This window comes from Erpetoichthys calabaricus, chromosome 11 (genome assembly GCF_900747795.2).
Source record: "Erpetoichthys calabaricus chromosome 11, fErpCal1.3, whole genome shotgun sequence".
NCBI classification, from domain to species: domain Eukaryota; kingdom Metazoa; phylum Chordata; class Cladistia; order Polypteriformes; family Polypteridae; genus Erpetoichthys; species Erpetoichthys calabaricus.
The window spans coordinates 29,990,408-30,278,765 of NC_041404.2; the positions used below are offsets into that span (position 1 = coordinate 29,990,408).

Here is a 288,358-nt window from a genome sequence, read left to right on the forward strand (position 1 = left end):
CATTGTCTTTCGAGTGTCTGGCTCTTAAGCTAATAACAAAATCTGGTCCTGTCTCACTTATTGTTGTCTATTGTCCCCTGAAATACAATGCACCTTTTTTATCTGATCTGACTGAATTATTAACCCACTTAAGTTCACTCTCCCCAGAGAGTCATTCTTCTTGGCGATTTCAATATCCATATTGACGTTACTACATGTAAACTGAGAAATGAATTCCTATCCTTACTGGACTGTTTTGACCTGGTGCAGCATGTTGATTTTCCCACCCTCTCTGGTGGTCATATATTGGACCTGATGTGCACATCTGGATTATCTGTCAGCAACACTTACAGCACTGATTTGGGACTCTCTGATCATAAAGCAGTGCTTTTCACTGTCTCATTACCTCTCCCTCCTCTTACCTGTAAACGTCAAATTTCTTTCCGAAACGTTAAAAATATCTGTCCCTCTGTTCTTGCTGGATCCATTTCTGAACTTTTTCTGTCTTCACCTATTCCATCAACAGTAGATAGTCTTGTTGACCACTATAACTCAGCCCTTCATTCAACATTAGATAAAACAGCTCCTTTAAAACATAAGGAGGTTTCCTTTAAGTGTTCTGATCCATGGTATAATTCAGAGCTACGATCTATGAAAGCAACTGGCCGAAGCCTTGAGAGAATGTCACGTAAGACTGGCCTCACTGTTCACATCCAGGCTTTCTCTGACCATCAAAGGGCTTACAGGGATGCACTAACTGCAGCCAAGAACACACATTATGGCCGAATAATAGAAAGTGGCCATGAAAACCCAAGGGTTTTGTTCTCTGTAGTTAATAAATTACTTCAATCTGCATCTGGTCCGATTACCTCCTCTCCTGAAGTCTGTGAAAAATTCCTCCACTTTTTCTGCAATAAAATTAAAGATCTAAATAATTCAACTAACATAAATCCATCATCCATTTATATCCTTCCCTGTCTTCACACTCCATCCATCTCCTTTTCTAAATTTTCACCAGTCACATCGGCATTTGTTAATGACCTGCTTTGTAAGATGAGGCCAACTACTTGTGTACTGGACCCCATCTCCACGACACTTCTTAAATCCTGCCTTCATGCCTTAATCCCGACTGTTACAACAATAATCAATACATCCCTCAACACTGGGTTTGTGCCAGCCACTTTTAAAATCGCTTCTGTAACACCCATGTTAAAAAAGCCTGGTTTTGATGGTGACAATCTTGACAATTATCGGCCTATTTCCCACTTACCTTTTCTGTCAAAAGTTCTTCAGCGTGTTGTAGCCTCCCACCTCACCAATTACTTAATGTCTAATAATTTGATGGAACCCTTTCAGACTGGTTTCAGGGTGCAGCACAGCTGTGAAACTGCTCTTCTTTGGGTAACAGATGATTTCCTTATGGCAGCAGACTCTGGACAAACCAGCATATTAATTCTGTTAGACCTCAGTGCAGCATTTGACACTGTCAGACATGACATTCTACTGTCCAGAATGGAGAACATGCTGGGTATCTCTGCCACTGCCCTCCAATGGTTCAATTCCTATATGACTGATAGGCATATATGACTGATAGGCAAGAGTTTGTTAGTCTTGGCAACAGCAGATCCAGCTCAGCGCCAGTCACACAAGGAGTTCCTCAGGGCTCTGTCCTCGGTCCTCTTCTCTTCTGTATTTATATGCTTCCCCTTGGCCATATTATTCGTAGCTATGCACTGGGTTATCATTTTTATGCAGATGACACTCAACTCTATTTCAATGTCAAAAGTGCAACTTCATCAGAAAATGAGCTCCTTTCCAGTCACTCTTGACGGTGATCTCATCAGACCTTCTTCTGATGCAAGGAATCTTGGTGTCATTTTTGATTCCTCCCTTTCTTATTCTGCCCACATAAACCACATTAAGAAACTTTCTTACTTTCACCTCCGTAACATATCCCGTGTTCGCTCATTCCTCTCCTTTTCTAATGCTGAGAAACTTGTCCATGCTTTTATCACATCCCACATCGATTATTGTAACTCTGTGCTGGCAGGTGCCCCTTCTAATCTTATATCACAGCTCCAGTTGATTCAAAACTCTGCTGCAAGAGTCCTTACACGAACCAGCAACAGTGAGCACATCACACCCATCCTGCTTCGCCTTCATTGGCTCCCTGTGTCTTACAGGATTGAATATAAAATTCTATTAATAACCTACAAAGCTTTAAATGGCCTTGCACCGGACTACATCAATGACCTTCTCCATCACTATGCTCCTGTTCGCCTACTAAGGTCCTCTGATTCTGGTAATCTTGTTGTGCCTCACACTAACCTGCACTCTGTGGGTGACAGGGCCTTCAGCTCCACAGCACCCAGACTTTGGAATGACATCCCAAAATTAATTACATCAGCTGACTCCATTCATTCATTTAATAAACAACTTAAAACCCATCTCTGTCCAGGTGCTCAGGATAATTTGTGTGTCTGTTATATCACAAATGAGGTTATTTGTTAGGTTTTTCTTTTAGTATTGAATTTAGTATTTTACTCTGGTTTATTGTCCTTTATTCTATTTAATGCTTTGTTATCTGTTTCATTGTTCTATTCAGGAAAACATTTGTATCCAATGTTACATATACCCTGCTGTTTTTTTTTTTTCTAAGACTCTGTGAAGCACCTTCAGCATGGGAAAGGCACTATATAAATAAAATGTATTATTATTATTATTATATTGTATATTTTGATTTTCTAAAGATCTCATGGGTCCTTAGCCTTCTTGCAATAGCTCTACCATGCGGTCCGGTTATCATTTAGTCAATATCTGGATTAGAAGCAAATTACTGCTGCTAATGCAAAAATTTTTCAAGCTTAATTTTAGTTCACATACTAAGATTCATAACCCACCATTGCTTTTTAACTCTTAACCGACACATTCAGTTTTAATAGGATCCTGTTTGTTGAAACTTAAAAAAAGGTTTGTCCACTTTGCCCCTATGACGTGTGTCCATCATAAAATGACATTTTCATTGACGCTCTTAGAAAGAAAACAACATTTGTAAAAACCAAGAACTGCTAATCTGCTTTGGTCCATGAAATACCTTTATGACATCCTTAGAAAAACAACATTTACAGTATAAGAAATTCTAGAAAAGGCTGGAGGACAACAATAACAAGCCATAGAATTACAGTGGATTTAGAAAGTATATCACATTGACACAAGTATTCAGACTCTTTCATTTTAACACTTGAAATTTGTCGGAGGTGCATCCCATTCTATTGCTTATTAATGAGATATTTCTATAACGTCTTTGGAGACCAGCTAGGGTTAATTAAATTAATTGGACATGATCAGGAAAAGATGCATACCTGCCTGTATTGTGAACTATGGGGCCTTCTATTTATCAAAGCAAAAACCAAGCCATGAGGTTCAAAGTAATTGCCTTCATAGCTTAGAGTTAGGACTGTGTTGAAGCGCAAATCTGGGGAAGGCTACAAAAACATTACTATAACACTGAAATTCACAAAAGCACAGTGGCCACCACAATTCTTAAATGGAATAATTTTGGATCATCCATGACTCTTCCTAAAACTGGTCATCTAGCCAAACTGAGCAATTGGGAGAGAAAGGCAATGGTAGGTGACCAAGAACTTGATGGTCACTGTGGCTGAGCTCCAAAGAATCTGTGTGGAGATGGAAGAAACCTCCAGAAGGACTATCACTACTGCAATAATTCACCAATCTGGTATTTATGTCAGACTGGCCAGACAAAAACCTCTCCTCAGTAAAAGACAAAATGAAATCTGCTTGGAGTTTGCGGAAAGGCATCTAAAGGACTCTCTGACTATGAGAAACACAAATTCTCTGGTCTGATGAAACCAAGATTAGCATCACATCTGGAGGAAAACTACTGAAGCTCATCACCTGTTCAACACCATTCCAGTGGTGAAGTAAGGTGGTGGCAGCATCATGTTGTGGGGTTGTTTTTCAGTGGCAGGGGCTGGGAGACTAGACAGGGTTGAAGCAAATCTGAAAGGAGCAAAGTACAGAGAAATACTTAATGAAGACCTGCTCCAGAGCACTCTAAGATCTCAGACTGGGGTGAAGGTTCACCTTCCAACAGGACAATGAGGGACAACTCTGAGAATGTCCTTGAGTGGCCCAGCAAGAGCTTGGATTGGAACCCAACAGAACATCTTCAGAGAGACCTGAAAATAGTGGTCGACCAATGGTCTCCATCCAACCTGACAGAGCTTGAGAGAATCTGCTGAGAAGAATGGCAGAAAATCCCCAATTCCAGGTGTGCAAAACTTGTTACAATTCCAGGCTTCAATCGCTGTCAAAGGTGCCACAACTAAGTACTACGTAAAGGGTCCGAATACTGGTGTCATATTTCAGCTTTTTATTTTTTAGTACATTTGCAAAAAAATTCTAAAATCCTATATTTGCTTTGTCTTTCCAAGGTATTGAGGGAATCTTGATGTGTGAAAAAAATCCATTTAAATTATTTTAGCACATGGTTGCAACATGCCACAATGTTAAAGTGAAGGTGACTGAATACTTTCTCAATCCACTGTAAATAATTTGTTCATTACCAGCAGAAATGGACTCGTATTGTGGAGACTGCTTAGAAACCTGCAAGCACTGCAGCCCCCTAGGACTGAGATTAGACACCCCATTTCTAGTGTATTTCAAAGTCGTAGTGTAAAGTCCTTTTACTTTTTATTAATTTTTAATATCCAGCCGGTGTTTTTATTTACCTTCTAAAATGTTTCTACAAAGTGCACGTTTTTAACTTTCCATATCTTTATTTTATAAGTTGCCTTGTGTAGTATTAACTGCCAGATAAAAAAAATATATCCAGATAAAAAAAATATATATTATATAATATGAGGTACCCACTCACTGTCAGGTAGCTTGTAACTACTCAACGAGAAAATCAGATAACCATTAAAGCGACATATATAACCTAAAGAAATGCAGCAACTGAAACTGATGCCGTTGAAAATCTCCAGAACAAACTTTCCCAGCCCTGTTTATCAGTTTTACGTCAACGCAGCGACTTCTTACAAAGATGAATGTAAAATTATTTTCCTCAGTTCACATTAAGAGATATAACTCACAACCCAAATGACATTGCATCTAATTTGTTCAACACAGTAATTCACGAGTGTCCTCAACTCTTTCCCAACCATACGCTCCTACTGTAATTGATTTGAAGTGGGGCTGTCATTACAAACAGGAGGCCCCTTACAGGACTTGTCATCTGTTTCTTTTCTGAAACGCCCAATCTTTATGCTATAAACAATAGAAATTCGGCTGCCAAGAATCTCCTACTGAATCCCCAAAGACAATAAAATAACTCCATAAACTGCAATCCCATATGTAGACAGAGGCACCACCGCGAAATTCCTGATTTGCAATAGCAAGAGCACAGTACCCGGCAGTAACCTCAGCAACTGAATCGCAAAAAAAGCTGCCCACCACATATCAATTAAAATAATTAAATGGATATATTGAATCATCAGGAAATTGTCATATTAAACAGTCAGCAATGCAGCTAAATTACACGAATAGTTCGTAGCCAACACAAGCTATTTTCTTTGTAGGAAGTAAAACACAATCGTCTTACATTACTTACCTTGCCGTATATTTTCGCTACAAATCACCTGGCCCTTTAAAACCACTTCCTTAATTAAAAAATAAAAAATATTTAAACACATACGCTGGGCGCTTCCATTAGACGTAGAGTCAATATGTGTGCCTATTTTTTTTATCATGTATTATCGAACATTACATATTCATTCACATATGCGTTTGAATAAAAACTTTATATTAGTTTAAAAGTAGACCGCTAAATTGTGTTAGTACACGCCTGTATTTAAATCGAACGTTTACGGTCCTTGTTTGGTAACCCCCACCGATATTTTTTTACATTAGTACGTTCCATTGAGATCGCGTTATGACATTTTGGAATATACCAACTCTTCACGAGTGGGGGGAATGGTGGAAAAATAGCATTACAAAAATAAACAAATATTGACTTATGGAAAGACAAAGAATTATAAAATAAATCCGTTGTAAATACTGGTATCTTTCTTAAACTACTATCCTCACCGAGCTTTAAATATAATGAAAGCATATATTGTCTGTTTAAGTTACACCCGTTCTAAAGGTACCGTTTACTATACTTTTGTAGGGAAATCGGGTGAAAGGTGACACCAAAGGAATCCGCATAAGTTTACATGGTGTGGTATCAGGGTCTGTGCAGTTTAGGTAATGTACATTAACCACCGCGAAACAATTTATAGAAACAGGTAAAACACAAAGTAAGATTCTTTAAAATTTAATTATAATTTATGTAAATAAGCTTATTTCTTTTTTAATCATTGTTTTAATTAATAAATAATTTAATATAAAGATGACAATAAACATATATACCGCACAAGAAGTGTTGCCTGCTTCACCCGGGAAATATTCTAAAACGGCGGGTCTCTGTTATAGTGGCGTCGAGTACAGTAATCGGATGTATCAGAAATATATATATATATATCTGACAGATTGTCAGGAGATTGGGAATTTTAAAAAACCCTGTGGATCTCTAGTTACCTCTGTCTCTCTCTCTCTCTCTCTCTCTCTCTCTGTATATATATACACACACACACACACATTTTTCCACACCAAGGGCCAATTACTATTTCACTACAGCTCCCTAGTCTCGACCATGGTAAATACAATTGCCCATCAGTAAAACATTCATGTAGATCAGTTTGTGGTTTTCCCAGCAAATGACTTTGATTTCTGTTGATTGTCATTGGACAACACAATTTTATCAGTTTTTGATTTTATCTGGTTTTTAAATGTATCTGTCTTTAATTGAAATAGTTAATTAGTATAGATAATAGACATTTCAGGTATAAGTATAATTTATACCGTAGCAAATCCTTTAAAAATTGTAGCTTCAATCACTGGCTTCAATGAGAGGGCCGATTCCGAGACTTTAGCCCTTTTTTCAGAGCTCCATCCCCTGATTTTTGAGTTCTCCCCAACCCATCCAATGGACTGTTTCCAGTCTGTAATCTTCAAGAGCTTAACCCTTCCTCCTCCTGTTTTGCATACTTAAATGCATGGCCAACTTTGCAAAAACTCCACAGGGGAGCCCACCCCGAAACATTTCCATGTAACACGAATGTTGAAATGACGGTATTACTAGAGAGGGAAGATAAACCCTATAAGTACAGAAGCTAGGCACACCCCTGGCTTCAAACAGATTTGAGTGTAACGCTTTGAACTGTAATCTTTTACAATTAAAACCAAACAGAAAAAGGACAATTCAGAGAAAGTGGGGACCAAAGATTGAAACCAATAAGAACTGAAATAAATAGGCTGACCAAAAGGCCCTTTTTTCTGAGTCAGTCCTGTTTTTATGAATCACGCTATTTATCTGGTCCTGTAATTTGCCAAAATCTCCCATTTCCCCCATTTTGTCTTGTTTTTAGATAGCCGAAACGTGAAGGGAGTTTTAATGTACATTTTTACAAGGTCCACTAAGCTCCATACAACCCCCCCCCCCCTTTCAAATTCATGTACATTTTTATAAGGTGCAAGAAACTCTGTATGCCAACACAACACACACACGCACATGCAACTTCAATTTAGCACACTTGCTTTAATAATGAGTTGTGTCCTGTTTTGGAACAATGAAAATCTGATCAGCCTAGATATTAACTCCAAATAAACTTACTAAATGAAAAATGATGGAAAGTGAAATAAAAAATAGAGCTAACTGCAAATCCTAACCTTGCAATGACATCTTCAACACAATAAAGTGTGCAAAAAGTGAAAGGGTCTAAATACTCTCTGAATTCACTGTAACTATGTTGTTTTCAAATGTTTTTTAAAGTACTTATATTAATTGGTGTGGAATTATCTCAGAATTTGTATTACTTGACTTAGTGCTGAAATGTAAGTTTTAAAAATGTTAAAACTAGCATAAAACATTCAATCCATCAGCAAATCTGCGTAATCTGTTTACTAATTGTGGAGATTAAGGTCTACCCTACCAGGCCCAAGGTTCCTTCTAGGGTTATGACTTCCTTGTGCTAGAGAAGCCTGTGTATTGCAAGTCTCCTTAGACTATGGGGAGCCAAAGCCATCCTTGCCAAATGAGTCCCAGGAGTGGAGATGAACTGAGTGATTCAAAGACTAACCCTCAGGATGCTTAATGAGAGAGAATGCAAGGTCAACCTTGGCAGAAACAGGGCTACCATGGATCTGCTAGAGTCAGGCAAGAGTCACTATTCAAGGAGTGGATATAGAGGTGGTCCACTCCTGCAAGTGCTTGGGGATCCACATTAATTACAGGTTTGACTGGTCCCAGAACACAGAAGAACTATATAAGAAGGGCAGAGCAGGCTCTTTTTCCTTAGGAGACTGTGTTTCTTTACTGTGGGACGTGACATCCTTCATATGCTGTGGTGTGCTGGGCTGGCTGACTTCTTTATCCAAGGCAACTTGTAACATTTATGATACAAATGGATACATTTCTTTTGGTTTTCCAATTAGATCACAGGTAGTCAAGTGACTTGCTCATGGTCACAATGTGTCAGTAGTGGTATTTAATAATAATAATAATTCATTACATTTATAACCTTAACCACTACACCACTCTGCCTAATTAAAAGGGGAGCTCAGTTATAGGATGCACTCTGGACCCCCTGGAGGAAGTAACAAAGGAAGAAATTAAAACAAAATTATGCCATTATGAACAATGCTGCACATTCTCACTGTGCCACATTAACACTGTGGACTTTCAGCAAATTAATTATTCAGCAAATGTGTGTCAAGAAATGCTACTGGGGCTCCTTTATACCAACAGCAATACATCTTCATAATGCCTCAGTGAATTTTCTTGTTTTATAGTCATTCCATTGTGTGTTCAGACCAAAGTATGTGTATATTTATTTATTTATGTACTTACTTATCCATTTATTTATGTATGTGTTTATTTATTTTAAAAGCTTCAGTAAAAAGTCAAATTTCCTCTGGGGACAAATAAAGTTCTGTCTATCTATCTATAAATGAAGTTCTATCTAAGAGGGTGATGTTCTCTGAGGAGGCCCTTATGGTCCAGTGACTCAGGCAGCATAGCCTTAAGAAAGACAAGGACCTGCCCTGTAGACTAGCGACGTGTAAACTGAAGGATGGTGATCAAGTTCGATCGTCACCTTTACTTCTAGCTTTAACTAAGATGTGGATTCAGTGTTTGCATTGCATCTGGATAGAGATCTGATGTTGTTTTCCAGTACAAAATTCAAATCAGTTTTCATTTGCATGGATGTTGCATGCAGTAGAAGATGAATGCGGCTGTAATCTATTTCTGACCACTTCAGATTCAGGTTTATTGTCATAATACTACGAGGACGTTTTTTAGCTTCATGTCTATGGAGAACAGTTGACAAAAACATAACACCAACAACAACACACATACACAAAAAGCTTACTTAGCATGCAACATCCAACACTGCTTTCCGTATGCAGACAGTGGATTTGTAAGTAATCCGCAGAAGTTGGAAGACATATGGGAATTGTCTGCATCAACTTTCAAGGCTTAATTGACATTCACTGTTGCCAAAAACCTTTAAGTTCTTAATCCATTACTTGTTCAACTGAAAAGGGCCTTTTTTTGTATAACTCTAAAGTTTACATTATTTTTCAGTTTTTGCTAACTTAACCTTTTTTTAAAAAAAAAAAACCTCTGGCATTTTCCCATTTACATTTGTATCATTTCAGGCTATTTATTGGACTTGAACAACTTAAATTTGGATTAAAACTGGAAAAATGGGGGTGTTCCAAAACTCTTGACTGGCAGTGTATACTGTATATATGATATCTACACATTTGCTGTAAATTCATGTATGTGTATATGTATTGTATCCTTTTTTAATGCTTGTACTATTGAAATTTTACAATGTATATTGTATTGTAATCTTTTTAACCTTTATACTGGATCTTATGGTAGATCGTGCTGTTAGTGGAACTTTTAAAATAAGTATTGGTTGTTTAATTGCTATATACATTGCCTATAGGCCACTTGAGTCTATAGAAGTGGTGGTCTTCATATTATGGAGGAAGTCTGTTTTGGGTGTGAGAAGATAACTGAGATACATGATTTTAAAGTCCTGACACATTTTACAACTTTTTCAGTGATTCTGTGTCACAGACTTAATAACATAATCTTGTCAATTCAGTGGACAGTGGCAGCACACTCCTGTGACACTCAGTTGTGTAGTCTAACATCTCCAGCGACTCAGTCAGACTACTCTGAGATTCACCCTTACAAAATCAAATAGGCCTTATTTTGTCTTAAGTCACGGATTTGGGCTATATTTGTGTGAAAGTTGAGAAGCAACAAGTGCTTACCCAGAAGGACAAGGCATATCATGCAGAGCACAACCTCTCAAAAAGAAAAGAGACTCATCCGTCTGATGTCTTGAGCTTTATCTGCCACAACACAATGGAAAAAAGAATGAAAAAGCATTTGTGCATTATTGGCTGTCAGAAAAAATAAGAGGCGAGCTCACAGTGCTGTGGAAATGTGAAACTGTGTTGGAAAGTTTTCCTTGAATAATTTGTCATGACCTTTGATTTATAGTCTTGTAATCTGACATAACCCAGTAATAACAACTGCAGTCATCAAATTTGACATCCCAAATTACTAAAAGTCGTGCTGGTATGCATAACTAAAAACACAAGTAATAAAATCTGTGAACACCAGGTGGCAGCACCACATCTTTCAAAGAGATCAGCAAACTTTGAAGCGTTATCATCCCTGTTAATAATATAATAATAACAATACATTTATTATATTTATATAGCGCTTTTCTCACGTTTGAAAGATTCTCTGTTTCAATCCTCTTGTTCCCCAAAGCTGAACCTCACACACAAACTAGAAACAATCCCTTGATAGAAAGCCAATCCATGGCAGAGTACACACATGCACTCGTTTTCATCTGGCAAATTTAAATTCACCAATTTTTTTGCCCTGCACATCTGTAGGATATAGGAAGAATACTTGGGGGAAAAAAATCACTTAAACTCAGATATTCAAACTCTAATGGAGTTGTGAGAAAGCAGCGCTCACCAGTGTGTCACCATGCTGCCCACTTTGAAGGATTTGTCATTTTCTAACATGCTTAGTCCCGAACAGGGTCATGGGAACCTCTCCCAGCCAGCATAAGGCACAAAGCAGGAACAAACCTGGACAGGGTGCCAGTCCATCGCATGGCAAACACACACACAAACCCCAACCACACACTAGGGACAATTTACTAATGCCAGTCCACTGAACATGCAGGTCCTTGCACTGTAGGAGGAAACTGGAGCATCTGGAGGAAACCCACGCAAACACAGGTAAAACATGCAAAATCCACGCAGGAAGGATGCAGGATGCGAACCCTGATCTCCTTATTGGGAGGCAGCAGTGCTACAACTGTCACCAGACTACTTTGAAAGATGCAAAATAAAATAAAGTTTAAGAGATTAAAACAATTTCACTCTAGGTGGAAGTCACATTTAAAGCTCTTGTTGATTCGTCCTAGAAAGTGCTGCTGTCTTAAAGAAGCTTTTATTTACTGTTCTCTTTCAGTAAAAGCATGCAAAGCAATGCTTAGAAATGTATATGAAGACAATAATGTCTCAATTAACCTCGACTTGCCTCTGGTTCAGTACCTGTAATGGTTCCTTAATGGCACTATATGGCTGTTTAGTGACTTGTGTGGTTCCTCATAGAGCCTTTGCTTGGCAAAGCACCATTTCATTCTGGGAAGGTTTTTTTTTCCACATGAAATTCGAGCTTTGTGCTTTGAAAACTTTCAAATAGTTAAAAACAATTGAAAATTGCTATGTATTGTAGCCTATCTATAGCTGGACACTGACAGATTAAGAACACATGGTTAACGTATACATCAAGAGTCTTTTTAAAATCAAGACCAACTGGTGTTTCACAAATCTGTCATCAATTCACAATTATTTCTGAAGCCTGTTTCGGATCTAAATTAATAAAAATTCTTTCTGGAACCTTCACATTGATATGTACTGTATTTTGGGAACTCAAAAAATGGTTCCCCTATGGCATAGCTCTGAAGAACTGCTTTGGCGCCTTTCTTATTAAGCGTTCACTGGGAGGTCTTGTTAAGCACATTTCAGGAAGTATTCGTTTACATGTACCGTTAGATGGCGACACCGTACCGTTCGGGGACTCGTAAAGTGTTTCTTCAGGTAGTACAGCTTATTTATAAACTTACTTTGTATTCTTTTGTTTTGCTGTTAGTCCTTTACCCAAAATCAATCCGGCTGTTTCTTTCTCTTGAACGTGTCATTCCAACAAAGGTACATTCTATGCATTTTTTACCCAGTCTTCTCAGTTCAGAGTTTACTCATTTCTCCCGACTGTAATGTTTTCAGAATTTAGGGCTAAATGCGTCCCCTTTTCTCAGGTACTTTGCGCGCTTAGGTGAGAGCCGAGTGCGCATCTTTTAAGATCATTCGGCTTCTGTTGTTCCCGCAGTTGTGCTTTGAAAAGGCTGTGTTTGTCTTTAAAATGAGATGCGTCTGTTATCCGATAATTGCAGGTGTCAGAGGGGTTTTCGCCATGAAAATTACAGATGTGTCCTATATGTGTGCAGACTTCTTCAACGTAAACATTAACTTGCCTAACTAATAATGTCTGTCCATCTTTTGCTAATGACTAGGGAGACATGCAGGTTTACGCACCGTTCTCATCACAAAAAGTCAGTTGAACAATTTGATGCTGGTGCCTGGGGTCTTCTGCTATGTCTCGATTGGTACCAGGGTTTGCATTTAGTTTGTGTATTTATCCCTAAATATTAGACACTAACTAACATAATTAACAAAAGTTACACAAAAACACATGATAAATAAAAATAAAATGATAACAAAAATTGAAAATAACAATAAAATGGAAAAAAAAACCATCAGCCAGGAAACAATCCATGGCTGTAACACAACATTGGATAACCTTAAATGGGTCAAAATTTTGATATCAAATTATTTTTATATATGTTCAATACAATGGGTTCATCACTACCATCTCATTAGCAGGGAAGTTCCTGTCACCTTACATGAGATGGGTGGCAAGCAATCGCACCTTCACAAGTCCACTTCTTGACAGAATTTTCTTAGGGTCGTCAGGCGGGCACTCCCCCTTCCCAGATGTTTCAATAATTTAAGCCCACACCTCCTCCCGGGCGCTTAACAGCGAAACGCAGCATTTTGGCACAGCCCCCTCGGACCCTCACGTCTTAAATCCACTCGGCTCTCCCTCACCCCTGAGTGAGTTGTTCCAGTGTTCATTGCGCTTCACCCCCAGAGCATAGACGAGAGGCGTTATAACTCATGGCCTTGAGCTCTCAGCTGCAAGTGTGATGCTTTGAGTGCAGGAGGCGGGGTTTCGACACGTCAAAATAGAGCTGTTCTGCTAGCCAATGAAAGTCTGCAGCATCGTGACTGAATATGTATGAGGTCGATTAGCATTGAGGCGCGTTCTTGAACGCATATTTACAAGATGCTGAGATTTCTAAAAGTAAATTGCATAGAAATGTGTATGCGCCAGGCTTTATAAATCTGATTTCTGTTTTTTTGTCGTGCGCGTAATTTCTCAATCAAATCCACGCAAAGTCGTATAAATGCGGCCCCAGGTGAGTGCGAAGATAACCGAACAAGTGGACATGTGTGGGTCTATGTAATAACGAACGTGGGAATAAAAGAATCTCTGTTTTAGGAAAGGGTCGACTCAAAGCCCTCCCGTGATAAAACACAGATGAACTGTATTAATAGTAAAGTACTGGCATTGTTCTCTAGCGCCAAGCTCTAAGGTTGCTGCAATTTTATAATCATTAGTTATTGTTATGTTTTGATTTAATTAAAAAGTAGATCATTGTTAATAAAATATTATTAATGACAAGTAATACGCAGCTATACTTGATGATCATTTCTCCAAACTGGACATCTTGTTTTAAGAACTGTGCAAACAGAAGTGTGAAGCTGGCATTAGGTGACAGCATTACCTCCTGTATGTGTGCAAAAGCAGGAAGACAAGAAATTTAATTAAAGCAAGAGTTCAATAAGAGATGTAAATTAACATCCTATTAAGGGGTTGGTGGCAATCAATAGCTGCAGTCACTGTGACCTGACAGTAGCTGATTATTATTAGTGCATTCTTTCCCCTGCTTGCCTACTTTAGCCTAGCATGCTTACACATTAACATTTACTAACAGAACATTTAAGAAATGTATATGGTGATGTGGGGTGTTTATTAAATGTAATTTTCATTTAACAATATTTCTAAAATGTGTACTACTCCCTGAGCTTGTCAACAGAAAGTGTGCCACATAAAAATAAATTAAAATTGTCTTGATTGTTTCTAAACAGGTGGGATTTAAAAGAGCTTTAGTAAGAATGAACAAAGAAAACAAAGGTTGAAAACAGCAGCTCAATTGTGTAGGTTGGCGCCCCAAACCAGGCAGCGCTCGACTGGACATGGCACTTTTCTTGGCCTTCAGAGTTCCCGGGTTACCATGACAACACCTGTTAAAGGGCTTTATTTCACAGACGCCTTTCAGTCACCTTTAACCTCTGATGTTGTAACTTGAGGTGGAAATATGCACAATCAGGGCAGAAAATAAAAAGGGAACCTTGTCGAACCCTCCTGAGGGTGAGCGTTACAAACATATTTGTTTACTCACTTCAGTTCAATTTACTGTTCCTGTACCTTACAGGATTAAAATAAAAGTATAATAATACATTTTATTTAAATAAAGTATGTACATCTAGTGCTATTGATGCAGAAACATGCAGCAACCATCTAGTGCATGGTGGAACAATAACACGTACAGAAAAACATAATACTTAACAATAACAGGCTATGGAATTAAATCACTTACAGTATAAATATGTAGCAGACAATACAAGTTAGTAATCAGACACTTGTTAAACTTCACTAGGATTACTGTATTAGGAGGAGGGAAAATTTATAGGAAATAAAACACAAGAGTGTTGCCCAGAATGTTTCACAATATATTTTTTGTTTTGCTAGTAATTAGCAAAATTAAATAGGGTGAAATCAAACAAATCACCAAGACCAGATAATATTTACCCACGAGCTCTTAAGGAGGCTAGAGAGTACATACTGTATCCTTGACACCTATTTTTAGGAAGTCACTGTGCACTGGGGAGATTCAAAAGGACTGAAAAATGGCAAATATCATCCCATTATATAAAAAGGGCGATAGGGCAGATCCAAGCAACCATAGGCCAGTAAGCTTAACATGCATCACAGGAAAATTAATGGAAGGAATTATTAAGGATAAGATTTAAGCAACACATAGCAAGAACAGGAGTTATTCTGAACAGTCAGCATGGGTTCAGAAGAGGGAGGTCGTGTTTTACTAACATGCTGGAATTCTATGAGGAGGCAACAAAAGGATACGATCAAAGTGGAGCTTATGATATTATTTATCTTGACTTTCAGAAAGCATTTAATAAGGTGCCACATGAGAGGATGGGCATCAAACTAAAAGAAGTGGGAGTTCAGGGTGATGGTGTGAGACACCAAATCAGAATTGGCCGATGTTAAGAGTGGTGTTCACTCAAGGGTCAGGGCTAGAGCCACTTCTATTTTTAATATATATAAATGATTTAGGTAGGAATATAAGTAACAAGCTGGTTAAGTTTGCAGATGATACCAAGATAGGTGGATTAGCAGATAATTTGGAATCCATTTTATCATTACAGAAGGACTTGGATAGCATACAGGCTTGGGCAGATTTGTGGCAGATGAAATTTAATGTCAGTAAATGTAAAGTATTACACATAGGAAGTAAAAATGTTAAGTTTGAATACACAATGGGAGGGTTGAAATTTGAGAGTACACCTTATGAGAAGGATTTAGGAGTCATAGTGGACTCTAAGCTATCAACTGACAGACAGTGTTCAGAGGCCATTAAGAAGGCTAATAGAATGTCAGGTTATATAGCGCCCTGATGTGTGGAGTACACGGCTAAGGAGGTTCTGCTTTATAACACACTGGTGAGGCCTCATCTTGAGTACTGTGTGCAGTTTTGATCTCCAGTCTACTAAAAGGACATAGCAGTGCTTGAAAAGGTCCAGAGAAGTTCGACTAGGTTGATTCCAGGGCTACAGGGGATGAGTTATGAAGCAGTTTAAGCAAAAAAAGAATAAGAAATGATTGAAGTGTTTAAAATATGAAGGGAGTTAGTCCAGTGGATCAAGAGTGTGACTTTAAAATGAGTTCATCGAGAACAAGAGGACACAGTTGGAAACTTGTTAAGGGTAAATTTCACACAAACATTAGGAAGTGTTTCTTTACACAAAGAACGATAGACACTTGGAATAAGCTACCAAGTAGTGTGGTAGACAGTTTTTAGAAGAATTAAGTGGATAGGAATGGCAGGCTTTGTTGGGCTGAATGGTCTGTTCTTGTTGAGATTGTTCTAATGTTCTAATTTGTTATAGCACTGTTTCGACATACACATAGTATTAATAGATGCATTTACTACACTCCTTGATTTTTTTCTGCAAAATTTTCGTGAAGTTCTTCAATTCCCACATTTGCTGCTATTTCTTCAGTTTTTCCAAGGAAAATCTGAAAAAGTAAAGATGTTTCTGGATGGAGTTGGATGATGCCATTACATTAACTTCATTCACTGTGAAAATCAATCCATCTGTCTATCCATCCCTCCATCCATCCACTGTGACCAGTAGGGGGCGGTGCAGCACCCCAAACACAGTCTCAGAAACACAAATCCATCCATCCATTTTCCAACCCGCTGAATCCGAACACAGGGTCACGGGGGTCTGCTGGAGCCAATCCCAGCCAACACAGGGCACAAGGCAGGAAACAATCCCGGGCAGGGTGCCAACCCACCGCAGGACACACACAAACACACCCACACACCAAGCACACACTAGGGCCAATTTAGAATCACCAATCCACCTAACCTGCATGTCTTTGGACTGTGGGAGGAAACCGGAGCGCCCGGAGGAAACCCACACAGACACGGGGAGAACATGCAAACTCCACGCAGGGAGGACCCGGGAAGCGAACCCGGGTCCCCAGGTCTCCCAACTGCGAGGCAGCAGCGCTACCCACTGCGCCACCGTGCCGCCCCTAGAAACACAAATCTCAAGTTTAAACAATTGATTTATTGTACAAAATACCGTTACTGGTCATTCAAAATCACAAGCCCACACAAAATCCTTCCTTTTCTCCCTTCTTTCTGCCAGTTGAGTGTTGTCCAGCTCCTCTTCCAAAACTGACTCATTTGAAATGGAGCTGCTTCCTTTGTGCAGGACCCTGGAGTACTTCCAATGTTATGAGACTGTCCATTGGAAACACTTCTGGGTATGTCCAAAGTCCCATAAAGTGGGAACCATTAATCCATTCACCACCCCCAGCGGCACACAGGGCTATTCCATGGTGCTACAGTTCCAAACATGCCCTGTGGGTATCTGTAGAGGTACTGTAACCCAGGGATGCTGCCACCTAGTGTTTTAGGGGAAAAAATAACATAAGTATATTGTCATCCCCATTCCTTCCATTATGCTGGCCTCCCTGTTGGGTAAGGATCCTTGTTCAGTCAGCCGAGATGCCAGTCCCTGCATGCCATCCATTATTAACCACGTTACAAGACCAGGCCCATGGGGCAACTGTAGCCTATCCCAGCAATTATTGAGCACAAGGCAGGAACAACAGCTGGACTGGGCGTCAGTCTGACACAGAGTGAACACACAGACACACACAAATGAATTAGGGGACAGTCTAGCAACATCAGTTTACCTGACCTACATGTTTTGGAAATGTTACGGGGGACTCATTAAGATATGATGAGACCATGCAAACACCACAGTAGGCGCACCCGGGCCATGAATCCTTCACTCCTTGTTTCAAGATATCAAAGCTACTACTGCGCCACTTCAATGGCAGTCCATGAAAAAAAAACTTTTTATCACTAGAATAAATATGAACACACTTCTTTCCATGCAGTTTTATAATTTAGGGCACACACTTTTGCCAGTTCCCTGCCATGCTGAACTGAATAAGTGGGTTAGAAGATAGATGATGAACATCTACTCGGCTGCTGCACAAGCTGCAGTGAAAAGTGAAAGTAACAGCAGGATGGCACGACAGAAATGCAGAGCATAAAAGAGGAAACACTTCAAAGTGACTAACAATACACTGACACTTTAACCTTCTCATTGAGAGAATGGCACTCTCATTCGGAGCCTCCACCTACACCTAAAGCTTAATTCTTCAGTGCAGAAATTGGACTGTGTCATATTTAATACCAACTGGCAGTGCACATGTTTCCTAAAGTGAAACATATGCATAGTGGATTAACCAGTGTCCAAAGAGTTTCTTTTTGTCTTCTCAGACTAGAGAATCTTTTTCCTGATGTTCTCAGAGTCCTTAAATGCCATTTGACAAACTACAAGTGGACTGTCATATGTCTGTTCATCAAAAGTGTCTTCCATCTGATTAATGGTGTGCTGCTGAGATGCTTGTCTTTCCAACAGATTTTCCCACCTCAGCAGAGGACTACTGAAGATCTTTTAGAGAGACCGTTGGGTTCTTGGTCACCTCCCTACACCAGGCCCTTCTTGCCCTGTTACTCAGTTTGACCAGATGTCCAACTCTAGGAAGAATCCTTGTGTTTCCACAGTTCTCCCATTACACAATTTTTGTGGCCACTGTGCTCTGGGGAACACTTCACACTTTTAGAAATGGTTGTATCCACTTGGCCTGATCTGTGCCTCACCACCATGTGTTTGTGAAGGTCTACAGAGAGTTCCTCGAACCTCATGTTTGGTTTTGGTGAATTGCAGGACCTTATATACACAGGTGAGTGCCTTTCTGAACAATGTCCAATCAAATCAGTTTGCCACAGTTGGACTCCACTGAAGTTCTAGAAACATCTCAAGGAGAATTAAAGCAAATAGGATGTCCCTGTTTGTAATCGACTGAGAGAATGAAGTGAAACGTGGCACTTCTAATTTACATAATGATATGGTTAGTGTTACTTAACGTGATTATTATTAATATTGAAATTTGAACTTTTTTCTTGCTTTTTTATGTTCTTATGTTCATTATTGTGTCTGCAGGAACATCACACAAGTAAGAATTGTGCTGTACATTGTACACGTGGTAATAAAATGACCTTGAACTGTACAAATGTTCTTCTAAAACTTTATAACGCCCTGGTGAGGCCTACATCTGGAGTACTGAGTGGCAGTTTTAGTCTCCAGGCTACGAAAAGGATATAGCAGCGCTGAAAAAGGTCCAGAGAAGAGCGACTAGGCTGATTCCAGGGCTACAGGGGATGAATTATGAAGAAAGAGTAAAAGAGCTAAGCCTTTTCTGTTTAAGCAAAAGAAGATTAAGATGTGACATGATCGAGTGTTTAAAATTATGAAGGGAATTAGTCCAGTGGATTGATACTGTGACTTTAAAGTGAGTTCATCAAGAACACGGGGACACAGTTGGAAACTTGTTAAGGGTAAATTTCACACAAACATTAGGAAGATTTTCTTTACACAAAGAAACACAGACACATGGAATAAGTGACCAAGTAGTGTGGTAGACAGTAAGACTTTAGGGACTTTCAAAACTCGACTTGATGTTTGTAATCATCACCTGAGAGAATTAAGTGAAATGTGACACTTCTAGTGTGCATAATGAGGTGGTTAGTGTTATTTACTGTGATTATTATTAGTATTGGATTCAAGTTTGAACTTTTGTGTTGCTTTTTTATGTTCTTGTGTTCATTATTGTGTCTGCAGGATCATCACACAAGTAAGAATTTTGCTGTACATTGTACACGTGGCAATAAAGTGACCTTGAGCTGTGTACAATTTGGAGTGCCACAGCAAATGGTCTCAATGCTTATATGAATGAATGATTTCAATTGTTGGTTTTAATTAATTTACAGACCTTTCTGAAAACATGTTTTCACTTTGTCATTATGGGTTATTGAGCGTAGATTGATGAGCAAACAGACTGCAATCTTTTAATGCGAGTAGTGACATCCTGTACATGTTCTAGAACTCTGTGATGGTTGGTAACATCACTTCAAGAGAGGCCCACCAAATCAACAAGCTGATTGAAGAGGAAGGCTCAGTTATGGGAGGTGGAGGAGAGAATGAGGACCAAATGGACGGCCACTATGAACAATGCTGCACATCCTCTTTATCACACACTAACTTTAAGTACTTTTAGTCAAACAGACCAGGGTTATTCCCCACCTGGCATCCCCCAATCCCCTCACATTATGTATCCTTTATAAGAAATAAAGCATAAACAAAGTATACACATCAGTGGTTCTCAGTCGCAGTCCTCAGGACCCAAGTCACCCAATCCATCAGTCAAATTAGCTAATTAAATGAGATCAATTAGAGGTAGTCTTGAGAAAAGCACAGCAGTGTGATTCTTAAAAGTTATAAAACATTTAAAGTGGCACGATGGCTGCTGCCTCACAATAAGACAGTCAGAGTTCCTGTCCATATGTTCTCCCTTTGTGGACCTTGCATATCTCCTTGTATCTATGTAGGTTTCTTCCCATAGTCCAAAGACATGCAAGTTGGGTGGACTAGTGATGTGAAACTGGTGTGTGTTCACTCTGGGAAGGCCTGCTGCCCAGTCCAGGGTTTGTTCCTGCCTTGTGCCCAGTGCTTGCTGGGATAGGCTCCTGCTACACTGCTTGGGAAAAAACAGGTTTAGAAAATGATGAAAGACATTTACAAATATTTGCATTTTGCTATATCTTTAAATAATTAATGCTCTTCTGTTCTTTTCCTTTTTGTGGTGTAGTTTGCTCCCTTAATTTTATTCTAATAAGAACAACAATAAGCAGAGCAGACACCTGGGCAAACACACAAACGATGAAAGGCAGCATCAGACCCAGTAAGGTGCACATTTGGAAATAATGGATTAAACACCAAGAAGTGTAGAATGCAATCATGATGATGGTTTAAAAAAAATAAAACAAAAAAAAAACAAGGTAAAAAACCCCACTAAATTACGTACATAAGTGCTTGGTATATACTCATAAAAAATGACCAAACTTAGTTTTCTAAATTTCTACTTTAACCCCAAAAGATAGAAACTGGGAAATATCAGTTGACTTAATTAGGCTAAGAGTCTAACTAAAAATAGAACAGTTGGTTGAAACACAGGCCTGTTTAGTAAGTTTCCACATTTTTTTTTCCTCTTTTCTTTTGGATTTTCCTTTGATTGACACTTTGTCGTCTTCTAGAAGTCTTGCGGAGATGACTTCACTCTCATGGCAAGCATCAATAGATGGGGATGGCGGCAAGCAAGTATGGCTGTGTTCAGTCAGCTAAGCCTAATTAATTCTTTGACTGAGTAATTAAGGGGGCAATTACCTTTTCACACAGGCAATACAGGTATTGGATATTTTTATTACTTAAACATTTATTTCTGACTCAAAAATGTCCTAGTTGAGGACAAATTCTCTTTCTGAAATATATTTCCAATTTAATTTCAACCATAAGGGCAACAGCACTTTTTAACAACAGTTTATAAATACAGTATCAACATGTATAATTTCCTTCATTATGTCGGTCTGTGCACTATCCTCACAATTAATCTAACTCACACATCTTGGAAGAAAAACCCAAATAGACATGGGGACAACATGAAAACTCTGCACAAATAACAATAGGGCAATGCAGTACAGACAACTCCATTATCCATATTGTGAAATGTGATGGATAGATGGATGGATGGATAGATGGATATATAGATGGATAAGGAACACCTCACAGCCCTGGGGCCTCATGCATAACGCTGTGCGTAGAATTCACACTAAAACAAGACATACGGACAAAAGTGGAAATGTGTGTATGCACAAAAAAATCCAGATGCATAAATCTGTGCATACACCAACTTCCACGTTCTTCCACTCCATAAATCCCAGTCAGCATAAAAAGTAATGCACATGCACACACCTGCTGCCACTCCCCGACTCCTCCCAGAATTACGCCTCTTTGAATATGCAAATCAATATAAATAGCCCGTAAGATCAGCGTTCTGTGAAAAGACAATGGCAAAAGCACAGGAGAAAATAGAAGAATTTCAGCGAATACCAAGTGGAGGCAAGAAAAAACATATCATTTGTTGGTTTAAACACTGGTATAAACAACAAAAGGAAGTTGATCGAGTGACAGTGTGTCAGAGAAACTCGAATGCGCAAGTTCACAAAGTCGCACAGTGCCCGAAATAAAAAAAAAAGTCACGTATCAAAGTCGCCGTGAAAAGGGCGAGTCGTAGCCCACCGTCTAAGTGTCATATGAAAGCTTATTATGGCACAGAGAAAAAAAAATAGACACACAGTGAGAAAAAAGCTTGAAATGTCAACTTTAATCTTGAAATTTCCACCTTAATCACATAGTTTATTTTGTCATTAAAGTAGAACATTATAAACTTCATCTTAAAATCGTTTAATTTACTAGTTTCTCAAATCCCATCGGAACTAAAGTAGCACGTTAAATGCTTTGTTTTGTATTTGATCTTCTATGTGCTCTGTGTGTGTGAATCACTATGTGCGTCTTAAACGGACTTTCTCTCCCTCCGACAGGACACAGAATCCATTACATTAGTGATATTACAGCTCTCTGAATAATTAAAATACTGAGATGTATACTTGATATCATTTTCATGGTTATAGGAGTTAAAGCATGTTTTTAAACATAGGAACACGGTGGCGCAGTGATAGTAACGAGCTTGCTCCCTGTCCAGAGATTGTTCATGCCTCACACAAGATGCTTGCTGCGCCGTGCGTGACCTTCAATGAAATAATTTATTGTAGCAGTACTGTCTCTTTCAAACGTACTAACCCCCAATTCCTGTCCTTACTTTTCTTTCTCTAAGTACCCAATTGCCACACAATCAGCTCTGTATTAGACGTTAAGGCATCTGTAAGCTGAGAATGCAGATTCTTCAAAACTTTTAAGGAACATTGAAATATCTTCGTAGTACATGTTTAATTATTCTGTCCATCTATCCATCCAGTGTTGCACCAGTCCCAGCAAGAATACAGCGCAAGGCAGGAACAATCACTGAACGGGGTGCCAGCTCGACACTATAGTGCTGCGACACCATGTCCTCACATGTTTAATTATTAACAATATAGATTATTTAAATGATGTTAACATTTTATCTGTATAATGTAATAAACATATTTAGCTGCATTTCATCTGAAAAATGATATTGTCATCATATGTAAATACACGCTTTATAAAGTGGCTCAGGTTGTGCAATATTATAACTGTATAGCAAGTTTACAGTGAAGTGATTGTACTTATAAGTACAAACCGTTCTAGAAGGAGCACTTGATGGACTGATTGAGTGTGTTTATAGTTCTTGGAATGAAACTGTTTCTGAACTGCGAGGTCCGTACAGTAAATCCTCTGAAGTGTTTGCCGTATGAGAGCAGTTCAAATAGGCAGCATGGCTGAGGCAGCGTGTGCTAGATGCTGCATACCGATAATTCTCTTTCCAATCAGCTGCTGTAGAGCTGTGATTCCACACTCAGATACAGTGATATAAATACTCCAAGTAGTACAGTGTGAGTAACAACGCTAAAGCAGCTATGGTATTTGGAATAGTTTGGCCATTCTGTGGACCATTATATTGTTTTGAGTTACTTACAATCAGATGCCTTAAACTAATAAACAATATGGGGTTAATTTCAGTTGTGGCACGTGGCTGGGGGTGGCACCCAGCCGGGACGTCCAGGAGGACAGGAGGAGGGCTCATGCCTCCTCCGGACCACGAGGGGGCAACCACCCTGGTTCCTTTGGGGGCCACGGGTACAGAGCTGGGAAGCTCAACCCTGTAGGGGCCCATGGTCACCGCCAGGGGATGCCCCCATGCCTGGAGAACCCTGGTGTGGCGGAAGTGCTGGGGGGAAGAAGACTGGGGACATCCGGAGGGCTTCCGAGAGCTCTTCCGCCACACAGGGGAGTGTCCGCGGAAGAGTGTCGGGAAGCACCTGGAGCCCATCCGGGCATGTATAAAAGGGGCCGCCTCCCTGCAAACGATGACTGGAGTCGGGTGAGGAGTGGATGAAGTCTGAGTGGAGAAGAGTGGAGGCGGCCTGAAGGAAGCAGGCACTGAGAAGAGAGGCCTGGACTTTGGGGGATTGGTGCTGGAGGCACTGGGTTTGTGCAAATCTAAGGATTGTAAATAGTGTAAATAAACGTGTGTTGGGTGACAATACAATATCTGTCTGTCTGTGTCCGGGCGGCTTCTCACACAGTATATTTGATAAAGCCGTGTCAGGGATGTGGATCTAAAAAGGAAAGGGAAACCACACTGGAACAAAAGCACTGCTTTGATGCTGGGTGCCGCCCGTTTGCAAAACCGAGCGGAGAACTTGCGTACGCCAGGGTTTGAGCTAGCGTGAAAATGTGCATGACTTTATGCCAAGTTTAGGTTTAATGCATTGCGATTTGAGTGTGGAAACAGGATTATGCAACATTTTTATGCGTATGCACCATTTATACATGAGGCCCCTGGACACCAGACACAGCTCCCACAGACATGGTCCCAGGTTAAAATAAAGTTAACTTATTTTAAAACAATACCTTAACAGACTGTGCAACTCAGGCAAGCACAGTACAATATAACAACTTGCTTTTTGCTCCTTCCATTGATCATTATTGAGCATCGTCCTCTTCCTCCCTCTTTTTATGTTGGATCCAAGAGTCCTTCTGGTGGCATAGTATTGCATGGCAGAAGCATTTCCAGATCATGCAGAAGATCTCCAAAATAGGGAGGTCCTGTCTGCCAACACGCTCTGGCGGCATCTTAGGACCCTGACAAGGTTGCACTTTCAAACAACAAGTTCCATGTGTAAGAGTTAAATTTGAACCCTGCTCCAGTGTGCAGCTGGCGTGTGTCTGAGTCTCATATCCTTCTGAGCTTATGCTTAAAAGCTGACGCTGTTATTTTATTATTCACTACTAGTCATTTAGCCCGTTACAATAACGGGCGCTAGAACAGTAGTGCATAAACATTAGTAGGAACAGTCTATATTAAATGGTAAGGGACTTTGACCTCATTCTTTTTGTTGGTCATATTTTTCTTTCTTTCAGCCTTTCTTTTGTTGATGTTTACTTGCTGAGCTGACCGTTCTTCGTGGGCTGCTGCCGTGTATTGTGTGTCTAATTTTCTGTGACAGTAATACTGTCTTGTATGGCTCTGTTCAATAAGGGCGCGCACAAAAAGGCGAGCCTCAAAAGGGCGACCTCAATCGCCTTTTTGTGTGCGCCCTTATTGAAGGATACCGTCTTGTATGTCCGCTGGCTTGTATGTCCGTAATATACCTTTAATTTTCTCTGGTGGTAATACAGGCGTGTGCGTCGGTAATATGCCTTTAATCTCCTCTGACAGTAATACTGGCTTGTATGTGGCTGTAATATGCGTCACTGTATTGTATACCTTTAATTTCCTCTCGCAGTAATACTGGTTTGTATTTCCCTTAAACGCCTCTAACTTTCTCTGACAGTAATATCGCGCATCGCACCGTGCCCTGCGCATGCGCACTTCATCAGAAGACACACACACACGGACACCTGGACGCACATAGGGATTTTATATATATATAGATGATAAATGTATTTCTTGTTATTTTATATAACCCCTTAAGAGAAAATGTTATATTTATGGCATAACCATTCTTCTATAGTACTAAGTTTCCTGTTTTTTTTTTTGTACCAAGCTGGATCATAAAATGAATTAGGCCATTGTTCTTTACTTTTTTGGAAAACAAGATGTATGTGGTGAAGTTCACACATCTCCTAAAATAAAAATAAGAATGAAAAATATACATTCAAAAAGTCACGTACTGTACATCCTAAACAAACCGCACTATCAATCAGATTGTGGTCATCAAAGGTATCAACATCTGCCATGTCCTGTTAGCAACTAAGTGTAACCAATCATGTTGAAAGCTTTCTGATTATGCAATGAATTCCTTTTAAAGAGTAGTGACCTAATCAATGGAGTGTATAAATATAGCACAGAGGACACTCTTTTCTTTGTAGCATGTGACTAACATGTAGCTAACATGTAATACACTTGTTACCTCTTCGGAGACCTAAATAAAGAATAACGATTAACGCTTTCTCCTGCCTGTGTTTTATTGCTCAAATCGGGGCATTCCAGTAGGGGGGGGGTGTCTGTATTCATAATTTTTCTTCCACACATGCAATCCTGCAAACTGAGACCAGGCCAATGGATCCCTGCCATCTTACGTACTGGCGGATGAACTGCTTTCGATACCCAGTCCATCCATTATTATTTTACCCCAACTGAGATAAGAATTGAAAACCATCCCAGCCAGGTTGTGCCTTCATCCATGCTGTCTTTCTATTAAGTCCTTCCGACTGGGCATAAAATCACCCTCCATCCCAGTCAGGATGTCAGTCCATCCTCTACGGCATTCACGATGGATGAATGGATAGATAGACATACTCTGGAATTCAGATAGACCCAGGACAGGGTGATAGAGCAAAAGATGCACCAGTACCTATCAGTTCTATACTGATAAACTCTGGACCTGATGTCCAAAAATTATACTGTAAGTGCATTCAATGCTGCTTCAGTTCAGCCTATAACCTGCTGTGCTAGACTCTCTTGGCACCTTGGTATAAATAAAGGAATCTTTGAATCATCCAGAGCTTCAACTGATTATTTTATAAAGCGGACATTGCTGACAACAGATAGATATGAAATTCTCTATACAAGACAGACACTTCAGCGTCAGAAAATCTCTTGTACCGGGTTCTTACCTTAACTCGGACCCACTTACATCTGAACTGCATATTCTGCAGACCACCCATTTGAAAGCTTGAGCCCAAGACCTGGCAATATCCAATCATCCTTAAATAAGCAGAATGCACCACTAAATCCTCCATTTAGGCTGGGGTGTCTTTGTTAACGCATGGGCTGGTGACAACACTGCACTTTTTCTCACCTTAACTCTCAAGCCCATGGTTGCTCCCACCTCATAAAAGTCACAGACTTTTTTATTACTCTGGACTTTTCTCTATTTTGTGAAATTAGCACCGCAAAACCATCCAGCCTTGATACAATATATTGATGGTAACTCCCTCTTTAGGGGAATACAGAACTTCTGTAAATGCTACTCACCAACGCTATAGATGCTTTTGTCACACTTAACTTTGTAGCGGTAAGTCATTTTATCTCCTACCCAATTAAATAAAAACTCTGACTAAAATATTCAAGCCATTTTATTCAGTTTCAGTTGGAAAGAATACATCTGCTGGAATATTATTCTATAAAACTTAAAACAGAAGTTATCGAGGCAAAGCCCAGCTTTCGGCCTGAACGCCCACACTAGGCCTGTGACAGGTAACTCAATCCAAGCCTTGCATGCAGGAGTTTCTAGTTTTTAGAAAGGTGTGGCGGACATGAAAATGAGGTTGGGTTACAAGCTGTCACACGGGCCTGCAGTGAACTTGCCGATCGTCACTGCTGATAAACTGATACTTTGCCTTGAAGGTTTGAGAGCACAATCTGCATACATCAAGTTGAACATTCTCAAGGGAAAAAAAGTCACATACAGCAGACACCAACAAGAGTCAAATATTAAAGATACATCGCCATGGCGACACTCATGGACATTTGTGAGAAATTACAAATTGTTTGGCAGCAGTGTCAAAAGGTTCCATCCCAGTAGACAGCAGGCTTGTAATTCTCCTGACGTTTTGCATTTGCTTGATCACGCTGAATGTATCGTGAATCCTCTGGCATATACAACTTGCAGAGTAACTGATACTATGATTAAAGCTGGCACACTACAGCTGGAAATCTCCATTACGGTCTGTAGGCTGAACAGGTAAATAAAATAAGAGCTGGGGCTGTAAAGGTGGATCTTGACTAGTGCAGCCATCAAAAGGCAGCAGCGGCATATTGGCACCAAAAAAGTTTATCCAGCCAACGCTGATCTGGTGTATCAAACGGTGTCAGATGGCTTAAGGTGAACTTGGCAGGTGACATCTGTCATTATGTAACCTATCCCAACCATCACAAGCAGCCCTGGGAATGGCTTGGCTTCTCTTTACACAAAATTAATATCCTCGTTACTTTCACCAGAATACAGGGCCATTGCTGTCAAAAAGGTAAAAATCACTAAGCTGTTCATTACAGGATTACGCATCGTCAAACTCTTTGCGGAACTGCCTTTAGAACTTTCATTCCACTTCATGTGAGTGCGACATCCAGTCAGACCACAATCTGAAAAAAACTAAAGGGCAAGTGGCATTATGACATGCTGGCGGTCTCTGCTGGCTGACAGAGTGTAGCCACAGTGCATACCAAAGGGGGCCTATTGTCTATGCGATTAGGAGCCACTCTGGCCCTGCTCTTTCATGTTCTACCACATGGAGTCATATTTCTGATGACTCAATCCTCTCAATCCAAGGGAGACTCGAAAGTGGCTTATCCCCATCTTCCACTGTACTGCTGCGGCCACTGCCACCGCCGCCGCTGCCACCACGGGCCTCCTGTAGCTCCTTCTCAAGTGCCTGGTTTCGGTGGTACATCTCCAGATAGCTGGCCTGTAGCTCCTTCTGATAGCGGATCACTTTCTCTTTCTCCTCCTGCCAGGTGTGACGCTCCGACTCAAAGATGGCTGCCTGGGCCTCATTCTGCCGTCTCTCCAGCATCAACTCGGCTCTCAGCCTCTCCTCAGTGGAGCCCTGCTGCTCCTGCTGGCTGCCGTGGTCGACCTTGTCTGTGCCTTCTTCTGCTGCTTTGCAGTCTTGCTGCTGTCTCCTCTTCAACTCCAGCTGCAGGGTCTCCTGTAGTAGCCCTATTTGAGTCTCTTTGCCACGCAGTTCTCCCCGGGATTCCCTCAGCTGAGTCTTCAAGTTGAAAATCTCTCCCAGCTTTTGGGCCATTTCTGCTTGGGCATCTCGCAGCTGCTGCTTTAGAAGAGAAATCTCCCCCGATTTCTGGCACACCTGAAATTGAAAGAGGGGAGCATTAAAGGCAACAGCAAACATTTATGTGACACAAGCATGAAAAACTTGGGGGGGGGGGGGCACTATAATTCTTTCATTATAACGAAAGAAAACTGTCACCTGACCAAACCCCATTTGAGCAAAGTACTGTAAACCATATGGTTCATAGAGAATTTACAGATTCATCTGTGAGGGTCGCATGCGTGTTAAGGACACGTAGTGTCCAGCGATTGTAAATAGTGCAAAGGACCTGGAGCCTCATACAAAAAAACTTGTTTAGATTGCATACAAACTTTTTGCTTACACCAGAAAGGCAAAAAATTACATATGCACAAAAAAAATGGAATTATAAAACACAGCAACTTCCTTTATAAATCTCAAATCAACTTAAAACTATGTGCTCGTGCACACGTCTTTAGCCACTCCCCGTCACCACCTGCCAATAACCATGTATGCCTTAAAAAATAAATACGCCCTTTGTGAATATTCATGACCAAATCACCATATAAATTTGGCCATGTTCCGGAGTAACTTTTTTTTACTTTCAAACCATAGCAGAACACAGAAAACAAAACATCAGTCAACGTGAACTTACTGACATTTAAAGAACTTTAAAGGGAGGCCAGGGGAGCCTAGCACCCCCAGCAGATGCACTATGTTACTAAAATAAGCCTCAAATAAAAGATATTTTTATCCTACTTTTTTTTAGTCTAATCAACAAATTAGGCGCAAGGTGACACAGAGGTAACATTGCCTCATTGTAGCAAGGGATCTGGGTGTCGTACCCTGGGCGCTCCCTGCATGGATTTTGCCTGTAGGTTTACTCCAGTTTCCCCCCACAGTCCGAAGACAAACAGATTAAGCAAATTGGTGATGCAAAATCGTTCCCTGATATGTGTGTGCAGGTGTGCTCGTGTTCATCCTACGACGGGCTGGCATCCTGGCGAGGAATTGTTCCTTCCTGCACTTGCTGCATAATCTGATGTAGACATCCTCTTGAAGTTATAAGCTGAATTGGTGACTACATTACGAAGACCGTCACACAGAAATCCTGCAACCTCTGTTTCATTACAGGTTTGGACAACTGGGTATAGGAAATGGGTGGATGGACATCAGAGTGTGACTGACTGTTTATTGCAGACTAACAAGACATAAAATTAAATATGATCTGAGATTAGCAAATGATTGGTTTCTAATTAGGGCGGCATGGTGGCGCAGTGGGTAGCGCTGCTGCCTCGCAGTTGGGAGACCTGGGGACCTGGTTTCGATTCCCGGGTCCTCCCTACGTGGAGTTGGCATGTTCTCCCCGTGTCTGTGTGGGTTTCCTCCCACAGTCCAAAGACATGCAGGTTGGGTGGATTGGCGATTCTAAATTGGCCCTAGTGTGTGCTTGGTGTGTGGGTGTGTTTGTGTGTGTCCTGCGGTGGGTTGGCACCCTACCCAGGATTGGTTCCCTGACTTGTGCCCTGTGTTGGCTGGGATTGGCTCCAGCAGACCCCCGTGACCCTGTGTTCGGATTCAGCGGGTTGGAAAATGGATGGCTGGATGGATGGTTTCTAATTAAGCAACTGGGCTGAAACAAAAAACCTGCAGCCATTGCAGCCCTCCAGGACTGACATTGCCTACGCCTGTTATATGCCATTTGTTATGGAATTCGTAAAAGCAGTGCCAGTGTTTGTGATGCGCCATCCGTTGGAAAGACAAAGACATAACAATCGGGCAGACCCACAGACGCATCCTTTTATTAAGGTGGATTATACACATGTATATGTGCACAAATGTAGAATCCACTTGTGATGGATGGCTGGCTAAATATTCCGGCCCACACCGCCAGGCCGCCAGGTGGAGCCCTCCTAACAGCATGGAGACTCCCCGAATTCCAGCAGGGCCTTATGGACCTTGTAGTTTGTATACACAGCCCTGCTGGATACCACGGGGACCACCGGGAGCCGCTGTAGGGAGGCTTTCAGACTGCTACGTGCCCTATAACCCGGAAGTGCGTCATGATCACATGACCAGAAGGAACAACGTGTTTCCGGGTTGAGGAAAGGGACTTTTACTCTGACCCGGAAGCAATGAGGACTAGTGGATTGTTGGACAGGAACCACTTCCGGGTCAGGGGGTATAAAAGAACTGTGGGAAAGCCCAGACACTGAGTTGAGCTGGCAGGAAGGGTGGCTAAGTGTCTGGGAGAGGAGGAGAGAGAGTATTGTGTAGAGAGAGAATTGTGTAGAAAAACAATTGGTATTTGTATGAGTAGTGTGGTGTGGAGGGTGCTTAGTGCACGTATTTATAATAAAAAGAATAGTACTTGTACTTTCACCTGGTGTCTGGCGTGGTACATGAGGGTTCAAGAGGTCGATAACAACCTCAACTATTACACACTGTATATATAAATGTATAGAATTCACATAAATGGACTGAGCTGTATAAACTTGCCTAATAAAAGGGCAGTAGTGCCTCTACATAGCATAATTAACTGTGAATTTCCCCTTGGGATTAATAATCTATCTATCTCATAGATTAATGTATTTAGTTTCAAATACTGTATGTTTTAATGTATCATCTCCAGCAGCATAACAAACAAACAGAGAAACCCACAAATGTGTGTCCTGCTAAAATTTACAATTAACATAACGTACAGCCGGGTCAGACTTGCGGAGGCCATAAAATCCATGAGTTTACGAGACCATGGCTCTCCGTGAAGAAAATGAAAACAGTTCTGCTGAACGCTTGCATTGTGTTTATGAGTTGCTTTGGATAAAAGGATCTGCTGAATAAATAAACAAATGAAATGAAAGTGGTGCCAGAGCGTGGTGGCGTGAAAGTGCTTATCAGTGCTGCCAGTCAGCTCCTGGGTGTTGACCTTGGCTGCAGGCCGGGATGCCTCTCACGTGGTTGTTTTTCAGGGACTCCGATTTCTTCGTTCCGTCCAAAGACTTGCCAGCAGCTGAATGGTGTGTGCTTGACGGTGTTTGTAACACATGTGTCCTCAATGGACAGGTGCCCCTGGGCACACAGGGTGGAGTCCTGTTTTTAAAACTACATGTTCTCAAAATGTCCTTACGAAGGAAATGTGAAAGCCAGCTTTCCATTAAGAGCAAGGATATGGAGTTAGTAATGATTTACTATTGAAAAGGAAGTAGTGAAGTGGAACTGACTTGACCCCCACTGAGATAACGTAAAATCAGTCACGTGTCCCCTTATGAAATGCAGATGGGTCTGGACCACCACAGGCCTGCATTCAAATGTAATAATGCAAATCTAAGCGAACTTTGCACAAACAACAAGAAACATAAGAAAAAAAGTGTTTTATAATGAAACTTAATCCTGTTGAAGAGGATATTGAATTAGGTTTACATTGGAATGTTTCACAAGCAGACCTGGTCCAACAAGTCAGGCAAGATTAACAATGGAGATCTAGTGTGTGGTAAAATATAGGCACTTCAACCACCACAAATTTATAGCCTCCACCTGGATAATGCGATGGCAGACATTCTGGTACCAGTACACTCACCACACATTAGCTGTTAGATGGTGATGGTGGGGAGACAGTTGGTCAATTAGAGGCAGGGGATGATTAAGGGGCAATTTAGTCAGGACATTGGGAAAACCCCATCTCTTTTCTTCTATGACTACAGATAGTTAGAATATCGCATTTAAAGGATGGTGACAATTTTTTCAGCACAGTGTTTCCGTCATTGCACTGGGCCATTGGGATCCACACACAGAATCCTGGGTAAATTTACATTTACTTATTTGGCTGGTGCCTTTGTCCAAGGTGACGTCCAACATTTATGATACAATCGGTTACATTTCTTTTGGTTTTCCAATTGGAGCCCAGACAGGTCAAGTGACTTGCTCACTGTCACAATGTGTCAGTAACGGGATTTGAACTCACAACCTCAGGGTTTTAATGCCCAAAGCCTTGGCCACTACACCACACTGCACTGTAGATGCCCGCCTGATTACCTCACAAATCAAAACTTTTCTCAGATGGTCCCCATTGTTCACATACCACTGCCTGCCACATGTGGGTGCCACAAATTTGTCCCAAGAAAGCATGGTACACTCTGAACCAAGGTTATTATAGTTTTGCCTTTTTATATTTCTATATTTTTTCTGACCTTACTTGGAAATTCAGTTTAGTTTTAGTTTTCCTTCATCGTGTATTTTTAGTTTTAATTTAGACATGTCTATTTTATTTTTATATATATTAGTTTCAGTTTTAGTAATTATGGCATGGAGCGCCTACAGAGTTAGTTTTGTGTCACAACCAGACAGAACTGTACACTTAACAGATTTGGAAATGAGTTTAATGTTAGTGGAAGCTTACTACACTGCCTGGTTTACTATCTGGTTTTGTTTTTGTCTGATTAAAAACAAGCATAATCAAAACTAGACACTGAATATGAACAATTTTACACAATTTTATAATTTTTAAAATATCTTCTCATGAAAATAACAGGGGCTTTGGAAGAACAGGGCTCTTAGACTTGAATGAGTATGCAGACCCCACCTAGCTGTATTGAGGGAAACAAAGAACAACAAGTATGTAGTGTCAAGGTTAGGGGCAGTGAGTCTTGAATAGACCACCACAAAAGACAGTAAACCCATAATGAGCAGAGCAAGAGCAGGTAATAGGAGTACGGACAGGCATAAAACAACAGAGACCGCGTCTGAAATTAAGAACAATATATACATTATCTAAACCTGTTTATCCAGAGTAGGATTGAAGGAAATCTGGAGCCTACCGCAGCAGGTTTGGATGCAAGGCAAGAAAAATCCCTGGTATGCAATATGTATGATAAGGCTGATGTTAAGAACAAAAAGAATATGATATTTCAACTATCTATTTTGAGAGAGAGAGAAAAACATTGAAAAAAGGGAGACAAATATTTTAAAATATAATTCTGCTAAGGGATTACTTTCACAGTATCAGGTATTTTGAGTTGTGAATATGAACTAAAAAAGATAAATTAATAAATATGGAATAAATACAAAAACCCATTAGTATGTTTGGTTTTTCATCACTTGTCAGACTCCCTACCTTTGCTTGTATCGCTTCATTGTTAAACAATGTTTTTAAAGCAAAAGTGATTGGTCAGCAACAATATGCTGATCTTGTATGATGACCTAGTCAGTCTCTCGATCAGTGTCGTTTTATTTTCAAAAACCAGGAGTGCTCTCCCCTTGACTTTCTTTTATACTCAGATATGGGGATGGATATTTGAGGAGTAAACCGCAAGACAATGATTATATTTTTATATTATATACATTAAGGAACCATCAACAACAAATCAAATTAATAATATATTGAACAATTATTATACTGCGGTGGGCTGGCGCCCTGCCTGGGGTTTGTTTCCTGCCTTGCGCTCTGTGTTGGCTGGGATTGGCTCCAGCAGACCCCCGTGACATTGTAGTTAGGATATAGCGGGTTGGATAATGGATAGATGGACAATTATTATAAAAGTAAAGTTGAATAAATCGGACTCTGCAGCTGTATAAATAAAAAAAAAAAAAAAATTGAGTATGTGTTCAGGTGAAGTACCACTTCTGGTTGATGGATTGGCCCAAAAGTTAATACAGATCTATAACTGTGGTGTAACAACCACATGCCGAATTTCATCCATCTATCTAGTTGCGTTTTTGAATTATCGTGTTTACACACAAACAGACACACACATACACATGCGCGCGTACACACACAATTCCAAAAAACTGTATTGTTGGACACTGGTTAGTCTATAACGTCAAGATTCATCAAAATATCGAGGTCGAATTTTTTCATGATTACTATACTTTCTCTATACTTCGTATATGAGAAAGTAAAAATGATTTCTCCTGTGTGAAGTGGCAGGTGAATTGCTGTCAACAAAAAACAGACACCTGAGAAATAAACTGGAACGTTACTCACTCGTGATTTTTTTGTCCATATGGTAAACGTTTTGTTGACCAGCAAATTCTGATTTCAGCTGTTTGAATTACATTTTGATATACAACGAGCACAAAGAAAGGCAACACGCAAATCGCTTTCTATTTCTCATACTTTACGCACCTGCACTCAGCTTGCTCTGTCACCGCAAATGTTGTGTGAACAGCTGCCCTCCGTCACCAGCCGCCGTTCACTGGATGAATATATGCGGGCGGCTTGTGGTGGATGACTTTCTGTTTTAGAGAAAGCTTACAAGAGTTAAAGACTAACGGCAAGAATATTCATTCAAAAACGAAAACTAAAAATATTTTAGTAAATTATTATTTTATTTTAGTTAGTCTTTCCAGCTACTTTAATAGTTTCGTTTAGTTTTAGTTTTTCATTTCGGTTTTGTTAATTATTTTATTTGAGTTTACGAAAATGTTTTTTTAATAATAGTTTCAGTTTTGATTTTAGTTTTCGTTAACTATAATAACCTTGCTCTGAACAGAAAGTGACGTTCCTAATTGTCAGCCTGATGGATCCGATTCACTACTGAATGATAAAGCACTATATTAATGATAGAAAAATCAGCTACTATTGGCAAATCCAGGAGATCAGGAGACCACAGATAACCAGGTGACTTGAAAAAGGGGTGTGGTCAGATAACCTTCTCAAGGTCAGTTATACCAAAAATGAGGGTTCAAGGAGAGTGGACAAACCAGCTCCCATTGATACCTGCCACACTTTAGCAGTACTCATGTTGCTAGAGATGTCTACCAAAGCACTTACTTCCCATTTGGTCTCCTCCAGACTATTGCTCTCCTGCGCCTGCTGCTCAGTGGTGGCTGAAGTGCTGGTGAGGGATGGCGAACAGCAGCGGTGGGATTTTAACCTCTCACACTCCTGCTGGGAGTCAGTCAGACTCTCCTGCAAGCGCCGTTTCTCCTGCTGTACTTTATAGAGCTGTAGTTGGAGGCTGCGATGGGAGCGCTGGGCCTGCTGGGAAATCTGGCGCAACTTGCTAGAATACAGTTTCTTCAGTTCTTCCATTTCTTTTTCCCACATTCGCTGCTTTCCTTCAAAGACCTGTAGAGACAAGAGAATGAAAGGTTTTTAATTCTCAAGGGATTTTAAAAGTATGTGGTGGAAAACACTGGAAGAATTAGGACAAGAACAGGCCATGGAGCCCGATTCATTCCAACATAGCATCAAGTCGAGACTTCCAGACTGATAAATATTACTGCTTGACAGCTTCAAGAGGCTGGGTTGAAAATCCTATGCCAGGTCACCATTTGTATGGAGTTTTCATGTTCTCCACCTAAATGCGTGGGTTTATTTCCCAATGTTGTGTGTGCTTACTGGGACCACTTGGCTGACCCTCTGCCATTAAGTGTGGGTGTGCAAAACAGACGGTCCCAGAATAGGCATTGGATGTGTGTTAACACCAACTGGATAAAGTGGGTTAAAAACACATATGGGTAGATGATATTACGACAGGAAACAGACAGCTCAAAAGCAAAAGCACAGTGGCTATGGAGTTGGGCAGGAATTCACAAGCTTGCTGGTTCAAACCCCACCATGGGGTTATGCTGTTTTCTTTAGTCCCATAATAATATATTTTTACTGGATGTGAAGTATGCTGGCATCGTTCACCACAAAAGAAATGAAAATAACAAAAAATCCAAAACAAACAGGTGTCACACCGGTGATTTCTATGAGGAAGCAACAAAAGGGTATGATCAGAGTGGAGCTTATGATATTATTTATCTCGACTTTCAGAAAGCATTTGATAAGGTGCCACATGAGAGGTTGGGCATCAAACTAAAAGAAGTGGGAGTTCAGGGTGTCGTATGTAGATGGGTGCAGCATTGGATCAGACACAGGAAGCAGAGGGTGATGGTCTGAGACACCAAATCAGAATTGGGAGATATTAAAAGTGGTGTTCACTCAAGGGTCAGTGCTAGGACCCCGGCTACTTTATTTTTAACATATATAAATGATTTAGATAGGAATATAAATAACAAGTTGGTTAAGTTTGCAGATGATACAAAGATAGGTGAATTGGCAGATAATCTCTTATCTGTTGGATGGATGGATGGATACAAGACAAGAATCAGTTTAGGGTGGACAAGTCAAAAATGCAGCACATCATTCAATAATTAGAACTTGATAGTAACAGTCTAGCTTGATGGAGGTGGTGATGCCACACTCTGAGGATGTTGTGCTGCATCACAGCCAAGATAATTTGTCAGAGTTGATGGAACAATCAGTTTTCTGCTCCGTATCAGAGAATTTTTCAAGAGGATGTCAGTCTTTCCACCTCTTAGCTATGAGCTTATGTTGAGTCCAAGGAGGTAATTATTTTTCACATGGGAAAACTGAATATTGAATAACTATCCTTAATAAGTAATTAGCAGCGAATACTCAACATGGGTACAGGCGAGGAAGGATCGTGTTTCATTATTATGGTGGAGTTCTATGAGAAAGCAACAAGCATATGATCAGGGAGGTGCACAGATAATATATAATATTTTGATTTTCAGAAGGCCTTTGGTAAGGTATGAGTGATGAAACCTAAAGAAGGGGAATTCAGGGTGTGGTCTGAGCTATAAAATTGACTCAAACACAAGAAGCCAAAGGTTATGGTGAGGGAAAATTTCTCAGAAGTAGGTGACGTTAAATGTGATATCCCTCAGGGGTCAGTGCTGTGGCCTATACATAAATGATCTGGACAGGAATATAAATGCTAAACTGATTAAGTTTGCGGATGATACCAGCTAGGTGCAATGATAAATAATGGAGAAATGTTATGTAGGGACTTAGACAGCGTACAGACTTTACATTTTCTTACATCCCACAAATCGGTCAAAGTATTACATGTAGGAAGCAAAAATGTTAGGTTTGAATACACAATGGGAGGCCTGAAATCGAAAGTATACCTTATGAGGATTTAGAAGTCATAGTGGACTCTAAGCTATCGAATTCCTGACAGTGTTCAAAGGCCTTTAAGAAGGCTAACAGAATGTCAGGTTATATAGCGTCATGATGTCTGGGGTACAAGTCCAAGGAGGTTCTGCTTTATAACACACTGGTGAGGCCTCATCTTGAGTACTGTGTGCAGTTTTGGTCTTCAGGCTACAAAAAGGACATAGCAGTACTAGAAAAGGTCCAGAGAAGAGCAACCAGGCTCATTCCAGGGATATAGGGGGTGAATTATGAAGAAAGATTAAAAGAGCTGAGCCTTTATGGCTTAAGCAAAAGAAGATTAAGAGGTGACATGATTGAAGTGTTTAAAATTTTGAAGGGAACTAGTCCAGTGGATTGATACTGCGACTTTAAAATCAAGAACAAGGGGACACAGTTGGAAAGTTTTTCTTCATACAGAGTACCATAGATACATGGAATAAGCTACCAAGTAGTGTGTCAGACAGTAAGGCTTTAGGGTCTTTCAAAACTAGACTTGATGGTTTCTTAGAAGAATGACCGTATATACTCGTGGATAAGTTGGGACTTGATTTTACAGTATAATTTCTGGTATTTTATAATGTCGGTCGTATAAGTCGAATGCGGAAAACTCACGCTATTGGTGCAAGAGATTATGATATGCTAACGCCCACCTGAGAGAGTAACCATGGAGCACACTGCCTTCTTTTTCTATGTGGGTGCGGCAATGTGCTGTATCAGCGTGTGGTCCTAACCTCTCTTTCTCTCTCTCTCTATTGAGCCTGCGTGACCACACGGTAATACCCGAACTATTCTGAAGCGACGTTTGCACTGTTTTGTGTTTTTTGTATCTCAAACCCTCATACACCTTTATCGTAAGAGCATCCCTTATCTATGATGGAGCGTTCGATCAGAAGAAAATGATGCTGGTTTTAAATTAAACATTATTGAAGTAGCGCAAAAAAATCGTAACTGTGCTGCTGCAGCAAAATTCGATGCATCTGAGAAACTGATGCGAGATTGGAGGAGGCAAGAAGATGTTAAAAAAAAAAAAAAAAATTTTAAGTGCTGCATTTTTGAACGAGCCTATAATCAATTTTTCGGGTTTCAAGACCAGAATTATATGTGAGTATATACAGTACGTGGATAGGACTGGCGAGCTTTGTTGGGCTGAATGGCCTGGTCTTGTCGAGATTGTTTTAATGTTCTAAATGTTAGTCGAGTCAGGTGCCGAAAAGCAAAGCCAGTGGAAAGCAAAGAAGACTTAGCCTGTGTCCTGAAGAAATGCTCTCATCCACATCCTGCAGAGTTTGTGGAGATCACTTTGTGGGATGTCGTGGATCAGTGAATGTGGCCATACAGGTGGGTTTCTGTTATAATATACACTAATGCATCTGTTTGGTTAGCTGCCATGGTTCATGCACAGCTGGTAACACATAGAGATTGATGAGACTGACATAGTTCCGGTCATGTATTGGTGAAATTGATGCTATATGTAATCATGGAGGACCTGTCTATGAACTAATTGAATCATTTACCATGTCTGTTGCTGCAAACTGTCAAAGGGCTTTGACGGTGAAGCACAAGGATGCACATCATGGATGCCATGACAGCACTGACACTGTGGAAACTGGAAAGGAATTATAATGTGCCACACATGTAAAGTGCGATCGGATGATCCTTACTGCTGAAAGGCACTATATACATTAAAGTAATCTTGTCTGGTATTGAACTGCATTACATCCAGTCTATAAAATGTATAAATATATGGAAAGTAGAAGATGAGTAACTGGAAATGGATTTTCAACACAAAACATCATAATCTGTGTATAGCTTTAATATGTGGAAGAGCACCATGTCCACATTCAAGAAGGTCACCCTGTATTTGTTTATTTATTTATTTGCATTGCAAATTCTACCACAAGCTACACAAAATGAAAGCTAGAAACAAACCAGAGAAGGCTAGATGTCATATGCAGCAAATCTTCAGCAGTTTTATTTTTTATAAGTCTGAGATCATCTCTAGGCAGAGGGGGTGAAGCATTTTGATAAGCGAAGTGGTGCTCCATAAAGCTGTAACAAGGTGTGAAACGTTCAGGAGATTGGCAGAAGTAACTGATCACCAGTGCATTAAAATGATTAACATTTTTATTATCGGAATATTTTTTAAAATAATAGATTTCATCTGGAAATACCTTCATAGGTGCTTATGAAATGGCACGTGAATTGTGCAGCCACAAAGAACAGCTGCCAAGCAGTAATGTCCTTGGAGTAGACCTGGGACATTAAATTTGTGGATAAACTTTGAGTAGGTTATAAAAAAAAAAAAAAAGAAAAAAAAAGATGGAGACAGACCTATATTGTAAATGTGGTAAGTAAGAAAATATCTAAATGACTTCCATGGCGATAATTGCAGTGACTGCTCTGAAAATAAGAATGTTCTTGCTTAATCCCGTCTTGTGGGCAGACTGAGAACAAAAGGAACTGTCAGACAAATGCTTCGAGCTTCCCACGGCTTCCTAAATTGACAATCATCTTTTAGATTTTAGATCTTCATTTCTTCTTTCATATTTCTATATTTTCATTTTTAATGTTACTTACTGTATATATAAATGATAATACGACTCTGTGGCACAGTGGTTAACCATGCCGTCTCATAGCTCTAAGAATCAGGGCTTAAATCTCAGCTGTTCAACATCAGTTGCTCCTCAGGTGTTTGTGGCATCCCCCCAGTATTTCACTCTCCACCCCCACCCCCCCCATTCCAAAGCTGTGCACATTGGTCAAGCGGGGACTGGCTTGCTGTGTGTACCCTTTGATGGCCTGGCACCCCATCTGGTGTTGGTGGGGTTTCTTCCATGTACCCCAATGCTACCAAGATACATTCCAGCCCCCCCGGTTCAGAGTTAAATTAAGCTAGTTGTGGAAATGTATGGACATTTATTATTATTTAAATTGATTTCTATTTTTTTTTTTTTAATTAACAGAAAATAACTACAGTTTCCCTTTTACCCCTCCTTACAGCTCAGTTGCTTTTGCTAGTGGAATTGTTTACAGCACTTAAAATAATGTATTTATAATACAGATATACGTTTCTACCTGTATATTTTATTGCATGCTAGAGCCAAGCCTGCCCCTTTCAGGGTCCAATATAAAAGATAAGCAGGGGAAGACGATGAGAGTTACATGACAGCCTTCACCTCTGCCCCAGCCAGGAAGACTTTGACCATTTGGATGAGCCGTGATATTAACCAAGCCCCGCCTCCTTGCTTGCCTCTCCCAGTCCTTCTGGCATATAAATGATGGTCCAACAATAAGACCATGTCAGATTTGGACCAGGCCAGGAACAAAAAGCAAGCATACTGCTACAACTTACTGTACGTTAAAACCTACCCATTATAAAGGAAGGCTCAGCATTGTATGACTGTGGGGGGTTGGAGCCTTTCCTGGCAGTACTGGATACAAATACTCCATCGGAATAGCAAGGTCACTTTTCAAAAATACTGTATTTATAGTTCACCCAACCTCTATTACACAAGTAGTTTTCTTAACTATAATAATAATAATAATAATAATAATACATTTTATTGATATAGCACCTTTCCCATGCTCATAAATAATCTAATAATCTCGTATCTGTTGGATGGATGGATACAAGACAAGGATCAGCTTAGGATGGACAAGTCAAAAATGCAGCACATCATTCAATAATTAGAACTTGATAGTAACAGTCTAGCTTGATGGAGGTGGTGATGCCGCACTCTGAGGATGTTGTGCTGCATCACAGCCAAGATAATTTGTCAGAGCTGATGGAACAATCAGTTTTCTACTCTGTATCAGAGAATTTTTCAAGAGGATGTCAGTCTTTCCACCTCTCAGCTGTGAGCTTATGTTGAGTTCAAGGAGGTAATTATTTTTCACATGGGAAAACTGATTATTGAATAACTATAATTAATAAGTAATTAGCAGCGAATACTCAACATGGGTACAGGCGAGGAAGGATCGTGTTTCATTATTATGGTGGAGTTCTATGAGAAAGCAACAAAAGCATATGATCAGGGAGGTGCACAGATAATATATAATATTTTGATTTTCAGAAGGCCTTTGGTAAGGTATGAGCCATGAAACCTAAAGAAGGGGAATTCAGGGTGTGGTTTGTAGGTAGCTATAAAATTGACTCAGACACAAGAAGCCAAAGGTTATGGTGAGGGAAAATTTCTCAGAATTAGGTGATGTTAAATGTGATATTCCTCAGGGGTCAGTGCTGCTAAATATAAATAAATGTTCTGGACAGGAATATAAATGCTAAACTGATTAAGTTTGCAGATGATACCAGCTAGGTGCAAAGGTAAATAATATAGAAATATTAGAGGCACTTGGACAGATTTGTGGCAAAGAAATGTAATGTAAGAAAATGCAAAGTATTACATGTAGGAAGTAGATAGATTTAAGTTCATTCCCCCAATTGGGAATTTACAAGTATCCTGTATGAGAAACACGAGGGAGTCATAGTGGACTCATCACTATCTATATCAAGACAGTGTACAGAAGTGATCAATAAAGCTAACAGGATGGTAGGAGATATATATATATATATATATATATATATATATATATCCATACACATACATACATACACACACACACTAGCTGTGTAAGCCAGTGCTGTAAAAAGCCCGGGGCCCTAGAAACTATTGAAATCATCAGAAAAAAAAATTGAAATGTAGAAATGTCAGGCAATTGAAAGGAACTACTCTGGGCATCTCTCACCTAGGAGGTTTTGTTTTGCTGACGTGCTTACATCACTTGTGCATTAGTGGTGGGAGGAAAAGTAAAAGGGATACCGTTTTGCTGATGTGCTTGTCTCGCTTCTGTAATAGCAGATAAATGAGTGAGTCTCTCTTCGGAGGTTTCATTTTGCCGACATGCTAACTGACAGATATGTGATACAGTACAGCATTTAGCAAATAATAGAAAGAGTACACAACATGTGTTTCAGACTTAGGGCTTGTCAGGCATACACCCAATGAGTCCTAATATGTGTGTGTGTGTGTATACCTTCATATATAACACAGGAGCACCGCAGGGGACTGTACTTTCTCCGGTCCTGTTCAGCCTATATACATCGGACTTCCAATATAACTCGGAGTCCTGCCATGTGCAAAAGTTTGCTGACGACACTGCTATCGTGGGCTGCATCAGGAGTGGGCAGGAGGAGGAGTATAGAAACCTCATCAAGGACTTTGTTAAATGGTGCAACTTAAACCACCTACAACTGAACACCAGCAAAACCAAGGAACTGGTGGTGGATTTTAGGAGACCCAGGCCCCTCATGGACCCCGTGATCATCAGAGGTGACTGTGTGCAGAGGGTGCAGACCTATAAATACCTGGTAGTGCAGCTGGACGATAAATTGGACTGGACTGCCAATACTGATTCTCTGTGCAAGAAAGGACAGAGCCGCATGTACTGTACTTCCTTAGAAGATTGGCATCCTTCAACATCTGCAGTAAGATGCTGCAGATGTTCTATCAGATGGTTGTGGCGAGTGCCCTCTTCTACGCAGTGGTGTGCTGGGGAGGCAGCATTAAGAAGAAGGATGCCTCACGCCTGGACAAACTGGTGAGGAAGGCAGGCTCTATTGTTGGCATAGAGCTGGACGGTTTGACATCCGTAGCAGAGCAACGGGCACTCAGCAGGCTCCTATCAATTATGGAGAATCCACTACATCCATTAAACAGTGTCATCTCCAGACAGAGGAGCAGTTTCAGCGATATCTATCTATCTATCTATCTATCTATCTATCTATCTATCTATCTATCTATCTATCTATCTATCTATCTATCTATCTATCTATCTATCTATCTATCTACATATATATATACATATACATACACACACAAACAGTATATATCTCACAGGGTGTTGAGTATAACATAAGGCATGCTCGAGTTAAATAACACGTTAGTGAGGCCCCATCTGAAGTGCTCTGTTCAGTTTTAGTCTCCATATTACAAAAATGACATAACAGCATGAGACAAGTCCATAGGAAAGTGACTAGGCTGATTCCGGGCCTGAGAGGTATGAGCTATGAAGTGAGATTGAAGGAGTTGAATCTCCTTAGTTTAAGCAAACCGAGATTAACAGAGGACATGAGTGAGGTGTTTAAAATCCTGAAAAGAATTAGTAGAGTGGATCCCATCTGTTACTTTATAATAAATTCTGCAATGACAACATGGGAGTATGGTTGGAAACTTGCTCAGGACAGATTTTGCACAAATGTCAGAAAGATTTTCTTCACACAAAGAATCATAGGCACATGGAATACATTGCTGAGTAATGAGGTGGAGAGCAGGACTTTAGGGACCTTCAAACCTCCTTGATGATATTTTGGGCAATCACGGGAAATAGGATGGATGAGCTTTTGGGATTGGATGGCCTGTTCTTGTCACAATTTTTCTAACATTTTAAAACTACTGTTTTGTTCTGTTTGTTCACTTGAGCTGCCTTTTACCCAGCAGCAGCTATCGGTTGAAGGTCTAATTAGATTTACTGTGTAAAATACGCAATGATGCAGAAACATCAAAGAGGACATTTACTTTTTCACGGCACTGTGAACACATCATTTTTCTGTTTATTGAATTCTCACTGTTATCCATGTTGCTGTCTGTGGTTTGGAATGCTAACCTCGCTTTGTGTTGGTTAGTCTATAACAGATTTCTTAATGACCCAGTAACCTTCAGCTCCAGTGCCAATAATGGAGAATATCAGCGTTATCTGCACTTTGTGTTAGAGAGCTGCAAGTGGAACTGTATGTGTGTGTGTGTGTGTGTGTGTGTGTGTATGTATATATATATTATATACAGTATATGTATATATTTATATAGATATATATATAGATATATATATGTGTGTGTGTGTGTGTGTGTGTGTGTCTATATATATTATATATGTAAATAAAATAAAAAATCTTCTTATGTTCTTTCATCTGATTTGCACAATGCACTGGCAGATAAGCAAACGCAAAAATCACAGGCATAATATTATTTAAAAACCTAGACGAGAGCAACAAAGAAAGCAGGTAGCTTCTCAGAGGCACATCGACTGAAGATGCAGCAAATCAGACACGCATGAGAGGGCCGCTTCCTCACACCTTCAGGTCTGAACAGATGGCCCTGTGTGGAGTTTGCACATTCTCACCTCTCCGTGCCACTTTTCTTCAAGTATGTCAAATTACCTTCCATATTCCAAAGATGCCCAGGTTAGTTTAACTGGCACTGGATGAGTGAGTATCAGTGTGTGCCATGCAATGGACTGTGTGAAGGTCTGGGTTGACTGCAGCTGGCAACACCTCTTGAACTCGGGACTGCCAATAGCTGTGACTGGGCTGAGCCAGGCAATGAGGACACATAATAAGCAAGAGTATGGTGATTTTATTTCATATAGCACTCGACAATCAACTAAACAAAGTCCAATAAAGTGCAGTGTAGAGTTTATTGAAAAATAATTACCGTATTTATCGCTCCATAAGATGCACCTTTTCCCCCCCCCAAAAGAAGTGTGGAAATGTCTGTGCATCTTATGGAGTGAATATTGCGTCACGGACCGTGATGTGTATTACCTGACAGAAGTCGACATCCAGGGGGTAGAGGGCTACAATCAGCTGTTAATGGCGATAAAATTCACCATTACGTTACAGGCATGGGAAAGGTGCTATATAAATAAAATGTATTATTATTATTATTATTCCCTCTCTGCTTGGAGGAATGTTAGACTCGTTGACTCAGCATCAAATCCTTGCATGTGCGTGAGTTACGAAATGTAAACAAAGGCAAGATGGCATCGACATCTCACGAGGGAGCGAAGCGAGTGCAGAAAACAAAATACTCAGCAGACGATGTTTTGCGCATTATCACTGAGTCGGACTCCGATTTTTCAGAATCTGATTTTGTTGAGCGTGATCAGGAGATCGAGCAAGAGAGTGAGGAACTGGCATCAGCTGATCAGACACTAGCCGATGGCTCCCTAGCTGAGCACATTTGCGCAGCCGCTGCGCCTACAGCAAGCTTTTTGTGGGAGGAATACTAATTCAGCTACTGTCAGACAAGACAAACAGGTATGCAGAACAATTTTTTGAATCACGGGCTGCGCTTGTGCTGCATTCTCGTTTTTCAAAGTGGAAACCCACAACAAAAGACGAGATGAAGGACTTTGTGGCATTAGAAATAGAGATGGGACTGGACTGGCGATAACTTCAGGGAGCATTGGTCCAAACGTGCTTTGTCCCCTGGTGGCTTTGGACAGGTTATGCCGCATGATAGGTACATACTCCTGCAAAGTGATTGTGAGCACCTGAGCTTCATAAATTCTGACACTGACAATGAGGAGTTCTTGGGGATTCCAGAAAACTAGAAGAGTGCTTGATCCTTAAAGTCTCTCCTCATTTGTTAATGACAGTGATGATGGTTCTTAACACCGCTGTTGACTTTACATAATATTATTCTGCTATATTTTATTAAATATATTAGTACACCATTTGGTTCAGAATATTTTTTTCTTGTATTCCTCCTCTAAACCTAGGTGCGTCTAATGGTCAGGTGCGTCTTAAGGAGCGAAAAATACGGTAATTCATAAACCTGCACTGCCACAGACCACTCTGCATAGACTGTGAACCTAAATTTGGGGTTTGAAATGGATGCATGGTACAGCAATACTGGAGGAAATTATTTGCACCCAATATTGATAATGGAAAACAGGGGAAACTGGGATAATTAATGAAAACTATTGAACACATGTATATAGAAGTACAGAATATATGTGGCCTGTAGAAAATATAAGAACTGTACCTTATCCACAGATAACATTGATATACTTTATTCATAAGGTAATCCATCGACTGGCCAAGGGCTACAGTGATTTAAAATAAAAATCATTCATGGATGTTCTTACTCACTTATCTGGACAAAAAGGAACTCAGTGAACATCTCTCCTGTATATAAAACTACCATGCTGTCTAGTTTAACCACCAATCATTATTTTTTTATTTTACGTTGCGCCTTGCAGAGCCTTCACTGTCACAGCATGCTTTGCACAGCCTTGATGAATTTGTTATTGAAGAATTGCCAATGAAATCACAAATTTCTTGCACACTGTAATATTCAGCATTGTGAAATCCAATCCAATGTCATGGGGGGTTTAAGGTCGGGGCCTATCCTGGCAGTATATAGTAGGAATGGGGAGCCAGTCCTTTGCAGTGCCCACTCTCATGCACACGGGGGGACCAGTTCAGTATCAACAATAAATGGAACGCATACACATATCTGGGATGCAGAAAGACGACTGCAGGACCTGTGGAGACTCGTAACTAAAAGTAGATTTATAAAACAGACAAGCCCTGCCTTGAAAGATGTCCATAACGATTATCAGCCATTTGTAAAGCACTTGAACTGTATAATGACAGATTAGAGTAAAGCTCCAGATGCAAAGGTTTTAATGGAGAACACACAGAAGAGAATGGATTGCTATAGAAAAATGCAGTTCAATAAATAGATTTTTGGAAGGAACTAAAGAATGATGAACTCATACCTGTGCAATAGCGTCCTCGCTCTCATCCAAGTTCCTGCGCATCTGCTTCAGCTCGCTGTCCTTCTCCTGCAGCCGATCTTCCAAATCACGCACCACATCTTCCAAAGATGGAGACAGTTCATAAGGAGGTGGTGCCTCTCCTCCGTAGCAGTGCAGCCGGTTGAGTGTGGCCATGCTGCGGCATGACATGTCCGTGGCCGTGGAGACCCCACTTCTAGAACCCACTGAACTTCGATCTAAAGAGCCAATATGGTTGATGTGCCCCATGGAGGCGCTGATTTGAGTCAGGTGAGCTTTGAAAGGTGGCTTATACGGAGGAAGACTATTCAAGGAGTTGTGGCCGGAGTCAGACATGTTCTCCTCATCCTCGGTAAGCGTCCGGGGAGGTGGTGGTCTGACTGGGCCATTTCTAGCAGGGGATGAAGAGGATGTAGATGTGGCAGCTGCTGCTGTAGTCTGAGACACTTTGGCATAAGAGACGTGAAAGCCATTTGGAAGGCCATTCTCAAGCTCTTCCACTTTAGAAGGATACAAGTTCTGCATGGAACTGAAGTTCTTTGGAGTGACTGGCTTGAAAGCTGATGGACGAAATCGAGACTAAAACAATAAAAAAAAAAAAAGACGAGTTAGTAAACTGAAGCAGTTGATCTTTATAGGATTAAAGAAGTCATCTAAATTTAAATCATTCAAATGCATACGGCAGCAATAAATAACTGTGCCACCTTCACTAAAATCAATCAAGGTTAGCATTTCTATTAATAATAAAGGAGAATGGTTCAGATAAGCCATTAGAATCTGATCTGTTCTACAAACAAACAAACAAAGTTATACCGCTCATCCTACAGTGGATATGATTTCAACATGATTACAATGGTCCTCCGTTTGAGAAAGCGATTGTATTTAAAGAGGTGGTATATAGAAGAGTATACGGGGCGCAGGAGGAAGACGGTTTGGTCCTTAGTTATTACAGATAGAAAATCAGTTACCTGAATATTTCACTACACTTGTCTATTTTAAATACCAATGAATAATAAAACATAGTATAAAGTAAAAGTACAAAATTAAAAGTAGAAGTAAAAAAGTAAAACATAATAAAAAGCACAGTGCTGTGAAAAAGTATTTGCCCCCTTCCTTATTTCTTTTTTTTTTTTTGCATGTTTGTCACACAGTTATCACAAACACTTCATTGCAGTTGTTGCTGCTAAGGGAGGCACCACCAGTTATTATGTTTAGGGGGCAATTACTTTTTCACATAGGGCCATTTAGGTTTGGATATTTTTTTTTCCTTAATAAATAAAATTATCACTTAAAAACTGCATTTTATGTTTACTTTGGTTATCTTTGTCTAATATTTAAATTTGATGATCTGAAACATTTAAGTGTGACAAACATGCAAAAAAAACAAGAAATCAGGAAGGGGCAAATACTTTTTCACAGCACTGTAAATAAAAAATTTAAATTGCATTAACGCCTCATCAAAAACAATATTATGAATTACTATATTCTCTATAAACATTGCTTTTTTGCCTTTCAGTTCAGTTTGCATATTGTTTGGGATATTTGTCTCTTTTTCATTTATTGGACTATTCTCTTTGTTCTTGATTTTTATTATATGCAGCTCTTTAATCGTTCATTTCCTTTTTTTTTTTTTTTTTTTAACTTTCATTCTCAACTCTTCCAGTTCTTTTTCTATCATGATGTCAAATTCAATGCTCTTGAATAGACCATTTGCTTTCTGCCTTGCCATTATAACTGACTGTGTTGAACAGCGAGTTAGCACGGAGAGTGTCACAGGGTGGTACACTTTTGAGAGGTCTAAGCTGCATTTTTAATTCTTTATTTGTTTTGTAAAATGTATACAGGTATGTAAACTTGTACACCTATTAAGAAATGATTGTTTTAAGTCAATCTGTTAATTATGCTTCTAAATCTCATTCACATAACATTAATCTCATTTGTCTTTTTTAGATACTGTACATTAGTTGGATTCACTTACGTGAAAACCATTTCAAATTGCATTTTTGTGGGTACTATTGACACGTAACCCCCCAGGGATATGGACACCTTACTGTTTACTGTATATATGTACGGTGAACATTATTGGCATCCTTGAATTGCAGGTCTGATGGATGGACTGCCAGGAGGCCAGTGTAATGTGTGGTTAGAGGAAAGGCGATTCCCATCTCACCCAGGAGGCTGACATGACATGCAATGGAAAAACGACCGTATGGACTGCTATCCCAGTGGAGTTGGACAGAAGAGCCTTGCTTGGTCGCAGGGACAGTTTGGTGGATGGACATGGAGAGACAGCCTTCCATGACTGTATACTTCCCTGGTGCTCTGGGTGGCAGCGTTCGTAGGCTGGTGTTCCCATGCACACATCCACACAGGGCATACTGGGAGCTGTAGTCCCTGTTTGGCAGTCCTGCTGGGTTCAGTGGGTACCACCAGGGGGAGCTGCAGGGAATAGCTGTCCCTACTTTGTGGGGTTACCAACTGACCTGGAAGGGCTTCTTCTGTGCAGAATCCTGACATTTCAATTGTTTTTATGCATCCTGTTTGTAACGTTTAATGGCTCTTGTTATGGGGGCATCCATTTCTATCAGTTAGCTTTTGATTTGGTGTCATTTTATTAACATTAATTTCCATTACCATCATATTTTCGCTTAATTTTAGCCTCATCAGTTTGTTTTCTGTGTCATCACCTCCAATGACATCATCAGTATGTGATGGTATAAATATGGCGGTGCCTAAATCTTTGTAATGAGGTTCATTTCAGTTTTATGATTTTGGTTTCATTTTAGGACTATTCTCTTTTGTCATTTTGGTTCTAGTGTGTTTCTGGTTAAGACCCTGATTTCTCCTGACAACTCTTTTGCTCTTGTTTTAGTTAATCATTGCTTGGTTATTTCATTTTGTCTTACAAGCAGTGCGTTCCCACAATACTTGGGTTAGGTTCTCAGACTGGGTGCTGTCTATGTAGATTTCTTCTGCTGTTTTACCAGGATTTAGTTATGTGATTGACTGGGGTATTGTACTGTCTTATGTTTGACGCTCTCATGAACCCTCTGCTTATAAAAGTGGGATAGAAAGTGCCCTGAAATCATGACTTCTCTCCCTAAGGGCCATTAGAAATGCCTTCTGTAATTAGGCTGAAAAGATGGGCAGCTTGGTGGCAATCTCACCAGGAAGCGAAGTTCAATCCCTACTCTCAGTCAATGTACGTGTACAGTTGGCCAGTCTTCTTGTGTTCATGTGGGATTTTTTGAGTATCTTGGTGGACTGGCGTCTCTAAATTTACACATTGTGTTACAACAGAATGGCATTCTTAGGGGCTGCCAAGACAGGTTTCAGCTCCCCCAAAATACTGAACTGAAAGTTTTAAAGATGGATGGATTATTGGTAAGAGGTAGATGCACATAATGGCTGTTTACATAGGAATCAGGTCATTTAGAGGCTTCAGTCACTTTAGTAAGAGAGTTCTTACCTTTTCAAACTTGCCCCCCACTGGCAAAGAGTTCTTGCTCAAATCAAGCTCCTTTCCATCTTTATGATACACCTTGGTGTAAATGTTCTCTCCCTCTTCACTTCCATGCTCCCTTTTAAAGGACGAGATGCCAGAGATGACTTTCTTGCTCGACTTTGACTCCTTCTTGTTGATATTGAGGTACTGGAAGAGCTCTTTCTGGGTGAAGCCCTTTTTAAGGAGGCCATCCGGTTGCCTGAATGCACCCTGTGGCCCCGATTTGCTGGTCTTTAGGTGTTCCGGTGACACTTCAGGTCTCTCTATCAGGCTTCCCACACTTCCCATGCTGCACCTGTACTCACGGAGATGAGGTTGAATATGGTAGAGGTCACCAAGGCGGTTTGAGGCGTTACAGGTTAGAGGCAAGGTTTGCGTTGTCGCCATGGATGTTTAAGAAGGGAAAGCATGTGTCATGATCTGGAAAGGAAAAAAAAAGACAAAACATGAGGGTGAGAAGACTTGAAGTTTTGTAACCATGTGGAAAAGGAGGAACTTCTATCTGTCCTTTATCAAACACACTTAATCCAGCTGACTTTCACAGGGGACAGAATCTACCTGAGCAGCAGACGGTGCAAGACAGGATTTTAACTGTGGACAACTCGTTACACTGTTCAGAAGACACAGTGAATAAGACATCAGGAGACAGCAACACCAGTCCACCCATAACTGAAGCTGAGCAACCCATTTTAGGGTCATGAGGGAGATACAAGGCCTATTAAAGATATTTAACCCTTGAAAGGTTTCACATTTTATTGATATGCAACATTAAATCACAATGGATTTAATTTGGCTTTTTTGATGCTGATCAACTGAAAATGACTCTTTAGTGCAACTCCGGTCCTGGAGGGCCACAGTGGCTGCAGGTGTTCATTCTAACCCTTTTCTTAATAAGTGACCTGTTATTTCTGCTGATTAACTTCTTTTGAATTCATTTTAATTGACATCCTCTTGAAGACTCGGACCCCTTAATTGTTTCTTTTTTTCCTTAATTAGTTGCCAAACAATACAAAATGAGCCAAAACGTGACCAGCAAACTGGTGATCATCATACAATATCTGAAAATAAAGAAAGATGAAGGTCTCGGGAAAGCTGATCTGCTCAGGTCCCCAAAAATATTTTAACAGAGCTCTTAGAAAAGAGAAAACAATTTCAGAAATGTATGCTATTGCAGAATGAGAGCAGCAACAAGCCATGGAATTAAAGAACGCGTTTAATTAACAACAAGACTCAGCGCCTAATGAAGCAACTGACTGGAGTTTGAGGCCCTGACTTAGTTATCCTTCTGTTAGTTGACCCACTTCACATTTCATTTCCATTTGGGTGCCATTTAAGGAAAGAAATGAAGCAATTCAGAGGAACGATGAAGAAACTCAGGGGCACAAATCTTAAAAAAACAAAATAAAACCTTAAAATGAAAGGAAAAGGAGTTAATTAGCAGCAAAAACTGATCACTAATTAAGAAAAGGGTTAGAATGAAAACCTGCAGCCACTGTGACCCTCCAGGACCAGAGTTGAGGACCCTTGCTTTAGTGTCATATTGAAAAGATTACAATTACAAATATCAAACTCAAATTAGTTGATTCCATAAGCCTTATTATAATAAATATCACCCAAGTCATTGCTGGTATAGCTAATTAAATTTAGAAGTCACCAAATTAATTCAGTGGACAGCACTTGTCTGGGGTCTCAATTGACAGCAGTATAAATACCCCTGGATGTGGAAGGTCCAGCTCATGGTGAGTCAGTACCAATGAAGACAAAAGAACACTATAAAGAACTCTGTGAAAAGGTGATTAAAAAGCACAAGACAGGAAATGGTGACAGGAAAATATCCAAATCACTGAATATCCCGAGAGTCCAGTTAAATCAGTCATTCAGAAATGGAAGGAGTACGGGCTTGGCTGGAAATCTGCGTAGAGAAGGTCATCCACAAAAACAGTTATCGTGCAAGACGAAGACAAGTAAGGGAGGCCACCAAGAGACCGCTGAAGAAGTCACAAGCTCCATGGACGAGACTGGAGAGACTGTGCGGACACCAAATGACGCTCAAGTGCTTTACCAGGTGCAGCTTTATGGAAGATTGGCTAAGAAAAATAATGCATGTGACATCTTGGCTAATGTTTGTCAGACTGCACATGAGAGACTCTGCAGTCAGCTGGGAGAAGGTTCTGTGGTCTGATGAAACCAGAATTCAGCTTTTTGTTTCCTATTTTCATAACCTGTCACAGGTAAACAACAAGAAGCAAATGACACAGGAACCACTAGCTCTGTAGATAACCTGGTCCCATTTAATCCTCTATATGTGCACCATGAAGTATTGGTGTTAATCAAATGTTTAGAAATAAATGAGAGAGAAAAGGGAAGGTCCATTAAGCATATATCTGTTGTGGTCCATAAAAAATCTGGATAATGTTCTTAGAAAAGGAAAACTCTAAAATGTGATAAAGAGTGATTTGGCATGGAAGAGGAAGGCCTAAGAGAAGGTTTATAGATGTGGTGAGAGAAGACATGCAGGTGGTGGGTGTAACAGAGAAATATGCAGAGGACAGGAGGCTATGGAAAAAGATGATCCGCTGTGGCAACCCCTAATGGGAGAAGCCGAAAGAAGAAGAAGGAAAAGTGATTTTACATGGAAGAATGAAAGGACATGCAGGGCTGTAGCCACCATTAAGGCGAATTAGGCATTCGTCTATGGCGCAGATCATAACTGGGGGGTGGGACCCAGCCACACGGGTTACCTAGCAAACAGGCGGTTGGCGCTCTAATAAGCCTGACCTAGAGCGCAAAATAACCAAGCAAACTGGTTGAAACAAAAACTTGTGGCCACTATGGCCCTTCAGGACTGTTACTGAGGATACCTGCATGAAGAATCAAACATAATAATAGGTGAAGTCTGATTGTCCCATTGGACCTGGATAAACAGGTCAATCCCTGAATAACCATCTCTAAAAAAACAACAAGTCTTCTTTCACCGACTGTTCTTCCACTCACATTCCAACATTTCCATCTCACTGCCTATGGACCATCCCCCACCTTGCCTCCAGACTCGGTTTTCATCTTGGCAAATGGAGACCTTTGAACCCCATCTGGATCATCAACAGAATCTCATCCAGGAACAAAGACATTCTCGAAAACTGAGGGGCCTCTAGTGAGCTCTGTAAGACCTTAATTGTGTAAAGGAGCAAATTCTAATCATGGCTTACATTTTGCCAGCCCTCAAACATTAACATCAAGTCCCCTTCCTCCACCACACTTGCCAACTCATACTGTGAGATTCCTTGCTGCCCTCTAGTGTCCTGGTGGACTGCTACAGGCTTCCTTCTAGTCAACTAAGACCTTATTGTCATTCTGGTGTCCCATTCAGGGCACAATCTACCCATTCTGACCTAGACAGAAGCTTTACCTTCTTAATCCTTTGGTACCACAATGTCCTTGCTGAAAGAAGGAAAATCCCTTAAATGTCAACTGACTTGGAAAAATTTCCAATTTCAAACCTTTGTCTTACATGGATGGGGAAAACTTTAGCCTTTATGCTAAATTAATTAATTAGGCTGAACAGGCTTTTATAGCTTCTTCAGAGCACTTTACGTATACAGTGAGGAACCTTCAACCTCCACCAACATGTAACATTCACACTGGATGATGGGACAGCAACAATTCTTGTACCAGTACGCTCACCACACATCAGTTTATATGTGATGAAGGAGTGGGAAAGATAGTTAGCCTATTAGAGACAGGGTAATTAGGGGGGCAGAATGACCAGGCTGTGGTAGGAAAGCCATCAGGAACCACCATTCTCTTTTCGAGGATCTTTTATGACTACAGAGAGCCAGGACTTTAATATCTCATGCGAAGTTTGGCACCAATTTTTTTGCATGGTGTCCCTATCACTGCCCTGGGGCATTAAGATCCATACAAAGACCACAGGGGTAATTGCCCCCCCCATGGCCTCACCAGCATCTCCTCCTGCAACAACCCAAGCTTTCCCCAGTTGATCTGCCATCTAAGTTGTGGTCGGGCCTAAACATGCTTAGCTTCGGGTGGATTACCTGTTCTGAAGTGCAGCTGGTATGGCTGCTGGACACATATTATTATATGCAACAACCACTACCCCTCTCAGGAATTAGAAAAAAAAAGAAATACTTCTGACTAATCATAAGAGAGCAGTCCCAGTGAGGCGCTATAAAGAAGCCCAGGTACTTCTGCTGAGTATTTTGTCAGTGTTATTGTGTCAGAGAGAGGAGGTGCAGCATTGTTGAAAATGGTCTCCATTCTTTCCTAAACTCCACCACATTTCGATTACATGGTTCTCAAAGAGATTTGTTACAAACAAAAATTCTGCAATAAAATGCCCTTCACTTATGTTTGTCTATGTGCAATATTTAAAAAAAAATGACTGCAGACCTCATTTTGCTTGAGAAGCTGCTGGAGTACACACGTTTTTGAGATGGGCAGCACTTGAGCTCTATCAGGCACTGCCAGCTGCTACTCAGCACACTAACGGCACTACAGCAGACTGAAGCAGACCAGACAGCGGTCAGATGTACAGGATGAAGGTCATGTCAGATAAGCCGGGTGTGAACACACTCTACTCTGGTCAGGGACACCTCGAGTGGCACCTAAGAAACAGAAACAATAGGAACAGCACAAGGGTGCAACACTGCGAGGGAGATACGGTGGCACCAGTGAGCCTGAAATACCTCATTGCAGACATAACATTTCCAGGAATGTGCAATGGAAAAGGGATGGTTTCTTCCTCAACATTATCCTTCGCACTTTTCAGGCCCTCGCAGAGACCATCTGTCACCCAGCAGTATATCACAGAGGCGATGTGGCGTTTATCCGTATCGCATTAAAATGCAGAGCCGCGCTTCTCATTTCTAAAGCCATTAATGCAACCTCTCCCACGCATGTGACATGGCAGATCTCACATCACGACCTTCTTCACCCCCCCCTCCTCATTGTACCCTATATCCTGTGCCCTTTGACTCAGCTTAAAAGCCGAACTGGGTAACTATTTTCAAAAGCTGCGTTTTATTGTTATTTAGGCCTTGATAAAAGGAAGAGGAAAGTACGCAGCAGAATGTGCTCATCACTTACATCTGTGCAGCTCTGGGATTGATTTGCCATTTGTATCAGAATTCTCATTCGGGATTACAAGCAAGAAGGAAAAAGAAATAAAGAAGCCCTTAATTAGTGAAGAAGGCCAAAGCATCTATTATAGTTCAACATATACTAATTATCATACCATACCATAAAATACACTCCTTATGATACATCATTATGATTATATTATACAACCAAATAGAAGACATGCTGCACTCTCTCTGCCAGTTTAACCACCATCTTTCAGGTTCAACCCAGGTTGGCTGGTTGCCCCTCAAATTTTGGGGGTATTGGAGCAGACATTTTTATAACTGGATGTCCTTTTTCATGCCAGCCTCCTTTAGTTAAGTGCATGAAGGACAGTGGCCTTATTCTAAAGCCCAGGTGACAGCAGTTCATTTTTTACTATAAGGAGAATAACAATTTTATCATACAATAGCATTTGCCCAAATAGTATAACACATATAACCATTACTACACCATACCCTAAATTGGAATTGGTTTGAGAATGTTGTTCTTTTCAATGCGTATTTTAATGATTATATGACAGAATAAACACCTTACAGTCCATCCATTATCCAACCCGCTATATCCTAACAACAGGGTCACGGGGGTCTGCTGGAGCCAATCCCAGCCAACACTGGGCGCAAGGCAGGAAACAAACCCCGGACAGGGCGCCAGCTCACTGCAGCACCTTACAGTACAATACGTATAACAATCAATCTGTAAAAAACTAAATTTCCCTCATGGGACAAATAAAATACTTACTATATCTATCAATCCACCTATCTATTATACCATAATTACTTTTAGGAAAAGGAGAATCCCAGAGTGTCAAGGTAATATCCACGTCTGATTAGTAATTTTTAAATCTTCATTATTAATGCATTTTATGTGGCCTGAAGTTAGGTCATTAACATATTCCAAGTTCTCGATAGCAAGTCAACAGGCTTAAATGGCATTAGCCCTCCAGTCCATATTCCCGTTCCAGTCGCTGGTTTTTCCAGCATAAATTTCAAGCCCTCACAAGTCATTGAAATCTCCTCACCGAGGATAACTCAAAAGGTCACTGAGAAACTGCATTGAACTTTCAAAATGGAACAGTGACGTGAGCAGGGGAAGTGTCTACCCCATAAGATTTCGGACAGGCGATTGTCTCCTTTATCCTTGGATTGTGGTGGATTTTCAGCATTGCATGGCAGGATTATCCAGCCTCAAATGTTACCGCTAGTGCCCAGTTATAAAATTCACTCAGATTTGTGCGGTGGATTAGAAAACAGCCTGAGGTAAAGGTCAGCCTGGCCAACATGATCTGGGCAGGCAGGGGGACGAGAACAGCAAAATCACGTCTGCTAGTTGCTGGAAGAATCAGTGCTGGTGACCTTAAAAGGCTCCGTATGAAAGAGAGAGTGAGGCACGATGGCACATGTCCTGCTAATGACAGCTTTCAACAATTCAAAGCTGGTTTCAGTCGGCGTGCAAGGAATTTCAGAGGGGTGATGAAGGCAGTCTGAGGAGGGATCGAGGTGCCGGCTGTCAGGAGTGGGAGCTTATGAGGCTAGAGAGGTGTAGTGGATTGGGCAGCTGACTTTAAATCCCAAGGATGACAGCCCTCCCACCCACTGTGTGATCCCCGAGCAAGTCAGTTAATCGACGTGTGCACAGACTATAAAAAAAATACAACAGCTATAACACCTTCTGATCTTGGGTGTGTTCCCTGACTTATTTTTTATTTTCCTTGTGTGTGCCTTCATTGTTTACTGTCAAGTATCATTTTTCTGATGCTTGTTGTATTTATGTATTTTTCATTACTACTATTCTTATTATTTATTTACTGTCTATTTAGGATGTGCTCTCTTTTGTTCCTTGTGTTTTGTGGGTGAAAGCCCAGGAGTTGGGAGCACCATGATGGCACGAGAGAAGGACCACCTTCAGCTTATGTATTATTAGGTTGGGGAGTTGATCTTTCAGTGGTTCCTTAATATTTGGAAAAGGTGCTTTATCAGGAACACAGATTCTTTGAATATTTTGCTTCGGTTTGTGGTTTTTGAATATTAGATTTTGTCTTGGGCCTTCTTCGCCATGGACTGCCTTTTTAGGCAAATCCTTTGTGTTTTTTTTTCCTGCCATTTTAGTTTGCATTTGGAGTTGTCATTCAGACCAGATTTTCTGTTTTCAGGTTCCTCTTCCTTGAAGGGCATTTTGATACATTTTGGATGTTTAAGATTTTTTTGAAATTTAAAAGCATGTTCCCCATTTTTGGCCAAAGTCTGTCAGTAAAGTTTGAGGTCAGGCTGCCTGGGATAAGGCCTATATCTGGGCCAGCTAGTAAAGGCCCTGGCCTTGTTTATGAGTTTTATTAGAAGTCTCGCACTCTTTTGCCATTTTGATTGCACTGAATCATAAGAGGGTGTAGGAGTATAGAAAAATATGAATATTAAAAATAAAAGAATAAACAGATTTAGAGAAGAGGCAGACACAGAAGTGACTATTTCACAGCACCACACCCACCTCCCCCCATAAAATTATTTATTAAAAAAATCACTCAAAGCCCACGGACCTTCTATCACATCAGCCTCCTTTGTTTAGATGTATAATGCGCATGTGTGATGCCATCAACATCTGGTGTTTAGATGTTTAAAGTGCCTGTGCACTTCACTTCACTTATGATTCAGCTAACAAGATCATTTTCTCACTCATCACACACACACAATATAGTAACAAAACATTTAAATTACAATATGTTAATTGCGTGTCTTGTACAATTGTTACAGCACATTCATTGTATTGTATTCATTTGATTTGTGAATGAGTCACACGATTCTTGTTGATTTGATTGGCATAGTGAATCACTGAATCATTACCCGAGAATGAGTCGCACAATTCTAGTTCACTTATGAGTCTTGAACTTAGCGTGTTATTTTAATGATGCACTTCCACTATATTGTCATGCTTTCAAAGCGGTTAATATTACATGATATGAATTACTGGCATGTTTAGTATATAATTTAATAAATACAAATTGTATATTATAATTTAAAAAAGAATAATTAATTCAGTTTTTATTCAAGGGGAACCCCCCACCACCAACAATGATTTTGTTTTTAATTACTGATGAAACAAACAAATCAGATATGTCAATTCGCTTAATCAGGTAGTTCAAAAGGATTGAATCAGTAAATTGAATCAAAATGCCCATCACTACTGCTTAAACAGGTGAGAAGCTATTAACATGGAGGTTCTTAAAGCATTCAAGTAACAACAGTAAAAGCAAAATGTGACGATACTACTCCTTTTAATGACACCTGCTCAGATATCCTGTACTTCCATCCATTGTGTTAGTTAGGCGCCGCCGTGAGTGGCAGCCTTTCCAGCAGCTCCGTGTAGGACTTTATCTTGTGAATTTCCCCTTGGGGTTTAATAAAGTATCTATCTATCTATCTATCTATCTATCTATCTATCTATCTATCTAAAAGACATCAAAACAAATTGGTGCTCACACTGGCAAATCACAAGGCCTCTCTGGAAATGGAAAACCTAATGCAATGACATGTTTATCAATGGAGGGTTTAGTCAAAGACTGAGGTGCAGCCTACCAGCTGATGTGCGATTGGATGTCTAACATACGGTATCTGAAATGACAGTGATGGTCCAATATCTTCTCCAGTCATGATGGGTGGTTTCTGTATTCAAATTTTTTAATATACTTCTAAAGTTTACTTAATAAAAACAATGGTCTCCAGTCAATCATTCCCACGTTTTCTGAATTTGCATATGCTAATGCATGTTCATGGGGGTGGAGCCTATACTATTAAGGTACAAATAAAGAGGAAGCATTTTCTGATATGTGGTTCTATTAATCAAAAGGATGTTTTGTATTTTAATGAATTCTTGCTTATCATGGTACGTTGTTGCATGTTGATTGAACATGTAAATAAAATCTTCTTCTAAAGCTTTTCCCACTTTCGTGTGGGGTTGCTATATTGGACCAGCTGCCTCCTCTCTCGTCTGTTGTATATTTCCTCACCTGATACTCCTTTTTCCCTTTGATCCCCTTCATCCACTTTCTCTTTAGTCATCGTCTTCTCTGTCTCGACACCTTGATATTCACAATTCTTCTCCCCATATTGTTCACCTCTCCTCTCATAACAGGCCTGTATTTTCTTTGACATTTCTTTATCTGATCTTCCCAAGCTTTGTTACTCCACAATTTTTAAGACTTCTCCAGTATTACTACTGCTACACCAGCAGCATCAGGCCAAGGTAGTTATCAGTCCCTGAAAGGGATGCGAGTTCACCATTGGGCTTGCTCATACACACACCGACACGGGTCAGTATAGTGCCTTTACTCAGGCTAACCTGAACACTTCTGGAAGAAAGCGGAGCGCCCAAAGAAAAATGGCACATCTACTAACACCCATGATAGGACAGTAAAGAAGTATAAATTAACCCAATCTACATGTCTTTGTAGCGTCGCCTCAAATCAAAAGCATCGGAAAGTTAAAAGAAATGGTGTGATTTGCTCCTGGCACCTCTTTTAATTTACTGCCACTTTCACTATGGGGCCACCATACTGTTGCGGTCGGGTGGAAAACAGGACCACCCAGAGAACACCTATGCAAATGAGAGGGGGACATGCAAGCCAGCAATTTGAACTCGATGTTCTGGAGCTGTGAGGTAAGTGTGCTGCCTCTTAATTTATCTCACATCACACCTTTCATAAAAAGGCTTTATTTCTTAATGTATCACAACAATGGTAATTTATGCAGCGAATTTCAGTTTTTGCTAATTATTCTTTTTTTTCCCCAAAAAGTTGTAATGCTGGGGGTCTAGAGCTGTTGACAGACTCCCATTTGTTGTCATCATTAATATAGCATTTACTAACTCATTTAATCCAGTTCAAGGATGTCTGGGCCAGAGCCTCACCCAAAAGCACTGGGCACAAGGCAGGAAACAGCCCTAGACGGGCAACAGGTCCATTACAGGGTCCACCCTTGCAAATGTCGTTAGAATGCAGTACCAGGAGGGAAACCCACATAGATACAAAGAAAACGTGGCAACTCCACCTGGACAACAACTTGGTGAGTCCAGGGCACTGCATTAGTGAGGTGGCAGTGCCAATCATTGCAGCACAATTCTGCCCCTATCATCAATAATTTAGAACATAATATTAGAATCACCTATATATCAGTTTTCACAATTTTTCAGTTTCACAACTTTTTTTCCTCTGGTATCTACTGTGTGTCTTCGGAGAATCCTTAGGTACCGTTGGTTTGACTTTGTGTCGAATGAGCATTGTGAGGGAGTGTCAGTTACGGCACTACGGCCATGTGGCATGATTCCCATGAGGGTGATCCCGCTAGTAGGATCCTCATTGTTGGGGACTCAAGTGGCTAGACCAGGCCAAGGGGACACCCACATAACACCTGGCGGCGGCAATAAGTGGGTAATTTCCGGTGGGTGGGACTGAACCACGTGTCTGCCTAGGGGGTTGCCAACCAGGATTCTGAGCTGTTTCGTCGCATGGTGGGTGCGGCAACGCACTGTACCAGTGCATGCTCCCCAACTTGACTTGAGGTGACTTGCATCTACTGTATAAGTAAAGCCCTGGGATTTTGCTCCATTCAGGCACTGCTTAGTACTTCCAGAATTGTATCAAATTCCATCTTTCTAATGTGCTACAAAGTAGAACATTTTTCAGAAAAAAGCAGGCAAACAGAAAAAGGAAATCAACTGTCCTGATATGATACTGGACTCGAGCTCTAAAGAGTCGAGAGTGGGCTTACATCAGTTTTCTTTTTGCTTTCTGCGACGGGCCAAAAAGAGCTCACCTCTCACCCCTGTTAATGGAATTTCTTACAGAAGGTTCCTTTCAATTAATTTTGGACAAACAGAGAGGCCCCTAGGTGAGTGTGGCCATTCACAGGGTCATTTTTAAGTGGCTGTTAATCCTGATACGCAGCATGGTGCGGGGCACACAATTGGCAAGGCAGAGCGGCATTTGCACGCACACACAGAAGGCTGTGCGTGCGAGGACTCGGCACGTACCCTCACTTTATTTTATTTTCTGAAATGTAATTTTCATCAAAAAAATAAAATTCCACCAAACACAAATGGATCTAACAACAACTGTGAATCAGGAGGTTAGTGTGCCAACATGCCATACTGCACACATCACTGGGCCTGAAAGTTCATGTCAAATCAGAGAAAAGTGTGTATGACACAGAACATCGGGTATGGCTGATGGGCACTGAGGCACTCCACACTCAGACAGCTTGATTATATTTACTGTCTTATTCTCATAATCGAGTAAATCTGGTAATCCTGCGACTGCACAATGTGAGGTGGCCACCATGGGAAAGCACATCGCTGGGGAGGGTGCAGAAGCAGATACTGTCTGACATTTGTGGAATTGTGAAATTAGAGGGCATGGAGATAGATAGATAGATAGATAGATAGATAGATAGATAGATAGATAGATAGATAGATAGATAGATAGATAGATAGATAGATAGATAGATAGATAGATAGATAGATAGATAGATAGATAGATAGATAGATAGATAGATAGATAGATAGAAATGAAAGGTACAGATAGATAGAGTACAATATAAAATGAAGTAAATTAATGCATTGATTAATGTGAAAGGTGCTATTTTGGACTGATGGATGGATACAGCGTTAGACATGAAAGACACTATATAAAATAAAGTACAATTATGGGTGGATAGACAGTGAAGTATTGGATTTTTGCCAGTCATTGGCACAGTACCCTCCTACTAGATTCTTCACAAAGTTCACGGGTTTGAACAAGATGGCTAATCGAGTCATGTCAGGGTCCTTTGATGTGGTGCGAGTCAGAGGTGTGAACTTCTCGTCTTTTTCTACCTCAGGTTATCATCTGTGTTTTTTCTTTTAAAGGTCCTGTTTGATATGCACTTAAAAGTGTGATATTTTTATACTTGATTTCTACAGCTGATGTCATCACAGAAAAAAGAAAGGGCCTTCCATCCATCCACTTTTAAACCTGCAATTTGCTAAAAAATAAAAAAAAATAGTTTGGCTTCGATGCAATTTTATGGCTTTCATGTCAGCTTTCAGGAATGCAAACTCCCTCTTTTTCGGAGATCCTTAAATTTATGGATTTTCTAGAAATTAGAAAGAATTAGGTAATACGTGATAAAAAAACAAGCATTGCTTTTGTAGGAGGACTCAAAAGAAGAAAGTCTGTTTCAAGATGTGCTCTCAACCAGCTAAGATATTGCTTGCTTTCTGTTCTCTGTGTGGAAGCAAAAAACGTGTAACAGAAGAGTCCCCCAAACCAGGTCAAGAATGAAAAAGACGGTATGCTCTCAATATGACCTGTGCCACAGTTCTGTAGGATGACAGCTGGACTCTTCTCATATGTGTGAGTGTGTGTGTGTGTGTGTGTGTATATCTGTGGTGGGCTGGCGCCCTGCCCGGGGTTTGTTCCTGCCTTGCACCCTGTGTTGGCTGGGAATGGCTCCAGCAGACCCCCGTGATCCCGTGTTAGGATATAGCAGTTTGGATAATGGATGGATGGATGGATTATATTTTATATATATATATATATATATATATATATATATATATATATATATATATATATATATATATATGGAAGAGAAGGTCTGTGATACGGTTTGCATATTTGCAGCTGGAGATCCACGAAGGGAGAAAAAATGAATCACGTATCTTAAAGTAGTTTTTATTCCTGAGCTTTCAACCCCTACCAGGGGTCTTCATCAGAGGATAATGCTTAGACTTACAAGAATCAAAGGCAATATATAGCAACACATTAAGTGGGTGGGGGGTTGGGGGGAGGTGACTAAGTCCGTATGATCATGAAGAACATGTACATAATAAATAAACTATACAAACCCCCCCCCTTGATCATACGGACTTAGTCATATATACACACACCACATACAGACATATTTATATATGTACAGTTTCTATCTATGTGTGAATATGTATATTTACCTGTGGATTATTTCATAATTGTATTATATTATTATTATTTTATTTAGCATATTTTACCTGAATATAGTGATAAATATACAGTATATACTGCTTAATCTTCATCTAATTTTGCACATATTCCCTATTTGATGAGGGGATTACCACAGGCATGTTTCATTTGGAACTTTAGTTGGCCTCCTCAACCAAGGCAGCACTAGTTATCTCATGTGTGTGTGTGTGAGTGTGTGTGTATATATCTAGGCTTTGCCTTAGATGCTGACGTTCGAGGATGCAAAAGTGATGAAGCCTGACGATCCTTAATAAGGGCGAAACACATGTTGTGTACTCATAGTAAAATTTGGCAGACATTGTATCACATATCTATGAGCTGCTTCTGGCAACTGAGAGGACATGGCAAATGTTTGCCGACTGGCTGACCAACTACAAGTGTTACCTGGTAGGTGACCACCCCAATAATCAGACTGCGATTCAGTATAGTACAGTATATATTACTGTATGTACACATACACGACTTTGTCTAGCTTCATCAGCAAAAAACATTGTGTCTCTGATCTTTAATACATGTACACATATACTGTATACCATATATACTCGTGTTTAAGTTCTCCTGTGGATAAGTCGAGGCTTCATTTTACTGTATAATTTCCAGTATTTTATAATGTTGGTCGTATAAGCTGAATGCGGAAAACTCATGCTATTGGTCCAAGAGATTATGATATGCTAACACACACCTGAGAGAGTAACCACGGACCGCACTGCCTTTTTTTTTTCTATGTATTGTGCCTACGTGACCACACAGTAATACCCAAACTATTTTGAAGCGACGATTGCACTGTTTTGTGTTTTTTGTATCTCACACCCTCATACATCTTTATCGTTAGAGCATCCCTTATCTGCAATGGAACATTCGATCAGAAGAAAATATGAAGTTGGTTTTAAATTAATAGTTGTTGAAGTGGTGAAAGAAATTGGTAACTGCACTGCTGCAACAAAATTTGATGTGTCTGAGAAACTGATGCGAGATTGGAGGAGGCAAGAAGATGTAAAAAAAAAAAAAAAAATGTAAGTGTCGTATTTTTGAACAGATGTATAAGTCGGGGTCTGATTTTATGATCGATTTTTCAGGTTTCAAGACCAACTTATATGCGAGTATATATGGTACAGGTAAGTTGCTTTCCACTATATTTTTTATGAAATATTTTGACATTTTTTTATATATATTTGGTATGCTTTATTTCTTATATATATTTATTAAATATTTATATATTATTTATAGGCACACACTTCATGTGCACAAATACAAATAAAGACAAAAACAAGTACTTTTTGCAAAGCTAATTCCATAGGCCTTTGCTGAAACAAAAGAGGTGGCTCTGATCCTTTCAAACTTCTAAGCCTCAATAAGATTTGCAGATAAAGAAATCGAGGTTCTTTTATATATTAAAAAAGAATTACACATAAAAGACGACAAAGTGGCAATTCCACCAGAAGGGAAGGACATTCATGAACAGCAGCAGTCACTATATATTAAAAAAAAAGGTAAGGGACCCTCCCACCTCCATTGAGAGTCAATGACCTGCAGCAGACCCGAGATTTTTAACGAAGATTTCAAAGAGCTTGCACCTCGGCGCCTGCTGAGATGTGAAAAGCTCCTAAACCAGATATGGCTGGTTAACCCGATTAAATTATTAACAGGTGGGCTGCAGCTGAGAAGTGAGGGGAAATTAGGAAGGAAAAAGTGGAAGGCGCAGGACAATGAAAATAAAAGAAAAAGGCCAAGTTTCACAACATTCAATTCGTTTCCAGACAAGTGATTATAAAGCGATTAGTGTTTAAGTAGGGAATTCAATGCTCCTTTATTGTGTATATTCGCCGGTCCCAATCTGCACATTTACATTTATTTATTAAGCCGATTCTTTTATGATAACTCAAATTCCCATGGTATAACTGTTTCCACGCTCCTACAGCAGCGGCACTGGTTTGTTCATTCCCCCGCTCACACTTGCGTGGTGAGTCAGTGCTGGGAATTGAGCCTGTGGATTTGAGCACAAGAGTCCAAGGGCTTAGGCACTGACCCACAACACCTGCCTGGCAATTTTCATTATGAAACGTCACACTGAAGACCAGCAAGTCACCTGTGTTTTCATTCAGCCAGCCAGTGTGGAGTGGCGTGTAATGGCCTGTGCTTGTGTGTCCAACCCTTTTGTTATCTGGTCAGTCTGGGCCACACTCAGCAGTTGACACTGAAGACATGTCTCACTCGTTTGATGCATTATTTCCAAAGCAGAGCTCTGAGAAGAACATGCTAAAGGGGTCCTGACATTGGAGGAATATTGGCATAAACCAACCCCCAAACAGCATCTTGGGCAGACAGATGTAGGTTAAGCACTAACAACATCTGCTGTTGCTGTGACGCGCTTATGTTTATAGACAACTGTTTAAAGTTTAGATAATACACAAGATGGATTTTTGAAATATGGTAACGTGAAACACTGCAATGACATATTAAAGGCAAATTCATTTTTTTTAACTCAATAAATTAAGAGCCTGCAGTTTCAGTGTTGTGCAGTTAAAGACCAAAGCCTGGACAGGATGACAGCCTATAGCAGGACAACTTCACACATCTCTGGGTAGGCCCCAGCAAGCACTAATAAATTCTTCAAAAAAAAAAACCCTACAGCCTGATAAGTAATCTTCAGAAGAAGTGGCCCATCCAAAGCCAACCGTTTTGGCAGTGATGCCATGTCCACCACAGCCTTTGGATGTTAACACATTCATGTTTTTTCAAAGCGTGACATGGCATTTAGCGCCTCTCCCTAATAGGGGCCTGGTTTCTATTCCCGACTCAGTCAGTGTCTATGTGGTGTTTGAGCACATTTCACCAGTCTTAGCGTCGTTACATTGGTTACCCGTGTCATTTAGAATTGAATTTAAGATACTACTGATTGTTTACAAAGCCTTAAATAATGTCACCCCATCCTATATTCTGAAATGTTTGTCCCCTTACACTCCAAGTCGTAACCTCGGATCTTCAAGCGAAGGTCTGCTTATAATTCTAAGAGCCAACCTGAAAATAAGTGGTGAGGTGGCCTTTTGCTGTTATGCACCTAAAATCTGGAATATTTTACCCACAGAATTTTACCCAGCTAACTGCAGAACTTGTGAATCCCGGGTGAGCACAGCCGCCATATCCCCAACAGAGACAGGCAGGACACGATTTTGCCACACAGCACTCGGTTTATTTACAGTCCAGCACATGATGCTCACAGGGCAAAGCACAACACAATCCCTTTGCCACCAGTCCTTCCGCCTCCACTCCTCCTCAAAAGCCTCGTCCACTTCCTCCCGACTCAGTTCACCGAGTGGTGGTGACAGGCTGCTTTTATAGGACACAGACCAGGTGCCCAATGAGCGTCTTCCGGTAGCACTTCCGGGTGTGGCAGAAGTGCGGCCAAATAGGGCCCTGTAAATGACAAGGCGCCCTCTGGCGGTGGCCACGGACCCCAGCAGGGTTGAGCTTCCAAGCTCATAACCCATGGCCCCGCTGTAAGCCAAGGAGGCTGCCTTCTGTCAGTCCAGGGAAGAAACGGTCTTGAAAATAGTCTGTCCCCTGGTCCTTCCATACTTGGGGCATCCCGGCCGGGTAAGGGCTTCAGCTGTCCGCCACAAACTATTTAAAAAAACTGGTAAAAACCCATTGCTTTGAAATGGCTTTTCCATATCTACACTTTAGTTGTGTCCCTATTAGTCTATATGGGCACTGAGTTATCGTTTTAATCTAGGTTCTGCACTCTGCCCTACTAATCTATACTATTCTCTGCTGTCTTTTCCGGTTCTTCTGCCACCACCACCTGATCAAGGTACCATGCTGCCCTCTGTGTGTTTATGGATGGACTGGCAGGTGTTCCAGATGTCCTCATGCCCATCATCATCAGATTCTTGAATGTGAAGCCTGTAAACCATAAGGACTGATTTAGAACATCTGTGTTAGGTAGAATGCCCATTGGGGGCTGGGTGGTCTTTTGGCCTTGAAGCCCCTGCAGATTTTGTTTTTTTTTCTCCTGCCTAACTGTTTTTTCTGTCCTCCTGGCCATCCGACCTTAACCTTTTTTTTCATTACTTGCTTCATAATATTATTTCCTAATCATGTCTGTTTAAGCTTTATATAGTGCATCCGGAAAGTATTCGCAGCGCATCACTTTTTCCACATTTTGTTATTTTACAGCCTTATTCCAAAATGGATTAAATTCATTTTTTTCCTCAGAATTCTACACACAACACCCCATGATGACAACATGAAAAAAGTTTACTTGAGATTTTTGCAAATTTATTAAAAATAAAAAAATTGAGAAAGCACATGTACGTAAGTATTCTCAGCCTTTGCCATGAAGCTCAAAATTGAGCTCAGGTGCAACCTGTTTCCCCTGATCATCCTTGAGATGTTTCTGCAGCTTAACTGGAGTCCACCTGTGGTACATTCAGTTGATTGGACATGATTTGGAAAGGCACACACCTGTCTATATAAGGTCCCACAGTTGACAGTTCATGTCAGAGCACAAACCAAGTATGAAGTCAAAGGAATTGTCTGTAGACCTCCAAGACAGGATTGTCTCGAGGCACAAATCTGAGGAAGGTTACAGAAAAATTTCTGCTGCTTTGAAGGTCCCAATGAGCACAGTGGCCTCCATCATCCGTAAGTGGAAGAAGTTTGAAACCACTGGCCGGCCATCTAAACTGAGCGATCGGGGGAGAAGGGCCTTAGCCAGGGAGGTGACCAAGAACCCAATGGTCACTCTGTCAGAGCTTCAGAGGTCCTCTGTGGAGAGAGGAGAACCTTCCAGAAGGACAACCATCTCTGCAGCAATCCACCAATCAGGTCTGTATGGTAAAGTGGCCAGACGGAAGCCACTCCTTAGTAAAAGGCACATGGCAGCCTGCCTAGAGTTTGCCAAAAGGCACCTGAAGGACTCTCAGACCATGAGAAAGAAAATTCTCTGGTCTGATGAGACAAAGATTGAACTCTTTGGTGTGAATGCCAGGCGTCACGTTTGGAGGAAACCAGGCACCGCTCATCACCAGGACAATACCATCCCTACAGTGAAGCATGGTGGTGGCAGCATCATGCCGTGGGCATGTTTTTCAGCGGCAGGAACTGGGAGACTAGTCAGGATAAAGGGAAAGATGACTGCAGCAATGTACAGAGACATCCTGGATGAAAACCTGCTCCAGAGCGCTCTTGACCTCAGACTGGGGCGACGGTTCATCTTTTAGCAGGACAACGACCCTAAGCTTGTGGCATCATATTCAAAAAGACTTGAGGCTGTAATTGCTGCCAAAGGTACATCGACAAAGTATTGAGCAAAGGCTGTGAATACTTATGTACATGTGATTTCTTAGTTTTTTTATTTTTAATAAATTTGCAAAAACCTCAAGTAAACTTTTTTCATGTTGTCATTATGGGGTGTTGTGTGCAGAATTCTGAGGAAAAAAATTAATTTAATCCATTTTGGAATAAGGCTGTAACATAACAAAATGTGGAAAGAGTGATGCGCTGTGAATACTTTCTGGATGCACTGTATATTAACTTTCTTTTTTATTTTATCTTGTAAAGCACTTTGAACTACATTCTTTGTATGAAAATGTATTATGTAAATAAATGTTGTTTCCATTTTGTCCTTGTGTTCCTTTCCTCTTACATCATAAAGACAGGCACTTTAGCCTCTCGCCATGATGGACTGGTAACCTGCCTTGCATTGCCTCCTACTTTGCACCCATCAGTCTTCCAGCAACTCTTAAACAGCCGAGGCACTTCAGCAAGTGAACAAATGAAACTTCTTCTTCCTAAACTTTTGTTCCTCCATTTTATCAGACATTATCTTCTTGGACATCATGCTTACTGCTGAATTCAGCTTTTACTTCGACTGACTTTTATTCATGGCACTCTCAGATCAATTCCCCCAATGACAAATTCCACTTGTTCTTGCCTTAATCACTTGAAGGTGATGTCATTAAAGAAAATTCAGTACGCTTTAAAAGCCATCCATTCCATTTCTGTTCTTGGTTAATTCAATCTCAGATTTGCAAGGCCTGCAGGCTTCCATGCCATTTTGAAAAGTAATGTGCAGAACAACCTAAAGAAACCCACAGGTAGAAAATTGCAAACTTCACACAGACAGCAGCAGCCTGAGATTTAAACTCGGCACACAGATGATGTGAGACAGTAGAGAGCTACACACCGAGCTTAAATAAACACTAGGGTACTGAAATAGCTTACACAATGTAGAGCAATTCTGGGTTGAAAGGCACTATATACTGATGAGTTAACTCATTATGACCACTCTCATATGAAGAGTATGATGTTGACTATTTTGTAACAATGGCGTATGTCAAGGTCAGGGGTATATTTGATGATAAGCTGACATTAGATTCTTGTAGCTGACATGTTGAAGGCAGAAATATGGGCAGATGTAAAGACCTGAGTGACTGTGACAAGTGCCAGATTGTTATGGCCAGACGGACTGGGTCACTGCATTTCAGAAATGACAAGACTTGTGGGGTGCTCATGTTCAGCTGTGGTAAATATCATCAGTGCAAGAGGTCAATGGTGGCTATCCCAGTTGGCTACTGTGGCACAAATAACAATGTTGAGGATGTCATGACCCACAGTGCATTGAACTCTGCTGCGTGTGGGACTGTGTGGGTGCCGGCAAGTCATAGTGTCCATGCTAACCTCTGTCTACTGTCAAAAGTGCCTACAAAAAAGCATGCAAGTATCAGAACTAAACCTTAGGTCATGGAAGACGGTTGCATGGTCTGATGAATCCCATTTTCTGTTGCTGGTTACCTTGTGTGGTTTAATTGGGGAAGAGATGGAACTGGAATGGACTGAGGGAACAAGGCAAGCCAGAGGAGGGAGTGTCATGCTTTGGGAATTGTTCTGTAGGGTTCGGCCATTCATATAGATGTTAATTTGACATGTATCACCCGGCTAAATATCGTTGCAGATCAGATCAGCAGGACAATGCGCCCTGTCAAACTGCATGAACTTATAGGGAACATGATGAAGAATCAAACGTGTTGCCCAGGCCTCCAAATTCCCCAGATCTCAATCCAATCGAGCATCTATGGGATGTTTTGGAAGAATAAGTCTGATCTGTGGTGGCACCACCTCATTAGTTAGAGAATCCGCCACTAATATCCTCTTGGTAGATACCACAGAACACCTTCAGAGGTCTTGTACAGTCCACTGTGGCATCATACGGAGAAGCAAAAGCATACCAGGCAGGCAGTCAGAATGTTTTGGCTCATCACAATATTACATACATAGTGCAATCGTGATCAATTAATTAACAAAGCAACTTTTATTGTTAAAACAATCGGTAACACAATTGGCTTTAAGACAATGCAGAGTGTTTAAATAAATGCCATTATATCAAAGGAAGACTGCTCAAATGGCCGAGTCACCATTTTTCTTTTTATGGTGCTCTAACTTGTGCCCAATGCATCTATGATAGACTCCAGATCCTCCTAAATTGGACAAATGAAAAAAATGGCTTTGATCTTTCTAAAATATTCCTTGGTCTGCCCATAGCAAAAGCGGGCACAGCTGAAAGAACATCTAACGGTTTCTCAACAACGTAACCTGTGGCATTTCATATTTTCTTCAAAGCTTTTGACAGGCAGTATAAGTCCCTGTATCCAGATGGCACCGCACCAGCTTCTCAAAACGGCTTTCTGTTAAGCTGGGAATAAATAAATGGCGAGCCTTACAGCTCCAACATTTGCGTGCACATGTGCGCCGACAGATGAAACCAAAAAGTCACTTTAAATACACTAGCAGTTCATTAAAGTACCTTTGTTCTTTACCAAAGATGTAGTAAAAGGTTTGACCTCCTCCGCTTAAACTCCCTTTGAGTCATAAAGTTGTCTTTAAAAAGACGCCAAAGGCAGGAAATGTCGCTCTGGAATGAACAGTAAATCATCCCGGCCAGAACGTGCGTGCCGTTTCATTAGCTGGATTAATCAGCCACAAGCTGACGGGGTTATGGGCTCCGCACTCTTCCTCGTCCTCAAACATTAAACAGGTGTTCATTAGCAAGATGGGCTCCGGGAATTCTTTCATCTGAGCGGACTGCAGGGAAGACGGCCAAAGCAGTTTGGGTTGACAGCTGGGCTTGGAAATGCAGTGGATGCGTGCAGTGAATGGAAAACACTGAACTCAGTCAGAGGAGAAGAGAAGATTAAATGGGGAAGGGTGGTCTAGGGGTTAAGGCATTGGACTGGAAAACCCGAAGACTGTGGGTTCAACACCAGCCACTGCGCCAGTCACTTCATACTGTACAGTCTAGTAAACAGTGAACAATACAAAAAGCTCCTTCTTAAAAGTCTGTAATGGCAACAGATCGGGCCTGAGGTTTCTGTGGACTACCAGCAGTCTTTGCGCTACCTGACTAGAGCTGGCGATTAACTGTATGGACTGCATCTCTGTTGTTGATCATTTGCACTTAAACAAAAGTAATAGGATAGTTCTAATTTGTTACTAACCCTCGCCTATTCTGTTTCTCTTCTCGGTACTCACATGTGGCAGTTGGTGCCACTGCCCACCTTCTAAGTTGTTTTGCCTGCCTAAGGTAAAGTCATCTCTGATGGAGGATTGCAGGAATCATCGGGTAGATGGGTCCTTTCATCGGATTGGCTGGCCCAGCGCTGACTCAGCTGTGGAATGGCCAATAGAAGGTGGTAGCTTGATGGCCGAGGTCTCCAGGACTCTAAACAAATCCAAATCATATTATGTGATATCATCTACTGCTACATTCTGCCCTGTACTTCTAATATTTTTATTTTACTGTTACAGTAATCCCTCGCTATATCGCGCTTTGACTTTCGCGGCTTCACTCTATCGCGGATTTTATATGTAAGCATATTTAAATATATATCGCGGATTTTTTGCTGGTTCGTGGATTTCTGCAGACAATGGGTCTTTTAATTTCTGGTACACGCTTCCTCAGTTGGTTTGCCCAGTTGATTTCATACAAGGGACGCTATTGGCAGATGGCTGAGAAGCTACCCAACCACAGCGCGTATTATGTATTAAATAAAACTCCTCAAATATATTGTGAGCACGGGGGCTGTTCGCACCCCTAGAGAACACGGCCACTCCTCAAAAAACGCTGAAAGATTACCTTCACAGTGCTCCCTTCTTTGCTGGGCTTACATGTGGCTGCTTTGCAAGCGATATGCTTCCTGCATGGTGCTTCGCATACTTAAAAGATCAAACAGCACGTATTGATTTTTGATTGTTTGCTCGTGCTCCTTCGCTTTCTCTCTCTCTCGCTCTGACGGAGGGGGTGTGAGCAGAGGGGCTGTTCGCATACTGGCTTAGAGGATACAGACGCTCCTCTAAAAAATGCTGAAAAATGCTTGCTCCCTTCCTTGCAGCTACTTTGTCCGGCGGTGCTTTGCATACTTAAAAGCCAAACAGCCCTTTTGATTTTTGACTGTTTGCTTTTTTCTCTCTCTCTCTCTGACGCGCACTCCTTTGAAGAGGAAGATATGTTTGCATTCATTTAATTATGTGACGGAACTGTCATCTCTGTCTTGTCATGGAGCACAGTTTAAACTTTTGAAAAAGAGACAAATGTTTGTTTGCTGTGTTTGAATAACGTTCCTGTCTCTCTACAACCTCCTGTGTTTCTGCGCAAATCTGTGACCCAAGCATGACAATATAAAAATAACCATATAAACATATGGTTTCTACTTCGCGGATTTTCACCTTTCACGGGTGGGGGGGGTGGGGTGGGGGGGGGTAGGGGGTCTGGAATGCAACCCCCGCGATGGAGGAGGGATTACTGTATACTGTATTGAGGATTACTTGTGTTTTGTATTGTATTGACCCTCTTCTTTTTGACACTTTTTTTCCCTACAAGGGTTTTTTGGGAGTTTTCTTGTCTTCTTAAGAGAGTCAAGGCTGGGGGGCTGTCAAAAGGCAGGGCCTGTTAAAGCCCATTGTAGCACTTCTTGTATGATTTTGGGCTTTACAAAAATCTATTGTATTGTATTTTATTGTATCTGGAGAAGCCGGCAGTGTGGAACATGAAAGAAGGGTATCACTAGAGAGAACTTAATCTACAAGTACCATGTAGGCATGTCTCCATTGCTAAGCTTCATGTGCTTCGGTGCATGGCCGATGCCGAGTCTCAGTCTATGCCCACACTTCTACATTTTCTATTACACTTTTCCCCCCCAAAATTCCACAGGGAAGAGTAAAAAAGAAATAAACACTAGGCAAAAATCGATGGTCTGGGTTGCATCCCAGTCAAGGGAGCCAGAGGCCCTGCCAGCCTGACTGACCAGCTTACTGCAGAAGGCCTTTCACCTGACCACTAGGCACACTGGGCGTCTGGCCTTCGATGAGAAGCGCTGCTATCTATCCAGATTATATTTGGGGTAAATACCACATGCATACATAGGGGTGGGCAAAAGTGGGTATACAGTTGTTCAAATGGAAAAGACATGCAGGTTATGATTGTTACAATAGCGTTATTAACTCAATAGCTTTAAGAAGAAGATGACTACAAATAAAACAAATAAATAATACAATAATGAATAATGCAAGAATAAACTGTTTTGTGTACTCACAACTATTTTTGCTCACCCTGAATAATCGCTTTGCTTCAGCTTTAGGCACATTTTAGGATATTTATGCTTAATACTTAAAATGTGTGAATACAAAGTTTTACCTGCTCCACTGCTTAATTGCTGTTCACTCCTTTTACTGTCTCGGAGTTTGTTAATGATAAATGATACGTGCAAGCCACCGGGTCTGTCTGTGATTGGTGCGAGTCAAAAGACTAATAGAAAATGGAAAGAGGTTAAACTGGCCTCATTACAGGTAAAGGAGGGTCCCTCTGTGAAAAGCCCACAGCAAAACAAACAGCACGTGCCATCCACGGGCAGCAAGTTGCTATTGTTGGTCGGTCAATTGCACCGTACTCTGCACACAAGAGGACTACAACATGTCATGTCACCAGGGGGTGCCCCAGTTTCAGATTTTTTTTTTTTTGTTCTTTATTTCGCTTTATACAATTTCTTGCATTAGGAATTTGTTAGTTTTCGAATACCCCTTGGGGTCAGAGCGCAGGGTCAGCAATTGTACAGCACCCCTGGCGCAATTACAGATTAAGGGTCTTGCTCAAGGGACTAGCAGAGTAGGCAGTGACGGGGATTTGAACCGGCAACCTTCTGGATACCAGCACAGATCCTTAGCCTCAATGTCACCACTCAGTCCCAAATTTTGGACACCACTGTACATGAACTGCGCTGTGCTTTAGGATGGTCTCCACTAGTGAGGGAGCCAGCTGTGGCATTTGGGTGTTTGCCCTGGGCTCCAACTTACTTGGGTTCCCACAAATATCAGGGAAAAAAAAGTCTGTTTAAGAACATCCCAGTGCATCCTAATGCAACGATTCATGTGAAGAATATTACAGAATGCAGTTTTGAAGTTTAAAAGGGGCACATGTTGAATGTGCAAACACTGTTCCACCACATGCTAGATCCTGCTAGAAAATGGATAAGCACATGGAAGGCGCAACAGTGGGGAAGATCTCTCTTTGCTTCGGCTTGGATTCCGCGCACACACTTTATTGCTTCAAGCCAACCGACAACACCACCTGGCCAAAGCTGCAGGAACGAAATGCATGAAGAACAGCAAAATATTGAGGGGTGAGGACAGAGAGAGCGAGATGGTTTGTCAGGTGAAGAAAGTGACTGCATAAATAGCACAGAAAAGAGTAAGACATATGCAGGTGAAAACCATGAAAAATGAAAGGAAGTGCAGCAAGCGATGTCAGTAACCCATCACAAGTTACCTGTCATGACAATGCTAACTTAACCCCCTCTATCAGGCTTAGCACTCAAGAAGCAACTCCACTGATCCATGCAGTCTCTAAAAATCAGATGTTTATCCCAGTACCAGAACAGCTCTTTATCAATTACGTGGTAAATCCTGGAAATTTATGTGTATTGGGTATGCATTATAATGGTGGGGGTTTGGGGGTTTGTTTGAGTGGGCCCACTAACAATCTTGCCCATCAATTTCTCCACCACTGGTCTTCACACTTCCAGAATGTTAGCTAAAATAACATTTGAAAGATGTGTGTCTTGGTGAATCTAAATTAACTATCCCTGCCTTTTCCAAATCGCTTATTTACAACGAGTGAGTTCAGTCACCAAACAAAGCAGCAAATGTAGGAATATGAAGCAATATGACAGCAGCCTGTCAGAGAAAAACGTCCAGTGCAGGAGCAGCAGGAAAGCCCCGCCCCTAGGCTAATTAGCATACAGCATATTAAATCATTAATTGCGTTATGCTCCTGGACAGAGCAGACATATCTATTTTCTTTCTTGAACTTTGAAGAGGGCCCCACTTTTTTGCTTCAAGCCAACTGACAAGTATGCCTGGTCAGAGATGCAGTGACAAAATTCATGAAGAAGGGCAAAATGACAGGGGGGGGACAGAAGGATTATCTTATGAAGAAAGCAGCTCCATAAAACCATAATGTGCCTCTGAAGAACTGTGTCCTGTTGTACACTTGAAAAACCCACGAGTGGTTCGGGGGTGCACTACTGGTGGGCTTTAGGAGCAGCCGAGAAGCTGCACACCAACCATGACCTGGATTTAACAGGGTTCAGAAAATGGATGTATGTGATTGCGATTTCTAAATTGCTATGGATAACGGTGTCAGATGAATACACTTAAAACCACAGATGCACAGGCAAATTCAGTCCATCCATTTTTTAACCCAATTATTTAAAGTATTATAATACTACACACCATATTTGAATATAAAGTATGTAAGCATTGACTTAATTATCTCTGAACCCACATTTATCCTTCCAAAATTTCAGGAAGCCAAAGCTTAAGTCACAAAGTGAGATCCAGCTCATCACTGATCACAACGCTCTCTGATATCAAAGCCCAAAAATTCACAAGAATAAAAATGATGACGGTTAGAAAAGTAAAAAATTCAAATCATGACTCAGATTTCAGTTACTAATAAACACATAATGCAGAAATGCCAAAAATTAAGAAAACAAATATCTGAGCAGTGAACAATAATGCAAGTTCAGTTAGCAGCACACACATGCAACTCTTAAGGAGCAGACATAGAGAAGAAGGCCGCACAGAATACCGTTTGGAAAAAAAAAAAAAAAGAAAAAGACAAAACTGCCATATTGATCTGTGTCGCTCAGCAGGAATGGCTAGCTGGGCACCACATTCATTACTGAAACAGTTGGGTGTGCTGCTTGAATTGGCACAAAAGCTGAATGTGAGCGGCTGTGTTCCACACTGCTGTATGTTTAATATGATACTGCTGTAAATGACTAAAAATAAAAGAAATGAAAGGACTCTTGTTGGAGTCTGCAGGCCTGCATGCGTATGCCCTGGATATGATGAAGCACCCTCAGTTGGCATTAACTGTAAATGAAGGAATCGCCCAAGAAGCCAGCTTCTTATAGGCCATTCATTCTTGGGCATTTATACTGTATAGCACCTTTCAGGGGATTCCACTACAAGCACAAGCAGCAGTCAATGTGATGACTTTTAGCGATCACAGGCTTCCCAGACCAAGACAGTACCACAAATGTCCATGATCATTAAGTATTAACTGTACTAATAAGTGGGCTAATTGTTGGGCTAGTAAGCACTGGGGGGCACTCTTCACTGATACAGTGAATTCAAAAAGCTTCAAACCCCTTCAATTTCTGCACTCTCTATCGTGTTATAGATTTATTTTAAATGATACATTTGCCCATCAATGTACGCTTAACAACCTATAATGCCAAGGTGAAAATAGATTTTCATACAGGATTACAAATTTATTAAAAATCAAAAACTGAAATTGGTCATTCATAATATTCAGACCCCTAATTTAGGAATTAGTAGAAGCTCCTTTGGCAGCAATTACAGCTTTGAGTCTTCTTGGTAAGTCTTGCAAGCTTTGCACACCTACATTTGTACAGTTTATCCCATTCTGCCTGACAGATCCTCTCAAGCTTAATTAGATTGGATGGAAAACATCTCTAAACTTCCATTTTCAGATCTCTCCACACATACTCTATGGGATTTAAATCTGGGCTTTGGCTGGACTGCTCAAGGATAGTCAGAGGCTTATCCCCAAACCACTCCAGCACTGTCTTGGCTGTGTGCTTCAGGTCATTGTTGTGCTGAAAGGCAAACTATCATTTCAGTCCGAGGTCATCTGCTTTCTGGAGCAGGTATTCTTCAAGGACCTCTCTGCACTTGGCTGCATTTATCCTTCCCACAATTGAAGTCCCTACTCCTGTAAAGCACTCCCATAGCAGGATTCTGTCAATAGCACACTTCACCGTAGGGATTACATTAGGCAAGTGATGAGCAGTCCCTGATCTTCACCAGACTTAGCGCTTGGAGTTCAAATTTGGTGTCATCTCACCAGACAATCTTTTCTTCATGCTATTGGTCATGTTCACTCTGGAGTTAGCATTCTTCAGGGACCTCTCTGTATTTGACCCTCAGCTCTGACCAGTTTCCCAATCTCTGCCTGCTGAGAAGCACCCGCATAGCATGATGCTGCCACCACCACAGAGATGGTATCAGACAGGTGATGAGCAGTATCTGGTCTTCTCCAGACATAGTGCTTAGGGTTCAGCCCAAAGAGTTAAATTTTTGACACATTATTTTGCTGCTGAGATGCCTGTCCTTTCTGACAGGTTCCCTCATTTCACCCCCTTCTGAAGCTCTGTTAAGAGTAACTGTGGTGGTTACCTCTGTGACCAAGGCCTAGTTACTTACTTTTTCCAGAGGGTCAACTCTGTGAAGAATCCTGGTCATTCCAAACTTCTTCCATATCACAATTATTAAGGCCACTGTGTTCCCAGGAACACTCAAAGCTTTAGAAATTGTTTATACCCTTGGCCTGATCTGTGCCTCATCACAGTTTGATCATGGAGGTCTACAGAGAGTTCCTTGGACTTCACATCTTGGTTTTTGTCCTGACACAAGTTTGTGTCTTTCTCATTGATGTCCAATCAGTTCAGTTGGCCACAGGTGACCTCCACTCAAGTTCTGGACACATCTCAGGGAGAATTAAAGCAAACAGGATGCACCTTAATACAGTTTGGAGTGCAAAGGGTCTGAATACTTGTAGAAATCAGAGAATTTAGTTTTTGATTTTTAACAAATTTACAAATCCTTCTGGAAACATGTTTTCACTTTGTCATTGTGGGATATTGACTGTAGACTGAGGGGCAAAACAGGCAAATTTATCCATGTAAAATTAAATCTACAGCACAATAAAGTGTGCAGAAAGTGAAGGGGTCCAAGTACTTTCTGAATCCACTGTAACAGGTTAAACCTTTCATAGAAGTCCCACCTCAGTTGTGACAATTCTTCTCAACAAGACCTTGCCCTGCCTTACAGGGATGAAGGAGCATAACCTGACTCTTTCACTTGCAGATCTTCAGTTACCAGTGGTCACCCAGGTTGGGATAAAGAGGAAGCCAAGCCATAATGTTATCTGTTGGTTTGATCACACACAGTCTTCAAGTGAACAAAATTCAACAAATTACAGGAGGCACAACAAACCGGTGGCATCAGATCAGACAGATTAGCAAAATGGGGTCTCCTTCGATGTTCAGATCACAGGGACTCCCAAGCGTCAGGAGCGTGCGATGGTCATCCTTTCCCTAAAGCACTCTATTATGGACGTTATTCCTGATGCCAGGGGGCACTCTTCAGTTTCTTTACACAGATGCAATTCCTTGCATTGCTTATTCTCCATCATTAAAATTAAGGACTCTCTTCTTAGCGCACCTATGGCTTATCCATGTCTGGGAATACATTAACTGACTGGCGCGCTCCATCAGCAGTGGTCCCCTTCACCAGCTCTTCACATAACTAACAATCACATTCCAGACATTCTCTATCTGGAAATAATTAATTTGAGCTTTCCTGTTTCAAGAACTCTTTGTAAAGGGCAGAGATAACGAGTGCTGGCCAAGGTTACTTTAGCAGGCCTCTGTTTACAAACTGCCACTCACTAATCAATAATTGGCTCGGGTTTTGTAGGGATAAAGACATTTCAGGGTCAGACCTTCTCATGGGAACTGATAGGAACAGAAGTGTATTCTTGTAAACTTAATAAGCACTCAATAAGCCCGTCTTTCAGACAAAAATGTACTTTGATCCTAAATGCTGAATTAGTGCAGCAATTAATGATGGTATGGAGCTGTCCTTGGGGGAACAGTGGCCTAATGGAGACACCCCATTCAGGGTTGGTTTGGGACAAATCCAAACCAGCTACATTTTGGCAATAGAAACTCTTTTTTTTTTTGCATATTTATTTTTATTTCATTTTAACAGAAATATAGTCTATATTCAATGAATTGCCATATTTTAGAGTGCTTATCACTTCTGTCTGGGGGGGGGATACACTGGGGATAAGTTGCTAGTGCCATCACCTTACAGCTCCAGTGTCTACTATCTGTCTGGTTCTTGCACTTTGCCCTGTGTCCATGAAGATCTCCTCCAGACCTTTCATTTCATCACGTTTTACATATCAAGCGTTATATTTGGGTTAGTCCCGTGCCTTGTACACTTCAAAAGGAAAGTGGATGCTACAGAAATGGGGATGTTGAGATACATGTATGGAGTAAGAAAGCTCGACAAGATCTGAAATGATCAATGGAAATACAAGAAAGAAGGTTAAAGTGTTACGGGCACTTCATGAGAAGAGAGGTAACCAATGTGAGGAGAAGAATCAAAGATATGGGGGACAGAGGAGAAGAGGACAACGGAAGAGAAAAGTGGATGGACTGTGTGAATGGGGATCTAAGGGAGGACGGATATGAAGTAAGGAAGTATATTACAGAAGAAAGTGCAAGAGGCTGGTCCAATAGAGCGACCCCAGATGAAAAAAGAAGAAGTTCCTGCCTTGCACCCGATGCTGCTGGACTAGGCTCCTTGTGGACCCTAAAGTTGGACCGTGCAGCTTCAGTACATAGGTGGATTAATGATTGGTCCTCTTGGATGTATGCCATGGCCAAAATCAGAGTGTATAAAATATGGAAGTGCAGGACTCCCATTTATTTGCTCGACGTCTTCAATTGGGTCATTGTTATAGATTCATTTTGTTTCATTACTGCTTCAATCAACTTGCCGCATACGAGAGAATCCAAATGTCCAAAAACAAGACAAAGCAGTGTGTTTGTGTTGGCATACAGGCCCTTTGGAGCTACATGAGTGGCAAGGTGGAACAGCAGTTTGCTTTTAAGCCTCACAGCTCCGGGACACTGGGAGTTAAATTATCACCCAGTCATTGTCTGTGTTTGGCATTTGCATGTTCTTCCTTATCCTATTGATAAGGTGGTAGTTTAAAGGGTAACTCTAAATTGTCCCAGTATGAGTAAGCATGTGTGTGCACCCTGTGATGGATCAGTATCCCATCCGGAGTGCGCTCCTGCCAGGTGTCTATTGTTGATAGGACAGGCCCCAGCTTACTTTCATTCTTTAAGGTTAAAAGTGGACATGGGGTATACTACAGATAGTGAGAGTTAGTACATTAGTCCTTGACATTGTGGTTTGATGGGACTTTGATGAGAAAGCGTTTGAAATGGGAGCTTGGTCACGCACATTGTCCTGAAAATCAGCAAGCGGATACTAGCATCCCAATCAATTGTACTCATGTGTACCAAAGAAATAAATAAGCCCCTCTCCCTCAAAAATAACAGTTTTATTTCTTATTCAAACCTTACTGGGCATATACAGTGTCTATAAAAAGTATTCATCCCTTGGACGTTTTCACATTTTATTAAACAGTAATGAGTCAAAACGGATTTAATTTGGATTTTTTGACACTGATTAACAGAAAAGAAACTCTTCAGTGTCAAAGTGGAAACAGGTCTCTGTAAAGTGGTCTAAAACACTAGATATCTGATCACATAAGTATTCACTCCCTTTGAGTCAGTCTTACACAGATTACTGCAGAAACGGAACACATATGAAATGCGTGTGTTCCAAATAACAATCTATTATTTCCACTCTAAAACTCCAGTTCACTCCCAGATAATCAATCAAGGCATGAGCTGAGAGAAGTTTGTGCACGTTCTAAGTCGGTGGGGGGGGTGGAATAGCCGGTTGCTTGCAGCTTGACTTTATCAGCACATTTAGATGACAAAAGACGCTGGCGGAGAGGTGCGAACGGTTTTAAGGTGGGCCAGATCTACGAGTTTTTTCGTAGACTCTGGTAATTCTAGTGTTAAACACATTGAGAGAGTCAACAGTTTGGATGAAGATGGGCAGCTTGTTCCACCAACTAGGAGCTACATATAAAATGAGTCTGGCTTGAGATTTGATAGCACACAGAGGTGGCATCAGCAGGCACTGGTCAGTGGCAGACCTGAGTGGGTGAGAAGGAGCATAGCACCTCACCAATATCTTCATATACACAGGTGTCTACTCCATGGACAGGCACCATGAATTTCATCATAATGCGTGATGCTACAGGGAGCCAGTGTGACAAGCTGCATAAAGAGAGAAGTGACAAGCTGCATCCTTGGAGCTTTTTCAGGGCAAGCCAAACCTAGCTATGTGGGTGAATACTACTGCCAGGCCTGGTTTCAGGAGTTGGTCTACGTATCCCAGTTTCAGGTAAGGCTCTCTTCAATTTAATTACAACATTCTGTTACGGCTTGTTCTTTGGTTGACCCGACTCCTTACACCAGTTTGAGGTGAGTATTCCTGTCAGGAGCACACATCCCCAGACGATAAGCTCTCACTCATTTCCTTTAGTTATTCGGCTGACGCCTTCATCCAAGGCAACGTACAACATTTGAGATCCATTTCAATTGTTGATCCAATCTGAGCACAGACAAGTGAAGTGACTTGCTCATGGTCACACAGTGTTAGCAACAGAACTTGAACCCACAACCCCTGAGTTTAAAGTCTGTAACCTTAACCACTACACCATACTGCTCTAAGGATCACTCAGGGGCTCAAGTCCTCCTACCTTGCCATGGTCACAAGTGGTATAAGAAGCCAAAATGAACGTCCAGCATGTGGTTCTGAGCTCACTTTCTGACAAGATGAGGAGCTCAGCAATATGAAAACATGTCAAAGTTTTGTTGATCAAGAGAAATCAGTTGAGGTGATTTGGGATTTCAGTGAGGCATCCCTTGGGAAAACAGGAACCGGCAGACCCAGGAGACAGCCTTGGGAGTCTTTCGATATTCCCAAAGAAAGGTGTCATTGATTTTTGTTTAAATAACAGGGGAGATCACTGAGAAATGGTTCTAAATCAGACTTCTTATTCATTGGATCTCATTGGATGAACAGCTCACTTCACCACAGCAATTGTTGATGAATAAAGGGAGACCTAAATGTATACAAATATACAAGATAAATCCATCTTTATAACACACATCACACATAAACCATACATGGATAATAAAGACAGTTTAAAAGTCTTTGGCAATAAATAATCATATGTTCAAGCCATCTTAAAGTGTGGCAAACAGAGATAATAGGATGGAGAAGGTTGCCAGGGATAGGAAGCCCTGGTCAGGCCAGAATGTGGCTGAAGGCCCTGTCACATTTTCCAGTGATTTTCAGTCGCAGACAGAGTGGTTACCTGCAGTGGCCTATAGTGAGAGGAATAAAGACAAAAAAACAACCTGAGGATATCACACTAAATCGGCTTGCCACGATGAGACTAAAGAGTCTGTCCAGACAACAAAACCGAGGTTCTCCTCATTGGTACAAAATCAACATTATCCAAAGCCGATAATCTTACACCTGCTATTGATAACTCCTTTGTTTTTTCCTTCACCTCAGGTCAAGAGTCTGGGTGTCATCCTTGACAGTACTGTATCTTTCCAGTCTCACGTTAATGACATCACCCGGTCTGCCTACTTCCACCTACGTAATATTAATCTGCCCCTCCCTCACCCTCCATACCACTGCCATCCTCGTTCACAGTCTTGAGACTTCTTACAATTTGCTCCTCTTTGGCCTCTTTAATAAATCTCTCCATAAGCTTCAACTGGTCCAGAATTGGGCTGCCTTCATCATTACTCGAACCCCATCTATTCACCATAATGCTCTGGTCTTGCAGCAGCTTCATTGGCTCCCGATTAAGTTTCAAATTGATTTTAAAACTCTTCTGTTAACATTTAAGGCCATTCATAACCTCGCACCTCCATACCTGTCCGACCTTCTTCATGTTGCTATTCCCTCCCGTAACCTTAGATCCTCTTCCTCCATCCACCTGACCATCCCTCTCACCCGTCTAACCACCATTGGGAGCAGAGCATTCAGCTGTTCTGCTCCCAAGCTCTGGAACTCATTACCTTCTGAGCTTAGAAATATTGAATCTTTCTAAACTTTCAAATGTAAACTTAAAACCCATCTGTTCAAAATGGCTTTTTCTCTGTGATTACAATGGCTTTGCTTGGTTTTAACTTCTTATATTTTCTGGTACTTTTAGTTCTGTTTATAATGTGCTTCTTATTTATTGTTTGTTTGGTGTCCTTGGGTGCTTAGAAAGGGGCCTTTGTATAAATACAATGTATTATTATTATTTATTATTAACAATGACCAGAATGGAGGTTTACTACAAAGGCGGCATCAGAGTTTTGGAACAGTGGTAGAAACGCATCAATCAGATTGGGGGTTTTGTAGAGAAGCAAACATAGCTATGTAGATATAATGGGCATGGAGTCATTTCATACTAACATCCTACCTAATTCATATTAATGAATGTGCTTATTACTTTTGACAAGAGCCTTAGAAAACTACTTTTCTTGGGATTTTCATTCACAGATTTCATTTACACATGATTCATGGGCAGTGGCAGCACATTCCTGCAACTGGCATCAGCAGAGACTCAGGCCAACTAGTTTATGACTCGCCCAGTCAGTTGACTTTGTCTTAAATCTTGTGTGTGTGTGTGTGTGTGTGTGTGTGTGTGAGCGTGTGTGTGTGTGTGAACTGACAACCAATGAAAGCTCACCCAGAGGTACAATGTATAGAATGCAGCTACAAGGAATAAGGAATGCAGGGGCTTTGGACCTGACAAATACAAGAGAAGGCCATCTGTCTGCTGTCTCGTACTTCCATACTATGACAGAATGGTAAAAGGCATTTAGCTACATTAAATTATGATAATGATGGTGGAAATAAAAAAAGAAAATCATAAAATTAAATGTATTACCAGGAACATGACAGAAATATAGCAGCTTATTGTTCCCATTACATCTTTATATTTACATGGCATGTTCAATGTTTACACATTATCGTTAAACTGGTGATGTATAAATTAAAATAAAATCAATAATAGCTATTGAAAGAATATGTGTTAAATTGAATACAGTTTTTAATATCGTGTACACATTTACATTCCCATGATACAAAAAATTTGGATGGTTGTTTAAATAAAATACTATTTCCGGTCGAGTAATTTTTCGCAAATTTCATATCTGTTTGCGTTTTATCATTATAAATATCTATACAGTATTTGAATCATCTATCTGTAATTATAACCAGAGCTTGTCTGAATATTTTTGTGAACTTTCTAGTAAAGTACCACTTCAGGTTGCTGGAAGTGGCCCAGAAGTTCAGTTGATAGGATTCCTTATTTCCTTATGATATAAAGGTGTACAATACCCCATTGACCAGGTCAAAGCGTCTTTGAGTTATCATGTTTACACAAAGACACACAGACAGACATCATTTCAAAAATGGCATTTTCAGACTCAGGAAGGTCTAAAACATCAAGATTTATCCAAATCTTGAGGTTGATTTTTTTTTTTTTTTTTTTTTTTTAATGATTCCTATACTTTCTTGTACTACGTAGACAAGAAAGTAAAAAAAAGGCAGAGACTGAGGCTGAACTCGTCATACTTGGAGATCATTCATACGCTACCAGCTCTGTCGGACAGCATGCTATTGTCTGGATGAAATTCCTATACTTTGGAAATGTGGAATTGTGCTGGAAAATAGTCACAGACTCATGTAATTTGCCATCACTGTGACTTCTTCATGTGTAATCTGACATTCACAGACAGCAAAACCATCAACTGCAGTGGTCAAGTTTGAGATCCCCTCCTAATAGAAGTCATCTAATGTGATGCCAGCTTAGTATGAATCTCACCCAGAAGAGCGGAATGAGAATGATGATGAGGAAGCACGTATTAGATTATCCACCTGGAGAAAAGAAGTACATGAGAAGAGATGGTAGTCAGAAATACAACAAAACATTCCAAGCACCCTCTCAGCTCATTCTGACACATCTTGACTAGTTGTGTTCAATTTTACTGAAATAGAATACGGGGGGCAACATACAAGTTTAGCTAGGGGTTTATGAATTTCTGCTGATGGCGGAGGACAGATAACATAACACACACTGTGGGTGTCTGCCCTTTTTACACTGAGAGCAAGACCAGCAAAATTTCACTAAGTCAACAGAAGGTACCATGCATGGCAGCCTGGTTGCTTCTATTTTTTCACGAGAGTGGGGAGCTCAGATGTTTCCATATTGATCTAGCATGTTAAGGGTATGCTGGAGGTCAGAGTCTGTGGCGTAGCAATGGATTGTGCAGACTGTGCAAAACACAAGGGCCTACGAGCTTGGGGGGGCTCACTCAGGGCTGTATAGATTAAAAAAACAATTAAATAACGTGAATAGAAGAAGTTTTGAAGAATGTCACATGAATAGCGTAAATATACATTATTACTGCAAATAATTGTTACTTTTGTACTTTGATTTGATGTCAACAGTTTTCCAAATTCAAACTCATAAACAGTAAATCATAGCAATTCTGTTGTTAAGTTATGGTCCCAGTTAGTCAGCAAACGCCGAATATTTGAACAATGTGATGCTTTTTATACTCTCGCCAAACAACGCCATGTCGGCCAGTAGCAGCGGATACAGCAACCATTATAAGAGTGGTGATGCTAAACGTAAGGCACGCCTGCAACAGAAACTGAAAAATGCTAAGCTTACCAAGATTTCTACCTGTCTCAAAACTAAGCAAGGGCCAGCGGTAGTAACGAAGAATGCTGATGCTGGTGAATCAGAGCAATGTTCGCAAGCAGGCTATGCAGACAGTGTAGTGAGTGAAATGGTTACAACTACTGAGTCTGGAAGAAGCGATACAACGGTTTCAGATGAGGTGCTATCTGCTAAAACCGTTAAAAATGGAGAAACTACTAAAGACAAACAAGCAATATATATGACCAAGAAATCTCCTACCGACAAGGCAAATTCCTTGGAACCACTGACACCTCACTTTATGATGTCCATTTTCTCAGAACTCGTGTAAAACAAGTCGATTGTGTAGTAGTATCCTGTCAGCCGGTGTTGTCGTTTTAATTTGTAACAAATCAAAATTGCTTCATTTTATAGCACAGGACAGTTTCTACTTTCTAGCTTACCTTACATTTTAATCATCTTCCTTCACAAAGTTGTCTTGGAAAAGCAAGCGGGTCCACATCTATGTACTACTACTAATACTACCCACACCTCCTACATTCCATTCCCACAATTTACTTTATTTTTGCTAACTTACAGCTGCTGTAATAAAGCGATTAATAAAGTTATTACAAATTCCATTTAGAGAGCCAGTTTGTTTGTCACCAGCGTGTGATCTCATAGTGTTGCGGTCGCAGACACCACTGCCCAGCCGGCCGCTAGGATCTAGTTGCGAATAAATTACTAACAGTTATGTTAGACAGGAAGGCCCACTTCAGGGCGCTGCACAGGGACCTTCAGCAAGTCAGCTACGCCACTGGTCAGAGTGTAATGGATTCAGGGTCCATCAGTGTTACGGGTAGACCTGAGATTCTTGTAGGTCTACTCGTAGACTCTTTGGTTTTGACACGGATGTAAATCCAGGTGAGTCTCTGTTAGTATGTAATTGGTTATAAAGTTAAGAGGTGAACTGGGCAGAGAAGAGTCTAAAGGTCTATAAACAGTGAGTGAAAGTCAGAGAAGAAATGTCTGCGTGGGAAAGTGGGGGAGTCAAACACCATTATGAGGAGAATCTATACCCGAGCAGCAAAGCCTAGAAAGGCATCAGGAATTTACTTGAATACTTTGTAACATCACTTAACATTCTCAAACCTACTTAATTACAATTCTTGGTTGGTTTAGGGGTCTGCAAAATAAGTCTAATTTAAGGATGAATCCAAGATGGGTTGCAAGTCCCTCAGAGGGCAGTTTTCAACTACATATTGAGCACATTTGAGAGATAGGAAGACAGCATCCACCAGGTGGTGCTCTCTGTCACGTCATACCCAGAGATGTTAGTTCATCTCAGTCATGTACCGAAACCTGTGGAGAGAAGGCTGGAGGTCTCTTCAAACTGGCGACAGGGCACGCTCACCCAAAGTTGATTTTCAGGTAACAAGAAGAATGCCATTGTCAATTAAAGAAAGGAGACAACAAAGACAGAAGTCTGCTTCCTTTCCATTCCCTAACTGATCCAAACGACATTAAGCAACCTGCCCATTCTATCAGTCACGAAAGGCATAGTGACAGGTGGGGAAAGAAAAGGACCGTCTGACTTGAAACAAGTGCTCTCTTTGTTTGGCTAAGCCCCTATGCTCTCAAATCAGCATCGCTAGACAGGTAGAGACATGAGGGCTGGCGTGTACTTCAAAGAGTTAATCAAATACGAAAGGCCAGCGCTTACACAGGGAGTTTGAGGTTGTTTAAATTCTTTTAGGATGAGGGCACACGTTCTGTCAAACACTTCACAGTGAATGGCATGAAAAGAAAATATATATATTATTTTTATATATATAGCGCCTCTCCATGTTGTTTTACATGAATAGAATTTCAATAAAATTGCTTCAACATGAGACCTCAAATAGACATCTTGGTGCTTTACCATCCAGTGGCTTATCCACCACACCAGTTCAACTCTGGGCACAGGCTTATTTGGTTCAAACAGCATATCTTAGATTTATATTTAAATTCATTTAACTACTGGTCAAAATGTCAGACCATCTATCCATGTATGTTCTAACCTATGGGTCAGTGGAGATTAACCTATCCTGGCACATCTGAGGACAAGGCAGGAGCCAACCCCAGATGGTATGCCAGATGATCAGAATGCCCACTGGCACACACAGCCCTCCTTCCTTCCAAAATACATTTGTACAATTCCACATTTACATTCAGAATCACTCAGTGCGAAACCAACAGTCTGCACAGTTCCTAGTTATAAAGAGCTTTGCCAATATTTGCTTGAAATAAATAATTGAAATGACTTACATGCCTAATGGCCCATCCCTTAAGCAGGGAGCTAATCATAAATAAATATGCCACGCCGTTAACCCCATTGTGGCTTAATGTCCATCTGCATTTGACTTCTTAAGCTGGAGGGATGTGTGATAAAAGCGGGATTCAAATAATGACATTCAATCCAAGGATTGGTAAACACAATCGGCTAAAGAGTCTGTACAGGAGTGCATTCACATCTAATCTGCTCTGTGACCATTAAGTAGAGAAGACCATCCGCCCAGTTTGGGATCCTTTTATTTGAATTGAGGATCATGTACAAACAAGGACCCAACACTGGATGGGACACTCCGTGTTTTTCATGTCTTTTTTTTTTTTTTTTGTGTAAAAAATTTTATTGAGGAGAATTAAAGACATATAAAAATTGTATAATATAAAATCTCTTCAATGTGAGGTGTAAAATGGAGAAAGAAGCCTGCATAACTAATCAAAGCAAAGACAGGATTTTGGGAAGTTTTGCAAATTCATTAAAAATAAAAAAAAAAACATAACGCATTGACACAAGTATTCAGATGCTTTGCTATGACACTTGAGATTTGGCTCAGGTGCATCCCATTTTGTTTATCATAACTGAGATGTTTGTAGACCTTCTTTGAAGTCCACCTGTGGTTATTTCAACTGGTTGGAGAGGATTAGGACATGCACACACCTGTTTAGGGAAGGTCCCACTGTGGAGCCAAAATCGAGTCATGAAATTGAAGGAACTGCCTGCTGAGCTTACAGACACACAGATCTGGAGAAAGCTACAAAGAAATTCTGCAACACTGAAGTACTCAAAAGTCTTAAATGGAACAGGTATATAACAACCAGGACTCTTCCTAGAGCTGGCCGTCTGGCTAAACTGAGAAATCGGGGAGATGAGTTTTGGTAAGTGAGGTAACCAAGAATCTGATGGAGATGGAAGAAACTTGCAGGAGCACAACCATTACTACAGCACTCCACCAAATCTGGGATTTATTGCAGAGTGGCCTAACGATACACGAAAGCCTGCTTGGAATTTGCAAAAAGGCACCCAAAGGACTCTCAGACTATGAGAATCACGATTCTCTGGGCTGATGAAACTAAGATTGAACTGCTGGGCCTTAATTCAAAGCGTTACACCTTTAGGAAGCCAAGCACTGCTCATTACCTGTGCAATATCATGCCAGTGGTGGCAGCATCATGCTGTGGGGTTGTTTTACAGTGGCAGCGACTGGGAGACTAGAGAGGGCTGAGGGAAATGCCTGAAGAAGCAAAGCACAAAGATGTCCTTAATGAAAACCTTCTCCAGATTGAGTTAGAACTCGGTCTGGGCTAAAGGTTCACCTTCCAAAAGCACGATGACCCTAAGCACAATATAAAGACAGCACAGGAGTAGCTAAGTGATGACCCTGGGAATGTCTTCAAGTCGCCTGGCCAGAGCCCAGCCTTGAACCCAATCCAGCATCTATGGAGAGACCTGAAAATAGTGCAGATCAATGGTCTCCATCCAACCTCATGCAGCTTTACATGATTCAGCAGAGAAGAATGGCAGAAAATCACCAAACCTGACTGTACAAAGCTTGACATGTTATACCCAAGAACACTACTTCCTCTTCAACTCTTCCCTCTTTTGTATGTGCCTGATCAACCTCCAAACATCTCAGCTCTAAACCGACTCCCCCCAGTCAAAACGTTTTCCTTCAAATCTTTTTACTTTATCCATCCACCTCCATTTTGGCCTCTCTTCTATGTAATTCTATTTCCATCACTCTTTTGCCCACATATTCATTGTCTCTCCTCATCACACATCTAAAACAACCTTCTTTCCTGCACATTCTTCAATATCTCACACTTTTGTTGTACCTCTAATTGTCTCATTTGTAATTCTGTCCTTCTTTGGTTCTCCACACATTCATTTCAACATTCTCAATTCTGCCACATCCAACTTCTTCTCCTGCGCTGTCACATGCCTCAGCTCCATACATCATTGCTGGTCTCACCACTGTCTTTAGAACCTTACCTTTAACCTTTGCCTTAATTCTTCAATCATACAATACTTCTGATACCTTCTTCCATTTTTTCCATCCACACTGTACTCTGTGGGTCATCTCTGCTTCTAATTCTCCATCTTGGGCTACCACTGATCCCTAGATATTTAAACTTATCCACTCTTTCAGTAGCTCTCCCTTCAGGCTAACTTCTGAATCCTGATCAATCATTAAACCTCAAATATTCTGTCTTCTTCCTATTTATCTTTAATCCTCTATCTTTCAAAGTCCTTTACCATGTCTCCAACTTCTTCTCCACTTTCTCCTTTATGGTGCTACACAGCACAGTGTCATCAGTAAAAAGCATGCACCAGGGGGACTGATCTTTTATTAGACAAGTCAGCACATCCATAACCAGGTCAGAACAGCAAGGACTTAGAGAACATCCATGTGCCGGTCTCCTTGAACTGGGATCTTGTCTGTTACCCTACTAATGCTTTTAACTCCCTGTCACATATCCTGGACAATCCTCTCATACTTCCCTGTGTGGTGCAGCGGGTCCACAGCTCATGTCAAAAGGCCACTTTTTAAAACAAATAATCGGCTTAGTGAAGGGGCGTGGTGTGTGTGTATCCGAGTGGTTCCTGGGGAATTTGTGATGCGGGCGGTTCTCACTTAAGTGCACAGGTGAGGAGTCATCTGCATCCGTAGTTGCTCCTGGAAGCTGCTTATTGCCACAGCTGAGCCAAGTCCCTGTGATAAATAGAAGCACAAGGTGGCTAGTAGTGGGGAGAGAGAGAGAGAGAGAGAGAGAGAGAGAGAGAAAGAAAGAAAGAAAGAAAGAAAGAAAGAAAGAAAGAAAGAAAGAAAGAAAGAAAGAAAGAAAGAAAGAAAGAAAGAAAGAAAGAAGGACGGACGGACGGACGGACGGACGGACGGACGGACGCACGCACGCAGGATAAGACAGCAGGAGGGAGAAAGCTGCTGCAGGAGAGAAGGAGAACGAGCGAGCGCAGGCTAGCGCTGATAACAAGCAGCTGGGAGAGGCGAGCCCGAGTGGGGTGTTTGGCCAGTACCTGAGGGCCGACGGTAGTGGTCGCTCCTGCTGAGCGCTTGTTGGGAGCAGGAGTGACCAGTAGAAGGTTGGCTCACCGCAGCGAAGGCAGTGGGAGTCGGAGATTTGAAATAGAATTCCCAGCGTGAGCGTCCTGGCCGTTGGGGGAAAGCCAAGTCTCGTTCTGGTAGGGGGCTAAACGAAGCCAGGGACCGGGAGGCCACCAGACCAGTCGAGTAGAGCAAAGAAGGTCAGCTGCATGTAGGGTGACACCCCTGGTGCATAGCCTGGATGGGAGAAGCAGGGGAGTCACCAGTAAAAGAAGGCACCATGCTTTGTGTTTTTTAAAGAGACTGTTTCCAGCCATTGTTTCAACTTCGTTGTTTTATTTAAAAGGATGTTTTTTTTTCTAATGGATTTTAACCTCCACCCTTTTCACTTGTTTTTATGAATTATTTATTTAAGGATATTTTCATACACTGCACTTATTTATTTGACTACTTGTTTTGTTGATTTTGTTTTTAATAAAAGCACCGTCCCCTTGCTTTGTTGTGCCTCACTGCCAAGCTCATCGGTGACATTACCGAAGGTGTCGGGTTCAAGGGCTCCCAGAAGGAAGATGGGAGCGTGAAGCAGAACCCGCATCGTCACACCCTGGTACTCCTTCCTCCCTCATGCACCTCCAAACTTCTTCAAGTGGCACTCTATCATTAATCTTCCCCAAATCAATATACACCATATACCAACCTTTCTGTTTTTCTTGATGCTTCTCTATGAACCCTCTTAATGCAAAGACTGTATCAGTTGTTCTATCAGTTGTCACATCCAAGAGGACCTCAGGATGGGTTTGTTGGCAAGGGTGCTTTAACTAAGTACCAAGTAAGAATTCTGAGTACTTGCATCAATATGATATTTCAGTTTTTAAATTTTTAATGAATTTGCAATAATTTATAAAACCTAATTTTGGTTTGTCATTCTGGGGTATTGTGTGTAGCTTGATGAAGGAAAAACTGAATTTAAATGTTACCATAAAGCTGCAACATAACAAAATGTCAAAAAAGTGAAGGCACTGCATATTCAGACAGACCTAGATGCATGTGTAATAAGCCAGACCTGCATTTTCTATTACTGTTTAGAAGGCAGCACTGGGTGCAAATCACGAACCAGCTCTGCCAGTCCATCACAGGATGCCCCCACATATACACCCAATCACAGCTGGAAAATTCAGAACCTCTGATAGCATCTCTGTGATATTGGAAAATACAGGGTGAATGCACAACTCCACACAGACCTCAACTGACTAGATATCAATCACAGGACCCTTGACCCATGAGAAAGAAGCTCTTACCACTGTGCCATGGTGCCATTCTTATCATGAGAAATGCCATTCAAAACCGACACTTCTATTTCATAACCTTATTGAAGGAATGTTGCTTGGTGTTATGCTCTGCTGGCCTACTGTTTAATGACATTCTAATGTTTACATTGAGTTATGCTATTTAAACCTGACAGATTGGATATGCTAAGATAGGGAAATGTTGAAAGAAGTTGATTACTTGGCCTGATGCTGTCTAAGATATGAAAAGAATGCTCCTGCAAGCAGCAATCTGTATCTTGCTTTGCCTCCCAACCTGAAATATTAATCTACGGTCCATGGGGGTTCACAATATGTGATGTGCTCATCTAGCATGAGGTACTGACTTTCCTTCATTTGCTTGTCAGTCATTGTTCCTCCACCCTCCATGATACCTACAGTGCATTAATAATTCCACCTTGGATCTGCTAGAGCTGCTCATCAGTTATTGTCCTTCTTCAGTTACTTTAGGTTTTATTCCCTGGCCTCCCATTAGTTGCTAATCAGTTATTGTGCCTTGATCCAACTTAAGTTGCTTATCATTTATTGTGCCCCAAATCTGCTTGAGCCACTTTAGTTATTGTCCCTTGGCTAAACTTGGGTCCCTCATCTGATATTGGGCTCCAGCTCTCCCAAAGTTGCAAATCAGTAATTGTGTCTTGGCCCACCTTAGGTCACTCATATGTTATCGAGAGCCATCCCTTCTCAAGTTGCACTTCAGTTGTTGTGTTCCAGCCCTACTTGAGTTGCTCATCTGTTACTGTGCTTTGGCCTTGCTCACGTCATTCGTCAGTTATCGTACCCTGGTCCTCCATGAGTTTCTTACCAGTTATTTTACATTACCCCACCTTGAGTCACTCATCATTTACTGCCTCTTAGCTCTCCTTAGGTTGCAAACTGCTTATTGTGTTTCATGCCTTCTTCATTTGCTAATCAGTTATTGTGTCTTAGCCCAACTTAAGTCACTTAACAGTTCTCCTTGAGACATTTTAATTATTATGTCTTGGCCTATCTTGATTCGCCAATCAGTTATTGCCCCTTGGGCTGCCCTATATTGCTCATCTGTTATTGCGCTTTAGCCAACCTAAGGTCCCTCAATACCTAATGTGCCCTGGTCCTGCTTGAGTTGCTAATTACTTTTTGTGTCTTGGTGCACCTCAAATGGCTCATCAGTTTTTGCGTCCTGACCCTCCTTGAACTGCTTATTTTGCTTCAGCCCACCTCAAGTCACTCATCATCAGTTATTGCCTCTCAGCTCACTCTGGGCTGCTCATCACTCATCAGTGAATCCTTGCATAGTAAGTCAATACTGAATACAGGAAAATATAAAAGGGCTCTATTGCATGTATCTCTGAAAGGAATGACCCACATTATCTTCCTCTTTATATCCCAAAAGTCAATTTATTTATCTATTTTTCAAGTCCAGTTATTTAATTACAGGATCACAGGGAAGCACAGCTTATCCCAGTAGTAACAGGTTCAAGGAGTATAGATAAATGGAGAAGGCTCCACGTGGAGTGAGGTCATCAGAGGAGTCTGGCAGGGGTCTGCCCTGAATCTTATATTTTATTTGATTTATTTTAATGGCACTGATTTCAGTATAGTAAGTAAACTTGTGAAATTTGCAGATGATACTAAAATTGGAGGAATGGCAGGCACTGAGAAGGAAGCAAAAACAATTCAAGAAGATTTGGACAAGCTTCAGAACTTAGCGCACACTTAGAAAATGCAAGCAGAAAAATGCAAAGTGCTACAAGGAACATCTCTCTCTCTATTATTTTTTTATATATATATATATATATATATATATATATATATATATATATATATATTCTGATGCCTGTCTGTCTGTCTGTCTCTCTGTCTGTCTCTCTGTCTGTTTTTCACGAGAGAACTACTTAACGGATTTAGATTGGGTATTTTTATTATTTGCTTGAACATTCTGGTTGATTTTGTGACTTCTCTCATTTCGCTATGTATCATAGTTCTTTTGCGGTACTGATGTATTTAAGCAAATCTGAGAGACACGAAATGAGCAGAGGGGAGGGGCGGCGGGGACCTCCTCACTCACACAACAGCCTCAGGGTGTTTTCTTTGCCTTCACTTAGCTAGCGAATGAGAGAACTACTTAACAGATTTAAATAGAGTTTTTTTGTCTATAATTTGCTAGAACATTCCGGTTGATTTTGCGACTTCTCTCATCGCACTAAGAATCATAGTTCGCTTGCAGTAGTGATATATTCGCACTAATCTGAGACGGAGGCTGCGGGCCGAGGGGAGGGGGAAGCGTGACGTCAGGAGTGGGGAGGCAGGCAGGGCCCTCCTCTCTGTCCTTTTCACTAATATGTGGGTGGAGCCGCGGAGCACAGCTAGTCAATTGTAAATACAAGATGGGAGACCTTATTCTGCTAGAAGCAACTTCTAAAAAGGATCTGGGGGTTTATATTGACACAGCATTTTCATCATCAAAGCAATGCGCAGAACTTTTAAAAAATGACATCTTGCCTGAAGAAGGGGCCTGAGTTGCCTCGAAAGCTTGCATATTGTAATCTTTCTAGTTAGCCAATAAAAGGTGTCATTTTGCTTGGCTTTTCTCTACATTCATAATGGCTAACACGGTACAACACCCTAGTACTAAAAAATGACAAATAAAATGTTAGGTTATAGCGTAAAACCTACTGTCCAATAAGAATTGAGGGATGTTATGCTCCGACTAAATAATGCACTAGTGAGACCTAATCTTAAATATTGTGTGCAGTTCTGGTCATCACACTATAAGTTGGTGAGGCCAGCAGGGGGCACTTACCCTTTGGTCTGAATGTGGATCCCAATGCCCCAGTGCTGTAAAAATGGTGCTGTCCTTTGGATGAGACGGAAAACTGAGGTAATAGAAAGATTCCTAGGCATCCTTTGTAGAGTGTGGCCCAATGTTCAGGCTAAATTGCCCACCATGGCCTAGTCTTTCTGGCCATCTAATCATCCTCAGTTTCTAATTAGCTCTCTCACCACTTCACCACCTGAAAGCTCATGTGTGGTTAACATACTGGCGCAAAAATGGTTGCCGTTGCATCACCATACATTAGCGGTGGTTGAAGTGGCCCCCCACTCACTGATGTGATTTGAGTAGTGAGAAAATTGCTACAGAAATGTAAACTGCTATTATTATTAAGAAAGACATGGGAGCACTTGAAGCTGTGCAGAGGAGAGCAACATGTCCTATTGTGATCGACTCTGAAGATTAAACCTGTTTAGTCTCAGGAAGGGGAGACTGCATGGAGACCTAAGTCAGAATAATAAAAAGGCATTGATAAAGCAAATCCAACAAAATGGAAATTCATGCTTGAGGATACCTGTGGAAATGAAGGGAAATTACATGTTGGACTGATGCCAGGAAGCACCTCTTTATGCAAAAAGTTATGGGAATCTAAAATAAACTATCGAGCCTTGTAGTTGATACAGAAACCTTGATGACTTTTACAAAGTTTCTGGGTGAGATGTTATGATGGCTATTAGCTAAACAAACCGCCTTGATGAAGTGAAACGTGTCCTCTTGTTGCATAAATCTCTTATGTTCTAAAGGCAAAACCAGCACTGAAAGTGATGGCGGTCCGCCTCAGGGTACACTTCTGAACATAAACATTCTGTCATATCAGGCCAGTGTTGAGTCATTAATTAGTCTAACATGCATGCCCTTGGAAAGCTGGAGGAAACGAGAGTGCATGGAGAATACGCAAGCAGACACATTATACACTCAAACACCACACCGTATTGTGACCATGTCAGGACGTGAAACCCAAGTCTCTGGAGCTGTGAGGTAGAAACACTAATTCCTGTGCTACTATGTCACCCGATTTGTGAATTTCCCCTTGGGATTAATAAAGTATCTATCTATCTATTCCAGATAATTCCAAGGGGAATTCCCACTTCCTCAAAAAAAAAAAACAAACTTTAATCCTCATATGTAAATAGCAGGAAATGTCACGAAGTATTCTTTGCATTATTTTGTGTCCGAGTGCAGAAAGGAAAATCACTGAGTAGACCCTGAAGTTAAGTAAGTCATTCTGTGTGGTAGGACGTGAAAGGCACTATAGTTAATAAAAGCTCAAGTGACTACTCTAGACCGACAAGCTTCCGAACAGCATCAGGAGAAGATTGTCAGAACTTGCATTGTCTCCTAGAAACTTCTGTGTAGCAAAAAATATAATCAAGGAGCTGAGGAGCTTGGCAATCGGCCACATTTGTAACTAAGTCTCCGCACAAAGATTAAGTTAAAAAAAAAAAAAAACACGCAAGTGTCTTGTTATCGCTTCAGGCTCTGCTTGACAGGTGCTTGGAAATGACACAGAGAGAAATCATCTGTCAGAGCAGCCTGTCACTTGTCAGTGACACAGCTCCGAGTTTTCATGTTCTCCTTGTGGTTTTCCTCCCACAACCCAAAGAGATGCGTCTTTCATTACCTGACCTGATGTGAGCAACTCTGGGTGTCTGGGTGTGTGTGAACTAGTGGACTGCTGCCCCATCCAGAGGTTGGCTCATGACTCGAACCTGATGTTGCTGAGATACCTACCTGGAACCTTAAAATGGAAGACTCAGCTTTGTAGTACGGATGGGTGGATGGGGCAGCACAGTCAGAAAATGCTTTTCTGGATTTTAGGAAGCAAATGTCTACCCCAATTTAATGTAGTCTGGTTGTTCTCTTCTCAAAGAGATTTAAGAAGTATGTGTTTGTTTTATGTTTGGAGAAGAGCTATACTGTATTTACTTTATCTTGACTTTTTTAGATATGCTCTGTTATTTCATTTTAACTCACAGATAACAATAATAATAATTCCTTACATTTATATAGCCATTTTCTTGCTACTCAAATCATTTCATTGAGTGGGGAGCCACTTCAACAGTGGTGGACCATGCATTTCACACCTAGGCCTTCAGTAGTGCTCCGTCTGAATCAACCCACCCCTCAAAAACTAATTCATGGTTATAAAAACCATCTTAATATGCAGAAATACAGTATAAAGAGCTGTTGCATCGCAGATAGATAACTCCTGTAGCCACAATAAATGCCTTTATTGAATGGACAAACCAGGGGTGAACATGTTCCTTTCTACTGCAGCTACAGCCCGCGACACACATAAAAAACATCAATAATAACTCATGAACTTACAATATTATTTAGGAAAATCACAACATTTTACTCACCAAAAATTCGGATTATTTGTAAACAAAATCCATCCTCCTCTCTTTCCTCAAAAACAGTTCAATTACTCTGTCATACAGATTATCCGCGTGCTTCAGTTCCATCATGAAGTCCCTTTCTATCGCCATCGAAGCTAATGCTGAAAGTCAAACCTGCCCTGTCGTATTTCTGGCATAAGTTTTAATTTGCTTTAGGGCTGAAAATGTCCGCTCGACAGAAGCAGTGGACACGGGAATGCTCACCGCCAAACATGCCAATGTGTACAGCTGCCCCATGATGCTCTCATTCACATTTTTATATTACACCATCCTATCCAATCAACGGGTCTGAATACGGTGACGTTGCCGTATGCCTGCTAGAGGGCCCTAGTGAAACCAACTCAAAATCACATTGGTTGAAGCAACGGTTTAATCGACATCTATTTTGTGTTAGAGGGCCTGCAGAACAGATTGTGAAGGCCTCCTGGCAGACTTCTTTGACTTTGACCCTGCCTGGCAACAAATGATGGCTGAAATGTGATTGGTTAAATGCTTTAATACGAAAATACATGTCTGGAAGCAGCACAGCCATCGGAAAAGCTATGAAAGGAAGCGGACAGACTATTTGGAATTATTTAATAAGTATTCATGGACAAAATATAGTTAACATCAGTTTGTGATTCAGATATTTTTTTTAGGCCAGCAGAGAAGGCCTTGAAGGCCCTGACGGCCCGCCACTGCCAACCACCACTAATGTGCATCCATCTGGAAGATGTGATGGCAGCCATTTTTGTGCCCGTACGCTCACCACACTTGAACTATCAGATGGTGATGTTGTGAGAGAGACAGCCAATTAGAGACAGGGGATGATTAGGGGTTAGAATGACCATTTAGCCAGGACATCAGGGTACATCCTACTATTTTATGAAAGATGTCCAGGGATCTTTGTAAAAGTCGTCAAGTTTTCTGTATCAACTACAAGGCTCGATAGTTTGTTTTAGATTCCCATAACTTTTTTTGTAAAGAGGTACTTCCTGGCATCAGTCCAACATGTAATTTCCCTTAATTTCCACGGGTATCCTCAAGCATGAATTTTACCATTTTGCTGGATCTGATTTATCAGTGCCTTTTTATTATTTTGAAGACCTGACTTAGGTCTCCATGCATTCTCCCTTTCTTGAGACTAAACACATTTAATCTTCAGAGTCTGTCACAATAGGACATGTCATCAAATCCTTAGATGTACCTGGTTGCTCTCCTCTGCACAGCTTCAAGTGCTCCTGTGTCTTTCTTAATAATAATAATAATAATAATAATAACAGTTTACATTCATGTAGCGCTTTCTCACTACTCAAAGTGCATCAGTGAGTGGGGAGCCACTTCAACCACCGCTAATGTGTGGTGATGTGACAGAAACCATTTTTGCGCCAGCATGTTCACCACACATGAGCTATCAGGTGGTGAAGTGGTGAGAGGGCTAATTAGAGACTGGGGATGATTAGGGGCCAGAATGACCATTTAGCCAGGACATCAGGGTACATCCTACTTTTTATGAAGGATGTCCAGGGATCTTTAATGACCACAGAGAGTCAGGGGCTCGGTTTTACGTCTTATCTGAAGGGCTGCACCATTTTTACACCATCATTGCACTGGGACCCTTGTTGGCCTTTCCAACACTTCTTCCAGTAGCAACCCAAGCTTTTCCTAGTTGTTCTCCCATCCAAGTACTGGCCAGGCCCAAACATGCCTTCAGGTGGATGACCTGTTCTGAATGCATGTGGTATGGCTGGCCAGTTGAAATCCTGCCCCTGTTTGTTAAAACACTGGAACAATTATTATGCCATTCAGGCCCACAAGCTCATCTATCTGATATGCCTAGCTCATCCGAAATGACATCAAGTCGACATTTCAAGGTCCCTAACGTCCTACACTACTTGGTAATTGAGTCCATGTGTCTGTGGTTCTTTGTGTGAAGAAAAACTTTCCAACATTTATGTGAAATTTACCCTTAAGATTCCAATTGTGTCTCCATGTTCTTGTTGCAGAATTTTAAAGTGCAGTCCATTCATGCTAAAACTGAAAAGGTTCAACTCCTTCTATCAATTCAATCCTGTAATCAGCCTAGTTGTGCTTCTCCAGACCTTCTCTAGCATTGCTTTTTTGGTAATATGGAGGCCAAACTTGACACAGTACTCCAGGTGTGGCCTCACTAGTTTGTTATATAACTTAACTCCTTTGACTTGTACGCTACACTTCATGATATACAACTTAACATCCTATTAGCCTTCTTGACTGCTTCTGGACACCATCTGGATGTAGATAATGACGAGTCCACTATGACTGCTATGGTCCTTCTCATAAGGCATACTTTCAACTTTCAGATGTCCCACTGTGTGTTCACATCGCAAATGTTTCTTTTTTCATCCTACACGTAATACTTTACATTTACTTACATTAAATCCCACAATGCCACCCAAGCCTCAGATTAGCTGATTCTACATTAAGTGCCCTTCCACCTAGTCTGGCATCATCTGCAAACTAAACCAGCTTCTTATTTATATTTCTGTCCAGATCATTTATGTATATTAAAAAAAGCAGTGACTCCTGAGGGACACCACTAATTCTGAAAAAGGCCCCCTTACTATAACCCTTCCTGTGTTTAATCCAATTTTGTACCCACCTCCAGAATGTGCCCTGAACTCCCAACTTCTTTTAGTTTGATCACTAACCTTTCATGCATTTCCTTATTAAAAGCCTTCTAAAAATCAAGATAAATACTATCCTATGCACACTTCTGATTGTATGCTTTTGCTGCTTCTTCATACAATTTCAGACTGTTAGTGAAGTACGATCTTCCTTGTCTGAATCCGTGCTGACTGTTCGCTAAAACTTCTGTTCTGCTCAATCTTTTCCATAATAATTCCTCCCATTACTTTATCTGTAATGCACATTAAGCTTACTAGCTTCTAGCTACTTGGATCTGCTAGATCGCCTCTTTTGTATAATAGGATACTATTTCTACTTTCTAGTCCATAGGAATTATAGTGTGCAATGAGTCCTGAAAAATGTGTGTCAAGAGTTTATATATGTACTCCAAAACCTCTTTAAGTACTGTAGGATAAATGTTATATGGTCCTGAGGATTTGTTAGATTTCTAACCCAACAGCAAGCCTTGGGCAGCATGTCAGTGTAGGGCACCCCCTGGCACAGTTTGTATTCCCTAAAACTCTTAATCAGGGTGGAAACCAATGCCCCTGGGAAAATGCCCACATCGACACAGGGAGAACATGAAGCCCTACAGTGAACGTTCAAACCAAAATCATGAAACTATGCCTTGTGCAGCACCCCCACTCTATGTCCTAGCAAAGTATGTGAAGGCCTGCACTGCATACTATGACAGCACTTTATCTCAGACAAATCTTGTTTTCATGCTTCAGCTACTAAAATAATTGCGGCCCATCTTTAACCCAGAATTCCTAGTGGCTGCTATCTAATTGCTTGCCAATCCAGAACAATGGAGCTCTGTTAAAAGTAGAAGAAGTTTTCATGTTTTGTGGAGAGTGAGTTAAACAATAAAAAAGGAGTTGCACAACAAGCTGTCAAACAGGAGCTGTGCCTGGGCCAGGAGGACAGGAGAAGCTTTCATTTAAAGAGACACGACCAATCACCAGCCTGCCAGGTCCCAAACTGGATCACATTGACCTGGCAGTTCTCATGTGGATGAGAATCGACATGAAGATGTTGCTGGTCCATGCTGTTCACAGGACAGAAGGTATTGTTTCCACTGATGCTGCCATTCTTGGAGTTATAATGAGACAAAATCAGCTCTGCTCTGCTGACTTTCTTTAAATGTAATGCAGATGAAGGCTGGAGGTGACAAACCCAGCTAGGCACATTTTATTCTCTCTAGTCACATGATAAGAAATAAATGCAAACTATCAATGCCAGAGGGTCTAGACCAGGATTCAGGCCCAAAATTCTTGAGCAGTGATTGGCACAGATACCTCTCAATTCCAGAGTTCTGGAATTCTTCATATCCTGGTGCAGACATTGCCTGTGTGGAGTTTGCATGTTCTTGCACATGTTAACCGACAGCTCCGAACTGGCCCAATATTAGTGAGTGAGCCTGTGTGAGGGTGCCCGTCCAGTGTCCACTGTTGGTGGGACAGGTGGCAGCCCCTGGAGGTCTGAAAATGAGGGAATGAATGCACGCTAGTCAGATCTCTAAGGATCTGGTTTCGATTTCCAGTATGCTTTTCATGTTCTCCACGGGCACTTATGGGGGTCTCTCTGGGTGTTCTGGTTTCACCTTACAGTCATGTGTTGGAGTCCCAGCTGGGTACAAGGATTGCAGAGGACACTTTTCAGCCCATGTTTACAAATGATAGACTCCATGGTACAAAATGAATTCTGCCTCCTCTGAGCACAGTTTTGGAGTTTAGGATTTGTAATGTATTAATGCTCCGTCTCTAAGGGTTTCTATCCTCTTCCAGAGCTATAGACAATCAAAATAAATAATTACATTTTTATAAAAATCTTTTGCTCGTGTGGACCTCATCATTGCAGTTCCTTTATCCCATTGGGCTCCCAAAATATTAAAGACAGGCTGGGTGGTGTTGTGCTCCGATTCAAAACACCCTCACAAACGACCTACTGGCCTGTTTGCTGGAGAATGTGGATGTGCTGCACTATACGTACAGGTCTGAGCGTTAGGAAGTTAGTCTCAAGCACATTCAGTTTGCCTTATCTGTCCTCCAATTGGAAAGTGAATGAATCCTGGCCTTTTATAGTCCCTATAAAAAGTATTCACTTGCTTGGAAGTTTTCACAGTTTATTATACAACAACATTATTTCACAGTTGAGTTCATTTGCCTTATTGACACCAATTAACAGAAAAAAAGACTCTAACGTCAAAATGAAAACAAAGTGGTCTAAATTAATTACAAATAAAAAACACAAAATAATTAATTGCATAAGTATTCACCTAATTCAAGCCAGTACCTTTGGCAGCCATGTCAAACCCGAGCCTGCATGCACAGGCTTTTCTCTGTCAGCTTCACACGTCTGCACTCCAGTTTGTCTCCATTCTTATTTGAAGAACTGTCAGGTTACATGAATGAACGTTTGTCAAGTCCAGCCACAAATTCTTAATTGGGTTGAGATATGGACTCTGACTCTGCCTCCTCAGGATTTCAACATTGCTGTTATGAATCCATTCCTCTATAGATTTGACTTTACGATTAGGGTCGCTGCCTCGCTGGAAAACAAATCTTTTCCCAAGGTGCAGTTTTTTTTCTTACGGACTGCATATGATTTTCTTCCAGGATTTTTCTTATTTTGCCACATTCATTTTTCCCTCACAAGCTACAGCGAATCATTCCCACAGTATGATGCCGCCACCATGCTTCACGGTGAGTATGGTGTGTTCTTGAGAATGTACAGTGTTCAAACATGGCGTTTAGTACAATGGCCAATATGCTCAATTTGGGTCTCATCAGATCATAGAGAGTCGTCTTTCAGCTGACCAGATTCTCTCATGTGTCTTCTGCCAACTCTAGCCGAGATGTCTTGTGTGTTTATTCTTCACAGTGGCTTTCTGTTTGCCTGTGACTGGTGAAGCACCTGGGCAACAGTTGTTGTCTCCACAGTCTCTTCATTCTCAACCAGTGTAGCTTGTAACTCCTTCAGAGTTCTCACAGCTTTCTTGGTGGTGTCCCTCAATCTCCTTCTTATTGCGTAATCTTCTGTTTTTGTGGATGGCCTGCTCTGGGCAGATTCCCAGCTGTGCCATACTCTTTCCATTTCATCATGGTTGATTTAACTGATCTCCAACGGATATCAAGAGACTAGGATAGTTCCTTGTCTCCATCCCCAGACTTTTCAATCTCCATTTTGCAGAGTTTCTTGTAGTATTCTTTGTTTCTTTACTGTTTTGGTTAATCCGCCATACTGACTTCACCACAAGGCAGCCAATCCGGATGAGATGCATTTAGACTTTTGCAACCCCAGACAGGTGAACTCCATTGATCTCCATTATGGGATGTTTATACCAATTGGCCGAGCCAGTGGTCATATTAATGGGGGGGAATACTTTACAGTTACTTTGTGTTTAATATTTGGAATTCATTTAGATCCCTTTTCAGAGATCTATTTTTAACTCTGACATTAAAAAGTCTTTTTCTGCTTAATAGTGTCAAGAAAGCCATATTAAATCCTTTGTGGTTTAGTGTTGCACAATAATAAAATGTGAAAACTCCCAAGGGGTTGATAACTTTTTATAGGCACTAATAATAATTAGAGTAGAGCAGTTCAAATTGGGCCCGGGTAGATATGGGCATGAGTGTGCCCAGTGATGGATTGGTATCCCTAACAGAGTTGGTTGGCAGCATAACAGACAATTCCTGTTTTAGAACATGGATGATGGAAGGATGGACACTTTAATTCATCTCCTATTTTGCACTGGTTTAGGGTGTGGTCTTGAGAGAATCATGAGAGGGGCTTGAAGAGACAGAGTGGCATTATTAGCCAAAAAATCAAAATAGATGGCACCCAGATTGCCCACCACTCACAAATTACCCAAAAGGTCTTTAGCCTGGACAATGTGAACGCACTGCACTGCCTGCTTCTATAGGTTTGAAAGTTAGCCCCATAGACTTTCAGTTTGCCTTTCTTCCTTTTTGATTAAAAGAGATTTTTATGCAAGCTAAAAAAAATCCCCTCATAGTTCTGCAAACAAAAACCTGGAGGTGCTGCATAATGCAAACACGGCCCTGTCAAGTATTTGCTTAGTGAATGCAAATTACCATCCATGGCAGCTCTTAACAGAGCACGGATGGAATTAATCATAAGGAAGGCCAAACACCTCCTCCTCCTGGCTTTCTCTGTGAGCCCCTAATTGGAATTCCGCATTTCAATTGCAGGTTGTATATTAACTGGAAAAAGGGAAGGTCCTTCTTCAAGAGTCACAATGCTTACTGTTCTTGAGGGGCTCATGGACTCGCATTTCATTCCCCACACTCACTAATTTCTATACAGAGTTATGATGTCATTAGGTCCATTTAATTAATTTAATTCCTCAAGGAAAAGTGTTGGTGGTGGCCTTGAGCCAAACACATGTGGCATGGGGTAAAGGAAAGGAAATCAGGAAGCCTAAAAGTTTTGAGCATCTTTGCTAAAGACATTTCTGGAAGTGACACCAAAGAAAGACATCAATCGGCTGCCATTAGTGCAGAATGCAGCTGCCAGAATCTTATCTAGAAAAAGAAAACCTGAGCACATTGGCTGCCTGTGTTGTTCAGAATTGACTTTAAAATACTACTAATGGTTTACATAGCTTTAAATAATCTCGCTCCATCCTATATCTTGGAATGCCTCTCACCTTACACTCCAAGTCGTAACCTTAGATCTTCAAATGGAGGTCTGCTTATAATTCCAAGAGCTAAACTTAAAAGAAGTGGTGAGCCAGCCTTCTGCTGTTATACACCTAATATCTGAAATACTTTAGCTATAAAAAAATCACCAGGCTACTACTGTGGAACATTTAAACATATTTGAATATGGCTCTTTCATAGCTACATTTCAGTTGTATTTCTAATTGGATATAGAACGATCACATCCACAGTCTCAACTAATCTCTACTATTCTCTGCTGTCTTTTCCGTTTATCCTGTGGTGCTGATCTGTGCTGCCACCACCTGATCAAGGCACCATGCAGCCCCCTGAGTTGATGGAAAGGTGGTGGGTATCTCAGCTGTCCACGAGACCAACTTCATCAAATCCTATCATGTGAAGCAGGAAAACTAAGATCTTTGATTTAGGAACATTTATGTTAGGTAGAATGCTCATTGGGGCTGGGTGGACATTTGGCATTGGAACCCCTGCAGATTTTGTATTTTGTTTTCTCTTCAGCTTAACTGCAGTTATTTTTTTTTGGTCCTCTTGGCCATCTGAACTTACCTTGTTTGGTTGTTACTCATTCTTTAATATTACTGCCTGATCTTAATTGTTTTTCTTTTCTTGTAAGTTTCTTTGTCATCTTGTAAAGCTTTTTGAACTACATTGTTGTCTGAAAATATGCTCTATAAACAGTGCAGGATTTACGTATAAGCTACACAAGCTATAGCTTAGGGCCCCCCAAAACAAATTGTCTGAGTGAGCAATTGTCATATATACTTAAATATACTACAGCATTATTTGTCCCAATCAGGCCCGGCCTTAGGCATAGGCGAAGTAGGCGACTGCCTAGGGCCCCGGATCGACTCCTTGGTCTAATTTTCACGCATTTCACAGAGCTTCCAGGGGGGCCCCTGGACCCCCCTTTTGCCTAGGGCCCCATAATACCTAAGACCGGGCCTGTCTATAAATTAATGTTGTTGTTGACAACATGTGGAAGATGAGGTATATGTAGTCAGCCATCTATGTTCAAAACCTTACCTTACCTACTTTAGGGTCAGGTGTGAGACACGGGGGCCAACCCAGGATAGGGCATCAGTTCATTGCAGGGCACACTCACCCACAGTAAACCGATTTCAAGTTGCTTATTAAACTAACATGCAGTTCTTGGACTTGTTTAGAACACACCTAGACAAGCTTCAGAACTGGTCAAACACATGGAAAATGCAGATTAATGTAGAAAAGTGCAAAGTGCTACACGTGGGCAAAAGGAACATCAATTATAAATACAAGATGGGAGACACTGTCCTACCAGAAGCAACCTCTGGAAAGGATTTAGAGGTTTGTGTTGACCCAACATGTTCATTGACTAAGCAATGCACAGAAGCGATTAAAAAGGCAAAAAAATGTTAGGTTAAATCGTATAAACTTTTTAATTTAAGTGAAGGAATGTTATCCTTGGACCATATAATGCACCAGTGAGACCGCATGTGGAGTACTGTGTGCAGTTCTGGTCACCACGCTACAAGAAAGACATAGCAGTAGCTCAAGTTGTGCAGAGGAGAGCAACCAAGTGTATCCCAGGACTTAAGGACACGTCCTGCTGTGACAGACTCAGAGAACTAAACCAGTTTAGTCTCGTGCAGAGAAGAACCCAGCCACAGGGGATGCACAAACCAGTGTGTTTCTGAGTGCTGGTGGTCCCAAACGCGGGTAAATGGGTAGGGTTATGTCAGGAAGAGCATCTGGTGAAAAATGCTGCCATTTCAATATGTGGACAACAATACAGATTTGTAGATTGCAGAGAAGATGGCGTGATGACCTAATCCGGGTAATTAAAGTCCTCAGAGGCATTGATAAAGCAGATGCAACAACATTCTTAGAGCTTAAGGGTGAATCACATACTTGAGGACATCAGTGGAAGTTAAGGGGAAGTGCATTTAAGACTGAAACCAGAAAGTACTTCATTATGCAAAGAGTTGTGCAACTCTGGAACAGACTACCAAGACATGGAGGTGAAACAGAAACCTTGACAACCTTTAGAAAGAACCTGGATAAGACGTTGGGACAGTTCAGCTATTAGCTAAACAAAGAAGCTCGATGGGCTGAATGGTCTCCTGTCATTTGTCAAATTTCTTATGTTCTAAATATGGCTCTGCATAGAGTTAGATACTAGAAGTTATTAGGTTGCTACAGGATGTTCAGAAGCTTCCTAGCTGTTCAAATGTCTTTCTCTGACTTCCGAGTTTTAAGTCTAAAGAAAAAAATTATTTGAATGAGTTAATAAAGGAGGAGAGAGTCCATCTAGCAAAAATGTGGGGACTGACAGGTACTCGCTCGGTTTCTACAGGCAGCCACTAAGTTACTAATGAGTTCCATTCCTGCCAATGTTCATAACCTGATTTTGAATCTTAATTGGAACTTGTATTAAAATTATCCATTAATGGAGATACACAAAAATGCATAATGCTGCGTAAGTAAAGAAAAACAAGTCACTAGATGAAAATTTATAGAAATTCAGAAAAAAACACTGTGGGGTTTTAAGTTCTCCTTCATATCTGTGTAATTGATGTAACTCGAGACCTGCCTGTACTTTGTTTACCTCCACTACTGGACAATGAAACAAAACCAGAAACAATCACTTATTAACCCAGGGGTGAATGTGTAAAGAAATGGAGTGGCATGAGTCACCACTTCTGTAGCTTGTTCAGTTCAGAGCACAGCATCAGGACTGAGGAAAGAGCACATGAGAACCCAACCTAAGTAAGTGAAGGAATTTACTGAGTCTTGGTCATGTAGTGAGAAGTCAAGCAAAATGATACCTTTTAATGGCTAACTAAAAAGATTACAACATCCAAGCTTTCGAGGCAACTCAGGCCCCTTCTTTAGGAAACAGTTTGGGAAATCCAGGATACTACCACCTTGGCTTTTGGTTGAGCAACATTATTAAATGGCTGGAGTGGAAGGTCGTGTCACATCAGTCTTCTGCAGCACGTGCTGACGTTCATGCTGTTAGACCAATCATTTGAAGATCAGGTGATGCGGTATAGAAGTATGAGGTTAGCTCAAGGATTTTCACAAACAATTTTTTTTTGCAAATTTGAAAAGTGTCTTGAATTTAATGGACATTTAGCTTCCTTCTATATTAGCGGATTTTTTTTACAATTTTCAGGAAAAAAGTACCAAGTGTGGTTGTATATCACCAAATGGTAAATATCTTGGATTCACGTGTCCAATGGAGACAACTGAAAACTCTGGATGTCGTTAGAAAGAGGGCTATACTGCTCAACAAGATTGACCATCCCATTCATCCAGATCAGTGGTTCCCAATTTTGCTTTTTTTGAGTCTTCGAGACCCAGAATTAGCACTGATCTTATAAAAATCACAGATTGTACAGGCTTTAACTACCCAGGGCAACCCATCACAAGGCACTGCGGAAACCATACGCGACACTTGCCCATTGAGTACTATAGTAAATCTCAGCTCTGTGTGAACCAAATTCAGATATTATCCAAGCCAAAATGGGTAACAACTTATAGTTTAAGAACCTAAGATCTAGATTGTCCAGAGTATAATCAAGTTGAGATGTGAAGGTCCATGAAGTCCTGTTCTTCACTACACTACTTCGAAATTTATTCCATGTGTCTACAATTAACACATTTCCAACATTGCCCCTGTGTTTTGGTTTCAGAATTTATTTTGAAGTAACTACTGGTATCCACTGTACCACTTCCTCTTATAATTGTAAACACTTCAATCATGTCTCGTGTCCTCTTAACCTCAGTTTGCTTAAACTGAAAACGTTCAGTTCCTTCAATCTCTCTTCATAGCTCTCAGTTCCAGAATTGGCCTGTTTACTCTTCTCTGGACTTTCTCGAGCTCTGTTATGTCTTTTTTTGCAATACGGAGACAAAAACAGAACACAACATTCCAGGTGATGCCTCTCTATTATGGTATGTAACTTAAGCTTAACCTCTCTTGACTTGTATCACACACATCAGGGCACTATATCACCTAACATCCGGTTAGCTTTCTTGATAACTTCCATACTCCGTCTGGATGTTGATCATGTCATTGGCTATCTGGTGCCCCTCTTTCTCTATTTGTCTGTTGCACAGTGGTCCCTCCTTTTGTATCTGTCAATCTTTTTTTTTCCGTGTACCCTCATTTGCTCTCAACCTTTAGCCCTTCCCTCTCCTCTAGTTATCCGTAACTCAGTGCTGTTCACTTTAGAAAGCTCAATCTCAAGTCATATTAACCTGTGGAGACGGACCATAAAGAAGCAGCCCCTAGGTGGTTGTGGATTAGTAGAGGAGAGCCGTCGAGGGTTGATCAACCCTAACTGTGTGAGGGAATCTGATGATGAAAAACCTTAAATTACTGATTACCCTAGGAACATCAATGAATGTGTGTCCAGGTTTGTATTGCATGATGCGTAGAGGAATAAAGATCTATAAAAAAGCAAGGCATAACTTACAGAAAATAGGGGGGCTACAGACAGTAAGAGAGGGAAGAAGCTAGAGTTGGATAGATATGTGGGGGAATGGCAAAAGACAGACAAGTATTGCTACTGAAAAAAATTGTAAGTAGGGGTGACAGAAAAAAATAACTGATGGAAGCACTTTAACTTACAGACAGTCAGACAGATGTGAAAGGCACTATATTAGATGGTCAGAAAAATTAGTTTAACTTACAGTCAGACAGTCCTGTACTTTGTAAGTCTTCCTCATTCTCTGGCCCATGCTGCCCACACTAATGGAGAGCTCAAGAGAGTTAAAATTTTTTACCGTATATGGTCGCCTTGCCTAGTAGAAAGTTATCTAACATCATATTTTTTTTTTATTTTAATGGATAAAAAATAATATTTATTTGTACCATGCTCTGTCTCTAGCAATGAGATAACCAGATGCCTTTTTTAAAGTTATAAAAGGCTTTACAAGACAGTACCTGTATCTGATTTTAAAAGGCGATTTTGCATGTCTTGAAAAGGGCTGCTGTCCACTTTTACTTTGACCTTTGCTGACCCCTAATAAAAGCACCCCCCCCCCCTTCACTGCTCTGAAAATGCCGTGTGGGGCTGTTCAGCCCTCCATCACATGTGACAGCTCACTAATCAGGCCACACGTCCTGCTGCTTGCACATGTGACACTGACACTCAGCCTGCTGCTACACAAGTCAATAGTTAGCACCGTTTAATTAAAGCCCAAGGCCACCTCAGCAGGCCAGCAGTGGGCATATTCAGAGACAAAGGGGGGTGATTTTGGATTTCCTCTGGTACCCCAGGAAACAAGTGTCCAGCTGCGTTCCTTTTTGTCTGCAGTAGACTTGACCGAGAACTAACCCGGAAGCTCAGCTGCCAAGGTGGCCCAGCCAGTTCTCCAAGTTCTCAGATGCACAGTTTCATGTTTGCCGTCTCATTTGGCTCCTTCAGGACTGAGTGATAAGTGATGGATTTCACTCAGTTATTGTCACTGGTAGTCAGCTTGACCAAAAGTAGAAAAACAAGAAGGACAATGACAGACAAAAGCACAGCTACTAACAGCTAACACTTCACTAACATCCTTTGAAAGTAAAAAAAAAATTCTGTAAATCCTTTTGCTTTTACAAGACAATTCAACTTCTCTGGTTTTCTTTTAGGGTAAAAAAAAAAATCCAACAGCATGAAAGCTTTAGAGCTTTTTCAAGTGTTAAAGAATTTGGCTCATGACAAACAAGTTATTTTTAAAGCGCCGCACATGCTGACATCGACTGCAGATCCTTAGGTCTCAGCTCGCAGCTGATAACTTCACCCTTCATTTTAATTGGTTTAACACTTCTACTTTATCAGCTGACAATAATACTCTTGGAACCCTCTTCTCACTCCTCGCCTTCATCACTTTAGAATAGGGAGTTTAAGTAGGAGCAGCTGAAGAATTACAGAGAAATCCAAGGATGCATTAGTGCTGTGACTCGGCAAACCTCCATCTCAAGAATATGCATAGCACTGTGTTAGTTACAGGTGTGCACAGCTTCTTAATGTATGCTTTAAAAATAGTATTGGGATAATAAATCACAAATATGAAGATTCAGTCTCCCCTAGTGACTTGCTGTGTAACCAGGAGTTTATCTGCCAGAATAGGATATAAGTGAACTGTATGTGTAAAGTAAACTGGTTTAAGAATTCTGCATAAAATCACCAAAAACGTTCAAACATGTGACAAAAACAGGCCAACGAGTTCATCCATCCCATTCACCTTGGTTGTCCAAAACAACATCAAGGCGAGATTTGGAGGTCCCTCAAGTTCTGCTCTCGACTTTGCCATTTGGTAATTTATTCCATGTCTCAAAGCGTCTTTGCCTGAAGATCTGTCTAGTGTTTGAGTGAAATCTGCCATTAACAAGTTTTCAACCATGTCCAGCATTCTTGATGCAGAATTTATTTTAAAGTAACAGCTGGGATCCATTGCACTTATTCCCTTTTTTTTAATTTTAAACACTTCACTCATGTTTCCTTGCCTAAATTGTTAAAGTTCAGCTCCTTCAATACCTCCTTATACTTCTTAGTCCCAGAATCTGTCTAGTCTCCCTCCTTAGAACTTTTTCTAGTGCTGCAATGTCTTTATTCAATCCTTTCAACTTAATAGTAAATCACTTATTTGAAGACACCTATCAAAATAAACATTAACATTTAAATTAAGGGGAAGAGCACTTCGTCACACAAAGAAGAAACTACAGAGACATGTAGCTGAAGCTGAAACCTTGCAACCCTAAAGAACCATTTGGACATTTGGAGAACTTGGCTATTAACTAAAGCATCGAGCCTAATAGACTGAATGGTCACATCTCTTATGTTCTTAGGTACTACAAAGGCCATAATGGCATACAGTACTCCAGGTGTAGCCTCACTAGTGTCTTATATAACTTAAGCACTTAACCTCCCTTGACTTGTGCTCCATACCTCATGAAATATAACCTAACATCCCATTAGCCTTCTTCTTGGTAGGCTCTTCACGCAATGGATACTTTCAAGTTCCACACCTTCCATTGGTGTATTCTCATCTAACATGTTAGACTTTACATTTACATCACTTAACATTATATTAGCTTTACCGATTGCTTCTGTCCACTGTCCTGATGTTGATAGTAATGAGTCCACACCCTGATGACCAGCTCCTAAAATGTACACTGTTGTGATTTGTTAAAAATAAGACGGCTCAATCTAATTCAGGGTTTTGGGTGTTTGGAGCCTACACCAACAGCTTTGAAGTGGGCCTGGAATCAAGTCTGGATGGGACATCGGCCAATGCAGTTGTTATGCGGTATACTATTAAACGTGAATTCATAAACAGCAGGATTATGCTGCTCTTCAAGGACTAAACGTCCACCTTTGGTGAATCCCCTAGAGCAGCCTCACATAAAAAAAAATATTTTCCATCCACCAATTTTCTGATCTCTAGGAAAGAAATCCGATACTTATTCAAGCTACTTAAGGTGTTTAGTATGTAATTAAAAAAACAAGTGGACCTAAGACGGTGAATGCCCATGAAATTAACGCGTTTATAATGGAGCCCCTGGGATTTGAGCTTGGCTGAGTATGTTCGACAATAAAAACAACTGTTCATTAAAGACGCTTGGTGGGGGTGGCTGTGTGAATACTTGGCTAGAACTTCATTTACCTATGTGATACTTGAAGTGACCCACCAAAACTCATGCACCCACCAAATATACTTTGAAATTTTGTGCATTAAATGAATTGGAAAACGAAATTCAGAATAAACAGAGATTTTAACGTGCTGGATACCCCTGAAGTTCTCACACAGAATACGCTGTTTCACACAGCAGCAATACAACTACCTGGTGAACTATGAATTGGGTTGGGATTTTCAAAAAGTCGAAAGTCGTGGTGTATTCTTTAACTACCAGTAACGGCACACTGCATGATAATGTGCAGTGACTACACTTGACTTGAGTATTCCTAGTTTTAATTCTCTTTCTCTATACGTTTAGCATTCATTTGCTCAGAGGTTGATGCGCTTGCTGCTTCCTGAGCAGCTCTTCTTTTCTCCACCCTAGCGGCCCGCTTCTCTTCTTCTCGCGTTAAAACTGATTAAGTCATTGTTTGTGTTGCAATTACTTAGTATGTTTTCCTTAATTTTTCACTTAAGCTGGCACTTAAATCATTCTTGAGGCAGAATGAAGACTTAAGATATGAAGAGGTAGGGGAAGTGACGGTGAAGGTGGTAGGGATGAGAACGGCGCCCATACGCATGCGCCACACAGCCGCCCTGCTGGCCGCTGCCGAGAGTTGATTCTACAATAAAATAAAACAACATAAAAATAAAAAGAGGAATAACCTTGGAGGTCAATCATCACCTGAAAGTGGATAGTAGAGGTCACGTAGTATATGTGTACCAAATCTCAGGTCAATAGGTCAAGCGGTTTGCGAGCTACAGGTGATTTAAAATCCTGGACAGACAAAGGAACAGCCACGGTAGCGTATTTTATGTAAAGATTTTTCCTTATGATAAAAACAACTAGAACCGCTGAAAGAGGCAGTGCAGTATTTAAAAATAATGTAAGACACTTAATATTGATGTCACAGCAAAAGCATAATGCAAATGTAATGCTCACAATGTATGACTGTGTAGTTGCAAATCTCATAATAAAAAGAATGACTTTCTTTTACCACTGAAATACAATGGAGACATCTTTATTGATTGACATTACCTACCACAAAGTATTCTTGAAAAAATGGTTACTGTAACTTGGTTCATCTATCTTTATATTTTATATCTATCTTTATATTATAAATATCTATCTATATTTTTTAGACCCGTTTGTATGTCTGTCTGCTTTTCACGAGAGAACTACTTAACAGATTTCGATCAGGTTTTTTTCTATAATTTGCTTGAACATTCCGTTGATTTTGTGACTTTCTCATCGCGTCAAGTATCATAGTTTGCTTGTGGTACAGATTTATTAGCGAGAATCCGAGAGAGACTCATCGGGCTGCGCGGCCCTCCTCACTCACACATCTGCCTCAGGGCGTAACCTTAACTCCGCTCAGTTAGCGAACGAGAGAACTTCGTAAGGGATTTAGATTTTATTCTAGTTTTTCTACTTGAACATTCTGGTTGATTTTGCGACTTCTCTCATTGCGCTAAGAATCATAGTTCGCTTGCAGGAGCGATATATTCTCGCTAATCGGAGACAGAGGCTGTGGGCCGAGGGGAGGAGGAAGAGTGGCGTCAGGAGTAGATAGCTGGGCTGGGCCATCCTCACTGTCCTGTTTCACTAATACGTGGGTGAAGTCGTCAGGGATGGCTAGTATGTTGATATGTGCCAAAATTGATGTTGTGATACATACAGCTCACAATAAAGATGCTATACTGGTTTAATTACAAGATCAAGTGTCTGTCCAAATATTTACGAGAAATTCGGCTGTAGCAACCATTATGAAAATGTTCTTTATCGAATTACTCAGTTTTGTGTAATTGTCTGGTGTGTCAGGAACAAAATAACAGGAAGCGACAATAGAAACCTCCCAGCCAACCAGATTCGTCAAGTCAATCTGAATATGTGACGCCATTTGAGTGGACAGGACGATTCATAATGTAAGCAGATAAATGATTCCCAAAGGCTGTGAGGCTCGAGACAATACCCGACAACACAAACCTTTCATACTTCCCATTCGCTCAGTCAATCCACTTTGTGAAGAGTTTTAATGGATTAACTGCTTTAGACAGTAATTTTAGATTTGCTTCCAAAAATGCAAGCCAGTTTCCATCCATCCATCCATCCATTGTCTCCCGCTTATCCGAGGTCGGGTCGCGGGGGCAGCAGCTTGAGCAGAGATGCCCAGACTTCCCTCTCCCCGGCCACTTCTTCTAGCTCTTCCGGGAGAATCCCAAGGCGTTCCCAGGCCAGTCGAGAGACATAGTCCCTCCAGCGTATCCTGGGTCTTCCCCGGGGCCTCCTCCCGGTTAGACGTGCCCGGAACGCCTCACCAGGGAGGCGTCCAGGAGGCATCCTGATCAGATGCCCGAGCCACCTCATCTGACTCCTCTCGATGCGGAGGAGCAGCGGCTCTACTCTGAGCCCCTCCCGGATGACTGAGCTTCTCACCCTATCTTTAAGGGAAAGCCCAGACACCCTGCGGAGGAAACATTTCAGCCGCTTGTATTCGCGATCTCGTTCTTTCGGTCACTACCCATAGCTCATGACCATAGGTGAGGGTAGGAACATAGATCGACTGGTAAATTGAGAGCTTCGTCTTGCGGCTCAGCTCCTTTTTCACCACGACAGACCGATGCAGCGCCCGCATTACTGTGGATGCCGCACCGATCCGCCTGTCGATCTCACGCTCCATTCTTCCCTCACTTGTGAACAAGACCCCGAGATACTTGAACTCCTCCACTTGGGGCAGGATCTCACTACCAACCCTGAGAGGGCACTCCACCCTTTTCCAGCTGAGGACCATGGTCTCGGATTTGGAGGTGCTGATTCTCATCCCAGCCGCTTCACACTCGGCTGCGAACCGATCCAGAGAGAGCTGAAGATCACGGCCTGATGAAGCAAACAGGACAACATCATCTGCAAAAAGCAGTGACCCAATCCTGAGCCCACCAAACCGGACCCCTTTCAACGCCCTGGCTGCGCCTAGAAATTCTGTCCATAAAAGTTATGAACAGAATCGGTGACAAAGGGCAGCCCTGGCAGAGTCCAACTCTCACTGGAAACGGGTTTGACTTACTGCCGGCAATGCGGACCAAGCTCTGGCACTGATCGTACAGGGACTGAACAGCCCTTATCAGGGGGGCCGGTACCCCATACTCTCGGAGTACCCCCCACAGGATTCCCCGAGGGACACGGTCGAATGCCTTTTCCAAGTCCACAAAACACATGTAGACTGGTTGAGCAAACTCCCATGCACCCTCCAGGACCCTGCTAAGGGTATAGAGCTGGTCCACAAGCCTGACACATTAATTGCAAGCTGTAGAACGTAGGCTTCTTTGAGTCAGTGGCATTAAGGAACAACAGTGGGAACACTACACCAATGTGTCCACTGACTGGTTATGAGTTGTATCCTTAAAAAGCTGGGGTGAGCCCAAGCGTTGATATTTTACAGCCATATCACTTTTCTGCAATGGTGCATCGTGGTGAAGAGAGAGCTGAGCCAAAAGGTGAGGCTGTTGATTTACCAGTCGATCTATGTTCCTACCCTCACCTATGGCCACGAGCTTTGGGTAGTGACCGAAAGAGCAAGATTGTGGATACAAGCGGCCGAAATGAGTTTTCTCCGTAGGGTGGCTGGACTTTCCCTTAAAGATGTGGTGAAGAGTTCAGTTATCCGGGAGAGACTCGGAGTAGAGTTGCTGCTCCTCCACATTGAGAGGAGTCAGTTGAGGTGGTTCGGGCATCTGGTCAGGATGCCCCCTGGACGCCTCCCTGGGGGGTGTTCTGGGCATGTCCCACTTGGAGAAGGCCACGGGGCAGACCCAGGACACGCTGAAGGGATTATATCTCCCAGCTGGCCTGGGAACGCCTTGGGGTCCTCCCAGAGGAGCTGGAAGAGGTGACCGGGGATTGGGAGATCAGGGCTTCCCTGCTTAGGCTGCTGCCCCCGCGACCCGACCTCGGATAAGCGGTGGATAATGGATAGATGGATGGATGGATCATTTATTTTGGAAGGTGACCATTCCATCAGTCAGGTCACTCAATGGGTCACATTTATACGAGTTCATATTGTTTGAATTGCATCTCCATCTTCACATTAACTTACAAGTCGATTTCAAGGCCTTCAAAGGGCTGTCCATATAAAGCAGTCCAGTTAGTTTGCATTAAACTACCCTGTTCAAGACCACATTATTCTTACTTATTATTTAGCTGATGCGTTTATCCAAGATAACTTAAAACAACTGTGACACAATTGGTAATATTTCTTTTTGCATGTTCAACTGGAGCCCAGGCAGGTGAAGTGACATGCTCAGGGTCACACAGTGTTAGTCGTGGGATTGCTAACTACAGCCTCAGCCAACAGCGTTACACCACACTACCTGCACACGATTCTAACACTTTCATAATGACCCTTCCATGTTGTTACTGGAGGGCAGTGACCAAAGGCCCTAAGGTCACACTTGTGGGTTTGGAGTCCCATTTTATACAGACAGAACAGCACTATAGGAAGTCCTGGGCAGAGAGGGCACACCGCCTCTATGACTGTGGCACAGGAGCTCAAACAAAACGACGAAGGATTTGGAGCTTTTCAGCTTTTCAAAGAAGACAAGTTAGAAGTGTTTAAAACTGAAGAATTAAGAAGGGTAATATGAGCAAAAAAGTTCTTTAAGATCGACTTGGGCTGCAGAAGGAAGCAGGGCAAGAGTAAATTTTACACAAATTGCAGAAAATCTTTCTTAAGATAGATATATGGAACAAGGTACCCAGCAGTGCTGTTAAAAGCAGCTCCTTGGGGACTCCCAAATCTCATATTAATTGTACTTTGAAAACTTCTGCTGAAGGGCACATAGTAGCTATTTTATTTTAAGTAGCCTGCTCTTGTTTGAAACTTATTTTTTTAATGGAAATACACTTGTGAAAAGGGAGTAAAGTCTTGGACATGCATAATCATTAATCTTTGTAAAAGACAAAAAGCAGAAGAATCTCAAAGGAATCTGGATTCAAAGCATTCTGAAGTAATTTCATCTACCAGCTGAATCAGACACTAATCATATTTATTTGCCTCTTATATGGACATCATATACACTTTGCTAATTAAAAGGATGTGTTGTCTGAAAACTCGGAAACTTAAGTATTATTAAGTACAGCAATTATTTGTCCCTGTTATGCAATTCAAAGAGTTCCATCCGTTCATCTAATTCTAGCCCCCCTTAAACTAATGTAATTGTCACAGTGGGCTACAGCCCTTGACTATCAATAATGATGTCCTGTCTAGAAACCAGACCTTATTTCTTTAGGACTTCATTATAAAAAGTAAATCAAAATCTAAATCAGGATCAGGAACTAACCCTGGACTGGGCACCAGCCCATCACAGGGCACACTCACGCATCACACGCACACACCCATACTGTATGTAGAACAGATCAATAGGTCTGAAAATCAAAAGTATGCCTTATGAGGAGGATTTAGGAATCATAGTGGACTCGACACTATCAACTGTCAGACAGTGTTAGGAGGCCATTAAGAAGGCTAACAGAAAGTCAGGTTACTGTATATAGCACCTCGCTGTGTGCAGTAAGACTTCACCTGCAGTTCTGTGTATAATTTGGTCTCCATAATACCAAAAAATAAATACCAGTACTAGAGAAAGCAGAGAGAAGTGCGACTAAGCTGATTACAGGACTGCAATTTATGAGGTTTAACGAGAGATGGAAGGAACTGAACCTTTTCAGTTTAAGCAAATGGAAATTAAAAGGTGACATGATGGAAGTGTCAACTTCCAGACAATGTTCAGAAGCCATTAAGAATGTTAGGTTATATAGCACCCTGATATGTGGAGTACAAGTCCAAGGAGGTTATGCTCAACCTTTATAATGCACTGGTGAGGCCTCATGTGGAGTACTGTGTGTAGTTTTGGTCTCCAGGCTACAAAAAGGACATAGCAGCACCAGAAAAGGTCCAGAGAAGAGCGACTAGGCTGATTCCAGTGTTATAGGGGTTGAATTATTAAGAAAGATTAAAAGAGCTGAAGCTGTACAGTTTAAGCAAAAGAAGATTAAGAGGTGACATGATTGAAGTGTTTAAAATTCTGAAGGGAATTAGTCCAGTGGATCAAGAGTACAACTCTAAAATGAGTTCTTCAAGAACATGGGGACACAGTTGGGAGCTTGTTAAGGGTAGAGTAAATGTCACACAAACATTAGGAACTTTTTCTTACACAGAGTACCATAGACACTTGGAATAAGCTATCAAGTAGTGTAGTAGACAGTAAGACTTTAGGGACTTTCAAAACTCGAGTTACTTTGGAAGAAAGAAGTGGATACATCTGGTGAGCTTTGTTGGGCTGTTCTCATCTAGAGAGTGTTCTAATGTTCAAATAGAAAGTCAGCATTAACCTTTTGTTTGAAATACTAAACTGATATATATATATATTTTTTTACATTTGGGGACATATTGTTATCTTTTGGCACTATAAAAAATATGAGCGAGGCAAGCTGTTAACTGCACTATATAAAATAAAGACTGATCAACGTAAAACTGGGAAAGAATCTTGACAAGAACAGAGACCAGGCTGGCATTTGAACATTTAGAAAATACCACATTATTATATTGTGTATTAACTGAAAAATAAAGACATCACTTGGGCAGCTACTGTCAAATAATTATAATAATCTTAAAACGTTAAAAAGTTTAAAGATTTTTTTTTTTTTTTAAAACGTTAAAAAAAAACAAAAAAAAAAACACATACAATTGGGCATTTCAACAGCAGGACCTTGGTGCACCTGCCAGAACTGTTGCCTCACAGAGCTTGCTCCCCAGACTGGGCTTCTGGCTGTGGCACCTTCTCTGTGGATTTGGCATGCTCTCCCCGTGTTCTTACAGGCTTTTCTCACAGACCTTCTTTTATCTCACACACCAAGGACTTTGAGGTTGCCCAGATGTGAATGCATCAGTAACTGTGCTCAAGGGTGACCTGCAGTACTTCAGTGTCCCATAAGCACCTGGGTCTCGTCCCTGTGTCTGTTGCTGCCAGGATCAAATGACCCCAAACCTGAGTAGTAGTTTCAGCCTGAGGCTATTGATAGCATGGGCTGAATTCCACTCTTCACACTTCCGCTATTGTTTACATAACATTTTTTTTTTTAAACATGCTGAAGCCAGTTCATGGATTGTGGGGCATGATTCTACTAGTCCATTTTAGGGCTTACACAATCACGCACCCCCTGTCACGTCGGGCCAATTTGAAATTGCCAGCTAACTAAACTTGCATATACTGTAGCTACTGGTAATTAAGTCGTAGGTACTTAGGGAAAATGCTTAATTTCTTTATTTCCTTAAAAGAACTACAAAACATCTCAATTAGGAAACTACAAAATGTAACAGATTAGGAACCTAGTATTGCCTTTTTATAACATCTTTGAGGGTCCAGCTTTGTTGCCTTGGAACTCTAGAATGTGATCTCCATCTCAGTCTCAATGGAGCTTCGATGTTTCCTCCATGACTGTGTGAATTTTTCCCAAGACATACACATGAGGTTATCTGGAGACTCCAAACTAGTCCTATATGTGTGCATATGGCTGTGTAAGAGTATGCCACATAATGGTCAGGCATCCCATCCAGGACTGGTTCCTCTTTTTCTCCCAGTGCTGCCAGGAAATACTGCGGATTCAGAAAGCATTCAGACCCTTTCACTTTCTGCACACTTAATTGTGTTATCCATTTTAGGTGGATAATTATGCCATTTTTTTACCTATCAATCTACATCCCATAATGACAAACTGAAAACAAGTTTTCAGGAAGGATTGCAAACTTATTAAAAATCAAAAACTGAAATATCTTATTCATAGAAGCATTTCGACCCTTTGCTGTGGATCTCCAAGTCATGTGCCTCCTGTTTGTGTTAATACTCCTCGAGATGCATCCAGATCTTGACTTGAGGTCAAAGACTGAATTGATTGGGCATCTTTCAGAAAGGCACACGCCTGTGTATATGAGGGCCTATAATTCACAAGACAAAAATCAAGCCATGAAGACCAAGGAACTCTCTGTAGACTTTCACAATCAAATTGTGGTGATGCGCTGATCAGGGCAAGGGGCTAAAACCAATTAAAAAGTGTTAAGTGTTCCCTGGGGCACAGTGGCCTCAATAATTGTGGAATGGAAGAATTTTGGAACCACCAGGAAACTCCTCCTAGAGTTGGCTGTCTGGGCCAAACTGAGTAAACCAGGAAAGAAGGGCCTTGGCTAGGGAGATGCCAAGAACTCAAAACTCTAACAGAGTTACAGAATTCATCTGCTGAGATGAGAGAATCTGTCAGAAGGATGACCATCTCAGCAGCACTCCATCAATCAGGTATTTATGGTGTAGTGGCAAGACGGAAGCTGCTCGAATGAAGTTGAACAGCTTTTAAAGGAAAAAGACTGGTGTGATGAGACACAATCTGAACTCTTTGGGCAGACCCCCAAACACTACGTCTGGTAAAGACAAGGCACCGCTCATCATATGCCCAATACCTCCCCTACACTGAAGCATGGTGGACGCAAAATCAAGCTACAGGGGTAGTAGGGATATAGAAATTCTGGACAGAACTGAGGGAAGGATGAATGCAGTCATAGAGTTAGAGGTCCTTGAAGAAAACCTGCTCCAGAGTGCAGATGACCTCAGACTGAAGTGATGGTGTGCCTTTCAGCACAAGAACAACCTGAAGCACACAGCGGGAGTGGATTTGAGACAAATCTCCGACTGTCCTTCTGTTGCCCAGCCAAAGTGCAGACTTAAACCTCACAGAACATCTGTGGAGGATCCTGAAAATGGCAGCTTACAGACGCTTCCCATCCAGTCTAATGGAGCTTGAAAGGATCTACCAGAAAGAATGGGATGCACTGCCCAAATCCAGGTGTGCACAGTCTGTACAGACTTACTCACGAAGACTCAAAGCTAGAATTGCTGTCAAAGTGTGTCTACATAGACCTCATTTAAGGACCTGTGTACTTACATGAATAGAGAGATTTCAGCCTGTCTGAAAATAGGTTTTCTCTTTGTCATGAAAGGTTATTGAGTGTACATTAATGGGCAAAAATGTCAAATGTACCTATTTAAAATGAACTCCACAACACAGCAAAGTGTACAGAGAGTGAAGGGGTCTGAATGCTTTTTAAACCCACAAGAAAGCTTAGATGATGGTAGAGTGGATTTTATATTTTTTCTGTTGCTCCAAGACTTACAAATGACCTTCTGCGTCTGCTAAATCCTTCATATCTAAATGAAATATTACATATCTGCCAGAACCAAACCATTTTTACCTTCTTGTATACGAAGTATAGGGAACGTATTGTAATCGTCCAAAAATTCCATTTCAAGATTTTGATGAATTGCAATGTTTTAGACCTCCCCAAGTCTGAAAATACCGTTTTTGGAATTATGTCTGTCTGTGTGTGTCTCTGTATGTGTATGTAAACATGATAACCTGAGTACACTTTCACTTAGGTCAACCAAATTGTGCATACAAATATTAGGTACAAAACGTAGATTTCTATCACTCTTTGGGCTACTTCCGCTAACTGGAAGTGGTACTTTACCTTTTATTCATTTTGTAAAGCTGATGTCAAACATCAGTTCGGCCCAAGCCCTCAACTTTCTGAAGCTCATTTTCATTTACTTCAGCGAATTTAAATTATACTAACACATTAGTAATACTAACTCATAATGGAAGTCAAGATTGCTAATTTTTCGCCAATAGTCTGTTCTGAACTTACCCTGTATGACCCACCCGTGAGACTGAATGGTCTGTTCACTTTTATTATAGTTTGGATCATCAGAAAACATTTGTTTCCGCAAACAACAGAACATTGAGTAAGGAAATTAAATATATATGGATGAGAAGCCACACAGAAAATGACATGGACTTTATTTAGGACTTCTCCTTTTTGCTTGGGGGCTTTCCCTTCATCGAGGGACCGTGACTAGATCACCCATCTGTGATTCCATCTTCTGTTAGGCTATAAAACATATTTGTAGAATTGTGTTGAGCTTCTTTCAGGCCATTGAGAAGACAGTGCTCACTTGAACCCAAGTATATTTGTGTCTGTAATTAAGGAAATGGAGCTAACAAAGCACGCTATGCACATTTTATTTTACGTTGCTGCCTTTTACTACAGGTTATCCTATCAGTGCCCGTGGCAAAAAATTGCTGGATGGACAGGAAAGTCACCCAGTGTGTATAATAAAATAAGACAGTAATAAGATCACACTAGAACAGACAAAGCCCTGTGCATTACCACAAGCCGATAAAGCTGTGTGCCACCCGAGGCCTTGCCGTTTGAGAAGGTGCCTATGGCATCAGTTCGATCTGGCTGCTGGCAGTTTTACAAAAGTCAGTCAGACTAAGAGAAATCTGAATATTCTGGAAGAAAAGAAAAACTGTATGAAGCAAAACATCACGATTAACATCTGGGTCTCAGAGTTTATTCTGCTTAGTGAAACCTGAATGAAAGAGACAATTCAAGTGCCATGTCCAACTGCCAAGACCAAAGCTATGCCATCATAAAGTTCCTTAACAAGTGAAATACTGCCTGCAAAACAGTACGCGTAGTAAAGAATAAATGCAATGACTTAAAAGCGAGCCCCTTGGGTGTTACGCATGTCATAAATTTCAACACTAGTGCCAACTCAGAGGTCATTAACATGCAAGCAAACACACGGCTGCATGTCTCAGTCGTGTTATTTATCACGGGAGCCTGCTACGTGCATGCTTCTGCCTACATTAACCCTTCTCTGGGATCGATGTATTGACTCTTAATAAAACTCTCTGGCAGCAGTCATCCTGGGACAGCAGAGAAGGACTCATCAATCTTTTCTCTTCAGCACTTACCCTGATTGAAGAGAAGATTTACACGTCTGAATCCCTCCCACACACCCTACAGACAACTCAATGCCCTGACAAAACTCCCCCACCGATGATTTTATCACCTGATTTGGATGGTTTGCAGAGAGTGGGGGTGGGTGGCTATACGGGCGATGTATTAGATATTGGAAAAGCTCTCAATCTGACGGCTCTCCTGCTGTCAAGGCAATAGTTGAAGCTCCTCACTGAGATGTAAAGCTACCATATCACCTGGGCTTAATCACTGTGCCACCAAGGAACTCCTCGTATGCCCAAATAAAGGACCAAGACCAAGTTTAGATGAGGAATCAGCACTAGAGCATCAAATGAAAACAGCACTCGTCCATTAGGCCTACAGCCTCGGTTATTACCTGAGCTACTTAACTAGTAGGCACATACACTGTTCAACCAAGCTGGGGTTACGACGATCCCATAGGTCACTTCACTTTGACTTTATTCTAATTAAGAAGTTATTCATATACAAAAATATAAATTATAAATGAAAAAAAAAAAAAAAATAGGAATATTACATTAGTGGATAATGTGAATAATGCTGTTATGTCATAGGATACGTTTTTCATATATTGGCAGCATTTGAGTTAAGAGTATTAGTGGAACATTCAAAATCACTTTTAGGATGAAATAAACCCGAAGTACATACAGTAGTGTATACAGGGGGTTGTAGCGCTGCACCCTACAGAATTCAAGGTCCCGAGTTTGAATCCCATGCCTGAGCTATCTGGGGGGAGTATGAATGTTCTCCACAGGTCTATAGTCGTGGCCACAAAGTTTGCTGCTTCAGGGTTTTTAGATCTTTTAGTCAGATGTTTTGATGGCATACTGAAGTATAATTACAAGCATTTCATAAGTTTCAAATGTTTTTATTGACAATTGCAATATGTTTGCGCAAAGAGTCAATATTTGCAGTGTTGGCCTCTCTTTTTTAAGACCTCTGCAATTTGCCCTGGCATGCTGGCAATCAACTTCTGCGCCAAATCCTGACTGATGGTAGCCCATTCTTGCATAATCAATGCTTGCAGTTTGTCAGAATTTGTGGGTTTTTGTTTGTCCAACTGCCTCTTGAGGATTGACCACAAGTTCTCAATGGGATTAAGGTTTGGGGAGTTTACTGGCCATGGACCCAAAATTTCAATGTTTTGTTTCACGAGCCATTTAGTTATCACTTTTGCTTTATAGCACGGTGCTTCATCATACTGGAAAAGTCATTGATCATCACCAAACTGTTCTTGGATGGTTGGGGGGGAAGTTGCTTTCGGAGGATGTTTTGGTACCATTCATAATTCATGGCTGTGTTCTTAGGCAAAATTGTGAGTGAGCCCACTCCCTTGGCTGAGAAGCAACCCCACACATGAATGGTCTCATGACGCTTTACTGTTGGCATGACACAGGACTGATGGTAGCGCTCACCTTTTCTTACTTTTCTGGACAATCTTTTTTCCGGATGCCCCAAAAAAATTGGAAAGGGGATTCATCAGAGAAAATGACTTTACCCCAGCAGTCCAATCCCTGTACCTTTTGCAGAATATCAGTCGGTCCCCTGATGTTTTTCTTGGAGAGAAGTGGCTTCTTTGCTGCCCTTCTTGACACCAGGCCATCCTCTAAAAGTCTTCACCTCACTGAGCGTGCAGATACACTCACACCTGCCTGCTGCCATTCCTAAGCAAATTCTGCACTGGTGGTGCCCCGATCCCGAGCCACGTGTCAACTTTAGGAGGCGGTCCTGGTGCTTGCTGGACTTTTTTGGGTGCCCTGAAGCCCTGGGTGGAGTGGTGGCTCTGAGGCTAGGGATCTGCAGTGGTAATCAGCAGGTTTCCAGTTCGAATCCTTTAAATGCCAATAGGGTCTGTGCTCTGTTGGGCCCTTGAGCAAGGCCCTTAACCTGCAATTGCTGAGCGCTTTGAGTAGTGAGAAAAGCGCTATATAAATACAAAGAATTATTATTATTATTCTTCACAACAATCGAACCTCTCTATTCTAACTCAGTCAAAATGACAGAATGATCTTCAGCCTTGTCCTCATCAACACTCTCGCCTATGTCAAAGAGAGGATCACTGAAATGATGTCAGCAGGTCCTTTTGTGGCAGGGTTGAAATGCAGTGGAAATGGTTTTTTTGGGGGGATTAAGTTCATTTTCATTGCAAAGAGGGACTTTGCAATTAATTGCAATTCATCTGATCACTCTTCAGAACATTCTGGAATACTAGGGTGTTGTACCGTGTTAGCCATTATGAATGTAGAGAAAAGCCAAGCAAAATGACACCTTTTATTGGCTAACTAAAAAGATTACAATATGCAAGCTTTCGAGGCAACTCAGGCCCCTTCTTCAGGCAAGATGTAATCAACATTCTGGAATAAATGCAAATTGCCATCATAAAAACTGAGGCAGACAACTTTGTGAAAATTAATATTTGTGTCATTCTTAAAGCTTTTGGACACAACTGTAAATGGCAGTTTTACACTGGTTATCTCCTCCATATCAAAAGGACTGAGTTAACTGACCACCCTAAACTGGCCAAGTATGGCTGCATGTGAGGAGGCTCAGAAATGAATTGTTGCCCTGGTCAAAGTGGCTTCATGACTTGCACACAGTAATGATGGGATAGAATGTCACATACAATGTATAACACACATATACAGAGACAGACAGATAGATAGATAAGGCATTAGATGAATTTGGATGGATGGATGGAGAGACAGACAGACAGACAGACAGACACACACATACATACATACATACATACATACATACAGGTTGAAGGACAATGGGGACCACAGCTACAGAAAGCATGAATAGCTTTGAGGATGGATGGATGGATGGATGGATGGATGGATGGATGGATGGATGGATGGATGGATGGGCTAAGCTTTTGCAGTTAACCAGTCAAACATCTTATAGGAAGCTCATGCATTTTAACAAAACCAGCAGTCGGCTCTAGCAATTTATTTATTTATGAGGAAATGAAGATTCATGAGTGGGCAAAAAGGATGTTTTGGGGCCCGGATATGAATCATTCCTTGCCGAGTGTCAATGTACAGATTCAGAAATCAAAGACGTACACTTCTGAGCTGCCAGTCAACTGCTGTTTACAAGAAAAGAAAAAGAGACGCATTGTCAGCCCGGAAGACACGATTGAGATTTCGTGTGATGGGATGAATAAAACTTACTGTTAATTCCACAATGCACCACCTTCGCAGTAACGTTTACACTTGACATTTGGGATGGCAGAAATGTCATGTCTTGGTGTGATGCATAAAACATGGCTTATGCAAATAAATATCTGCAGAACTGAGTAAGTAATTGCCAGTAAATTCTGGATGCATTTTGAAGAAAGTTTTTTGCCTTGCAGGTGGTCTACAGATGACAAGCGTGATCCCTCCCAATAGATCATTTTTACAGAGTATAAACTGTATCGTAGGACATAGAAGAGTTTTAAACCGAGACAAAATATAGTGCCTTTCACAGTATTGCTCTCCACATATGGTACTTTTGTGTACACATGACAGGTGATGGGGGTTGCTCAGTGAGTCAGTGCTGCTTATGAAACTGACAACTCTCCAGATTTCCCATCAGGCTCCATAGTCACTTGGCTATACAGTCTGCCAAGGTAAGGACAGGGTGACAATATGCAGTTCCACTGACTAAAACCCTCACCGTGGGATCCTGAAAAAGACCACTAACTGGTAGAACAATGAAGATATGGGATGTATAGAATTCATTTGTTAATAGGACCCCAAAACCTGGGGAGAGGTGATATTTTCAGAGAATTGAGGCTTTATGTGTTACTACTTAAAATCTGGTCAGAAATACAAATAAAACTGGTGGGTTGGGTTACTCTGCCCTTAACAAGGACCCAGTAAGTGTGGGTGTGTGAGTGTAAGTAAGCCTTATGATAAGAGGAGTGACCCATCCTGGTTTGACTCCTGACTCGAAACTGAAAGGTTCTAGCCTAATCCCAATGATCACTGAATTAAGCAGGTATAGTAATGGATGGATGAGAGTCTTGTGGCCTTCACTGATTAGTGTAACAATACTAATTTTTTTAGACATTTCTAATCCCATACTGACAAATTAAACCAAGCAGGCTGAATAAATTAGTTAAGAAAGGGCATAATTTTGATAAGTTCATTCACCTTTATATTATTTATTGAAGGCACCATGAAAGCCACCAGTGCACAGGATGACTACATCCCTTTATACACTGTATATAAAAGGTCTGTCACACAATTCCTCGTGAACTACTGGGGCCACAACCTTGATCTTGGTCTTAATTGAAAGCTTATGACCTGGTGCATTCTAGAAATTCAACCTCTGTGAAGTGATCTATGGTCATCTGTTTATTATAGCTGGGTGAAAGAAAAAAGTCCAGCGACAACTGCTGAGCATCAAGCAAATTGCACAAGAACACTAAACATGTGATGAAGAACACCAAAATAGGATGAAGAAGAAGAAGAGGAGGAGGAGGAGCAGCGGCATCTGCGGAGTATCCAGTACAGGATACAGAATGCAAGAAACATATACATGGAGAAATACATGCCAACAACCGAGAAAATGGTCAAATACGTGTTCAGAATTTATAATCAAGTGTAAGATCTTACGTGTGTAAACAACTGGAAGAGAATTTACTATTTTTAATATCTAGCCTTATGTTGTGTCACACAACCCTCTCTCTAACTCAAAATGCTCCTTACTTTACCTTCTAAAAGCAACATACTAATAAAAACAACATCCTATTTTTAATGTATTGTATTTATTGATCATCGAATTTTATTATACGTGCGGTCACAAATGCATGCCTGGGGAACACCTTCAGGGCTCAAACGAGGTAAGTGATATCACCCCGATCCGAGAGGAGGCGCTGTCACTAACTGTCCTCTCTCTTCCACCTGTATCTCTGGGAGGAACCCCAACATTGACTGACCCTGCCTGCGGAGCCTGTAGAAGGCCCCGCCCTTTCCAGTCTGGAAGGAATAAAAAGGGTCGTCGCCAGAGAGTGGCATCTCAATCTGGACCAAGACATGAACCGATACAGAGCTCCTAAGTTTAAACTTTAAGTAGCTGTTGTTGAGAAGGCTGGGCTTGCCAAATTTTGCGCTTTCAACGCTGCAGGCTAAAGTTTTTCATTTTGTTAAATTAAACAGTTTCTCGGTTGGCTCCCCAACTGTTACACTGGACTCAAGAGTGCAAAGAACGGTAAAGTGACCTGTGGTCATGTGTTTGTGACAAAGTGACTGCAAACCCAAGTAATAATCAGGAAAAAGACTAGCAATATCTTCTAAGCATCAAACAAATCACAGAAGGTGCTTCAGCTACAAAAAACAAGAAACAAATTAGATGAAAAGGAAGAAGCACATAGGCAAGCAAGAAGTGATGCGGAGTATAGAGCAACTGAAAAGCAGACAAACACAATGGCTCATAGGCATGCAAGGCAAAGTGCAGGATACGAATGTAAGAATAAGAACAAGAGAAAAATACACAGTGAGAAGATCGTCAAAGATTTAAAATGTCCGACCATATGCAAGCATTGCTTGTACATACTTAGATCAAGGTTTGTTTGAAGAGCTCTACTTAGGAATGTTGGACCACTAAGGTTAGGCCGTATTTTGCAATGGTGAAAACCATAGAATGTGTTGCCAAAATGGAAAAGTTCAGCTTGCCCTAGATAAGCCACCAGAAGTAATACAATACATTATAACTTCTACAGGAAGTGAAAGAAGTAATATTTAGAAAAGATATCAAGAATCAACAGCTTCTTATCTTCAGTTAGGCTTTTATAGGCATTTTATTTTAAGACCGTAGGTCCGCGTGTTTCCTTGGTATTACTGTAAATTTGAGCACTGGGTTTGTGCGTCCCTCATCCAGGATTTATTCCCACCTTAAACCAAATGCTGAGATAACATGTTAAAAAAATAGCTGGCTGACTGGTGAAGTGACTTATCCTATTGAACTGGCTACCTTATGTATTATAGTCCGATAACCTTACCCAGAAGGCCACACTACCAGGCAAACTTTTTTTTGATGCCCCACCTTATTCCCAGTGAAAGCCACTCAAGGCACTTCATTGTTATGGTATAATTGGTTTCAGATTTCTAAAAGTCTACAGTGTGAGCTGTTTAAGGTGATCTGACCCACTCAAAATACCAGTGGAGACTGAACTGTCAGTGCTTTTACTGTTAAGCCAGGACACCTTTTAACAATGAAGGCTGTCAGGTGCCTTAGGCCCAGTCAACACAATTGTTTATATGAGATAAGTGACCCACTCAGCGTCACACAGAGTGGCAAAGATGGAGACAAAGCCATTGACCATGTGCACTGGACACTCAGTCACACTGCAAGCCCCGCTTTCTTTTTATGAGAGCAGCTCTATAATGAAGATCACCCAAAGCACTTTATGGATATGGTACACATGATCCCAGACTGGTGGCCACTTCCAACAGGGTGTGACAATGGTGGAGACAGAATTGGCATTGTGTTTTACAGTCTATTGTGTTAGACACTGGGCCAAACTGGCAGCCATACAGTTCTGTCTTTTCAGAGCGCTTTACTGGCATGGCTGTCATTACTGGAAATGAGACCTGCACCATTGCGCCATCCTTTTCCCTTTGCCACAAGTGATCTCTGTGTGTTCTGGTAGAGGATGGGATGTGGGGGTGGGTGGGGGGCGGTGGTTGTAGAAGCTGGCTAATGCCTATTGTTTACTGCTGGACTCCCACCTCTCAGTGGCCCCCATGATGTCATTAACAGAGAGGACGCCTGGCCCTTTTATGGAAGAACAAGCTGATTGTTGTGGGAGAGGAGGCATGCAGACCAGCCTGAATAGCCGGGATTGAGGCACAGCGGCTCTCTCAACCATCAACAGGAATTACTGGAGATTAAACTGGAGAGCTTGTCCACACACTCAGGAAACCTCAATGGGGGAAACAAACTAAAGAAAGATAAGATCAATCCCAAGCCCCATTCATTAACTCAAACAGCTCACTCTGTGGTTAAGCATTAAAATAAAAGTCTAGATGCATATCATAATGAAGATACAGGAAAAGAAATATTTCATGGGAAAATGGATCATTTAGTAATAAAGCAGTAAACTGATAGGTGACAAACTGTCGTCAACCTGTCCTGTTAGTTTACAGCCCTGGATTACAGTGCCTATAAAAACTATGCGCCCCTTGAAAGTTTTTACATTTTATTGTTATATAACATTTAATCACAGTGGATTTAATTTGGGCGGCACGGTGGCACAGTGGGTAGCGCTGCTGCCTCGCAGTTAGGAGACCCGGGTTCGCTTCCTGGGTCCTCCCTGCGTGGAGTTTGCATGTTCTCCCCGTGTCTGCGTGGGTTTCCTCCGGGCGCTCCGGATTCCTCCCACAGTCCAAAGACATGCTGGTTAGGTGGATTGGCGATTCTAAATTGGCCCGTGTGTGTGCTTGGTGTGTGGGTGTGTTTGTGTGTGTCCTGTGGTGGGTTGGCACCCTGCCCTGGATTGTTTCCTGCCTTGTGCCCTGTGTTGGCTGGGATTGGCTCCAGCAGACCCCCGTGACCCTGTGTTCGGATTCAACGGGTTGGAAAATGGATGGATGGATGGATTTAATTTGACTTTCACAGAAAAAGATGCTTTAATGTCGAAATGAAAACAGATTTCTGCAAAGTGGTCTAAATTCACTACAAATATAAAACACAGCCACACTCTTTACATATCCATCCATCCATCTTCTAGCCTACTCATTTAAATTCATAGTCATAGCCAGCCAATACCAAATCCCAGAGTGCTGGATACAATCCAGAAACCAGCACCGGGCTGGGCGCCAATCACCGGACATACAGATAACTAGTGAAATATGCGGACCTCTGGCAGCATGCACTTCTTCATCATTGTCGTTCTTGCATTCTGAATCCCAAACTTGACACTCAGCAGTTTAATCACAGTATTTACATGCAGACCGCCAGTCACATACATACCTCTGCCTTTCTCATTCTCAAATTCTGTATCCCACACTAGACACTGGGCCTGACGGCACTGCTGCTACCTCAAAAATGTTTTGAATTGCCAGAATGTATCAAGTAAGAAACTTTCGATCAAGACCAAGATCAAGGTTCTAGCCTTAACGTTTCTCTATCTTAATTGTTCTTGCATTCTCTTTCTCACATTTCACACTCAGGTGCTGGTCTTCTTCATCAGATTATGGCGTTCTTTGAGAAGTAACTTGCTTCTGTGATTCGCTTGACACTCAGCATATGTCGCTGGTCTTTTTCTTTCCACCATCACTTTGGCATATGAAACCCACAAATGCAGGGCAGTTTGCTGCTACCTCAAATGTTTTGTATTACCAGAACATAAGAAGCTTTTGATCAAGACCGAGATCAAGGTTCTGTCAAGTAGTTTGTGGGTACTTGTGTGACAGAGAGGACAGACCTTAGCATTTTATACAGAGATATATAGAAAATCTGCAGAATGCAGACAAGCCATAACTTTTAACTTACACATTTATTAAAATCTCATCCTCATCTTCACTACGGCCAAAAACTGTGGATTTACAGGGATTAGCGACAGATATACAGATACTCCACAGGCTGGCTGGCTGGACTGGTTCTGTTTGACAGGGCGGGGGTCTCAGCAGGACCTTGTGACAGAGCTCACGACAAGTGGTGTGGGCCCCTAGTGGTGACAAAGTCAAACTCTAAAAATAAATCAGGTCTGAATGATTCAGCCCCAAAGACTTGAAGTGTGTCTGTTCACTAAAGTTACTTAACCTGCCACACTACAGAAATATGAAAACTGACTTTATTTAATAAATAGCAATCTTAAAAAAAAAAATCCCATCTATTCACAACCCACTCATCCAGTTCAATGTGTTTGTATGCCACTATCGGTTTCATTATTAAATTGTAATTATTTATTTTCCTCTTTTTGTGAAGGATATGTTTCCAAATATTTTTAAATCTCTGAAAGTGTGAATTCAAGTTTTGATGGCTTCAGGCGTTTCTTTTGTTCTCAAGCAGCTCTTCCCTCACCTGCCCCCCGGTACATTAAACACAATCCTGATTGTCCGCAACTCTCTGGGGCAGGCTAAATTATTTATGCCATAAAGACTGGCACTTTGTAGGAACACAAGAAGATGCAATTCTGAGGAAAACCTTTGCATTAATTAGGGCAGCTATTAAATGCCATCGCTCTTTGTACCAGACAGATGCAAACAGAGGCACACCTATTTTCTGTTATTTATAATTAATGAACAATCAGGCGGTACTGACTCGCTCGTGCAGAGGTGCAGGTCATTCGCAAGGTTTCATTCCCTGCAGGCAAATAGAAGAGACAAAACACACATGATGCTTGAATCGAGAAGGATTTGATCTCCCACAGACAGGCACAGGGTGTTTGGGCACCAAACAGTGACTCACAATCACCAAGCAAAAGCCGCACCTTGCTAAATGAATTCAACTCTAATGAAGTTTTGTATCATAAACATGATAAGACTACAAGCAGAAAACAAAAAAGCAGGATTTGGCAATCTAATCGCTAGCAGTATAAAGTACCAGCTTTTATTTCGATTACATTCAGAGAGAGGGTGGCACAGGGGCATAGTGGTAGTGAAGCTGCCTCATAGTAAGAAGACCAGGGTTCACGTCCAGGGTCCCCTCTGTGTGGAGTTTGCATGTTCTCCCCATGTCTGCGTGCTCTGGTTTTCTCCCACAGTCCAAAGACATGCAGGTTAGGTGGATTAGTGACAGCACATTGGCCCTTCTATGTGTGTGTGTGCATTCACCGTCTGAAGGTCCGGCGCCAGGGTTTGACCCTGCCTTGTGCCCTCTCCTAGCTGGGATAGACTCCAGCCACCCCCGCAGCCCTGGTTTGGAGTAAGCAGGTTAGAAAATGACATGAGCGGACATTCAGAGAGTCTGTGTTATGGTAAAACCAAATTCATCTGGTCCAAATGGGACTCCAGTCTTCTGCTTTTTTTGTGTTGTATGTGAATCCAGATCATAGGAATATTCTTTTCAACGCTATCCAAAGGCACTTTGCAAGTATTGAAAAATTGTTTCTGTATTTGTATACTGGAGCACAGAAAGGATAAGCAAGTCCCTAAGGGTCGCCCAGGGAATGAATGTCAGAGGCCTAACCAGTGGCCCTGTGTGTTATAAAATAACCCTTTCAAAATGGCCTTATACAATTTCTTGTATTAGGAATTTGTTAGTTTTCGCATATCTCTTGGGGTCAGAGAGCAGGATCAGCCATTATAGAGCCCCCTGGATCAATTGCAGGTCAAGGGCCTTGCTCAAGGGCACAGCAGAGTAGGAGCTCTTTTTGCCAGTAATGGGCATTCAAACCAGCAACCTTCTGGATACCAATGCTGATCCTTAGATAGATCCTTATCTGATATAGTGTGGAACACTACCTGGAGGCAACTCACAAGTACTTCAATTGTACTGGCGACACAGTGAGCAAAACTGAAACTGCCAATATATACTGTATGTCTACAGCCCCGAACCTCCACCCTGGAGCTCTAAGTAGGTGGAATTGACTTCAATGGGCAGTCCAGGTAGGTGGAGCGGACACAAATTGGCACCAATTGAGTCTAGCTGGAGACCTCCCGAGCACCACCTGGTTATGTTTTGGTTAAGATTACGGGTGTGGGAGGCTTACTGAACTCGATTAATGCCAAGTACTGTCATCTAAATTACCTCCATGTACTTGGAGCTCCAGGGTGGGGACTCCGGCTACACAGATCCCAGACTCAAAAACTGTAGTTTACTGTGCAGCATCTTTACCACAAGAGGACAGCACTGCTTTGCAGATACCCCTCAGCCCACATGCATACACAAATAAGGGATGGAGCCTCTGGGCATGTACCTTACTTCCGCTTAGCTAGCAAACAAGAGAACTACTTCACGGATTTAGATCAGGCTTTTTTCTATAATTTGCTTGAACATTCCGGTTGATTTTGCAACTTCTCTCATCTCACTAAGAAAGTTTGCTTGCAGGAGCGATATATTCACGCTAATCAGAGACAGAGGATGTAGGCCAAAGGGAGGAGGAAGCATGACGTTAGAAGTAGGGAGCCAGGCAGGGCCTCCTCACAGTCCTTTTTCACTAATACATGGGCGGAGCCACAGGGCACGGCTAGTATATTAATTACACACACAGAGATAGGTGGGCAAAAGTAGGTTTACAGTTGAGTACACAAAACATAGTTAATCATCACCTATATTTTTTTTCCCCATACATACAACTGTAAACCTAATTTTGTTCACCCCTGTATACATAAAAAGCAATAAAATGTCTAGCATCTGTGCCCAGGCATAATGTCAAGGTGGCAGGAATGCCTCATGAATAAATGCAGGTAGCTGGCATAAGATAGTATGGCATACATTTGTGCATCTGGGCATTACATCGTCTGTTGTCCACAATAGGACTGGAATGTTCAGTGAAGAAAGGCAACACGAAGCACAAAGAAAGAGGGATGTAAGGCATATCTTGTTAAAAGAGGTTTGTAATTGTACAATGCAATCGAAACAGACTGACTTACCATTGTACCAGTAAGCCTGTTTTAATAAAAGGGTATTTCACTATGCTAGTCCCCTATAAACCAGTGGTGACTGGCAAAATCCTGCAAAGGCAGCCTTCTCACTATCTCAAAGGTTCCATAAATTCTCTTCCTGGTTTGTTGTACCCATGTAGCTCTGCACTGTGTGTAGATGTGTGCCTGAGACGAGACACCCCGCAATGTATGGGAGCCTACATCCAGTGCCAACTGGACAGACTCCCACACCTGCAACCATAAACTGGATTGAATCTGAAAGTAAAAGCATGGGTGCTTACAATTTCCTCTTGTTATGTATTTTCAAGTTCTCAATATGAAAGGTGCTAAAAACACACACACACACAAATATACTGGCCTCTAATTAAAGGCTTCTCTTAAGGAGCCCCAGTCCCCCCCAACACAGAATCAAAGGAGGTCATATCTGAAACTACAATTTGTGTTAATAAATTTTCATCAGACAGACCGGTCTTGCAACAATATATTATAATCAAATCCTTGATGCTTGCCTACAGAGTAGTCACCGGGTCAGCACTCCTGCATATGGAGACCCTATGCTTCCCTTCTTCTCACCTACAGAGATCTGCTGATCAGTAGCGTCTAGTGATGCCTCCTCTGTGTGACACCAAATCTCAATCCAGACTCATTCCATGTGCAGGTCCTTGCTGGCAGATCAAGCTGCCCACCACCATTCAAAATTCCAGCTCCCCCAATATGTGTGAGAAGCTTCTGTAGACCTTCATTTGGTGAATTCCTGTCAAACAGATATTAGCGTTGAAAGGTTCTTGTAGCTTCGGACGTAAAACTTGTTTATATTTTGTTCTGCACTTTTTACTTGTGGTGACCAATTTTATAACCTTGTCCTATAACACTGATGTTTACTTCATTATGTTCACCTCTTTCGTAAGTAGCTTTGGGTAAAAGCATCTGTCAAGCAAGTAAATGTAAATATACTGTACATTATACAGTACACAACATATTCCAAAACAACACTTTATACTGTGCCGAACCCATTTTGTCCATCCATCCATTATTGAGCCTGATTAATCCAGGTCACGGTCCCAGGGTCCAGGTCCAATCTTAGCACAACGACAAATACCCACGGATGGGGCTCCAGTATATCATAGTGCTTACACACACAATGCAATTTAGAGTCACCAGTTCATTAAACACAGGCAGACACCAGAAGGATGTGTAAACTACATGCAGACAGAGCTCCGGTTTGGGAACCAGGACAGCAGGGCTAACCCTTACATCATGTTAGTCTGGTGTTTTTCTTCTGTTACAGTCTGAGCAGCTTAATAAAACAAACTGTAGATGAATGTTAAAGCATCCCACTCTAAGTATAAAAGATGCATCTGCCTTTCTTATTTATCAGCTCGCTTCTGACGAAAACAATCCCTGTTGGAACACAACAATAGTAATTTAGCAAAGAGAATCCAAATCACAGCCAGACACCACCTAACCTCCCACGGCTGGAGCGGCTGTAAGCCCTCCTGTGCTCTAAGGACCATGATTAATCCTGCGGCGCCCGCAACCTACACTCACCAGCCTGCAGATTTAACTGCTAGTTTACCATTAAGAAGAGTGCCACGATAGTATAATCTTAAAATATTTATACAGGAATTCTCACTGGGCTCAGGGCTGCTGCCTGCCAATAAATCACAATTCAGTTCTCAAGCAGCTGTGACTATGGACGACTTCCTTGAACCAAGGGCTTCATTTGGGCCAGCACCTGCTGTGGCCTCCTGTTTGTATGAAGTAGACTATGATCGAGGGGTGGAGTGATCATCCTGCATTTCATTTTTGTCCCTCTTTAATTACTATCCAACGTTTATGATTTCAGACTGGCGTTTCTCCAAGCTGAAAAATGCCCCAGAGCCACAGAGGTTCTGCCATTCACTCCAACTCTGAGAGCCGCTCTTATGGTGTTAAGCAGGTTCAGGAAATCCTTCAGTGCTCCTTAACACTGCGTGTGACAACCCCAGTGGTGTCAGGGGGCGACTCAAGGAAGATGAGGCTGACCTACAAACCGCTTGTTATGAAGAATGTGATTAAATACACAAATAAATAAAAATGATTAACAGGGATGCGATAAATACTTTGAATTTCTTAATCATTCATATACTGTATTGTGAATTCCAGCTTGAGTGAGAAAAGCCAACATCTCATTATTCAATGCAATGAACAAATTGATGGCTTCCCACAGAGCAGCACTAATAAATTATGGTGCGCTGGTGGATTCCTTTTATTATTTATTAATTTTCCTTAAAGATGGGGGTGGGGGTGCAAACATAATGCAGACAAAGAAAGGAGCCAGCTGCATAACATTTGTAGATGATTTGGGGGGCCATCTCTGCAGTAGGGACTGCAGGAGTGTGGGGGGATTCATTAGTGTTTTTTCAAATCTAATAAATATTTAACCCTTTCAAACCATTACATTTAAATTAAAGATTAATACTATTAATAATTAATATATAAGGTAGCAAGTTAGTTTGATCCTGCAGCCCTTAATTGACCCAGTTGTATGAATGAGTCGTTTGAATGCCCTTATTAATCATTATTAGCGCTATTAGAACATAACAGAGAATTCTTAAACACATTTAATCCAATCATCATCTTCATTATCATTATTAAAAATAATAATAAAACAATGTTTACACCCGCACTTAGTGTACGGTTATAACCAGAACTGAAAAATCATTATTTGATAGTGTGATTATCTAATTATGTTTAACACACATGCAGGCAGCCGAAGCAAGGACAATTCATTCAGGCAGGGACCTTTCCAGATTACAAATCAGGGAATGGAAACTGAATATCCTTTGGATTCCAGTTAAATCAGTCATTAAGAAATAGGAACAGTATGGCACAGCTGGAAATCTGCCTAGGTAGGTAGGTGAACTTTATTATCCCAGAATGAAATTTGTAGAGCAGGCCGTTCACAAAAGCTGAGCGATCTTACATGAAGAAGACTAGTGAGGGAGACAACCAAGAGACCCATGAGAACTCTGAGGAAAATTACAAGCTACAGGGGCCGAGCCTGGAGTGACTATGCAGACAACAACAGTTGTTGCCTCACCAGTCGCTGCTTTATGAAAGAGTTTCCCAGAAGGCACATGAGACTCTGAAATCAGCTGAAAGAAGATTCTGTGGTCTGATGAGACCAAAACTACGCTTTTTTGCCATCAGACTTAAATCCATTTTACACTTCACATTACAAAAAAACAAACCATCCCCAACGTGAAGTCTCTTGGCGGTGGCATTAGGGTGTTGGGATGTTTCCATGCTGCGGGCCCTAGAAGACTTGCGAGAGTAAAATGAATGCAGCAAAATACAGGGAAGTCCTGAAGGAAAACCTGATATGCAGTCTTGCAAGAAACTTACGCCATGGGAGAAGATTTGTTTTCCAGCAAAGCAACTGACTTCAAGCATAAAGCCAAAGCTCCACAGGAATGGCTTCAAAACAACAATGTTAATGTCCTGAAGTGGCCGAGCCAGAGTCCAGATTCACTATCCAAATGAGAATTTGTGGCTCTTCTCCCACGATCCCCGTGCACTCTGGCAGAACTTGAGTAGTTTTGCTAAGAAGAATGCAGCGTGTAGATGTTGAAAGCTTATAGAGAGTGAGTGACCTGTGCACACAGACTCAAGGCTGGCATGGCTGCCAAAGTTCCATCTTCTATACAGTATACTGACTTGAAGGGGGTGAATACTTATTGTGTTTGATATTTGTAATTAATTTACAGCATTTCACAGAGATCTGTTTTTACTTTAACATTTAAGAGTCTTTTTTTAGTTAATCGATTTTCTAAAAAAGGCAAATTAAATCCACTGAGTTTTAATCTTCTACAACAAACAATGTGGAAACTTCCCAGAGGGTGAATACTTTTAATGGCTGCTGTATGGAGCCATATGAGAATCCTAGTCATATCATAAAAGGAAAAAAGAACTTTGATAAAGAATAGGAGACTATTTAGTCTATCCTGCTGGTTTGGTTATCTAATAGCCAAGCTGTCTCCGCATCTCATTCAGTCATTTTTTATTACGTTGTCCCCTTCAACTACGTGGTGGTGTTTCCTGGATTCCACTTTAAATGTGCTTCCCCTTAACTTTTAGAACGTGCTCTCAAGTATAGGATTCATCATTTAAGTAAATGAATGTTGCAGGATTAGTTTTATCAATGCCGTTGAGACCTTTAAAGACTTGGGTCACTATTGAAGCAAAGGTATCCACCATAATAAAATGATAAACGTCCATGTATCTGTCTGGGTGGTCATTCAGATGCAATGTCTCTGTCATTCCAACAGATGGTGTAACAGAAAAAATTAACACTGCTTTTATAAATCCCATAGGAAATTTACTGTAACAAAGTGTAATTGCCAATGCCCATTGAGTGCCCGGTTATACTTTGGTTAAGATTAGGGTTGTGAGAGGGTTATCTGACTCTGAGGGGTTTTGTGACTGACATTGTGGGGGTTTCGTGATGTTGGGCCATTACACGACTGACCTCATGGGTATTGCAGGCTGCAGTCAGACACATTTCTAGCAAATGGCGTATAAGAGAGACATACAAGTATGCACTGCATTTGTCCATCCAGCAGATGGCACATCACAAACATTACTGTAAATGTTTGTGATGTGCCATCTGTTGGAATGACAAATGCAATGCCTTTTATTCTGACACTTCTGGCATTACAAAATACTGTACATTTGAATAGATGGAGCACTGCAAACATTAACAATTATATTGACTACTTAGATTTCAACCTGTATTAGAAGGGTAACACAGCTTGTAAGAACACAAGAAATCTGACAAACGAGAGAAGACCAGTCAAACTTGTTCGTTTAGCTAATAGCCAAGCTGTGCTAATATCTCATCCAATTACTTCTTAAGGGATGTCAAGGTATAAGAAATAAGAACCCAGCGCACATTTTTCAAATGTGGGAGGAAAACAGGAGAGCTAAAAGAAAGTGCCACACAAATATTTGGAGGGTGGTGTGTACACCCCACAGAAATGGCGAGTGGACTGGAGCAGTGAGAGCTCCTTATTCTGAGGGGCTTGCCACTGCATTTGTTTCACTAAGTGAGTTCAGAAATTATATGCAGTCTTAGAAAATAATTGCAGCAGTACAACAAGCCAATACAAAAGTGCAGTGTTGCTGATCGATAGGATCAACTGAACCTAATGAAGCAATAAAACATGGCAGAATCTATTTAATGAAGTACTGGCAAGAAAGAAAGAAAGAAAGAAAGAAAGAAAGAAAGAAAGAAAGAAAGAAAGAAAGAAAGAAAGAAAGAAAGAAAGAAAGAAAGAAAGAAAGAAAGAAAGAAAGAAAGAAAGAAAGAATTCAGCTGACTCCCAACGCCCTGCTCTGATTGAACAGATACAGAACATGGAGAGATGAGCACACTGCCATGACCCAGAAGGCACATTTAAGCTCTATAACACTGAACCCTGAAACTTACATCATTAAAAACAAGGGGTCTAAGAGTCTACTCCATGTGAACATGCAGATTGTCCAAAATGCACAGGTGTGACAGCTGGTGCCTACTGTACCCCAGCTGCATTGGGCGCAACCCGAGACCGCGTACCACTGCACACATCCACCAACCCCCCCCCACCCCACTCACTCATATGGGGCCAATTTAAAGCCACTAATGGGTTAGTGCAGTTCTTTAGGTGTTTTTGAAATTACAAACATGGCGACTGGTGCTTCACTTCATTTGACACCACACTATCAGATTCCTCAGATTGACCCCAGGCTACCAACAAAGAGAATTAATGGTGGTAGTTCTAGCTACCCATTAAACGGACCTTAACTTGGAGCCTATATAGCACCTTTCCTGATAAGCATGGTCTCAACTGGCTGCACATGAACAATACGATAAACAAGTAGAAGTTTTCTTACCGTGCAGGATGAGTGACCTGCTCAGGATCAAGCCAGCCTCATGCTGCAAAGTATGGCAAACCCCTGAGACAATGGCCTATGATCTTTTGTTTAAAATGCAACTGAGAACACACTACTTCGCAGTGCAAAAGGGTTTTGGGTCAAACGGCATAAAGGGATTGCTCCTTTCACTTCAGGATAATAGTGTCGAGACACAATCTGGTTGCAGAGCAGGCCGGCTGCTCATTCAAAGGCAATGACCATGCCGTGCAGACTTCTGGCATACCACAAGGCACTTTGATTGTCAGGCTGAGTGTGAAGAAGTTTTTTTACATGGCAGCTTGTAAGGTGCATGTGGGGGTAGGGGGTGGGGTGGGGGGGGTGGGGGGTGGGCAATCGAGACATCACTAATTGACAAACATTTGGTATACTTGCAGCCCTAATCAATTCACTTCTGCAGTTCTCGTTCTGTGTATGAAATTGTTTATCATCAAAAAATATCCTAAGTCTGTACAAAGTAATAATAGAAACTGAAACCCACTTGATCCAATTTGGAGTTTCATTGACTTGGAGCACTGGACACAGGGCATGAACAACCCTGTATAGGGCACACATATGCACACAGCCAAGCTCCTATATACTGGTGCCAGTTTAGAGTTGCCAGTGTTCAACCAGCCGAGGCAGACACATGTCACTCCTGTTTTCAGATCACTACATCGGCTCCCTGTAGCGGAACACATTCAGTTCAGATTCAAAATGCAAAACTACAGAGTAGTCTGTGGGTCAGCACCTACATATAATGGAGACACTTGTGAGGTCCTCTGCTTCTTCTCGCCCACTCAGGTGTGCCGATGAATGCGCGTAGCTCCAACCTCTTGGAATGAGCTGCCTACCTCCATTTGAACTGCTGACTCCCTCGATGAGTTTAAGCAACGTTTGAAGATTCTTGTTCTGATATTGGCTTTGATCCGTTCTTGTAGCCAAGGCATTGCTGGTCTGAGCTCTTCACTTGTGTCCCATCACACTTGTTCTCAAACACCCCCCAGACTGATATTTAGTCGATTATGTTGACCTCTTTTGTACGTCACTTTGGGTAAAAGAGTCTGATAAGCAAATCAATTTTAATGTAAACTGAATATACTTGTTTTTACGGATATGTAAGAAAACTGATTAGCTGGATAACATGCAAGCTCAACACTGACAACCGCCGGGCATGAGGTTCAGACTTTGTGGCATCAGTACTCATATTTCCCTATGGAATAAAAAAAGTCTACCTAGCCTGATCAGTGTTGTGCCCCCAAAAATGAAGGTAGTGGCCAGAATGAAACATCAAAAGGGTGAGCTGAAGGATCAGGCAAGAGGAGAAATCCTAAACTCACAAATGCAAAGACATGAAAGGAGGAGAGGCAGAATTTTAGAGACTGGAGCAGAAAAACCAGGAGGAAGCAGCTCTAGAGACAAGTGTCATGAGGGCAAAGGATACACTAACTGTGAAAATGGCTAACAGACTGCAGTCTGGGCACCAACAGCCACAAGATCACATACAGAAAATGTGCGCTGGGTTGTGTGCATCTGCAGGTGATTCCATGAAATGACATCCCTTTTTGGGTAGCAGGCCATTACCATATTAAGGCTGAGCCTGAATAAATCCTCTTACAGCTGGAATGTGACCTGTCTGCAGTAAAGTGTGGAAAGATTTAAGAACTCTCAGCTTTAATTTCTTTATTTCATGAAGCACCTAGGTGTTTTATATAATAATGGACATCTATGCAGAACAGACGCTTTTAACAATAATTGCTGTCCTACACCTTGAAATTTGAGAATTATAAGCTTCAAGGCTGTCTGACATTTTGACTGGTTCAAAGGAGACAGTTCACGAGATAATTAGCTATTTCCTAAAAAAAATTGAGTTAAGGGGCAGAATTTTCTTATTTTTTCCCTATATGTGATAACAGTCATTTTCTAAAATAATTAGTTGCTGTGTAAATCTTTTTTACATACTTTAAACTTTATTAATGTGTTGGCTGCCTATGTATTCTATTAAATAACAACACTACACAGTTTAACTGTAACATATACTGTGTATTAGATGTGTGTTTATATGGAGGCATAAATATACAACAACACAAAGAAAATATGTGTTATACATATTCATATATGTACACATATATGTGAGGGATATATTAAAATAATAAGGATTTTGATACAAAAATGTGATCGATAACTACTACAGATCAATGAAATCTACGCACCTCTGTTTATTTCTCTACAAAATTACCATTCTTATTAATTTTACTGCCATTCTAGAGGTCTGAGGATCCCCTTTCAATATGACCCAGTTCTGGTGGTGTGTATTAGACCACATTGTACCTCTTCTTGTTTCTTTTTTCATCAATATTGTCCTTGTTGCCCTTAATAGAGGTAGTTTATGGTCTGATTGGTGAAATCTGTCTTTATTCCCTTTTATAAAGTGCTGATAGTCTCGCACTGCTAGTGTCCATCTAGACATCTTCATAGATGGTGTGCAAAAATGTTAACCAAGAGGGATTTCCTCTCTCATAAGAAATGTCAGTTGCAATGAACTATGAACATGTGACATCATTTTTCATTCAGTTGTGACAGCTGATGGATCGACTAGATATGATATCTTGGATTTCAGTATTTCAACACATTTCTTGGTAATTTCATTATGCTCATTACTGATGAAAACTCTTATATTACAAGGAACCATGCATATATGGTACATACACTAAAACAAAAATCTACAGTATATTATGAATTTGAACTGTAAAGACATTATTTTACTATTTTTTTATTGGTCATGTAATGATTATGATTCCATTATTACATTTATTATCTAGTATTATTTATACTCTATTTCCATTTCTACAACTTCACCTTTGTTTACATTTTGCATCCTCGATTTTGTGTCCATTGTTTTCAAGGTTGCAGTAATGCTGTGTCCAACGATGGCTTAGTTGCTGGGCACATAATCTGATTTGGCGTTGTCTGTGAAATTATTACACTGAGCCTATATAAGATGGTGGCTCACATTATCCTACATTTGTGCTTTTAGATAACCTAAATGCTTTGTCCAAGATTAATACTTAGTTACAGTTAGGACATGTCACTTTTGACCTCTGATGTTTTTTTTATTGATGTTTTGGGTTAGTCTGTTGGCTTATTTTTATATTTTCATTCAGACCAATGCTTTTTTTTTGTTCTTTTGTCTAAACTCTTTGACTCCTTATCTCTTGGTCTTTTTTCTATTTTTGTCCAATTTGAGACATAATAAATAATATGTTAAAGTGTGCACATATGTGTGTGTGTATAACCAGCCATGCTCTCTCCCTACAGAACAGAGGACAAATTCCAGGAAGGGTCATATTATCATTTTTGGAGGACCTGTACAAAGAGTTACTTAAGCAATGATAGTTGCACCATTCTCAACTAGATAACAGAACGTCATGATGGAGGAGAAGCCTATTTTTTTTTTTGCCCAGACTATATGAAGACCTCAGACATCTTAGTATTCCTACATTTTTCATTTTGGCTTTCAGTTTTGTTATTAAACAGGGTACCAGGCCAGTTCCCAGCCTTTTATGGTATTTCGTCAGCTTCATTTACAGAATTACAATAAGCAGATGTGTTTAATTTCCATGATGCATTCTGCAAAATAGGATGTTATGCAATTTGGATGTTGTTTTGACACCATATTATATACAATACTTAGCAAAGCTGTATGAGATACTGTAGTGTTCCTGTTTTTACTAAATACAGAGAGATAACACTCCAAAGACAAGCAAAAATCAAGAATGAATGCTGCTGCCTACAAGTCCAAGCATAAACTGTTATATGGTGATGTTTTCATTTGTAAGCAGGAAAAGTTAACATTAAAATAACAAACAAAAGAAGGTACAGTACAGTACTGGCAGCACAACTGCTTTGCATAGAAAAGACATGAGATTCACAAACTGGATGTGGGAAACTGTTGCATTCACTACATCCTGCTCTCCGATTGGGATTTCTGAGCTCTGTTACACCCTTATGGTTTAGATGCATTCTGAAATTGCCTGAACAGTCGTTATGCGACACATAGCTATATGTATTACATACACACAAACACATATACACAGAATCATTATACACAGAAGTTCAATATGGTGTCCCGCAGGGCTCAGTACTGGGACCTTTACTGTTTTCACTGTACATGCTTCCACTGGGATCTCTCATTAGGAAACATAATGTTAATTTTCACTCGTATGCAGATGACACCCAGTTATACCTTTCATTTAAATCAAATGAAGTTTCTCCAATGTTGTCTTTAATTAGTTGTGTTAGTGAATTAAAGGAGTGGATGAATAAGAACTACTTGTATTTAAATACAGATAAAACAGAGATGTTAATTGTTGGAGGGAATGATGCTGATCACAACAATATTTTGTCATCATTTAACTCAGTGGGAATCCCAGTCAATTTTACTGAATCAGCCCGCAATCTAGGAGTTATCTTTGACTCTAGCATGTCATTTAAAGCGCATATTACAAAGTTGTCCAAAACATGTTTCTTCCATCTTAAAAATGTTAGGAAATTAAGGCGCTTTTTAAATAAACAGGATTCTGAGAAACTAATTCATGCATTTATCTCTAGTAGGATTGACTACTGCAATGCGGTGTTCACTGGATGTTCAAACTGTTCTTTATACAGCCTCCAGTTAATCCAAAATGCGGCTGCGAGAATTATTATAAGAACAAGAAAATACGAACACATAACTCCAGTTCTTAAATCCTTACACTGGCTCCCGGTTAAGTTTAGGGCAGATTTCAAAATCCTTCTTTTAACATATAAAGCATTAAATGGTCGAGGTCCGGCTTACTTGTCTGAACTTATCATGACTTACAAACCTGAGCGCACATTAAGATCTCAAGATGCCGGTCTGCTTATGATTCCAAGGATTAATAAAATAACAGTGGGGGGTCGAGCTTTTAGTTACAGGGTCCCTAAACTGTGGAATGGTCTGCCTGCTACTATAAGAGATGCCCCTTCGGTCTCAGCTTTTAAATCCCGGCTGAAGACTCACTACTTCAGTTTAGCATATCCTAACTAGAGCTGCTGATTAACTGTACAGACTGCATCTCTGTTGTTAGTCATTAGCACTTAAACATAAGTAACATGATAGTTATAATTGTATACTAACCCTCACTTATTCTGTTTTTCTTCTCGGTACTCAAATGTGGCACTTGGTGCCACAGCCCACCTGCCAAGTTGTTTTGCCTGCCTAAGGAAAAGTCATCCCAGATGGAGGATCGCAGGAATCGTGGGAGAGAGGGGTCCTTTCATCGGATTGGCTGGCCCAGCACTGTTTCAGCTGTGGAATGGCCAAATGGGGGAGGCAGCTTGAAGGATGAGGTCTCCAGGACTCTATACAAATCCAAATCTTATTATGGGATATATCATCTACTGTTAAATTCTGCTCTGTACTTCTAAAATTTATATTTTTTATTTCTTACTATATTGAGAAATTGTTCTGTTCTGTGTACTGTACTGTATTGTATTGTATTGACCCCCTTCTTTTGACACCCACTGCACGCCCAATCTACCTGGAAAGGGGTCTCTCTTTGAACTGCCTTTCCCAAGGTTTCTTCCATTTTTCCCTACTAGGTTTTTTTGGGAGTTTTTCCTTGTCTTCTTAGAGAGTCAAGGCTGGGGGGCTGTCAAGAGGCAGGGCCTGTTAAAGCCCATTGCGGCACTTCCTGTGTGATTTTGGGCTATACAAAAATAAACTGTATTGTATTGTATTGTATTGTATATACACACACACATACACTCTTAGCCTGGCAAATGTACAGACACTTGGGTAACAATGAGCTGCACCCATACCGATAAATGAATGCAAGCCTTAAGTTTCACATGTCATCTTTTGGTAAGAGTTGTCCTCCTGTTGGCCTAGAGACATGTAACTAAACTTATTAAAAAAACTCCTGTAAATAATTAAAATTACTTGTACATCAAAGTTTGCTTTCCAATCCATCCATTTTTCAGGAAAACCTCAAAATGTAATCAAATCACACCCATCTTCTTCACACTCCAATGTTGCACGTATCTTTCTCTCTGAACAAAAATTAAGATCTCAACAGAGGAAGTGAAGAAACGTAGAAAAACATTAGACAGACGCCAAATCCAGCTGCTTGATGTTCGATATAAACAGCAGAGCTACCGAGATAAGATTCAAAAGCGGACAGCACAGAATGGTGGTTCCTGTTTTAAAACTGATACAGCTTGCCAGGAAAGCACTTCTGCATGGATTACCGTCATAAAGAGAAGTGTTTATGGTTCTGTAATGGAATGGGGGCCACGATGATCGCAAGCAAAAAAAGCTGAACAGCGGCTTGGCCAATGCAGACTGGTATGAGCCAGGCATTCCTTCAGCTGATTTATGGAGCGGAAGTGAGAGATTTGTCTTACCACGTCATTGTCTCTTTTTAAAACTTAGACATAACAGTGATAAACCTACAGTTTGTCTTTTGCTCAGTCCAGATAAAGCAAGCAAGGAAGAATTTTTAACTAAAAAATGTGATGGTGCGATGTTCATTTAGATTAATATAATATTTAAAATAGCATTTAAAGCAAAATTGCAGTGTATCAGAAAACAATGGAGTTTGGAAAATCTTTAAGCAGAGCTGCCGAATGCCTCTTAAAATGAACGCTAGGTTTCTCTTGGTAGGCTTTACACACACTCACTGCTCGTGAAATGTTTGATTGATTTAAATTGATAGATATGTCCATGCATCTTACTGTATTTGGTGCCCATATTTATGAATCTCTTGTTCTTGGTTGAAAACACAAGACTGCAAAAGACATCAAATACTTCTTGGATACTCTACAACTTGCCACACGAAAATCTCTTAGACATGGCCCATTTAGTTGGCATTACATGCAGGTGGGCAAAGAAACTCAAGGATATGCAATTGTGCAAATTAATACCAGCAAAGAAATGAACATTCAATAGTGCTGAATGAAAAGCCCAGAAGAGCAGGGACCTACACAATTCCACCCCATGATAGGAAAATAAAAGGCAGACAGATAAAAAATTTACATGAGAATATTGAAAACATTGTCAATTAGTAGGGACCACTGTCTCCATCATACTCATTTGGTTAGCTAATAGTTATGCATTTAAAATATCTCATCCTGGTGACGCTTAAAAGCCAACAGAGTATCTGCTTCATCATCCCGCCTCTGCAGCCCTCATTCAACATCAGTAGAATATACAGTTGAGAATGCTTGGCTGGTGCCCATCCTGTTGGCAGACGCAAGAATCAACTCTGGACAGGATGCCAGTACATTGCAGGATCTGTTCATGCACACGTCCATGGGTCCAATTTAAAGAGGCCAAGAGGCCCTAGTATGTGAATGGTGTGCGTATGTGTTCACCTTACAATTGAATGGCACCCTGTCCAGGGTTTGCTCCTGCCTTGTGCCCTATGCTAGCTGGGATAGGCGTCAGCACCCCACCCCATGACCCTGTTCATGACAAAGTGGTTTAGAAAATGGCCGACTGACCTTTTACAGAAGCAGGACAAGTCTTCTGAGGAGGAAACTATGTAAAAGACTTCCTTTTGTAATCTAAAAAAGAAAATACAGAATAGAGAAAGTTTCTTATTAGGATGAGAAATAAATGAAAATGTTGATAAAAATTATATGAATCCCAACAGATTCATTGTTTGCCCTCTACACAATGGACTTTCAGTATAATTTGAACACTTGCCATTTACAGAAATTCTCAGATGACTCCTCCATCATATGCTGCATTCATAATGGAGATGAGTCGGAGTACTTGTGGAGGACTTCATCTTGTGGGGCAGGAAGAACCACCAGCAACTCAACGTCAGCAAGGCAAAAGAGTTGGTGGTGGACTTTCAGTGTGTCAAAGAGCCTTGCAGACCAGTCCACGTTAACGGAGAGGATGTGCAACTGGGGCAGAGCCACGAGCACCTCGGGGTTCACATAAACAGCAAACTGGAATGGTCTAACGATACAATGGCGATGTACAAGAAGGGCCAGAGCAGATTGTACTTTCCGAGCAGACTCAGGTCTTTTAATGTGTGCAGCAAACGGCTGGAAATGTTCTACCAGTCTGTAGAAGCCAGCGTGGTATACTGTAATACACTGTGGTCTCGTGGGAAAGCAACTTGAGTTTAACAGACACACAATACCTGAACAAACATGTTTGGAAAGCCTGCTCTATCACAGGGCTAACCCTGGACACCCTGCAAGCCGAGGTGGAAAATGGAATTGTAGCAAAATTGAATACCATCATGAAACTCCCCTCCAGGAGGTGCTCTCGTGAAGCACTTTTAGCCACAGGCTCATTCCTCCACGATGTGCTAAGAGGCATCTCTGGGGAATTTTTCTGCCAACTGCTATCAGGTAATTCATTCCTTCCTCCCAGACTAAAGTTCAATTGTATTCATTTTGTTATTGCCGTGTAATAATTATTTATTTTTAAAAATATCTGTTGACTGAATGAATTATTAGTCCAGTGAGTATGAATCTTTGTTTTATAAGTTTCTGCTAGTGTGTGCATCAAAATGTATCTCAACTAATTACATATCTGTCTTAAACACACATAAACATATATCAAAATGTCACGGTCAATTTTACATTACGCTCACCTATGCCTGTTAGAAGAGCAGTTTGACTGGAGATGTAGGCTGTTTGAAACGGAAGGGGCAATTTGACAAAATGAGAGGAGGATGTTGGGAGCATTCGATGATAGGGCATTGCAGCACCCACCCCACAGCGAAACACCTGGACTGGGACTCGAGTGCAGCGGAATAGTGTGAGGTTTTTTACACTGGCTGGAGTGCCAATCTTGGCATCAACCACCAAGTTGTCCCTATAAGTGGGAAGACCTGCTTTGCAGGGCTGGATGCAGATTAATGTCATGTCTGCCCAAAGGAGCAGAGTCACTTCTGGCGTCACCTTCCAATTCCCGACACAGATCCCTAGCCCCAGGAACCCACAATTTACTCCAAATGCAGATCTGCCTTTAACACATCCCATTAATATCGTGTTGCTCAAACCCCGCACCGCTTCAGTCAGATGGTCAGTCTCTTTCAACCAATCTGCACTAAAGTTGGCCTTCAACATCACAAAGGTAGAACTTAATGCTGTTATGAGACCAAGTCTCTTGAGATTATTGGGAGTGAACCACTGACAAAGTGACGGAGATTGTGAAACAAAAAGCATAGTCAAGGAGGAGCAAAGGTCGTAATAATAATAATAAGGAAAATACAAGATAGTGCAAATAACATCAAAGGACAAAAACAGAATGAAAGGTAAAGAGCAAAACTTGTTAAAAACATTTTACAGCTATGTCCAGAAACTATCCCCAAGATATATGAAGAATAGAATGTACTGTACAGTATATCCACTGAGTTATAGTGAATGTTATGACTGTCGCCATATTCATAGCCTTAATTCTTGCAATGCAACAGACATGGTCATGTGATGCATCTTGAAGCATGGCATAAACAAAAAAACAAAACAAAAAAAAAACACTTTGTCAAAGCAGGTTAAAATGAAACATGAAAAACAAAAACATAATCCTGGACATGGAAAAGATACATGAACTAAGTCAAGTTCCATGAATTAAAAGAACATATCAGAAATACTCAACTATGGAAAACCCACCCTGTCACTGCCTCAGCTGAACAATCCCAAAGTTACCCTCCAATTTTCAAGAAAATATGTACAGCTGTTTGTGAGTGATGCCAAAACAAATATACAAAAAGACGCCAAGTCGGTTTAATTTATGTAGATACAGCTGGGATTCCCGGCTTTGGATCTGCTGTCATTTTAATGTGGGAAATGTTTTTGTGTTTACACTAAATTGCTAATCCCATTTCATTATCAGATTTTGACTTGGTTGTGAGGTTGCGACTACTGGTTAGCAGAATAGCTACAAACACGAGACAGTACCAGGCAAGTTGTATTGGCGATATATCAGTGAGTGATAATATTTGTGGCCTCAAATTTCAACAAATAAATATGGAGACAATATGGCTGACCCAGGCCTGTCGTAGGTCCTTGACAAAAGTAGTGAGGTAAAACACTTGATTAAAGAAAAGCAATAAGTGGGAAGTAAACTCAGATTCCCTGTTTGAAAGGCTAGCATACTGATGATCACATCACCATTACAGCTTCTGTGGCACCGTCACTCTGCTGATAGATCACACTCTACAGTAGTATTGCTTGCTATTTGCTCTGACCTTAAGGTGTCCTTCCACCGTCACTGGGTGAAAGGCTGCAAGTTAGAGGTTGAAAACTTGACTTATGGTGCGAAGGGCCTGTGTGTCAAATTTCAAGTGTTTCCAATGAAAAGGAAATCTGTGCATGAAGAACAAACTGAGATTGTGCTTTTACTGTATATACATACACACATTCACACACATACAGAATGTATAAATGGCGATGACAACTATGTTACAACTACTCATGCTTCAGACATAACAGTGGCTGAGGGTCTGTAACTGCCCCTGTCAGGTTACAGATCAAATACAAAGCAACTTCAGAATACCTCTATAGAAGTCAAAGGCCTATCACCATCCTCAGCACTTCCTCTGAAAGGGCTACACTTCAGAATACCATAGCAAAGACCAAGAGCTGCTTCAAGTGCTGTACATCTGCTGGGATTTCTCAGATGGCTACGAGTGAAAGGCCTGCACAAATCTAAGAGAGCAGTATAGCCGAGGCTGGCAACCTCAGCTACCAAACAGCTGGCAGAGGCCAGAGGCCTGCTACCTCATTGTTACTTCTGCTCAAAATCAAATACAATGATCATGATTACATAACAACAAGAGAGAAACATAATGTTATCAACATGACATGGAAATTAAAAATGAATAACAGAATTAGATTCAGCATGAAAAAATAAAAGGGCAAATAAAATCTACAGGGGAACCTCGGTTTGCGAGCATAATTCGTTCCGGAAATGTGCTCGTAGTCCAAAGCACTCGTATATCAAAGTGAATTTCCCCATAAGAAATAATGGAAATTCAGATGATTTGTTCCACAACCCAAAACTATTCATATAAAAATGATTAATATAAAATATAAAGTAAAAATACATAAAACAAATTAACCTGCACTTTACCTTTGAGAAGAATCATGGCTGATGTGAGTGAGTTTCTAAACTCTTGTGGGATTGCACCCAAAGGGACGACACGCGGAAGAGCGTCCCAAAGCAATTGCAGTCTCCCAGCGCTGTAGCAGTTCGCCATAAAAGCGAATCCGAAAAGATCGTGGACATGCTATAAGCGCCTGCTGTCGATGGGTGATACAAGGAACAAGGAACATTATAAATGCGCAGGGCCCTGCCTGACTGCTGTGTTTGTGTATAGGAGAGCAGCAGATCCCGCTACAATAAATAATCATGCTGTTGCTGTTTCAAGCTGAATAAAGCTGGTGTTGCTAAAGTACTGAGTCTCAGCTTCGTGTTTTAGGGTGCAAGACGGGGACTCGTACGTCACAGCACACACACGTGCGCGCGCACTCACACACACACACACACATATACGCACGCGCACACACGGTCACAATGCTAATGCTGTAGTAAACAGTATACGCTCGTACGGATGTTGACTATATGAGTGAGGCACGCCGACTCAGACGGAGAATAGGAGACGATTGCCCACAATCCCACAGCGAGAGAGAGAGAGAACAACCATCAGCTCAGTTGTGATCACATGACACTCAGCAGACAAAGCGTATACATACTACTCGTACTGCAAGACCTCGCTCGTTTATCAAGTCAAAATTTATTACAAATTTTTGCTCGTCTTGCAAAACACTCGTAAACCAAGTTACTCGCAAACCGAGGTTCCACTGTATATGCAAATACTCAAAATGCCAGAAAACAAAATTAAAAAAAGAAACTCATTCATAACAATGCTGAGTTTATGTAGATTACATATTCTATGCATACAAAATAATTTATGACTTAACAGTTCATTACATTACAGTGGATTTATTTTTTTCTGCTAAATAAATAGTTGCATGCAGCATGTCATGTGATCTCAGGAGTTTCTCACCCACATTCCAAAGACATTCAGATTATGTTGACCAGCCATCCCAAACTGGCTCTGAATGAGTGAGGGTAGGGGTGTCAGTGCCCAACTTGTACCTGATGCTGCCAGGACAGGCTCCAACATTCCATTGGTTTGAAATGGATTTACCAGTTTCAATAGATGGATGGATTGATCTGTACACAGTTAATGCATTATATTATATAAATATAAATGGAGCAGGGAGGCAAAGATGTTAAGCAAATAAAGCACAATCAACACTTGGGCTCCATCCCATCAGTCAAGCCACACGCAATCCTATATCTTTGGTGTAAAAACATAACCCAAGGTGGGCTACTCATCTCTGTCTGCAAAGTACACAGTGGCTGCAGGTGCCTTAATAAGAGGTTTTTAAAATTGTGTAGAATGTGTCGCAGGTGGCTGGGGGGAGCGACCCGGCAGGGATGCCCCGGAGTACTGGAAGAGGGCTTACGCCTTCTCCAGACCACGTGGGGCCGACTGCCCTGGCGGCTATGGAGACCACGGGTACAGAGCTTGGAAGCTCATCCCTGTATGAGCCCGTGGTCACCGCCAGGGGGCGCCCCAATGCCTTGGGAGCCCTGGATCTCAGCACTTCTGCCACACCCGGAAGTGATGGGGGGAAGAGGACTGGGGACACCCGGAGTGCTTCTGGGTACGCAGCTGGCATTTCCGCCACACTGGGGAGTGCCGGTGGAAGATTGCCGGGAAGCACCTGGAGCACATCCGGGTGATTATAAAAAGGGTCGCCTCCCTTCATTCAGGACTTGAGTCAGGTGGAAGATGGATGAGGTCTTGGAGGAGGCAAGGAGGCGGCCTGAAGAAGTTAGGCATTGTGTTGTTGGCCAGGACTTTGGGGACTTTTGGGGCTTGTGAGCACTGATTGTAAATATGGACGTTGTAAATAAACGTGTGTGGGTTGATTTAGACGTGTCTGCCTGTCTGTGTCCGGGTCATGTTCCACAAATGAGAAGAACTCAGATTAAACTGAATATAGTTGTAAAAGTCTACCTTAGTGCTGAGACATATTTATTTGGAAAAAAAATCCAAAACTGTGACTTCCATCTCAAAACTCATAGCGTAGGAAACTTTAATTTTATACAATAAGTTTAATACAGTACATACAACTGACTGAGAATAATACAAATCTGCACCCACAGGTTGAATCAGATGGGATTTGGCAACACTGACCGATGGCCCATCAAGCCATTTTGGCTTTTGGTAGCTGTAGTGGAAGCAGAGCACACAAAAATACTCCAGAGATTTCTGAGCACCAGTTTGAAAGTCATCATCTGCACTAATGGATTTGCAACACTAATAAATGGAGATTGCACAAAAACATCAGAAACAAATTTAATTGAGAGAAGCAGCCGTGCCAATGACGAGGAAGATTTTAGCTTTAACCAAATGGGACACTTGAGAGATGTTTGCTGCATGCAGCATCTGTTTAAGAAGCTCTTACCCTTAAGGGATACGAGATTAGGACTTCCATTAGCAGAGGTCCCTAGTGGCATTTCCAAGTGATTAAAATCTTAAAACACGGCCACAATGGCCATCTGCTGCATGAATAGCAGGACAGGACAGAACAGACTAGATGAAGGAGAGGATATCTCCGAGATGGATCACCTAGCAGCTCTGCCAGGAAATTACATTCCCATCAAATATTAAGCAAATGTAAAATAACAGCATGAACAGGCAAAATTTAATGCTACTTATTAAAGAAGATATCCTTATAAATTAAAAAAATGTGAAAATTATATATACACACATATATAAATATTTTATATATATATATATATATATATATATATATATATATATATATATATATATATATATATATATATATGGGGCTGTATGAAATAAAAGGCTGATGGTTTTGTTAAAATTGGTGTTGTAATTAAAACACAAATTCTCCAGAATTCACTAGGAACCAAAGCCTTTCCTTCCATCCTAACATTCAGATCAAACTTGAAGATATTGTCCTTCTTTTCCAGGCCTTTTTTTGCTGTTATACCCAGGCAATGGATTGTTACTCATGCGCAAAACTAGTAAGTCTGATTATATAACTCCACTTGTAAAGACTACATTTTCTTCAAGTCTAAAACCGATGTCCTTCTGACACATAATGCAGCAAATGTCCTCCCTATCCTTTACTTTAAACAGCTCCTTAATATTTACACATCAGCGCCTACACCGAGAGCACAAGGTACAGATAAATCAAATGACAGCGAGGGTGTTCACTAACAGGAGTCCTCAGCATTCCAATCAAATGGGCCATTCCACCAGCTTTTAATCAAGTCGGTCTATCACTTTAGCCCAGTGTCCACTTGTTTTTTGAACTGGTGTGGACACATTATGGTCTGTTAGCTAAGTTTGTTCAGTCGGTCAGCGACTGGGTCATGACTGTCTGCTGCTGACCCATTTTTGTTAGGATTGAGTTTTTACTGTATATGTTTCAGGTCATCAGATACTCATTTTTGGGGTTTGTTGAGTCACTGCGTTTAAGTCTGACACTCCATTACTTTTGTTTTCACTCTCCCCGTTATTTTGGACCTCCCATTGTTAGTGGTGTGTCCTCTGGGGTTGTGACACAGTATGATGGTTATAAGCTCTTCCTAGAACTGACTTCCTCATCTGAGGATTCAAAACCCTTTTTCTGTTCGCTCTTTCAAACTCTTTTGCTAAAGAAATTTTGGTTTGCAACTTCTTTGCTTTGTTTTTTGACCATGGTTTTGTGTCTCTCGTTTTGGCTTTGACAATCGTACGTTTGATATCCTAGTATTGAAAGTTTTTTGGCTATGGCCCCCACTTTCAAACACAGTCTGCTTGCTGATGTTATAATTGCATTCTCCATCTGATCTCATCTTACTGTGCTACTTTAATACTACTAGTCCATGACAGCGGAGGGATGTGCAGCTATTTGCCCAAGTCCAGCAGACCTGGACCATCACTAGAGATTCCAAAAATCAGAATTTTAATAATAATAATTCATTACATTTATATAGCGCTTTTCTCAGTACTCAAAGCGCTATCCACACAGGGAGGAACCAGGAAGCGAACCCACAATCTTCCACAGTCTCCTTACTGCAAAGCAGGAGCTACCACTGTGCCACCTGTGAGGTTGAATCCATTCAACCACCTATCCATTTTTAGACAAGTTTAGTCCAGTTCAGGAAAACTGGGGCCTATCCAGACAGTAAAAGGAACCAAAACTAGATGGGTTTAACAATTTACATGTTTAAAATAACATACAATAAAAACAGTGTGCATCAGCACAGGCCAATTATCTGCCATGCCCCCCAAAGTTGGTACTTTCATCCATTCATTTCGTTAGGTGCCATGGGAAGCCAATGCCTCTCCTGGTAGTATTGGGCACAAGTTGAGAATCCACTTTAGACAAGCTGCCCTCACACACACAAACCTGCACTCAAGCATACATATCCAATATACAGCAGCCAGCTATCTTAACCCACGTACAGGACTTCAGAAAGAGAAGTGAAAAAGTGAAGATGACCCCAGCAGACTCCACACAGACAGTAAGTGACTAGGGTGGGATCTGAACTCAGGCCTCTAGACAAGTGGAACAAAAGTGCTCATGCCTGCACCACTATGCTGTCCCACACATGTTGCATTACTTGGTGTTCTGTATTTCATTTTTAATGCCCGCATTCAGTATTACGTTATAACATTTGCAAAATTATTATCATAATTAGGAGAATAAGTTTGAAGTTTATCATTCTTTAGACGTATTTGAATTTGCTAATCAAGTTAATATGCTGCTGTATAAATCTTTACGTCTTAAAAATTCATTTTTGTAAAGTGTTTTGCGATGGTGCTCAGTGTAAAATGGAAATAAATTAGTTAATTGAAATATTACGTATAATAAATTTAAAAATGTCTTAAACATTTGGACAGAAGTGAAATAGCCATGCTCTGAAAAGACTTGTACTATATAGATATACTAGGGGGCTTCACTCGCCAACTTCCCAGCCTGTGCTACGTGCCAGCCACTTCGCGTCTCTGCTGCTCGCTTATGTGGATTTCACTTTCACCAAACAACCAATATTTTAATTCTCGCGGATATGCCACTTCATTGGGAAGAAACACTATTTTCCCTGATGGCCACACGAATTAGACAATCCGTTATTTCACCAAGTAATTATTTCCGTTTGTTAGCGCTAATGCAATCTTTACTATCAGTTTTTTGAGACTTTCGAATTTTAGTACTTTCATAATCTCTAACCTGCTCTGCATGTGTATCACGCCAACGTTTTTGGACCTCTTTATGACCTTCTACTTTGTCTTCTGCTCTTTGTCTTTTATTTCTGACCCTGCTTGGAGCTGAGAGCAAAGGAACTATGTCTAACAATAGCATTCACACGAATGAGAAATGATTGGACCGTGGCCGTGGTTGTAAATGTTTGAAAGGAGGGCGGGACTTGTCAAAATCTCTTGGCAAAAAGTCTCTTCTCGTGGGACCTGATTATCTCTCGCGGGAGTTGAAATTATCTCTGAGAAAGTCTCATCCCAGGATTTCCTTTTATAATAGAGAGATTACATGTGAAGAAGTCATTAACATCTCTAATGTAACAGAAACTACTAAGGAGACACTTGATGATTTGGAAACTATAGAGGAAGAAGAACTGCTTGGATTAAATCGGCTGAAATCTAACAAATCACCAGGGCCAGAAGACGTTTATCACAAGGGACCAAAGAAAGTTAGTGACAACATATATAAACCCTTGACGCATATTTTTAGAAAGTTACTGTGCACTGGCAAAATTGTTAAACCCTGGAGGCTAGCAAACAGTACATGTATATTAGAAAACAGTCAACATGTGTTCAGGCAGGGAAGGTCATATCATGTCATTTTCTAACCAGCTTAATCCAGACAAGGGTCATGGGGTATGCTGGAGCCTATCCAGGCTAGCATTGGGTGCAAGGCAGTCCATTGCAGGGCCAACAGGGAAGGTCATGTTTCACTAATATGCTGGAATTCTATGAGGAAGCAACAAAAGCTTACAATCAGAGAGGTGCATACATGTAATAATATTTATCTTGATTTTTAAAAGGTTTTTGAGAAGGTAAACAAGAACGTTTAGCGATCAAACTAAAAGAAGTGGGACTTCAAGGCAAGTGTAGGTGGGGAGAAATCTGCCTCAAACACAGAAAGCAGAGAGTTCTGATGAGGGAAACATTTTCAGAATTAGCTGATGTTAAAAGTGGTGTCAATCAGAGATCAGTGGTGGGGCTGTTGCTCTTTTTAATGTACATAAATGATCTGGACAAGAATATACAGGTAATCAATAAGCTGGTTTAGTTTGCAGATGATAGCAAACTAAGTGTAAGAGCACATGATGCAGAATCAGCTTAATTGTTACACAGGGATGTGGACAGTAAACAGACTTCAGCAGATTTATGGCAGATAAAATGTAATGTAGGAAGTAAAAAAGTTAGATTTCAATATGTAATGGGATGGTTGAAACCTAAATGTACTTTATGAGAAGTACGTAGGAGTCATAGTGGAATCATCACTATTTACATCCAAATGCACACAGAAGCCATCAAGAAGGCTAATAGGATGTTCACATATAACCAGTCAAATCTGTCAAGTCAATGGAGACAAGTTATATGCAACAGTGAGGCCTCACCTGGAGTACGGCATCTCCATATTACAAGACAAGGCATAGCAACACTAGAGAAAGCCTAAAGAAGCTCAAATAGGTGGATTGTGGGACTAGAGGTATGAGCTTTGAGAAGAGATTGAAGGAACTGAACTTTTTCAATTTAAGCACACAGAGATTAAGAGGTGACGTAATGGAAGTGTTCAAAATTATGATAGGAATTAGCACCGTACATCCTAGCTGTTACATTAAAATAAATTTTGCAACAAGAACACAGGGACAGGGAAACTTGTTATCAGCAGATTTTACTCAAATTTTAGAGAGATTTTCATCACACAAAGAACCATAGACCGATGGAACAAATAATGAAGTAGTGAGGTGGAAACTGGGACTTTAGGGATTTTCAGATCTCCACTTGGTGTTATTTTGGACAATCTAGTTGAATAGGGTGGACGAGCTTGTAAGGCTGAATGGCCTGTTGTCATCACTATTGTTCTAATTAGACACGGTGGATTCAGATAGTATTCAGACCCCTTCACTTTCTGCACACTTTATTGTGCTGTAGATTTAAATTTTAAATGGATAAATTAGCCAGAAATTCCCCATCAATCTACACTTAATAATCTGTAACGGCAAAGTGAAAATACTCATAGTTCTGCCTGTTTGTCAGTGGATACTTCTCCGGGCTCATCTGAGGCATGTACTTCCACCCCAGGTCAAGAGGGGGTGATGGTGCTAACCTTATCGCCTGTTTTTTCCTCCAAAGTGCAGAGAAGACACCCAATAAGGGCAACTGACCCCACCTCTTTTGATAAACCACTGCATATCCTTCAGTTCCTGGAAGGTGGCGTCACTTGTTTTATGAGAAAGCACTACAGGACGGAACTTCTTCCCACCGTGACTCTCACAGGCGAGAAAAGATTTGTCATGCTAGGACCCTGACTTTTTATTTGTTTTGTTCTACTGAGCACACATCCTGCATGGACTGTTCTTATTATCATGGCTTGTTATTATACTGTTATTAAATGAGGATGACCGGGTTGACACCCCAATACTTTCTCCTTGAGGACTTGTTCCTTCCAATAACCACAATATATAATTTGCCGTCACACACACAGATACACTACAGCTCAACCACAAACCTCCAGCCAAGAAACAATGGGGGAGTCCAAAAAAATTAAGTTTATCTAATTAATTGGATAGAGAGACACAGCAATCGAAAGCTTTTATTTTTATTACTTGAGTGAGATACACTGGCATTTTTTCCTTGATGTAATGAAATAAAACGTATAGCTGCAGTGGTTTGCTACCATTTGGCATCCTGCGCTCACCTTTTCTGTGAGTCAGCACTGCTTCGGCCAGGCGCTTACATAAGAAAGAAAACAAAACAAAAAGGTCATTAAAAATTAGAAGTTAAACTTATAGTTTTAGGGCAGCACTCAAAATGCCAATTTGCGTAATGAGGCTCAAGACCTGATGTCTCTGTTTCTCACTAAACGCATTTACAAAGTACAGATGCGCACTGAAAGGTTTTCCGACGGCTCTTGATTTTATTTGCCATTCTCTTTATGTGATGCAGCATCGTTTGCTCTCATCTTTGCCGACAAGGTGTAAATACACTAAGCCATTAACCTTCATTAACTACGCCAGTGTTTTTGTATGCCTGTCTGCACTTCTTCCTCAGGGCACATCATGCTCAAATAGCAGCAATTACTCTGTGTGCCAAAGGGATGAGGCCCTAAGCGCTGCCGGGCAGGGTCCTGAGTCCTCCTGGGTTTTGCTGTGTGCGTTTCAAGCAGGGCTGGGTGCGGTGGGGACGCCTGTCATTGTTCACCATATCCCAGGGAATGGGAGGAGGCCTTTTTTTTTTTTTTCCTCCTTACGGTCCCTTCTTCTGGCTTCTCACACCTTTCATTCCGCAGATGTGCCGATGTCGTCAAGTCGTCGGTGGGTGTAACTCCCATCTCGAGCCGCTGCTCACTTATTCCTCACAGAATAACTCGCATCCTGTTTTTCTTAGTTATTGAATGGGTAGTCTGTACATTTTTAGCATTAGCATTTACGACACGGATAGGGCTTTGAGGTTTACGCAGCTCTCACATAATTGTTTAAAATGTGTTAAGTGCAAAATGTCAGTCAGTAGTAATTCAGATTAGTTTGTAAAAATAAAAGATGAATTCATCATATATATTTATGTTGCTTTCCAATAAGTTTTAACACAAAAGCTGCTTTGAAGAATAAATAGATAGTTGACTGACAACTGGCATCCAGTTCAGCTCTGGATCTCACCTTGTGCCCAAGTCTGCCACTCACCTGACCCTGAACTGAATTAAGAACAATTACCAGTGGATGGATGTTCTAGTTACAGTGCCCCAAAATCAGACTGTTATATACAATTTGGAAGGATCTTTCTAGAGGGACTTAAATCGTGGACTATCTTACAAACAGACCTCAGTATGTGCATCTCGGGAACTACAGGTCTGACATTGCGGTCAGCAACACAGGAGCGCCGCAGGGGACTGAACTTTCTCTGGTCCTGTTCAGCTTATATACATTGGACTTCCAATACAATTCGGAGTCCTGCCACGTGTAAAAGTTCACTGATGACACTGCTATCGTGGGCTGCATCAGGAGTGGGCAGGAGGAGGAGTATAGGAACCTATGGTGCGACTCAAATTGCCTACACCTGAACACCAGCAAAACCAAGGAGCTGGTGGTGGATTTTAGGAGGCCCAGGCCCCTCATGGACCCCGTGATCGTCAGAGGTGACTGTGTGCAGAGGGTGCAGACCTATAAATACCTGGGAGTGCAGCTGGATGATAAACTGGACTGGACTGCCAATACTGATTCTCTGTGCAAGAGAGGACAGAGCCGGCTATACTTCCTTAGAAGACTGGCATCCTTCAACATCTGCAATAAGATGCTGCAGATGTTCTATCAGGCGGTTGTGCTGAGCGCCGTCTTCTACACGGTGGTGTGCTGGGGAGGTGGCATTAAGAAGAAGGATGCTTAACGCCTGGACAAACTGGTGAGGAAAGCAGGCTCTATTGTAGGCATGGAGCTGGACAGTTTGACATCTGTGGCGGAGCAACGGGCACTGAATAGGCTCCTGTCAATTACGGAGAATCCACTGCATCCACTAAACAGTGTCATCTCCAGACAGAGGAGCAGCTTCAGTGACAGACTGCTGTCACTGTCCTGCTCCACTGACAGACTGAGGAGATCGTTCCTCCCCCAAACTATGCGACTCTTCAGTTCAACCTGGGGGGGTAAACGCTAACATTATTCAAAGTTATTGTCTGTTTTTACCTGCATTTTTATTACTCTTTAATTTAATTTTTTTTTGTATCAGTATGCTGCTGCTGGAGTATATGAATTTCCCCTTGGGATTAATAAAGTATCTATCTATCTATCTACATTATTTATACAGATTTATTGTAAAATAGCTTATAGAAGCACAGGACCTCATGAGTGTCTGCTGACCCAAGCTACAAGGATTTGAACTTAATACATGAGGCCACAGGAAGTCAATGTAGCATCTTGAAGAATGGAGGGCCTTGTGCCTGTTTCAGTTGGTTACATACATTAGTATGTATCAGTATTCACCACTTTAATATGACACGTCATCACTGCCACAGAGCGTTGACGTCCCATCATTAGTTCAATGGAGATCACCTGTCTGGGGTTTCAGTTGATTGTTCTAGAAATGCACCTTATGTGGGAGGTCCAACTTGTGGAGAGTCGGTATGGTTGCCTAATCTACACAATGAGGACCAAAGAACACTCCACACAAGTTCATGAAAAGGTTATTGAAAAGCACAATTCAGGGGATGGAGACAAGAAAACATTAAAGTCACTGAATATCCCTTGGAGTCCATTAAACCAATCGTGAAGAAATGGAAAATTATGGCTCAGCTGTAAATCTGCTTAGAATGGGCCATTCACAAGAACGGAGTGAGGGAAGCCACCAAGAGACCTACGAGAACTCTGAAGGAGCTACAAGTTACAGCGGGTAAGACAGCACAGAATGTGCAGACAAGAAACAACTGAAGCTTAGGTGCTTCACCAGTCATCACTGCTTTATGTAAGAGTGGCTAAGAGAAAGCCATTATGAAAAAAACAGAAGACACACAGAAGACTCTGAAGTGCTATGGTCTGATCAGACTAAAACGGATTGTCCCTCAGTCTAAATGGCACGTTTGAACACTGCACATTATCAAAAACACCGTGAACCATGGTGGTGTAAAATGAATGCAGCAAAAGACAGGAAAATCCTGGAGGAAAAGCTGATGTAGTCTGCAAGAAACCTGAGCACTGTGAGAAGATTTGTTTTTTTTTTGCAGCAAAACCTCAAATATAAAGCTAAAACTCAAAACAACAATGTTAATGTTAATGTTCTGGAGATGGCTGAGTCAGAGTCCAAATCTCAATCCAACTGAGAATTTGTGGCTGAACTTGACAAAGGCTGTTCACTCAGGATCTCCATGCAGCTTGAGAGAGTTTGAGCAGTTTTGGAAGAAAGAATGGGAGAAAGTGACAGTGTGCAGATTTACTAAGTGCTGATGGAGACCTGGGCATACGGACTCAAGGCTGTCATGGCTGCTAAAGATGCATCTACTAAATGCTGACTTGAAAGGGGGTGAAACACTTATGTGATCATTTATATTTGAAGTTAAGCAATATGAGGTTCAGTGATGATCAGGATTCAGAAGTTAGCCTGCTGGCACAGCTACTGAAAAGAGCGGATAAATTTAAATATGTAGGATCAGTGGTAGCCCAAGATGGAAAACTAGATGACGAGATAACCCATGGAGAGCAGCGTGGATGGAACAATTGGAAGAAGGAATCAGAAGCATTGTGTGATCAAAGAATTAAGGCAAAGGTTAAAGTTAAATCTTTTTAGACAGTGTTGAGACCTGCAATGATGTATGGAGTTGAGATACGGACAGTAAAGCACAAAGGAGGAGAACTTAGATGTGGCAAAAATAAGAATACGAAGATGGACGTGTGGAATTACAAAAAAAGACAGAATAAGAAATGAGACAATCAGAGATACTACAAAAGTAGGAGCAATATCTAAGAAAGTACAGGGAAGGAGGATGAGGTGGTATGGGCATGTGGCGAGGGGAGACAATGAATATGTGAGCAAAAATGTGACAGGATTGGAGGTACATTAGAAGAGAAAAGCGAGGGAAGCCAAAGAGGAGGTGGATAAATAAAGCAACAGAAGATCTGAGCTGTTTGGAGAAGGTCGACCAAGTACATCAACTCCACACAGAAGCGGGAAAACATGAAGAATAAGATATTTGAAGTTTAATTTAAAGTACTTGGCGGAAATCTGTTTTCACTTTCACATTAGAGAGACTGAACCTATTGATCAGTGTCAAAAGGCCAAATTAAATCCACTCCGAAACACTGGTATGTAAAACTAAAACATGAAAACATCCAAGGGGTGAATTCTTTTATAGACACCTTTATGGTCAATTTACAATGGAAGAGAGAATAACAAGAATTCCAGTTAGCGGCAATACTGGAAAAAATAAATTTCTATGGTCTGTGGTCAGTAATAACAAATAACATTGCAGCCAGAAATCGCACAAAGTCACAGTTCTGATAACACAATCCAACTTGTCATCCCCCCTCCTCCATAATAAGCAAAACACTGCACCACCACACCACCCACGCTGCATTCAAACCGTCTTAATTCTTCAGTCTCACCCTGTTGTCCGTCTGAATTGCACACCCACACAGTCTGCTGGCACCTGCTTCTTTGCTCTGCACTATGGAGACAGGGCAGCTGGCCCCAGTAATGGGGTCACTAGGTGTCATATACTCCCCTTCCTTACTGTGGGACTGGAGGGGTTGCAAAACAATACTGTTGACTTTATTGTTCACCAATCTGTTTAACTCAATGATTAATTTGTGAACACTTATTTACACCTTTTCCTCACAGGCGCACGTCTCTGCCTTCGCATGCAATCATAAGCACGCCACGCCACATGAAAGCCGAGGTTTGCACAACTGCGTTGCAAGAAATTAATTCACAGACATAACTAGCTATGCAATAGAAAGTGAAACAATATCAAATCAAAAAAATAGGCCCACAAAACTTCAAGAGACCAAAGGGATAAGTGAATACCTCTGCCTGTCACAAACTGTCCAAATGTGTGGATATCAGTAACAAACCGCACTCCGCATCTTCCTTTGTATTTTATTTGAGCAGAAAGCCCAGCTTTGATCTTGAGATCTAGACAGGTGGCCAGACTGCCGCTCCTTTAGTCACGGGTTTGCCTTAACTTGTCCACACAAGACAAAGGTAGCCGGTTTGGAAAGGCAGGTTAAAAAGTCAGAGACAAGAGGTTCAAGAATTCTCTTTTAAGTTATTAACAGGAATTGCATACTCGGTTTGTTAAAATGTAATGCAGAGGACCGACAAACCAGACTTTCATAAAGTTGCAGGAGGCTGAATAATAAATGACGCTTATAATTGATGGATTCAGCAGAACTACATACATTGGTGCTAGAAAGTTTGTGAACTCTCTAGAATTTTCACTATTTTTACACAACTATGACCTAAAATATAGTCAGATTTTACATAAATCCTAAAACAAGATAAAGAGAACCCAATTAAACAAATGACACAAATACATTTCACTTGTTCATTTATTTATTGAGGAAAATGATCCAGTTTTACATATTTGTGTGTGAATCTCCCAGATTATCCACTCATTTGAAGGGAAACTCAAAGCTGAGTGTTTCAATTCAGTAGGGCGACAGTCAGATGTTGGAGGCCCTTTCTTATTTAAAGAACATAAATCTGGGGCTTCACTATCAAAGCCTGATGTTCAGAACCCAGGTTTGTGGAAGAGTGTCATGCCCCAATCAAATGAGATTTCTGAGGACCTCAGACCTCATAAGCATTTGTAAAGAGTTTGAACTCCATCAGTCTAGTGTCAGGCAGATCATGGACAACTGGAGTCTCTCCAAGACTGGTCGACAACAATGTTCATTCCACGAGCAAGGCGAGTGAAATTTCAAGAGGTCACAAAGAATGCCAATTTTATGTCTAAGGATAAAAAGGCCTCTCTTGCACTGTTTAATGTCACAGTTACAGTACAATGTTACAATGTCACAGTAGAACACTGACCAATAATGGTGTGCCAGACCATTAGATGGCAAGGAGAAAGTCGCTACCCTCCCAGAACAGCATTGATACCCATCCAAAGTTTGCTTAAAAAAAAAATGAATACACCAGATGTCTATAGGACAGAGGAGTCCAAAACAGACCATTTTGGCTTGAATGAGAAGCATTATGCTTGGTGAAAAGCAAACACTGCATTCCAGCATAAGAACCCTATGCCAGCTGTAAAATGTAGAGGTGGTTTGGGCCTGTTTTGCTTCTCTGGACCATGATAGCTTGCAGACATTTATGGATCTATAAATTCTGAATTATACCAGCAGTCAAACAAAATGACACCTTTTATTGGCTAACTAAAAAGATTACAATATGCAATCTCAGGCAAGATGTAATCTTCTCATCACATTCATAATGGCTAACACCATACAACGCCTTAGTACTAAAGAATTATACCAGAAAATGTTAGGGAATCTGTTCATGAACTGAAGCTCAGGAGAAAGTTGGGTCACGCAGGAAGACAATGACCTCAAACGCACAAATCAAGCAGAAGAAATTTCACGTTGTGGAATGGCCGAGTCAATGTCTTGACCTTAATCCTGTAGAAATGTTGTGGAAGGACCCAAAGCAAACAGTTCATGCAAGGAAGGCCACCAACATGCCTGGAAGGAAGAATGGGCTAAAATTCCTTTAAGCTGTTGTGTGGGGATCAACACTAGAAACGTTATTGTGGAAGCTGTTGCTGCACATGGTGGGCACTCCAAGCAAACATTCTCAAACATTTTCACACACAAACTTGTAACATTGGTTCATTGTTCTCAATAAATAAATGAACAATTAATATTTAGTCAACTGGGTTCTCTCAATCTAGTTTTAGGAATGATGACGTTATTTATGCGGAGAAATAGAAAATTCTAATAGAGTCACAAATGGTCTTCACATCTCTGTATCAACACACTTGCATGTAAGTGACAGACAGGTTAGAAGCAGGCGCTGATACAGTGCATTGCCACACCCACCACATGACAAACCAACTCAGGATCCCAGATTAGGGCCCGAGTGCAGCCATGTAACGGGTGACACCTCAGCACCACACTAGTTCAGATGGAGTGGAGCCAGTGTGAGGTTTTTTATGGTGGCTGGAGTGCCAATTCTGCCACCAACCCCCAGGTGTTTCCCTGCAGGTTGGAGGGCCTACATGTAAGTGAGGTGTACAACAAACGATGGAGCTACTAGTTACAATGTTAACCGCTTTCAAACTGGCAATTCTAATATGCTAATTCCTTTTGGCCGGACCCTGGGACATTAGTTACGTAGCTACAGGATATAACATATTCAGATTTTGAAAGCACCAAGTCTTACACAAATGTGTGTTTACATGGGACATGTGCAGCCTCTTCAGGGCATCGATTGTATCCGAGGGTAGCCTTGATGGTTCAACTTAATAATAAAAAAAGATGTCACTTCAGCATAGCCATCCAACCGTAGCCCTGCTCTGACCTTGGCAGTAGCAGTCGTACTTACTCTCCAAATGTTCTATTAAGAAATAAAATTGGCAGGCAGCAGCACAAAAATGTCATCAGTCAGCGCAATTCAAATAGGAACAGGGAAAAGATGAGCGATGGCAAGAAAAACCAGGAAGATTTAATGACCTCAGACACACACGTCAAGAGGTTAGCCAGCTGTGGACCGTTACAGGATGAGCTACGGATACTGGCGTGTAGGGAACAGGGTGTGGCACACAAGGACACCTAACTGGGCATCTGAACCCTCAGGAAAGAACAAATGCATCCATTATTGAAGGAATTTATGGGTGAGGAGAGGTGGAGACATGGCAGAAAAATTAACTGCTAAGAAAAAGCCATCTCTCGTGGGGTGCCAATCCACTGTGCCGCACTCTTATACACACACACCCAAGACCCTCAGGCCAATTTAGAGGAGCCAGATCACCTAACCTGCGCACCATTGAGTTGTATGAGGAAAACAGAGTAGCCAGAGGACAACAACGAAGGACATGCGTGAGTATGTGAGTATGTATGAGTAGCTCATGTGATTGAGGTGTGGCCCACCCAGGGTTAGGTCCTGCCTTGCACCGTTTAACTCTGAACTGAGACTGAATGGCTGCCCTAAAGCATGAAGTGACACCATCAACAGCACACAAGCTCTGTAGTTCATCAGGCTGCTTTAGGGTCTGCAGTCAAAAGGGCCTCTTGTCTACAAACTACTGCCAAGCTCCCAGTGGAGCGAAAGGGGGGTTAAGGGAGCCATCCTCCTTGTTTTGTTGGTGTTCTGGGGAATCAAAGGACAGTGTGGAATCTGTCTGGAAGGCAGCCCGATGCATAATTTAGGAAGCCGTGCATAAATCTCAATGCACAACAGGTCACACAGTAAAATGCCTGGATGGAGACCACCTAGGAGGACATGAGCATAACAATGAAAACCAAACGGTGCACACGCATGCTGGCACGCAAACCCACCCACACCAGTGTGCGTTTGACAACAAAAGACAAGAGGGGGAAGGGAAAAAAAAAAAGCCACACTCGCTAGCCTGAATCTAAACATAAACCAGCCGTGTCACCCACGCCAGGACTGCTACACCCAAAGACAAAACTCTCACACACTTTAATAAGCCGTAAACAAATATTAAATGAAGCCAACAGCAGGATACGAGACAGCTGTACTTAAACATAAATAGGAATCCACAGAAGATGACCAAATGAAGTCTGAGGACATTAAGATGATGTTCAGTGTTGAAGGCAGACAACCCAAACAGACCAAAAAATGCTGTCAGACCACCTCAGAGTTGTGGCCTAAGTTGAGCCTGCAGAAAAACACACTCTAATAACATAACCTGTAGGTGTTTGGGACGTGAGAGGAAAACCCATATGGACACACAGAGAATGTATAAACTCCACACAGAGAATAGCTGGGCAAGGTGGAATCCAATTACCATCACCAAATGACTGAGCTAACTGGCATCTTCTTGAGGATGTGAGAGGAAAACACACATGGACATGAGAAGAAACTCCACACTAACAACGACCAGGAAACAGAAACCAGGATGCTGGATCTGTGAGGTGTTCACCCGGGATAAACACACCTATGAAAGCAAACATGATGACTGTATAATACAAAGAAGTTAAACCCCCTGGATATAAAACCTATAATAGGAACACTGATAAAAATAAAACATGTCCATATGTATAGAAATTCGGTCCAGCGCAACTCAACAATTCCTACTCCATCAGATCTCTAAAGGCTGGGCCCTCCAGAAAGGCAGTAGGTTTTTATTTTAAATAAATTAGAAACCAATCCTTACTGACAGCAGAACTTATTTAAGGTATATATGTACGTGTATATATAATAATAATTCATTACATTTATATTTATATATATATATATATATATATATATATATATATATATATATATATATATATATATATATATATATATATATATATATATATATATATCCATCCATCCATTTTCCAACCCGCTGAATCCGAACACAGGGTCACGGGGGTCTGCTGGAGCCAATCCCAGCCAACACAGGGCACAAGGCAGGAACCAATCCTGGGCAGGGTGCCAACCCACCGCAGGATATATATATATATATATATATATATATATATATATATATATAATCCAACATCTGTATGTTTGTCTGCTTTTCACAAGAGATCTACTTAACGGATTTAGCTCGGGCTTTTATTCTATAATATGCTTGAACATTCTGGTTGATTTTACGTCTTCTCTCATTGCGCTATGTATCATAGTCCGCTTGATGTACCGATTTATTTGCACAAATCCAACAGACACGCTGTGGGCAGAAGGGAGGGGGGTCCCTCCTCACTCACACACCAGCCTCGGGGCGTACCTTACCTCCGCTTAGCTAGCGAACGAGAGAACTACTTCACGGATTTAGATCGGGTTTTTTTTCTATAATTTGCTTGAACATTCTGGTTGATTTCGCAACTTCTCTCATTGCGGTAAGAATCATAGTTCACTTACAGGAGCGATATATTCGCGCTAATCCGAGACAGAGGCTGCGGGCCGAGGGGAGGGGGAAGCATGACGTCAGGAGTGGGGAGTCGGGCAGAGCCCTCCTCACTGTTCTGTTTCACTAACATGCGGGCGGAGCCACGGGGCACGACTAGTATATACTGTATATCTTGAGGCGGGCATTTACATTTCTGTTGATGGGCACTTTTCAATGTAACATTGTTACTCAGAAGTCAAATCGGAGTTAGCCAATGAAGAGCAGAAAAATACAACCAGGCAATAAACATGTTAGTATTTTGAATTTGACAGTGGATGCTGTTATTATGAAATAAATGTATTAATGAATTAATATATGAATTGAATGCTATACTCTATAATAACTACACACTCAACACCAGAACAGAGCATCACCAAGTTGTTATAAGTAGTATAAACACCATGACGGCAGAGGACATGCAAAGCAAGACAGAAAACGGTGCATTCTTAATTGAAAATGATCTCCATCCACACAAGTGTTTTTTCAGTTTTTGCAAAATTCTCTCTGTCTGCGCTAAAATGACCAAAAATGCATATGACGTTGCTGTTTGCCTACACTGAACATGCGCACATTAGCAGAAACAGGAATAGGAAGCGTCCTCCACCTTAAAGGGATGGTTACACCGCAGGCCACGGGATTTATCACAAAACGAGCGACTAGTAAATTATTTGCTTTTTGTGCATGAACGCCACATTCAAAGCTACATAATTTCGATGAATATGACTAAGCAGCACAACAAGCACCATTGAAAGCAAGTCCACTATGTTGAAGTGGGATTTTGTTCCGTAAAGGGTAACCAATCAGGGAATGAGAAGTTGCAATGAGCAGGATCCAATCAGAGAAGGGCCACATAATAAGCATGAACCAATTAGAGTTTGTCTTTTCAAAAGTCTTTATTTATCTCACTGCAGTGCTGAGTCAGTGTTTTCAAAAATGTTTTTGGGTGTTACAGACACCTGTGATGATGAATGTATCACATAATAACTCTGGCATCCATTTCAGGATTTGTTCCTGGGTGGCATTCCTGATAACCTCATATTGACCTCTTTACATTTAACAAGTCACATTTGTGTCAATTTTGTGCTGCCATATGGTGCCAAAGGTGTGCAGGTGGGAAGGGTTTGTGCCTGATGTTCTGACATCTTCATGATTAGTGCTAATTGAGGAGGTCTTACTGTATCTGGACTGTATTGGTGCAGTTGTGCCCATTTTCTAATATGGTGACTGAGATATGACTACACAAGCGCACTGCACTTTTAAACCACAGCCTTTCTTGACTTGCACTGCACATGACAGGGGCACTACAAGTCTAAATTTGCCATTTTGTGGATGTGTAAATGAGTGGGTCCTATGATGGACTGGCTCAGATCTGTCTCCGACCAATTCCCACCTTGCACCAACGATTGCTTGGACAGGCTCTGCCTCTCTGTGCCACTGAATTGGATTTTAATTTATCCAAGTATCTTTCTTGATCGCCCTACACACTCTCTGGTCACCCACAAAGATGGGCACATTAGGACTCCCCAGCTCCATGACACTGTTACTGCTTGTATATTACATTTTTTTATTAATTTGCACCAAGTGCTCTTCAACTGCATCTGCCCAAATTCGCCTGAATTTGACACTAGGGCTTCCATAATGGAAGTCACTTAATGAAGTGCATGCAACACCTTGTGGACTTGTGGCATGGAGTTTGTATGTAAAGGCTGGCCACACTGCTTGGCCGGTGGGATGCTACCGTTTGGCATAAAAGTCTGCCACACACTACTTTGCTTCTAACAGAAGGCACATAGTAACCCAGAGGGGATGGCAATGATGTAACATTTATCAATCAGTTACCTAATTAGATATAAAGTACAGCACCCTTAGGGGTTATGAGGAGCATCAACACAATGAAACAGGCTGCTTTAGCAAAAACATGGACTGACGCAAAAAGCCAAATGAGTTCTTTTGTATCAAGGAATCATAAATTGGGCAGCATGGTGGCACTGTGTAAACTGCTGCCATTTCATACTATTTTTCACCATGTCAGAGACTCCTCACAAAATTTAAGTCCATGTTCCATGGGTAAAAAAAATGAAAATGACTCAACTTCCAGACCACAGTACAGTGCGGCCTAGTGGACTATAGACTAATTCAATCAAACTGGGTAGCCGGTCTGTGCTCAAACTGTACAAAAATTAAAACTAGTGCATCATCGAGATTTGGAAGTTGCTTTGGAAAGCATAATTACACTCCAAGGAAATTCTTCTGGTTTAAAGTTTGATGCCCAGTTCATCCAAAATAATCCAATAAGATGTATTTACAATAAAATCATTTTGCTATACAGTGTAACAGGTTGGCTGTTATTTTTGCAGGATATGCCCTTCTAAGAAAATATGGGAGAACGATTCCAACTGCCTAAAACTGTAATGGCTCAAAGGCAGCACTTGCACATGACAGCAAGCTCTGTCCATGTGAAGCCTCCTGTTTTTACACTTTGCCAATGTAATCAGGTCAGAGGGAAGTCTAATAAAACGCACATTCAAGCCACATGCCGTCTTACTAGAGCAGGAGTTGTCACTCGGGTAGACTCATTAGCGAACAAAGCAGACAGATCGGGTTTTCTGAAAGGTACCAAGAGACTCCGGTCTGCCAGGCCTCCATTGATAAGTTCAGCCTTACAGTCACGCCTGGATTACACCTGCTCAAGCTGGAGCCGGGCTGTTGCGTGCTCATCTTCCAGCCATGACGCAGCTGCCTTTTGTTCCATGACACTATAAAAGCCATTGACAGGACAAAGGCAGGATAAACTCCACCATAATAAACTCCACCTCTCCCAAAAGTGGTCAATCAAGTAAATGGCAATTTAAACCTTGGAATCACTGCTGAAATGGGTATAAGAAAAAAAAAAAAAAAAAAGCACACACATACAACCCTCAAGCTGAGAACAAAATAAGAGGATCACCTCATTCAGAGAAACCCAGTGGCCTTTTATTTACTCTGTCGTGCTGCCTCATTCACCAAATCAGGGTCACAGGGAGATAAAGCCTATCCTGGTAGCATCGGGTACAAGAGAAAAATAGAACACCCCATCATTGTTAGGGTGCCAGTTTGACTGAGTGATGATGTCTGCTCCCCTCAATGGTAAAGGTGCTGGACTGTCAAGTACAAGGCTGCTCGTTCAATCACTGCTACATAAACACTAAAAGATGGAGACAACGGCACGGACTGTATCTGCTATGATTATGGCTTACAGACATTTAGTACGGCGGCACGGTGGCACAGTGGGTAGCGCTGCTGCCTCGCAGTTAGGAGACCTGGAGACCTGGGTTCGCTTCCCAGGTCCTCCCTGCGTGGAGTTTGCATGTTCTCCCCGTGTCTGCGTGGGTTTCCTCCGGGCGCTCTGGTTTCCTCCCACAGTCCAAAGACATGCAGGTTAGGTGGATTGGCAATTCTAAATTGCCCTAGTGTGTGCTTGGTGTGTGGGTGTGTTTGTGTGTGTGTCCTGCGGTGGGTTGGCACCCTGCCCAGGATTGGTTCCTGCCTTGTGCCCTGTGTTGGCTGGGATTGGCTCCAGCAGACCCCCGTGACCCTGTGTTAGGATATAGCGGGTTGGATAATGGATGGATGGACATTTAGTACCTTATAGAGGTTTTCTTGTTATTGAGAACTCGATTTAGCATTAAGCCGGTGTCACACTACATGACTTAATAAACAGAGGGCATGTCAACCTTGGTGGCTGCTGATGCTGATCTCATTACCTGAGAATGTCCGATTACATGACTAACTTTGCAGGGTATGTCAAATTAGACGACTACATATTGATTTTCCAGCACTCTTTCACATTTCCAAAGTATCCAAATTTTTAATGTGTGTTTTTTGTTTGTTTTTATCAGATTTATTTTTTCTGGAGGTTGTGCACAATTTTAATTTCACCTTGGGGACAAGTAAAGTACGTTTTCTCTCTCTCTCTCTCTTATCTATCTATGTATACTGTATATCCCTTCCTTATCTATCTATCTCTCTTCCATCCATCTATCCCTTCCTTATCTAACAATCTATATAGCCCTCCCTTATCTATCTATCTATCTATCTATCTATCTATCTATCTATCTATCTATCTATCTATCTATCTATCTATCTATCTATCTATCTATCTATCTATCTATCTATCTATCTATCTATCTATCGTGGATTCACCCTGTTTCAGACAACCAGTAACGTGCTGCCTGTGTGTGTACGTCTATAAGTGTGAAGGCAAGTTCAGTCGTAACCTCTGCCCGTTTTTTCCCTCCATTCTGTTGTGGTGTGTAAAACACGCAACTTCAGATGAACGAGTTTCTCTTCTGGTTGTTAGATTCTTCATAAGCTGAAGCTGCATTATATTCACTGTAGTTCCATTTATTGACTGCCAGCTCTCACATACATACAAGCCTGCCCCTACATCTTAACAACAATAATTAATATTAATTATTAATATTGATTACATATATAGTGCTTTTCTAATCTACTCAAAGCGCTTTACATAGAAATCAGAGCACCACTTCAACCACCACCAATGTGCATCATCCACAAGGATGTTGCAGCAGCAGCAAATCTTCCACCAGTGCGCTCACCACACATTAGCTGTTAGGTTGTGAAAGAGAGGGAGAGAGACAGTTAGCCAGTAAGGGCCAGGGGATTATTAGGGGTCAGAATGGATAATGTTCTGGTGGGCAACTTATTCAGGACATTGGGAAACACAGTTCTCTTTTCGAAAGATGCCCAGGGATGTTTTATGACCTTGGTTTTACATCTCATCTGAAGGATGCTCATTTTTGCAACACAGGGTCCCACTGGAACTGTACATACACATCCCAAGTGCATCCTGATGGCCTTATCAAGACCTCTTCCAGCTACAACCCAAGCTTTTCCTAGATCAGGGGTGTCGAACTCCAGTCCTGGAGGGCCGCAGTGGCTGCAGATTTTCATTCTAATCACCTTCTTAATTAGTGACCTGTTTTTGCTGCTAATTAGCTTTTTTTGCCTTAGTTTTAATTAACTCGACTCAGACCCCTTAGTTCTTTTCTATTTCCTTTATTAGCAGCCAAACATTAATGAGACACAAAACGAACAAACAGGTGACCAGCTAACCACATTATCTGAACATAAAGAAAGGTGAGGGTCTCTGTAAGGTTGATCTCTCAAGTCAATAATCAGAAACAGAAAATCAACAGTTTGTGAAATGTCTGCTGTAGCAAAATGAGAGCAGCAGCAAGCCGTGGAATTAAGTAACGGGTTTAATTAACAGCAAGAACTGGCTTCTCATTAAGAAACTGGTTGAAGTGAAATTGGTTGGAGTTTGAAACCCCAGTTTAGCTGGTCATCTGTTGGCTCGTTTCACGTCTCATTTCTGTTTGGCTGCCATTTAATGAAGAAAAGAATAAATTGAGAGGATTGAATCCTTAAAAACAGGGCTATTAAAATTCAGGAGAAAGGAGTTAAATGCAGTGAAAACTGGTCACTGATTAGGAAAAGGGTTAGAATGAAAACCTGCAGCCACTGCGGCCCTCCAGGCCTGGAGTTCGACACCTGTGTCCTAGATGGTCTCCCATCCAAGTACGGGCCAGGCCCAAACAGGCTAAACTTCAGGTGGACAACCTGTTCTGAAGGGCAAGTACTATGGCTGCTTGTAAGTTGAAGACTTGTTGAAATGAGTCGCTGGTATATCATACTAGACGATCAGTGGCCATGGGACGTGGTGCATTTTGAGTCTCTAAGCATATCTATGAATGAAAAATTGCTGGAAAAATCATAAACTGTGACATAGCCTTTAGCTTTTGGATTTAGTGTCATTTTATTAACATTGACTCTTGCTACCATTTTCTTTTTTCTTTCTTTCCATGAAGTCATTTTGGATCTTCTAGTGTGACCGTGATCATCACCCCTTGGTCATCATATGTGATTGTAAAAATACAGCAGTAATTACATAGTGTGTTATCGCATGGTGGATAAAACCTTACTTGTGCAGTCTTCTGTCATTTAACTTAGCTTTTCAAAACAAGTAGTTAGGTTTAAGTCAGGCTCTGACTTGGGCTTTCTTAAAAGACTTCTCTTTTTGGACTGCCATCTTAACTTTAATGCTTGTTTTGTTGTAATATTCTGGTTTTGAACTATTGTTCACCCGTAATGTGTTGTAGGAAGCACAGGAAGGTTTTATGTGGCAGATCAGGAGAAGAGAGGTAAATGAGACGTAGCGAAGTTTAATGCTAGAAGTTCAAAAAAAATCTTAAGTGCTAGCACCAAGACATGAATCAAAAACCTTGGTGCAAGGGTCAAAATTAGAAATTGTAATAAGAGGCAAAAATTAGCTCGCAATAGGTAGTTTTCTATTAAATTTGGATGAGAAAGTACTTTGACAGTAGCGTTTGATTGGTAGTAAAATTATGACTTTGGCACCAATGCCACCTTTCACATCTCAATACCGATGCCAAACAATGATACCGAAGCAAGTAATGGAGAACTCCAACCACTGGCTCACAGCTGGTTTGCACCCCCTGCACCCCTCGGAGTTTCCAACATGTATAAGTAGTATATGGGTAGAGCGATTGACCCTTCAACCTATCATGTGATTAACGACGGGGTTGCAACCTCCAAGATGACTCCACCCCCTAACAGCCAGCAAACCTACCTAGCAACAGGGTTGACAAAAACGATGACTCCCATGACAAACAACAGCACCGTCTAAGACGTTTCAAAGTAAATATTCATTATTGGAATTACGAAGCTAAGAAAACCCTAGTAGAGAGCTTTAAATAAGGGAAGAACCCAAAGAAAAACATAAATATAACAAGAACGAAAAGGCAAATCACAATTGCTTTACAATATCTTGTTCAAGGCCTGTCGCTTATCATCTCTTGGTTTGTTTCACTCTCGCATGTCATTTAACAAGGTCAATAAATCACTCCTGTATGGTCTTCTCTGTGAAAAGGAACTATATACAATAAAGGAAACCATAGGAAATGATGCAGCTTAGTGTCTAAGACATCAGACTGTACAGCTCAAGGCTGCCAGTGCCAGCTCACTGTGGGACACTGAACACGTCACTTCTCGGTGGTCCACCATTACGTCAACTCAAACAACTGCACACACAACACTTTTGATTTCTCCGACACTTTGGATAAACTGTCGACAGCTCAGTTAATAAATCACCAGTCCCTTTCTCCACATCTACTAAAGCAAATTCCTTTACACTGAGGCCTCAAAAATGAGCATTTTGTCATTGTGATTTCACTCCTTGCAAGTCAGCACAAGTTACCTGCCATTTAACAGCCTGTGGAATTTCAAGGCCAACTTCTTACTGTTCCATAGTCAGCACAGAGCCGACCGTGTGCCGACCTCCAACACTGTCTGCTCACTGCCCCTCTGGACCGCTTCCCAGACCTGAAAAGATTTTCAAAGGTTCGCACATAAATTAAAAAAAATAACCATTTAAAGTGTAGATGAACCTCCCTCTGTCGCTCTAAATATTTACTTTTCAGACTTCAGTTTTCTGCACATTGGCTGCAACACCGGAAGACTGATGTCCATAGCAGTGACAGCGAGCGGAAATGGCAGACAGCTTCCCACTCCGCAATTGCACACAATTACCTGCAGTAACAAAGTGGCAGAGAGCAGATATCCACTGCACGTGCATCCTCTGCTATTATAAAGTTCGTCGGATTTGTTTGGTCATGTGAATTTATAGCGTGAGCTGCAGTGCAAGCACAATGAGTCATCTTGATTCCATGCCATCTGTCAGACTCCAAGTATCACTTCTTCATCCGGATTCCACACAGCTGGCCTGGTGTCTGCAAACAATCTACGAAACTCCAGGTTGAACAGCTACCCTGTCGCAATTATAAAAGCATTGTGAAGCTTGTCCTGCAAATGCTGGCACATCAAGGAAAATTGCCTACCACTGGATTGTGGGTACAGAGGGGAAATGGAAACACCCGAGTTAGATTAGCCATACATCTGTGTTCCAAATAGGACTAGAGGAAGCCAGAATTACTGGACACATTCACACCAACTTCAAACATGATGGCATACCTCAGGACAGTGGTAAGAAGATAAACCCTCTGAAGGACATCCATGCAGATATGACAGACAGACAGACAGACAGAGCCAGTTTAGCCTAGTTAGCAAGTCTGGGGAGATCGTGTAAACTTCACACTTCACTACACCACCCGGCTGCCTCTATATCTATATGTGGTAATGTAGAGAGTAATAAAACTGAAAGAAGCAGCTCCATAAAAATGACTTTCTAGTAATTGTGGTGTGTGGTTATTCTCCCATTATTAATTATTATCTGAACTAAGCAGATTTGAGAATATAAGAACACGAGAAGTTTCACAAACCAGAGGAGACTATTCAGTTCACCAAGTTCAGCTGCTGAGTTCATTGCTATATTCCTCCAATATCTCATCCTAATACCTTTTAAAAGTTGTCAAGGTAAATATTATGTGTGAGATGGCAGGTATTATGAAAGGGACTATACATTTGAATGATGGGTTCACATGCCTTTAGCCTGGCACTTCTGGGTGAGGTCATTTTTGATGACGAGTCCATTTTTCATTGAAGGCATTCAGCCACATGGGCCTCTGCTGAGTTTCTGAATGATTGATGGATAGACAGACAGACAGACAGACAGACACCTTTTTCATCCCCTCATGGAAATTCATATGTCCAGTAGCTCAACCACATCAGTGAAAATTGTTACAAATTATTACAAAAAACGCAAGGAGAACAAAACAAATAAATAAACAGTAAGAAGTACAAATGGCCAATTGTTACAGTATCAGAAGGTCAAGTTGTTGACCAGGTCCTGAATCATTTGTGTTGACAACAACATTGTAATATCTCTCAGCAGTAGGAATAAATGATCTTCTAAAGTGTTCTGTTCTATGGTGTGCAAAGTCGACTGCTACGTTTGCTTCTCTGGCCTGCCACAATGTTATGGAGAGGGTGGCTGCTATTGTCAAGAACGGTCTGTACCTTCCTCCCCATACACCTTTCCACCACTATTGCCACCGAGTCTACAGTCCTACCCACCACCGAACCGACCTTCTTCACCAGCTTGTCCAGCCTCTTTGTGTTCTTATGGGCAAAAAGTGCAAAGGCCTCAACTGGGAACTGACCACCATGAACTAGCAATGTTGTCCACTGAACTCCCATAGTGTCCATTTCTATCTTTCCATTTTCTCCACCTGATTTTCTATACCAATGTTGCAGAAAGAGAGAGACAAACTCCTGCTACCTGCTAAACACAGTCCACTGCCAGGCACACTCACTGATACCCATCCAGTTTAGGAAGCTGGTGTACCTGTAGAAAACCTACAGCCATCCATGGACAACATGCAAACCCTGCATAGGACCTCACAGGTCAGGTTAGAGCTTAGACCAAGATGCACTCACACTGGTCCAATGTGAGGCCCTGTCAGGCTACACTAATTTTCCAGTGAATTTTAATTGAAAGAGTATTAGGAACACTAAAGGGGAACTAGAATATACAGATAAAGAAACAGCAAATGTGTTCAGCTCGCACGTTATTGAAGTTTACACGCGTGAAGCTGCCGATAACCTCACAAAGGTAACAGGGACTTCTCAAGAGGTACTTGGTAATTTGGAAATGGTAGAAGTAGTAGTAGTGGTGCTTGAATGAATTAGGCTGAAATCTAACAAATCACCAGGGGCACATAACATGCATCACAGTGTGCTTAAGGAAGTTAGCGAGTACATATAAAAACCTTTGACGCATATTTTTCAAATATCTCCGCACACTACAGAAATTCCTAAAGACTTGACATGAGCAAATATTATCCCACTGCATAAAAAGGGTGACTGGGCAGATCCAAGTAACTATAGATCAGTAAGCTTAGTGTGCATTATGGGTAAATAATAAAAGAAATCTTTAAGGAAAAGACAGAACAAGACATGTCTAGAGCACAAGGGTAAGCAAACTTGGATTCAGAAGAGGAAGGTCGTGTTTTAGAAATGTGCAGGAATTCAATGAGGAATCAACAAAAGAATACGATCAGAAAGGAGCATGTACTTATTAGTTATCTTGAATTTTAGAAGGTGTTTGGTAATGTACCACATGAAAGATTAGCCATCAGACTAAAAGAAGTGGGAATTCACTGTGTGGTCTGTAGGTGGGTACAAAAATTGGCTCAAAGACAGAAATCAAGGGTTATGGTGAGGGGAGCGATTTCAGAATTAGGAGATATTAAAAGTGGTGTCCCACAGGGGTTAATGGTGAGACTGCTGCTCTTTTTTATTATACGTAATCTATCTGGAGAGGAATATAAACAACAAGTTCGTTAAGTTTGTAGATAATACCAAACTACGTGGAAGGGCAGATAATGCAGAATCAGCTAAACAAGGAGATGGACAGCATACTGGCTTGGGCAGATTTATGGGAGATTAAATTTAATGTCAGTAAATGTAAAGTATTACAGCTAGGAAGTAAAAATATTAGATTTGAATACACAAACTGGAACATCTTATGAGAAGTCACAGTAGACTCATCAGTATCTACATCTAGAGAGATCACAGTGGTGACCAAGAAGGTTAATAGGATGTTAGGTTATATAGCGCTTGGACGTGGGGAGTACAAGTCAACAGAACTTATATTTAAGCATTAGTGAGGCCTTTTGTGAGTTTAGTGAGGCATGTGCAGTTTTTGTCTTCATATTATAAAAAAGTGCCAGAAAAAGTCCAAAGAAGAGCAACTAGGTGGACTCCGGGACTAAAAGGTATGAGCTATGAGGAGACTGAAGACGTCAAACATTTCGGCTTAAGCAAAAGAAGACTATGAGGAGACATGACTGAAGGGTTAAAAAATATGAAGGGAATTATTACAGCAGATCCTAGAAGTTATGCTTAAATGCATTCTGCTACAAGAACATGGAGGTACGGTTGGAATCATGTTAAGGGCAGATTTGACATCAATGGTAGCTTTTCTTCACCTAAACAACCATTGACACGTGGAATGAATTGCCAAGTGTAGCAGAGAGTAAGACTTTAGGGGCCTTCAAACCTCGACTAGATGTTATTTTAGATGTACAGCATGGATGACCTTTTTGGGCTGAAGGACCTGTTCTTGTCACAATGAAGGCCTGATTCAAGGGTGGAACATATGGGTGATATGTTTCTTGATCTGTTGTTAAAGAAAAATGTGGCGAGCCATGCAGCTGATTAGGTTATTTGTGGGTTTGTGAAACGATTGAGGCTTGGAGGTTTCTGTGGATTGGAATATCAAGAACACCAACAGTAGTGTATTGCAATTATAAACATTTCCTTATTCAGATTATGAGGCACAGCATTTATTGTAAAAGCTTTGGAAAATGTGTATTCTAGTGCAGGTTTGGTTTGTTTTACACTTCCACCAGGACACCCTGAACATATGGTTGCCTGCACCAAGATAGTCAAACCCTGGATGGTTCTGATAAAACAGGAGGCCTGACCATCTCAAACTGAACTCCTTTTCAACTTTCTCTCACACTCAGCATGCAGTCCACTTTCAGTACCTCCATTGACATCCTTCCCCAATTACCTTCATTTGAACCCAACTTGGTAACCTCACTTTTCACATTTTCAGGTCATGCAATCGCAGGCTACATGTGACATGTACAAGGTTCACAGGCAAGGCGCTACATCACTGACTAGAAAGCCTCCAAAAAGCAGATAATCCAGTCACACTGGTTTGTGAGCAAGACCCCCATCACGCACCTCCTGAAATTCTTCCTCAGTACCGGCGCTGCTTCCGACAAACCGCTACTTCGTGGTATTCAGCAGGGGTGGGCTGCGACCTCCACAGTACTTAAATGGAAAAGGCCGGAGTTTGATGAATGACGCTCGAATAAAGAAGGGCAGGAACAGTAACCAATGGAGATGAACCTCGTGTTTCTCGTCTCGGGTCCACTCCCTCCCAGTGCACTGCAACATTAATTAACGTGCAGGTTTCAACCGTTGGACTGGCCGCCCACCGCAGTACAATGAAGGGTGTTGGCTCGCTTGTTCCGTTCAGCCTCCTGGTGAAAGGAAGTCCAACAAAAAAAAGCTCATTCTTAAAACAATCTTTTGAGTAATCGCATTATGAACAATGTATATAGGACCAGAAACGTTCGAGCATTGTATTGCAACTCCCGATTATCCTGAGGAGTAACGGCTTCCTCGAAACAACTGCAATTAGAGAATTGGACCGCTTTGATCAGGCGTCATTTTGCTTATAAACTCTACGTCTTACTATTTCTTTTACATAATTTGCGGTTAAGGAGTCCGTAGCCAGACATAACTATGTTATAAAAGGCGCCGTATTGCAGCACACGATCGCTTTAGTTTTATGCCGCGCAAAACAACCTTGTCACTTTACATAAATATACAAATATAATGAAACATAGCTCCATTTAAATAAAAACAAGCCGAGTTACTAAAACTAAACTTTAAACAGCAAAGCTTGTATTTCGTAACGCAGTTTATAGTGACTCAAAAATCATATGTCATTCTAAACACTGGGCAAGAACACTTGGCAGTAACGAGACTAAAAACTGTACTATAAGAAGGGCAGCCTTCCTTTACATCGCTTTATTGTATAGAATAGCATCACAGGAGCAAGGGGGAGACACCAGCTGGTACAATAATTAACAAAAACGAATATTTTGCCTTCTGTCTTTATAATTCCGAGCGCGGCCATACATTACCGTCAATTGTACCATCCTTGACAAACTGTGTTTGAGAGTTACGTTAATGGATCGTGCAAACTTTCATTTGCTAATATCGACCAACATCATTCAAAGCAAAAAATTATTTTATGGCAGACAACATTATCATTAATTCTTTTTCTGCGCCTACTATTTTTAGCACGAAGTCACGAAGTGCGCCGACATTAAACGGCACCTGAAAGGAACCATTACGGACAGGATGTCCTCCGTTAATGGGCGCTCTCACACACAAACACGGGAACACATGGAGCTGCTTGTCATGTAAACAGACGGTCTTTAGGCTTTGAGGGGAACTCTGCATAGGAAACAGTGATCTGCGAGGTGTCAGAGTGCCGCTCAATAACACAGCGGCCATCCACCTGCAGAAAACACCTGGAAGATCAGCGCAGGACAAGGGACAGCTCTGAACAGATCGGTGCTCCACCACTTATTAGCGGATCACCTTATTCACTAACTGAAAGGGTACGAGCAAAATCCACAAGTAATGTGCATCAACTCGGCTACTTTTCAGTGTCGGTTGAAATCCTTATCTGCCCAATTTAATCAAGTTCATGGTAGTCTTTATCAACAACGCCGGGCACAAGGCTGCAACCAATATGGCGCCAGTCCTTCCCTGACAATAATTTTTAATAATTAATTTTTTGCATTTATATAGCGCTTTTCTCACTACTCAAAGCGCTCAGCAATTGCAGGTTAAGGGCCTTGCTTAAGGGCCCAACAGAGCAGAGTCCCTAATGGCATTGACGGGATTCGAACCGGCAACCTTCCGATTGCCAGTGCAGATCTCTAGCCTCAGAGCCACCACTCCGCCACAATATCCACAATATCCACGCACAAACCCGAACTCACTCCGGACAAATATAAGGAGGCCACTTTGAGGCACATAACAGTGAAATGGGGGAAACCCTAAATACGACCCCTCATGCTAAGCGTGAAAACGTACAAACTGCACAATGTTGGGTCTGGGGGGCATAACCCGAACCAGGATCGCTGAGGGCGTGAAGCTGCATTAGGTGCAATTGTAGGAATTGATATCGAGTAGGTCACTCATACCTGAACAATTTTAAATTCAAATATTAAACCAGTTTTAAAATCACATAGTAAACCAATTTTAAAATCACATATTAAGTGCATCTGCATGTTCTCCCCGTGCACGCGTGGATTACCACCGGATGCTTCGGTTTCTTCCCACACATACAAGTTAGGTGGGTTGGCATCGCTAAGTTAGCCCTAGTGTGTGTATCGCTCTGCGATGGACTGACATCCTGACTTGCTGAGATAGGCTTCAGCTTAAATGCGGTTGAAGATGGAACCCAATAAACGTCTTTTTAGAGTAGAATTAGATCTATGTACTGATACACGTAGATATAGCAGTAGCTTTTGATAGGTCCAACTTATTGATCACATGACAGAATTATAATTCATGTACTTTTTCATCACATCTGAAATTAATTTCTTGTCAGGCAACACACCTGCACGGGGAGAACATGCAATCTCCAATTAACAAGCGGGCCGAAATCCGAACCTCCACTCTTGGAGATGTGAGGCAGCAGCACAATTGTATTTTAATATTCTTTTATGTAAATAAATAGCGGGCTACTTAAATTATGCCGATCCTGAATGAAATCGCAGTGAAACATACCATACATACGCTATAACTGACAAACAGATATGACAGAAATGCACTATGAATAAATATACATATCTATATATCTCTATCTATATCTCTCTCATATATATATATATATATATATATATATATATATATATATATATATATATATATATATATATATATATATATATATATATATACACACACACACACACACATATACATATATACACACACACGTCAGAATGAGTGTTTACGTTGGACATTAATTTGAGGTAATCATTTCTAAATTTCCCCCGTGTTTGATCAGACCGCTTTATCGAATTGAAGCGCAGGAAAACGATGCGCACCGACAATGTTTGAGTGTTTACAAAAAGAAAATAAACCGCAAACAAGGAAATTATTCAACTCTAGGCGCATTTGAACAAATCGGACAGCGCTTTCCCATTATAGAGAAACAAAATAAACGAAGATACAGTAAATAAGTTCTGCTCTGTTACAAGTTGCACACTACAAGTTAATGAGGTGAAAAGTTCCGACACCATACCGACTTATTTCTACTACACTTCTAATTAAATGTCCCTCACTAGACTGTGCTGCGTCGCGATCTGGCTGCCTTCTATGATTTAAAGACGGAGTGATTGAGCTTTTGACTGCGCGCCTGTTTCATAGAGGATTATAATTACAAAGCGTAGCCGTCCTGAAGAGGCTTTGCAGGGGTCAATGTGGTTTTGAATGGCGCTTTAAAATGAGGCATTAGTTCACAGGTTTTACATTAAAATGTTGCGCAAATAGCACGCAATTACACGTTACATTGTTGCAGATCGCATCTTTCTTTTTGCGCACTTGTGCCCCACAATAACGTGAACGGTATAGTCGGACTCCGGTCGCTTGCCCACATTATTTTAATTGTAATTCCACAAAAATCAACTGTGCTTGTCTGAGTAAAAACAAGGGATTCACCACTGCAATCCGGTCAGCGCACATTCCTCACATATTGCGCTCAACCCAGAAATCGCGCAAAACGAAACATTCAAAGATGGTCAAATGAAACTTGTCAGCACACAAGCAGGCGCTGATCTCTCGCTTTCTTGTCATGTAATCGGCTTGAGCGCAGACGGCAGTGTGTTCTCCAAAGTAGCCGCGCAGCGCTTCGCTCGCCTCGTATACTCTCCGCGGTGAAAGATCGGTGATAAACTTACGATGTGAGCAATGCAGATCTTCACACCACGTCTTCACTAATTTCTTGCTTTCAGGTACTTAAGGAAGAGAATCTCGCCTTTTAGAATCGTATCCCACTTTTCAAAGGGGCGCGCGAAGAAGCTTCTCTGCCTTTCTCAGTTTCTCTCCACCTTTTCCCTCGCGTTGATTTGAACTCCTTCCTTCCTTCCTCCCTTCTTTGTATGGGTGCGCTGCTGCCAGGAATGCCTTTGAACGCTGTACTCAAAAAACAACCTTCCTGCTTCTACCGGCATGTGAAAGTGTGGGGAAAAACTCTGGAATTCGAGCTAAGCGTGCGACAAGCGCGCAGAACTTCAGCGCCCTCTGTCGGCAGGAAAGGGAGCTGCTTCGGACGGTGGAGGTAAGGCTAACAATATTGGGACGGTGTTATCAGGGCCAAAACAAACATCACATTTAAAACATATATGTACAGTATGCATTCAACTTAAAAAAACAAATCCAGCTACTTTCTGAACCCTGTTTTCCCAATAATAGGCACGTGTCAGTCCTGGATGGAATGCTAATCTATCTCAGAGCATCCTTTCCTAGACAATATGAAAATGCCTATTTTTATTTTATAAAGAACACACAATACATGCACAACAGCGTTGATTTCCCCTTGTCGAGATATATAAGAGGGATATTTAAAAGGCAGACTTAGTGAGCATGAAAATTAATCCCCTTTCCAAACTTGCTTTATTTGCCACAGAGTTGCAGCAAGTTCAGCAGCAGAAGTCAGAAGGCATGAACCAACCCTGAATAAGACATCGGTTCATTGCAGGACATATTCATTCACACACCTGCAGGACCATGGAAGACAACTGGAGAACCTGGAGAAAACCACACACACAAATACAAAAAGAATATGAACTACACCAGATTCTCCTTGCCACCCTCTCTGAAGTTGCCATCACCAGGACTGCGCTCAGATGGTTTGAGTCCCACCTCTTGGGCAGATCCTACCATGCCAGGCAAGCATAGTGTGTCCCAATAATCAGTGCTGGGTTCTCTCCTCTTCTCACCCTTCTACTCTCACCTTTTCACTAGGCCCTAACTAGGTCTAAATTAATTACATTCAATAAAACACAAAATAACTGATTGCATAAATATTCACCCCCTTTATTAGATACACCAAAATCATTACTGGGGTAGCTAGTTGGTATTCGCAGACAGAGAATTGGTTCAATGGAGATAATCTGTCTGGGGTTTCAGTTAATTGGTTTAGAAATGAGGTGAGTCAATCTGATGGGTTTACCTACACAATAAGACAAAAGAAAACAACAAACAACTCGGTGAAAAAGGAAGCAACAAGCACAAGTAAGTCACTGAATAGCCCTTGGAGTCCAGTTAAATCAGTCATTAAGAAATGGCAAGAGTGTGACATAGCTCTAAATCTGCCTAGAGCAGGTCACGAGCACGGGAAAGGCACTAGATGAATATAATGTATTATTATTATTATTATTAATATTATTATTATTATCCACAAAACCTAAATGATCATGCAAGACAAGACAAAACAGAGTAAGGGTGGCCACTAAGAGACCAATGAGAACTCTGAAGGAGTTACAAGCTACAGTAGTATGACTGGAGATATTATGAACACAACAACTGTTGCCCGGGTGCTTCACCAGTCACATCTTTATGATAGAAAGGCAAAGAGGTAAAAAAAAAAATAAAAATACATGGGACATCTTGACTAGAGTTCACCAGAAGGCACATTGGGACATCTTGACTAGAGTTTGCCAGAAGGCACATGCGAAACTCTGAAGTCAGCTGAAAGAAGGTTCTGTGGTCTGATAAGACCAAAATGGAGCTTTTTTGGCCATCAGACTAAATTACACTGCACATTATCAAAACATAACAACAATTTATTTCTACTACAGCCCAAAATCGCACAAGGAATGCCTCAATGGGCTTTAACAGGCCCTGCTTTTTTGACAGCTCCCCAGTCCTGACCCACTAACAAGACAAGAAAAAACTCCCAAACAAACCTGTTAGAAAAAAAAGGAAGAAATCTTGGGAAGGGTATTTTAGAGAGAGAATTAGGGCATACAATGGGTTGAAAAAAGATGGGGTAGATACAACACACAAAACAGAATACAAGGGAGCATCTTCACAGCGCTAGATGGCCAATCTCTCATTGCCAAATCAGAAAAAACGATATAAACAAAATTCAGACGTGAGCGTCAGTAGGTTTTGCGCCCTAGGAACATGGACTATTTATTAACATTTCAGTAATTATTTACCACTCAGATGCTGATCTTTCTGATCATAAAGTAGGTAATTATGATAGCAATTGACAAGAAGAATTCATAATTAATTGCAGAATTACGGTATTTGAGGGTCCCACTAGAGTGCCTCTTTCTTTTGTATGATCACATTGTGATCTCATAACAGGTTTCAGTTTCAAGTTTAGTAGACCATCCTCAAAAAGTTGTGACACACAGACACACACAGAGCCATCATTGAGATATCAATGTTTTTAGTATCAGGAGACCCTAAAACTTCGAGATCTGTCGAAAACCAGAGAGCAAAATTTCTGAAGAATCTGAAGCTTTCACTCCTTCCCCATCGACGATAGGTTATCAGGGGGTGCAAAGCACAAAAAACTTTATTCTTGCGCAGTGTTCCTCACCAAGTGCAGTCGCAGATCACAGTGACATCTCTCAGGGCAAAACACAGCATGTCGTGAGTGAAGTCTGGAGTGGCAGCATCAATGACCTCAATCAGTCCTCATGGTCTTCAGGCTCCATGTGGAAGAATTAGACGATGATGGTCATGTGGACCTCTGGCCTTCAGTCCATCAATGTAGTGAGTACGCGGTGCTTTGATCGGGTGGTGGCACAGATTGCTACCACAGAAAACCAGAAAAAGAACAAAGAGAAAGTATGGTATGGATTTCGGAGCCACGAAAAAAAAAAAAAATTAAATGCATATACAGATATCAGGGTTAAACTACAATGAAGCTATGAGAAAGCCATGTTAAAATAGTGAGTTTTTAGCAGTTTTATATACTGCTCCACCAAGGCCACTCAGGGCTATCATGGCTGCCAATGGTGCATCGACTCAATACTGACTTGAAGGGGGTAAATACTTATGTGCTCAGTTTTTTGGTGGTTAATATTAGAAGTTAATTTAGGCCACTGTACAGAGATCTATTTGACTTTGAATTTCAAGTGCTTTTCTGTTAATCAATGTTAAAAAAGCCAAAAAATATCTGCATTACTTAAATGTTGTATAACAATAAAACATAAAAACCTGAAAGGGGGTGAATACTTTCTATAGCCACTGTGTAATGGATAGACTGGAGGAGGCGGGACTCTCAAAGCCACACTGGAAGTGATGTCACTGCTCCTCACAGTTCCTCTTCCATTCTAAAGGTGGAAGTGAGGTGTGTGTTACTGGCTGGCCTTCCCCATCTCAGTTAGACACTCCTCACTCTGGCACGTCCAACATTGTTTGTTTGTGATGTTACAGATTCAGTGGGGTAGCACAGCTCTGTTTTGCCCAGAGCAGCAAAGTGGCTCATGCTGGCACCAGGCCTGAGCCTAACCTGGCAGCACTGGGCATGACGCAGGACACAGCAGTCCAGCACGGGGCTGGTCGTGTGGCATTTTGTTGCAGATGCTCAAGAGGTAGCTTAATGTACAAACCCCATTGCTGTATAACTTTTAATCCTAGCCTTAAAGACTGAAGAACAGTCGTAGACTACTAAGCACTGTTGTAAGTCGCTCTGGATAAGAGCGTCTGCTAAATGATGTAAATGTAAATGTAAATGTAAACTGGAACCTTTCAGGTGGAGTAATGTGCTTGTGCATGAATACATTTATTAAAAAGAATTCTGCTTAATATCTACATTTTAAAGAAACAACACAGAGGACCTCTTTTCATTTATTTTAGTCAAGAAACACAATAAAAAGTTCAATATTGATCCCTACTGACAACAAAGGCTTTTCAATCTTCATATCCTGTTGAGGACGACTCATCCTGATTGATTTTTTTAACCCTGACGTTTTGCTTTCTTGTTTATTCCAAAGCCTCAGGACCGGAAGGCTGCTGCATTAACATAAGTAATTGTTTTAACCAGGAGTTTTAACTCAATGTTTTAACAGCACACTGTGAAGGGCTTCTTTGTGTCTTAGATTAGATTATATAAACTATTAATCTCAAGGGGAAATTTAGATACATTTGGCAACAGAAACAAAAAAAAAAAACCAAGATATCATATAAAAATATTATAAGACATAATATAAAATAAACTGACATCACAGAGAGATAGGTATTAAAGGCAATATATTATGATAGATAGATGTGAAAGGCACTATATAAATAAATGAAATCATAGATAGATAGATAGATAGATAGATAGATAGATAGATAGATAGATAGATAGATAGATAGATAGATAGATTGATGTGGACAATGAATGCCACATATAGATATATAGGTGTAAAATAAATTGAAATTATAAATAGATGTGGACGCTATATGTCAAACACACTTTACTGTATATATATTATTAAATTATAGATAAAGAGATGTGAAAGGTACTACATAAATTCATTTAAATCACCAATAGATAGAAGAGAAAGGCACTATATATAAACAAAATAAAACCATAGATAGATGAACACATAGATGTAAGATATACTCTATAAAATAATTACAATCACTGATAAATGTGAAATGCTCATATACACTAAACTAAAATCATATATACTAAAGGTATTATATGATGGTAGAAAGATGTGAAAGGCACTTTATAAACAAATTAAAAATCAAAGCTAGATAGTTGTGCAAAGCACTATATAAATTTAAGTAAAATTTATAGATAGATAGATAGATAGATAGATAGATAGATAGATAGATAGATAGATAGATAGATAGATGTGAAGGACACTATATAAAGAATTAATGTATCTATTTAAATAAGTTAGAATCAGAACAGTATACAGTATAGATACAGTATATACTCTACTGGTCAAAAGTTTTAGCACACCTCAGATTTTACAGTTTTTCTTCAAATTTAATCAATTGAAATGCAATGTATGACCTAAAATAGTGAAAAGGTAAGCAGTAAACTTCCAGAGGTTTAAATTTAAAGTTTGCAGGTTTGACAGGGCGAGTTGCAGGAAGAAAGCCATTACTTAAAGGACAAAATAGAGCCTTGAAATACCGACTGTGGACTACTGCAGACTGGACAAAGTCTCCTCTTCACAGTAGAAACTGACACTTGCTTTTCTGGACCACTGTTAAGCTCTGCTTGAAGTTGTTGTGCTGTGAGGCACCTATCACAAAAGCTGGTGACCCTCAGAAACTTGTCTTCTAGATTGGGTTTTGACTTTGGTGTTTTCAGATTTCTTCCTATCATAGTTTCTTCCAGTTTCCAATTGCCTTTGGATTGTCTAGGACACCACTGGACTCACTGAGACTTTTGAATTATTTTTTGCAACTTGAAAGGCCTATACTTCTATGGGTAATAATGCTCTTTCTCATTTCATTTGTTAATTGCCATTTTCTTGCCATTTTCACTGGAAGTTACAACTTTTACACTGCAATATTGTCCAAGTAGTACTTCATGGGCGTAGTTTGTTCCAACTCTGCTGTAAGACACACAGATGGGTTTTAAGTAATCAACAGAATTTGGGAGATCTGTGTAAATTGTTTGCTTCAACTTACAAGGCTTAATTTACTTTAATTTCTGCAGAACATCTATAGGTTGTAACCTATTAGTTGTTCCATGAAGAAGGCCCATTTGTAACATTCTGAAAATTCCTTTTTTCCAGTTTTTGCTAAAGTAAACTTACATTTAAACCTCTAGCAGTTAATTGCTTATGTTTTCACCATTTTAGGTCATTAATCACATTTTACCTGAATAAATCTGAAGACACACTGGAAAATCTGAGGTGTTCTAAAACTTTTGAGCAGTAGTGTAGATGTAAAAGGCACTATATAATATATTAATACCATAAAGAGATACATTGATAGATGTTAATGTTCTACATAAATTAAAATAAATCATAGACTTTGGGCCTGTTAATCCAATCAATAACTGCCTGAATCCCACCACCTACAGTGTTTGAGCATTGTTGTTGACCATGTGCATCTCTTCATTGCCACAGTTTACCCATCTTGTAATGGATACTTCCAGCATGATAAAGCACCATATCATAAGACAAAAGTCATCACAAACTGGTTTCATTATCATGACAAAGAGTTGAGTGTTGGCCTCTCCAGTCACCAGATCTGAATCCAATAGAATACCAGTGGAGGTGTGGTGGAAAGGGAGATTCACAGCATGAATGTGCAGCAACAGGAGGCCCTACCTAGTATTAGTATAGTAGTCCTAATAATTTGCTCAATGAGTGTGTAGATAGATAGATAGATAGATAGATAGATAGATAGATAGATAGATAGATAGATAGATAGATAGATAGATAGATAGATAGATAGATAGATCCAGGAATGGTGACTCTAAACTGGCCCAATATAAGTAACGGTGCAAATAACGAGTGTCCTGTCCAGTGTTGGTCCCTACCATGCTACCAATTCTGTGAAGACGATGTGAAGGTGCTCTACATAAATTAAGTTAAAATTGCTAAATTTCCTACATTATAGGAAAGAATATCGTTGGGAATTCCACTATTCTGGGATTATTTAGCCTGCTAAAGTTCCAGGCTTTATGTGTGAAAGTGGCCGGTGTGCTAAGGTTGGAGAGCAAACCAGCAAACTTGAGGTTTACAGTCGAGCACCTTAAGCACTCAGCCCCATTTTCCACATTTGCACCGCTTTTCCTAGGCTGACATGGTGTCACTGCTCCAGGATGCTGCACATTCATCCTGTAAGATTTGTTAGGTGTGTACAATTTCTCTGAGTATTCTGGTTTTCTTCCTGTCCCAAGGCTGTGTGGGTTTATTTGAGTACCTGTTCTAAATTGGCTCAATATGAGTGCATGTGCCCCATGTCAAACTGGCACCCCATCCATGGTTGTTTAATGCTTGGTAAGGCTGTGACACCCCTGGGGCCTGAAACACAATAAACAGGTTCTGATAAGCAAATGTATGAATGAATATTGGAACATTGCTGGGAGTGAAATGCTGGCAAAATTTGGGCTTTGTTTGAATGACCACAATGTGAAAAGGCTTATGCATAAATCAGTAAACCTTTTAAATTTTAAAATAGGACTGTATTACTGCATTTAAATATTAGCCACTCAAATGTAATATTAATGAAGCTGTTTGAAGTAACATGATGGCTTTATACAAGTGTGGATCATTAATAACCTAAAGGTTTTATGCTTTTTATGCTTTTGACAGACTTATGAGTCAATGTTTAATGTCAACTGTCACAGCCTTTATGAAAGAATCTCATCATTCAAAAAGTGAAGGTTTAGAATAATGTTGAAAAAGCAGGTTAGCTATTTATAATCTTTATAGTGCCACTCAATTAACTTTTATTTCCTGAGGTACCTTTCACAGTGAATTTGAACATACATTACATTCATTTATCAAAGCTGTAAAAGATTTGCCAGGCTGTCAAGGGGCATGAGAAGGGCACAGGACAGGGAACAGCCATTCTGAGGTCATATCTAAGAAGGGAAACCCATATCTGCAATTGGAAAGCTCTTTACATGCCATAGTGAATAGACAGGGTCCACTAGGGGGCAGCACACCCAGTAAGTGCAGAAGTGAAATCACCAACAACACAAAAAGGGGTTGGTGGACTGGATGACCTCCACAAATGGAGCAGACTGAGAGCAGACATCTCCAAAGCTGCATCCAGGGTCTTGACAGACGTGGACTCAGGGATGTAGTGGTGGCAGAGAGGAATGCAGACTGGTGGTCTCTAGAAACTTATAATCTCTCACTTGACCCTCATCAGCAAATCTGGCTTTGGGTTTTTCTAAGGCTACCAGTAGTAAACTGACTGTAGAGTTGAGGGGTATGGAGGAATGGTGGCTGTCCAAAGACTGACAGAAAGGAAGGGGGAGAAGAAACTGCTTGATCATAATCTATCAGTATTCAAGAAGGGCCATTCCACAGAGACAGGTCTATTTACCATTACAGCTGGCTAGAGCTACCAAAATGTCATCTGTCCTCATCCTGCTAGGTCTCTCCTCGGCTTCACTATTGTCAACAACCAGATCCTGCCTACCACCTTCTCTGACCTAAGCATCACTCTCAGGTGATTTCAGCCCAACCTCTTGGGCAGATCCTACTGTCTGTCCAGATGAGGAAATGAAATGAATTGTTCACCAGGCAAGCGCGGGAGTACCCCAAGGATCAGTGCTGAGACCTCCCCTCTTCTGCCTCTCTCTACACCTTCCTACTAGGCCCTATTATCAGTCAGCGCTATGCTGATGATACGCAGCTGTAGATGTCATTCCCTCCAGAGGAACACATGATATTGGCTTTAATCTATACATGGCTGATTGATTCTGCAGCCTGGATGAAGGAACACCATCTCCAGCTCAGCCTGGCAAAGATGGACCTTCTTATCATGCCATCTTGTATGTCTATTCAGCACTCTTTCCAGCTTGGCTTATTATCACTAACACCTGCCTGTTTGCAACCCTTGGTGATCGATGACCAGCTGTCCTTCACTGACTGTTGGAATGGTCTCTTGGCCTTGCAGATTCCCACTATACAGTATTCTCAATATCAGATCATATCTATCAACTCCTGCTCCAGACTTTCGTGTTGTCACATCTGGACTATTGTAACTCTCTGCAGGCTGGAGTACCGGCATTGTCACCAAGCAGGTATAAATGATTGAAAATGCAGCTGCATGTCTGGTGTTCAACCAGTTGAGGTGGGCACAGGTCAGTCCTTTTTTCAGATCACTACATGGGCTCCCTGAAGCATCACATATTAAGTTCAAAACTTTGATGCTTGCCTACAGAGTAGTCAGTGGGTCAGCACCGACATAGGTGGAGACACTTGTGAGGAACTACCCTTCTACCTGAACTGTCAGTTCTGCCAATGAACAGCATCTAGTGGTGCCACCACTGCATGGACTCAAATCTCAATCTAGACCAGTGATTCTTAACTGTTTTTCAGTCATGGATCCCTTTAAGAATCTGATGAAAGCTATGGACCCCCTTCCCCAGAAATATTCACATAAACACAACTTTGCATGCAGTAAATATAATGTACTTAATTTATTGAGATTTGATTGTCTCATACATAATATGACATGCACAAAGTATTATTAAACTTTAAAGAAAACAATCTAAAAAAACACTCCTTTTAATGCAAAAAGTAATGGCCACTCATTATAATTATGAAATACAATCCTCTTGTGCAAATTAAAACAGATCTACAACTACTACTATGTTTTCTACTACCATTACTACTACTAGTACTACATCTACTCTCTCGTTGTCTACTTTATTTCAATGAGACGGTTGTTCTTGTTTGTCTTGAATAAGAATATGAAACTGTGGAGTGGTCTTCAACAAGGTGACACGCATATCATCTTTGACATTCAATCTATTTTGACTTTTCATTTTGATAGAAACAAGGGCTGAAAATCCTGATTCACAAAGGTATGTAGTAGCAAAGGGAATCAGAGTATTCATAGCTCACTTTACCAGACGAGGGTAGGCTTGTGTCAGTGCACACCAGAATTCTCTAAGGCTCTTCGAGTTCAGTTCATTTTGTAACATTCCTTTATCCTCAGGTCAGTGAGGTCATCTTTGACAAGGTCTTCATCAGTGATACAGTCCATTTCGGCTAGGAAAGGATTACGAATCTATGTTTCAACTTTAAGGTCACCTGAGCCAAAGTAGCCTTTGAACAACAGTACTGGGCTGTATAGTGAATATAAATGTTAATTTTTATCTGACCCCCCTGAAACCCATCGGGGTCCACGGACCTCAGGTTAAGAACCCCTGATCTTGACTCTTTTTATTTGGAGCTCCTAGCTGGTGAAATGAACTGTCCACTTTCATTCCAAATTTTGACTCTTTCAATGTGTTTAAGAAGCATTTGAAGACTTGCTTGTCTGGTGAATTTCCATCTAACTGATGTCAGATGTTAGATTGTTTTGTAATCTAGGAATTGTAAGTAGAGTTCTTCTCTTGTAATGATCGATATGTACCCTCGTCCTATAAAACGTGTCTCTGAACAGTACCCTAGACTGATGTTTACTTGATTATGTTGACCTCTTTTGTAAACCGCTTTGGTTAAAAGAGTCCGCTAAGCAAATTAATGCAATGCCAGAAGGTAGGAAAGTGGGTGAGCCACCCCATCCAATGGGGAGTCACAAGACTTGTGTTATAGAGGAAAAGTGAAGTTTGTTTCCATCAAGGTAGTTTTCGTTAGTTCCAGTCTGACCTTTCTTCCCGTTGTTTGTTTCATTTCTCGCTTACTCTTTCCTTACCACAAACCGGTATCAACCTTTAACACAGTGCTTTGTAAAGCATCCCACTGCTCATTATTAGTCAAGACAGTCTGGCACTGAGATATTTCCTCTACTCTTTCCATTTCATGGAATTTAGTTTTTTAAAATGTCCCCTTGATATCAAGAAATCCTGACTACCAACAAACCCAATTAAACTTTATTTTTCAATTCTATTCCACCTCCTATAAACTATATACCTGAGGATTGTCCTCTGACCCTAACTGTCATTTATTTTCCCTGAACATCCCATGTACATGTATGCATATGTTTTGGGTCAGCCCTTCTGTGTTCAGCTTTTGGTTTGCTGTGTGTGATTTTCTTACATTTATTTTCACTATTAGCGTTTTTTTTACTTCTAGACTTTTGTTCACTTTGTTTATCTGTTGTCCAGAAGATGCCATTTGTTTCAGGGACAATTGCAGCAAAGTTGCCATTGCCTCTTCATATTCTGTTTCCCTTTCTGCCTGGAAGTCTTCTTTCTTCAATTTTATTCTTTTGGAACTTTCTTTTGTGAAGCAGCACAACTGATAATTACACCATTCTAAAATCATTCCGTGTATTCTAAATTGAAAATTGCAAAAAAAAACTTTAATCTATGTTTGATTATTATTGCTAATGAAGCACTTATTGTTCAAGTGACGTTTTTCTGTATCATTTTTGTGGTCTCTCTTGTTAAGTTGGAGAACTGCTGGCTCCGTTGTCATTTGCATCTCGTTGTGAATAAGGAGCCATTAAAGACAGTGAATGCAGCTGTTTAAGACTGAAATAAACAATTAAGGGTGGGGAACCTTAACACGCAAGACCACTTAAATGAAGCAGAAAAATGTCACTTGAGCAATAAGTGCTTCATCAGCAAAAATTGACTTCTCATTAAGAAACTGGGTTGGAACAAAAACCTGCAGCCACTGTGGCTCTCCAGGATTGACTTTGCCTACTTCTGTTCTAGAGGAACCCTCAAATACCATAATCCTGAAATTAATTATGAATTCTTCTCATCAATTGCTATCAAAATTACCTATTTTACGATCAGAAAGATCAGCATCTGAGCGATAAATAATTCCCAAAATGTTACCGAATACTTTGGGTGACTTGGTTCCTAGGGTGCAAAGCCTACTGACCGAATTTTTTCCCTTGAATTCTCCCTGTGTGAATCCTCCCAGTCTGTGTTCCTATACATTGTGAAGTTTTATTGTCACTTTAATCCTTAAACGCTCATGCAATATTATTCATTTGAGACGTACCTATTAATGTGAACCAACCAGGAAATTCAGAAATATCTGCACCTGCAATACCGGAGATGTATTAATGCTTCAAAATATCTCTCTGTGCCAAGGACAGCTCATTCTGCAGGTGTCAGTCATTCATTGTGTCTTTGGTTTTGGCTCTAACTTTACTTTTACTTGTAAAATCCGGCCGATGAGTGAGTCATAGCAACTGAATGACTAACTCATGTAAAATATGACACTACAGCGATGTAAAATAATACTTTGCAAATTTTGTTTTGTAATCACATTGATGATGATTTCGTAGGGAGTTCCATGATTTAAACGATCAGTTATATCAAATAATGAAATGAATATCTGATACAATTCCTTTGGTTTGTACTTGGGTGATTATCCTGATATTTCTCTGCTTGCATTTTTTGAATGAAAGCATATGCCTATTGTGGCCTTCAGGGGGTACACCAGCTCCCCAAACCCGACAAAAGCAGACGCAGACACAAGTCCAGAACAACACACAGCTTTTATTTGGTCATGGGAAACTCTTCCCAATCATTTCCCACACTGCCAACACAGTACAATAAGTAAAATTAAGCACACAACACTTTGCCTTCTTTTCTTTGTCTCTTTCTTCTGACTTTATGTCTCTGTTTCTGCCTCCACTTGTCCTCTAGCAAGCTTTGTCTTCTCACTCCCGACTCTCACTCAGAGATCAGTGACAGCTGGCTTCTTTTATCCTGCACCTGGGAGCATTTCCGGTGGTCTGTGAGCATGGTCTGGAACACTTCCAGGTGAGGCGGAAGCCCAATGAAACATGGCTCCGCAGTGCCTTCAGCACCCCCTGGTGGCACCCATGGAACCCAACAGGGCAGTGTCGAACTCCAACTCCCATTAAACCCTGTGGCACCACTGCAACCCAAAGTTGCTGCCTTCTAGCACTCTGGGGGAGGTAATGCCCTGGATATGTTCTCTCCTCTGGTCCTTCCATTATGGAGGCATCCCAGCTGGGTAAGGGCCCTGATCATCCTCCACACTATTAAATAAACATAAATGTCCATCTATGGATTTACTGAACAGAGTAATTCAAAACAATCATGGTGAGCATGGCAGGAACCAGCTCTGAGTGGAGACACCAAGACACCACTGAGAACACTGGACGAGTTTCGCCTAGTTAGCCAGTCTAAACTAACTAACTAACTAACTAACTAACTAACTAACTAACTAACTAACTAACTAACTAACTAACTAACTAACTAACTAACACCTAAATGCTACCATGTCGAAGACAACTGGTCTGCCTGGGGAGATCATGTAAACTTCACAGTGAAAGTGTGCTAATCTGCAGCGCTAATCACTACACCACCTGGCTACCTGTATATCTATATGTGGTAATGTGGAGAGTAATAAAACTGAAAGAAGCAGCTCCATAAAAATGACTTTGTAATATTTATGGAGTCTGGTCTTTCTCCTGTTACCAATCATTAATTGCCCTAAGCATAGTTAAGAATATAAGAACACGAGAAGGTTCTGAAACCAGAGGAGATTATTCAATTCACCAAGTTCAACTGCTGAGCTCATAGCTCAGCCAATATCTCATCCAGATAACTTTTAAAAGTGGTGTGGTGGATTGCCGGCTTCTTACTCCGGCCCTCACCCCCAGGCCGCCAGGAGGAGCTCTCCGGACAGCGTGGATGTGCCCCAAGTTCCAGCAGGGCCCCATGGACTATGTAGTTTTTATACGCAGCCCTGCTGGATACCTTGGGGGCCACCAGGAGTCGCTATAGGAGGGCTCGTGGGCTCTTATGTGCCCTATAACCCGGGGGTACGTCATGGTCACGTGACAGGAAGAAACGACGTGCTCCCGGGTTGAAGAAAAGGACTGTTTACCCTGACCCGGAAGGAATAAGGAACTGTGGACTGTTGGACAGGAACACCTCCGGGTCAGGGTGTATAAAAGGACTCTGGGAAGCCCAGTACATTGAGCTGAGCTGGGAGGTAGGAGGGCAAAGTGTCTGGGCGAGGAGGAAAGAGAGTGTTGTATTGTTGATTTATTATATGAATAGGGTGGAGTGGAGGGTGCTTTGTGCACGAGATAACAGTAAAATAAATAGTTATTGTGCTTATACCTGGTGTTTAGAGTGGTACCTGAGGGTCCGAGAGGTGGACAAAGGGTATATCTGCGACAGTGGTCAAGGTACAGTAAATATGTGTGTGATAGTAGGTGTTATGAAAGGGACTATAAATTTGAATAAGGGGTTCACGTGACTTTAGACTGGCACTTCTGGGTGAGGCCATCTTTGATGTTGAGTCCATTTTCATTGAAGGCATTCAGCTCCTCAGCCACATGAGCGCCTGCTGAGTTTTTGGTAGATAGATAGATAGATAGATAGATAGATAGATAGATAGATAGATAGATAGATAGATAGATAGATAGATAGATAGATAGATAGATAGATAGATAGATAGATAGATAGATAGATAGATAGATAGATAGAGAATGGTGACTCTAAACTGGCCCAATATAAGTAACGGTCCTGTCCAATGTTGGTGCCTACCATGCTACCGATTCTGTGAAGATGCTATAAATGAAAAAACATTTATAAAAAAAGGATGGATGGATATTTCAAGAAAGAAGACTAACATCTGCAAATCCAATTTTAACTTGTTATTTAAGCTCTCGCCTTCAGAATTAGAAATTCATCACTTGGCAGGTTCACAGCGTCTTCTGCAATTTGCAAGATGCCAGCTGTGTGATTACTTGAAGAAGGATGTTTTCAAAGAGCAAATCATCCAGGTGAACGCTGAGGCTCTCACTGCAGCGTCCTGGAATTCAAGGCGCAGTCTTCCTGTAAACAGTCAGCGATGATCACATGTCTGCAGTTCTTTCGGATCCTTCCTGTTATAAGCAGCCTGTGAAGGTGACATTCAGTAATGGGATTTACTTGCAGTTACTGGGCTGCTGGCAAGAATTACACACTGTGAAAGGAAGAGAAAAAAAACACAAACTTTATGTTCTTAGGAATCTGACTAAAGTGTTATTAGAAATGGAATAAGCTTATGAGTGTCAGGGTGCAGTCCGGAAAATAACAAGAAATATCCAGGAAATATCCAAGAAGGCCTTAATGTTCAGATGGGGTTAGCAGATAAGACAAACTTGAAAATAAAGAATAAAAATGGGTAGAATGAGATAAGAGAGGAATGGTTTAAAAGAACTAAAAGGAGGATCAAAGGGAAAGCAAGCCCTGCCCATCTCTTCATTCATCCATCCATCTACAGTACATACAGTACCTGCCTAATTGAGTTCAGGCTCATGGAGGCCAGAGTCCATCCCATCTGCATCAGATGCATAGTAAAATTAATTGCTGATCAGACTAACCAATATGTCTTTAGGATACTGAAGGAAAAAATGAAGACACAAACTAAAAAAAATGCAACCTCCATACAGTCTGTGGTTTTCAGATCAAACATCGACTGTGCCACCATGCTGTCAAAATACAGGCAGGTCTAAATTGATAGGTAAGCAAAGACAAGCAGAAGTATCAAAGGGTGAGAAGTCCAACATTTTGTATTCCCAGGAATATTCCAGTCACTCAGTAACTGGGCAAGGAAATGGGGGGCAGGGGCTTTGGCAGATATTGACTTGATAGGCAGGAGGAAAAGAGACCTGCAGGGGTACAGGAAGAAACTGGAGGTACTGCAACCGCCCCCATCAAATGGTAGGCCATAGAGACATAGGCATTGTCAGTTGCTTTGGGTTCTTTATGTTGCTGCTTCCATTATTTACCCTTCTTATTTCCCTATGTCTCAATATCACTGGATATCTAAAACCGACCCCCATCAACAGCCTCTGCATACTGACCAGTATTGATCCACTAAATATAAGTAGAAATGTGGTGAGTAGGTGGGAAAAACAGAGTCAACTAGAGGACCCCAGACACTCACTGTACGGCCATACCAATGTTGCTAAACACCTGAAATCCCGGAAGACACCTCAGGGACTCAAAAGTCAAAGGAGCAAGGTTGCACTCATGGCGCAAGCACCTTAGAGACATCAACTCAATTAACATCCCCAGACTAAAAGTAGGAGACCATCTTTCCACTGGGGGTGACTTGGACTAGACAACACATAAAAATCTTAACTGCCTATGCACTAACACTATCAGATCCAAAGCCAACATGACCAAGTTGGGGTATTCCAATGACAGTGATCTACGTGACTACGGGGAAAGACAGACCATGGAACATCTCCTAATCTGCCAACATCTGAACGAAAAATGAACATGGAGGACCTCACCATAGCCATGGACAGGGCTACAGCCTGTGCTCGCCACTAGAGCACAGAGCATATAAAACCTCGGTCAACCCTCCACCTCACTTTAGCTGGAAGAATTAACGTTGTTAAGATGAATATCCTTTTTTTTTTTTTTTGTTCTTTATTTCGCCTTATACAATTTCATGTATTAGGAATTTGTTAGTTTTCGCATACCCCTTGGGGTCAGAGCGCAGGGTCAGCCATTGTACAGCACCCCTGGAGCAATTACAGTTTAAGGGTCTTGCTCAAGGGCCCAGCAGAGTAGGATCTCTTTTTGGCAGTGACGAGGATTCAAACCAGCAACCTTCGGGATACCAGCGCAGATCCTTAGCCTCAGAGCCACCACTCCGCCCTATATATCCTTCCTAAGCTTCTCTTTTTATTTCGAAACATTCCAATATACATCAATAAATCATTCTTTAAGCAATTAGATTCAACCATAACCTCATTTATTGGGAACCTAATACATCCACATATCCAAAGAGTGACCCTACAAAGACCTCAGGCAGAAGGTGGCATGGCTCTGCCTAATTTTCAGTTTTATTACTGGGCAGCAAACATACAAACTATAAAAACCTGGATACAAATAGATGAACATACACAGGCTTGGTCCGCAATAGAAGTAAAATCCTGCAGTACTTCTTTATATTCCCTGCTATTTGTGCCCCAATAAATGCAAGTTATCGCCAATACTGTATACTAATAACCCAATTGTGCTTCACTCTCTAAGAATATGGAACCAATGTAGAAAGCATTTTAAGATGGAGAATCTTTTATCTGTAGCACCTCTGCAAGAGAACCACCCTTTTCAACCCTCGCAAACATATGCAGTTTTTAATATCTGGAAAACATTTGGGATTAAATTACTTAGAGATCTTTGCATCCTATGAACAATTACATTCCAAATTTAATTTTCCAGCAACACATTTCTTTCACTATCTTCAAATCAGAACCTAACCGATTTTCCCCATCTCCCACCCTCTTCTATGCTGGAAAAAATATTGCTCAGTCTCGAGGACTCTGCCAGCATTTCTGCAATATATAAAAATATTTTACAGTCCCTCCCTTTCAAAGATCCAAGAGGACAATGGGAAAAGGATCTCTCACTCAACATATCAGAAAAGGAGTGGAAGGGAGCAATGCAGAGAATTCACTTGAATTCCATATGCGCAAAGCATACAATTATTCAGCTCAAAATTATATATCGAGCACATCTTTCTCACTTGAAATTGTCCAAAATGTTTCCAGGGCAAGATCCAACCTGCAAACGCTGCAATCAAGTTCCAGACTCACTGGGTCACATGTTCTGGGCCTGCACCAAATTAACATCATTCTGGACAAAAATGTTTAAGTGCCTTTCAGACAGCCTTGGTGTCACAATCCTCCTAACCCACCACTGTTTGGTGTTCTTCCAGACGGGCTTAAAGTGGAGAAGGACAAACAAACTGATTGCCTTCACTACACTTTTGGCACACAGACTTATTTTGCTAAACTGGAAGAATCCTAACTCTCCTCTTTTAAGTCAGTGGGTAACTAATGTTTTATATTATTTGAAATTGGAAAAATCTAATTCTCACTTAGAGGATCTGTGCAGAACTTCTTCAAAACCTGGTAGGATCTAATTAATAATATTTTAGAATAAGCTCTTAAAGCACCGAGGAAGTAGATTCTCTCCCTATTTCTTTTTCTTCTCCATTTATCTGCATCCGCCTATTAAACTCTTCAATTTATTTATTTTTACTATTTTTAAGTTTAAGTCCGTTGGCCATGCTCTCTTTCTCAGGGGTGGGGGTGGATTTGTTTTCAATCCTATTTTTTTTTTGTAAAAAATTATCTATTTGTATGGAATGATTACAATAAAATCAATTAAATTAAAAAAAAACAAAAAGCAAAATTCAAAGCATCCAGTTTTATTTCGGTGTAATTAAATGTAAATTATGACATAATAAAGGCTAATTTTTGTCTTGATAAATATTGTAATTAAAAAGCACATTCATTACTTCATTAACTACAATTATGTATGGCATTTTGTGAGACGGTTCCGCAGTGAAGCTCACAGTACGGAGGTGAAAAGATGAAAATGGCGTGAATTAAGCACAGTCAAAGTGAGAAGTATCCTGTCAATCAAAGTGGCTGCAGCTACGAAGGACAAAGAATTGTGGGAAATCGAAGAGCAACGCCCCGCCCACTGACCTGTGCTATTTGCATGTTGAGAACTTGAAAATGCAAAGTGGAAAGTGAAAATTCAATGTGGCGCCAGGGCTGATTTGCGTTTTACTTTTTATTTTTGCAGACTAATTGCTGTTCAGGCTGAAAATGAAATTGCAGAAAGTGTTATTTCATTTTATTTTTAATTTTTGCAGCCATCTTGTGCATAGACTTTGAAAATGAAATTGCAATTTCATTTTATAATTTTCATTTTCATTTCCCTTTTTTGCAGAAAATATTTCCCATACAGTTGCAGGCTTTCTGGTTATGGTTTGTGGGTCCCCTTAAATAAGTTCAACAGCACATTAAAGCAATGCTGGGGTTGCTGTTGTTGAATAAGCTCTGTATGGCCTTTCTGAGAGCCTGCAATACATGAAGCCCAATGAATCACAGTGTTTTTACCTGCAGCTTTATCTCTGTATATTCTTCTACCTCCCCTGAATGGTCCCTGCTGATTCCTTCTCTGCCAAAAGAAATTCAATAACAGCCCGTTGCACATCACTCTACCAACTCTATTTTGAGGGCCAGCTGAATAATCACTTGGAAAAGAGATTGCATAGTTGTGCTGCAGCAGCAAGTGGGACATTTCAATTTAATCACACAATAAAGTTCACACATTTCCTGGTAATAAGGACTGTAGTATAGAAAGTATGGTTTTGGGTATTTCACATAAATTGTTTAACTCAATGAAACATTTTGTAAAACCAGTCTGTACCCTAGCAGCCATCTGTGGGTTGAATGCCACTCATACGCACCACACTCACTCATAGCAGGCCAATTTAGAGTCATTAATACAACTAACATTCACTTACTTGGAGAAAAATCAGCACAGATATGAGGGGCATGTGCAAGCTCCACAGTTCAGAAGTTTAAAGAAAAAGAGCACAAAACCAAAAGTGGCACGATGGGTATGAAGGTGCCTTACAGGTCTATAACATAACATAACATAACATAAAGAGCACCAAAGATTATTGTGAGGTTGTAACATAACTCAGAGATGCAACAAGCAATTGTGTAGTCAGGGCAGGCAGAAAGTCGATAGCGAGAGATCGATAAATACTGGCGACCAAGAACAAAAGAACGAGATGAAAAAGTAAGTAATCCTGTTTTGTCTTGGTATAGTAATATATTACTTTACTTTCCCCTTTTGTATTAATAATATGTAGCTTTTGTCAGAATGCCTAAAAACTCACAGACTTACCACTATTTATAAAGTATTGTACCATATAACTTCTCCCCACCTTCTCTTCTACATTTATAACCTCAGGCAATTAGGTGTAGTAAAAGACAAGCAGGAGTTAAGTTACAATTTAAATAATGTATTATTGATAATATTCAAAAATAATAACAATATGCAAAGTACATTTGAATACTGGCAACCATACAACCTGATAAATGCTAATGTGTAGTTTCAGGCGGCACATGGACTTGTTAGTTACTTAAAATGTCTCTAGTTACATCCTCATTTTTGGTCAGCTTCCTCCAGAACAGGCCGCTGGTCTGTCTCAATATGGCTGCCGAGCTGTGATCTTCATTGTGTTGTGCTTTTCAGTTCATGATGTGTGAGATGCTCCTTCATCAGTTGGTATAAGAGAAAGCTAGGGAGGGGTAAAGCAAGCAAATTTATAGATTCTCTGTCCAAACCCTACAGCCAATAGGGCGTCATGGCACTTAAAAGGTTCTGATAGAAGCAAATTCCAAACAGCCTACTTCAGACCAATGGGGCACAGAATACCTTCACACCTGCCCCAAAAACCATGTGTTAGGGTGAAGCTTGCCAGCTAGATACAGTAGTTGGCCTCCATGTGGGGACTGACTGAGACAGTCCCATAGAGGATCACTTGCCAAACTTGTTGGAGGCACTTCCCCCAACCCTGTCGTAAAATTACAAAGAGACTTAACCCTAAAAGTGGGTACGGGTACTTAACAATACAAATAAAGACATACAAAATATTTATCAACTTATATGCAAAATTTCACACCACAACAAAACCCCATGGAAATTGTTGATGTTTTAAACATGTTTGGACTGGCAAACATTAGATCTTCATGCAAACAGTGCCTACCAGATCAAGGTGATGTACTAGAACAAACGAGCGACACATAAAATTGACATGCTGTATTCATTCTCATAATCTAAATTAACAAAAATGCAGATTTATAACATGGACAAAGTAAGTCGACCCCTTCTTTTATCACCATTTCAAATAAATATAATTAGAGTCAGGTGTTCTACATTAGGTACCAATGATTAGAACCTCCTTAAGGAGTACACAGGTGGACCCTGTTTTATTGTGAGTATGGTGTTCTCTTTGCTGTCATCGTATGTGGTGTCATCACACCAAGATCAAAAGAGCTCTCTAAAGCCCTCAGAGAGGAGGCTATGGATGTCTATGTGTCTAGTAAGAGATTTAAAAAGACAACCAAATTATTTTAAATCAACATTCCAATGTAAGATAAATCATCTACAAGTGGCTTAGATTTTAAATGACTGCTAATCTGTCCAGGACTGGATGGTCAAGCAAATTCAGCTAAAGAGCTGACTGTTTTATACTAAAACAAATCCCCAAAAACCTTAAAAATTTCTTGCGAGATCTGCAGGTAACTCTTGGAAAAGTTGGTGTCAGAGTGCATTTGTTCATAATAGGAATGAGCAACATGCATGCAACGTGTGCCAGGAGAAAGCCTTTTCTGTCCAAAAAGAACATTAAAGCAAGACAGCTGTTTGCCATTGAACATCTAGGCAAAGACCAGGCCTTCTGGAACAATGTACTATGGACAGATGAATCAAACGTAGACTTGTGTGGCCACAGTAACAGTAGACACGTTTGGAGCAAACTGATGACAGTGTTTCAGGAGAAGTCCCTCATACCAGCTGGGAAGCATGGTGGTGGAAATGTTATGGTTTGGGGTTGCTTTGCTGTTTCAGGACCAGGCAGCTTGCAGTCATTGAATCAGCTGTGAATTCTGCATCATATCAAAGGGTGTTTGTGGAGAATGTGAGATCATCTGTCCGAAAGTTAAAGCTGAACCAGAAATTGACCTTTCAACACAATAATTATTTGAAACATATTAGCAAATCCTTTAAGGAGTGGCTCACAAAAAAGAAATGAAGGGTTACGGACTGGCCTAGTCAAAGCCCCGATTTGAATTCCAGTGAAATGTTGTGAGGGGATTTGAAACAGGCAGAACTTGCAAGAAAACCCACACACACCTTGCAAGTGGAGGAATTTTGCATGGATGAGTGGTCACAACTTTCACAGAGCTGATGTCAATGAAACTGGGGTTCAGTTATGTGAAATGAGTACAACAAGTGCTTAAGGGGGCGATACCAGCTTTGGAGGTCAAGGGTGTAGTTTTCCTCTAGTAGACCATCACATTTATTCATATTTTTATTGAATAAGTGAAAGGGTAAATTTTCCTTCTGTTTTAATTTAAGTATATCACCTTTATCTGCATTAAGATCTACTGTTTGCTTGTGGAAATATCTTCCTATAAGGGTGCACTTATGTTTTCACATGACTGTATGCAGTGTGTTCATGCTGTTTTGTCATTTGTTTTTCTCTATATAGTAACTTGCGGTGGTGCATGCAGTTAATAGGACTGCATATTGTGTATTTTAACAAATCTGAATCTTTATGTGTATTTATTATGTAATTAATTTGTAAAGCTTTCAATGTATTTTTTATCTGTGAACAGAACTCTGAGCCTGACCTCACAAAAACAAACTGAATTGAATGTATGAAGTAATGCAAGGGTTAGGGTTAGGGCCAGCACACAGTAACAGTATCACACACCAGCTTTAGTTCTGATTGCACTGACTTGTTCAATGAAGCAGACAGACAGTTTTCTGTTTCTCAGATGCACATGACTGGCCATCTTCTCCAGGAAACAATAGACAGAACTATAAATAAAGAATGTTCCTTGTAAGGCGACTCTGAAGTGGCTAGACAGATTATCGATGTGGCGGTAGCTGCTTCTGTCAAACAGCAAAATCGAAGTACAATTTCCAATAACAGAAAGAAGAGTAGGTGTACTAGCTGTCAAAAATGAAATGGTCATGGTGACACAGGCCTTGAAGTACAGAACTGCTGTGGCATATGAAGCTTACTTTTGAGAAGAATAGCTATGCTCCTTGGGTGTTAATCCTGGCTTTATTTTGCCTTAATGCGTTAGCTCACCTGTCTTCTGTAAGTTCATTAGTGCTGGAAAAATGGACTACTATGCAATGAACAGAATAATGTTTGCCCTGGAATGACTGGAAAAATAAATTTTTGAAAGAGCTTTCTATTAGCATCCCTTCCGTAAAGTAAGTTTTACTGTAATACCAGATAAAATCAGTCAAAAAGAAATGTAAAGAGCATCTACAGTTAGGGGACCCTTGCATTATTTCTGAGAAGATTTTGGGCACAGGCAGCAATGAGCAGACAGACAATTCAATCTTTAAATCAATGAGTGCAGATATATTGTGCACTCAAAAGCCCAAGAATTGAATGACCTTATTTTAGGAGGACATTTAAGGCACCGTGCAGCAATCAATCATTTTTACCATATATAGGAAGACTAAATTCTGAGCACTGTTTGCATGTTCTCTCTATGTCCATTTGGCTGGAGGAATACGGCTTCCTCCAACAGCCCAAGGACATACTGAAATATTCTAAACTTGTTCACTGCATGAGTGCGGTCAGGTGATAGGCAATGTTGAGATACTAGGATGATTCCTACTGTAATTAGAGTGCCTTCCTTCTATGTGGCGTCTGCATGTTCTCCTAGTGTTTAGCTGGGCCTAAAGGCAGACAGACAAAGTGAATGATGATTGTAAAATGGCTCCGATTCTGCGAGTATGGGCATGTGATGGACATTATTTAAAACACAGTGGGATTCTTGGCTGAGTAGAAATGTTATGTTCTCCCTGCATATATTTGAATCACAGCCTGATGACATAATAATCAATCCCTTTAAATTTGTTCAGTTTCAATGGCTTGTGTTTTCCTATATGTATGCAGATTTCACAAATGTTAATATGAACTTATCTGACTAATAACGCCTTTCCTTCTTTTGCTAATGACCAGTGAAACATGAAAGTTCATACACCTTTCATGTCACGAAAAACAATGGGATGCTGGTGCCTGCTGTGTCTTACTTGACATCAAAGCATCGTGATACTCAGACATTGTCACAGGTAAAATGAGAGCCTCACAACCACCCACTGCTCAGAAAAATCTGTTGTCTATGAACAGCCTAAACTGCCTAGATTTAGACATAGTGAGAAATTAATGAGATCTCCATGGTATATAAGAAGCTAAAAAAATAAGGAAAAAACAGATGTATATAGTGAATGACACTCTGTCACTACTTGTAGGGCATATGAGTTCATTAAAGTATAAACATAGTATTAGGGAAGCTGAAAGACATTTGGAAAGAAATACAGCATATTAGGTTTAATAACTCTGTCACTAACTGTAGAGCATGTGAGAGGATTAAATCATTAAAAGGGTATTAGGGAAGCTAAAGGGCATTTGAAGAGAAATACTGCATACCAGGCTAAAGATGACACAAAGAGACATTTTCAACGTTTTAGTAATAAAAGAACAGTCAAGGCAGAAGTGAAAAGTATTAGGAATGACTTGCATTTTATTGAAATTTATATAGTTGATAACCTCCCAAAAGTAACAGGGACTACTAAGGAGGCACTTAGTGACTTTGAAATTATAGAGGGAGAAGTACTGTTTAGATTAAATTGGCTGGAACCTAACAAATTACCAGGATCAGGTGACATTCATCCTTGAGTGCCTAAGGAGGTAATTGATGCATATATAAAATCTAGGAGTAGTAGTATATATATATATATATTCACAGCATTCGTAGTCTGAATCACAATCTGATTGTATAGGTGGTTACCTACCAGGTAACGCTTGTGGTTGGTCATTCAGACTACGAATGCCGTGAATGTAATTACCCCCGATCTACATGCTGTCAAATGAACGAACCACACGCCGTGGCGCAACGTTAGGGGCTTCGCCTCTAGCACTGATGTCCGAGGTTCGATTCCCGTAAGGGAGTGCAGTGAGTGTGTACGCCTGATGAGCCCAGAATTAGGGCGAAACACGTGTCGCGTACTCTTTGCATTATTTAACAGTAAACTATTTCAACCATATATATATATATATATATATATATATATATATATATATATATATATATATATATATATATATATATATATACACTGTATACTGCTCAAAAATATTAAAGAAACACTTTTTAATCGGAGTATAGCATCAAGTCAATGAAACTTCTGGGCTATTGATCTGGTCAGTTAAGTAGCAGAGGGGGTTGTTAATCAGTTTCAGCTCTAATGAAGTTAACAATAGGTGCACTAGAGGGGCAACAATGAGATGACCCCCAAAACAGCAATGGTTTAACAGGTGGGGGCCGCTGACTTTTTTCCCTCTTCATCTTTTCTGACTGTTTTTTCACTGGTTTTGCATTTGGCTATGGTCAGTGTCACTACTGGTAGCATGAGGCCATACCTGGACCTTACAGAGGTTGCACAGGTAGTCCAACTTCTCCAGGATGGCACATCAATACGTACCATTGCCGGAAGGTTTGTTGTGTCTCCCAGCACAGTCTGAAGGACATGGAGGAGATTCCAGGAGACAGACAGTAACTCTAGGAGAGCTGGACAGGGCCATTGAAGGTCCTTAACCCATCAGCAGGACTAGTATCTGCTCCTTTGGGCAAGGAGGAACAGAATGAGCATTGCCAGAGCCCTACAAAATGACTTCCTGCAGGCCACTGGTGTGAATGTCTCTGACCAAACAATCAGAAACAGACTTCAAGAGGGAGGCCTGAGGGTCTGATATCCTCTAGTGGGCCCTGTCCTCACTGCCCGGCACCATGGAGCTCGATTGGCATTTGCCATAGAATACCAGAATTGGCAGGTTTCCCACTGGCGCCCTGTGCTTTTCACAGATGAGAGCAGGTTCACCCTGAGCACATGTGACAGACGTGAAAGGGTCTGGAGAAGTATAATGTTATGCTGCCTGTAACATCGTTCAACATGACTGGTTTGGTGGTGGGTCAGTGATAGGCTGGGGAGGCATATCCATGGAGGGACGCACAGACCTCTACAGGCCAGACAACTGTACCTTGACTGCCATTAGGTATCAAGATGAAATCCTTGGGCTCATTGTCAGACCCTATGCTGGTGCAGTGGGTCCTGGGTTCCTCCTGGTGCACGACGATACCCGGCCACATGTGGCGAGAGTACGCAGGCAGTTCCTGGAGGATGCAGGAATTGATACCATTGACTAGCCCCCATGCTCACCTGACCTAAATCCAATAGAACACCTCTGGGACATTAAGTTTCAGTCCATCCCACGCAGCCAGTTTGCACCTCAGACTGTCCAGGAGCTCAGATCTGGGAGGAGATCCCCCAGGATACCATCCATCATCTCATTAGGAGCGTGCCCCGATGTTGTGAGGCATGCATACAAGCATGTGGGGGCCATACGAACTACTGAGTATGATTCCGAGTTGCTGCAATGAAATTTCGGCAAAATGGACTAGCCTGCCGCATCATTTTTTCACTTTGATTTTCGGGGTGTCTTTGAATTCAGCCCTCTGTAGGTTGATAATTTGCATTTCCATCAAACGATATGGCATCCTTTCATTCCATATCAGTAGGGATATCCAGCAGGATTTTTTTCCCATTGAGATCTGATGTGTTTTCAAAGTGTTCCTTTATTTGTTTTGAGCAGTATATACAGTATCTCACTAAAGTGAGTACACCCCTCACATTTTTCTAATTATTTCATTATATCTTTTCATGGGACAACACTGAAGATATGACACTTTGATACAATGTAAAGTAGTCAGTGTACAGCTTGTATAACAGTGTAAATTTACTGTCCCCTCAAAATAACTCAACACACAGCCATTAATGTCTAAACCGCTGGCAACAAAAGTGAGTACACCCCTAAGTGCCCAATTAGCCATTTTCCCTCCCCGGCGTCATGTGACTCGTTAGTGTTACAAGGTCTCAGGTGAGAATGGGGAGCAGGTGTGTTAAATTTGGTGTTCTCGCTCTCACACTCTCTCATACTGGTCACTGGAAGTTCAACATGGCACCTCATGGCAAAGAACTCTCTGAGGATCTGATATTGTTTGAGATACTGTATATATCACTATTTGTGGAGAACAACTCAAGGGAGGTATACCGTATATTAAACTAATGAGACTGGACCTGAAATACTGTGTTAAATTTTGGTCTCCATATTACAAAAAACACACGGCAGCACCACAGAGAGTCAAGAGAAGAGCAAGTAGGTGTATTGGTACAAGTTATGAGGAAAGACTGAAGGAGTTTCAGGAGATTCAGTTGAAGCAAATAGAGATTGGGATGTGAGATTATGATAGAAGTGTTTAAAATTATGAAAGGAATTGGGAGTGGATCCGAAATGTTATTTTAAAATACATTCTGCAACAAGAGAAAGGGGACACAGTTGAAAACTTATCAAGGGCAGATTTTGCAGAAATGCAAGGAATAAATTACCAAGTAGTGTGGTGGAAAGTCTGACATTAGGGACCTTCAAACCTTAACTTCATGTTATTTTGGATAGTCAAGGTGAATAAGATGGGTAAGCGTTTTAGTCTCATTGGCCTGTTCTGTCACAATTGTTCTAATGTGCTAACTGAAACAGCAACACCTCAAGTTTAGAATCAAACAGCTTTGAGGTGAAAAAGGCCAAGCCACAATAACATGGACAGAATATGCAGACTACATACACACATACTGCATGACTAAAATTGCACAGTGCATGGCCGTTAGCAGTTATAAGTACTGTGTAGCTAGGGCAGAAAAAAAGTTGAATAAATAAATTTTACATATATGCCTGTTTTTCCCATGCCAGGAATCTGTGCTTCATAGAAAAAAAAGCTGCTGGATTCTTTTCCAAGAAGTGGAAGGAACTCATATGCCCACACGTGCTCCTTCCACTTCTTGGAAAAGAATCTTTGGTGGCTTCTTCAAATTTTGTGTGGTCCAAAATCAAGATGCAAAGTGAAAAAATGGCAGTGATTTTAATGTATAAAGATAAGGAAATGAAGAAACAGAATTGTTTTCAGGAAGTGGTCAAGTCTGTTGCCAGAAGCACCTAAGAGTCTAATGCCAAATCTCAATACTATTCTCTAAATCAGAATCAAAGTGGAGTGCTTAGTTGTTTGCGTTAAAACACTAAACCAACACATAACACAGCAAAATACTTTTAGAGAGAATCCACAACCTTGGACAAAATGCAGTCCACCATATCAATGTTTATATGGTTGTGCTGATGACAGCATCATGTATGAGTTCCGTGACCACATCCCTTAGTGAAGGGTCACCATATCATAGCAAAGGCCCAACAAAATTGTGGTGCCCATACAAAGCAAACTGGTGGTTTATGAAAATTTGAAACGTAATGTCTGATAGCAGTTCCTGATGGCAAAATAAATCCCCAGTTCAAGTTAGTGAAATGACAGGAGAGTAGCATGTGCAGGCGGATATTCACCTTCCCTTAGCTCACTTACTGTGGACTTTAACATAGATTTAAACTTTCAATTAGGTACTTCTTTCAAAATTCTTAAGAAAAATTACACATCCCTTCATAACCAACAACTAAAAATAGGAAACCAATCAATGCAGTTCAGACATCACTGAAAACCTGATCCACCACAAGCCTGTTTGGGCTACATTTGTAACTACAGAATATTGCAAAATGCTCTTAGAGGCATTCATTGTATATACTTTACCAATATATGAAGTTACATTCCATTCTCACTGTTATTTTTGAATATGGCCCATTGTTACAAAAAACATTTATTAAAGATAAATTTGATACCTGTCTCTTTCATAATGTAAGTAAACAAAAATTAAAATGCTTTACCTTTCAATACGGTTAACTAACAGAACTTCATTGAATTGATATGAAAGCACTGCCAAGTGGCCCATTTTGTTGACAAGATGTGCATAAATCCCACTTTCAAGATAGTCAGAGATGAGCTCCCCAAATACTACCCAGCCACTTGTATTTTCATTCTTTTTGAAGCACTTGCACGTAAAACAATTCCATCAGAGTCATATTTGTTTTATGTAGCACCTTTTCTGTAGTAAATGCCATTTCAAGGTACTATACCAGGGGTGGGCAATGTCAGTCCTGGAGGGCTGCAGGTTTTTGTTCTGGCCCAGTTTCTTAATGAGAAGTCAATTATTGCCGATGAAGCACTTATTGTTGAAGTGGCATTTTGATGTTTCATTTTAGTGGTCTCGTTTGTTAGGGTTCCCCACCCTTAATTGTTTATCTCACTCTTAAACAGCTGCATTCACTGTTTTGATGGATCCTTATCAGCAATAAGATACAAATGACAAGGAAGCCAGCAGTTCTCCTTCTAACTTGTTTCCATTTACACCTGTGTGGATCCATCATGCACTTTTTGCTTTAATTAAACAACAGAAAAAATGTGACAGACTGAAAATGATCTGTTTTAGGCTTCAAATCATTTTGATTCTATCCTAGGAAAGAAAAAAAATCTGTGATATAAGAACCTAACATTGCAAACTAACTTCTTCTTCTTTCGGCTGCTCCTGTTAGAGGTTGCCACAGCGGATCATCTTTGTCCATAACTTCCTGTCTTCTTCATCTTGTTCTGTTACACCCATCACCTGCATGTCCTCTCTCACCACATCCATAAATCTTCTCTTAGGCCTTCCTCTTTTCCTCTTCCCTGGCAGCTCTATCTTTAACATTATTCTCCCAATATACTCAGCATCTCTCCTCTGTACATGTCCAAACCAACACAATCTCACCTCTCTGACTTTGTCTCCCAACTGTCCAACTTGAGCTGACCCTCTAATGTACTCATTTCTAATCCTATCCATCCTTGTCACACCCAATGCAAATCTTAACATCTTTAACTCTGCCACCTCCAGCTCTGTCTCCTGCTTTCTGGTCAGTGCCACCATCTCCAACCCATATAACATAGCTGGTCTCACTACTGTCCTGTAGATCTTCACTTTCACTCTTGCTGATAACTGTCTGTCACAAATTACTCCTGACACTCTTCTCCACCCATTCCACCCTGCCTGCACTCTCTTCTTCACTTCTCTTCCACAATACCCATTACTCTGTACTGTTGATCCCAAGTATTTAAACTCATCCACCTTTGCCAACTCTACTTCTTGCATCCTCACCATTCCTCCGACCACCCTCTCATTTACACACATGTATTCTGTCTTGTTCCTACTGACCTTCATTCCTCTTCTCTCCATAGCATATCTCCACCTCTCCAGGGTCTCCTCAATCTGCTCCCTACTCTCGCTACAGATCACAATGTCATCAGCAAACATCATAGTCCAAGGGGACTCCTGTCTAATCTCATCTGTCAACCTGTCCATCACCATTGCAAACTGTCACACTTCCCTCGTACATATCCTGTACAACTCTTACATACTTCTCTGCCACTCTCGACTTCCTCATATAATACCACAACTCTCGAGGCACCCTGCCATATGCTTTCTCCAGAATAACAAGTAATAAAATTAAATAAAGTCTGAGACTGGCAAAGATTGCCTTCTAATTAAACAGTTGGATTAGTTCAAGGCCCTCCAGGACCGACATTGCCCGCCCCTGCACTACACAGTAACACAGCTGTCACATACTGTCCAGTTGAAAGACCCAGCAAGGTGGCAGAATGGCAAACATTGCTACCTCATAGTTGAAGAAGACAGGATTCCAATCTCAGTCCAGGCACTGTGGAGGTGGGTTGGGTTGTGTTATGTTATCATTAGTGGGGTCCATCAGGGGTCTGTCCTTGGACCATTACTTTTTTCTCATTTATATTAATGACACTTATTCTGATATAATTAGTACACTTCTGAAATTTGCAGGAGACACTAAAAATGGAGGAATGGGGACACAGAGAAGGCTGGAAAAAAAAATTTCAGAAAGACCTGGACAAGATTCAGGACAGAAAGAACACTTGGAAACTACAGTTTAAAATGCAACATGTAGGCAAAAGGAACATCAATTATAAATGCAAGATGGGAGACGCTACCCTACAAGAAGCAACCTCTGAAAAGAATTTAGTGGTTTATTTTGATACATTTTTATCATCTAAGAAATGTGCAGAAGCAATTAAAAAGGCAAATCAAATGTTAGATTATATTGTTAAAACTGTTACATGTAAATCTTGGGACGTCATTCTGGAACTATATAATTCACTAGTAACAGCGCACGCATCTGGAGTATTTTGCGCAATTCTGGGGTCTCATATATAAATGGTGCATACACATTGTTTCCACGCTCACATTGCGATGTATAAAAACTAAAGCCACGCACATTCTCACGGCAGCCCCCCCACCTTACGTACGCACATTTCCACTTTTGTCTGTACGCCATGTTTTAGTGTGAAATCCATGCACTTTGTAATACATGAGGACCCTGGTCATCACACTACGAGCAAGACACAGCAGCATTTGAAACTGTGCAGAGGAAAGCAACAAGTGCATCCCAGAACTTAATGTGACAGACTCAAAGAATGAAACCCTTTTAGTCTCAAGCAGAGAAGACTGCATGGAAACCTAATCCAGGTCTTCAAAATCCTCAAAGGCATTGATGATGCAGATCAGTAGAATTCTTTCACCTTAACAGTGAATCACATACTTGAGGACGTCAGTGGAAATTAAGGGCAAGTGAAATTAGGACTGAAGCCAGGAAGCACTTCTTTACTCAAAGAGCTGGGGGACTCCGGAACAAATTAATGTGAAAGATCAGTCTGACTACAGACAGACACCAGGGCACACACAAGTCCAAACACACACTTTTATTTTGTTTCTTCACTACTCAGTCCTTTGCACCTCACACACAGGGCACAACCCACCAACACTATTGTTCACAGTCTTTTCTTTCCTTCCTCTCTGCCACCCTCACTCCTCCACTCGCAAGCTCCGTCCTCTGCCTCCAACTCTGGCTCCCTGAATGGAGTGAGGCGGCCCCTTTTATAATGCACCTGGATGTGCTCCAGATGCTCCCTGATGACCTTCCTGGTGTGGCAGAAGTGCTTCATGGGTACCCAGAAGCACTCCCGGTGTACCTGTTTCCTGTTCCGACAGCACTTCCTGGTCTGGAAGAAGTACTGCATACCATGACTTCTGAACTGTCCAGGCACCCCTTGGCAGTGGTCATGGGTCCCCACAAGGCTGAGCTTCCAAGCTCTGTTCCTATGGCCCCAACACCCAACTCTTCTGATCCTTCCATCCTCCAGGCGTCCCAAATGGGCATGAGCCCCAGCCGTCCGCCACACTAGCAAGACATGGAGCTGATACAGAAACCTTGACAACCTTTAAGAAGTCCCTGGCTGAGACAGTGGGACAGCTAAGCTAAACAATCAAGCTTGATGGACTGAGTGGTCTCCTCTCATTTGTCAAATGTTCTTATGACTCACTCAGAGCCGCACAATGAGTCCACAATGGAGACTAGACCCACAGTCTTATAGTTTGCAGTACAAAGCCTAAGCTACACTGCTGCTATAATGTTTTTTTAGCTTTGGCCTTCCTGTAAAATCCTCAGTACACTAAAGTATGACTCTACCGTAATTTGGTCCACAATTAATAAGTGTAGGTACACCCTGAAGTAGACTGGCATCCTGTCCAGGGTTGATTCCTACCACATTTTGCTGGGATAATTCTGGTCTCCATGATCCTGCTATGAATTAAGCAGGTTCAGTAATGGATGAATAGATGAATTTTTTTAAATACTAAAAGAGCTTTTTTGATACTTGGAGCTCTGGGAGGTGAATCAGTTGTGACGACTGAACCAGAATCCTCACAGTTCTCAGCCTAAATCCTTAGACATTAAGCCACCATTTTACTTTTTTATGTTTATTTTTTATTTTGCAAAAAAACAGCATGTTCCATCTGTGTGCCAGGGTTAATTTTGCAAAAAAAAAAAATATATATAAAATAACGGTCATTTCAGAGTCCATTGTTTGAGCCATAATTGGACAACAAATGAAGCCTGTGCCATGACCTCCATCAGGCTCCCAGAACAATTACAAAGGAAATGTTGCTTCAGCTGCAAATGAAAGCCAGCACTCCTTTTTTTTTCTTTTTTTTTTGAAGTAGATGTCCAGGAATAGAATTCCTGTCAAAATATTTCTGAGCGAAATAAACAAGTGTGCCCTCCCGAACAGTGTGTGCAAAACTAAAGAAGGGTGGCAGCCGAGTCTGAAGCCATTGTGAACACACGCCTTCTGAAAAATGGAAGTAAGAACATCAACAGTTGGCAGCTGCTGTTAGAAACCTTTGAAAATGTCACCTTTCCTGTCAATTGTGTTGTATGCCTATTGAAAGGCCAGCATTGACATTTTTCATTTCAGCTTTCAGTTTTCTAACAAAGTCTGTCTTTGAGCTCGTCTGAAAGGACTACACCTAAGGCTAGGAAGCAGCCATATGCATTATATACAGTGAATTGGCCTGCAACAGACTGCCATCCAGGGTAGGACTGTCCTTGACGTGAACTTAATGCCACTGAAGCTCTGGCTCCATGACAGCTAAATAAAGCTCTAACGTTACTTTCTCAAAGCCACTTGAACCAGTAAAGAGACATGGAGGGCTGGAGCTTATCCCAACTTCACCTGGTACAGAGCAGGAAGAAACCCAGAAGAGGTGCCAGGGCATCACTGGCTTGAGCTTTGGTTTAGAGTGAGAGCATGCGCTGTGTAACATGATACCCCCCACTGTCCCCATTGCTCTGCTGTTCAGGGGGAGCCCCCTTTAGCACAACTGGATGAGTCATCAGGTTTTATGGTTAGACTGTCTTTGTGAAGACATGAAATGGAAAGATGAACAAAACCCTGAGAGATTCCTCACTGTTGACATCTGTGGGCTTGCACAGGACCACCCACAGGAGGAACGAGTGTCGGGATGGAGCAGCGAGGCTGAGAATGAGAGGGCCTGCCACTGTGCAATTTGGTATGAAAGTCAAGAGGCCTGCTTGTTCAACTACATGAAGGAAACTCCATTTAGCACATCTGGATGTGTGTTTTCTTTTGATTCAGAAACCTGGTGGAAAATTGAACTAGCATGCTTTTGGCTTATTTGGGGTTTTTAAACATCAAGATTTCATTTCTGACTAAGGGTGCATGATTATGGCAAAATTAATAATTGATGATTATTGCTTTTGATATTATTATTAATTTCAATTAACGGTAAAGTGACACAAGCACCTTGTCTTGCTTACTGCATATGCTCACTTTGCGGGACACCACTTTAAAAAATCGTTAATATAAAATTTTTAAAAGCTGGATTACTTGGAAAATTGCAGATTTAGTGCTTAGTAATTTTTCTTTTTTTCTTTTTTACAATAAAGGCACATCACACTTATTATAAATATGTGTAAATCACTGATACCCAAATATTTATTAAACAAAAATTAAGTATAGCACATTGTTTTCCAATATGAACATTACTTCTAGGGCGGCACAGTGGCTCGCAGAAGGAGACCTGGGTTCGATTCCTGGGTCGTCCCTGCATGGAGTTTGCATGTTCTCCCCGTGTCTGCAAGATTTCCTCCCACAGTCCAAAGGCATGCAGGTTAGGTGCATTGGCGATCCTAAACTGGCCCTAGTGTGTTCTTGGTGTGTGGGTGTGTGTGCCCTGTGGTGGGCTGGCGCCCTGTCCAGGACTTGTTCCTGCCTTGCTCCAGCAGGATTGGCTCCAGCAGACCCCCGTGACCCTGTGTTAGAATATAGCGGGTTGGAAACTGACTGACTGACTGACATTACTTCTGAAAAACCACCCATCACCACCTCTCAATATTCCAAAATGTTTGAAAATATTAAATGTTAATGTTCTTCAAAAGTTGCATGCATATCCAAAATCAAAGCAAAAAATAAAATCTTAAATGACGGCCCACCCTGTCTTAGTGTGTTTGTGTCTGGGGTTTGGGGACTCAGTGGCACCCCCTGAGTTTTTCTGTCCTTAATTTCCTAGGCTACTCTTTGAAATATTTCTGAAACAGTTTGCATAAAGGAAAAGCACTACAATCATAAAATGTACCCTTCTTATTATTATACAGGATCATTTTAGAATTAGTAATTAGCTTAACATGCACCTGGAGAGAAAGCCCACACAGAAAAAAAGAGAACTTGCAAACTCGACACAGACGGCCAAAGGGCCGAGATTTGAACCCAGGCTCTTGGAAATATGAGGCGGCAGTACTGATCGCTGCTTTTGGTTTTGTGAAATTCAGTTAAATACAAAATTATATAATAAGATGAAATGATAAAATGTACTGTTTTACATTTAACAATACTACGAAACGTTAAACACAAAAAACTCCACATTGTTTATATAAATAAAATACTAATGCTAATACCCCATGTCTATCTTTTGAACTTTTCAGCTTTGTTTGATGTTATTTATTCGTTCTGCACTCTAAGGCCCTCATGTCAACCTTCAGCTTGTATCTCTTCTGTTTGTCTGCCAATCATGCCCAAAATGGCTGAACTGATTTTCATGAATTTTTGCATGCTCTATGGTGTTTCAACAATTTCATCAAGAAGGGAGTTAAATTTCAGTAAATGTTAACACTTTAGTTTAGGTACTGCAAAAAAGCATTTATTAATCATTTACTGTTATGTAACAAAACCTTAACAAGCACTCCTTTGGTCCTTCGTAGCACTTACAAAGCATCAGTAAAGTGTTTATCCATCTCTGCAATGTGATCTACTAACAAAACTTCACTTTGGAGTGGTCTGAGGTGGCTTCACTGAGACACGTTTCTCTTGATATTACATATTTAGTACAATACCTGTGAAACTTCACATTAACAAGTATCATCATGTCCATATACCACACTGCACAGAGATGAATAACCTATCTTCTGATGTTTTATAAGTGTTATGAAGACCAAAAGAAGACTTTGTTATGGTCTTGTAACAGAAGAGTTAATGAGTAGTACATACTGTACATTTTTGCAGGACCCCAGCTAAAGTGGTACCCAAGAAATTTTGAATACCAAATGCCGATGATGCAACTTAAATTTTGGACGTAATTAAATTGAGGAAAGTGGTTATAATGATGACCACAACTGCACCATCATGCTGCAGCTGTTTTAAAGGCAGAGATATTTCTTTTGTAATAAAGATTGGGAGATGATGCTAAAAATAACCAAAAATACAATCCTATATTTTTTCCAAAGCCTCATACAGAATTTAAAAAGTCTGGAAATCAGGTCAAGGGATCAAAAGCAAAGCACAACCCATGTGAAGTATTGCTATCCAAATCTTGGAGGACCTTACAGTAAGAGCGACTCGCTGCTGGTGTCATAAACCATGACCTCCGACCTCCTCATCACCATAGAGACGCTGTAACAACTGCACCACAAAGGCACCCATGCACCAAGAAACAAAATGGCATCAAAAATAAATGTGAAAAATAAATGAACTTCATTGGATCTGAAAATTAGAAGTACACCTTATGAGAAGGATTTAGGAGTTGTAATAGACTCGACACTATCAACTGCCAGACTGCTCAGAAGCCATTGAGAAGGCTAACAGAATGTTAGGTTATATAGCACGGTGTGTGGAGTACAAGTCCAAGGAGGTTCTGCTCAAGCTTTATAACACACTGGTGAGGCCTCATCTGGAGTACTGTGTGCCATTTGGGTCTCCATGCTACAAAACGGACATAGCAGCACTAGAAAAGTTCCAGAGAAGAGCAACTAGGCTGATTCCAGGACTACAGGGGTTGAATTATGAAGAAAGATTAAAAGATCTGAGCCTTTTCAGTTTAAAGAAAACAAGATTAAGAGGTGATATGATTCAAGTGTTTAAAATTATGAAGGGAATTAGTCCAGTGGATCAAGACTGTTATTTTAAAATGAGTTCATCAAGAACACGTGGACATAGTTGGAAAACTTGTTAAGGGTAAATTTCACACAAGCATTAGGAAGTTTTTCTTCACACAGAAAATGATAGACACTTGGAATAAGCTACCAAGTAGTGTGGTAGACAATAAGACTTTAGGGACTTTCAAAACTAGATTTGATTTTTTTTAGAATTAAGTGGATAGGACTGGCGAGCTTTGATGGGCTCGTCTCAATTGTTCTAATGCTTTATTACATTCCACGTCAGTGATTCAGCGGAAATGGGAGCGATGTGATGAGGGACCAACACACAAGTCACACATCCCTCAAAAATACCTGTCTGCTGCCAAACAGTTTTGTATTTATTGTATTGTTCTTGCAATTTAAAATGCAGGCATCATGAAGTTTGAAGAATTTCACTAGCGAGTTATAATCGCATGGATTATTCAAAACAGCCTAATGAGTCTGGGTGAAAATATGACACGTATATTAAAATAAACTATACTTAATGCACAGAGTTTATGGAGTTTCAAAAGTTTAATCATGCATCAGGTTTCCATAGAAGGAGCAACACAAACACAGACTTACCCATCTTACATGCCACATCAATGGCTCAATTATTGAACAGCCATCCAGTTTATAAATATGTGATTAAATACCAATTTGTGAAACCACAATAAACTAGAAAATACAAAGAAAAAGCTTTAAAGGTTCCAACCCAGAAAGCAGTTACAACAATTATAGAATCCAATCACACACAAACAGAACAAATTCTGGAGTAATTAGATCAGTGACAATTAGCACGTGTACATGCGCCTCAATAACCCGATTAGTCCCAGAAACCCAGTCTCTACAATGCCATGTAAACCCTTATTCTGATAAGAGAAGTTGAGTTATTGGCCTTATTGAGTTATTGAGAAACACAATTAACAGAGGCTGATATCTCTGTGAATAATCCAAAGATGTGGCCATGTAAACCAAACACCGAGTTACAATTAAGGATTCTGCAGTCTGCACATGTCTGTTTGGAATGTATTTGCTTCTCAGCAGCCACAGATAGAAGCGTCCACAAAATGAATTGTATTTCCAGAAGCAGATGTTCGTGAAATCACATTATACATTCTCTGAAATAAACTGTCTCAATATTTCAGAAATCAGTGTATTTATGTTAATAAGCTGTGATACAAGGAGCTGTATTGGCACCTGACCCGGCACAGACAGACTCTGGAGGCACACGTAAAATAAATAAATGTTTATGTTCTTCACCTGGGGTCCACGTCTTTCCCGTGTCCCTCAGGCACAACACAGTCCCTGAAGCACAAAAGCAAAAAGCACACAACCACAAATCCTCCCTCCTCACGACTCTGGCGCCAGGAGTGGTGGCTGCTGGCTCCTCTTGTAGCCCACCCGGAAGTGCTTCAAGTGTTTGATAACCTAATTCCGACTGTACTTCCGGGTATGGCAGAATTACTGCCCAGATGGGCTCATGAAGCCGTGCAGTTCCCCCTGGTGGTGGCAACGGAGCTCTGAAGTCCCATGCCTGTGGCCCCGATGCAACCCAGGGGGGCTGCCACCAAGTGTTCCGGGGGAAGCAGTGTGTAGCCCATGGCTGTTCCCCTGGATCAAGTGTCAAAGGGGCGTCCTGGCTGTCTGCCACAAAGCTGAATGTACTGTGTTAAACTCTGCAACACAATCTCAAGACCAGCAGAGTAACACATTAAAAGCAACATGCATTACGTAGTCTGAATAGTTTTCAAAGCAACGAATAATCTAATGCAATAGTTACTTAAGTAAAAAATACCACCATTATTATTATTCCAGCAACACTGGGTGTTAAGTTAAGAAGCACATGTAGCGGGTCCTCAGGGCTCAATCACACAGCCCAGCAGAAGGGTTCACTCTGTGTACTCCGGTACCTACAAAGAAAGCGTCAGTTTGAATAAACGTATTTATAATAAACAAAAGATGATCCCAGGCATCAGGCTTATTTTCCGAATCCACGGTGGCCGGTGATGACGTATATCTCTTTTTTAACACAGTTTAATGACGTCGGAGCGTTTTGCTAAAGGAGAACTCCAGATTATTAAGAGACCAGGTTTCTGCTTTAATTGGGTTATTCACCTTAATCTGATTGTGTGTTTGCATGAAAACGCTCTGATTGACAGAGAGGCAGTGTAGATGATTTTGGTGACACAAGCATTTCTACCAGGAATGACAAAAGGGTCATCATTTAAAAAACACTTAAATGTTTGCTTTATTACGTTAACCCATTATACAATTAAACCTGGGGAACGCTGAGCACTTCGGCTATTATTACATATAATTTTAAAATCAGAGTCGTGTTAGAGTTCTAAAGTATTCCACTCTTTTATTCAATATAAAGTCTGCAAAGACAAAATGTGCATGCTTTGTCTTCTTCTTCGGCCTCTTTAATAATTAAATGCTACTCAAATAGAGTAAAGAAACGATTTCATTGGAATGCTCTGGTATATAAGAAGCAAATTGACCCCCTGCAAGGACAAAGGCACATTTTCACATGTGACATTGTCGCCTGCCATTTTGCCTTCCTGCATTTGTTGTCACTCTCAGCTCTCCACAATGTGCACAACAGGGAGTGCCGTGCTGGAGTCAGTGAGCCGCAGATGAGGGCTTTTGTTATCCTAATGTGTGTTTCTCTCTTTCCGTATTGCATTGGGGGTGTTTTCTGCTGTGAGATTCCTAGAATGATAATCTGTATTTAAATTAAGATGGAGCTCTAGAAAGCGTTTATGTAAATTGTTGCATATCATATTGCTTAGATAACTAAAAGAACTCGATGGACACAAACTTCTTTGCAGGTTATTCAAATTTTGCTGTGCTCTAAATTAGCTAGCATTGTGTCCTGAGTCAGTATTGGCACATGGAGGGTCCCTCCTTGTGCCTAGTGATTACTGGAACACGAGCTGCCCTGCTATTTTGAATTGGGTGAGGGGGTTCAGATAATGGGCGGCACAGTAGCGCAGTGTGCGCTGCTGCTGCCTCGCAGTAAGGAGACCTGGGTTTGCTTCCCGGGTCCTCCTGCACGGAGTTTGCAAGTTCTCCCCGTGTCTGCGTGGGTTTCCTCCTACAGTCCAAAGACATGCAGGTTAGGTGCATTGGCAATCCTAAATTGTCCCTAGTGTGTGCTTGGTGTGTGGGTGTGTGTGTGTGTGTGCCCTGCGGTGGGCTGGCGCCCTGCCCGGGGTTTGTTTCCTGCCTTGCGCCCTGTTTTGGCTGGGATTGGCTCCAGCAGACCTCCGTGACCCTGTGTTAGGATATAGCAGGTTGGATAATGGATGGATGGTTCGGATAATAGATGGAAGGATTGATCGATGGATATTCTAAATTATATACTGTGAACTGCAGGGGGTGCTCCAGTGCCCCAAACTTGGCACATACAGGCTCAGACACTGGTATAAAATGAATAAAGAGATTTTATTGTGGGAAACGCATCCTCTGTAAGTGTTTCCCACCACAGCCACTAGTTCAAACACTGTAGCACAAGGACACAGCAACTCTTTGTCTCTTCTTCTCTCTGTCTTCAGGATTTCTCTGCCACCTCCACTCCTCCTGGCAAGTGTTGTCCTCCTTCCCTCCAACTCTGGCTCCTCGTGCAGTGTCAGGCAGCTCCTTTTATCTTATCCTTGGAAGTACTTCCTGTGTTCCCAAGTCTTGGCCTAGGAGCGCTTCTGGGTAAGACTGAAGCCCCAAAATGTAGGGCTCTCCAGTCCCCACAGCACCCCTTGGTGGCACCCACAGAACCCAAAAAGGCTGAGTTGCAGAACTCCAATTCCCTTGGTGCCCTGTGGGAATCAGTGGTGCCACAGCAACCCAGTTGGGGGGCTCCAATCTGGCGGTCTGGGGGAGACAATGTCCTGTGTATGCCACCCCCCTGGTTCTTTCTGGCTGAGGACATCCCGGGATGCATTTAGCCAAACATAGAGAAAGTCGGGACATTCAGGAGTCAGAGGGTTGTTCCAACCCAGAAAAGAATCAATAAACAATTGCTTGTGGCGGAGTAACTATCCACCATGAGGACAGGACGGTACCCCCCTTCTGGGTTCTGGTAACTCCTGGATAACCAAAATTAAATGATGGTGAATCATCGAGATTCAGTCTCAAGATGAAAAAGCATTTCATTTTTTATAGTGCCTTTACTTTACTGAGCGCAATCCCAAATCATTTTATGATGACAGATCTGCCAATTTGTAGCTTGCTCAGGTTCACAGAATGAAGTTAGGAGGTATACAATACAATCAACACAATTTATTTTGTATTGCCCAAAATCACACAAGAAGTGCCGCAATTGCCTTTAACAGGCCCTGACTCTTAACAGACCCCCAGCCTTGACTCTCCAAGAAGACAAGAAAAATACCTTAGTAGGGAAAAAAATGGAAGAAACCTTGGGAAAGGCAGTTCAAGGAGAGACCCCTTTCCAAGTAGGTTGGGCGTGTAGTGGATATCAAAACGAAGGGGTTCAATGCAATACAATACACAGAACAGAACAAATCCTCAATACAGTATAAAAATAAAAATTTTACAAGTATGGAGCAGAATTTAACAGTAGATGATATCACATAATATGATTTGGATTTGTTTAGAGTCCTGGAGACCTCAGCCATCAAGCTGCCTCCCCAATTTGGCCATTACACAGCTGAAACAGCGCTTGGCCAGCCAATCCGATGAAAGGACCCCTCTACCCCACAATTCCTACGATCCTCCATCACAGATGACTTTACCTTAGGAAGGCAAAACAACTTGGCAGGTGGGCCGTGGCACCAAGTGCCACATTTGAGTACCGAGAAGAGAAACAGAATAGGTGAGGGTTAGTAACAAATTATAACGATCATGGTACTTATGTTTTAGTGCTAATGACTAACAACAGAGATGCAGTCTGTACAGTTAATCAGCAGGTATCTCCCCTATTCCTGATCTACACCCTTGTTGGTCTATAAAACAAAATACGTGAGTGGCAGCCGATGCTCTGTCTTTAAACTATAATCTATGACACTTAAATTTTAAGAATTTGAAATCAGCATAGCATCACAATGTTTAATGTAGCTACCTCATAGATCCTGAATCCCAGGTTCAAATGTCCTGTCTTTGTCTGTGGAGTTCTCGTCTTGTCTGCAAGGGTTTTTCTCTGAGTGATCTTGTTTTAATCCGGCGGCAGTGGCTGCAGGTTTTAATTTCTAACCCTTTTCTTCATTAGTGACCTGTTTTTGCTGCTAATTAACTTCATTTGAATTAATTTTAATTGACTTGCTCATGACGATTCAAACCCTTGTCTCTTTTTTCCTTAATTAGCAGCCAAACAACAATGAGATATAAAATGGGGCAAAATATGACCTGCAAACTGTGTCCATCATACGATATCTGAAAATAAAGAAAGATCAAGGTCTCAGGAATGTTGATCTGCTCAGGTCCCCAAAACATTTGAAAAGCGCTCTTAGAAAAGAGGAAATCATCAATTTTCAGAAGTGTTTGCTATTGCACAATGAGAGCAGCAACAAGTCATGGAATTAAAGAGCAGGTTTAATTAACAACAAGAATCGGGGCCTAATTAAGCAACTGGTTGGAGTGAAATTGGTTGGAGTTTGAGACCCTGACTTAATTGGTCTTCTGTTGGCTCACTCACTTTGCGTTTCATTTCTGTTTGGGTGCCATTTAAGGAAAGAAATGAAGCAATTCAGAGAAACGATGAAGAAATTCTGGGGAACAAATATAAAATACAAGTTAAATTAAAATGAAAGGAAAATGGAGTTAATTAGCAGCAAAAACTGATCACTAATTAAGAAAGGGTTAGAATGAAAACCTGCAGCCACCGCGGCCCTCCAGGACCCAAGTTGGAGACCACTGTAATAAAGGCAAGCAGGTTAGATTAATTGGTGGTCTAAACAGTCCCCATGTAGAGAGTGTGCATGATTGTGTACTGTGATAGACAGACACCCTGTCCACATTTCAGTTTTGTATTTTATCAGATACCTGATGAAATGGTTGGATGATCATACCCATGACACTCTGTAATGGAAAGAGGGTTAAGAAAACAGAAGATGGCAATGCTGCTATTACTCAACATCATTTGTCCATACATGATGTACATGCGCCTTTTTCATTACAGGCCCAAACAGAGCTGAAGCCTGTCCCAGTGCCATTGGGTATAAGGCGTGAACCCATCCTGGATGAGATATTCAAGGTGGAGTCACCAGTTAATGTAAGATGTAGAAAACAACATGGCCACTGAATGAATGTGTACCATCCACATGCAGAGCAAGTGGGCAGGCAGTTGAATGCAGGACTCTGACATCTAAGGCAGTAACATTAACCGCTATGGCAGTAGGCAGCTTTTTGGGTTATTTTTCTCAGTGGAACCTTGAGTGTTATGGATAATGATCCAAAGACTAAGTATCTGCTAATGTTCACGTATTTCCTTTTACAGAAAAAAAAGGAATAGGAATCAGGAATAGGGAGACTCATTCTAACCTCACTCACTCTGTGACTATGGGCTACCATGCTACCCAGAGTCAACTGTTTAATGGCTGAACCCACCAGTTTTAGGATCATAGTGAGATGAGGGATGAAGCCTGCCTAACTTAACCTGCACATCTATGAGACTTTGGTAAAGTGCATTAAAGGTCCATGGAGAACAGTGTGGCTCAAGCTTGTGGGTCTGGTTGCACGCTGGTGGAAAGCCGCACAGCTGCATGGGGTTCAATATGGAAGCTGGCTGATTGCTTGTTTGTGTCCACACATGGTCAGCCCAGCCATTCCTCACTGACACGCCATGTGTAGTTAAGGTAAGCACCTACACCCAAAAAGTATAAAAAGGATAGATAGTAGGACAGGATGAAAAGAAAGAGAAAACTGAAAGAAAAGTATAGGGAGAAAATCAAGAGAGAAATTTGGAGTCATCTATAAGAAAAATCAGGAGATTGAGCTGGTGTGGTGGAAAAAAGGCAAGGTGGTAGGGTGGTCCCCACAAGAAGTGAAGGGAACAGTGCTTCAGGTGTTGAGGCGCTCCTGTTGAGCATCTGAAGGAGCAGGAGTGGTTGATAGCTTTAAGGGTCATCTCAGGGATGGCAACATATGGTGGTAGGATGAAGGAGCAAGGGTTTGGGCATCCCAGTGGGTTATCCGCTGAGGTGGCTGTGATAAAAGCCGATGATGGATGAGCAGACTCAAGGGGGCAAGCAGAGGGAAAGAAGGGAGAGAAAGGGATGGACAGGGGCTCAGAGAAAGAGACAGACAGCCTGATTTTAACTTTGTGTATAGATATGATTTTAATATTATTTTAAATCTGTTTATTTATTGAGTTTATCTTCCTCAAAGGCACTTGTGTTTATGGGTTATTTATTTACAGAGGAATTTATTTATTAAACTGCACTGTACTATAGACAATGTTGGAATTTTTGATTGTTTGGAATAAAAGCACTAAGTAATTTGCACCAATCTTGTTATTAGTGTCCTCATTGTCCTAGTCCATCCTCAATACATGACTATCGATATCCCGGGCAACAGAAGATGCCAAGTCTGGGGGCAAGTGGGTCACCAAAGAGATGTGGGAATAAGCTAGAACACATGATGGAAACTGGCAAAGATGAGGGGAGCTTATAAAGGGAGGTTCAAACCAAGGTGGCTGTAGCTGTGAGACAGTAAAGTCAACCACTGTGCTTCCCTGTACTTGAAACAGAGAGGATTATATAAGAAAGGGCAGAGCAGAGTCTGTTTTCTTAGGAGACTGATGTGTTTCTTTAATGTGTCACAGCTTTTATATGCTCCATAAGTCTGATAGCCAGTGGGATTTTCTATGCTGTGGTGTGCTGGGACCATAACATCAGTCCATGAGATGCCCACCAAATCAACACTCTGATTAAGAAGGCAAGGTCAGTTATGGGGCACATTCTTAACCTGCTTAAGGAAAGAATGAAGACAAAAAAATGGCTATTATGAACAATGCTGCACAATGGGAACTTCTATCTATCTATCTATCTATCTATCTATCTATCTATCTATCTATCTATCTATCTATCTATCTATCTATCTATCTATCTATCTATCTATCTATCTATCTATCTATCTATCTATCTATCTATCTATCATGATTGGAGGTACCTCTCTGTGCAGCCCTAACCATATAAGAAAAAATTGTAAAACACCAAACTTTTTTTCGCTCCCTGTGAGAGTACAGTGTACATACAGTATGTGGCTGCTGCTTCTCATTGCTGGTACTCATTTTGTTTCTTTGTTTGTGACTTATTCCACTGTTTATTAAACTTTTTCATTGCATGGACCTTGCCATGTGGCCAACTCTGAAATCAAAAATCTTATAAATGCATACATACACACACACACACACGCACACACACACACATAAAAGCTTCAGACTACTGGCAGAGGCCAAGTTTGTCCTGAACCGCCCACTGCTGTATTAAAAGCCTAGTGGACATTATTCCTAGTGGAGATAGCAACAGGCCTCCGCTTTAGAAGTGTCAATCCTAAATTCAAACTGTGATTTTGCTTATTTTTTAATAACTTTCAAATTGTTTGTATACCTGCTGATTACCAGCTATTTTTTTACAAAAGATTTTGTAATATTTTCTAATGTTTTAAAATGATGTTACAAAAGCATCTGCATTTTACTGTAGATAGAACAAAATACGGTATAAAGAAAAATTGTGATTTATACAAATGACAAGCGAAATTTAGCTGCATTTGTTATTTACACACACTATAAGCAGCCATGAGTTGGTGTAAAATACATTCATAGGTGCAAATGGATATTCAAACATTGATGAATTCCAAAATGCACATAAATTTGTCTCTATAAACAGTTCTTGCCCACATTTTTTTCTGTTCTCATTTCATGAATGAGAGACAACACCTTTTATTTAAATGTCCCATTGCCTAATTCCTCATAAATGTTTGCTATCAAACATTGGACATATCTTCTTTTTCTTTTTTACGAACACTCAAATGGATACTCGAGTTCCCAGTGCTAAGGTGACAGCGTGCCGCAGGTCTGAAAATGGCATTAGTCTGACTGTCCAATATGGACCTTGGTGTACATGTGGTGGTTTAGGTGGTTGAGGCCTGTGCCAGGCTTGATGTTAGTCACTAGCTTCAGTCTGTTGAGCAGGTGGTAAGCGCCCTGCCTATTGCATTGTGGGTGCAGCTGCAGCCACTTACTGTGTTGCTTTACCTTAATGGTTGTCATGGCTTCTTGGAGGGTTCTAGAACTGTTTACTTGCTCTTTTGTTGAGCGCTCCTTCACCAGAGAGTTGGCAGCTTCATTATACATATACATAAAGTACATTGAGGGGCGGCACAGTGGCGCAGTGGTAGCACTACTGCCTCGCAGTTAGGAGACCTGGGTTCACTTCCCGGAATTTGCATGTTCTCCCCATGTGCATGTGTCTGTGTGGGTTTCCTCCGGGCGCTCCGGTTTCCTCCCACAGTCCAAAGACATGCAGGTTAGGTGGATTGGCGATTCTAAATTGGCCCTACTGTGTGCTTGGTGTGTGGGTGTGTTTGTGTGTGTCCTGCGGTGGGCTGGCACCCTGCCCGGGATTGGTTCCTGCCTTGTGCCCTGTGTTGGCTGGGATTGGCTCCAGCAGACCCCCATGACCCTGTATTCGGATTCAGCGGGTTGGAAAATGGATGGATGAATGGATATAGTACATTGCAATGGGAGGGAATCCATTGCAAAATGACTGAGTGGGCAAAGGGATTTAGGAGCAGAGAATAAGACATTCAGTGGTTTTTGGACATATTAATCGTGATCTTTTCTCCAATTTAGTTCAGCATTCAGCAAATTTGATTGCTTCATAAAAGAACACATTGTCTCTTTTGCAAAATTTTCTCCATGGTGCACAACTGACTTATGTAAACTTGAAGTCAGAGGAAGGCAACTTGAGTGGCGAAATGAAGGTCTTGGAATTCAAAGACAAATGTATGAACAAACATTCGTTAGAATTCAATAATAGTCTCAAAGTGGATATCTATCTATCTATCTATCTATCTATCTATCTATCTATCTATCTATCTATCTATCTATCTATCTATCTATCTATCTATCTATCTATCTATCTATCTATCTATCTATCTATCTATCGCTACAAAGTCCCAGGCAGTAGTTCTGCACTGCGGCCTTATTGTATTGTACTACCATTTTGCCTAAAGCCATTTTTAACAGCTCTGACAATTTGTTTGTTCCGGATGGCTTTTGTAGGTTTATTGCATTCATCTGAGCACCTTTGTATACATTCTAAAAAAAATTTTTTATCTAATTAAGACAGTTTTCTGTTCAATAGAAATGCCCAATAATAGAAAAACAGCCACAAACCATCATCTCTCATCAAAATGTACAGATGAACCCAACCCCAATCCCTTGTCCGTCCCCAACCCGCCACCCGCAGATGCGGCTTACCTACAACAGCCTACCAGAAGAGGTGGTCACTCTCTCCCCTTAAGCAATGCAAATAAAACGAGTCACCAGAGATGAGGTGAAATAAAACAAAAGGCCTGCCGCTAGCAGAACGGCTTCAATCAATGAGCACTCATCGATACGGAGCGCATTAGGTTCTGGTTACTTGCTATCAGATCCATTAATTGTCGGCCGCTTTGTGACTCAAGTCCCGTGAGTAGAGGGGCTCCCAAATTAACCCCAGGACATGGATTGAGTTTCTGCTTCCACTGCAGAGCTGTCCTCCCACATGATTTATCATTCCCTGCCATTGATCGGTGGCCGGAGCAAATGTTTTCATGCCCCAAAACACAGGGTTATATATATTTTTTTCAGGAAATGACGAGTGAAGTGACAACGTTGCGGCTGCAGTCAGCAAGTGAAGAATAAAGTGCTGCTCTTCCCTGCTCAGAATGAGGGCTGTTTTTAAATTCTTTCCCATTCAGGAATAATTCACTCAATGATATGCTGACAGCCCAATGTGAAATAAATATTTACAAGTATTTACAACAAATTTGGAAGATGAAGAAGAAGAAATTAAACAAGATCAAGAGCACAGTTGTCTGCTGCTGAGAACACAGACTTTGATATGCAAGCGTTCAGCACAATCTGTTGTTCTGTTTACTCCAGTGGATCTACGAAACTGGGCTGGCAAAAAAATCAGCTGTTTTGTGTCAGCCTTCAAGATGACTGGGAGCAGAAATCTTTGCTTGGCTTTGGGTTCAACTTTCATAAACCTAAACTGGATAAACTGGTTAGAAATTAGATTGAAAAAAATAACACAAAGTTCGTAAAATTATCCACATCTCTAAGTTTTGTATGATTTGCGTATAAAATGAATCTGAAGAGATGAAAAGGTACTAAATAAGAAAAAAATATTTTGCCATTCAAATAATAGTATCTTCCGGGCGGCATAGTGGTAGCGCTGCTTCCTTGCAACAAAAAGGCCGGGTGTTTGCGTCCTGTGTGTTCCCTACATGGAGCTTGCATGTTCTCCCTGTGATTCCAGTTTCCTTTCAATGTCCAAAGACATGCAGGTTAGGTGAACTGGTGATGCTAAATTGGCTCTAGTGTGTGCGCGCGTGCATGTGCGTGGGTGTGTGTGTGTGTGTGTGTGTGTGCGCGTGCATGCGCGAGCGTGTGTGTGTGTTTGCCCTGCCATGTACAGCTGTTGTTCCTACCTTGTGTCCTGTGCTTGCTGGAGTAGGCTCCATCTTTTCTGCAATGCTGTCCTGGATAAGCAGGTTTGAAAAGGGATGGATGTCATCTTCGGTTCATTACAAAAGAAATTAAAAAATATTATCAATCACTAGATAATGCATCTGTGCTAAACAAGGCACTTTTAACAGTAAACACTCTCACAAGGTGATACACAATGCAAGTAATGGAACAATCAATTAATTAATTACAATTTTATAGATCTGGTCACAAACATATACCATCCCAAGGTGGTTTAAAATATCAAATAATTATATTATCAATTCACCCATGAAACGTCTTCATTTTTGTCAAGCACCATTAACAGCATAATGTAGGAAAGGGTGCTTCACAAATCAGTTTTTTATATAGTTCCACAAACATACCCAGGTGCTTGAAAAAGTATATAATTAGATTATCAGGCAACCAAAACATCTTAATTAGATATAATTAGCGCCATTAATAGCAAATATTACCACAAGCTGTTTATCAATGCACATAATGGTGGGAACATCACTCAATCAGCCAACAAAACTTTATTTTATAAAGTGAAATGAAGATCACGGAGCATTGCAAGGTCCTTTAAAAAGCAAACAATATGAGTGTCAATTAATGAGTCTATCAGAATATCTTTACACTGCGTCATTAACAGCATACAGTATCCCAAGCTACACACCACCACACGTTACTCCATAAAGGAAACCGTACACCTTGTAACATGTCTGGGAAACAGACTGTCATAGGCAGGCTAAAAGTTGGGGCACCAACTGGATCATCCCGTTTAATTACAACAGAAATACAGCCATGCAGAAGCAAGATGAAAGCAAAACGCCGATCTTGAAAGCCTTTACTTCAGGTAGACTTTACTGGCGAGTTAGATCTCTGTCCTGCTCTCTCGCTGGTCAACATCTGATGCCAGGCGCCCTGGTGGTCCTTGTTAAATCTGTTTGGTTCTGGAAGGGGCAGAGTCTTCTCAGAGACCCAGGGATGGAGCAAAATGTCCTCTTTAGGCAACCCATTCGATACTAAAGGCCTTTGAGCAAGGCCCTTTACCTGAAAATTGCTCCAGGAGGCGCTGCACAATTCCTGACCATGCACTCTAACCCCCCAAGGACAATTTCTTCTCAGGGATTAACAAAGTATATATTGTAAAGGGAACGCTATATAGCTCCCGACCCGGCACAGACTGACACAGAGGCACATGTAAAAACACACAAGCACTTTTATTTTTCTTCAGCTGGAAGGCACGCCTTCCCCGTAATCCCTCCAGCCACAACACAGTCCCAAATAAAGAACTTAAGACCAACTACACAATCCACTCCTTCCTCTGGCACCACCACTCCTCCCAGGCAACCTCATCTTCTTCCTCCTGATTCTGGCTTCTGAGTGGTGGATGCTGGCCCTTTTTATAGCCCACCTGGAAGTGCAATTAGCAACAGGTGATCAAGCACTTGGAGCACTTCTGGGTGGGGTTGTAGAGGTGTCCAGGTTGGCTCCGGGATCCATGCAGCACCCCCTGGCGGCCACCCCAGATCCTCACAGGGTTGTGGAGAACTCCATCTCCCATGGAACCCTGCGTGAAACTGAGACACCAACGTCACCCAGGGAGGCTGCCACCAAGCATCCCGGGGGAGGTACTCATGAGCCCATGACTGCTCCCCCGGAACATATGCAGAATGGCCGTCCCGGCCGGGCATGGGACCCGGCCGCCCATCACTATATATATAGAATAGTTCCCCAGGCCCACATGCATTACAACAGATTTAACCAGGTAAGCTTTTCATTACATACTACCTACAGCGACATTCTTTATAAGGGTCTTTTTGTAGAAAACAATTAGATTATCAATCTGTCAGTCTCAATTTTATATACTGACTTTAACAACATTCAAAATGACAAGTACCATTCTAAGCCTATAATAACATTAAACAGTATATCAAGAGCACTGAACAATAAAGATTTAAATTTCTGAAGACTTGTGGGTGTATCTTATAGATTTTCACCTGCTGATCACAAAAATTACATTTAAATTTTCCTGCTATATACTATCCATCCATTATCCAACTCACTATATTCTAACTACAGGGGTCTGCTGGAGCCAATCCCAGCCAACAAGGCAGGAAATAAACCCCAGGCAGGGCTCCAGCACACACACTAGGGACAATTTAGAATCGCCAATGCACCTAACCTGCATGTCTTTGGACTGTGGGAGGAAACCAGAGCACCCGGAGGAAACCCACGCAGACATGGGGAGAACATGCAAACTCCACGCAGGGAGGACCCAGGAAGTGAACCCAGGTCTCCTAACTGGGAGGCAGCAGCGCTACCACTGTGCCACCATGCCGCCCTAATATATACTAATTACCTATGTTTGTGATTTACTCTAATATTATAAATACACATACACAATACAAAACTACAACGAAATGCAGCTCGGATATTCCAAGTACTGTTGTTTCCCTTGTGAATGAGATGGCCCTGCTGAGAGTCTCATTATATTAAACAGAACTGGCTGTTCCATTAACATTTGATTCTAGGGCAGAAGTGTGTAGCACATAAACCACTTGTCCACTGTGGCGGACGGCCGACTGCTCAACCCGGCCAGGACACCCAAAGAAGAGAAGGATGAGGGAAGGCAGCTACGGAGGGACACTGCCTCCCCAAGACGCCAGATGGCGAGTTCCCTGCAGCGTAGCATTGCCCTAGATTCCTGCAGGGCTTCATAGGATCTGTAGTTCGGCATCACAGTCCTGTTGTGTACCGTGGGTGCTGCCAGGAGACGCTGCAGGAAGATCTGGGGATTTTTACTTTCCGTATAGCCCAGAAGTACACCCAAGTAACATCCCCAAAGTGATTCTGGGCTAAAGAAAAAGCAAGTTCTCCATCTGACCCGGAACGTGCTAGCAAATCAAAGTGGGAAGAACAGAAGCACTTCTGGGTCAAGGACTATATAATGGACTACTGAAGACCCAGCAAGCAAGCCAGAGTTGGGAGGTAGAGGACAGAGCTTGCTGGGAGGGGCAGGAGGAGAGAGTTGTGTTAATTTATTGTATTACTAGTCATTTAGCCAGTTACAATAACGGGTGCTAGAACATTAGTGCATAAACATTAGTAGGCACAGTCTATATTAAATGTCAAGGGACTTTGACCTCATTCTTTTTGTTGGTCGTATTTTTCTTTCTTTCATCCTTTCTTTTGTTGATGTTTACTTGATGAGCTGACCGTTCTTCGTGGGCTGCCACCATGTATTGTGTGTGTTTAATTTTCTGTGACAGTAATACTGTCTTGTACGTCCGCTGGCTTGTACGTCCATAATATACCTTTAATTTTCTCTGGCGGTAATACAGGCGTGCGCGTCGGTAATATGCCTTTAATCTCCTCTGACAGTAATACTGGCTTGTATGTGGCTGTAATACAGTATGAGTCACTGTATTGTTTACCTTTAATTTCCTCTTGCAGTAATACTGGTTTGCATTTCCGTAAAACGCCTGTAACTTTCTCTGACAGTAATATCACGCATCGCACCATGCCCCGCACATGCGCACTTCACCAGAAGACACACACACATGGACACCTGGACGCACACAGGGATTTTATTAAAGAGGATTAGTATTGTTTTGCCTGTTTTTGGTGGCGGAGGTGCTTTTGGGCACTACTACAAGAAGAAAAATAATTAAATACCTTCTTGGTGATTTTACCCTGTGTTCAGTGTGTCTGTCTGTTGAGTTAAAAGAGGCAACAGTGACCTCTAGCGTCTTACACCACCTAACAAAGATATTTTTTTCTTCTCTTTGTATAAACTTTGGACTGGTGAATAACTTTGTGAAAGCAATGAACAAGGAAGGTGAAGGATTTCGATATTTGAGACTGAGGTTTCCATTAGTAACTATTGACAAGATAAAGGAAGGAATTTTTGCTTTGTAGCCTCCTCCACCAAAACCTATTGTCTATGGGAGAGGAGCGAAAGCTTTGGATTCGTCAAAACGTTCGATCTCTGGTTTTTGATGGATCTCAACGTTTTAGGGTCTCCTGATACCAAAAAAACATTGATGGGTGTGTGTGTGTCTGTCTGTGGGTGTCTTTGTGTGTCACAGTTTCTTGAAGACAGTCTAGAGCTAAAATGACTGGATAGAAAAATGCCAAACTCGAAACTTAAGCCTGTTATGAGATTACGATGTGCTGATTAGTTTTTGAGCCAAATCATGCAAGAGAAAGAGACACTCTAGAGGAACCCTCAAATACCGTAATTCTGCAATTAATTATGAACTCTTTTCATCAATGGTTGGCGTAATGACTTATTTTATGATCGGAAAGATCAACATCAGATCCGTAAATAATTACTGAAATGTTATACAATGGTTCAGGTAACTTGGTTCCTAGGGCGTAAATCCTACTGACGCTCACGTCTGAATTTTCTTGCTCCACAAATCAGACACACCATCAATGACAAATGATTGAAAGATCTGCTAGTGGGGCCAGAGGAAACTATAAGAAAGACATTTAAGGATGTTGTTGGGAAATTTCTTGGCAAATATAGAATAGCAAATGTCCAGATGGTTGTCTGCATTCATGCTTGGACTTCTTGCCTGTTAACATAAAAGGTTTCACCAGGATATTGCAACGATGGAAAAGCAAAGCCAGGGGGAATGGTGTCCATCAATGCTGAAAACTGAAACGAGAAGCATCAGATTTGGAAAACAAATGAAAATCAGCAGCAGAACATGTTTAACTCAATTGAACGAATGCAATACATCAACATCATTAAGCAAACAAGCATGCTAAATTCAATAAAAGTTAATTTAATGTTTCTCCAAATTTGTACATGATACAGTCAACATGAAATTATATTAGTGCTACCTATCATAATCACAAAAATTTTCAGAATAAAAACTTTAAAAAATTGTCATCCAGTGTTATCAGTCAATAAATTTTTATTTATGTAAAATAAAGTGACCAACAGGAGGATTGCCTTCCTACATGTCTAGTTAACATTTTTTTAAAACTTATCTCTCCTTTCCAGTTATTTCTGGGAGTTAACTCTCATTCAGGTGGTGCTGCAGGAAAGTAAATACAGTAAATTCAGATATTATTATTTAGAGTACTGCTAAATGGAATTATTCTTCTTTGTACTAATCTTGTGGTGGCCAGTTGAGGGTGTATCCGATCAGTAATCAATGTTTTGTTTTTTTAATTTTATTGAATTTATTAAAATTAAATAACACTACATACACATAACTCGAGTTTAACAAAAAGATAAAAAAAAAACAAAGAAAAAGGTTTGAGACAAAAGTCTTTTTTTATATATTGCCTTGGACATCATGTACTATCATAAGGTGTCTTGAAAAATTGCAGTGGGCTGGCACCCTACCCAGGGTTTGTTTCCTGCCTTGCGCCCTGTGTTGGCTGGGATTGGGTCCAGCAGACCCCCGTGACCCTGTAGTTAGGATATAGCAGGTTGGATAATGGATGGATGGATGGATGGATGTCTTGAAAAAGGAAATAATGAGATCAATCAGTCAGTATTTACTTTTTATAGTGCCATCTAAACGTTCTTTACAAAGTAAAAATAATTGTAATCCACAACCTAATGTTGAACCTGAGCAGGTAAAAATATTATCGGAGACGTCCATTTTGCAGTAGACAAGATGACTCAAACGCTGATTAAAAAAGGGTTTTGGAGCCACCCAGATCCAGTTGAATTGCACCAAACAAAACCAAAACAGATTAGAAACTGCAGTCATGTTCCTCAAATTAGTTGCTAACTCAGGTTGAGTTACAGTCTCTCCTTCTTTCTTTTTCTGTCTCTCCAGTTTCTGTCCTTTCTCCAATCCTGAATTTCTGGTTTCATTTCATCCTCTGTGTTATTAAGGTGGTGGGTGTGGCCTTGCATGACCAATCAAATCTTGTTCGGTAAAGGTGAGGTTTCCTTGTCATTGTTAACAAGATGCAGCTCCTTGTCGGATTAGCAGGTGCCGTCTCCACTTCTTCTGTGATCCTTAAATGTACTTTGTTGATATTCAATCCAGCTGCTGGGATCGGATCAGGCTCCACGTGACTCATTAATGGCTAGCAGGTTTAGAAAAGGTTGGCTGTTTCATGTATTTTTATATTTTCTTAGTGCAGAGAGTCTTAGATGCAGCTAAGCACTGACCACATGGGGACCCATGCATTTAGTACTTTCACAAATCCACCTTATAAAACAGAAGAACTGCTGTATGGTTAATGTTTCACATTTTCTCTCCTTGAGTCCAGTCCTTTAATTTTCTTTTTTTCTTTATTTCATTCTTCATGCAGTAAATTACATTCACGTGGAGCTGACAGCAGGTCTTGATGTTGCTTTCAGGGTTCAGGGTTCAGGTGAGAAGTGCTCTCCACTTGTCTTGGGTTACTCCATCCATCAAATGTTCATCTAGACGTGTCAGCAGCTACATGACCGCAGGCTACTGAGGCTTGGTTGACTGCCCTGTTTGTGGTCACACATTTAAGTGTGAGTAACGTAATCCCCTCTCACCGTGGCCGAAGTATGTTGATGGTGTGCACTGCATGCTGTATCAGTTTACACATTATTTTTCCTGTATATGCATTCATCCATCCTTCCATTTTTGTATCTTCTTCGTCCAAGTCAAGTCAGTGAGTCGTTTGCTTTGAAGCAGCAACCAGTTCAGAATGGAGAGCCAGAATGGACCCCCAGACACATACAATGAAAGCAGGTCAGTTTAGAGTTGACAATAAATTGTAACACTAGATGGCGCTATAACAGTGCTAAACCCAAAACACAGACGCTGATAACACGAGTTAAAAGCACCAAGAAGTTGTTTAGTAGTCTCCTTGTACTGTGCTCTTCAAGTACCACTGCCACCAATAAACAAGCAAATACTGTAACTACAATAGTAGTCACAAATCACAAAAAAGCACACAAATCTCTCCTCCACTCCTCCCAGCAAGCTCTGTCCTACTACCTCCTGACTCCAACTCACTTGCTGGGTCTTCAGTAGTCCTTTATATAGTCCTTGACCCAGAAGTGCTTCCATTCTTCCGTCCCCATGACTTGCCAGCACTTCCGGGTCAGATGGAGGACTTGGGGTTTCTTCAGCCCGGAAGTACTTTGGGGCTTCCAACCCTGTCACAAAATGTAATATGCATGTATTTGGGTGGATGGTGGAAACCAGTGGTACACCATCATGGATATGGGAAGAATATTCAGACACAACACACATAGTGACCATGACCAGCAGTTGAGCCAAGGTTACCATTTTTAAACCACCAGTAAATCGTTGGGATATAGCAAGAGTACCAAAGATGGCAAAAGAAAACCCATGTGGACGCAGGGGAATGTGCACAGCTACGCTAATTGTACCCAAGTCTCAGCACCTGTGATTTTCATGCTGCAAAATATAATCAAACAGAGCACCAAGTTCCAAAAGCATCTCCTGATCAGCTTCATCGATTTGAAAAAGGCCTTTGATATTGTCCACCAGGATTGGCTGCCACGATAATGTCAACTTCTTCATGAATCTCTTCAGTTGCTGAGTGAGAACTGAGCATAGATGCACCGGCTTCTTTAAAAACATTTAACATGTATTGTCACACAAGGTTGCATCCTTTACCAGTTTCTATTCCTTCTCGCGATGGACTTTGTTATGTGCAGGGTGATGGCAAGACCAGAGTTTGGTAACCCCTGGAAGGACTAGTCCCGTCTCACTGATCTTGATTTTGCCAACAACACTGCACTACTGTCATAGATGAAAAAGGAACTGCAGGTAGAGACCAGGAGCCTTGACGAGGAGGCAGCCAAGATCGGGCTGTGGATCAGCATAAAAAAGACCAAGGCCATGAAGATCAGTCAGAAAACAAAGATTGATATCACCGTAGGAATGAAGAAGATTGAAGTTAAACAGCTGAGCAACGTGATAACCAGCAATGGAGGCACGGAAGGGGACGTCTGCTGCAGAATCATCAACGTATCTGCCATCTTATAGAGACTGAGCTCAATCTGGTCAATACCAACCATTAACACGAGGCTGAAGGTTACGTTGTTCAATGCCATCATCCACTGAACAACCATCTACACCTTTGAGAATTAGAAGAGTATGATGGGGATCTCTCACAGGCTCAATGTATTCCAGCAGCGATGCCTGAGAAGAATCCTGGATGTCGCCAACTGTGACTGCATCACCAATGTCGAAATTCCATGAAGAGCTGACTCTTGCAGTCTGAAAGAGACAACCATGAATTGCAGCATGAAATTTATGGGGCATGTCTTACAAATGCCAGACAGCCGTCATCTAAAGAATGCGATCCGATGGGTCCCCCTGTAGAGAAGAAGGAAAGCTGGTAGGCTCCCAACAGCCTGCTGAAGATGATCAATGCTGCATGGGAAAACGTGGAAACTACAGCTTTGACCGAAATCAATGGAAAACTCTTTCCCCATGTACCAGTTGTGCTGGAAGAACTAAGCTAAACTAACCTCTACACCTGTGAGCCATGTTTAGAGTTATCAGTAAATCTTTGAGATGGGCAAGGAAAGCCAGAGTACCAAGCAAAAAGGCAAGTGGACAACATGAGGGCATTGAACATCCACACAGACAGCAAAGAAATTGGGACACAGGTTCCTGCAGTTGTGTTCCAGAACATAAAGGAACATTTATGTATGATGCTAACTGAAGTCCACGGAGAATATTCTTCACTTTGTTGTTGGTGACTATCATCATGAAACATGGCAGCGAGAGGAGTTAACAACAACAAAACAATTTTTGCTGGAGCCACTTTTTAGTTTTGCAAGCATGCAATCTAACTAGTTAGTTGGGGTGGTGGTGGTGGTGATTTTGAGGCTGGGTGATAGGTCATCTAAGTGTAAACAAGTCCTGGAAGATAGCTGTTGATTGCAGTGGTTAGAGGGTCTGAATTTAATTAGGCAGGCTTGAGGGCAGTGACACAGACCCTGTGAAGCTGAATCATGGCAGACCATCCACTATAGAACCTCTGTGCTCACTTTGGAGGAGTCAGAAGAGAAGAACTTGCTGTATGGATCACTTGAAGCAAGGCCTGGCCAGACAAGATTGTTCAATTTAATTATACACCAGGTTGTGTCCACACCTTCGTACTGAAGATTTAGGATCACCTGTAGGCTCATTTTGGGGCTGATTGTGGCTTCTGGGGGCCTTAATTTCCCCCTGGGATTAATAAAGTATCTATCTATCTATCTATCTATCTATCTATCTATCTATCTATCTATCTATCTATCTATCTATCTATCTATCTATCTATCTATCTATCTATCTATCTATCTATCTATCTATCTTCCTCTTTGTGCCTCCATTATACTTGCATACCATCTAAAGTCTGTCCTATCCATCATCAGATAGCGGAGTGTGTGACATTGAAGGGTGAAGTGGCTCATGCGGCTTACATCATGAGATTAGCAGCAACATAAGAGAATGCATTCAGAAACTCAAGCCATTAAACTGCTGTGGAGCCTCTGCTCTTCACATCATCATCACAATTCTGCATTTTAATACTTTGTTTATTATAATATCAGGCAAGGAAGAATATTAGAATGGTCAGTATGCTCTGTACACTTCACAAAACTTCTACTACTACTGTCTCTTCTCATTTAGCTACAGTATGTATCTGTGAATAAGTTAGTGTGGTAGACCACTACACGGACCCAGAGAGATGCATTGTTGAGGCCACAGGTGTCTCTTGAGCAAGTATTGAATTCTGAGACATGGCTCCAACTCTTTACATTTGCTGATGACACCATCATCATAGGCTTGACCATCAAAACTATGATGAGAAGGCTCACAGAAAAGAGGTATACCAGAGGACTCAGTGGTCATAGGACAACAATCTCACATTACTGTTAGCAAAATGTGACCTGGTCATTGACTTCAGGAAGAGGAAGATGGATCAAACTCCCATCTGTATCTTAGGGGAAGGAATTGAGAGGGTGAGCATCTATGTCAATTTCTTGGAGTGACCATTACCAATGAACTGAAATGGACACACATACTTATTCCTCTGAGATCTGAGGACAGCTTGCATCTCTCCACTTGCCGTCATGAACTTCTACAGATGCACAATGGACTTTGTCTGTCCTTTCTGGTTGCATCACATACTTATACAGCACCGAATTCGTTCAAGATTGTCAATCATTTTGGGAGAGTGGTGAAGGTGTCTCAGAATATTCTGGCAGCAAAGGACAGAAAGCAGGAGCATCACAGAGCACACTCACAAGCCAAAAGAGACTCACTCATGCAGGCCAAGTGTGCTCAAAAGAGACTCACTCATGCAGACCAATCTAAATTCAATAATCAACAACCTAACGTGCATGTCATTTGGGAGTAAGATCAGAAATACAGTGCCTGGAGAAAAGCCCACATCGACATATGGAGAACATAACATGTCACCTAAGCCATCATACCATTCCTCTGATGGATAGATAGAGAGAGAGAGAGAGATGCAATGTACTATATGATAGAGAAATTGTTTAATCTGTAAAAGTTGCTGCCACCATACCAATTTTTCCTTAGCCAGCTTCTCTGATCCTTCCTCTTCTGTGTTTCACTTTTTCCATAATAAAAAAAAAAACACAAACAAATGAGATGAGCAGAGTTAGTGTTTGTCTGCCATCATGTGGCCATGCACATTATTGCTGTTTTCTGTGTGCCTCAGTGGAGTAAATAGCATTTTTTTGACCTTTATGGAGCTGACACATGAATAAAACAAGGACATCACCTCTAAGTGCCTGAGACATCCATACTAAGTGCTCTAAATGCTTCTTGCCCGCCTGTCAAAGATCACCAGTGACAAAATAGAGCACTGTCACAGTAGCATCACCACCCACTGACAAGAGAAATTATTATTCATTCACCCTTCTACCATCTAAACATGGTCCTTCTAGTGAAAGGTAACACAAAGCGCAAATCTATTCATTATAATATAAGAGGTGAGAAGGGAATACACACACACACACACACACACACACTCACGCACACCCGTGCCATGTTGACAATCAACCTAACACTGTTCTAATGTATTTGTACATGTTTGTTATTGTACTTTTGTGTTCAACTTTATGTAACTGATGGCAGCATCTTAAAGTGGAATCAGAAGATGAATCATAAAATTAATAATAAGCCAAGGACAGGAATCAAATAAACAAAGATCAGCACCTGAGACAAAATTGTAGCTCAACAAACATTGCAAGAGATTTCAGAATATTTCACCTACTCTAATCTAAGGCATAAATCAAAGTCAAAAAACAGAAAAGAATTGGTAATAGAAATCTCTAACAATAATAATGTGGGAGTTTAATGTTTCGATTTATCCATTAACTTGGACAACTTGGATCTTTATGCAGTCACAGTAAAGGTGTCACATGTCACTTACTGTACACCCAGCCGTCCTGCCTAGCAACAGCCTGGCAACCCTGAATCACAAAGAGCAAACAATAGTGGGACCCATAACAGAAACAAAATGGAGTCTCGGGAAGATGTATTTCAAAAACACCCTAAATGAAAAAAGAAAGATCTAAGCATTAAATTCCCAGATCTCTAAAACTCACATAGTGGTATCTCAATTATTACTTTCTCGTATATGAAAATCATGAAATCAGGAAAAAATTTGACCTCGAGATTTTGATGAATCTTGACGTTTTAGACCTCCCTGAGTCCAAAAACACAGTTTTTTGGAATTATGTCTGTGTGTTTTTGTAAACACGATAACTCAAAAATGCAACAAGATAGATGGATGAAGTTTGGCATGTGGTTGTTACACCAAAATTGTAGATCTGTCTTAACTTTTGGGCCAAATCCATCAACCAGAAGTGGTACTTTACCTGAACACATTCTCGATTTTATTTTTATTCATGCAGCTGCAGAGTCCGATTTATTCAATTTTACTTTTATATTAATAGTTCAATATATTGTTAATTTGATTTGTTGTTGATTGTTCTTTAATAAACATACGAGGAACGTTCAAAAAGTTTTATATTTTCATTGGAAACAGTGAAGGCGAGAGGAGTAGTAATTGGGCATTAAAAAGTTGGTACAACGCTGAGAAAATTGCATCACAAATGAAGGTGACTATGTAGTCACCTAACCCTAACCCTAACCCTAATTTTTGAAATTCTTAGTAAATAGATTTTAAAAATGTTCAGGTTAAGGGCCTTGCTCAAGTGCCTTTACCTAAAAGTGGTTGGAGTGCCAATCCTGCCACCAATCCCCAAGGTTTCCCTGTAAGTTGGAGGACCTGCTTGCAACGATGGATGCAGGTTAAAGTCATACCCATGACGAAGCAATTGCAGGTTAAGGGCTTTGCTTAAGGGCCCAATGAATTTCAGCAGCTAATGTAAAAATGTAAAACAAAGTATAAAAAAAGAACAAACAAGAAAGTGTTTTGGGGCATCTTGCGGCCAGCCCCGTATAATAATTAAGCAAGATGAGAACCGAAAAAAAGCCTGTTAATATCACAAAAGTTGAGTCTTTCTGTCATTAAGATCAGGCAGATTGCACAAGATGGAGTTTCCTGGATTTATGAGGCATTCTGAGAAGAAGAGGTGGGTGGGCCCCAGAAGTGACATCATAGATGGGATGATATCAGGATTTCTTTCAGCAGTGGGAGAAGAATAGTTATTATGCAGCGCCACCTCATGTCTCGGTGGAGAATTACAATCACTCAAGCCCTTAAGCTGTTTCTCATTTGCACGCGCGTGACAGAAGTCTTTATCATGATAGTTTGTGAAGGGGTCTTTGGCTGGGCAGCATTTTTTAAGTAAAAACAGTGCAGCATACGCTTGTGGATGTGGGTGTGTGTCACGGAAATGGCACGCGACCCCGGAGTGTTTAATGGGGAAATTGTCTGATTGCGTATTCATATTCAAACATAATCAGTTCAGCAGATTTCCTCATTGACACTCTGTGTGTCGCTAAGCAAAGCACCTGCACCCACAAATACATCAAAAGAGTCTGAACAGGATAAAAAGGGGACATCAAGAGAAAAAAAAGAAGGAAGTGAAACTGGGGGAAGAGAAAAGAACAAGATTGTGCGGTCGGACCAATGAGGAGACAGTGCAGTTAGGGAAGCCCTCATAAGGAATGAGAAGAATGGTGCACCCGGGGGATTGAACAAGCTGGCTACTGGATGCCTGTGGACACTGAAGGACAATGGTGGGATGTGGCAGCCGGGCTCAGTGTTGCTCTCAATGGATGGCGAAGGGTATGATTGAGACAGGCACCAAAATAAGATAACTGTAATTGCCAGGGGTCTCAGTCTCAGGTTAAATAGACCTGTGCAGGTGATCAGGGGAGACGAGTGGAGCACTAAGTCATATTGAGAGACTAAGTTTGTGAGATTGTTCTGGGGGTCTGGTGGTTTTGTTATGCCCCCTACTGGAACCATATATATTAAAATAGTATAACATCCATCCATCCATCCATCCATTTTCCAACCCGCTGAATCCGAACACAGGGTCACGGGGGTCTGCTGGAGCCAATCCCAGCCAACACAGGGCACAAGGCAGGAAACAATCCTGGGCAGGGTGCCAACCCACCGCAGGACACACACAAACACACCCACACACCAAGCACACACTAGGGCCAATTTAGAATTGCCAATGCACCTAACCTGCATGTCTTTGGACCATGGGAGGAAACCCACACAGACACGGGGAGAACATGCAAACTCCACGCAGGGAGGACCCGGGAAGCGAACCCGGGTCTCCTAACTGTGAGGCAGCAGCGCTACCACTGCACCACCGTGCCGCGTCTTTTATTGATCCATATGGTAAATGCTTCAAAATAAGTGACTAGGTTGTGCAATTTTATATTCTCAAATTAGTTTATTTGTTCAAAATTGACCAATCACAAGAACACCTGATGAGATTACATCATCTTCCATTAAGACATTGACTGTTAGTTCTTATTCACTACTAGCTGAAGTACCCGACGTTGATGGGGTATATTTGTAGAATGAGTTAAGGAAAGAAAGCAAATGTTCATTGTTTTTTTAAACGATGACCCAGTTGCTATTGCTAGCTGTCCCATCCATCATCCACACTGCCTCTCTATTAACATGTCTGTTCTTGTGAATCGAGAATGTTTCTTTTTAGATCTTATTTGATTCCAGAATGCAGTAACACCTTGCTGGGTTGTAACCATAAACACTGTCATGTCTGACTCATTCTTTTAGTGCAATGTGGACAGTTCACACTGCTTACATTATGAAAAGATGGTAAAGCAGAAGTTAAACAACAAATCTTTGGATCTCTTTTGTGTTGTGCTGCAATTCTACTCTCTATTAATCCTCACATAATGCCCCCCTACAAAAGCACACAATGCTCTCTTTTATATCACAGTAGACAGAAGCAGCATGCAACATTGCCCGGGTAAGAAAGGTTAAGCTCTGGCCATTTTGTCTGCTAGTCTGGTTTCAGTCTTTACAGATGTTTCACTTGCTTTGAACCAGCAGGTGGCACTAGTGTGGAAACCACAGCACACACACACACATACAAAAACACACTGGGACCCCCAGGGTCAAAATGTTGGATTCTATAGTAGTCTACCATGTCCATATGGTTCTGGAGAGCAACAAAGCAAAATTTGATCCAGATAGGTCAAAGGGTGTAGGATTCTATTATATAGATACAGGTTAAATCCCATTATAGCGAATTCCCAAAGTAACAAAATTTTCAGAATAACGAATACCTTTTGTTGGCCTGGACAAACATTCATACAACATCATGTTAAATGAATCTTGTTTTAACGAAATGTAAGTCTCAGTATAACAAATGTTTTCTCGACCAAAAATGGTCACCAAAGATAATAATGCAATGGAAAAAATACTCATTGCCGCTCCTACACTTTCAGCTCTGAGTCTCTGGAACCTTGCAACAGGCTGTCTCAAAGAGCGTGTAGGTGCGATATCACACACATAGCCAGTCAGTGCTCCACCGAGTATCAGTGTGGGTAGTTGTGTTGTTTGCAGACCTGGAACTGTTTGAGTTTCATAGCACTTCTCAAAGTTTTCTTTGAGATGAACAAAAAAAAAAGAGAGAAACAGCGTCAGTTTACCCTGAAAGAAAATTTTAAAGTCCGTGAAAAAGTTGATTCCGGAATGAAGAAAAATTAAATGGTGAAAGCATTTTGGAATTGCGTCTTCATCTTCATGTAACAACTCATTTTCATTCTGTATTTTCATACCTGGTTTCCACCCACAGTCCAAAGACATGCAGGTTAGGTGGATTGGTGTTTCTAAATTGGCCCTAGTGGTGTGTGGGTGTGTTTGTGTGTGTCCTGCGGTGGGTTGGCACCCTGCCTGGGATTAGTTCCTGCCTTGTGCCCTGTGTTGGCTGGGATTGGCTCCAGCAGACCCTTCGTGACCCTGTGTTTGGGTTCAGCGGGTTGGACAATGGATGGATGGATGGATTTTCATACCTGTATTTCTTTTTTAAAAAAATTACATCTAAAGTCTCATTTTCATTCTGTGTTCATACCTGTATTTTTAATAAAAACGTTATCTCTAATGTCTTGTTGTCATTCTATATTCATACCTGTATTTCTATTAAAAAAAGTTACATCTAACATCTCATTTTCATTCTGTATTTTTATACCTGTATTTGTAAAAAAAAAAAAAAGTTACATCTAATGTCTCATTTTCAAATACAAGATTTTTTGCAGTTTAAGAAGCGTGGTTATTTTAAACAAGTACTATCAAGCTTGGGTCACAGTGTTGAATGAGAGACAGGAAAGTGAGTCCAGGTTTTTAAGGAAAAGATAGGTACTTTATTACTGTATAGAGAAGGCAGGCACAACCTCCAGACTTCATTCAAAATAGGAACTGTTAGGAGCCACAACACGGGTAATCATTTGCTTTACCTCCCATCTTCAGATTAGAAGAACACCAGTGGCTCGGAATCACCACAGGTGGCGCAGTGGTAGTGCTGCTGCTTTGCAGTAAGGAGACTGTGGAAGATTGTAGGTTCGCTTCCCAGTTCCTCCCTGTGTGGATAGCGCTTTGAGTACTGAGAAAAGCGCTATATAAATATAATGAATTATTATTATTATTACCACTGTGGCAGATGTGGTCTGAAGAAGACAGATCAGGAGAGTCTGAGGAAGAGCATATCAAAGCCATCAAAGTATTAAATGTTAAACATTGTGCAACAAGCATTACCCTGATCCTGAAGAGGACAACCAATTGCTTTGCCCTTGGATTACTTTGTACCAGACGCAGCAAAGCAGCTATGGAGCTGTCCTTGCGCCACTGCCGTTAAACATGGCAAATCACTGGTCACAATACTATAAATTCTTCCGGTCAGAGGACTATAAGAATCAGATGCCGCCGAATGCCACCATCTCATTTGGACCCAGACTTCACAAAGAACTGAGCTATTTCTGATCGAGCCGCTCTTAAGAGCCAAAACCTTTAGAGAAGCTAAGAAGGCTATTTATGTTATTTCACTTTTGTGCTCTTGTGTGCCTGTTTAGTTTAAAGATTTGCTTTACAAGTAAATGGGGTGACCCAGCTGACACCCTAACACTTCTTGGGACTCCTTCTGTGTTACTTCCACCTGTCCACAGATTGGTGTAGTCGGCAGGATCTTTACCGTGATCAGTGATTCTGTAAACCAGCAATTCGTATTAGCTTTCTACCTTAATTATATTGACCATTAACTTGTATTAACATTTTACAGACAATGCACCCATTAATTCTCTGACAATCAGGTAGGCCCTCCATTGGTTCCACTTAACATTTAGAGTACATTTCCTGGTAATTGTGTACCTTTTAAGCCTCTATTTGCAATGGTCATCATACAATGTGCAGGTTACTGCCTATGGTCTCAATATATTCTGCATTAAGGTAAAATGTAATCTTGTATGTCAAATAAACCTGCTAGCATAAAAACAATTAAGATCACAGAAAACAGTGACACGTGGTTATTTTAACCTCTGTACACACTTTAGTTTCTTGAAGGCAACAGTCCGGCTGTTTGCATCCTAGAATGGTTTTATTTATGTATTACACTACAGTATATTCCTGAACTACTGTAGAGTTATAGAATTTACATTGAGAAAAACAGGCTTAGAGATCACAATAAATCCATTATTTTAAGTTATTTTATATTTCTGGCTATGGTACCTAAGACATTTATCCATCTATCCACTCTTTCAATTTATAAGCCTGTTTTTTTTTTTTAATTGTATGGAACTGTAACCCACCCCTGAAGCTTTGAATGTAAGACAAGAACCAGTCCTGGAATGGACACCCACCCACTGTAGGGCACATTCACTCACACCACAACACTCATTTAAACAGGGGTGCTTAGTGTCACCACTAAATCCAACTTGCAAATCCTTGGAATTTGAGTAGAAACCTGAATACCCAGAGAAAACCCCACCAAGACGAGGAGATATTTGAGTCCAGTGGTGAAGAGGTGGCTCAGTGTTTATTTCTGAAGATAAAAGGATTTAAAAATATGCAGCTGTGATATTCAAAATTAAATAATTTTCAAGTAAAAATGTTTATAACCATTGCAGAGACAACAGCAAAGAAAAATACTGAAGCAAGCTGACCACTAGGTGGCACTATTGTGCTTTGGTTGTGGCTTGAATTAACATTTCACTCTCCAAAGCACTCATTCTGTTTTGGGTCACACAGGGCCACAGCCAACACAGACCAGAGGATTTGAACCCAGGACTCTGTAGCAGCATGCTGATCACTTTGCAATTGAGCAGTCCACCCAAAAATCTTTATTTATGTACAGACTCCAGCAATGGATTACCTCCATCAGGGTTGGTTCAGGACTTGTCCACGGTGCCACAGGGATGGACTCCAGCCGTCCACAATCACAAATTGAACTATGGAGATTTGAAAATGGGTCCTGGGAATACTCAGAGACTGGGACTTCAAGACACTCTCAGACTATGCAAACACTGGACTGTATATCTCCTTAAAGCTGTCCCAGGACAAAAAGGGTGAAATGTGGCCTCCACCAGGCAGTACAGATAGGGCTACTAACCCCATGTCTCATGTTGTCATTATCCAATCGACTTTTGTCACTATAATCATTTTGAACTGTTGGAACCATAAGTCTGCCTAAATGGACCTTTCCTCCAGAAGTACATTTCAGCTACTGTGGCTTAGTAGCTAAGACAATGGCCTGTAAACTAGAAGGTCACACATTCAGTCTCCTCTCCTGGACCACATTGTGAAGCCTAAGTGAACTCTCTACCAGACTTTAAAGTACATGTGGCACAGTCATCACATCACCAAGTGTTCCAGGTTCACAAAATTGACCTGGTCACTGTCTTTGCGGAGTTGGCACATTCTCTCTGTGTCTGCATGGCGTGTTCTCCAAATAGCCTGTTGGTCATCCTGCTGTGTTCGTTGATGATATTAAATTGGCACCATGTGAATTAGCGGGTCCTGCCTTTTGCTCAGCACTGCCAGGAAAAACTCTGATTGCTTCAACCCTAAACTTGACTAATTTTATTTTGATAATGGATGAAAAGTCAAATAATTCTATTGTATTTATGTACAGTAACAAATGCTCAACGCTGAGAGGCTCTATATAAAGCAAATATGTTAGCCATGATAAGTTCAGTTTCCACTGCCACCAGCAGCCAGCAGGAACAAGCTGTGAACAGATGGAGGGATACCTGAGTAGCCGTGGCTTTGCTCTCGTACACTTCTTGAGCCCTGGTTTGATTCCTACTTTCTGTGTGCAGTTTGTATCTATGTCCATGCTCACAAGTATCTTTTGCCCCAGTTTAATGAGTCAGAAGTGGCCTTGTTTGACTTCACTTCTGTGTCTTTTGTTATTACTCCTAACCGGCTAGGACCCTGAGTTAAGAAAAAGAAACAGTTAATAATAATAATAATTCTTTGCATTTATATAGCGCTTTCCTCATTACTCAAAGTGCTCAGCAATTGCAGGTTAAGGGCCTTGCTGAAGGGCCCAACAGAGCAGAGTCCCTTTTGGCATTTCCGGTATTCGAACCGGCAACCTTCCGATTGCCAGTGCAGATCCCTAGTTCAGAAAATGGACAGCATGATGGCATTGATTCAGTGTCAAGAGTCTGAATTGGGTGTCAGTATCAGCTTGGAGTTTCCCCCCATGGGGCGGCACGGTGGCGCAGTGGGAGCTGTGCTCTACATTAGTTAGCATTGTGTCCTGAGTCAGTATTGGTACATGGAAGGTCACCCCTTGTGCCTAGTGATTACTGGGACATGAGCTGCCCTGCTATTTTGAATTGAATGAGGGGGTTCAGATAATGGGCAGCACAGTGGCGCAGTGGTAGCGCTGCTGCCTCACAGTTAGGAGATCCGGGTTCCCTTCCCAGGTCCTCCATGCGTGGAGTTTGCTTGTTCTCCTTGTGTCTGCATGGGTTTCCTCCCACAGTCCAAAGACATGCAGGTTAGGTGCATTGGCGATCCTAAATTGTCCCTAGTGTGTGCTTGGTGTGTGTGTGCCCTGCGGTGGGCTGGCGCCCTGCCCGGGGTTTGTTCCTGCCTTGCGCCCTGTGCTGGCTGGGATTGGCTCCAGCAGATCCCCGTGGCCCTGTGTTAGGTTAGAGCGGGTTGGGTGATAACTGATTGACTGTTTCCCCCCATTTCTGCTTAGGTTTCTCCTGGTAATTCACTAAAAGTCATGTGTATTCAGTTGGAGGGTATCTGTGCCCTCTAATAGACTGGCACATTGGCCAGACTCTGCAGTTCTGAATTGGATTAAAGAAATATTTTACCCAAAAATGATATTTTTTTACATGTTACTTACCCCATGGAGTATGTAATGATAGCTGAGAAAAAGGTTTAATCTCATGTTTTTATGCAGAATGGAAAGAAAAAAAAAATGATGCTCTAATAGAAGCCAATGGTGACCAAAGCTGCCCAACAACAAACGATGTGAAAAAGTCAATGGAAAAAAACAATCTCATGATACATCTGGTATCCAGTCATATACTCAAAACATGCAAAACCCATGCTATTTTGCCTAATATTGTTAAATAGTTACTTCTGGAATAATCAACAGACATTATAAACATGAAACTGAAGCCCTTTGGGAATGACTTCTTGAACTGATCCCCTGCCTCTCCTCCTCATTCGTTGGTTAGGAGTCCTGTCTTCAATTTAAAAAGTTATTCTCATGAGGCTTTAGTTTCGTGTTTATGATGTGTACTAATTAAGCCAGCAGTAACTATTTAACCAAATGTTAGCAAAAACTATGAGTTTTCCATGTTTTGAGCACACATCTGCATCACTGACCTGTAGATTATGGGACATGAGTAATGTGACATTTTTTTCCAGTGTTTGTTTGTCACATCATTTGCCATTGTACTTCATTTGTCTTTATTGGCTTCTATTATGTCATAAACTTTTTTTTCTCTCCATCCTACATGAAAACATGAATTTATTTTTTTTGGCCACCACTATAGCAAAATTGGGTAAGCAACACATAAAAAATATTGGTGAAGTATTCCTTTAAGCAAATTTAAGATGCTAAAAGGAAACTCAAATCCTTGTATTATGCATTCATTTTCACATCCAGAAGAGGGCAGAAGAGAGCTTTGGATAAGCAGCTCAGATTGTGGTGATTGAGTAAAAGGACATAAACTTTGTCCCTTCTTGATTTTAGTGGAGAAGAGCACAAATCACCTTTAAGTATTTATTTATGTTTTGTTATCTGAGTATCTTTATGATTTATCTTACACTTAGTTTATGATGAAAACAAGTGGAAGGAAGCGTATTTGACTGAAGAAGGACTGTCTAACATTTAGCATGTCAGTTAATCAGATTCCTTCTACTCTGTTAAAATTCATAAGTTCGGGTTATATCTGAATTTGTGTTAGCTGTGTTCTGAAGTAAAGGCCTAAATTAATTTCAGGGCTGAAGACTGCAGGGTGCAAGTAGACCATGGTGGTGTGATGGATACATTGGGGGCTTTAGACTAACAGAAATATAACCGGGGCTGGAGCCTCTAAGTGGCTTCCTAGGGTTGGGACTGCACTTAAGGTGACATGCAGGCAGCCCAAGAGATGTTCATGACACCTTCACTGAATGGATAACCACTTGGTAGGACATTCCTTATCCCAGAAGGTCAATGGCTACAATATAAATTGCTTCTCCTGCCAGTGAGTGTCAAACTGGTGTGATACTCTAATTAGCCTGCTGTATCTGGAGGTGAGAGGGAATGTTGGACATGTGGTTTGTGGGGATTGTGCCCTAGTGGTTAAAACTTTGATCTGTAACGCAAAAAAATTCCAATCTGACAGTCTCCCTTAGAAGCCACAGTAGTCTGAAATGTGCTGTAAAGGGTAAAATCTGGTTGGTCATAAGGCCTGGTCTCTAAACCACAAGGATTTGTTTCTGCTTCACAATACAGGGCTCACTAAGCGAAAAGGAAAACAGACTTCACCTCCAAAAACTAGGCCTTTAGGCCTGAGAAACACGAGTAGACTTCACAAGCTCAAAGTAAGCTAGGCCACCAAACTTAAGAAGCAGGCATGTAGCCTGCACACCAGAACAGGGCCAGAATAATGAATGCTCCTTCTTTGTTTTTCCAGATTTAATGTGGTTTCATGAGTAAACGTTTAATCCCACATTAATAAACTAGATGGCTTGTTGAATAATTCAACCAACAAACTGCTGACAGTGTCTACAAGTGGATATGACATTTGAGTCTAGTCTACCTTGCCACCTTTCTTATTTGTGCTTTTTAATAAGTATTTATAGCTGTTTTTTTGATTGAATACTTCCCATTATTTATGGAAATTGCCATCATGTCATCAAAAGGTGCACGGTTAGATCTCTCTTTCTCTCTCCCTCTCAGTCTCAGTGAGTTGTCACATGATGTCCAGTATGGAGGAGCACATGGCACATGTTTTCCTCTCTATCTAAGCATGTCTAGAAACATAGCAAGATGTCAGCATTTGTAAAGTTTTTGGAATCCTAAGACATTATTCCTTTTAAAACATTTTGTTGCCAGTGATTTGTGCATCTTGTGTATGATACTTCTGTTGTGTTTCCTGATCATAGGCACTTTAAGTAGGTTAGAAATGTTCTTAATAAATGTAATTGATTAATTATTTCTTGTTTATTTGTTTTAGTCTGTCTTGCTTTCCAACCTTTTTGACATTTTAGGGTTTTGCTCCTTAGGAGCTAGTTTATTTCTCATAGCTACTTGTATTTGACATATAGAGTAAGGTGAGTGAAACAACCCCTTTAAGTTTCTGTAATAAGGCTTTCTTTTAGCTATTTGTAGTCAGTTTAGTGTGATGTTTGGGTTTGTTAAGGATTTAACACTACATGGTAACCTCTTGTTGTTACTAAATATGCAAAATATATAGTATGTCTGAATAAACTTACCAGAAAAGTGTGCACCATCGAAAAACTAAACTTGGACACACTGGATTATGTTGTGGAAAAGAGAATGGTGGCAAAATTGGATGTCATTATGAAAAATCCCCTCCACCCCCTCCCGGAGGTGCTCTCTTGGAGCATGTTGAGCCACATACTCATTTCTCCATGGTGTGCTCCAAAGTGCTTCACTGGATCTTGTCTGCCTGCTGTGATCAGTCAATTCAATGCACCTTCTCGACATCTCAGACAGAATATTTATATTCTTTAAGCTCACTTGTATTCATTTTGATTTTTCTGCACAATATCTATCTATCTATCTATCTATCTATCTATCTATCTATCTATCTATCTATCTATCTATCTATCTATCTATCTATCTATCTATCTATCTATCTATCTATCTATCTATCTATCTATCTATCTATCTATCTATCTATCTATCTATCTATCTATCTATCTATCTATCTATCTATCTATACTGAAGTAGTAACATTCTCAATGAGCTGGACTTTGGAATGATAATATTGTATTCTGAAAACTCCTTCATACAGTGAACTCCTAATTACCAAATGGAAAAGACATTCCCTGGCCACAAAGATGTCCCCCATTTCTGCTCAAATAACAGTTGTAAGACTGACACTGCAATTGCTCTTCACCAACATCGAGCCCCGCCCAAAACATCCAGAACCCATCCAGGCTGCAGCTTCATTGTGTTCCATAAGATAAAAGTGAGCATCAAAACACATTCTTCATATACATAAAATTTCTTAACCTCCTTGGCAGTGGCAGGTAAAGGCTTACAGAATTGGATCCCCACCCCACCCCTATCATCGAAATCTACTACTGACTACCCGCTATGGACAATGAAGGGCAGCATCCTCCCTCCCTGCACAGGCCTTGAAATGGGTTTTGACTGGCACCAATTCTTTACTTTAAACCTTGTGCATCTCTTGGGCTCGGAATTCTATGTACTTACGGTAAAGCCCGAGTGTCTCTTGGAGGTAGCTGTATTGTTTGTGTGTACCACTCTATGGTAACTCATCAATATTTCAATCAAAGCATATAATGGTGTGTAAATGAATAAATGTAAAGTCAGTTGCAGAACAAACTGAAATTGAACTATTAGTTGAATCAGGCCATAGTGATGACAATGTGAATTGGTTATCAGATATTGTCATGGATAGTGAAACTTCACTGTATGTGTGAACTGCCGCTATATGCCTGGTGAATTTGGTTCTGTGGCAAAAAGGTAAAATGATTGCTGTCAAGTAGAAAGACAAGAAAAATGTTACCCTCCGAAGCACTGAATACAATACGGAAACAGTTTGTGTCAGGGGAAACATGGAAGTCACTAAGCCTTGTGCTGTGGTAGCCTACCATAACACAAGAGGTGCATTGAGCACGCGGGCCAACACTGATATTCTACCCTCTGGTGCACAAGCAACAGAAAAAACATAAGAAAAATGTGTAACTACTGTTATGATTGTGACGTCAGGTTGTGTGGTGGTGACTGTTTCAAAAAATACAACACGAAAAATGTGTACAAAATCGGCATCAGTACGGAAGTGGAGACTCGACAGACCTTTCTACTGTATTTATGCTGACATTTTGGTATTTACAAAAAAAGTTTTTGGCTCATTTTTCTGGGGCTAAACATAACATCAAGGCAGCAAGGGAAGCCTTGTATTCCAGATAATTGACTAAGTAAAGCATTTGTGACTATTTACGCACCGTGTGTGTTTTCTGGTGCAGTAATGAACAAGTCTAGCAAAAAATATTGGAGTAAAAGTAACCATTTGTGTTTGAAAATTTAGGGAAGTAAAAGTGAGACAGAAAGTTTCATAGAGGAGTAAAGTAGATATATTTTCAAAATTATTCAAAGACAGTATTTTTACTCTGTTAATGTACAACACTGGCTGTCACACGCACACATGCACACACACCAGGCCATATGATGGGATGTGAGGAGGAACCTGAATACTTAGAGAAACGTATCTGAGCGAGAGGAGGAGTTCATATTTAAATATGCCTATCTAGGGTTGAGTCCTTCCTTGTGCTCATTGCTGCCCCCCACTTAACCTGACTTGAAATCGGTCCGTTCAGAGCACAAATGAATTAATGGACGGATGCTTTGGCTGGCTATAACCTCCACCCTTGAAATAATATTCCTTTGTGCTTTGTTCTTTATTTGGATCATCTGTAGGACTGCGCCTTTTTTCACAAGAACAATAACAGCGGCACCCTTGCCAGTTCGCTCATTAAGAAGTGTTACTGTAAACTTTTAAGAAGAGAGCCAAGCCGATCGCATGCTTGCGGTTCTGGGGGTTGGTAAACAAAAGGAATTTCCAATGGAAGTCACATTCACCTGGTTAGGATGCACCTTATCATGGGAGCTGAGAAGAAGGGAGCTTGGGGAGCTGCCCATGGGATTTACTGACAGTGACAATGAGTGGGCTGCCCTGGCATCAACAGAGCCAATGCTTATGCCCTGTTTCCCCACAGCATTGTCGACACGGCTGGTTTTAAAGCGCCATTCTGCCCATCTGTGGGCTCGTTTAGTGCAGAGTCACTCAGCCGGAGAAAGCTGACGATGCGTTAAAAAGCTGCTTGACACAGCCCAACAATACCTGCCCAGACCTAAGGGGCTTAGCGAGTTGCCCCTCCTGTCATGATGTCACCAGGTTCCCATAGCATTTAGCAGCCACCTGGGCCCACCTTTCCATATTCAGAAGAGCGTTTCCTTTTTTTTTTTTTAACAATAGAGCAGCTTTAGCAGTCAATGCGAAGAAGCGAGAGCAAAAGTCTCTGGGGGCCCCGCCGAGACAATCTGCTCTTGCATTTTCCTATGGGCTGGTGGGGGTGTTTGAAGTCGGCAGGATGCCAAGGAAATCACAAAATTTTACATCTGTCCACTTTTTACGGCCTTGTCGGTTTATTTCAGGAGACTTCATCGCAGCCTGAAATTCTAATTAGCGCGGTACCATATTGTTTCAGAGTCTGCCACTCGCGCTTTCATGGAAACAAGGCAGGCTTTCCTCTCAAAAACAGCATCCAAATTTCAGAATTAAATAAGAATAACAAAGACCTCAGAGTTTGGTGGGGCAAATATAAGACTGCATTCATTAGGCTTAGTTTGCTTCAACAGTTTAAATAAACACATATCTAGAAATTTGATGTTATAAATAAAGCTATACACTGCCATCGTTGGCATTACCCTTTCAAAATAGTACTCTTATAATACTGACCTCCTATCTTAGGTAAACAACATGGTGGAGCAGCAGACAGCATTCACAGTACCAGGGATGGGACTCATTTACCTCCTGGTAAGCCTTCCTCTTAGGGTCTGGATGTTCCTCTTCAGGGGTCATTCTGCATATAACAAAGATGTGTGTGTGTGTATTATTTGTGCCCCCAAGCTGTCAAAAAGTGTGAATGGCAAAGGTTGATTTCTTCCTTGCACCTGCCCAAATGTGGATTTAAGATGTATGAACGGTGTAATGTTTCAAGTGTGCTCAGACAATTTGTTATCTGCTTTTCTAGACACTTCATCAAAGAGATTGTTATTGTTATTGTTTATTACATATTTTTGTAAGAGGGAGTCATATTTAAAAACAAAACAGCAATAATAGAATGTAATTACATGTACTAATAGCGTACTGTGAGAAGAATGAGTCTCCAGACATTATAAAAGTTTGGGGCAGCCACCTGTATATTATATCCCAGCTGCAAAAATTTGAAATAATTGAAGAGAGATCTTCACAAGACTGAGTCCAAAACAGAACTGAATACTTGGAGGTAAGATAGTGGTTTTAAGGGCTGGGGAAGGAAATGATGTCATCTATGCCGGAACCAGAAGTGACGTCATCAGAGGTGCCAGAGCCAGAAGTGACATCATCAGAGGTGCCGGGACCTGGTGAGATTTCCCAGGAATGGTCTGCAAGAAACTGAGAGAGACAATCAGCACACTCTGCCACCCCGTGGTCTGGTGAGGTATTACATTTACTCAGGCCCTTTAGCTGTCTCCTACTCACACGTGTGTGACAGTACATAAAATATCCATAAAATAGCTGAGTAGCTAGACCCTCTTCCAGCAACCATCAGGTGCAAAGGAGGAACAACATGATGCCAGCTCATGACAGTATACATAAAATGTCTTTTTTTAATACTACAGGTACACACCCCTTAATGTCCATGATATATTTTTTGAAATGGGACATCATGCGATTTGGACATCATGCGAACACCATAATATATACAGTTCTTAGCAAAACTATATGGGATACTGTAGTGTACCTGTTTTGACTAAATACAAATAGCGTACAACACTTCAGAAATCTGTGAGATTGGGTGCTGCTGCCTACGAGTCGAAACATATACTGTTATGAGTTAAAATTTTTATTCATAAGTAGAAAAAGATCAAATTAAAATTACGATAGAAAGTACAGTATAGTACTGGCAGTGCATTTGCTTTATAAACAAGAGACATGAATAGACATTTGTTGCATGCTGGGAGATGTTGCGTTCATTACATCCAGTTACGTCTGCTATGACCTGCTCTCCAATCCAGATTTATGAGCTTTGTTATAAATTTATGGGACCTCGGATGTATATGTGGTTGGACATTGCCTGAACAGGTGTTGTGCAGTGCATTGCTGCATTTTACAATATATGATGTGGCTGAGATTGCTTTCATAAACAGCAGATTCCAACTCGAGGGATGACTATGTGATTGTTATTTGTTGGATGTGAAGGGTCTGTGGCTAATTGTTGCCCAGATTTTTTACAATACACTTTTCAAAGAAGTATCTGATAGAGATCTGAAATCTGTGCGAACATCTCAAGCTAAAATTGTTGGTTGTACCTGAACATGACAGATGGTGGATCATTATGGTGCTTTCCCAATAAATTACAGTGTCAAAGAAATATTGAATCATTGTAATCTTTAGATAATGCAGCCTGTGGTAAAGCATGTTAGGGGTCCTTGGCGATGCAAGGTTTTAAAAAAAAAAACAGCATGGCTCAGACTTTAGGGGTTTAGGTGCAAGCGGGTGAAAAGTTTTGCTGCCCCTGAGTCTTTAATGGAGAAATTGGCTGATTGCATTGTAATGTGCAAGTACAATTAGCACAGCCATTTGCCATTTTGTTAGTGAAAGCCCCTAAACCCATAAAGTTAAAAGAGATGTGGTGATAATGTAAATAAGCATGGTAATCCTGTAGAGGGCAGTAGAGTACACATTGGGGAAAACTATATCTATATCTATTATATCAATCAATATATATTGTGGCAGACAGCCGGCTGCTCAACCCGGCTGGCACTCCCAAAGAGGAGAACGATGGGGGAAAGCAGCTACTGAGGGACACTTTCTCCCCCAGGACACCTGATGACGATGTCCCTGCAGCATAGTGGTACTTCAGATTCCTGCAGGGCACCATGGGATTTGGAGTTTGGCTTCACAGCCCCGCTGGGTACCGTGGATGCCGCCAGGAGATGCTGCAGGGAGACCTGAGAGTCTACTTTCCATATAGCCCGGACGTACTCCCAAGTCACTTGGATGGAAGCCCCAAAGTACTTCCAGGCTGAAGAAAAAGCAAGTTCTCCATCTAACCGGGAAGTGCTGACAAATCACATGAACAGAAGAGGAGAAGCACTTCCAGGTCAAGGACTATATAAAGGACTGCTGGAGACCCAGCAAGCGAGCTGGAGTCAGGAGGTAGTAGGACAGAGCTTGCTGGGAGGAGTGGTGGAGAGATTTGTGTGCTTTATTGTAATTGTTATTATCATTGTTACTTGCCTGTTTATGGTGGCAGAGGTGCTTTTGGGCACTATAAAAACAAGAAGAATAATTAAATACCTTCTTGATAATTTTACCCTTTGTTCAGTGTGTCTGTCTCTTGGGTTGAAAGGAGCAACAGCGTTTTACAATATATAAAATCCAACATCCGTCTGTATTTCTGTGGCTTTCATGAGAGAACTACTTAACAGATTTAGATCAGGTTTTTTTCTATTATTTGCTTGACCATTCCGGTTGGTTTTGTGACTTCTTTCATCGTGTTATCATATGAAGTATCATAGTTTGCTTCCGGTGCCAATTTATTTGCATCTGCAGTCCGAGTGGAGATGGGTCAGGGCCCTCCTCACTCACGTGCCATCCACCATTCGAGTCGCTCTACCTCCCGCCATGTGTTGGAGCGTACCTTGCCTCCGCTTAGCTAGTGATACCTGTTTGTTCAACAGACATTATCATCTAGAAATTGTTAAGGAGTAACGTGTGACGTTTTTGAGAGAGAGATCAGATCTACATGTGTTTTAGAGTGTAGCTGCTGATCGCCAGACATATCACAGCCACATGCTCTTCTCCCCATGCGGGTGATGCTCTCCTGTCAGAGCTGAACACGATCAGATACAGTGCCAACGTTTGACGTTGGAGCGTACCTACAGTACCTTCCGCTTGGCCAGAATTACATTTCCTTTTATTTTTTTAATTGATTTTTAAAGTTTGTCCTGTATCACTACTACATGGGTGGAGCCACAGGGGACAGCTAGTACTGTATATAGAAGAAGTAGTAGCAGTGTTGCATTTGCCGCCAGTACCTACTTAGAGAAGCATATACAAGGTGAGACACAAAAATAACCGGACTGGGCTTGGGGCTTTCCTAGAAAACCATCTGGAGGTTGGCTGGACGTGAATCATAGAACTGTATCCCTCTTTCATGCCCTCTCAAACCGCCGTCTGGTTAGGTATATCCTGTGAATAGCCCAGTTGCCGCAATAATGTCGGGTTTTCTATAAAGCAGTTTTTGACTGACAAAAACATTCCTGTCCTTGATCATCCTCACTATTCACCCGATTTAGCTCCCTGTGATTTTTACTTGTTCCCAAAAATCAAAAGTGGCCCGAAGGGAACACATTTTTCTTCAATGGAAGAAGTGAAGACAGAAATGGCAAACCTGTTGAAGAGCCTCAAGCAAGAAGACTTGCGGCACTGTTTCCATCAATGGAAGATACGTATGGAGCGGTGTAGAGATCAGGAGGGGGAGTATATAGAAGATGACAATGTTTAGCATGCTGTAATTCATCAATAAATATATATATTTTTTGACAATTCAGTTATTTTTGTGTCTCGCCTCGTAGTTGCAGTTTTTCTGTAATGGTTTAGATTTGTAATAAAATTCACTTAAAGAACCCACAGTTTGTTCTTATTTAAGTAAACAAACAACACAAGGACGTCTGACAAGGTTATAAAGAAAATGAAAAGGAATGAGACAAAAAACAAAAAAAACGTGAGAAGAATCGGGTGTTTGTCTCAGTTTTAATAAAAAGAGACAAAGAGGTCGAGTGGGCCTGCGAAGGAGCGAGAGGAATGGCGCTGTAGGGGTGGGTCACTCCTGTTGAGTGACTGAAGGAGCAGAAGTGACCTAGTGCTCCAAGGGACCAAAGGCAGGAGGCAGGATGATGGAGGTCGGCTCTAAACATGCTAGCAATGACTGACTGAGGTGGCAGGGATGAGAGTTGGAGAGATGGCCGCATTCTCCAGCATCTTCATTGAGAGATAAGCTGAGGGGATGGGAGAGGGGGAAAAAAAGAGACGATTCTGACTCCAATTTTTATATATTCCAGTAACCGTATTCATTGGAGCAATGTATTATTTATCTTTAGAAGACCACTAGTTTTATGGCTTATATATTGAAGAAAATTTGCCATGCATTTGGTTTATGACACTATTTGAATAAACTTTATTGCAGACTTTTTACATCAGCTGATTGTCTATATCTGCATTGCACTAGTTCATGACTAATGATGACCTGGTAACAGGTGATGCCAGGCTGTGTGCACCCAAATGCATTATAAGCCAAAGTTGTTTAATGTGTAATGGAAACAATGAGCACACATTTAGTTACTGAAGCATAAATCCATCTTTCATAACTTTCTGCTTAAATTAAGTTGATTTACTTTTTTTACTTTTATGGACATGCATATCATGTCAGTTAAGCTGGTGTCACATTACACAATATCTAGGCATTGGGAATGTCAGACTTGCTGACATGTTAATATCAGTCAGTCATTATCCAACCCGTGATATCCTAACACAGGGTCACAGGGGTCTGCTGGAGCCAATCCCAGCCAGCACAGGGCTCAAGGCAGGAACAAACCCCAGGCAGGACACCAACCCACCACAGGGCACACACACACACACAAACACACGCACACACACGCACACACACACACACACACACACACACACACACACAGACACACACGCACACACACGCACACACAAACACACATACACCAAGCACACACCAGGGACAATTTAGGATCGCCAATGCACCTAACCTGCATGTCTTTGGACTGTGGGAGGAAACCGGAGCACCCGGAGGAAACCCACGCAGACACCGGGGCGAACATGCAAACTACCACTGCGCCACTGTGCTGCCCTACATGTTAATATAAACAGCATGAAAATTGCTGGACATGTCAAATTATTTAACAGCATACTGAGTTTCTGGCACAGTCATGCGCGCACCTTTTTGCGGAAACCAATAGCGTGCTGCCAGACGGTGCCGGTGCTGTACGAAAGGTTAACTGGTATATTGAGTTCAGCCTCAGTCTCAGCCCTTGGTATGAAAAACACAAGACATCAGATAGACAAACATCTCTTCTGTTTGCAGGGTCCAATATATTTAAATTCCTTATTCCTTGTCAATGCATTGTACTTCCAGATGAGCTGTCATTGATTGTCAGGTCTGTTTAGAACAATTAAGCACAAGAAGCTTCACAAAGCAAATAGCAGATTTATCAATCAATATTTTATACACAATCAGAATTACAGGCCATTCAGCCCAACATAGCTCACCGGTCCTTTGCACTTAATTCTTCCAAAAAAACATCAACTCTTATGCAAGCAGAGCCCACCACTATGTCTAAAGACGAACCCAACCCTGCTTGAAGAGTGAAGTCATGGACTAGCTGAAGGGAGTCGCTGACAAGATGACTAGCCTTCATGAGAGTACACTGCCAACTGCCTCCATCTCTCTAAGACCGTGTAAATGAAGGCTACAACTGAAAATCATGAGAAAACTCATCTAACGTGACATGGCCTTCACCTTCTTCGATTTCAAGGAGTAGGAGGGAAGTGCAGGATGTGGAGGAGGCAGAAGCCTAACTGTCAGCATACAGTGAGATCTGCCTCTGCATTCTGGTACAGTAAGGGATGGTACTAACCTTGTATGGTCAAAAATAAATAAGCAATATTAACTACTACCATAATGAATGAAAAAAGAGCATCATTATTAGTGAGTAGTAGCAATTGAATAAATAAATACACATCTAATATTGTACCTTACTTACTGTATATGATAATTCTCTGTCATCCAGCCCCACCCATATCTAAGATAAGTTACGATAAATCTTTATTGTCATTGTCACTTTTACAAAGGAACAACAATATTGAAGGTGCTGTCGACTCAGTGTGAGGCATAAGAATTAAAAAACAAGAAAAGAATAGTAATGAGTGCATTACAAATAAATACATATTACACTTTTCATATACATTTTGCACTGGTTAAATGTACAAATTGCACTGACTGACTTAAGGTCTATATTACACATTTAGAGAATGATATGGTGCAGCTTTATTTGAGTTCAGGGCCATGATTGCTTTTGGATAAAAGCTGTTTGTTTTTAAGGCGGTTTGTCCTGGTTTTCATTGCTCTGTATATCTTGCCCGATGGCAAAAGCTGGAAGAGGCAATGACCGGGATGTGATGCATCCTGTGAAATGTCTATTGCTTTTTTGCGGCATCGGGAGGTGTAGATTTGTTCCAGAGTGGGGAGGGTACAACCAGTTGTTCTCTCCTCTGTCCTGACGAACCTGTGGAGCGCTTTCCTTCTGACGACGTGCAGCTGTCGTACCACACACACAGTCCATACGTAAGCACACTCTCGATGGAACAGTGATAAAAGGCAAGGAGCAGATTTTTGGGGAGATGGTTCCTTCTGAGGATTCTCAGAAAATACAGTTTCTGTTGTGCCTTCTTCAGCAGCTCCATGGTATTGGCGCTCCAGGTCAGGTCATCCTCCAGCTCAATGCCCAGAAACCCTCTCCACACAGGCCCAGCCAATGATGAGTGGCTGGATGTAATTTTGTTTTTTCTAAAGACAATAACAAGCTCTTTCATTTTAGTGGTGTCTAGGAGCAGGTTATTGACGCTGCACCACTCCGACAGCCGCTCCACCTCATCCCTATATGCCAGCTCACCCTCCATGCCTGAGATGAGTCCGACCACTGTCGTGTCATCCCCAAACTTTATAATCTTGTTGCTGTGGTGGGTGGGAACACAGTCATATGTGTAGAGGGTGTAGAGGAACGGGCTGAGCACACAACCCTGCAGCGTCCCAGTGTTGAGGCTGAGAGCAGTGGAGAAGTGGAGACCCATGTGTCTTTGCTTTATAAGCAAATTGAAATGGGTCCAGGTCTACTGGCAGACAGGCGATGACTCTGCACCAGTTTCTCAAAGCACTTCATAATGACAGATGTGAGTGCCACTGGGCAGAAGTCACTCAGACTGTGTGTGATGGATTTTTTCGGCAGCGGAACAATGATGGAGGACCTAAGGCAGGATGGGACAGAGGCCTGGGACAAGGACTGGTTGAAAATCCTGGTGAAGATTCCAGCCAGTTGATCCCCACAGTCTTTCAGCACCCGTCCAGCCACCCCGTCGGGTCCTGCAGCCTTCCTCGGGTTCACCTTCCTCATCACCTGCCTCACCTTATATTCTTCCACCATGAGTGTGTTGCTGTTGTGAACAGGCGGCTGTGATGGAACTGCTGTTGGTGTCACCTCAAAACGGGCAAAGAAGATATTCAACTCCTCTGCCAGAGAAGCGTCTCCCTCAGCGGCTGAGGAGTTGCTGGATTTGTAGCTGGTGATGTGCTGGAAACCCTGCCACACCTGCCTGGTGTTGTTACTCCTCAGATGTTCCTCTATCCTCCTTCTGTATACTGCCTTGGCCTCTCGGATACCTCACTTCAGGTTCGCTCTGGCTGCACTGTAGAGTGCCCCATCCCCAGACCAGAAAGCAGTATTCCTGGCTTTCAGCAGACTCTGGACCTCCCTCAACATCCAGGGCTTCCTGTTAGGATAAATCCTTATACGTCTGTCCCTGGTGACATTTTCTGTACAGAACTTGATGTAATCCAGGACTGCTGTCATATGACTGTCCTGGTCCTGTGGTGAGGACCTACTCCTGCCATAAAAACGAGTCTTGACTGGCATCTCTAACTGTCGGGTGTGTGTGATTATGCCTGCATTAGACTGGCATACCAACTGGGTTTGGTTTGTGCTTAGTGTTTAATGACTCTTGAACTACAGTATAGGCCTCAGTTTACTGGTGACCCAAACTCGTAAGCAAGTTAGAAAGAAAAACACAGAAACAACATGGCTGTTGTTGGAGAGCTCAAACAGCACATTGCCTGTACACTACTGCATGTCATTACTGTTGTAAAGATGAGTTTCTGAATGTCATGTAAGTGTGAGATCCTCACATCTGGACTATAGCAGCAGTGTGAAAAGAATATTTTAAGCAAACAGCTACAATCTCTTAAACTTTTATCCCATAGTGCGTCATTAGCTGGGTAAATTGTGCATAATACATGTCCAGTTTAAATTTATTATTTGTTAATTACTTGGTAATGAATGCATATTTACATATTCATTATATAAAGAATGTGCCACTGTTAGGTTTACAGCGATCTCTGATGTGTGAAATTTAGCCTCGTTTGCTTGCTTGCTTCTTGGTACCTACTGTTCATGCCTCAATGAATTGACTTCATTTTCTTTTTTCTTAATTCTAACAGACAGTATTTGGGGTATCATCAGAAATAAAGAACTGACCCATTTACAAAAGTCAGACTGTCAAGTAAAACTGGAGATTGGCCTTTTCCAGCTCTGTTCCTTAAAGGTGGCCTTTAATGGATTTGACTAAATGGAAATCCCATCTTGAGTCTTTCCTGCACAGATGCCTGGCTCTGACCCACTAATGTCCCTAAATGTAATTCATGATGTATGTAAAGAAGCTGGATGGGTAGATAATAATGAATTAATTACATTTATGTGGTGCTTTTCTAACTACTCAAAGTGCTTTACATAAACAGTGGGAAGCCACTTTAAACATCACAAATGTGTAACTCCCACCTGGACGGAGCTACAGCAGCCATTCTTGTACCAGTACACTCACCACACATTGCTTATTAGGAGTGAAGGGGTGGGAGAGATAGTTAGCCACTAATGGCTAGGGAATGATTAGGGGACCAGAATGACCAGGCTGTGGTGGGTGATGTAGCCAGGACAACAGGAAACACCAAACTCTTTCTGAAGGATCTTTTATGACCAAAGAGAATTAGGGTCTCAGTTTTACATCTCATCCAAAGCACATCGTCAGTTTTTACACCATTGAGTCCCCGTCTCTGTACTGGATCATTGGGATCCACGCACATTTCACAGGGCAGGTGTCCCCGATGGCCTCACCAACGCCTTTTCCAGATACTGCACATATCACATTAAATGAGAGGGTTAGCACTGCTGCCTCATAGCACCAGGGACTTGGATTTCATTTCTGACTTGGCCATTATCTGTATTGCATTGTCCTTTCTCCTTGTATCCATGTGCCCAACTTTCACAGGTCCTCTGGTTTCCTCTATCATATACCAAAGATGTGCAGGTTAGGCTGATTCATGACACTTAATTGCCCTGCTTCTGTCTTATTCAGGTTTGCTTCCCATTTAATTTTGGATGCCCATGCAAAAGGCTCTACCTGACTCTTTATATCCCCATAATATAAAAAGTGCATTCGCAAAATGTATGGATTCACTGAAATTCAATAGGATGCGGTGTGTTCTGTAAGATGCCAAACTAGGTGGACTTACTCTTAAGGGCCTAACCAGGAAGTAATTTCAGGGTTTTGATAAAGTACATGAATTATAATCCCTTCTACGAACAATCATAATACAGATTTCATTTTGGAAATTCAAACCTGATCTTACACGACTCCACTATGCCTATCCTCATTTTGCACTGCTAGCTTTCTAAGTCCCAGTTCCGAATCCTCTGAGACACAAAAAAGTTATTGCCAACCATCTGTGTCTGGCATGTATTAGCAGAAGTGTGGGCCCATTAGACCCAAGACTGAGAGGCCTTAGCAGGACATCACCCAATCATATTGTCCCCCCTCTATGACACTGTCTGGTCAGGTCAGGTCAGGTTGGGGAGCATACACCTCACAACGAAACAGCTTGGGATCCTGGTTGGCAACCCCCCAGAAAGACACTCCGTTCAGTCCCACCCTCCGGAAATGACCCTCTATCTGCCATAGCCAGGTGTTATGTGGAAGTCACCTTGGCCTGGAATTTCAACCTAGTCACCTGGAGCTGTGACATGCATATTTGATAACTAACCAAACACAGAGATCTTTAGGATGTCCCAAAAGAAAGAAAAATGCACACAGGAACAGGGAGCATGTGCAGACTCCAAATAGACAGTAACACGGCTCTCTGATTCAAATTTAGCTCATCAGAGGTGCAAGACAGCCACCATGCTCCTGCCCTCATTCATTCATGCTAGGCTAATTTACCATTGAGAATTAACACACATCTTTGGAACTGTAGGAGGAAAAGTCAAGAACCTTGAGAGAAAACCCACACAGACACACAGAGAATATGCAGTCTCTACATAGACAGTGACTGGCCTGGAACTAAAACATGGCCTCGTGAAACTTGATGCAGTACAGAGAGAACATGTTAACTCCACACAGGTGGTGGCAGGGCCGAGGTTTAAAGCCAACTCTCTGGAGCTTTGATGTCACAGCACTAACTGTTCCACCAGCACACAACCAACCACAGTGCCAAGATCGAGTTACCTAATGGACCAACATGTTTTTAAGCTATGGAGGGAAACAGAGAACATGGCCAAAAACCCACACAGAAACAGGGAGAACATGCAAACTCCACACAGAAAGAAGCCAGGCAGGGATTTGATCCCAGAACAAAAAAAAAACAAAGCAGCCAATCAGAATCAGTTCACATGAAAATGACAGATTATATTAAGAAGGAGTCCAAGTGAGGGTGAAGATCAGCCATGTTCATAGCTTCTTTGGGAACATTTGTGAATGGACTGAAAGGAAGCCATTTAGTCCATGGTGGCCTCTCTCTGGTTCTTTCCATCATCCAAACCCTCGTAAGATGTCGACAGTGGTGGGCATTCACTTTTACAAGCAACAAAAGAATGTAACTTTTGGTTTTTTTGAGAGCAATATAATGACACCTATAAGATGGAGAGACAATACGCTGCATCTTCTTGCAGAAAAGATGTAGATGAATCAGCAGCTTTGGAATGATGACGATCCACCGCGTCTACAAGTGAGGCTCCTGCATTTTCAGAAATTCCCAGCATTTCCTTCTATCCTGACATTAAGTCATCATTGCAATTGATCTGCTTGAGAATTACACTTTGTCATGGCTTTGCAGGGTGTCACATCCTCTTCATTATCAAACCAGGCAGAGTCAGGACTGCTTCTACAGAAATGTCAGATTAAGTCCGGAGTTTAGTGGTCACCCCTGTGACCTCTAAGCAGGGGTCAAGATGATTCATTCAGCAATTGGCAGGTTTAATTTAGAGGTTTCAGTGGAAGCCTTTATTAAGTACCTTGTTCTTACGTATGCAATTATTAGTGTATTGTCATTCAATTAACCCTGCAATGAACTGACACTCCATCCACGGGTTGGTTCCTATGAACCCAATGCGGCCAAGACAGACTGAATGACATGACCAACAGCTGAAATGGTTATCTTCCAGGTTTATCCAAGTTAGTTAGTTATTCCCTAAATCCAGATGTGTTATAAATCAAATAATAATGGGGTGGGTGTGTGTAGTATGTTTAGAGGGTGGTGCAAAGACCTGCACTTGACTCCAAGCTTGACTGGTGTCTTGTGTATGTTCTTCCTTATCTGTAGGGTTTGGTACTTTGGCATCGCTCCAAAATCCTAATAAGTGATCCTTCTGCAGGTGAAGTTGATCTCAGTCATACCAGGGTGAGTCAAGCTGCTGCCTTGCAGTTAGGAGACCCGGGTTCGCTTCCCGGGTCCTCCCTGCGTGGAGTTTGCATGTTCTCCCCGTGTCTGCGTGGGTTTCCTCCGGGCACTCCGGTTTCCTCCCACAGTCCAAAGACATGCAGGTTAGGTGGACTGGCGATTCTAAATTGGCCCTAGTGTGTGCTTGGTGTGTGGGTGTGTTTGTGTGTGTCCTGCGGTGGGTTGGCACCCTGCCCAGGATTGATTCCTGCCTTGTGCCCTGTGTTGGCTGGGATTGGCTCCAGCAGACCCCCTTGACCCTGTGTTCGGATTCTGCGGGTTAGGAAAATGGATGGATGGATGGATTTATCAGAAAATAGAACAAACCTTAACAAAACTGATAATGTCATTTCTCAAAATCATCTCCACCCTTCTCAATGCACTTGCGCCACCATCCTAGAAGTGCTTGCATTCCAGTAGAATAAAAGGTTTTGTTTTGTCCTCGCAACCACTTGTGCACCACTTTCTTCACATCGTCATCTGTCTTGAATCGACAATCACCCAGATGTTTTTTTAGTGGTCCAAAAAAGGTGGGAATTACATGGTGCCAAATCAGGCGAATAAGGAGGATGTGGCAATACCTCAAACTTCAGTTTCTCCAGACAAGCCTTGGTGTTCTTAGCAGTGTGTCATTGTCTTGCAGTAAAAGGACTCCTTGAGACAGCAGTCCCCACTGCTTGGATCAAATAGCAGGCTTCACATTGGTCTCCAGAAAGTCACAGTAACTTGCACTAGTGACTGAAGTACCCTTCGGCATGTACTGTTCGACAATAACTCGGGTGCACAAGTGGTTGCAAAGACAAAGCAAAACCTTTTATTCTGCTGGCACTTCCAGGCAGGTGGCACAAGTGCTTTGAGAAAGGTGGAGACGACACTGAGAAATTACATTATCAGCTTTGTGTTTGTTCCATTTTCTAATAAACTCCATTTTCTAACTTTAGCTTGACTCCCCCTTGTAATAATTAATAAAAGTATTCAAGGTGAAGAACCCATCCTTCCATTTTCCATTGTAATTAGAAAGGAAGGGTTGCTGAAAGCTGGGTGTCTATTGGGACATCTTTGTGCTCAAGATGAGACCAGTCCTTGAAGATGGTGTAGTGTTGGGTCAATGTTGTGTATGGCACCCCTATTGTGTCATGTCAAAGTCTCTAAAGTTTAGCCTTGGCCATTCTCCCTGTGTAACCACCCGTCCACCCACACAAACAATTCATTGTCACCCCATATCAGTACACAAGGAGTCAGCTATGTGGGGGCCTGGACCTCATAATGTGGTCACTCAGGATTTACAGTATGTGCTGTGTATCATTTACCTCAGAAGTCAGAGCTGGGATTGACGTCACACCCAAGCTGATCTTCTTCCAGTAAAACATTTGGAAAACCAATATGGACATGGCAAAAAACTTTTATTGTTGTGCTTGCCTCATCGGAATAAATAGCAGGTGATGACAACACATTACGGTATTTCACACAGTGCCATACAGTGTAGCAGCATGTCCACTGATAGACATTGGACAATACTGTGTGTACGACTGAATTAATGAGACACAGATTGACAGAAGTGCTAATAAACAGTGGAATATTATAGTTTTTGTTGAACTTCACAGTGTCTGTCGCCATTTTGGACTGATGTCATGATCTGAAGTCGGACAAACTCAGGCTTGACAGACCAGCTCAGAATTTTCAAGTTGGAAATCTGGCTTAATGGGGCATTTCAGTTGAAAATTCCAACTAGGAACTCGAAAATTCCAACTTTCAAATGGAATGCTGCATAATGCATCCATCTGTTTTCTTCATCCTCTTTATTCAATACAGGGCATTTCATGGCAGCAGTGCCCCTGACAGTGATGCTGGTTCTAGTAATGGCACTCCCTCATCCACATTAAAGCAATTTTCTGTTTAGAGGGTAACCTGTCTTTGGACCAGGAGATGAAGTTAGGGTCACGGAAACAAGCGTAAGGAAAGTAAACAGACAAAAATATTTTAAGAACAGAGAATTATGTAAAATGAAGTGTCATTTAATCAGACGTGTTGACATAACATAACATTCTCACACCCACCTAACCCAGTTCATGGTCATGAGGGCGCGCAGCCTGTCCTGACAGGGTGCCAAACCACCATAGGGCTACTCATCCACATGCCCACATTCACCATCACGCAGGTCTAAGTTAGTATTCCAGGTTAACCTAAGCAGCACAATTTTGGGGGTGTGGAAGGAAAACTGGAGCACCAACAGGAAAACTCATGTAGAAACTGGGAGAACATACAAACTCCACACATTCAACAATTAGCTAGACCTTTATTTATTATGTGGGTTTTTTTTTTATAACATCTTTAAAATTAGAAACAATAATTATATTTGGAGTTGTGACCTGCTGATTGTAAAATTCAGATCTCTGAAATGAGATTTTGTTTTTTTAACGGACCCACTCAAGTGTTCAACGAGCCGACGATTTCAAAGCTCAGATCTGACATGCTGATCATGTAATCACCAGAAGAGGTCACTGTGGCCTTGTTTCAATGCTGCACCAATGGCTAAAGCAGAAGGGAGTGTAGAGACCACTTGTGAATGATCAAACCCAAAGGGCAATCGAGTATAAAAATAAAAATAAAGGATAAAAATCATTTACGTCATAATATGCAAAATGTGACAGCCATAACTTAAACAGCATTCACATTCCTGATAATGGATGAAGTATATATACTGCTCAAAAAATTAAAGGAACACTTTTTAATCAGAGTATAGCATCAAGTCAGTGAAACTTCTGGGCTATTAATCTGGTCGGTTAAGTAGCAGAGGGGGTTGTTAATCAGTTTCAGCTGCTTTGGTGTTAATGAAATTAACAATAGGTGCACTAGAGGGGCAAAAATGAGACGACCCCCAAAACAGGAATGGTTTAACAGGTGGAGGCCACTGACATTTTTCCCTCCTCATCTGTTTTTTCACTAGTTTTGCATTTGGCTACGGTCAGTGTCACTACTGGTAGCATGAGAGGTTGCACAGGTAGTCCAACATCTCCAGGATGGCACATCAATATGTTTCATTGCCGGAAGGTTTGCTGTGTCTTCCAGCACAGTCTAAAGGGCATGGAGAAGATTCTAGCAGATAGGCAGTCTCTCTAAGAGAGCTGGACCGGGCCGTAGAAGGTCCTTTACCCATCAGCAGGACCAGTATCTGCTCCTTTGGACAAGGATGAGCACTGCCAGAGCCTTAAAAAATGACCTCCAACAGGCCACTGGTGTGAATGTCTCTGACGAAACAATCAGAAACAGACTTCATGAGGGTGGCCTGAGGGTCTGACGTCCTCTAGTGGGCCCTGTGATCACTGCTTGGGACAGTGGGGCTCGATTGGCATTTGCAACAGAATACCAGAATTGGCAGGTCCACCACTGGCGCCCTGTGCTTTTCACAGATTAGAGGAGATTCACCCTGAGCACATGTGACAGACTTGAAAGGGTCTGGAGAAGCCGTGGAGAACGTTATGCTGCCAGCAACATCGTTCAGCATGTTGTTGGTGGGTCAGTGATGGTCTAGAGAGGCATATCCATGGAGGGACACACAGATCTCTATAGGCTAGACAATGGTACCTTGACTGCCATTAGGTATTGCAATGAAATCCTTGGACTCATTGTTAGACCCTATGCTGGTGCAGTGGGTCCTTGGTTCCTCCTGGCGCACAACAAAGCTTGGCCTCATGTGGCGAGAGTATGCAGGCAGTTCCTGGAGGATGAAGGAATTGACACCATTGACTGACCCCCATGCTCGCCTGACCTAAATCCAATAGAACACCTGTGGGACATTATGCTTCGGTCCATCCGATGCTGCCAAGTTACACCTCAGACTGTCCAGGAGCTCAGTGATGCCCTGGTCCAGATCTGGGAGGAGATCCCCCAGGTCACCATCTGTCATCTCATTAGGAGCATGCTCCAACATTGTCAAGCATGCATACAAGCATGTGGGGGCCATACAAACTAATGAGTACGATTTGGAGTTGCTGCAATGAAATTTCAGCAAAATGGACTTGCCTGCCGCATCATTTTTTCACTTTGATTTTCGGGGTGTCTTTGAATTCAGCCCTCTGTAGGTTGATAATTTTCATTTCCATCAAACGACATGGCATACTTTCATTCTTAACACATTACCCAGTCCATATCAGTAGAGATATCCAGCAGGATTTTTTTCCCATTGAGATATGATGTGTTTTCAAAGTGTTCCTTTAATTTTTTTGAGCAGTTTATAACCAAACCCAAACACGCCATCTGTGAAGAAGAGAAAAATCCTTTGAATACAAGCCATGTGCAGTGGTGTTATGAGGAGGGTAGGGAATGCACTGGGTGACAACATCAAGATGGGGTGACACCCACATGACTGTCAAGAGAAGTTTTCTGCTGTGTTCCTTGGGCTGAAATCAACAAGGGTAATGGCCCCTCAAAAAAAAAATAAAATCCACATATCCCTCCAGAATGCAATGATCGAGTGTCCGTGCGCCATTAATAGTGGGAATGACTGCGCTGCATTAAACGGCCAGGTGTCTGCTCTCTACATTGTTTAAAGCACTGAACAAATCAACTGTCTGTTAGGTGAGTTCTGCTCATCAAGTCACCAAAGGGCCTGTAGGGAGGTCTTTATCTGGCCTTAAGTTATCACACTGGGTGACACCAACCCTATTGACGTCACTGATCATGTGACAATCAATTGTCCCAAATCAGCCTGGCATTGTAGATTTTGTGAACTGGTGAACACTATTGCCACTCAGAATGCACTCAGTGTGAAGCAGCATCCCTGAATGGGGTCCCAATTCATGGAAACCATTTGCAGTAGCAGTGGGTGTGTGGGGGGGTGCATATTATTAGATAGCAGAAATATTCAAAAGGTTTTTCAAAGCTGATTTAAGATTGTTGTGAACGCTCTACAATTACAATGGCCTCATCATAAAATGGACTTGAAAAAATGTCTACCAATAAGAAAAAGTAATGCTGACCAATTTTCTGAACAACAGCACACACCACATATCGTGCTTCATTCTGTTTCATCGTGGCTTAGCTCTGCTGTGCATGATGCCAGCTTTTTCAAAAATGTAAAGCTTTTCTGTGATAAGAAAAATGTTGTGTCATCCAGTTATTGAAATGTGTTGTTAGTGCAATGAAATGCATGTCTGACCAACATACACCACGCTGCCAATGTGCCTACCCTGGGGGTCCAGATCTCACAGCGTGGGTTATGTAAAATATAACATCTCAAAAATGTAATCAACAAAATAGCCGAGTCCTCTTTCACGTAAAGTTTCACAAAATTGATGCAAAAACGTGTTTCACATGCGATTCTGAATTGTGAAACTCGCTAGAAAGTTTTCTTTTTTTGGATGTTTAAAGTATTTTTGGGAGGATGAAAAGAAAGGTCTGTTGCCTCTTAAAGTTTTGGCAGCTTTTGGGTCTGTAAATTTCTCAGGAAAGGGTCCAGATGAAAATAAACTGGGAAAAGTGTCTTTTGGAAATTCATCATGGCTATATACAACCGATGATAAAAATAAAAAGCTCATTTACATCGACATAGAAGGTGCAATCCAGTCAAGCAATGCAATTGTAATCCAAATTGGTTGGGAAGCAAACGCGGCCATTGAAGTATTGGATGAAATCCTGCTTTTGTAAATATCAATTTAAACTTTATGCACACTAATAAAAGTGTCTTCCCATCAGCCACAGTGCACTGCTGCCTGATGGGAATTGTAGTCTCCACATCGATACTGTCACAAGGTTGCAGAAAAAATTAGGGGGAAAAATGGTTTTGTGTATACTAAAGTCTTCCTGGGTCTGTGGTGCATATTTTGCTGGTCACAAAGTGGCATAGTTTCATGATTTGTTTATTTTATTTTTTTTAATTTTGTGAGGTGAAACTTAAATTGCTGGCTCATCGCTGATAATAGGCTATAAGTAACCCTGGTAGTCTTGTCACCCCAGGTCCTGCAGTCTACGTGGCAATTTATGAAACAGCACACACCTTCATTTATTCATACAGGACTGATTTGTTAATCATTTATCAACTCTATCAGATTTGGCATGATAGAAACATGGAGATTGGTGTAAATTAACATGGTCCGGTGATGAGATCAGCAACCGTAAACCTCAAGTCTGACATACTCTCTATGAAGAAGTCATTTAATGTGACATCAGAGTTAGAGCCAAACCTTGGGTCAGTCGTTTTTCATTACCTTTATTACCCTCTGTAATGCTGTGACAAAGGGGGGTTATCATCACAACTGTACTAAGGAAAAGATGACTAAAGGCCACACTGAGCAGCAACAAACCAGTCCAGTTCAAGGCAGTCAGGAAAGTGAAAACAGCTTTTGACTGAACTGCCAGTTGTCCATCATGGGCCAGCTTTTAAATTAATAAATACATTTATATATTTATATTTACATATATATACTGTACATATTTCTCCTTGGGGACAATTAAAGTATTATTTATCCATCCATCCATCCATCCATTGTCTCCCGCTTATCCGAGGTCGGGTCGCGGGGGCAGCAGCTTGAGCAGAGATGCCCAGACTTTCCTCTCCCCGGCCACTTCTTCTAGCTCTTCCGGGAGAATCCCAAGGCGTTCCCAGGCCAGTTGAGAGACATAGTCCCTCCAGCGTGTCCTGGGTCTTCCCCGGGGCCTCCTCCCAGTTAGACGTGCCCGGAACACCTCACCAGGGAGGCGTCCAGGAGGCATCCTGATCAGATGCCCGAGCCACCTCATCTGACTACTCTCGATGCGGAGGAGCAGCAGCTCTACTCTGAGCCCCTCCCGGATGACTGAGCTTCTCACCCTATCTTTAAGGGAAAGCCCAGACACCCTGAGGAGGAAACTCATTTCAGCCGCTTGTATTCGCGATCTCGTTCTTTCGGTCACTACCCATAGATCATGACCATAGGTGAGGGTAGGAACATAGATCGACTGGTAAATTGAGAGCTTCGCCTTGCGGCTCAGCTCCTTTTTCACCACGATAGACCGATGCAGAGCCCGCATTACTGCGGATGCCGCACCGATCCGCCTGTCGATCTCACGCTCCATTCTTCCCTCACTCGTGAACAACACCCCAAGATACTTGAACTCCTCCACTTGGGGCAGGATCTCGCTACCAACCCTGAGAGGGCACTCCACCCTTTTCCGGCTGAGGACCATGGTCTCAGATTTGGAGGTGCTGATTCTCATCCCAGCCGCTTCACACTCGGCTGCGAACCGATCCAGAGAGAGCTGAAGATCACGGCCTGATGAAGCAAACAGGACAACATCATCTGCAAAAAGCAGTGACCCAATCCTGAGCCCACCAAACCGGACCCCCTCAACGCCCTGGCTGCGCCTAGAAATTCTGTCCATAAAAGTTATGAACAGAATCGGTGACAAAGGGCAGCCCTGGCGGAGTCCAACTCTCACTGGAAACGGGTTCGACTTACTGCCGGCAATGCGGACCAAGCTCTGGCACCGATCGTACAGGGACTGAACAGCCCTTATCAGGGGGGCCGGTACCCCATACTCTCGGAGTACCCCCCACAGGATTCCCCGAGGGACACGGTCGGATGCCTTTTCCAAGTCCACAAAACACATGTAGACTGGTTGGGCAAACTCCCATGCACCCTCCAGGACCCTGCTAAGGGTATAGAGCTGGTCCACTGTTCCGCGACCAGGACGAAAACCACACTGTTCCTCCTGAATCCGAGGCTCGACTATCCGACGGACCCTCCTCTACAGGACCCCTGAATAGACTTTTCCAGGAAGGCTGAGGAGTGTGATCCCTCTGTAGTTGGAACACACCCTCCAATCCCCTTTCTTAAAGAGGGGGACCACCACCCCGGTCTGCCAATCCAGAGGCACTGTCCCTGATGTCCATGCGATGTTGCAGAGGCGTGTCAACCAAGACAGTCCTACAACATCCAGAGCCTTGAGGAACTCCGGGCGTATCTCATCCACCCCCCGGGGCCCTGCCACCAAGGAGTTTTTTGACCACCTCGGTGACCTCAGTCCCAGAGATGGGGGAGCCCACCTCTGAGTCCCCAGGCTCTGCTTCCTCATTGGAAGGCATGTTAATGGGATTGAGTAGGTCTTCGAAGTACTCCCCCCACCGACCCACAATGTCCCGAGTCGAGGTAGGCAGCGCACCATCCCCACCATATACAGTGTTGACACTGCACTGCTTCCCCTTCCTGAGACGCCGGATGGTGGACCAGAATCTCCTCGAAGCTGTCCGAAAGTCGTTCTCCATGGTCTCCCCGAACTCCTCCCACGCCCGAGTTTTTGCCTCAGCAACCACCAAAGCCGCATTCCGCTTGGCCTGCCAGTACCTATCAGCTGCCTCCAGGGTCCCACAGGACAAAAGGGACCGGTAGGACTCCTTCTTCAGCTCGACGGCATCCTTCACCGCCGGTGTCCACCAACGGGTTCAGGGATTGCCTCCACGACAGGCACCGACCACCTTACGGCCACAGCTCCGGTCAGCTGCCTCAACAATAGAGGCACGGAACATGGCCCATTCGGACTCAATGTCCCCCACCTCCCTCGGGATGTGGTCGAAGTTCTGCCGGAGGTGGGAGTTGAAGCTACTTCTGACAGGGGGCTCTGCCAGACATTCCCAGCAGACCCTCACAACACATTTGGGCCTACCACGCCTGACCGGCATCCTCCCCCACCATCGAAGCCAACTCACCACCAGGTGGTGATCAGTTGACAGCTCCACCCCCTCTCTTCACCCGAGTGTCCAAGACATATGGCCGCAAGTCCGACGACACGACCACAAAGTCGATCATCGAACTGAGGCCTAGGGTGTCCTGGTGCCAAGTGCACATATGAACACCCCTATGCTTGAACATGGTGTTCGTTATGGACAATCCGTGACGAGCACAGAAGTCCAATAACAAAACACCACTCGGGTTCAGATCGGGGGGGCCATTCCTCCCAATCACGCCCTTCCAGGTCTCACTGTCATTGCCCACGTGAGCATTGAAGTCTCCCAGCAGAACGAGGGAGTCCCCAGAAGGTATGCCCTCTAGCACACCCTCCAGGGACTCCAAAAAGGGTGGGTACTCCGAACTGCTGTTCGGTGCATACGCACAAACAACAGTTAGGACCCGTCCCCCCTCCCGAAGGCGAAGGGAGGCTACCCTCTCGTCCACCGGGGTAAACCCCAATGTACAGGCTCCAAGTCGGGGGGCAATAAGTATATTTTATTAAGTATTATTTATCCACCTTAAAAAATACAAATGTCTATGAGTCTGTGCATATATGCATCCATCTGGTTGCTATGTCTCTATTATATGCCTTTGGTATGCGCCAACTGTTGGAACAAAAAATGCAATGCATTTTATTACTATAGATGTTTGTGATGTGTTATCTTTTGGAATGACAATTGCAATGCAATATTACTACAAATTACTACGAATGTTTGTGATGCACCATCTGTTTTAGTGATAAATGCAGCGGATTTTATTATTACATTGCAATAGAGAGTGCACTGCAAACATTAACACAGTGGTCTACATTGATCATTTAGATTTCAAACCATCTTAGACAGGTAGTACAGTCTATGTATATTATTATTTACTTTTTTGGTTTTAGATCCAAAAGACTGTGCATTCTTTCCAAAAGATTCTTCTCACAACAACAACAACAACAATAATATAATAATTATAATTTTTTACTTCTTTTTCTCTCTCTCTCTTCATCTCTTCCTCCATCCACAGTTCGTCATCATTGTCATCTATGCCGTTGTCCTCCTCATCCTCCTCCTACTCCTCCTCCCAAGTCTGACACAGTGAAGTGATTTGCAGGACACTTTTCTTTTTAAGCTGGATTTCTGTCGCCAAGTCAGTATCTTGGCCAGGATGCACTTGTTGGTCAGGCAGAATTTCCATCTTATCGTGTTATCTCCAGCCCGCAGCTGTCACCAGGGTCACCTCAAGAACTTCAACAAGGCTGTACTTCCAGGGCTACAACTCCCATGTAGCCCTGCGAGTTATCCAAAGTGAACTAAAATCAAGGGGTGATTGCTTTCCTGTGTACTAGAAGCACTCATGGCCCTGGCAGGCATTTTCCCTCTGTTCTTTAGCCTCCTGAATGGGAAAAAGAACAGCAACCATCCCACCCAGGATGCCAATCATTCTGCACCATCCACATAGGATTCCTTCCTTCCAGGCTAAGGGAATACCATCCATCCACATCAGGATGCCAGTCCATCCATGCTGTCTATCATATTTATGTTTATTTTCACAACTAGCAGCTCTCTTCTTAGAGTAACTGCACCCCAACTGTCTGACTAAAGCTTAACCTGGGTAATGAGCTCCCTTATCTAGATTTATTATGTTCAGTCATCCTTTTATTTATTCCACTGCAGAATTTGAAAAAGAATTACTGTAGGTGGAAGACAGGAAACAACACTTAAAGACATGCCAGTGTATTACAGGGCACACTGACCTCAACAGTCTCATGTAGGGCCAGTTAGAGTAACCATCAACCTCACTCACACGTCTTTAGGATGAAAGCCACACAGTACAGCCACGGAATGATGCAACTTGAACTCAAGTCTCTGGAGTTGTGTGGCAGCTACACTAACCACTGTGCCACCTCCTGTGACACCAGGTATTCCATATTTATTAACTTCCATTGTACTGCAGGGGGATAAAATCACTTAAATAGTATATGTGTTAAAAGAAAGATACTAGCAATCATTCATCTTCCAGCACTCTTGTGTCTTGACTGTCATCTTGGTAAAAATGCCAATTAGTGGCATATTTATTATGATGAAGTGTTTGACGTATCTTACGGGATGAAATATATGTTGGTTTCTTCTGCCCAGGGCAATGGACAGATCTAACATTTCTAGCATAACTGAGCTGCAGGTGAGAGCTTGCCGGAATAGCTGCAGCTCTCATTAACTCTGTAGCTGCCAAAACAGACTCAGTGCCTCCTTTGATGTCCATTCTGCTTGAAGCCATCAGCAATAAAGTTCTGGTCCTGGCCTGAGTAGGAATAACCCAGGTTTTCTGATCTTAATTTTGACAAGGGAACTTTTTTTTGCCAAGTTAACTCCTTCTTCTCCTTGGGATACAAAAGAGAGTGCATTTCCCAGTACCTGTTAGCAATTCATATATTTAAGTTGTATTGTTTTGTATCGAATTATGTGGAAAATAAATTAAACATATGGACCTGTTCACATATGAACAAGCAATATTGATAGCTTGACAAAATGGAAAATCTGATTACTGGAATTCATTCAATCAGAATACCATACCCACCTGAGCAGTGTCACGGGGGGCTGAACTTATCCCAGCAAGCATAAGGGCACAAAGCAGAAATAATCCCCTGGACAGGACAGTCATTCATCGTACCAATCCACCTAACCTCCATGTCTTTGTAAGGAAACCTGAGAACCACGAGGAAAAGCACATAGACACAGGGAGAACATGCAAACTCCATTCAGGGAGCAGCTGGGACGTGAACCCTGCTCTCCAATCAGAGCAGACATAGGTAATTTGGCTTGTGATTTTTGTCAATCCATTCACTCATCTGTTTTCTGGGCAACTTTCTCTAAAACAGGGTTACTGGGCACCAGAATCAGGAGAAAAGCTAGACAGTAAGATTGCATAAGACCCTCACAGCAGGCCTCTTTAGGGTTACTAACAACCTCATTTGGAGAATGGGAAGGTTAACAGCATGCACTGACAGCATGTTGCTGCACCTGGATGTGTCTAAAATGAGTGCAGGCACAGGGAGAACATGGAAACTGAGCACACTGATAAGGTTGAGACCTGAACCCGCATCCCTATAGTGCTAACCACTATATCAGCATGCTAGTCACTTATTATTAAACTAGTTGAAGCACCCATCATCACCTGGGTATTTATATAAGGGGTTAAAGTAAGACAGAGAATATTTATGTGTCTTTAAAATGTTGACCCTTTTGTCAATGCTGGCTGAAATTCTAGTGTCCCATCCAACATCTACACTACTTCTCCATCAATGTCTCTGCTTCTCATAAGTTGAGAATTTGTCCTTTTTGCATATGATTGGATTCTAAAGTAAGTTTTTGGTGGATTAGAATAATGAATGCTCCTTCTTTGTTTTTCCCAATTTAATGTGGTTTCATGAGTAAATGTTTAATCCCACATTAATAAACTAGATGGCTTGCTGAATAATTCAATCCACAAACATGCTGACAGTGTCTACAAGTGGGTATGACATTTGAGCCCATGGTGCTGGGTCTGTGAAATAGAAGCACAAACCATTATGCTACCTTGCCACCTTTCTTATTTGTGCTTTTTAATAAGTATTTATAGCTGTTTTTTTGATTGAATACTTCCCATTATTTATGGAAACTGCCATCATGTCATCAAAAGGTGCATGGTTAGGACTCTCTTTCTTTCTTCCTCTCTGTCTCAGTTAGTTGCCACATGATGTCCAGAATGGAGGAGCACATGGCACATGTTTTCCTCTCTATCTAAGCATGTCTAGAAACATAGCAAGATGTCAGCATTTGTAAAGTTTTTGGAATCCTAAGATATTATTTCTTTTAAAACATTTTGTTGCCAGTGATTTGTGAATTTTGTGTATGATACTTCCGTTGTGTTTCCTGATCACAGACACTTTAAGTAGGTTAGAAATGTTCTTAATAAATGTAATTGTTTAATTATTTCTTGTTTATTTGTTTTAGTCTGTCTTGCTTTCCAACCTTTTTGACATTTTAGGGTTTTGCTCCTTAGGAGCTAGTTTATTTCTCACAGCCACTTGTATTTGACATATAGAGTAAGGTGAGTGAAACAACCCCTTTAAGTTTCTGTAATAAAGCCTTCTTTTAGCTATTTTTAGTCATCGTGATGTTTGGGTTTGTTAAGGATTTAACACTACATGGTAACCTTTTGCTGTTACTAAATATGCAAAATATACAGTATGCCTGAATAAACATACGAGAAAAGTGTGCACCATCGAAAAACTAAACTTGGACACACTGGATTATGTTGTGGAAAAGAGAATGGTGGCAAAATTGGATGTCATTATGAAAAATCCCCTCCACCCCCTCCCGGAGGTGCTCTCTTGGAGCATGTTGAGCCACATGCTCATTTCTCCATGATGTGCTCCCAATCGCTTCACTGGATCTTGTCTGCCTGCTGTAATCAGTCAATTCAATGCACCTTCTCGAAATCTCAGAAAGAATATTTATATTCTTTAACCTCACTTCTATTCATTTTGAATTTTCTGCACACTATCTATCTATCTATCTATCTAGCTATCTATCTATCTATCTATCTATCTATCTATCTATCTATCTATCTATCTATCTATCTATCTATCTATCTATCTATCTATCTATCTATCTATCTATCTATCTATCTATCTATCTATCTATCTATCTATCTATCTAGAATGTAATATATTTGTTATGGTCTAGATGCTGTGCTGTGAGATGTGTCCACATCATTTGAATCCTGTGACAGACAAATTAGGTTCAGAAAATTGTAACTAACTGTGACCCTACTCAAACCTTAGTTTGGCTCTCAATCTGTTTGACATCTAGGTGGAGTTGATGTGCTCTCTCAGTGTTCATGTTCATTTTCTTCTGCAGGGTTACTTTCTTTTGGGTGAGCAGCTCACTTAAAATCATAAATGAGTAGAACTTGTGGCATCTGAATAACACACTGATTATGGAACTTGTGGAAAAAAATGTTCTCATATCCAGTACAGAAATAGAAATAATTTGTCAAGCATACAGTATGTATAGAAGCCCATGCAGCAATGCTGTGGTTCCACTTGATGTGTCCACTGATGTTCTGATTGCAGAGTGGAGTAACAAAAACTATGATACAGAGCCTGGACTGAAATGGGGTAGCAGACTTGCGAAAATGTTCATAGGAGCATTAGCCAGGGCCGTCTTAACAGCATTATAGGTCCATGGGTAAAGCAGTGCACTGGGGCCCCTACCTACACAACCACTCAGCAAGTCACAACATATATAGATTAGCATGGGACCCCTATGCTCGTGGGGCCCCTGGGCAACTGCCCAGCATGCCCATGTGTTAAGACAGGCATGGCATTAGCAACTGCAGATGCAGATTCTTGCTGTTATATTTAAGGCAGGGTTCCCCCAGAAGGAATTATTTTAAAAGGGAACAAACAGAAATATAAGAAATATTTATAAGCAGCATAAAGCTGAAAGTATTCCAACACAAGTGTGCCATCAGCTGAAAGCAAGTGCAGCATTTCTGAAGGTCGAGACCAATGGTGATGGGCAGTGAGTCAAGCATCTGCTACACCCAAGGGATTCACTTTTTTTTCTTCATTACATCACATCCTAATATAACAAAGCTATCCAAAAATATACATTTACAGGAGAATGCAGGGGCTAATTTTAAGAATAAAGATTTTTTGAAATGTGATAAGCAGGTGTAATAAAGAGATAAAGAAATCCTTCATGAGTAAGAAAGAGAAAAGTGAAATTGTTTTCATCTTTTAGTTTTAGTGGTGTGTCCTACAGAACTATGGGGAGGGAGAAAGAAGGCCTCATGTCAAGAAAGATAACCAGTGGTATTACACCTCGTCTTGTGCTTGTCCAACATCCATCTACTCAAGGACTGTGACCTTGTCATGGGACCAGAAACCACAGAGCAGGACTCTACCCTGGAAGGGACACACCTTTTTAAAACTCGTGAGGTTGCTTACAGGTGTGGAACTGGAGTTTTTTTTTTGTTCTGTTGATGGCATCTCTCAGGTTTATAATAATAAGCGATTCATAGATAATTGTAAATTGTTCAAGTTTAAAGTTGTTCATTTTGCTTTTACATTTGTGTATTTTTTTGACAGTTTGAGCAAACTGTTCTGCAATGCCTTCTTTGTCCTGTAATGTTCCTTCCTTTTTGAACCTGTCACAGTATTGTCGCAACAGTATTTTTTGAATATGTGAACTTCAGTATATTTGAATCTGCTCTGCATTGGGCTGGTGTCCATCCATTGCTGTCCTGATAGGCTCCAGCTCCTTTTAACCCTGTCCTAGGATAAGTAAGTCAAGTTAACTGATGTGTGAATGAGTTTTGAGAATGTGATACATTTGTTATGATCGAGATGCTGTGCTGTGAGATGTGTCCACATCATTTGAATCCTGGTATTACACCTCGTCTTGTGCTTGTCCAACACCCATCTACTCAAGATCAAGGGGATTGTGACCTTGTCATGGAAACAAAAACCACAGAGCAGGACTCTACCCTGGAATGGACACACCTTTTTAAAACTTGGCAAGATCACCCCTAGACATTCAAGCACATAACATCCTCCTGTAATGCTTACTTGTGTTCTCAATAGTTTGAAAGACAAGATCAGAAGGATGAAGAATAATGTTTTACCAATTTTGGGTTTGTTTCCTTGCGAATTAATTAAGCAAAATTTTTTGAGATGCTTGAAATAAACCTGGGTGAAGAGAATCAAAACCATTGCACATCCAGCAGAGTACTAATGCCATCATCATCATCATCATTATCATCATCACCAGGCGTCGTCCTTCATTAGAAGGTTGACCATCCTGGTTCTTCATCTTACTTGATTTTCAGCTACCCTCTTTATTTAAATCCCCATCTTCTGCTTATTTCACCCAGCCAGGATCTCCGTGGTCTTTGTTTGCTTTTTTTTTACTGTCCATGCTTTCTTCTAAGACATTCAAAGCCAGACTTCCAGCTGATCCTCTCATCACATGCCCAGCATCTTTTTTTTGTGTTAAATTTATTTATGAATGTTTCTGGTTTTATTCTGAGTAATACCTCTTTGATAGTTAGTTAATTTGTTATTTTTTTCACGCTTTTTTGCAGAATTCTTCTGTAGCACAATTGTTTCAAAATTTCATTCAGTGAGGGTCAATAGTGAGGGTAAACTGACAATTTTGTTCTTTACAATTCAAAATTTGAGCATCTACACCATTCTTAATTTTATATAGCACCTTTCCACAGCTGACATCACCTCAAAGCACATTTTCCGCCTTGCATAGATATTTCTACAGTTGAAACACCAACAGGGTCAATTTGCGAGTCAATGGTGTGGACTAAGCTAATAGATTTATGACCTTATGACCTTTAGCCATGCATTCCCAGCCACACTTAACTTTATATAATGCCTTACCACATCAGCTCAAAGGACACTACGGTTATTGTGTTGATATTTCTATACTGTAGCCGAGGTGCTTACAGAATTAGTGACTTGCTAAGGGTCACACAGTAAGGCAACGGTGGGGACTAATCTGATAGCTTTGT

The 288,358-nt window shown here is 41.3% G+C and overlaps 2 protein-coding genes across 4 annotated transcripts in view; both read right to left on the reverse strand.

The window, feature by feature from the left end:
- rmnd5b (required for meiotic nuclear division 5 homolog B) overlaps positions 1–5,879 on the reverse strand; it is a 33,961-nt gene extending 28,082 nt beyond the window's left edge. Inside the window, exon 1 of one of the 3 annotated variants that reach the window (XM_051933845.1) lies at positions 5,847–5,879. The gene's annotated coding sequence lies outside the window, so the exon portion shown is untranslated. Of the gene's footprint in view, positions 1–5,614; positions 5,818–5,846 lie in introns of those variants that run through there. The other 2 variants (XM_028812896.2, XM_028812895.2) reach the window with 2 other exon arrangements.
- Positions 5,880–27,330: 21,451 nt separating this feature from the next.
- Positions 27,331–187,157, reverse strand: n4bp3 (NEDD4 binding protein 3). The gene is made up of 6 exons (XM_028812897.2): positions 186,869–187,157; positions 149,979–150,041; positions 51,018–51,473; positions 47,531–48,127; positions 35,792–36,088; positions 27,331–29,082 (listed from the first exon to the last, which is right to left on the reverse strand). The coding sequence occupies exons 3-6, from the start codon at positions 51,438–51,440 to the stop codon at positions 28,507–28,509; spliced, it is 1,893 nt and encodes a 630-aa protein (XP_028668730.1). The 5' UTR covers positions 51,441–51,473; positions 149,979–150,041; positions 186,869–187,157; the 3' UTR covers positions 27,331–28,506.
- Between the last annotated feature and the right edge of the window lie 101,201 nt (positions 187,158–288,358).

Excerpts from the sequence above, each read along its gene's own strand:
- n4bp3 (XM_028812897.2), bottom strand. The coding sequence starts at position 51,440 with ATGGCGACAACGCAAACCTTGCCTCTAACCTGTAACGCCTCAAACCGC. Across the intron at positions 48,128-51,017 it reads TGGGGGGCAAGTTTGAAAAG|TCTCGATTTCGTCCATCAGC; the intron begins GTAAGAACTCTC and ends TTATTGTTTTAG. Across the intron at positions 36,089-47,530 it reads GCGAGGACGCTATTGCACAG|GTCTTTGAAGGAAAGCAGCG; the intron begins GTATGAGTTCAT and ends TTGTCTCTACAG.